Genomic DNA, 288,358 nt, shown 5'->3' on the forward strand with positions numbered 1-288,358 from the left:
CTGTACTCCAAGACCAAATTTGTCTGTTACTCCAGGTATTTCTTGACTTCCTATTTTTGCATTCCAGTTCCCTATAATGAAAATAATCTTTTTTGGATGTTCATTATAGATAGTCTTATAGGTCTTAATAGAGTGGTTCAACTTCAGCTTCTTCAGCATTACTGGTCGGAGCATAGACTTTAGTTACTATGATATTGAATGGTTTGTCTTAGAAACGAACAGAGATCATTCTGTCGTTTTTTAGATTGCATCCAAGTACTGCATTTCAGACTCTTTTTTTGACTATAATGGCTACTCTATTTCTTCTAAGGGATTCTTGCCTACAGTAGTAGATATAATGGTCATATGAGTTAAATTCACCCATTCCAGTCCATTTTAGTTCACTGATTCCTCAAATGTCGATATCCACTCTTGCCATCTCTTGTTTGACCACTTCCAATTTGCCTTGATTCATGGACCTAACATTCCAGGTTCCTATGCAATATTGCTCTTTACAGCATCAGACCTTGCTTCCATCACCAGTCCCATCCACAACTGGGTGTTGTTTTTGCTTTGGCTTTGTCTCTTCATTCTCTCTGGAATTAATTCTCCACTGATCTCCAGTAGTATAGTGGGCATCTACCGACCTGGGGAGTTCTTCTTTCAGTGTCCTATCTTTTTGCCTTTTCATACTGTTCATGGGATTCTCAAGGCAAGAATACTGAAGTGGTTTGCCATTCCCTTCTCCAGTGGACCACGTTTTGTCAGAACTCTCCACTATGTCTCCTCCATCTTGAGTAGCCCTACACAGCATGGCTCATAGTTTCATTGAATTAGACAAGACTAACATGAGCCTCTTATCCTTCTCCATCAGAGCACAGACAGAATGAAAACCACAATCACAGAAAACTAACCAATCTGATCACATGGACCACAGCCTTGTCTAACTCAATGAAACTATGAGCCATGCAGGAATATCTAAGTGTTAGCCTAAGGATAGAACAGGTTTACAATAGAGCCAGCGATAGAATTTGTCTCTCCTCTTTAACTAGTTTAGTATTTTGCACACTTGTTAGTGGTTAAAGAAAATATATTGGGAATGTATCCACATCAGTAGGTTTGTAAAACTGGAAACTTCCTTCTGAAATGTAGTACTATAAATACTCCTGCTCTGCACGTAGCATATTTGATGAGATACACCTTTAGGCCAAGAACTCTTTTTTCATGGTCATTTTTCTTTCTCAATTTCCTTGTGAGAAAATGAGAAGGACAGCGGTTAAATAACTCAGTCACTGTAGTAGAATGAATTCATGTTAAAGCGTCATTCTGGGGTTTTGAGTTGACTTGTAAAAACACACAGCTATGTTTTTCATCCACATTTGAAGAATGGTTTATACACTTAATATAAAAAATCTCAATTATGCCATTGCTAAGACTTTAACATATGAAACAGCTTCCCAGTGGCACAGTGGCAAAGAATCCACCTGTCAATGTAGGAGACCCAAGAGATGTGGGTTATTAGAGACACGACTGAGCATACACACACACACACACAAACAAATGAAATAGAGATTAATAGGAACCAGGATTCTTTGAATCTTGCTAGGGAAACTTTTTTTGCAAACTTCTACTTAATTTTTTCTGTATCATTCATACATGCGCTGTTCTGTACTCAGTTGCTCAGTGGTGTCTAACTCTAAATATAATTGCAAATAAAATTTGGAGTGTATTTCTGCTGGTTATGTCAAGTATTGTATGATATTTTGAAGTATAATGTATTACATATGTCAAAGAATGGTTGTAAAATTTCATCTTGAAATTCATCAAAATATAGACGTATATCTACTAAAGAAATGTGTTAATTTGAAGAATTTTTTTTAATTGAATTAAAGTATCTAGCACTTTTTTTTTTCCAACCTATACTAATCCTAAATCAGGTGATCTGGCAAGACCTCTAATTCTATTGGTATTAGAATATAACCTGTCTCCTGGACTTTGAAGCCATGTCTTTTCTTCAGAGGAGATAAGGAAAAGTCTCTTATCTTAGGTCTGGAAGAAGCACGGAGTCCAGTATCAAGGTAGTGGAGTAGTTATTTTCCCAGACATAGCACAAGGTTTTCAAGCCTGAAGAAAAAGATTAATCTCCTTAAAAAAGGACTTTGCTAACTTGGGCCTGGAAATGGCAATCCTGTTTCCAGCCATCCTATATATAAGCTTTAGCAGTCAGAAGTTTGTTTGCTTTAATTTTGATGTGGCTCATCTTTTCTTAGCTGCTCATATTCAAGATTTGGAAAAGAAGGAACAGTGGTGAGCTGAGTGATTCATTGGATTCTGATGAAGAACTCTTGAGAAATTTTATTATTCCTGAGTTTTAAACCCTTGTGACTTTAATATAAATTGGGTATGAATCTTGACTTTTTTTCTCTGCCTTCTAGTAATTATATTTTGGTATTCCTATTGAGTGTGATAGTAGCTATACATTTATAATTTATGGGTGTTTGGGATTTTATTTATTTTAAAATTCACTATTTTTTTAATATGATGCAGTAAGTGTTTGTAATTCAGTATTAAACTAAACTTGTTTAAAAATGTACTTTATTATAAATATCTCTGTTTTTCATGTGTTTTTCAGAAAGCATTTGGTTTCTTAAAGCCATTGAGGTGAGAGTTCAGGGTTTAGACCTCGTTCTTTGTAGTCACACGTGGTGTGGATATTTACAGTTTTCTCTAGTTAATTTGTTTGGTATTGATCACTATGCCCTTTAGCCAAAATTGGCTGGTGAAGAAGTGTTAATCTTTTTGTTCTCTTAAGAGGTTGTTGGATCTGAAGTAGCTTCTAAGGTGTGGGTCAACTCATCTGGGAAATGAAAAATGATACGAGGATTTTTTACTTTGTAAAGTGCCTTTAACAGGTGATCACATTTCATCCTGGGAGTGCTGCTGGAGAGGAATATATTGATTTGGCTTTTGTTTTCTTTGGGTCTTCCAGGTCTTGAGTTTCTTAGGTCTTCAGTTCTTTTTGTTATTCCTTATTGTTCAATTTGAGAGTAGAAAATAGATATCATGTCTCTTCTTAAGAATAAATCTGAAAGGCTTTTCAAGAGTGAGCTGTTTGGGGAGCAAGTTTGTGTTCCCAGTCTTTTCTATTTTAGGATTCGGCATTGTCCTTGGAACGTAAACAGCCTTCAATAAATATTGAAGGGAAGAGTTAGAGAATTAACAATCACTTATGGCTTATGAGAGGTCACATTTACTACTAGTTCCAATTCATTGATTTAAAACAGAGACAATAAAGAAACTAGTTAGGATCGATCACACAGTGTGAATAACATAGAAAAGATCTTTAAGTGGTAGAAAAGAGTATATGTTGTATTTTTAGTTTTGTACTGTAGTCAAGAAGCAATGAGGAGCTATTTAATGATTTTAATCAAGAAAGTATCAATGTATAAATTAAGAGTGTGTAAATAGCAACTATATGGTACTAACAAGATATAGATAAAGTTTGTAAAGTGGGATTTCATGTAGCTTTGAAGAATTGACGGGATGTAGACTAGTTGAAAAAATTAATCCAACAAACGTACAGTCCTCAATTTCGTCATCAGATTCCACCATCTTATGTTGGCTAAATGATTCATAGTCTGTTTTGTTAATTATTCCTCATCATTTTCTTTATTAACTGCATTTTATAAAGAGACAAATTCAATATAAAGAAGTTGTGTGGTGTTTGACACCATTGACAGTGTGCTGAGACACTGTGAGATAGACTTACAAATTTTAAATGTACAGTCTGAAAATCTGAAAATCACATATTTCTCATTTAACTTCTCTTTTTTCTTATTCCTTGTAGTCATTCTATCATGTATTAAGCATTTTCTCTGGTGAAATTTGCGTGGCAAGATGAGGAAAAGAAGAGAAAAAAGTAACCAGAGGTGGGGAGTACTAAGATGCTTTGGGTTCTAGCTGGTGGCCATAGCTGAAGGTAGTGAATGAACATCAATAGAACTGGATCTCCTTTTACTGAGTGACTCTAGTCTCTGACAGGAGCCAGTCTTGGTCTTCAGTGTTTTGTTTTTTTTTTTGCATAGGACTTTGCCTTGATTCGTTATAGTATTCTTATGAAATAGCTGTATGTTCCACCTTGAGTGTTTAAGAATCATCTGGACATTTTACTGCCCCCACATTCTTGTGTCTGCCCAGAAGCTGAGCTGAAGACTCTGCTTATAAACTGCAAGGACTGAAAATAACAGCTAAAAAAGTGATGGTGCTTCATAAATATATTTAGTGATTTTTTTGGTCAGTTATCATGATAAGGAACTTTTATTTAAATGTAAACATGATTTTTTTAAAAAAGCACTTTCTCTTTAAAAGACTGATTTTCACTGAAATTCATTCTGGCCTTTAAGCAGAGAATTAGAGGCAAAGACAACTTGCAAAATATGCAGCCAATTCAGGAGTTTAATTTTGAGTTTAATTTTAAACATTTTAAAATTTGTTTACAGATTTGAGTCTGTTCTCTCAGTTCACTGTAATATTTCAATTGCTTTTAAGTATTACCAAGATATGTATTAGGATATCTTTACAATAAAGAAATTTCCAGTTTTTCTTATTCTGTACATTCAAAATGAAAGTAAAATGAGAGTTAAGTAGTCCTGTGGATAGCGATTCTTTTCATGTAATCTTCATAGTATGGTCATTAGATCACAGGTTCTCTGATTTGCATGTGAATGGAGAAATTAAATAACACTCCTGAAAGACCTTTGGTTGAAGGTTTTAGTAACTTTCATTAGGGGTCAAGTCTTCAAAATTTATATGAATAGAAAAATAAGAAAATAATCATGCACTAATAAAAGGCCTGTTTTTTATTTAAAGACAACACACAGTCAATTTTTCTAGAGGATGTATAATTTTACTATTAGTAAATTTGGAGAACTAGACATATTTTTCAGTGAATCTTTGGTTTATGTTGGGAGTATCAATAATTTACAACTAATCTATGTCCCTGAAGACTCTATCATTGTTTTGCTATTTTAAAAGTATTGATTGATTGACTAATTAGTTATTAATTAATCCAGTTAATTAATGGTAGAAGACCAGTCATTTACGGAAAGTGACTTTATTAAGTCAGAATTTTTAATAATTTGAGGAAAGCAGTCACCAATTTCAGTAAAAATATTATTCTAACTCGACAATCCTTTCTTTTCCAAAGTTGCGTATCGGTGTACCACCCAGAGTGACTAACATAGTGCTAATACTTCTTTCTTTATATAACTTTCTTTCATTTGTCTTTCTTTTTACAAAATGTCTAATCATTTCTTTTGTAGAATTTTTATTATTACTCATTGACTTCAACTTCTATTCCCAGACCATTAGCTTTTATTTTATTTTATTTATTTTTTTATTCTCTAAGTAAGTTTATTTGTACCATTAGATTTTAAAAACAAATTTTTGAAACTTTGAAGCCGTCACCTTTTAACAATCAATACTTTGCTTTTTCAGTCCACAAAGCATTCAAGAATATTCTCTTGAAATAATCAATCTCTTAATTTGAGTTCAATTTGCAACAACATTATGTATTTCCCTCTTCCTGTCAGCTGAGGATGATCTTGAATAAGTGAAGAAGAAGTTTAAAATAAATGATATCAAATAACCAATACCAGAATAAAACAATTAACTCTTCAACACCCCAGGAAATGTCAGGAGTTAACATCCCAACAAGCATTTTTAACTTTTAGCAGTTTGTAGAATTCAAGTAACAGGATATTTTTTCCCCCTCTTATTTCTTCCCTTCTCTGTCTCCTTTTCTTTTTTCTCCTCTAGAGCATTACTTTTCTCCAAATTTTTTTAACCTTGATAAAAGAAAAAAGGCACCCTGCCTTCCAGTGACTCAACTTAGACAACTCAAGTCCATGTTACGTGGCAGTCTGGATGGGAGGAGAGTTTGGGGGAGGATGGATGCACATAGATGTACGGCTAGGCCCCTTTGCTGTTCACCTGACACTATCACAACATTGTTAACCAGCTATATTCCAATACAAAATAAAAAGTTTAGAAAAAAAGCAGAAATTTCCAAATCTGGAAGTGATAGCTGTATGTTCATTCGTGGGAATTTGTAACAGTAGTTTAGGAAGAGGGAAATTTACTGTTTGTGAGAGTGGTGGTCTGATCATTAGGAGGTCAGAATACATCTTCCTGGACCAAGTTCCCTTGGAAAAAAGAGGTCATGAAGGAAATTAGATTTAATGTAGCAAATGTACTATACGAGGGGGTAGAGTAGAAATGTGTGTGGGTGACCTGTTTTTAGTTTTAAAAAAAGTCTTCTACGTCACTACCATGTAATCTGCCACCCCTTACTTCAGGAGGTTGGTAGTTTCAAGACACGTTGCACAACTTGCTTCTTTGTGATTCCCAAATACATTTAATTTAAAGAGGGTCCAATATTCTCCCAGCCCATGACCTAGATTACCATTGGTAACCCCTCCTCATGGGTAGGGTTGTTCTTTAGAGTCTTGCAAAATCTTTTGTATTTACTTTGGGCAGAAGTTAAGAATTAACAAGCCCATCAGAGCTGTTCATTCTGTTCAGCACGTTAAAAGATGATTTAGTTGCAGTGATAATCATTGTGCAAAAAAGGCTGATGATGAATTAAATTTAAAATTTTTCCTTAGAAATATTTTACTCATTAGAATGACAATTGCCTAATGATTTAGCCATTCTATTTTATGAAGTTTATGCTGTAGGCAAGTTTAGGCCAAAATTTAAGGAAATGCTTAGGCTAAAATTAAGTGTAGAGTTTGATTTATGTAATTGTTAGTTTCTTTCACTAACTGTTCCATCATTTACAAAATTATTTCTATTTGAAATGTAGTAATTGTTAGGAACTTATGTTTCTACAGTGATTTCTACTAAAAACTTTAGATTTGGTATTAAATAACTCAAAAATTATGAGATGATTATTTATTTAGGTATCTATTTCTTATATCTATAAAACAGGGCAATTGGAAAAGATCATTTTAAAAACAACTTTCAGCTATATAAAACTATCTATCACAAAATTATGTTCTCTGATTGATGAGAATTTAGGCAATACTTTTAAAAGGAAATTAATTTCCTACAAAGTATCTTTTAGTTGGAAACAATCCTGCTTTCTGTTATACAGTGTCTGATAAATAGAAAGCACTCAATAAACAGTCCCTAAACTATTTTCTAAAACCAGGTTTTTTTTTTTTTTTTAGCAATTCTAGACTTTATAAGCAATCATGAAAATTCGATGGCATTAAATTATTCAGATTCCAAAGTAACTTAAAAGAATAGGATCTAACGTATAAAAATATAAAATTTCCTTTGCTATTTTAGGTAAGTTGGGCTGAATCAGTTAGCCAACTAGAAGTATGACTCTCAGACCAATAAGTTTCACTAGATAAATCACTAGAAAAATTTTATAGTTTTGTTTCTATGTTACCTTCTTCATGTTTATATTATTTTAATTTTAAACATGATAATAAATCAGAGAAGCATAGATACTTTCTTCTCATTATTTGATTTTTACTGAACTTATATTTTATCCATTTCCAGGTCATGTCATAGTATTTCTAGCATTGCAACCTCTACAATCATGTATTCTTCCTGTGAAATTCATCTTAACCAGCCCACTCTTTCTAAGTCATTTCATGTTGTTGCCTCTGTTTTTCCCAGATATAGTTGACATGTTGGAAAGAGGTTGAACGTTGGCTAAGAGCTGAGTTCTCATCTTGGCTTTGCAACTTATTAGCTGTGTGATCATGGGCAAGCTATTAACTCCCTGGAACCCACTCAACATCTTCATCTGTAAAACAGGGATATACTTAATTACAATTTAGCACAGAGATTGCTTTTAAGATTAGCAAAAATGGTATTCCAAGTGCCTTGCCCGAGATATGACACTTAGTAGGTGATCAAAAAATGGCAAATACCTCAACTGTCAAGCAGCATCATATTTATCATCATTGGACTCATTAAAATTGATTTATTTAAGTACTTATTTGCCCTTACCGGCATAATAGTGAGTAGTGTATATATCTCATAGATGTAAATATATGCTAATATATTGTGGTTACAAATTCCAATGTTTTAAATTCTATTTTGGGATCTTAAAAATTTAATATCCAAGAATTTCCTCTTTAAAACATTTTTTTAAAGACTTTTAGGAAGACTGAAAATTTTTGATTAGGAATCCTACATGACATGGTTTTAAATCTGTAGTTATCTCATGGTCAAAATTTTATTTTTTGTGTGTTACAGGTTATTCAATATTTAACTTCCTAGTGAACTTTGAATTTTCTTTCTTAAATTTGACTCTAAATTCTGCCTTCTATGTATGATTTATGATTTAATGATTTATAGCTTTAATGATTACAGCTCACTATGATTAACTTTGGGCAGCTGCTATATTTTATGACTACTATATATGCTTTTTTGGCTTATTTCTATATAATCCTCTACAACTTGTGTTTGTAACTTGCTTTTCTTCCTCTTTTTAGACTAACTTACATTTGACCTCACTTTGCTTGTACTTTCATCTGTTTGTGTTTGACTATGTCTCCAGTTTGCCAAGGTCACTGTGAATTCTGAATCAACTTTCTAAGGCATTGGCCACTATGTTCTTCTCATCCCACAAATAGAAAGCTTATTTTGCTCACTGTGTAATTCACTGTATCCTACATTTATATGCATTCTCCAGTAAATGTATATGTACCTAATAATGCCCTAGAATGTATATTCAATGCACTGAAAGTAGATTATATTTAACATTTCTACAGAGTCTAGTAATAATGTCTCTTTTTTAAAGGCAGAAATTGGTATGACAAGATTTATTCTTTACAAACACGTGCTGCTTGTACCAACTAATTTGTTCTCAAGTTTTTTTTTCAGTCTTAAAAATGATTTCATTTTTATTGTCCTAGAATATAATCACGTGTACCTAGAATTTTAATATGTGAAATCATTTTGACAAGGTCTCTTTTCCAGCTTCATTTTTTCTCTTCCTTTGAATCACTTCAACCTTTATTCTATCAAATGTTAGATTGATAAGCACATTCATGAAAATTGGTTCTTCACCTTCTATTCCTCAAAATGCCAATTGAATCTTAATGAATATGTCTTAATGATTGGATTTTCAAAGACATCTGGATATTTAAAAATCTCCTCATTTAACAACCTAACATCTATTGTCATTATTGACAAATCTTCTCCCTGGTCAAACTTTGAGGAATCCTTCTACTAGCTTATCCTAGTTTCTATGATGAGAGAAAGTATTCCTTTTAATGTGAGTACAAACCTGCACCCCTTTTCTTCAAAGAGTAGCCCTTTTTTGGTCCATATTCTCATTTGTGACAGTGTTCCTTGTTATATTAGGCTAATAAAAATCAGAATTGAACCCTAAAAATCATTTCTACCTTTTCTGTTCTATTTTCATGCATCTTTGCTCAAGTACTAAATAGAACTTTTTTTGGAGGTGGTGGTTCTTTACCTTCTTTCACTCTGAATTGTTTGCTCTCCAGACATACCTTGCTTCTTGCTTTAAGTTTATCTCTTCAAAATAGCCTTTTGTAGAATTCTCAACTGACAGCTTTCTTTTCCTATTCCTAAATATCTTTATTTTCTCTCATGTTCATCTGACATAATTTTACCTGCTTCTGCTTAAATAAGCATCATTGATCAGGCAGGAACTCAATATATAGGAATCCATTCATTCATTCAATCATTTTTCAAACACACCTCTTGCATGCCTGCTATATTAGAGACTTTTTGAAAGATGTATCACTATCTTAGAGTGTTTCAGATTCATTACTTAGCAAGACACATTTCAAGAAGGCTGTTGGCAGGTTTTGAACTTTTTAAAAAAGAATTGCTAATGCTATATTTTCTCTTTATTCAAAAACCTAAAGCCTTTATTACTCAGGATGAGCTGGTTTCATTTTTTCCAACTGGTACCAGGTCTCCCTTACTTATATCAGTGGATCATCCAAAAGAAGGAATTAGTACACTTGAAATTAGTGCAAATATAGGCTGTCAATCAGTGTTGCTTTATGTTTCCTTTTAAGAGGTTTTCTTGATCATTAGTGGGAATGGATTAATGGGAGCAAAAAGATACAAGAAAATAAGAACAAATAGTACTAAACAAAGGCATATGGAAGTGTTTAACCTCATGAGTAATTTAAAATTCAAATGAAAACAAATATCATTTCCTGTGCTCAAATAAGCAAATAAGAAATAATACCTAAAGTTGACAAGTGTGCATTAAAAGAGACATTTACATATTGGTATGTAGATAGGTACATTCTTTTCGAAGAGATGTTTGGCATTGTTAATAAAATATGGCAATATTGATATGCATTACAGCAACAATAGAAGCAATAAAAATGAAAGATTTTGTAGCCATTTCAGTTAAAGTTTGAAAAGAACATGTAATAACATTGAACATACCTTAAATATAGTATTACCCTACAAAAGCATAATGCAAATTGATCACTGTTTTCAAAACTATGACTTGTATATAGAAATAAATGATAGAGGAAGATATGCTAAAACATGAATAGAGATTATGTTTGGATGGTATGTTATTATCTATTTTTCAATATTATCCACATTTCTTTAAATAACAGATGAAAATAAAGACCATTTAGTGATGGATATAGTAACATTTTCAATAACAGATATCCTAATGACAAATTCATCAAATTAAATCCCCTCAGGAATTTGGAAGACTGAATGTTTCTATTTCTCTTAAGAAATGATAAATAATTATGTTAAGGGTACTTTACTTGCTCTATCTCTATAAATACGTATATGTTTTAATCTCTTTATATACATACATATATACATATTTATTATACAAATATTTAAGGCATTTTCCAATTTATGGAAGAAATAAAAAGCTTTATCAGCACTAGATTAAGAAGTAATAGAATGTATTACATTTAGAATGGATAAACAACAAAGTCTTAATGTATAACAAAGGAAAATATATGGTAATAAGCCATAGTGTAAAAGAATACAAAAAAATAATGTATATATGTGTATAATTGAGTCACTTTGTAGTACAGCAGAGAGACTGGCACAACACTGTAAATCAGCTATACTTTGATTAAAAAATGTAAAAAAAGTAGTAGAGCATTACTCCATCAAAATTGAGAAATATTTAGCTTAATAATTCTTAATTTTCCATTTGGCATTGTACAGAAACAGTAGCCAAGTACTGTAAACAGTGATAATTATGTTAAATGTACCAGTAGAAAAGAAGGGGTAAATTCAAGCAATATTTTGCTGTTTTGACTGAGTGACTTATAAGATTAGGGGACTCTTAATGACATGAGTCATCCAAAAGTGAAAAAGTGAAATGAAATGAAGTTGCTCAGTCATGTCCGACTCTTTGCGACCCCATGGATTGTAGCCTACCAGGCTCCTCCGTCCATGGGATTTTCCAGGCAAGAATACTGGAGTGGGATGCTATTTCCTTCTCCATAGGATATTTCTGACCCGGGGATGGAACCCGCATCTCCTGCTATTTTAATGTAAACTCCCTCACTGATGTAATTTTCTTTTTCAGTTTGGTTGTAGGTTTCAGTTCATCTTGATCACTTAAATCTGAATCTACTCACCATTTAATTTATTCCTCAGATGTTTGTGGAATCATGATGCATGAATTTTCAGAATATTTAACCAAACTCTCCAAATCTTCTGCCCCTTCTACTTTCATTATGATAACTAGAAACATGGACCGTATCCTACATCCAACATGTTTTACTGAAAAAAATGAAAGCCCATTACAGTTCTCAGGCTCATAGTTTTTGTTAGATTCTAGAGTCATGGAATTATATTGTAAAGTTGTTGATACCTTTTTGGAAAACCATGTTTAATTTACCATGCTTTTTGGCCAACTGTTAGAAGTGATTATGAAGTCAGTTACTGATGTCTTTTCTTTGTTCAAATTCTGAACTCCTCAGTATCCAAACTGTCATATTTAATCAAAGTGCAGAGAATAAAGGAGGAATATGCCACAGTGTTCATTGCATGGGTACCTCTGGATAATGGGGCTATGACTGTTTTAAATTTACTCTGCATCTTGAAGACTTTCATGATAAGTACATGTCATTTTTCTGATGCTTTCAAACTGTGGTGCTGGAGAAGACTCTTCAGAGTCCTTTGGACAGCAAGGAGATCAAACCAGTCAATCCTAAGAGAAATCAACCCTGAATATTCATTGGAAGGATTGATGCTAAAGCTGAAGCTCCAGTACTTTGCCCACCTAACACAACAAGCTGACTCACTGGAAAAGACCCTGATGCCAGGGAAGATTGAGGGCAGGAAGAGAAGGGGGCGACAGAGGATGAAATGGTTGGATGACATCATTGACTCAACGGACATGAGTTTGAGCAAACTCCGGGAGATAGTGAAGCACAGGGAAGCCCGGTGTGCTGCAGTCCATGGGGTTGCAAAGAGTCATAAACAATTTAACAATTGAAAAACAACAAATTTTTCTAGTTAGAGAAAGACAAACCTCCTTTTCTCTATATAAACATGTGAAAGTGAAAGTGAAAGTCACTCAGCCATGTCCGACTCTTTGTGACCCCATGGACTATACAGTCCATGGAATTCTCCAGGCCAGAATACTGGAGTGGGTAGCCTTTCCCTTCTCCAGGGGATCTTCCCAATCCAGGGATTGAACCCAGGTCTCCCGCATTGCAGGCAGGTTCTTTACCAGCTGAGCCACAAGGGAAGCCCAAGAATACTGGAGTGGGTAGCCTATCCCTTCTCCAGCGGATCTTCCCAACCCAAGAATCGAACCGGGATCTCCTGCATTGCAGGCGGATTCTACCAACTGAGTTATGAGGGAAGCCCCTGTATAAACATATATATGTATATGTAGACAGGACGAGTTCAAGGCCTATCGTACTTACTGATCTAAACCAGTAAGTATTGATTCTTAGTTCTCTGAGAGTTTTTCTTCTGCTAGTTTCCCTCATTCGTTTCCCATAATCTTTCTTTCACACAGGTTTCACCTTCGTTCAAAACATTTCCATGACTACCATGAACGCTCTTTATGGATTAAGACCAACCATTTTAAAGCACACAATGTCTTCCATGTAACGGCTCTTTTTCATTTCCCCAAACTGTTCTGTGCATCTAGGCTTCAGCAGACGGTTTTAGCTTTCTATTTTAATACGTCATATGATTTCATGTGTCTGTGCTGTTGCTCATGCTGTCCCTCCTGCTTTTTCCCCCTCTAGCTACAATTTTTACTCTTTACATCCTTCAAGATAATATGGTTCAATGTGATCACATATTTAAATTTTAGTGGACATACACAGGGAGCTGATCTTTTCCTTCCTTCCTTCCCTCCTTATTTCTTTCTCTCCCCTCTTTGCCCACTTTTTCCCACCTTCTTTCCCTCTCCTCTTCTTTCTTTCTGTATTGTATTTGGACACACTACCATAACCTTGCTTATTTTATTAATTATATACACTAGACTGAACCTTTTTTTCACTTTTCTATCACCAGGTAACATGAAGTAATTTGGCTTCAGAGAATGTTTGTACATGAATACATTAAGTAAGATAGAAGAAGACTGAGTTTAAACTTTTGTTCTTTAAAAAAAAAAATCTCATCATACCCCTCTTCCAGTTCTAGCACTCATCGTACATCAGTGAAATTTATAGTCTTTATGCCATTCTATATCATCTTTTCCATTATGAAAAGCTCTAGAAGGAAGTCTTTACTTCTTGTCCTCCTTTACAAGAATATCAAAATATAGCACTGCAGGGCTTCCTAATCTACATAAACACATGACTTAAATGAGAACTTCCTTGAGCCAATGAGACCTTTTGGTTGCCTGATTAAACGTGGGATTGAGGGCTAACTGAACCGACTTCAACTCAGATTGAAAAGCAAATATTCTCATTTTGGGAATCTTATATCTAACAGTTTAAAAGCTAAAAAAAAATTCAACTTTGGAATGAGCATTCATTAAAACCAATGTTTAACATTGTTCCATATACTTTTTACATATTGAAAAGTAAGAGAGACAAAAATAGGCTGCTTTTCTTCAGTTGTGTTTTAGTTAATATTACTGATTGCTTTAAAATTTGGAACAAAAACAATGCAATAGTAAATACACTATTAAGCTAAAAAAATGGAGAAAGGTTTATTCTATATTTGTGGATAAAAGCTTGTTCCCTTGTCTTTTTTCTGATATGTGGTGTCTATTGTCTATTCCAAGCAGAAATTGGCAAGTCTTGAGTTTCTTTGGAAATTCAAAATGTCTTTTAAGGCAAATTAGACATCACATCTAACACAAGCAAAAATCTTTGACCCTTAGCATTATTAGGGATTTGCTACTCTTTAGGGTAAGTGATACTCCTAAGGTTGTCCACTGTGTCTAGGTCATTTTATTCAGCTGCATAAGCAATTTCTTTGACAGATGACTGATTTTCCACAGCACTAGCATTATTTCAGCAGGAGAAGGTAGTGTTTGATGTGTTGCAATTTGTATTACATGTCCACAGAACATCTCTGGACATTACCTTGGGAGGAGGGCTTAAGAGAAGGAGGAGCTGTGGCTGAAGACATTTAATGACAGAATGAATGGAAATCCAAAGATCGCTGTGCAGTCAGCCTTAACAAGACTGCACATCCCCAGCTTTCTTCACATTAATTAAAAAACCTTATAACAAAATTCTCATAAAATATATGTAATTTTATTTTATTTTAGTCACAAATCAGCTTCAAAATGACAAGGATTTTGACAGCTTGCAAAGTGGTGAAGACCCTGAAGACAAGCTTTGGCTTAACCAATGTGACGGCACACCATCAATGGAAATTTGCAAGACCTGGCATCAGACTCCTTTCTGTCAAGGTAATGTTCCTATATTCATTGTTTCCAAAAAAAATTGTATGGGGTGTAGTTTAGTGTGAAGCAAAGGTGTCACTAACAAAAGAAAACCATAGTTCTGAACTGCCTACTTATTAATATTTGCTTTGCTAGAGGACCTACAGATTTCGCAAATAATCATTATCTGCTCTGATAATTATGCTCTGAAAATTAAGAGTTTTCACTCAATGTAAGGAAGAATCACATGTCCTGTGAATATATAAAATATAAATGTTCTGTTTAGAAAACAATTTTCTAAAAAGTCTATTGGGGCTCTGTGCCCAGACACCTTGCTCATGGTTTGGGTTCAAACACTGAGGTGCATATATGTGCATGAGCCAGATGGTAGTAGGAAGTGTGTTCAGCCTTTATTCTCTGTTGGCTCACTGGTAAAGTATTCTGGGAAAAGATTTTGGAAGGAAAATATCTACATAACTTAGATAACTTTGATATGTACGGATCATCATGTAGAGACTGCCTTTGCTTTTTGCTTTTTCCTCAACCCTTTTTTTAGAAGGACAAATTTATTACTTTTATTTTGAAGATTAAGACATTAAGGCAATTAACAGCTGACGAGTCTGTCTCTCTGAGTGTACATAACTGAAAATCAGGTCCAGGAAGAGGACATTAGATGTTCTTCCCCCACCCCACCATTGAGTTATGAAATTCCAGTAGGAACTTCTGTTCCTTCCTATACCTTTATGAAGACATTTATTACCAGAGAAGTCTGAAATTACTACCCAGAAACTTTGCCGATAAAAATCATCTTTAGAGAATATAAAATTTAAGTAATCAAAGAAGCTTTAAATATATTGCTTCTTAGTAGTAAGAGTTGTAAAAGTGAAGTTGGAAGAAAATTCCAAACAACCTCTACCTGTTGATGTAAAAATAGATTGTAATATTTTGAGTGTTCTGTTTCTAATTTGTGTGCCCAGTGGGTTGACTAAAAATCCTCCAAATACTTTCCCAGCTTCAAGTGCTTACGTTGCTGAGGTAAGAGTTCAGCATGACCTTAGCCCTGAATGATATCTTCAGGGCTAAGCAATGCCCACAGATTTTTGTGACCTCCACTGACAGGAGTGGGAGAGAAAGAGGAGTGAAATAAATGAAGAAAGAGGGAGACAGAAAGAGAAAGGAGGTGTGAAGGAAGAGTTATGGTCGTGGGAGAGAGAGAAAGAAAAAAGAGAATGAGAAAGCTCAAGATCTCAGGAGAAATATAAAAAACTATCATTTTAGGGACTTCCCTGCTGGTCCAGTGGTTAAGACTCCATGTTTTCACTGCAAGGGGCATGGGTTTGATCCCTGACTAGGGAACTAAGATCCCACATGCCATGTAGCATGGCTAAAAAGATAAAGTAAAAATTTAAAAAAGGAACTACCATTTTAAATTAAGAAACTCAGGAACAGCTATTTTCTGGGATTTGGTTTATTTGTAACTAGAGAGCCAGAAGGAGATGTGTTCTAAACCATTATCAATGATAGAGTGACAACATATAAGCTATGAGAGTGAATATTTGTGTTAGTAATATCTCAAGGGCACTCATATATCACTTCAGAGAGAATAAATAGTGATGAATAGAATTACCTGAAGTTAGATGTGCCTTTTAAGACTTCAAAATTGTGTTCCTTGGAATAGCTTTTCCTTTTCACGAAAACAGGTAGATAGAGTTAGGTGTATCTCCATCATATGAAACAGAGAAATTCAGTGACCACATAAAATGGCATAGATGTGACTGACATGAGAAACCAATTCTCCACTGTCATAATAAGTGCTCCATATAACCACAACTACAATAAAATGGTTTAATTATGTGGATGGTCCACTGTGAAGGTGGTTTTAAGGATCTGTTTTAAGGGTCTGCCAAAGTTCACAGCTAAGAATGACAAATTTGTAGGAGGAATAAGCCATCATTTCATAGTGTAAAAGCCATTACTCACACTCAATCATTTCTGGCCAAAGTTTTGGAGGAATGCCAGGCATGAAAAATAGAAGTTCTTAAACTTCACAATAGTGAATTAAAATTCTATACAGCAGTCCAAGGGAACTTGTGCTATTATTCACTTATTTTGAAACAGTCCTCTACCTACTCTTCTTCATGCCTTCACTTTTAAAACTCAACTCTCTTGGAAATATATATTTAAGCTTAAACTCTTTTTATATGAGCATCCTATTTTAAAGACAGTTAAAATCATTAGGATATAGTTACATATGGTTAGTGAAGGGCAATGAGAACAGTCACTAAAGGTTAATAGCATTATAGCCAGTTATAAACAGTTAAATGGATTGTGGAAGATACTCTTGGATCAGATGTATAAGCACTGCAGTGTAAATTGATGCCTTTTCAATGTCTTTGGAGGTCACTGTCCCCTTGGCAATTGACAAGGAGAGTGAATTAGATGGCAGCAGTGATGTACTGGTACTTTTGTGTGGACCTTCCTCATGTATTTGTAGCTAATATTTATAGAGTGTACCTTGTTAATAGACACAGGCTTCCCTGGTGACTCAGATGGTAAAGCATTTGTCTGCAATGCAGGAGACCTGGGCTCGATCCCTGGGTTGGGAAGATCCCCTGGAGAATCCCAAGGACAGAAGAGCCTGGCGGGCTACAGTCCGTGGGGCTGCAAAGAGTCGGACATGACTGAGTGACTTCACTTTCACTTTCTTTGTTAACAGACACAGTTGTATTTCATTTATAAGGAAGAAGAAATAATTTCAGGGTGCTCTTTTTTTTAAAGGCATTTGATATCAGGAGTATAAATGATCAACTACCATAATGCATAAATCTCTAGAGATAATAATCTTAATGCTCATTATTATGTTCAGTCATTTGTACCTGTGCAGTGGTAAACACATTGAATAGGAACAAAAGACCTGGATTCTAACCTTTCCCATGCATTTATCAATGCTCTAAACTTAGGCTACATATTGTCTCTGAATGTAAATTTTGTCATCTTTAGCATGGAAGCAATTCTCGATTTACTCCAAGAATTGTGTGACCACCAGACATGATCAGTGCTAAAAATCTATAAAATATTTTAGTAAAAACTGTTCAGCAAGGTAGCAGGGTACAAGATTGATATACAGAAATAGGTTGCATTTCTTTACACTAACAATGACATATCAGAAAGGAAATGTAAACAATCTCTTTTAAAATCACATCAAAACAACAACAACAACAACATAGGAATAAATCACACCAAGGAAGTGAAAGGCATATGTTGAGAACTACAAAACATAAATAATGCAAATTGAGTCATCACTCAAAGAAATGGAAAGATAACCCCCATGCTCTTGAAATGGAAGTATTAATATTGTTAAAATGGCCATACTTCCCAAAGCAATTTGCAGATTTAATGCAATATGTATCAAAATATCCATGAGATTTTTCACAGAACTAGAATAGATAAAGTCAAGATCTATGTGGAACCATAAAAGACTCAGAATTTCCAAAGCAGTCCTTGGAAAAAAGAATGAAATAGGAAACACCACCCTTTCAGATTTCAGGCAATCCTGCAAAGCTACAGTAATCAAAACAGTGTGGTATTGGCACAAAATAGATATGTGGATCAATGGAACAGAACAGAGAGCCCAGAAATAAACCCACACACTTATGGACAATTAATATTCAACCAAGTAGGCAAGAATATACAGTGGGAAAATACAGTCTGTTCAGCAAGTGGTGTTTGAAAAGTTAGACAGCTGTATGTAAATCATTTAAGCTTAGAACACATCCTCACACCAATATAAGCTCAAAATGGCTTAAAGACTTAAATATAAGACAAGGCAGCATAACAATTCTAGAAGAGAACACAGGCGAAACATTCTTTGACATAATTGTATCAATCGTACAATATATGTATCGTACCAATCAATGTTTTCTTAGGTCAGTCTCCCAAGGCAATAGAAATAAAAGCAAAAATAAACAAATGGGACCTAATTAATTTTATAAGCTTTTTCACAGCAAAATAAATCATAAATAAAATGCAAAGACAACCTATGTACTGGGAGAAAATATATGCAAATGATGAAACCAACAAGAGCTTGATTTTCAAAAAGTAAAAATTGGTTACTTAGACAACATTCTATTCTATACATTTTAGTAGAAGGACTTCATAGAGACTTAGATCAGAGTTTCTTCATGTTTTTGTGGACTATAAATTATTACAATGACATAATATTTCAACTACTTATGATGACTTTTTTCACCTGTGCCTTAATAGTAAACCTATCACTAGGAAGATATTGCTTATAAGGAATTAGACTCAAGGACTATGAAGCAAATAATTTTTTTCACTATCGTAAATTCAATTCCAAAAGTCAGGATGTACATCTTAATATCCTATGTATTTATTTACTTAGCAAATAAATATGAAACTTGTATCCTGGGAGTATACACGGAGAATAATAAGTGGATAGTCTCTGACTGCAGGAAACATACAAATTAAAAAATTCTGAGTTCGCAAGTCTTAGAAAGTCACTAAGACTAAATGGTTTTATTTTTACTTGCAAATGAATTTGGAAATCACAGGTATTAAATTGAAAAGTTTAAGTTCCTTATGAGTAGAAAATGATTCAATAAGTACTGCTTCTAACATTAACCTACTCATTTTAAAAAAATGGTGACCTGTGTTATAATTAAGCCAAGAATCTAACAATCTAAATGTCCTTCTCTCTGGTACTTCAGATACAAATGAGCCCTTGGAATCACCATTCCTTTTGAAAGGTTTTCATTTTCTAAGATATTGCATTCTGATTCTAACATAGAAGTAACTATTTAGTTCAACCTCGAGGAGCTATTGTTATTTGCTTAGAAATTGGCAACTGCAAAAACTCCTACAATTAGAATCATTTAGTTATCTTGCAGTAGTTTTAAAGACATTCTTAGGAAATAGAATTCATTATTATATAGGAGTCCTCTTTGTACATATTAAATGTGGTGGTGGGAATAAATTTATTACACACATTTAAAAGTAATGATTGTATTAGACTTTTACTACATATAAATACATTTTAGGGCTGAATTTCTTACATGATAATTCCCTTTTTAAAATAATAAATTGTGTTCCAACCCCAAATGAGATGTTGCAGAATTAGTTCAGATGATTGAGCAACTTTGCATATTTTTGGTGGATAATATTTTATTAGTTGAGAGGGAGCCTCTCTTTTGAACATTTCTGTTTATTTACTCTACATTTTAACCTCCCTTTCTAACAGACTCATCTGTTTGTCATCAACAGTTTCTTCATATTATGAGCTTCTTACTATGCTACTGTTTAATCACTTCAGTTGTGTCTGACTCTGTGTGACTCTATGGACTATAGCCTGCCAGGCTCCTCTATCCATGGAATTCTCCAGGCAAGAACTGGAGTGGGTTGCCATGCCCTCCTCCAGGGCATCTTCCCAACCCAGCGATTGAACCTAGGTCTTGTGCATTGCAGGCAAACTCTTCACCACTGAGCTACCAGGGAAGCCCAAACTTCTTGCCATGAAGCCCTTGAAAAAGCTATATTTGGACAGGGCTCAGACTAAGGTAGATGAGTGCGACATCTAATGTCCAACACTGAAGGAAGTTCTCACTACCAGGCTGACAGTGTGGCCCCTTTGATGTTGTGCCCTTGGCATCTCACTCGCCTCCCCTGGTCCCAGCCCTGGGTCAGAAGCTAAGAATACTGGGTGAGGAAATGCCAAAAGAACTGGTGCTAGTCTTGGTCTGATGCAGCCCTCTCCTGCTGATGGTGCCTTGAGTTTCTATCTGACCATGCTTACCAGATTTACTGATAGTTTGAAAAATATAGATCTTACTGCTGTGGAAATAGAGAACATTACTCTGCTCTCACATCTTCATTAGACTTTCTTCATGTTTCCAAGTAGTACCAAAGGTTGGAGGGTGTAGTAGAGAGTTTCCAGTATCTCTTGGGCAATGGTCATACCAGAACTCACTTCAAGGCTTTTGGAATTTGCTATGCAAGACTGAATGTCTTTGATGTGACCAATATTTCCAAGGGTCTTTACACTGACCGAGAGTTCAGGAAATCTACATGGGCCAAGGTCAGGCCTAGTGTTGGACTGCTCATCCCTACAATCCCTAACTTACTCTTGATTTCTTTCATCTGGTCTAAATGAGTTCAACTCATGAAAACATTTTCAAGGCTCTTTGATTATTTTTCTTTTTTTTTCACCTTAATAAATGCCATGCATGCATGCTAAGTCACTTCAGTTGTGTCCAACTCCTTGTGACCCCAGGGACTGTATCCCACCAGGCTCCTCTGTCCATGGGATTCTCCAGGCAAGAATACTGGAGTGGGTTAGCATGCCCTCCTCTAGGGGATTTCCCTGACCCAAGGATTGAACTCCCACCTCCTGCAGCTCCTGCATTGCAGTCGGATTCTTTGCTGCTGAGCCACCAGGGAAGCCCCAATAAATGCCATATATTGATCTAAATATCATAGGGAGGTTGTTGGCTAATATGAGGCTCTTACAAATGAATTAATAAAGTAGCTATATTACTAAGAATTTTACTAAATATATTTCTTGTATGATGTAGAACTAAATATAAGACCCATAATAATTTATAATCATAAAATAAGCAGCTTACAATACGACAGATCCCTCCCAGATTCAGAATGATTTACCACATAGAAAATGCCCATTAAGTACTTGTTAGTAAACCTACACTTTACATGTTTTTGTGGTAGAATTTTTCTGAATGCTATATTTTATTTATAATAAGAAACATAGCTAGAATAAAAATTACTTATGAATCTGACTCATTTGTTTATAAATGTCCAGAACATAGAAATTTTCAAGTAAATTAACCTTGCAATTTCCCCCCGCCTGCCAACATTGGCTTATGTTTAACCAAAAGAAGATGACTTAATATTAACTTAGAATGTTGTAAGGTTATTAACCTAGATGTTGTAAGGCTTAATTGATTACTGCTGTTACAGTACTTTGAAATCCTGAAGTATTAGGCATTGTAACTGCAGAGAAATCTCATTAAATATTCTAGATATAGCAAATTTTGCTTTAAATCTGAATTTTAAGTATCTGTATTTTGAAAGTATTAACTACAAAACAGAAAAATAAGATTTCATTTACTAATAAAGGACACTTGAAGATTTTAATTTTTTACTTTATTATCTATGCTATAGTAAACTAAAATACATTCTGGCTTATGCTTCCTACCTTCCAAAGCTTGGTTCAGATCTATTTTATTTCTTAAGAGGATGAGCACTAATGGTAACTAATATCTAAGAAACCTCAGGTGAGACAGAAATAAAATGTTTTATATAGCTTTAGGCTTTGGTGAAAATAGAAATAAACAAATGAGGCTTCTATCTTTTTTGATATGCAAATAATTTACATAGACGAATCTTTTAATGGCAATACAAATAAATTCCCAGAGTAAATAATTTTCATTACTACTACTAGCTTAAGGGGATTATTGTATTGAATAGCTATAATGTTTTATAATCAAATCTTTTATGGAACTTATTGCTAAATTGGCTTGAGACTTTACATCCAGAACATCTTGTTGGTGAATTCTCACTCCCCGGGGAAGAAACAGTGCTGTTTCCCATTTCATAGATGTGTAAGTTCTGTAGTTAATATAAGGATATGTGGATGTCTGTTTCTGCACACAAAGTGAATATATATGTAGAAAATCTGGCTAGAATTTTCACTGGGCCTCAAACATTATATGGATCTTTTGAATTTGGCATTTTGTTAGTGTGCTTCTATGAATATCTGAAACCATATTTGTTGTTTAACGTGGCTTCAGAATGATCTAGCTTCCCCTGTTAAATTTCATTTCTTACTTTAGTCCATTTATGTATTCAATACTATATTTCAGTACAAAATAAATCAGGTTTTTCTTTTCCTTTCCTACCCTTTTTCCCCTTTTTTGGTTCCATTTCAAGAACAGGTTGTTTAAGTCAAAATATCAGTGAGGATTCCTGCTTTACATGGCTGTTAGTAATTCTATAAATACGGAATTTTAGGGCAGTGCTACTTTGTTGACATATTTCTTTCATTTCAACCTAAATATTGTCATATGTTTGTAGTGAAACATGCTGCTTTTCAATTTTAATTTATTTCTTTCTCTTGTAGTCCTGTAAACTCCACATGCACAAAAGTCTAATGTGGTACATGTTCATATAAGCAATTTTTGGCTCCTTCTTGGAGCCAAAATAAGTCCTATTTTGACTTATGTCAATGAAAGGATTCAAAGAAAGCTGGCTCACAGTAAATAATTGATATTCTCAAAGTTAGTCCTGCATGATGCTGGGATATGAAATGATAAATGAGCAAGTGGATAATTTTTAAAAACATAACACCCTGCTATTAGGCAAAGGAAAACCTAACAACAGTAATGCATGCTTGGCCGTTTCAAAATTTTTACAGACTTTTACAGGCCATATTTTAAATTCTGTATGAATTTTACTGTTCCTTCTTAAGACAAAACTCTTAAGTCAGTTGAGCATAGGTACTAGGGATGTCTTTTCAAAGCTTTTTGAAGGAAAATTTAGCTGTGTGTCTCCCATTAATTATTTTTGCATTGTTCTTGCCCTGGAAATTGCTTTGGAACATTTAACTTTTTAAACTTGATCTCAGACTGATAGTATTAGAGTGTAAAATTCTGGTCATTTATTTGTGGTCCCATAAAGCTAATCAGGGCTTCCCTGGTGGCTCAGATGGTAAAGAATCTGCCTGCAATGCAGGAGACCTGGGTTCAACCCCTGAGTTGTGAAGATCCCCTGGAGAAGGGAATGGCTACCTATTCCAATATTCTTGCCTGGAGAATTCCATGGACAGAGGAGCCTGGTGGACTATAGTCCATGGGGTCCCATCGAGTCAGACACAACTGAACAACTAATGCTGATACTAAAGCTGTTCAGTCATCAGGAAATGAAAATAGGCCCTTAAATATTGGTTTGTAATAAATCTTAATTTTAAGGAAAAATGAAAAGTCCTAAAGAGATGGGATATTTAGGGAAAATTTCAAGTCTACCTAAAGTGTTACATTCTTTAGAAAAAAATCTGGGGGCACACCATGCATCATGCAGGATCTCACCCAAGACCAAGATTGAAACTGCTTCCCCTGCAGTGGGAGTGCAGAGTCTTAACCACTTAGGGAGGTTCCAGTATCACATTCTTGAAATGCCACATAATAGCAACATCCATGGCAGATAAGCCAACCAGTAGAGAATTTACTGTAATTTTTATTTACATGCAATTTTCCTTACAAAAATGCATTTTAAGAAAAAATCAATTAGAATTTAGAATCCTCAGATTTTACAAGTACTAGAAAGCACAATATACAAAGATTGCTCAGTTTGTTAAAATTGCCTGTTTTTAAAATAATATAAGAATAGGGCTCATATAGTTATGTAATCCAGTTTAGTATAGAGAAAGATAAAATTATGAAATAAAAGATTAAAAATGGAGCAAGTACATCATGTTGTTGTTCAGTCTCTCAATCGTGTCCAACTCTTTGCAATCCCATGGACTGCAGCACACAGTCCTGTCCTTCACCTTCTCCTGGAGTTTGCTCAAACTCATGTCCACTGAGTTGGAGATGCCATCCAACCATCTCATCCTCTGTCATCCCCTTCTCTTCCTGCCTTCAATCTTTCCCAGTGTCAGGGTCTTTTCCAGAGTTGGGTCTTCACATCAGGTGGCCAAAGTATTGGAGCTTCAACTTCAACATCAGTCCTTCCAATGAATATTCAGGGTTGATTTCCTTTAGGACTGACTGGTTTGATCTCCTTGCTATCCAAGGGACTCTCAAGAGTCTTCTCCAGCACCACAGTTTAAAAGCATCTGTTCTTCAGTGCTCAGCCTTTTTTAATGGTCCAACTCTTACATCCACACATGACTAATGGAAAAACCATACCTTTGACTATACAGAACTTTTTCAACAAAGTGATGTCACTGCTTTTTAATAAGCTGTCTAGGTTTGTCACAGCTTTTCTTCCAAGGAGCAAGGATCTTTAATTTCATGGCTGCAGTCACCATCTGCATTGATTTTGGAGCCCAAGAATAAAAAGTCTGTCATTGTTTCCATTGTTTCCCCATCTATTTGCCATGAAGTGATGGGACCAGATGCCATAATCTTAGTTTTCTGAATGTTGAGTTTTAAGCCAACTTTTTCACTCTCCTCTTTCACCTTCATCAAGAAGTTCTTTAGTTCCTCTTCGATTTCTGCCATTAGGGTGGTGTCATCTGCATATCTGAGGTTATTGATATTTCTCCTGACAATCTTGATTCCAGTTTGTGCTTCTTCCAGCCCAGCTTTTGTCATGATGTACTTTGCATAGAAGTTAAATAAGCAGGGTGACAATAAACTGCCTTGACGTATTCCTTTTCCAATTTTGAACCAGTTTGTCGTTCCATGTCCAGTTCTAACTGTTGCTTCTTGACCTGCATACAAATTTCTCAGGAGGCAGATCAGGTGGTCTGGTATCCCCATCTCTTTAAGAATTTTCCACAGTTTGCTGTGATCCACACAGTCAAAGGCTTTAGTGTAGTCAATGAAGCAGAAGTGGATGTTTTTCCTGAATCCCCTTGCTTTTTCAATAATCCAGCGGATTTTGACAATTTGATCTCTGGTTCCTCTGCCTTTTCTAAATCCAGCTTATACATCTGACATTTCTTGCTTCACATACTGTTGAAGCCTACCTTGAAGGGTTTTCAGCGTTACTTTGCTAGCATGTGAAATGAGTGCAATTGTGTGGTAGTTTGAACACTCTTTGGCATTGCCCTTCTTTGGGATTGAAATATGGAAAACTCATCAGTGTCCACAGGACTAGAGTAATTGCATATATACAGAGAATTCAGCTTTAAATTTAAATATTTTGCATGGAAATATTCAGTCTTACCAGTGTTCCTCCAATAAATCTGCAGATAAAAGTAACATTCAGTATTAAGATATAGAGAGTACTAATTTCACACTTTAATCTTCAAAACCAAATGAAGTCATTAGGAAACATAATTTTGCCTACTTATTTTATAATCTGACTCCTAAATTTACAATATAGGTATGTTTTAAATTAAAGAAATCAAACCATGAGTACAAACTAGTTTTAATGTATTTTTCTCACTATTTATATTGTTTATAAACCCTAGGCAAAGTGGGGGATGAATTATGTTTTCCACACATAACTACATGGAGAGGGGAAAATATAATTCTGAAGAAGTAGAGTTAATTTTATTAATTGCAGATACAATTTAAACATTGACTCAAGGTCAATAAACAACTTTTTAGAAGATATAAAGAAATGTTTTTCTCTGTGTGTATTATTTTGTCTGTGGGTTTTATTAACATAATTGCAAGCTGAAGTTGTGCTTAGAGCCCCCACTAAACTAAATGTCTACTCTTGAACATTAAGCAACTTGAGGGTACCATTAGTTTTGGCTAAGGACCTTGACTGACCTATGTGTCAAATTCATTTAAACTTTGCGCTAGTTCTTATGTTATAGAGATATTTGAAGAAAGGAGAACATTCACATGTCCTGCACTGTTCTACATGTCTCTGGTAGCTTCTGAGTTAGAACAGTATAAATAGCAGAACTTTCTTTCTTGAGGCTCTCCAAAGCCTTTGGATTCTTATCCAGATTCATTTGGTTTAGCTGTCTGTCATGAGTTAGGTTCTCTGAAAGTAGACACAGAGATGCTGTTTGGGGAGTCAGATATTTACTAGAGATTAATATTAGTGGAAGGACACTTCAAAAAGTATGATTTGGTAAAGATAAATTATGAATCTGGTTTGACAAAGCCTGATGGGAAGTCTTGTCCTTCGATGTTTCTTATGTTGGGCTCTAGCCTTTATAACTCTGCCTGCTGTGGATATGGGCTGCTCCAGGAAGGTCATTTGGGGGGACCTGGTTTTGATCCTTGGGTTGGGAAGATCCCATGGAGAAGGGAAAGGCTACCCACTGCAGTATTCTGGCCAAGAGGATCTCATGGAGTTGCAAAGAATTGGACACGACTGAGTAACTTTCACTTCAGGAAGGTCAAGGCAGCCCTCTGCAACTGAAGTAGATCCTGCAAGAAGGTAAACCCTGGTGACCATCCATTGACCTCACTCCTTGCAGCAGGGTAGCAGGTCCTTCCTGGAGGAGGACTGAGAGGAGCATCTCCACGTTTATAGTACCTGTGGTCCTAACAGTCTTGAGAGCTTGAGAATTCAAGGGCCTGGAATCAGTGTGAAGAGTTCTCAAAATCTGCTTATTCTCTTCAGATTATAGGATGTAATTAATGACTTGACATTTCACTCTAATGACTTACAGACTTACAGATAGGTAACGTTGGGTTGATCTGGTTATGTTGTGGCTTATCCATAGCAGGTTTGAATTAAAATTCTTATAAATAAATTTAACTACAGCTTATGATTGAATTGCTCTTTTATTCTCATTTTATCAGATAAATGAAACCATGCAGTATTTGTCCTTCAGTGGCTGGCTTATTTCACTTAACATAATATCCTCAAGGGTCATTTGTATCATCATATATGGCAGAATTCCCTTCCTTTTTAAAGGCTGAGTAATATATCATAGTTCATGTATGTGACATTTTCTTTACCCATTCATCCTAGATAGACATTTAGGTTGTTTCTATATCTTGGCTATTGTGATGAACATTGGAGTGCTGATATCTTTTTGAAGTCCTTATTTCAATTCTTTGGATAAATATCCAGAAGTAGGATCACTGGATCAAATATTTCCAGTTTAACTTTTTTGAGAAAACTATGTACTGTTTTCCATAGTGGCTGTACTATTTTGAATTTTCATCACTAGTGGAATTATTTTTAATTAGAACAAAGATTACTTAAGTAACTTTATATTCTAGATGTGATTTGAGTTTTATTCCCAAGAAAATTAGGAAAAAGATGCCAAAGGGGGAAAGACTAACCACTACTAGAAAAATATTGAATTAGAAAACTGTGTTTTAAAAATGAATTCAACCAAAAACAAAACAACTAAATTTAATTTTAAAATGTGATTACTAGCAAATATTATATCAAATATAAAATGAAAAAAATGAATGTTTAATATTTTAAGTGTGAAAAGAAATAATAGGGGAGATACATGTAAGTTAAGAGAATGTCTACTTTTATTATTTCATGTTGTAACCTTTCCTCTTTCACTGAGTTAGCTATTTAATAATTTAGCTGTAGTCTGCTAAATAATCAGTAGATTTTCTGACTGAAGTAATTTTAGTGTGAATAAAATTTAATTATGATGTAATGGTTTTATCAAAAAAGATTGCTGTACCCACTTACATCTTTATTGGTAGACTATGGAGGAAAAAATACTGTTCAAGCAGGTAGTCTGTATTCCCTTAACTAGTTTCCCAGGAAATAAATCACAAAGAATTAAATACAGCTAAAAATTGTCCATTGCTTCTCACATTTGTGAGTAAAGCCTAAGAGGAATATTTAAAATACAACTGGAGCATAGCAAAAGTGCAATTTGCAAGCCAGTTACATCTCAGAGAAACAGAAGTAGAATTATGCAGCATCTTTGCCACCTGATAGCCATTCATTCATTCATACATTCATTCAACCAGTTAGTATTTGCTAGATATTTACAACAAACAGGATTCTAGCAGTGATAATTAATCACACCTCCTTCTCAAACTCTAAATTTAGGAGCAATTGAGAAACAAAACAGAGTGTCCAAAGACATAGAGATCTGAATATCAGCTTGATTACTGTTAAAGCTATTTGGAAAACAGGGCGTAGATCTGTAACCAAATGGACTTCTTAGAGCCCTCATTCCCTGGAACAAATGTATTTGCTCACAGTTGCAAATTTCCCATATTGATGTGCAACTGTAAATAGGTTTCTTTGAAAAAATTATTGAGAAGAGTTGAACCAATCTTGCTCAGTTCCATTTTCCAAAGTCACCAGTCACACCTGTCACTCTCTCTTGTGGACCTGGGGTTAAATGATCTTTCCAAAGTCCCTGAAAGTTAACATCACTGGCCACGGTATGAATTCATAGGGGTGCAAAATGGCTTCCCCAGTCACCCACTGTGTGTCAGATGCTGTGTTATGTGCCAGTGATACTGTGTTGGACATTTGAAAAGGCAGGGTCTCTCTCCTTGATGTTGTCTGGTGTTGGCCATAATCTTATTGGAGAAATTAGTCATATACTTGGATATAGGGCAGTAAAATTTAAGTGCCAAATTTTACTTGGCTTGTGTGTGCTCAGTCGCTACTGTCATGTCTGACTCTTTGCGACCCTATGGACTGTAGCCCACCAGGCTCATCTGTTCATGTGATTCGTCAGGCAAAAATACTGGAGTGGGTTGCTATGCCCTCCTCCAGGGGATCTTCCTGACTCAGGGACTGAATTTGAATCTCCTGCATATCCTGCATTGCAGGCAGCTTCTTTAACTACTGAGACACTTGGGGAGCCCTGTTTTTACTAAACCTTTACTTTAAAAGTGACAAGTCCTTCACTGCTGTTTAGTTAATGTCCAAAGATGATTGGCTTTAGTTTCTAGCAGGAGGTAGAATTTGGGTATGTGCAAGAAAGAGAGGATATGTGGCAGGAATGAGGGTAAGTACCTGGGCATTCAGTGCTGGGAGCCAGCACACGAGATCCCACCCATGACAAGGTCCTGAGGAGAAGACCTGACAAGCAAGGCAACTCAGGCCTCAGGGATTTCGATAAGCTTCCTTGGAGCTCACCTTAAAGATGATATCTTTCTGATGCTTGCTCTAATAGACTGCTCCCTAATTTCTGTGACTTAGGCAGAAGGCCTTCCCTGATCCTTTCCTAACCAGGTCAATTTAAAACTGTAATCAACATGCGCCCCAAACGGTGGCACTCTATAAGATTATTCATAAAAAAGAGTATTTTAATCTAAGCTCCTTTTGCTAGCATCTTAGTTTGCTTGACAAATGTGCCTGTACCTTTAGAACTAGTATACATGACTGCTCCTCAACAATAAACAGCATTGAGAGCCTGAACTCATAAAAGGCCCCAATGGGCACAGAGCCCTTTGAGGGGGAGAAAGCCTACTGGAAAACATAAGAAATATTACTTTATGAAACTGTTATTCAGTCTATATTTACTTGCTATGTTTTTGCTCTTAACGTGCTTAGCCTATATAATAAAGGTATAGTAGTTAGAGACTTATAAAAGTAAAGGTTTAGCCTTAATATAAAAATAGTAAGACAGTTGTTAATCTAGCTGGTGATTTTTGTGAAAGAACTGACCTTGGTGCTACATTGTTTCAGCCTGCCGTACCATGACTTTATGGGACCACATTCTTTTCCCTTAAGCTCAAGGCAAAAGATAGATGATAAAAAACAGGTTTTACTTTGAAACCTTGAATTAATGAATCCTTTCTTTGTCACAATCCACTGTGCCTGTATTTCTTTAAAAAACAAGTGTTTTGGCTAATCAACCCTTATCAATAAAGAGTCATAAGATGTTAGCAGGCCTCCAGGCCAGAAGATGATGTAATACAACGTGAGACTTTTGTAACTAAGATATACAAATGGTATCCTGGTTTCGATAAAGGTCAAAAACTGCTGACCCGTTGAGCTGATTTGGCATGACTCTACATTCTATCTTTTCCTCTATGTGCAACTCAAGATATAAAAGCTCCCTTTGAAAAATAAAGCTAAGAGACGCTGACGCTACTTCACACCTGCCTAGTCTCGCTGTGTCTTCTCTTCTCTTCGCCGACGCCGTCCATCCTGAGGGAACCCCTGGATCAGCTGGAGCAGGACTCTGGCAATTCAGGAGTAATTATGCCCATTGGTCTTCAAGGTTTGCTTCTCTAACAGTCTCCGAGAGATTTGCAGAGTTGGCTTTTAGTATGCAACAATTGATCAAACCCAAACCCCAATTAAGCAAACAAACATACAAACAAAGCCCCCAAATGAGTAAAATCCATATTTTAACAGGCAGGGTGTGGAAAGGAAGGAGAAAGCCAGATAATGAAAGGTGAAAGAGATGATCAAAACTGCTCTCTCCAGCCCAACCCCATTTACACCCCTTTTTCCCTTACACCAGAGCATAATTTCAAACAGTTCCTAATGGATAGGGTTGCTTAGGATAGGAATAATAGGGCCAGGGAATAGGAAGTGATTTAGTCTGTGAATTTTATTTTTTTTCCTAATGCATCTGCTCTTCTCACTGCTTTTCTTCAGAAGTATGCCTTCTTTATACTTAAAATAATTCCTCTCGGGTTGGATGAAAAATTATACTCTACTCTGATGTGGAAATATCTTTTTAAGCTGGTTTACAATTTAGATTAGGAATATGTAAGCAGATTTGGGTAATAGTTATTTAGGGAATAGTAATAGATTATACATATATATGTATATATGCCATGTATAATTATTTTATCTTTCAAAATCTATGATCTGAGCATTTGCCAAGCACAATATGCTTGACCTTATTGAAAGGAGATTTCCAGATAGAAGCTTAATGTTTCTGCTGCCCCTTGTTGTAAGGTTCTTATTATTTTCTTTAGTGGACTATGAATATTAGGGTTGATAAATAACATTGAGTCAAGGATTGATTTACATTTGATTAACTAAAGCAGTTTAAATATCTCTTAACTTCTAAGTCGAAAATGAGTACCAGTAGAACCTGAAACTTCTTTATTATATTTCAGTATTTTATGTCAAATTGGTTGAGTCAATATGAATAAAAGATAACATCAATGACATCTAACTAGTTTTTTGACTCTGAGGCACTTAGATCTAAAATTAGATAATGAATTAAAAGTTAAATTTTTCTAATTGGCTGTGATCTTGAGAGTTGAAGAATATTCTTATAATTTCATATGCACTTAAATAGTGATGAAGAATTAGACTATAATGAAAATGAGTACCCAATTAAAATTAAGCCACTAAGTGGATCCTGTCATAAGTGGAATTTAATTTACAAGAAGGTTTTACTGAGAAAAGTTATTGGAATTATAGTAAGACATCCAGAGGAGAAAATGCGAAAAGAAGAGCTTCAGGACATTTTAAAAGAATTGAGACTGGAGGAGCGGGGCTAAGATGGCGGAGGAATAGGACGGGGAGACCACTCTCTCCTCCACAAATTTATCAAAAGAACATCTGAATGCTCATTAAACTTCACAAAACTACTTCTGAACGCTGGCAGAGGATGTCAGGCATCCATAAAAGAATTGAGACTGTTTATTCCAAATCAGGGGAAAAAGTAAAGTGAAAGGAAAAAAACCCCAAAGTAGTCATCTGACAATAATGTTTATATACATATTCATATTTTGGGAAGAGAATAGTTGCTCTGTGTGTCTAGTAAAAGCAAACTGAGCAAAATCCTACTCAATTCCACTAAGAGGGAGTCAGATTAAACTCACCTTAGAATTTATTGTTTGCTTTACTGCCCTGTAGTGATCAACCTAGAGAGAAGCAGCAGATTCAAATTTCAAACTGAACTGGGTCAATCTTAGTCCATGCTAATTCAACCAATTTTGATGATTAAAAAGTTAATAGATTTCAATGTTCAAAATAATTTTAGATCTCTTTGAATTTGACTTAGATCTTTCACTTGAATTTGCTATGGCAAAAAATGTGAGAATAATATGAGAAAGATGTTTCTGCAAAATTCATTTGTATAAGCTATTCTAAACCTAGGTAGAATACAGGATTTTCTTTCCATCAGTTCAGTTCAGTCGCTCAGTCGTGTCCGACTCTTTGCGACCCCATGAATCGCAGCACGCCAGGTCTCCCTGTCCATCACCAACTCCCGGAGTCTACCCAAGCCCATGTCCATTGAGTCGGTGATGCCATCCAGCCATCTCATCCTCTACTGTCCCCTTCTCCTCCTGCCCCCAATCCTTCCCAGCATTAGGGTCTTTTCCAATGAGTCAACTCTTCGCATGAGGTGGCCAAAGTATTGGAGTTTCAGCTTTAACATCAGACCTTCCAGTGAACACCCAGGACTGATCTCCTTTACGATGGACTGGTTGGATCTCCTTGCAGTCCAAGGGACTCTCAAGAGTCTTCTCCAACACCACAGTTCAAAAGCATCAATTCTGCGGCTCTCGGCTTTCTTCACTGCCCAACTCTCACATCCATACATGACCACTGGAAAAACCATAGCCTTGACTAGATGGACCTTTGCTGGCAAAGTAATGTCTCTGCTTTTCAATATGCTGTCTACGTTGGTCATAACCTTCCTTCCAAGGAGTAAGCATCTTTTAATTTCATGGCTGCAATCAGCATCAGCAGTGATTTTGGAGCCCCGAAAAATAAAGTCTGACACTGTTTCCGCTGTTTCCCCACCTATTTGCCATGAAGTGATGGGACCAAATGCCATGATCTTAGTTTTCTGAACGTTGAGCTTTAAGCCAAGTTTTTCACTCTCCTCTTTCACTTTCATCAAGAGGCTCTTTAGTTCTTCTTCGCTTTCTGCCATAAGGGTAGTGTCATCTGCATATCTGAGGTTATTGATATTTCTCCTGGAAATCTTGATTCCATCTTGTGTTTCTTCCAGCCCAGCGTTTCTCATGATATACTCTGCATATAAGTTAAATAAGCAGGGTGACAATATACAGCCTTGACGTATTCCTTTTCCTATTTGGAACCAGTCTGTTAGAACAGACTGGTTCTAACTGTTGTCCAGTTCTAACTGTTGCTTCCTGACCTGCATACAGGTTTCTCAAGAGACAGGTCAGATGGTCTGGTATTCCCATCTCTTTCAGAATTTTCCACAGTTTATTGTGATCCACACAGTCAAAGGCTTTGGCACAGTCAATAAAGCAGAAATAGATGTTTTTGTGGAACTCTCTTGCTTTTTCGATGATCCATCAGATGTTGGCAATTTGATCTCTGGTTCCTCTGCCTTTTCTAAAACCAGCTTGAACATCTGGAAGTTCATGGTTCACATATTGCTGAAGCCTGGCTTGGAGAATTTTGAGCATTACTTTACTAGCGTGTGAGATGCATGCAGTTGTGCGGTAGTTTGAGCATTCTTTGGCATTGCTTTTATTTGAGATTGGAATGAAAACTGACCTTTTCCAGTCCTGTAGCCACTGCTGAGTTTTACAGATTTGCTGTCATATTGAGTGCAGCACTTTCACATACTCCTATATTTTAGGATACACTGGGTAAGGATAGCATTCTCATTTTTTTCTATATTTTCAAAGTGAGAAAGGAACTGAAATAGTTTGTCATATAATTCAAGCACTTCAGCCTCTTTCATGTGAAATCCCTGATAAATTGATGTAAATGATCATTTTGTTTTAAATTACCATAATATTTGTTTTAACTCTGCATAAGATGTATTTGAACACTTACATGCAGCATACTCAGTATGCATATCCTAGGATAACCATCTACTAACCTTTCTCCCTCAATGCCAGTCACATCTCTTTCCCATCATACCACCTCCAAGTTGACTACACTTAAGGCACTGTTGTGAAAGGGCGACTCAAAACAGATATTTGTTATTTTAAAATGTATATCTAGAACAAACTAAAACTGAATGTATAATCATGCTTTTCAGTATTTTTAAGGTAGTATTTTCTTTAGATAGTCACTTGTGATGCCTTATTCATCCAACAAAATTTAAATGACTGTCTACTCTATACCAGGCACTGATGTTGGTCCTGGAGGCAGGCACATCAGTGAACAAAGCTAACCAAATCCTCTGCCCACATGAGGTTCACTTTCTAGTGGGATAAGACAGATGTTTTAAATAAGACACTAGATGATATGTTAGATGGCAATGAGTGCTGTGAAGAAAGAGTAGACTAAGGAAATAGAGTGCTGAGGGGCATATTGCTATTTATTTCCACTCTTTTTTAGATTCTAGCCCCATATAGGTCATTACAGAGCATTTAGTAAAGTTCCCTGTGCTATACAGTAAGTTCTTACTAGTTATCTATTTTATATCTAGTAGTGTGTATGTGTCAATGCCAATCTCTCAGTTTATTCCTCCCCTCCTTAACACTCCTCTATAAACATAAATTTGTTTTCTGCATCTGTGACTCTGTTTCTGTTTTGTAAATAGGTTTATTTGTACTACGTTTTTTTTTTTTTGAAAATTCCACATATAAGCGATATCATATGATATTCATCTTTATCTGACTTACTTCACTCAGTATGACAATCTCTAGGTCCATTCATGTCACTGTAGATGGCATTATTTTATTCCTTTTTATGACTGAGCAATATTCCATTATATATATCTACTACATCTTCTTTGTCCATTCCTCTATCAATGGACATTTAGGCATATTGTAATTTTAAATAGGTCTTGCCAAGAAAATGAATGACTTTGAGTAAAGACTTGAAGGAATCTTTAAACTTTAGATTCAAAATTTGATGTTTCCTTCTTAAAATTGTAATTTTTATTACTGAAATCATTGGGCTGCAAGAAAATTAAACCAATCAATCCTAAAGGAAATCCACCCTGCATGTTCATTGGAAGGACTGATGCTGAAGCTGAAGCTTCAATACTTTGGCCACTTGATGTGAAGAGTCAACACATTGGAAAAGACCCTGATGCTGGGAAAGATTGAAGGCAGGAAGAGAAGGGGCCAACAGAGGATGATGGTTGAATGGTATCATTGACACAATGGACATGAGTTTGAACAAACTCTGGGAGATAATGAAAGGCAGGGAAGCCTGGTGTGCTGCAGTCCAGGGGGTTGCCAAGAGTCGGACATTACTTAGACACTGAACAACAGTAACTGAAATCATGAATGGGAAGGAAAGGGTGAATTATTTTATTAAAGAGAAATCTCTGAATGGAAAGGATGTATTTTTATCTTTGTATTCCCAGGTGTTTCAGAGGTATTTTTCTTGAGGTTTCCTCTGTTTTATCATCCTAGCACATATCTGGCCTTTTTACTAAATTGAATGGGAGGGGGGCTGAGGATATTTATCCATGTATCTTCAGAGCCCAGCATGGTACTTGGCACAAGGTAGGAGCTAAATAATGTGACCTGAAAATCTAAACTGTTTTATTGGCATATGAATTTTTTTGTTAAACAGTTAGGGACCATGCCATGATAGAGGTCATTTATTTTCTAGAACTCATATTTATATAGTCTTGGTTACGTTTCCTGACATTCTATGAGTGTATAGACTTCTCTTCATTAAGGTTTCCTTTGCACTTTTAGCATTCAAACTGCAAAAGTGCTCTGGTAGTAGGCATTTAAATGATCACTTAAGGTTATAGTCTAAGTCCTAAACTATGCACCTCTTTCTACTAGGACTGAGGCAACTAAAATATCCTTCGATGGTAACAGTGATTTCTTTCAGACTCGTTGGAATGAAATAGCATTTGGGGACCTGTTAGCTAGAAGAGGGGATTCCAAATAATAGCTCTTTGTTCAGAGTATCTCCAGCGATTCATAGATAAGTCAATTGGCACCTATCATTTGAAATTCATCAGAGGCCAATGTAGTTAAGTGGAACATAAAGGGTAGTACAGGCAGTAAACAGAAGACTTGTAACAATATAATGTGCAGTGGAAGAGAGACTGAAAGATCAATAAAAGCTGCAACAAAGAACAAAAAATATAATTAAAGGGGCAAAAAGACATATTGAACACAATCTCAGGGACTATTTAAGGCAACAATAAATGTCTCCTCAAATATATCTTTAAAAGACAGAATGTAAAGTAGAAAATAGTTCCATAGAGAGAAGAAGAGAAATACCAAATAGAATTGTAGGAATAGGCTAACAAGAGTCATATTGCTTATGCTAATTTTTACCTTTCTTTAAAATAATTAGATGGTGTCAGGTAGATCAGGGAATTTGAAATTCCTATATGAGAAGAGGATCAGTTCAGTTCAGTCGCTCAGTCATGTCCAACTCTGTGACCCCATGGACTGCAGCACACCAGGCTTGCCTGTCCATCACCAACTCCTGGAGCTTACTCAAACTCATGTCCATTGAGTCAGTGATGCCATCCAACCGTCTCATCCTCTGTCGTCCCCTTCACCTCCTGCCTTCAATCTTTCCCAGCAACAGGATCTTTTCCAATGAGTCAGTTCTTTGCATCAGGTGGCCAAAGTATTGAAGTTTCACCTTCAGCATCAGTCCTTCCAAAGAATATTCAGGACTTATTTCCTTTACGATGGACTGGTTGGATCTCCTTGCAGTCCAAGGGACTCTCAAGAGTCTTCTCCAACACCACAGTTCAAAAGCATCAATTCCTTGGTGCTCAGCTTTCTTGATAGTCCAACTCTCATAGCCATACATGACTACTGGAAAAACCATAGCTTTGACTAGATGGACCTTTGTTGGCAGAGAAGAGAATAAAGAAAAGCAAAGGGAAAAATATGAACAGAGGTGTTATTTTAGGCAGGTATGACTGAGTACAGTAGATAAATTGGCATATATAAGACAACTGAAATTTGCAGTTCACATGCCAAGTTTTGCCAACTAAGTACAGTTATTTTAGGTTCTAAGAAAGTTAAATATTATTTTAAAAAATCAGGAGGTAAATGTTTCCTGACTTACATCCATTTTATGAAAGCATTTGGCTACACATGACTTCCTCAAGAACAGAAAATAATATTTTCAGTAGAAATTATTTTTTGACAGTGTATTTCCATGACTTGAAACGGAGGTTTTCACCTGCTGAAATACATCAGAGATACCTAGGACATTTTCCCAATAAATTTACCCCTACTGAGAACTACCACCATAGACATTTGATTAACTTATAATATTTTTTGGAAATGGACTGAACATGATCACTTTTACTTCCTAAAATCATCAGCCTCTGTCCTAAATTACAAATAAAGAATGGTTGACAAATTAAAATGTAAAATAAGAAAATCATATTATTAGAAGTTACATGCAAAGATGATTTCCCAGATAGAAACAGAATTCAGACTGGCTGACTGTGTGTTAAGCCAGTGTCTGTCAGGGAAGTCTTGTTATCATGCATTAATTACATTAATTAATTACATACATTAATTACTCATTGTGCTTTCCTCTGTGCTAATACCAAAAGCTTTTTTAGTTTAGTGGCTGAGAAGGTAAATCATGACTATTTAAAGATAAAGTGTCAAGCTTGAGATCTTGAACACTGGTTCCAAGGTTGTAGATATAAGAAAACTTTGCCTCAAAGATTATTTGATAAGTTAGGTGAAGGATAACATACTTTTGATTAACTCTGCTCATGGAGACTCATACACACACTGATACAAACACATATAAAATGCGCCAGATAGCACTTTGTCGAACTTTCTGAAAGGAACTTGTGTACTTTGCAACTAAAGGAGGCATTGTATTTCTAAAGAGAAATTTACAACAGAAAAATAATGAGGTTTTACCATTTTAACCCTTGAAAAGCTGAGTGCACTTTGTTAAACTAGAAGAACATAGAAACAGAGGTCTAGAAATCATGTATTGTGTTCCTATTGTATACCAAGTTTGAAGTGTGTGTGTGTGTGTGTGTGTGTGTGTGTGTGTGGTAAGACTGGAGGTGAGTGGAAGGATAGAAAAGTATTTGTCATCATGGGATTCAGAACTAAAAATGTGAGAAAAGGAAAGGAGAGAATTAGTACATTTCTATCTTTGATGGCTGCATTTCACCCTTGAAGAGAGAATAGCACCGTGATCGTCCTTACTTCAGTGATTTCAACTCATGGCCAAATTTATTTCATTCATATCTCTATTCATTCCCCCAACTTCTGATTATTTTGAAGAAATCTCAGATATGATATTAATCTATCCTTAAGTATTTCAGTATATATGTTAAAAAAAAAGGAAATTCTTAAAAATATAATCATAATGCCATTATCTGTCTTAAAAATTACACTGAATACAATAAAATATCAATTTAGTTTCAAATTTCCTCAGTTATTGCTGAGATCTTTTCCTTTATAGTTTACTTTTAATAAAATAAAAATGTTGGGGGCTTCGCTGGTGGCTCAGTGGTAAAGAATCCATCTGCCAATGCAGGAGACACGACTTCGATCTCTGGTCTGGGAAGATCCCACATGCTGTGGAGCAACTAAGCCTGTGGCCCCCAGCGACTGAGCCTGGGCTCTAAAGCCTGGGAGCTGCAACTACTGAGCCTGTGTGCTGTGACTCCAAAGCCTGAGTGCCCTAGAGACTGAGCTCCACAACACGAGAAGCCACTACAGTGAGAGGCCCAGGCACTGCAGTGAAGATTAGCTCCTGTGGCTAAGTTGTGCCTGAACTCTTTTGAGACGCTATGGACTGCAGCCCACCAGGCTGTTCTGTCCATGGGATTCTCCAGGCAAGAATAGTGGAGTGGGTTGACATTTTCAAACTTGCATCTCCTGCATTGGCAGGCAGATTCTTTACTACTGAGCTACCAGGGAAGCATCCTGGATATAATTAATTCTACTAAAAAGCAAAATGTGATGTATTTTCAGATGTTCCATAGTGCTTGCTTTTTGCATCAGTATTCATAGAACAATAAAGTTTTAGTTTCTTTATGATCCTAAAGCTCAGAGAAGGGGCAGCACTTGAGATAAGTTCATCAAACACAAGAGGCCTGTGGAATATAGTTTGATAGATAACCTTGAAGATCCCTTCTAGTTCTAAGCCTCAGAATACTGAAGAGCTAGCCGTATGGTGCAATTCACAGCGTTATTTCCCTTAAGTTATATTTGAGCAAAGCTAGGGAATATTAAGAGGGAAAAGACAGACACATAGCATTTCAGCTAAACTGAAGTATTTCTGGGTTGTCAATAATTCTACAAGTGGACTGAGGATAGACAAAATATTGATACGCTTCAGTTCCTCTTTCAAGCAAAACAAAACACCTGCCAGTGAGAAGAACCATACACTTGAAGAAAAGTGGTCAGTAACAGGATATCAACTTCAAATCTAGAGAGTATGGTTTTATCAAATATACTGTGCATTTATTTAATACATTTGCATATTGTAATTTTAGATTTTTTTTCAGCTAGCTGTGCTTTATATCTTGTATTCTGCTAAGATTCACACATCTGTTTCTTTAGGCACAGACAGCACACATTGTCCTGGAAGATGGAACTAAGATGAAAGGTTACTCCTTTGGCCATCCATCCTCTGTTGCTGGTGAAGTGGTTTTTAATACTGGCCTGGCAGGGTGAGTAATGCTTCTCATCCAAGGCTTTCTTCTTCCTTGATATAGAGGAATAACTGGATAATATGACTCATGGTGGGAAGTTGAAATCACCACATCATCATTATCACACTACACATTATCCTGAAGTTTCCTTGTGCTTGCACACAGCTCGAACCTTGGACACAGACTCCTCCCTGTGGCTGTAAATGAAAGAGAATACAGACACTGGTGCTCCCCTGGTAAAAAAGAAGAAAATTAATTCTAGAAACTTAGGGTACAAAGACACAAGTTATGTTGATATTACCAAGTAGCTTCTGAAAGACAAGGGGTCAGCATCAATCTGGTTTAAGGTGAACATTGAAACAAGGAAAAGGGTGGGTAGTGCACTCTAGTGCCACTCCATTAGTGAAGTGAAGAGTCAACTTTGCACTTCTAATATGCACTACTTTAAGGAACTAACAGCCTTCCCAGGTGGTGTTAGTGGTAAAGAACGTACCTGCCAATGAAGGAGACATAACAGACATTGGTTCAATCTCTGGGTTGGGAAGATCCCCTGAAGGAGGGCATGACAACCCACTCCAGTATTCTTTTCTGGAGAATCCCATGGACAGAGGAAACTAGTGGGCTACATTCTATAGGGTCACAAAGAGTGGGACATGACTGAAGCAACTTAGCACACACACATAAGAAAGTCCTTAGATATTTCATAATTTTGCACTCTATTAAGAAAGGTGAAATAACAGATATATTTATTATCTTAAGACAATCCATGGGAGACTTGGTACATAGATCTGATATTTTCAAAATTTATCAAGTGAAACTGAATTTAGTATTTAAGATCTGCTAATAGTTATACATCAATGAAGGTAAGAGTTGCTACAGAAATTATGCAGCTGCTTTTATCTAGCCAACAAATGTTCATCTGGCAACCAGGAGGCTGAAGTTCTGGTCTCAATGTTAATGGTAACTGATGATGTGATATTGAGAAAATCACTCAGGCTTTCTAAGTCTTCAGTTCAGTTCAGTTCAGTCTTAGTTCCATATATAAAGACTGAGGGAATTGGATCAGCTAGTAATTTATAGCTGGGGATTTAAAAATTATGTCTTAAAAAATTAGGTGGTTTCAAAAGGTTTCCATTAGAGATTCAAAAGACTAAACTGTAAAATAGTTGATGAATTCTTTAGGGAAATTCAGTTAGCCCTACCTTATAAAGACAAGGAGGCATTGGGTTAACTGATATTGAAGATATTGATTGACCAAGATTCCATTATATCATTAATGTACATTCTTCACTAAACTCTTAGCTCCCTGTTTGAAATAAAGAATATTAGATGACTTTTAAAATAGTTCCACTGGTGAGAACATTAAATTACAGAGTATAAAAACTGTTTGCAAAGTTTTGCTTCACCAGGCAATTATTTAAGGCTTTCAACAGCACTAATTACTAGCTGTGTTAATATACCTGCCAACAAACAACTGTTTAATATAGATCAGAATGATGGAGGGCACTAGAGTTTTCTTCTCTGTGATAGATTATGGGTAATAAATCTTGTCACATCACAAAAGTCAAACAGGACCTGATGGATTAATTTGCTTCCAACACTGCAGTTCTCTAAGACAAGCTGTATTTATTCATTTACTGGAGAGAGCATTGTAAGCTTATGTTTAAAGGGAGCAGCCAGTTCTTTTATGGAGAGAAAGAAGAAAGGAAGTAAAATTAAATTAATTAAAGGCTTTTTTTTTTTTCATGTAGAAAAAGGCATTCATTAATGAGGTTAGTCCACAGATCCTATTTTCCATTGAGAAATGCTGCTTTCCTTCATTGGGTGGCTCACCCAGTAAGGTGGTTGATAATTAAGGTGGTTATTTTGTTTTTCATCTGCAAGAAATGCATTTATATTGTGTGTAAGCCTTGGTTTAAAAAATTATTAATTCCTGACAGGTCAGAGGCATTTGAGAAATTAGCTGATGGGGGTGTGGGTGTGTGTAAATATCACAGCACTTTTGTCACCTAAAAATTTGCTGAGCTGAGAGACTATTCTGTTGACAAGGAAGTTCTGGGAGGAGTTAGTCTGGGTGGGGGTTGAAGAATTCATGTTGACTACTGCCGGAGCTGAACTTTATTGGTTTTGAGATTGTCATTCTGTCCCCCTCAGCACCTAAATTCACTTTCAATAGTAATCCACAAGAAAGATTCTCTCTCTGTGGGAAGTAAAAATGTAAGAGAGTGGAAAAAATCTCATTGCAGTGTATTTCAAAATATGGAATAACTATAGATAGATCCTGAATAATATTTCTTATTATTAAGAATAAACATTTTATATATAATTTTATTTATATATAGAACAAAAGCAAGAATACATGTATTCTTATTTTTTCCCTCCTTACACTTTAAAATAAAGCCCTCTGCATTTATTCTTAATTCCATATCCTTACTTTAAAATAGTTACTTGGAATCTTTTAATTTAGAAGACAGAAATGCTTTTGATCAATTTTCGTAGTGTTGATTTTATTCTATAAAAAAAACTATCAAACATATGCTATCAATAATAACTTGATAATTATCAAACATATACCTTTATATAACTAAAGTATTTAAAAATCAACTTTATTATTTTTTTCATAGAAAATAAATCAATATTTTAAATTTTCAATAAATTTTAACAAACATGTATACCCAGGCAGCCACCATTGATATAATCAGTATGTTCTTCAGTATGCTAAAAGATAAAAAGACTTTTCAATTTTTGATAGTTACTATTTTGGCAAAACTGTCATTCATCAGTAGTAAATATCAGTTTGGACTCACTCATATCTGGTTCTAGGGGAACCTTTGGGAATTAAAATATCTGCAAACTTTAAATAGAGCAATATTGGGATGGGGGACATATGTGCACCCATGGCTGATTCATGTCAATGTATAGCAAAAAGCACTACATCATTGTGAAGTAATTAGCCTCCAATTAAAATAAATAGATTAATTTAAAGAATTAATACCTTATGAAGAATTTTTCAAGGTATTAAAAATTTAAGAAACTGAGGGAATAGAAAATTAAATGAGAATATGCCATAGTACTTAAGAGCCTTTTCATATCAGTAATATCATGAGATATGTTTCCATATTTTACTGTAAAATTCCCCTAAGTTTGGCAAAATCTAGAGACAAGCTTGTAAGACTTTATTCTCATGTTCTTTAATTTTCTAGGGTCAAATAGTTCAGATCATGTATGCAGAATCAGAATAAATTAGATCATGTATGCAAATCAAGAATTTGCTGGTAATTTTTTGGCATCTTTACTCAGGTACCCGGAAGCTCTTACTGACCCAGCTTACAAGGGGCAGATTCTTACCATGGCCAATCCTATTGTTGGGAATGGTGGAGCCCCTGACACAGCTGCACTGGATGAACTGGGACTCAGCAAATATTTGGAATCTGATGGAATTAAGGTAGTACCAGTGATGACTATTTGAAAAGTATAGTTGATTTATTTTAAGAATCTAGGCTGGACAAAGTTTCGGCCTCTGTCCTGTAGTAAAAATAATTAAATTTATAGTCTCAATCTCATTCCTAGGTACATGAGAATAAGTTTTAACATGGAACTATTCTGAATTTCATTTCTCAGGGCACTTTGTATTTATTCTTAACGCTATGGATGAAATGTGGCTTCATTTGGAAAAATGTTGTTATAAGTTCAGATAACAGCGATGCTACAAGAATTTGTGTTGAATCACTTTTTAAAAGGATTTTAAGAAGCAACTCTGTATCAGTTATTTATCTTTTAAATCTTACTCTCTATGGGAGATAAATAAAAGATAACTTGTATGCCAGCCTAAAAGTAAAAGTAAATACAATGAAAATTTCCTATTCAATGTAAATTTGGATAATACCATGGGGATATGGACCATATAAACTATTCAAAAATTTATACAGGGTCCTGAGACGGGATATCTAGTTTAGCCTCCTGATTTGGAAAATCAGGTAAGACTGTCCCCCACATGACAATTAAGGTAGTGACTACATATCTTAAAAAAAAATTTTTTTTATCATTATTTGTTCTTCAGGTCTCCAAAATTTTAAGCATTTTATTGATAGGTAATAAAAAATCCAAGCTGACTCAAGTTACAAGAGTTGGATAGTATTTTGTGATCACTTTAAAAAACTGACTGCCTGTCTTTCTAGGTTGCAGGTTTGCTGGTGCTGAATTATAGTGATGACTACCACCACTGGCTGGCTACCAAGAGTCTAGGACAGTGGCTACAGGAAGAAAAGGTGAGAAATATCCAGCAGCCAGCATCACCTAAGGATGATTGGTGAGGTCCTGGAAAGTTGGGAATGTGTATGTAATTGCAAAGGGCCAAACAGATGAGGCAGATCATGTACTTTAGGATCCTTTTGTTTCAGAGAGTGCTTCCTTCTGTTACTACAGGCTGAATGTCCAGAACTTGTTCTTTAAACAGAGGAACTTACCAGTTCAGTTCAGTTCAGTCACTCAGTCGTGTCCGACTCTTTACAACTCCACGGACTGCAGCACACCAGGCTTCTCTGTCCATCACCAACTCCCGGAGCCTAATCAAACTCATGTCCATCGAGTTGGTGATGCCGTGGAACATATTCCCCATGGGTAAAAGGGGAAAGAGCAATGAGTTAAGAATGAGGAAACAGATTCTAGTTCTTTTTTCTTCCACCAATTATCTGAGTGCAGTATGAGCATCACTTTATTTTGGAGGGCTCCAAAATCACTGCAGATGGTGACTGCAGCCATGAAATTAAAAGACGCTTGCTCCTTGGAAGAAAAGTTATGACCAACCTAGACAGCATATTTAAAAGCAGAGTCATTACTTAGTCAACAAAGATCCATCTAGTCAAAGCTATGGTTTTTCCAGTAGTCATGTATGGATGTGAGAGTTGGACTATAAAGAAAGCTGAGCGCCGAAGAATTGTTGCTTTTGAACTGTGGTGTTGGAGAAGACTCTTGAGAGTCCTTTGGACTGCAGGGAGATCCAACCAGTCCACCCTAAAGGAAATCAGTCCTGAATATTCATTGGAAGGACTGATGCTGAAGGTGAAACTCCAATACTCTGGCCACCTGATGCAAAGAACTGACTCATTGGAAAAGACTCTGATGCTGGGAAAGATTGAAGGTGGGAGGAGAAGGGGATGACAGAGGATGAGATGGTTGGATGGCATCACTGACTCAATTGAAAACTTATGAATTGTTTATTTATGAAATTTTCCATTTAAAAATATTTTTAGACTACTGGCAGTAGCAGGTAACTGAAACCACAGAAAGCAAAACTGGATAGGAGGGATAGATACCACATCTATCCCTACCTAATCTAGTCAAAGAAACTAAATCAAGTAGAGGTGTTGCCTGATTGACTAATAGATTAGGCAAAATTTAACACAGGTGCTTAACAAGCACCTCCAGGAAACTCTGGGGGTGGCAAAGGACAGGGAAGCCCGGTGTCCTGCAGTCCACAGAGTCACAAAGAGTTGAACACAAATGAGTGGCTGAACAACTAGAACAACCTCCAGGAAAACCCACTGATTGCCTACTATGTGGCAGAAGCATGGATTTGCATATAGTTTATGTAATTTTGCTTATGATGTTCACTTCGCAAATTCTGTTATTTTAAAATATACATGTATATACAAAATTTTATTACGTGTTTAACATCCTGGATTAAAAGCAAGAAAACTGTAGTAGAAGATCAATGTTCAGAATTTCTCATTTTTCATTCTGAGGAATGGTATGGGTATTAAGAGTCCTATGCCCAACAGGAACAGCAATTTACCTTGTTCTCACAAAACAGTAATGCTAGATCAGAGAAAAGAAGGAGTGGGGAAATTATTTACTGCTCAAGTAGATAGATGATGTTAAGTTGGTAACTCGAAAATACTATGCTGGACCTAATTTCCTCCAATTTTACTGTCACTACATTTTTTTTTCCCCCTCCACAGGTCCCTGCAATTTATGGAGTGGATACAAGAATGCTGACTAAAATAATTCGAGATAAGGTATGATAATCATATCTAGCCAAATCTATGTTTATATATATATGTATATATGTTTATGCATACACACATATATGTATATATACATATATACATGTATACATATATGTATGTATGTATACATGTATATATACACATATATGGATGTATGTATGTTTTTTCTCAGTGCCCAGGGAACCCATTGGTTTGTAAAAGAACAAATCCAGCCCGTTTCTGTCATTTGGGTCTCTGTCATCCTGTTTTACTTTTTCAAAGTTACTTGATGTAACTTTCAAGATTGAATACTTGATTGAGCTGTTTGTTCATGAGTGGTTTTGAGATTAATTCCCTCAGCAGTAGTTAACCGAGTGCCCACTTTATGTTCACTACCCCAAATAAAGTCTTGGTGATTCAGCTCATGTGACAGGGCTAGTGAAACACGTGGAGAAGGTAACTAGATGCATAAGAATTTTGTCTAAATTGAATACCTACCTGCTGAAAAATGCAAACCAGGAAGTGTACAGCACTAGGGCTGTTATTTGTTTAGTCCTCTTGAGGGAGTTTGTTAAATTTGTGGGTGTATTAAATGAGCCCTCTATGTGCTACCTCAATTAGTCTTTCTTAAAATTGTTCCAGTGACCAAGATGAAGGTAAGTTTGTCTATTCCTTTTCTATCATCTTGCTGAAATATTTGACCCTTCCTCTGAGAATGTCTCATCACTGTCTGCTTCCTTCTCCTTGTTATAAGAGGTGGACACTTTTTTCTTACATGAAAACTTCATATCCCAGACCAGAAAGAAACTTTATCTCGTGAATGTTAACTAAATTCCCTAAATGCCATTAAAGTTTTCTCATTATATTCTATATATTTTCTTGAAAAAGAAAGATGTAATTTCAAAGTGAAAAAGATTCTCCAAGAAAATTTGTTGTAGATTCCTTATTAGAATACATATTGACTCGGGATCTCTGTAAACAGAAAGAAAGCTTTAAAAATAAGAACATGGCCACATACTTATGACCAGAAGGAAGACAGAAAGAATGTTTGCAGTCCTTCTACTCTACCTCTGATTTCATTCCCTCCTCCATGATTTTCCTGAGAATAAATGTTCTAGATTATATATGTAGATTATACATTCCAGGTAGACTTTTGCATTTTCTTAGCCCAGTGATGTTGTGGGAGCAGTAAACAATGATGAGAGTGCCAGATGGGAGGGGAATAAAATTGGGAAATTCAATTCAAGCTATAGAACTGGCAGATTGGATACAATACAGACAGGCTTAGTAATTTGGAAAATATAAGACCATATTATGTTTTTCATGTGATATATTAGTTTAAGGTGAACCTTGCTTTTGTCAATGGAGTAGAAAATGGCAACTCACTCCAGTATTCCTGTCTGGAAAAATTCCATGAACAGAGGACACTGGCAGACTGCAGTCCCTGGAGTCTCAAAAAGTCAGACATGACTGAGCACTGCTTTTATCAGAGGTAGTTAAGTTTTCAAAATCTGGCTGAATAGATTAGCAAGACAAAATAGTAGTACTGCCTATTATATTTGATTATGAGTAATATGGGCTCATATTAAAAATGTATGCTGTGGCTTTTAGTTCTGTGAGTCTTAGGTTGAAGAGTAAGGGTGTTTTTCATTCAGCATGCTTTAAGTAAAAGGGAATAAGAACTGAACACCAAATTTCAAAATTAAAGATCCATAAATATAGTCAAGGAATTCTGTGATTTGGACTATAAAAGTAAGTGGAGACCACCATGAAACTTAATAATCCAGTATGGAAGTGAAAGGTGGTTTTCACTGTCTTACCCAGAGTTTGAGATAGTACTCTGGTTGTAATAATCACACTGAAATAACCGTCTGGATGATGTGCTAGCATCAACTCATTCTCAAGTTACTTCTTCCCCTAAGAAATATGTTTCAGAGGGAAATAAAGACTTTCTTCTATTCCCTTCAGTGCAACAATTTCCTTGGAGAAAAGCAAATCAGTAAATTATTTTGATCTCCTCTCCCTCTCAATAAAGTCTTCGTTACGAAACATAATATACCATTTTTCTACATAGGTCAAACTAGATTTACTAACAAATAAGCTAATCTCAGGACAGCAAAGAATAATATGAAAACATTTGTTATGTTCTGGCTAGCAAGGCTAATTTGTGAAAACTTTATAGAAGGTTAAGCCTTCTCTAAAGTTCAAGCCCTTATTAGCATATCTAAAAAAATGAAACTTTCATTGCCATTTCTCAAAGTTTGTGACTTATACAACATTTCACATTTTTTTTTTGCATGTGAATTTTACTCTTTAAAATATTTCCATTCTTTTTCAATTTTCAGCAAGTTTTAGATTTCCTTTCTTTTTCTCAATCTATTATCTTGCCACATCTCCAACGAAATAGTTTTAGGTCATAAATACACTAAATACTCTGATTTGCACTTCCTGGCAACCCAAATTCTGCTATCCTTTGACTTTGCTTACCCCAGGTGACTATCTTAGCCCTAAAAGAAGTAATTTTACTTCCGAGCATGTTTCCCAAAATGTAGCATGCAAACTGCTTCATCTTTCCAAGTTGAGACGATGAAGATCTGCTGATGGTTATGAGTAGTTATAAAGACATCTATATATTGGAGCAGCTGTGTAAGTTCCTATGAATTTATCCTGCCAGCACCTGCATCATTGCCCCCTGTTAACTCTCTAATTTTTTAATTTGATAGGGTACCATGCTTGGGAAGATTGAATTTGAAGGTCAGTCTGTGGATTTTGTGGATCCAAATAAGCAGAATTTGATTGCTGAGGTTTCAACCAAGGTGAGAGATTTTCCTTCATATTTTGTGGTTTTATTTTATTCCCTTTAGACCTTCCTATTTTGTAATACTAAAATCTACATTTAAGCAAAAATCATCTTCCACAAGCATCAGAATTGAAGGGAAAATGGTTATAAATTGATATATTGCAAAAGCAGTGCATTTAAAGTTAGCAACTTCTTCTTATAGGGAACTTGTGTAGCTTGATTTAGAGTCTGTTTACTATTATTTTAATTTTTCTTATTTCTTTTTGTGGTTCCTTCACTCAAGACTTTATAATGTCAAATACAAGGGCCATTCAATTGCCAAAGATAGGTACAGTGACAATCAGTAGTCAGAGCTAATGGTCTGCCAGAGAGTTGAGAGCAGTTTGTAGAATTCAGACCCAATATTGTAATGAGAATCTGGGGTTATTTTGTGCAGGGAAAAGAATTTCCTGTGCACACTGAAAATTTAATGTATTATAGCTCATTTCAAAAATTAGTGTTCTTCATGATGGCTATATCACTCCAAAGTGAGATATGTATATTGTATATTTACAAGAAGGCGTAGAATACATCTAAGCATTCTACAAAATCAGTACATATGTTGATATTGATTGAAGTTGTGAGTCTCTTGGGCTATAGTTTCTGTTCTTGAGGACCATGGAGTTCGGTGGGGTATGCAAACAAGCAATCATCATGGAGCAAATACTAGAATAAAGGCTGTCCTTGGAATGTGCACAAGGCGGGGAAACATCCAATTAAAGAGAGAGATTAGGGGAGGCCCTGCAGAGGATTCAGGCTTGTCCTGAGACATAAAGAGTAAGTCAGTAGATGGAGAACTAGGAGAGCTTTGTTTTAGGCAGAGGAAATGGCATGTGTTGAAAGGCACAGAGGTGTGAAAAAATATAGTGTGTTTGAAAAGTTATGCTTAATTTGGTATGTCTGACCAAAGGGTTCACAAATACAGCTGTTCACATTTGGCTAAAGTTGAGTGGAGATGGATGGGGCTAGAGCTAGAGGGTTTAGTATCATTGACTCATTGAATCAACTGAACTCCAAAATCAGCAATAGCAGGAAAAGAAACAGCAAGATGGCTTAGACAAATAGGAGAAAGAAAGTGGCTTAGACAAATAGGGGGCTTCCCAGGTGATGCTAGTGGTAAAGAGCCTGCTTGCCAATGCAGGAGAGGTAAGAGATGTGGATTTGATCCCTAGATCGAGAAGATCCCCTGGAGGAGAGCATGGCAACCCACTCCAGTATTCTTGCCTGGAAAATCGTGTGGACAGAGAAGCTTGGCAGGCTACAGTCCCTAGGGTCACACAGAGTTGGACATGACTGAAGTGACTTAGCACACATGTAAACAAATAGGAGATAGAGATTTCAATACACTTCCCCGTGAGGACTTCCCTGGTGGCTCAGACTGTAAAGTGTCTGCCTACAATGCTGGAGACCTGAGTTCAATCCCTGGGTTGGGAAGATCTCCTGGAGAAGGAAATGGCAACTCACTCCAGTATTCTTGCCTGGAAAATCCCATGGATGGAAGAGCCTACAGTTCATGGGGCTGCAAAGAGTCAGACACGACTGAGCGACTTCACTTCACTTCACTTCCCTATAAAGATATGAGACACAGCGTGATAGAGGGCTATTTTTATAGAATTTTATTAGAGTTGAGAACTAACTTGGGGTAGCATTTCCTGCATGTGAAAAGCACTGGCCTGGAGAAAGTCACCTTAAAAAAATTCTATGGTCAAATAAGGTTGAAAAACACTGCATAATGTATTTCTGTCTTGGAGAGTCCCAGCAAATTCATGTATTCCTGTTTCTATGAGGTCTTGCTTACTCGTGTCATTGTGTATGGAGGGTATATGGTGCGTTTATAAAGAGACCAGATTGCAAATTTCATCTAAAACTTTTAAGAAACTTCGAAATCATTCTAAATTCAGAATGTGTTTGCTGACTCTTGAAGCTGGAACCAGTGAAGGCACCCACCCCTCTAGGCTTTCTCTCTCTCTATTTCTATTATTTCTTCTTTTATGACTTTGGGGAACTGCTTCTTGGGTAAATGCCTGTGAAAATGGATCTGACTCCAAGCAGTGCTTAAAACATACATAATGATTATGATATGCTCTGGGATGCTTTTATGAAGTCTACCATTTAAATGCAAATGATTGCACAGTAACCTAAAGGGACCAGTGGTCTACACTATCTTAGCAATTCCTCTGACTCAGACTGATTTTATCCATTAGCCCCACTTCCTAAGCCTAATGCACAATAGGTCTACCTCATCCAAACTTTATTGCATGTTGAGGATCAAGAGGTGTTTAAAGTATGATATATCTATTATTATATCTGTTTAGTGCTGAATCAGGCAATAATACTTGGAAATTCCATTGCTACTGGTTGTTAATGAGGCAAAACATGGGAAAAAATGTTTGTTAATTATGGAAGCAACCAATTTCTTAGGGATAATTGTTATTACTGTAACCAACATTTTATACCAAACAGCAAAATACTTTGTTCTAATGAACAAGATAGAGTTTGTGGCATTTGCTATGTCTTTCTTACAAACTGATTGTTAACTGCCAACCACTCCCTAGTAGTTAGCTATCAATCTGTTACCAAGGGCAGAGCATCCTGAGATGTGTTTATGATATTGGTGTGTTGCTCATAGCTGGACCTTCCCTCTGACTCTGGTTTTTAAAATGGCAGGATGTCAAGGTGTACGGCAAAGGAAATCCCATGAAAGTGGTAGCTGTAGACTGTGGGATAAAAAACAATGTAATCCGCTTATTAGTAAAGGTAAGTAATTTGTTCCATCTCAAGGATGGGGGTTTGTAATAGTGATCATTAGTATTAATCTGATTTTCTCTGTTTCAGAGAAAGCTTGTATACTTTCTCAGAACGCCAGAGGACATATTCTCGCTGCCTTTGGTCTATGAGATAATACATTTATCCCTGTTAAAATTAGAGATATAGATTGCTATTAAAAACCAGAAATGTTCAAAGGCTACAACACACAGAAGAAAATGATGATTGTTCTTTCCATTTATTGATTGACATTCTGAGACATGGCACAAGCACTGATTAATTTTATTAACAAAAATGTGCATGGACTCTTAAACAGTAGATGCTGTAGATGGCTTAGCCATATGACCCTCTTATTTTATCATTTTAAGCCATTTTGTCCATCTTCCAATTGCAAGTGTCTGCATCTCATTGCCTGAGGGCTCTCTTTGGTTGGTTGGAGGCTGCCGGCAGGCAGGAAATGATATAGAATTAATGATCCCTGGAGCAGCCCCAATCAATGACAGTGTCAATTCCCCAGATCCTTTGCCACATGAGTAGGCTGTTTTTAGGTGAATATTCTGTACTGGCTCTCAGAGTTCCCCAGTGATCCGAAGCTCTATTTGTGCATCATGGTATCTGAGTGATAATGCATGCTTTATTAGGGTCTTTCACCATATTGCTTGCTATTAGTATTTCTCAGAAACTTTTCCAAAGAAACTTCTTTCTCTCAAATTCTTGTCTTGCTAAATGCTTCTAGCAAGACAATCAAAGCCATCTTCCATCTACTTTTGTATAGAAAAGTTCTAATTTTTCTATTAGAATATAAATATGAAAAAACACAGGAAAGAAGGCTGATTAAAATTTGGTTAAGATAAAAGAAATGAGGAATTGAAAAAGGTGAGAGGTGGACCAAAATAAATATTGGAGGAAATGGGTTTATCTTCTGTTTTGCCACTCTCTTTCCTGGAGTAAGCGAAGATAACCTGTGTTCTTGTGTGCCCAGTCATGAAGCCTTCAGGTTTGCAACCTCCTGAAGTGAGAGGAAGTATAGGAAAGTGCATTATCTATTTTTTCAGAATCAAAACTTAAATGGTATTTTTTTCCACATTTTATTGTAGGGTTCCTTTACACCACACAAAATCTGTCACCCTGAAGAATTTTTGCTCAGCATTATTTACTTGAATTGTGTACTCTGTTTCCCTTCCCTTTAGGGAATAATTAGCCAAGAGAAGGTTAAACCCTTTGGCAAAGAAAAATATTATTAAATTGACCATTCTTTTTTAAAAAGTTTTTTCTTTATTTCTTTTTTTTTTTGATGTGGGCCATTTTTAAGTCTTTATTGAATTTGTTACAAAATTGCTCCTGTTGTTTATGTTCTGTTTTTTTTTTTTTAGCCATGAGGATCTTAGCTCCCCAACCAAGGATTGAGCCTGTACTCCCTGCATTGGAAGGTGAAGTCTTAACCACTGGACCACCAGGGAAGTTCCCAATTGACCATTCTTGTGTTTCTTTTCCAGCGAGGGGCAGAAGTGCATGTAGTGCCTTGGAATCATGATTTCACCAAGATGGAATATGATGGGCTTTTAATTGCTGGAGGACCTGGCAACCCAGCTCTTGCACAACCACTAATTCAGAATGTCAAAAAGGTATGGTGAACCTGGAGACTGTGTGTCTGTGTGTGAACTGGAGGGAGTCTGTTCTGTAATATACTTTATTTATACAAAAATATTTTTAGTACTTCTGTTTGTGACTTTTGAGGTAATGTCAGCACAGATAGTGTATAGGGGGAACAATCCAGGAGAGAGTACTACAGGAGAAAGAGCAAAGACCTTCAGGCAGAGTAACTGGGATTGTGTCCTTGAGTGTCGAGAGCTGGAGTCCGATTTCCAAATGTGTTGTCTGAACAATTGTAAAATGATAACTTGTGTTACTCACCATGACCTTGGGACTTATAAGACTTTCGAGTTTCTAGAGAAATATTAAACTAGCTTTAATTTAGTCTGGATGTTAAGTACATTCTATTGAATTTTAATGCTTAAAAATTGTCAATCCTGTCCTTATTCATAATCTAACTTTTTATTCAATTACTATTTTCTTTACTTTGTAAATTAAGGGGAAAAAAGATGCTTCATTTTACTTCTTCAGAGGTTGTATTTTTTTTTTTTTTTGGACCTGATCTTTTGGATTAATAAAGTTTTTTTCCTAATTTAGATCTTGGAGAGTGATCGCAAGGAACCATTGTTTGGAATCAGTACAGGAAATTTAATAACAGGGTTGGCTGCTGGTGCCCAAGTCTACAAGATGTCCATGGCCAACAGGTAAGGCAGTTATGCTTCTGTTTACATGTCAGACTGGCTCTGAAATACTGTTAGTAACTAAACCAAAAAGGCTTAGAGAACTTACATGCCATTTTCTTCAGGATAAATAGATAACCACACAGTTACATGGTTCACAGTTGTCTGACTACCTGATACCATTTTTATCACACTTTGGAAAGGCAGCCTTCTCTAACAATAACTTTGTCATAATTTAAAGTTATTTTCCTTTCCTTGACATAAATTGAAGTTATAATACTCAGTCAAGTGATATTCCAAGGGAAACTTTTGATTTTAAGCTTGATTTCAGAGCACCGGCAATATTATAAATGGCAACCTACTCCAGTACTCTTGCCTGGAAAATCCCATGGGCGGAGGAGCCTGGCAGGCTTCAGTCCGTGGGGTCGTTAAGAGTCAGATATGACTGAGCGACTTCACTTTCACTTTTCACTTGCATGCATTGGAGAAGGAAATGGCAACCCACTCCAGTGTTCTTGCCAGGAGAATCCCAGGGTCGGAGGAGGCTGGTGGGCTTCCATCTAGTCTCACAGAGTCGGACACGACTGAAGCGACTTAGCAGCAGCAGCAGCAGCAGCAGTGTAACTCAAGAACTCAGAAATCTTCAGATCCTATTGGTTTTACTTCCTTACCCTAAATGATATTAATTTATTCAACATGCAACTTTCCCTCCCAGTCCACCCTCCACATGAAGTATAATTCAAAATGATTCAGGACTGAGGAGTAACCTCTTTATTACCCCCCAAGTACTCTCCTTTGGCTTTAAAATTACTGTAGCACCCTTAAAAGAAATTGCTTATATTTGTTTGTCTCTGCTAGTAGCATATCTTAACTTTTTGTTATGAGTGCAATTCCCCTTTTTAAAAACTGATTGTATAAGTTTAATAGACCTGATATTTAACATATGACAAAGCTTCCTGAATTGATTTTTTTTTTTTTTTTTTGCTAAAATTATTGGGATTAACAATCTGTGATTTTTCTCATGGAGTAATTTTTCACTAAGCAATTGAAACTTTTGAATTTTAATAGGCTTTTCTTGCTCTCTATTTTACATTTAATGCATTTATATTATTTTCTTTGCTTTTCCTTTTCTGTATTCTTTTTCACCTTTTCTATCCAGAGGGCAGAATCAACCAGTTTTGAATATCACAAACAGACAGGCTTTCATTACTGCTCAGAATCATGGCTATGCCCTGGACAGCACCCTTCCTGCTGGCTGGAAACCACTTTTTGTGAACGTTAATGATCAAACAAATGAGGTAAGTGAGTGAAGAGAAATTCAGGAGTTGTAATACTCTGTTTTGCAAATATCTTTCCCTTATTTATGTGGGCTTTTATAGGGTATGTATGTGGAATAATTCTTGTTATAGATTATTTTCCATAGCCCTCTGCTTTTCAAAAATTCATTTCTCTCTGTCTTATTCCCTTATCAGTTGACTCATTAAAGATCCACAGTTTGAGTAGTTAATCAATGACTGTCTTACACATTCATTGCTAATGGGTGATAGGTGGAAGGAGGTCTGTTTGGGACCAGTCTATGCAGGTCTCTGCGACTCAGCACTGAAGTAGCCTTTGAGAAACCCTTGGAGAAGTAATTTAGGAGTTGGCGAAAAGAAGAGGATTTGAGTTGATTCTGATCAGAGCCTCGAGGGGCCTGAAATGTTATAGAACAAGCTAGTTGTTTTTTTTTTAAATAGGGGAACCACATCAGTTGATTCTTAATTGGCCTATTTTTATTAGTGCTATTTATTTTTAGAACGTTCTCAAACTTTTTTTTTTTCGAACTTTTAACTTAGTTTTGAAAATTTGAACTTCATTGTCCACTGATTCATACCTATTCTTGGTTGACATTCATTGTTACTGTATGAATTTCTTCCAACTTCTTATTCCTTTAGGGGATTATGCATGAGAGCAAACCCTTCTTTGGTGTGCAGTTCCACCCAGAAGTCGGCCCAGGGCCAACGGACACTGAGGTATGTCAGAAAGATGAGGGCTATTACATATTAAAATTTTTTACAATTAGAAATATACTTATGTGAAAAATTGAGAAACCAAAATAATTACCTAGGTGGTCTCGGTACAGAACATTCTTAAAAAGAGTGCTTTGATAATGCCTGTGTTGTCTGAAAAATTTCCCCATGAATATCACGGAGGAAACTTCAATCTTTTTAAAAATTTGAAGTTGGCAAGCCCTTAAGAAACTAATGCAATGTGATTTTTATTTAAATGATTATCATTTTAATATATTTAGTTCTGAAATTTACAATTGTTGCACTATGCAAATGAATTCCCTCTTGCTCTCTGGTTCTCATAACTGAAATGAAATTTTAATCCCCCATCTGTGACTTCACAAAAATCCCTATGGCAACTGGTTGTATAGCCTAAAGGGAAAATAAACAGCAGCAGGAGCAAGAAGAAGAGCAGGGTTGTGGGGAGTGGGGAAGGTACGCTTACACATACATATGAGTCAGATTGCTTAAGCAAAGAACCATAAGGAATGCCTAGAGGAGTTTTGTTTTTAATTTAATATTTTTACTTTTTTGTGTGAGTTTTTGGTTCAGTGTTCAAGAACATCTTTCCATAAAGGGCTTGTGGAGATATTCAGAAAAGTCTGGGTGAAGTCTGAAGTGACTCTTCTTCTTGTACATGCTAGGGCCTGCAGTAGTGATACTGGCAATTCTTCCTTGTCAGCAGATGCTCTCAGAAAAGACAGCTAGGCAAAGTGAAGAGGAGAATAGGAATTTTCCCTGTGTAGACTCTACTTCCTCATCCCTGAATTGTCCTTTTCAGATATTTATATTTTGTTCTTGTTTTAATGTTATTAGGAAAGAATGGTTCTTAACAGCCAAAGTCAGTACATTACTTACACTCAATAAAATTTAGTTGCATACTAAATTGCCTAATGCGTGCTAAATACTTTTTTAACTTAAAATTTAAGTTATTTGTCTATATTAGTACTTCACATTAGGAACACTGAAATTAAAATATGTGATGTATGGTCTCACTTAGTTCTTTTTTTCTGCCAAATAGTTGCAAAATGAATGTATTTGTTGAAATTTGTCATGTCTGGTGCAACAGTGGAAATAAATTCATTGTAAAGCTTATGAATCTTAGAAATATTTGTATATGTAACACAATCTTTAGAGATATTTTTAGATCTAATAGACAATTTAAAAATCCAGTTATTTCTCACTGTAGGGTGCATAAGTAATATAGCTTCCTTTTTTCTTTTTTTTGCATAGCTAGATTTTTTTTTTAGAAGAAGAAAATGCTTCATAATTAAGGGGCTGAAAATGACATTCTCAGAAGGCATTATCTGAAATGTTCATTGTCTGCTTAAAATGTTCTTTTAATAGAATTTGACATGAGCAGTTAGAGGTGTTTATTTGGTCTAATTCTTATAGTAATAAACATTTAGTTTTGCTGGCTTTGGCAACTCCCGCCCCCAAACAAATATTGCATAGGAATACTTATCCTAAAAAGTTATTTGTTGCTTATCTAAAGTTCAAGTTGAACTGGACATACTGTATTTTAAGTGACAATTTTGTGAGTTTTGAAACTTCTAACTAGTTGGCTCTATTTTTTCTAGTACCTGTTTGATTCCTTTATCTCGCTGATAAAGAAGGAGAAAGGAACCACCATTACATCGGTACTACCGAAGCCAGGCCTAGTAGCATCTCGAGTTGAGGTCAGTATATGTGGGCTTCTTTTTGGTGTATGATTTTGGATTTTCTCTATTGTGTGATGCCTTTATTAAGTGAATGAAGTAAACTGTTTTGATGTCTATGAAAGACGATTGGTAATATTGCAATCATCCATCATTTTAGCAGCTAACTATTTGGTCTGTTCTACATGAGGCGGCTGCGACGGCTCGGCGCAGAAGCGTGGCGGAGAGGAGCTAGGCCGGGCCGGGGGCCGGGGGCGGCAACCGAGAGGGGCTAGGCCGGGCCGGGGGCCGGGGGCGGCGGCCTACAGGGGCTAGGCCGGGCCGGGGGCCGGGGGCCGGGGGCCGGGGGCCGGGGGCGGCGGCCGACAGGGTCTAGGCTGGGCCGGGGCCCGGGGGCGGCGGCCGAGAGGGGCTAGGCCGGGCCGGGGGCCGGGGGCGGCGGCCGAGAGGGGCTAGGCCGGGCAGGTGGCCGGGAGCCGGGGGCGGCGGCCGACAGGGCCTAGGCCGGGCCGGGAGCCGGGGGCCGGGGGCGGCGGCCGACAGGGGCTAGGGCGAGCCGGGCCCGGGAGCTGGGGGCGGCGGCTGACAGGCGCTAGGCCGGGCCGGGGGCCGGGGGCCGGCGGCGGCGGCCGACAGGCGCTAGGCCGGGCCGGGGGCTGGGGGCAGCGGCTGACAGGGCCTAGGCCGGGCCGGGGGCTGGGGGCCGAGGGCCGGGGGCGGCAGTCGAGAGGGGCTAGGCCAGGCCGGGGGCTGGGGCCGGCGGCAGCGGTGGCGGTGGCAAGAGGAATTACCCAAGGCCCAAGGTAAGAGAAATCCAAGTAAGACGGTAAGTGTTGCGAGAGGGCATCAGAGGGCAGACACACTAAAACTAAAACTACAGAAAACTAGCTAATCTGATCACACGGACCACAGCCTTGTATATCTCAATGAAACTAAGCCATGCCGTGTGGGGCCACCCAAGACGGATGGGTCATGGTGGAGAGGTCTGACAGACTGTGGTCCACTGGAGAAGGGCATGGCAAACCACTTCAGTATTCTTGCCTTGAGAACCCCATGAACAGTATGAAAAGGCAAAAGGATAGGACACTGAAAGATGAACTCCCCAGGTCAGTAGGTGCCCAATATGCTAATGGAGATCAGTGGAGAAATAACTCCAGAAAGAATGATGGGATGGAGCCAAAGCAAAAACAATACCCAACTGTGGATGTGACTGGTGATAGACGCAAAGTCCGATGCTGTAAAGAGCAATATTGCATAGGAACCTGGAACGTTAGGTCCATGAATCAAGGCAAACTGGAAGTGGTCAAACAGGAGATGGCAAGAGTGAACGTTGACATTCTAGGAATCAGCGAACTAAGATGGACTGGAATGGGTGAATTTAACTCAGATGACCATTATATCTACTACTGTGGGCAAGAATCCCTTAGAAGAAATGGAGTAGCCATCATGGTCAACAAAAGAGTCCGAAATGCAGTACTTGGATGCAATCTCAAAAACGACAGAATGATCTCTGTTCGCTTCCAAGGCAAACCATTCAATATCACGGTAATCCAAGTCTATGCCCCGACCAGTAACGCCGAAGAAGCTGAAGTTCAACAGTTCTATGAAGACCTACAAGACCTTCTAGAACTAACACCCAAAAAAGATGTCCTTTTCATTATAGGGGACTGGAATGCAAAAGTAGGAAGTCAAGAAACACCTGGCGTAACAGGCAGGTTTGGCCTTGGAGTACAGAATGAAGCAGGGCAAAGGCTAATAGAGTTTTGCCACGAGAACGCACTGGTAATAGCAAACACCCTATTCCAACAACACAAGAGAAGACTCTACATGTGGACATCACCAGATGGTCAACACCGAAATCAGATTGATTATATTCTTTGCAGCCAAAGATGGAGAAGCTCTATACAGTCAGCAAAAACAAGACCAGGAGCAGACTGTGGCTCAGATCATGAACTGCTTATTGCCAAATTCAGACTTAAATTGAAGAAAGTAGGGAAAACCACTAGACCATTCAGGTATGACCTAGATCAAATCCCTTATGAGTATACAGTGGAAGTGACAAATAGATTTAAGGGACTAGACCTGATAGACAGAATGCCTGATGAACTATGGACAGAGGTTCGTGACATTGTACAGGAGACAGGGATCAAGAAAATCCACATGGAAAAGAAATGCAAAAAAGCAAAATGGCTGTCTGAGGAGGCCTTACAGATAGCTGGGAAGAGAAGAGAAGCGAAAAGCAAAGGAGAAAAGTAAAGATATTCTCATCTGAATGCAGAGTTCCAAAGAATAGCAAGGAGAGATAAGAAAGCCTTCCTCAGCGATCAGTGCAAACAAATAGAGGAAAACAACAGATTGCGAAAGACTAGAGACCTCTTCAAGAAAATTGGAGATACCAAAGGAACATTTCATGCAAAGATAGGCTCGATAAAGGACAGAAATGGTATGGCCCTTCAGAAGCAGAAGATATTAAGAAGAGGTGGCAAGAATACACAGAAAAACTGTACAAAAAAGATCTTCACGACCCAGATAATCACGATGGTGTGATCACTCACCTAGAGCCAGACATCCTGGAATGTGAAGTCAAGTGGGCCTTAGAAAGCATCAATCCGAACAAAGCTAGTGGAGGTGATGGAATTCCAGTTGAGCTATTTCAAATCCTCAAAGGTGATGCTGTGAAAGTGCTGCACTCGATATGCCAGCAAATTTGGAAAACTCAGCAGTGGCCACAGGACTGGAAGAGGTCAGTTTTCGTTCCAATCTCAAAGAAAGGCAATGCCAAAGAATGCTCAAACTACCGCACAATTGCACTCATCTCACATGCTAGTAAAGTAATGCTCAAAATTCTCCAAGCCAGGCTTCAGCAATACGTGAACCGTGAACTTCCAGATGTTCACGCTGGTTTTAGAAAAGGCAGAGGAACCAGAGATCAAATTGCCAATATCCGCTGGATCATCGAAAAAGCAAGTGAGTTCCAGAAAAACATCTATTTCTGCTTTATTGACTATACCAAAGCCCTTGACTGTGTGGATCACAATAAACTGTGGAAAATTCTGAAAGAGATGGGAATACCAGATCATCTGACCTGTCTCTTGAGAAACCTGTATGCAGGTCAGGAAGCAACGGTTAGAACTGGACATGGAACAACAGACTGGTTCCAAATAGGAAAAGGAGTACGTCAAGGCTGTATATTGTCACCCTGCTTATTTAACTTATATGCAGAGTACATCATGAGAAACGCTGGGCTGGAAGAAACACAAGCTGGAATCAAGATTGCCGGGAGAAATATCAATAACCTCAGATGTGCGGATGACACCACCCTTATGGCAGAAATTGAAGAAGAACTAAAGAGCCTCTTGATGAAGGTGAAGGAGGAGAGTGAAAAAGTTGGCTTAAAGCTCAACGTTCAGAAAACTAAGATCATGGCATCTGGTCCCATCACTCCATGGGAAATAGATGGGGAAACAGTGGAAACAGTGTCAGACTTTACTTTTTTGGGCTCCAGAATCACTGCTGATGGTGACTGCAGCCATGAAATTAAAAGACGCTTCCTCCTTGGAAGGAAGGTTATGGCCAACCTAGATAGCATGTTTAAAAGCAGAGACATTACTTTGCCAACAAAAGTCCGTCTAGTCAAGACTATGGTTTTTCCAGTGGTCATGTATGGGTGTGAGAGTTGGACGGTGAAGAAAGCTGAGCGCCGCAGAATTGGTGCTTTTGAACTGTGGTGTTGGAGAAGACTCTTGAGAGTTTCTTGGACTGCAAGGAGATCCAATCAATCCATCCTAAAAGAGATCAATCCTGGGTGTTCATTGGAAGGTCTGATGTTGAAGCTGAAGCTCCAATACTTTGGCCACCTCATGCGAAGGGTTGACTCATTGGAAAAGACCCTAATGCTGGGTAGGATTGGGGGCGGGAGGAGAAGGGGACGACAGAGGATGAGATGGTTGGATGGCATCACCGACTCGATGAACATGGGTTTGGGTAGACTCCAGGAGTTGGTGATGGACAGAGAGGCCTGGCGTGCTGCAATTCATGGGGTCGCAGAGAGTCAGACACGACTGAGAGACTGAACTGAACTGAACTGAACTGAACATGAGTCATTGGATGTTCACTGGAATCTTCATGTTGTGATTTAAAAATCATGTCTTTTAAAGTTCATCTCTTCTAGAACATTTTTAATAAAAATAATTTAATAAAGAGTAAGATTTAATTTAATTTCAAATTTGATAAATTGTCCATTACTCAATAAACCAGAGCCCGATGCATGCTTGAGATGCAGTTCAGACTACAGTCGTTATAGATGATCACATTTTTTTAACTAGAAGATCTCTTATTTAACATCATGAATGGAATAATATTGTTTTACCTCTAAAGAGCAGATAGATAAGGATTAATATAGCCTAAGACTTGAATCCTTATTTGTTTGAATATGTATGGTGATATGAAAAGGTTTCACTCATTTCTTTCAAAGTTAAGGCACATCCACGTCATTATTACATAAAATGTAGAAGGCTGTAGGTGTATTTTTAAGTATATATACACACATATATGTTTATATATATGTATTTTGTATATATATACATAAAAGTATATATACATACAAACATACATGTGTGTGTATATATGTATATTTATTATATGTGTGTATATATACACACACACATATATGTAAAATCCTCTTATCATGAACAAAAATAATTGATTTATATGCTTACATAAAATGATAAGTTGAATTAGATAGTTTGTTTTAAAGATTTCTATTACAGCCTCTTTTACTGAGATGGAGAGATTGCAGGTAATCCAGCCACTCAGTGTGGAATCAAACTATGGGTTCTCCATAGCTAACGAAGCCATCCACCATATAGTGTTTTTCTCATAATATCAACTCATATTTTTCAGATGCCTTCCTTTTTTTAAATGGTGAGGTAAAGGGGAAATTGGGATTCTACGTTGCGTTACACATAGTAGGCACTCATTAAAACAAACTGTTTCCTAAGTCCTTCTCTCCTGCAGTGACCTAGAGCATCTTCCTCTGAATGGCTTGGCAGTTGTGGTTAGAAATAAGCAGTATTATTACTTGCTTGAAGTCATATGTATAACTTGTATGAAGTTCAGTATGTAGCTAAAACATGATCTTTTTATTATTGTATTTTCTGTAAATATTTCTGGGTTAAACCACAAAGTAAAGGCAAAATGTAAATGTAAAGGTGTCCCTGTTTCTCCTTGCCTTCTGTGTTTTCTCTTCATTTGTTAGGAAAGGCTCACATGCTTGTTTCCGTTTATGCCCATTATTTGTCAGCAGAAACTCACGGAATAATCATACATTTAGCCAATTAAATTTTAAGGAGATTATCTAAAAATTATATATAAATTATATTTATTATAAACATATATAGATATACATTTCCATATATATGTAGTTATTGTTAGATATTTATACATGTTTAAATAAAATGTAGACCTCTTCCAAAAATTTTTTGCTTAAGTGAAAAAAGCTTCATGATCTTTGGAAATTGATTTTTGAGATGTTTAAATTGTTGATCTTTTTACTCATGTATTGTATATTTCAAAACATTGTACTTTAAATCCCCACATAAAGCCAGACAATATAGTTTATATTTACCATACTTAAAAATGACTTATTTTCCCATATTAGTAATAAAAGTGATGTCATTTTTTTTATTGCTTACAGGTTTCCAAAGTCCTTATCCTAGGATCAGGAGGTCTGTCCATTGGTCAGGCAGGTGAATTTGATTACTCAGGATCGCAAGCTGTAAAAGCCATGAAGGTGAGAGACCATGATCTTTCCTGGAATTAATATACTCCCTTTAATGAGTCTAATTAGTATTTTATAATTTAGATTTATGACACTACCTCTTTTCAAAGTCACTATAATTAATTTCTTTCACTATTCCTTACACATCTTATATAAAAGGAAGTTTGATCACAGACAAGATTTTTAACTTTCTCAACCGTGCACACCTGCAAATTAAGAAGATTGGATTGACCTCCAAAATTGTCTAAGATATCCCTATTTAAACTAAAAACATGTAAGTCTACACTATAGATATTACTTGTTAAGGCAGTGAGCTTTTAAAGCACATTTGTCTTTTGTGTGAAAGAGAATTTGGGCATACCTGGTGCTGTAGAGTACTTCGAATGTTCTAAGGGATGCTTCACGCTTCTCTTTGGTTGAAACGGGGAAGATCCAACCAGAGGAGCAAAGGCAACAATGCCTTTTGTCCAAGCTTTAGAAGTTATTGTGGGCCACCTAATTTCACCATCTGTGACTTGGACTGGATGACCTACCAGGATAGTATAACTGGATTTTTGAGTGGAATAGAGGGTTCGATAACTAAATTGTAAAGAATATCCTCCCTGTTTCTTCAGTCTCTGAAAATCTCCCCCATCTTTATCATAGTAAAATAAACCTGTAGAAAACTCACTGTACATGTATGCTATTTCTGTTGAAGAACTAACTTGGCTTCTCTTTGGTGTCCTTATTTCCAGAATAGTCCACATTTTAGTGTTAATCAGGCCATCCAAAGGCAATGTGCGCTCTCTGTGACCTTGCCACAGGTTTTGTGGTGTCAAGCCACTCTTACAAAGAGACTTGGCTAGGAGAGAGCTACAAAGGGAAGGCAGCAAAAGGCCAACCAACATGAAAGATGGTCAAATTTTCCCTTTTTCTCTTTATTTTATTCAATATTCTATATACAGAGATTTTTCTCCTGACAGATGTCTGTTGAAAATAGACACAGCCCTCTGCCCCAATTGCTTTACTCTTCTTTCCATTTGTTTTTATTTTTAATACTCTTCTCCATACACCCATGTGTGTTCACCCACATGCACACAGGCTTTTTGTGTACATTTTCAAAGTGTGCTTTGTTTCACAGTTCAGTTCAGTTCAGTTGCTCAGTCATGTCCCACTCTTTGCGACCCCAGGGACTGCAGCATGCCAGGCTTACCTGTCCTTCACTATCTTCCGGAGTTTGCTCAAATTCATGTCCATTCAGCTGGTAATGCTATCCAACCATCTCATCCTCTATTTCACTGTACTGAGGTTAAACTTATCTTTAGAAAGATAATTAGTGAGTGTCCAATGGTTAAGATTGGTTAAAACACAATTTAAATGTGTTCAGAGTTTAGAACACATTTAACTAGGCTGCAATTTTTTATCCTATTTGGTAGTTTTATTAAGAACTAATATTTTCATAGGTAGTGTTAATATTTTTTATGTGCATTACAGCCAAAAGGTGAAGTTATACATTTTAGATGAAGAATAGGAATTATTAGATATAGTATGGTGATTAATTAAGAGGTTAATAGAGATGAATTTATGAACTAAATATTAAAAATCTTAGATTATACATATATATTATAGCTGGAACTATATTAGAAAAAATGATGTAACATTTATTAAAATGGTTTGAAATTATTTCTAAGTTTTAAAATGAATAGAAACTCATTACATGCATTTATGTGACCTTTTCCAATGTAATTTGATTTATAAAAATAGCTGTATTCATTGTATAGCACATGCAGGAAAATACTTAACAAATATACTTTTCTGTTGTTACTTTTCTAGAGCAGTGAGACCTTCTATAACTTCTGTTAATGATGTGTGCTTCATTTGGACTTAATTATTTAAATTCTCGGAGAAGGAAATGGCACCCCACTCCAGTATTCTTGCCTGGAAAATCCCATGGACGGAGGAGCCTGGTAGGCTGCAGTCCATGGGGTTGCTAAGAGTCAGACACGACTGAGCGACTTCACTTTCACTTTTCACTTTCATGCATTGGAGAAGGAAATGGCAACCCACTCCAGTGTTCTTGCCTGGAGAATCCCAGGGATGGCGGAGCCTGGTGGGCTGCCATCTATGGGGTCGCACAGAGTCGGACACGACTGAAGCGACTTAGCAGCAGCAGCATTTAAATTCTAACTTATATTTTAAATGCATCTGCTTATCTTTATGTTCAGTTCAGTCGCTCAGTTGTGTCAGACTCTTTGCGACCCCATGAATCGCAGCACGCCAGGCCTCCCTGTCCATCACCAACACCTGGAGTCTACCCAAACCCATGTCCATCGAGTCAGTGATGCCATCCAGCCATCTCATCCTCTGTCGTCCCCTTCTCCTCCTGCCCCCAATCCTTCCCAGCATTAGGGTCTTTTCCAATGAGTCAACTCTGCATGAGGTGGCCAAAGTATTGGAGTTTCAGCTTAAACATCAGTCCTTCCAATGAACACCCAGGACTGATTTTCTTTAGGATGGACTGGTTGGATCTTCTTGCAGTCCAGGGGACTCTCAAGAGTCTTCTCCAATACCACAGTTCAAAAGCATAAATTCTTCTATGCTCAGCTTTCTTCACTGTCCAACTCTCACATCCATACATGACTAGTGGAAAAACCATAGCCTTGACTAGATGGACCTTTGTTGGGAAAGTAATGTCTCTGCTTTTCAACATGCTATCTAGATTTGTCATAACTTTCCTTCCAAGGAGTAAGCGTCTTTTAATTTCATGGCTGCAATCACCATCTGCAGTGATTTTGGAGCCCCCAAAGATAAAGTCTGACACTGTTTCCACTGTTTCCCCATCTATTTCCCATGAAGTGATGGGACCAGATGCCATGATCTTAGTTTTCTGAATGTTGAGCTTTAAGCCAACTTTTTCATTCTCCTCTTTCACTTTCATCAAGAGGCTCTTCAGTTCTTCTTCACTTTCTGTCATAAGGATGGTGTCATCTGCATATCTGAGGTTATTGATATTTCTCCCGGCAATCTTGATTCCAGCTTGTGCTTCTTCCAGCCCAGTGCTTCTCATTATGTACTCTGCATAAGTTAAATAAACAAGGTGACAATATACAGCCTGGACGTACTCCTTTACCTATTTGGAACAGTCTGTTGTTCCATGTCCAGTTCGAACTGTTGCTTCCTGACCTGCATACAGGTTTCTCAAGCAACAGGTCAGATGGTCTGATATTCCCATCTCTTTAAGAATTTTCTACAGTTTATTGTGATCCACACAGTCAAAGGCTTTGGCATAGTCAACAAAGCAGAAATAGATGTTTTTCTGGAACTCTCTTACTTTTCGATGATCCAGCAGATGTGGTATCCATTCAATATTTTGTTAATAATACTCTTTATAAAAAACAATTCATTACATTGTTAGAGACGACTCATATTGAGGAAAGGACATAGGACTTGAATCCTAAGACTTGGATTACATTCCTAATTTTGTTTTTTTATCACCTATGTGATCTTTGGCAAGTCACTTAATCTTGTTAAATCTCAATTTCTTCATCTGTAAGGTGAAAACTTCTTTCACAGTTTTGCTATAAAAATCACGTATATTAAGTAAAAAGAACATCACAAGTTTTAAATTCACTATTTGAATTTAAGGTAGCATGAAATATATCTCGTTTTTTACCCAGACCCTCCGCCTAAGGATATGTAGGGCTTTTAAGGATGATTTCTATACTTTCATTTGAATATTTTGTTGACTTTTTAGAAGAGTTCAAAATTGACATGTTGATGAGTGAAAAAAATGAACCATCTGGCCATATTTCATAATAATTATTTTACTAACTGTCACCCTTATCCTGGTTTATAAAGTTATTATCCTTAGTACCCTACATGGAGAATTATTTTAGGGGTCTCTCCAGATGTCAGGAATGAGATAGGGCTATGAATATCTTCACACACACACATATACACAAATTTTTATATTTTCATTTTTTTTTTGCCATATGGTCATTTTCTTTTTATATAATATGTATAAACAGTTGTATAATGCTCTTTGTCAAAGCACTACAGCAGGCATGAAAATCTAAGGAAAATGGAAACCAGCAGAAGGCTCTCAGTGCTTCCATCTAGACGAGAATACATTATCTTGCATTTAAAGCACATGCTCAATGTTATTTTTCAAGAGACATTAGGAAAGGAAGCAGTTTTGATGTTGTCTTTTTTTTCCATTTTGTATTTTACTCATTCAGAAAAATTCAGAATATTTTATTCTTTTAAAGTCAATTGAGCTGTAAAGTTGCATAGTAATTTCGGACCTCTTTTGATGTTGTCTTTTTTCTCCATTTTGTATTTTACTCATTCAGAAAAATTCAGAATATTTTATTCTTTTAAAGTCAATTGAGTAAAGTTGCATAGTATTTGCGGACCTCTGGTCAAATTCTATAGAAAACATCTCCAGCTTTGCTTGATACATGTAGCAACAAGGAATTTAGAATGATTGTCATGAGGTAGCAGCTCTTTTTGGACAGTTTTATTTTCAAGCAATTTTCTTTCTTCCTCTCACCAAATGTTTGTCATCTTTTAACTTCCATTCACAATGGTCCTGTTACTGATCTCTGCAGCCCATGGAATAACCTAAAATTTTGTTACCCAATAATACTCTTCATTTGAATTATGACTATTCTCTTTAGATCACGTGTTAAGATTCTAAATCCTTTTGTTTCTTTCAGGAAGAAAATGTCAAAACTGTCCTGATGAACCCAAATATTGCATCGGTGCAAACCAATGAAGTGGGCTTAAAGCAAGCAGATACTGTCTACTTTCTTCCCATCACCCCTCAGTTTGTCACAGAGGTCATCAAAGCAGAACGGCCAGATGGGTTAATTCTAGGCATGGGTGGCCAGACAGCTCTGAATTGTGGTGAGTTCTTTTATTTGCAGAGTTTTGATTTATGTACTTATATGTAACAATTGTTTTAATTTATTTAACAGTTGTGCTCTGTGTGTTCATAAAAGCTTTCCTCTGTGTGAGGAAGCTTAGCAAACAGCCACCTGATAATGTCACATGATGAATATTACCAGTTTATTTCCCAGAACAGCTGGGGGACAAAAGGAAAACCTTTTGCTTTAATGCTTTGTGGTAGTTAAGTAGGTTTTTTGGAGTCCCTCCCTCTGTCCCATGATACTGCTTTTCTCTGCTTCCAGTGAAACTCTGAGAACTATTATGAATGAAAAATGAGAATTAACATTGATTAAGTGCTCTGTGACACATAAATATATGTGTCACATATATTTTCATGGTCACATAGATGAGTCTCTCTATCATCCCTTCATACAACTGCTGAGTCCAAGCTCTGTCCTATTTAAAATGTTTTAAACCTTTAGAAATAGATCATTATTGAGAATCCCATTGCTAGTTCCAGGAAGCAGTTGGTGATGTAATGTGTATATCAACTATAAAATGTAGTGAAAATTAGACATCAAATTAGTGGGAACACAAACAATTTTGATAATTTTTAGCCCAGATAGATACCCATATCAACGGGATTATTTAAATAAGAGAAGTTCATTATAGGAATAGACTTTCCTTAGAAGGAAAGGAAATATACTAAAATCTTAAGCCTTACAGTAATCCTATGATTTTTATTAATTAGAATAATGATTTTTATTCTGAGAATAAAAGTGAACATACATCTAATAGTAGCACCAACAAAGTACATGTGTGTGCTAAGTAGCTTCGGTCATGTCCGACTCTTTGAGACCCTATGGACTGTAGCCCTCCAGGCTCCTCTGTCCATGGGATTCTGTGGGCAAGAATACTGGGGTGGGTTGCCAAACCCTCTTCAAAGGGATCTTCCCAACCCAGGGATCGAACCCATATCTCTTAAACTTCCTGCATTGGCAGGTAGGTCCTTTACCACTAGTGCCACCTGAAAAGCCCAGTACCAACAAAAACTTTTTGGAAAAAAAATTCTGAAGATATTTTAGCACCAACAAAATATTTTGCTAAAATGTCTTCAGAATTTTTCTTTCAAAACTTTTCTTTACCCTAAGTGTAATTCTTTTGTGGACCGATGGGGGCCTTTTGTAGTTAAGATTTAAAAAAATAAAGTTGCATTGAGATATCTGTTATAGAAAACATAAGTTATTTTAAAAAACAGATTTATTTTGCTTATTTATTACTGTTATTTATTGGTTTGTTTATTTTGTTGTTGTTCTGTAGGAGTGGAATTATTCAGGAGAGGTGTGCTCAAGGAATATGGCGTGAAAGTCCTGGGAACTTCAGTTGAATCTATTATGGCCACAGAAGATAGACAGCTGTTCTCAGACAAACTAAACGAGATTAATGAAAAGATTGCTCCAAGCTTTGCAGTGGAATCGGTAGGAAATCTTTGTTCTAGAGAAGCAGGGCCATTATGTGTCTTGCATTTAGAGGCAATGATTTGTCATGCCAAAAAATAATAAAGTGTTTTATTTGCATATATTTTCTTCCAGAAATGTGCTAGTACTTCAGAGACACTGTGTATTAATTGCAACATTCAATACTGAAACATTAGGGATACATATTAATATTTTATTTTATGAAAAGGGAGGCATAAACCCACAGGTGATGTGGTTTATCAATGGCTGAAGTGCCCTGAGTATCAGATCTCCTGAATCAAAACAAAGAACCATATCAACTTGCAATGCCAAAGTAATTTTTACCTTCTTCCTGGGATCAGTCACACATTTTGTGAGAACGTCCTGCAAATGGGAAATGATTGATTTAAAATTTTTTGTTAGAATGTAATAAACATTTTACAATAAAATCATCTACAAAGCCATTGGATCTAATCAGTAATATTTATAATTGAGAAACCTGTGGCTTAGTTGTTTAAAGAGGAAAGTTTGTTTTGCATTTCTCTTAATCATGTTCCATTGTGTCCTGTACCTATTGATAGGCTTTTACCAGGTGCCAGGAAAAGGTCAGAATTTCTGTACATCTGTTTTTGTCTGTGACTTTATTCCTGATTTCAGGCATACAGTCAGTGAAATGGGGGTAGTGGAAGCAGTTTCTGATGCACCTTCCCCATTGTAGAAACAGGCAAATCTTCTGGGATAACGCAGGTACAGCTGGGACAGCTAAAGATGGGCTATGTGTGTTTTCAGAAAAGAGCGTTATCAAGTACATAGCATGTTGCAAAGCTGTCAATCAGGAATAATCCCAGGATAGCTCTGCTGAACATTTGGAAACCTCCTGCTATACATTTATTCTTTCATTGCCCGATTTAATTATGTCCTTGCTTCCTTAGGATGAGAAACAGGCATATGGGAAAGGTATAATTACACTCTCATTGGTAGTGTAATAATATTCCATGACAGAAAAATATAGCCACCATATGTTGTATTCTGTAAGTTAAAAAAAAAAAAAAAAAAATCCAGGCTTCTGGGACTACTCTCCGACTGAACTTGAAAAATGAAAAGTCTCGTTCTATATAGCGTTCCAGTTAGATTTTGTAGTAGAAAACCTGTTTTGTTAAGAGGTGAAGATTTTTAACTGAATTTAAAATTTCAATATGGCCCTCATTCTCAAATTAATGACAATTATTTTGCCTTTGGTCATTGTTTTATTTTTTATATTGCAAAATAAAATTTACCCCAAAGGGATTAGAAAAGAGCCTTCACTGTGCATTAAAAAATCCTAAAATTTAACTTAAAATTCTTAAAATAATACTTGTTTTTCAGAAGGCAATGAGGGAATAATCGAACATAGTCTTTTTCCACAAAAAAACCGATACACTTGAATCACCAGACTCTCTTGGTTGGTCTTTTCTGCTAGTGTGGTCAGCATTTACAGCTTTGAGTTTGTGTTCTTGTTGACAGATTGAGGATGCGCTGAAGGCAGCAGACGCCATTGGCTACCCGGTGATGATCCGTTCTGCCTATGCCCTGGGCGGATTAGGCTCAGGCATCTGTCCTAATAGGGAGATCTTAATGGACCTCAGCACAAAGGTATGTGTTTTTGCAGACCAAATTCTTACCAACCAAGAAAACTCCCTGATATACTCTTTCAATTAAAGAAAGTTACATAGATTTTTAAAAAATGACCTTTTCTCTGTTTATAAATCACTGTCACATCTCTAAATTGTTTTCCAAGAGATGACAGTTTTGAAATGGAAGTACAGTGAAGTTATTTACACTGGACACTACATTAACCCAAGGTCCCTCCTCACTGTACTGTCTACTGATTTCATTGATAGGCAGCCAATCCAATTCCATCTCCCTATGCTTCAAAATCTGCTCCAAAACATGCGTGATATTAAACTTATTTTAGTGGTTTAAAAAAACACCCAGAATATAATATTCCATTTTGCTGTTATCTTTTGAAACAATTTGATATGTATGGTGTCCAGTAAGGGAAATGTAACATACTGAGCAGCTTAGCTTTACCTCAAATTTAGGTGTCTAAATAAATACAATATAAACTTCATAGTATCATGAATGAGTGGTTTCTTTGCCAACTGCCACACATACATATAAGCAAAAGTGAGATTTGAGTGCTTACAATTTACTTTTCAGCAAAATCACTCTAACGCATTTCTGAGTACTTCTTTTCTTAAGTATTAAAGGGAAAATCTTCAGAAAATTCAGATATGCTCCAAAAAATAGATATTAACACAGAAACCATGCTCCATGAAAGCAGTGACTTCTGCTCACACTTAATGAATGTGTTTGTGCCCAAGAGGCTCATATAACTTTCCATGGGGCAGTTATGGATACAAAGCTGACAGAATTATTATGATGGCTATTTTGGGGGGGGGGTGTTGAGTAAATATCAAGCAGAGTTTATACCTTTATCATTACTTTTTGGAGTGAAACAAAAAAAGATGAGGTCTTTGAATTTTTGTAAGATTTTGAGAATAGATAAATAAAGTTAAATGTATTTAAATAACTGCAGGGCTTCCTTGGTGGTTCAGTGATAAAGAATCCACCTGCCAAACAGGAGACATAGGTTTGATCTTTGGGTTGGGAAGATCCTCTGGAGAAAGAAATGGAAATCCATTCCAGTATTCTTACCTGGGAAATGCTATGGATAGAGGACCCTGGCAGCCTACAGTCCATGGGGTTGCAAAACAGTCGGACTTGGACTTAGCAACTAAACAACAACAAAATAACTGCAATGGCAAATTTACATGTCCAAAACTTGGACTGAGTTTTTCTAAAGTTGCCAAAACAAACTCCCACAAAGGGAAACATATCTAATATAAACGTTTCTTGTTTCCATTCTGGACTTCTGAATCATGTATTTAAAGAAAAGATGCTTATGGAGGTATACATTTTTTTTCCTCTAGCACATTAGATGTTCCTAATGTTTTTAATATTAACAACCATGTTATTACTGTCAATCATGACAATGCATATTTATTCTCAATTAAAATATTTTTTACAGTATAAAAGCATTCTGAATCCTCAGTCATCTAGAATATTTACAATGAAGATTACCTTTGGAATGGGATACTTTAAAATTATTTATACAGCTGGCTTTTCCCATGAGAAAAATGACATGTATTGTTATACTCTAAGCAAAAGAATCTGCCTGCAGTGCAGGAGATCTGGGCTCAATCCCTTAACTGGGAAGATCTCCTGGAGAAGGGAAAGGCAACCCACCCCTATATTCTTGCCTGGAGAATCCCATGGACAGAGAAGCCTGGTAGGCTATAGTCCATGGGATCACAATGAGTCGGACACAATGGAGCGACTAACACTTTCACTTTCAAGCTACCCCTTACTGTCTTGATATTATATTTAGCTTCATTAGAAACTGCATTAACCTGATGTAGGTCCTTAAATTAATCTTTGTATAAAATCTGAGACTTAAAAGAAAAAGAAGCTGAGGCAACAATGGAAGCTGATCTTAATTGTCCTTGTGTCCAGTCTATTCCATTAGAATGCAAAAGGCTTCCCCCATTCATCTCCTTTGTTTTCGAGATTTCTTCTATTAGCAGGTAATCCAAATGATAAATTAATCATTATTAAGTTGTTCACACTGGCTACAGAGTTTCTTAACCACTTTGAAAACCTCATCATGGGTAGCTGTGAGGACAAAAGTGTTACATTTTCAAATGCACATGCTGGAGCCTGTAGTGTTGACCGAGGTTAAAAAAAATAGTGTTGAGGCACATCACAGAATAACTTACACTGAGTTATTATTTCATTATGGTACCTGCTAATAATTTGAAAAAGTTCAGACTACTTTGTCCAGTTGCTTTTATTTCCATCACCAATCAAATCTATTATGAGACAAAGGGACATTTCTTCCTTGGATTTTTCAGCAACTAAATGTCCTAAGGTTAGAGACTGCCTCTTTCAGATTTTGGGTTCAGCATTCCACTCACCAATGGGTACAGAGTAAATAAGGAATGATAATTATACTAATTCATATCTGTTTAATCAGGCATGCATGATATATGACTCAATATTTAAGCACTTAGGCAGTGATTACCCATAATAATAGCTGCATATGATTCTTCTAATTCCCAACTTTCATATGCCATCTTGGCTAACTGTTTACAACCATCATCATTTCCTTTCTTCTCCTCATCAACATCAACTGACTTTTATTGTGTATGTTCTTTACAAAGCATCCTCAGCTATTTTAGAGAAAGACAGAGTCTTTAGACTTATTTTTCCATATTTATTTGCACTTATCACATTTTCTGGTTTCACAGAAGCCTAGCTACTGAAATAATTTCATTTTCCTTTGCCTGATTGCTCAATTATTTTCTCTTTTGCCTAAATTAGTTTGATTTAATGTCATATCAGCACTTTGAATGGCAAGCCTCAATAATATAAATCAAGCATATTCACTGCAGGATGCTATTCCTAGTACCTCACTGATTTTGTGACACATGGTGCCTTCTGGAGCATAGAAAAGGATGGAGACTAGGCTTGAGACTTCAGTGGGACCAGGGTTTAGGCTGGGGCACTTTGCCAAATACATTAAAGCTAGTTCTTTTCTTACTCTTTGATTTCTTTTTTCACCAATTTCCAGGCTTTTGCTGTGACCAACCAGATTCTGGTGGAGAAGTCAGTGACAGGTTGGAAAGAGATAGAATATGAAGTGGTCCGAGATGCTAATGACAATTGTGTCACTGTCTGTAACATGGAAAATGTTGATGCCATGGGTGTTCATACAGGTAGGCAAGGAATCTTCAAGCATAATGGTAATGCCTTCAACTCATGTCTCTGATGGCTCAAAGCACTTGTTATTAAGTTCCTTTCTTTAAATTAATATTCTTAGCAGGCACAATAGTGATAAAATTTTACGCATACATAGTATTTCACAGTTTTGAAAATACTCCCATATTGAATTTCATCTTCACAAAAACTCTCTGAAGTAGGGGATGTAGGATTATCCTGATTTCACTTGAGGAAGGGGTCAAATATAAGCAATATGGTGAAGGTAAAATATGTAAGACTTGATGTTAATAAGTAGGGCATGAGATTAAGAAGGCTTAAAGCAGACTGAGTTTTAGTCACCAAGTGAATAAGAAAATAGCCACAGTAAATAGAAATAGATTAAATAAACGGATTTCTCAGGAAGTGAAGCTAGTTAGACAAGAGAGCAAAGATGATGACTTAGGATTTAGAAATGCTAAATTTGAAGGGTGGGTGGAAATCTCTAAAAGAGGCTTGAGAACATGGAGTTGTAATACAAGAAAAAGGATAGAAGTAAAGAAGTTAATGCAAGGTTCTTGGAAGTCTTGGTATAAAGGAAATAGTGGAAACTAGAAGCATAGACTAAGTATTCAAGACCATGGGTGTTTAAAGAAAACTAGGGTCAATGATCAAACCCTGGGAAACAGATTTATAGGGCAGAAGAAAAATAAAGGATTGGTGTTGAAGAAAAAGAAGGGAGTGATAGTTACCAAGTAAGCCAATGTAGGCACAAATTTTATAAAAGAGCTTTGATTTTGACTGTAGCAAATTCTATGAAAGGTCAAGAATGAGGATTTAATGTTGCTTTTGGATGTTTAAGAGAGCAGTTTGAATGCAAGGTTGGTTATGTGAGCCATGTGGAAAGGAATTATATGGCTATGAGTGATGAGTAGAACTGTTAAACTTTCAAGAGATTTAGTCATTAAGGAATGAGAGATGTTTCTTGTAACCATCTGGCAGTTGGGAGAGGGGCTTCTTGAGCTTGTAGTGACTAGAGCTTGTTTGCAGGCAGAAAGGATGGTGACTAAGGGATAACGGATTGAAGATACAGGGGGCTGTGATGGGAGAGAAGTAAGAAAATGGGAAGGGATGTGATACAGAAAATTGATGGATGAGCCAGTCTAGGTGAAGAGGAGTTGATATTTCATGGAAGGAAGAACTTGAGAGATGATTTATGATACAGAGAAGAGAAACTGAAGAAGTTAATGTCAATCGAGTAAGTAGATGACTAAGCCTTGATTGCTGGATGCATTTGGGAAAGCTTAGAGTGATTTCTGTAAACATGTCTGAGTAATGGGCTTCCCTGATAGCTCAGTTGGTAAAGAATCCGCCTGCAATTCAGGAGACCCTGGTTCGATTCTCGGGTTGGGAAGGTCCGCTGGAGAAGGGATAGGCTACCCACTCCAGTATTCTTGGGCTTCCCTTGTGGCTCAGCTGGTAAAGAATCTGCCCGCAATGCGAGAGACCTGGGTTCTATCCCTGGGTTGGGAAGATCCCCCAGAGAAGGGAAAGGCTACTCACTCCAGTGTTCTGACCTGGAGAATTCCATGGACTGTATAGTCTATTATCCGAGTAATATAGGTGAAACAATCGGAGAGAACGTGCCTTGTATGTATTTCCTTAAAATAATTCTATTTCCAGCAAACCCTTAGCCTATTCTGTGTCTTGGGTCACACAAATGGATTGTTAGGTCACTAAAGTTGGTTGTTTAGATATGCTACCAAATAACAAGTGTTTCTTGGATGTACAGGTGATTCGGTTGTTGTGGCCCCTGCCCAGACGCTCTCCAATGCGGAGTTTCAGATGTTGAGACGTGTTTCAATCAATGTCGTTCGCCACTTGGGCATCGTGGGTGAATGCAACATTCAATTTGCCCTTCATCCTACCTCAATGGAATACTGCATCATTGAAGTGAATGCCAGATTGTCCCGAAGCTCTGCCCTGGCCTCAAAGGCTACTGGGTAAGACCAGAATGATTTGACCATGGGTCTGCAGATTCTTTACAGACTGATTTGGAAAAGTGACAGCTAGTGAAAGACTGTGCTGCATTTGCAAATTATAGTCCCCATTTCTGTAGGCTGGCTCCCAGTCACGTCCTCTATGAACATGGTTATTAATGAGCTTGCTGCCAGATTGAGGCAAACGGTTTTGTGAGCTGGCTTTGTTTGCTGGCTAATCATAAACTAATCAAAATCTGGGTGGTCAAAACCGGCTGTGAGAAATCTGCTTCTTAATTGCGCTTTGCAGATGTTGTTGAAAAGTACAAATTAATCCTTAATTTTAGTCCTCAACTATCTTTTTCAGGTATATAGCAAGCGTTAGACAAAAAATATAGTTCTCTTGACTCAAGGATGTAATACACATTATTTTATTTCAGCAAAACTTCACAGGACCAAACAACATGGGGTTTGTCTATAGGTAAATCTCACAACTGAAGGAATTTATATTTATTTAGCAATTGCTAGCAAGCACAACTGCAAGGAAAATTAACTAACTTCTTCTGTATCTATTAATACATTTAACATCTGGTATTTAAATTCCATGGCATTTAAATGAAAATATATTTACCTCTAAAGATATTTTGGGGGCTTCTTTGGTGGTGGCTCAGATGGTGTATAATCTGCCTGCAATGCAGGAGACCCAGATTCAGTCCCTGTGCTGGGAAGATCCTTTAGAGAAGGGCATGGCAACTTTCTCCAGTGTTCTAGCCTGGAGAATCCTATGGACAGAGGAACCTGGTGGGCTTTATAGTCTTTGGGGTCACAGAGTCAGATATGACTGAGCAACTAAGCACACAAAAAAGATATTTTTATGTAGCTACACAGTTCATTGGAAGGTCTGATGTTGAAGCTGAAACTCCAATACTTTGGCCACCTCATGCGAAGGGCTGACTCATTGGAAAAGACCCTGATGCTGGGTAGGATTGGGGGCAGGAGGAGAAGGGGACGACAGAGGATGAGATGGTTGGATGGCATCACCAACTCGATGGACATGGGTTTGGGTAGACTCCAGGAGTTGGTGATGGACAGAGAGGCCTGGCGTGCTGCAATTCATGGAGTTGCAAAGAGTCGGACACGACTGAGCGACTGAACTGAACTGAACTGAACACAGTGCTTCATGGAGTGTGTAAGGAGTGTTGACCTAAACAAGAGTCAGGGAAACTGAATTACCCTTTTCATTCTTCCACTGACTGTGGGACTTTGGATACATTAATATTGTCTCTATCATTTTCTTCACTTGTTAGATTGGGAAGTTGTACTAAAGGACTCATATATAATTCTATAGTTCTATGAATTGATTTTTCAAATACAATTACCCAAACTGACATTCCAGAAAAGTATAATCAAGTTTCCAGAATATTAGTTTGTAAAGAACCCAAAGTTCAAAGATAATTTGGAGACAAAGCAAGGACCCAAACTTTCAAGGACTGCATTTTATGGTCATTACATACTCCATCGTTATTGTTGTTGATTAGTCGCTAAGTCATGTCCAACTCTGCAACCTCATGAATGTTCCTCTGTCTATGGAATTTTCCAGGCAAGAAAACTGGAGTAGGTTGCCATTTCCTTCTCCAGGGGATCTTCTTGTCCCAGGGATCAAACCCGTATCTCCTGCATTGGCAGGCAGATTCTTTACCACTGAGCCAGCTGGGAAGCCCACATATGCCATAGTCCCAGCTAACTCCACCGTCTTCCCCTGTATATATTTTTATAAAAGAATATTTTGTAGATTCTTAGTGAAGGTTATACACAAGTGAGTATTTATAAAGGAAACTATTGATTTTGGACTGAAGAATTGTAGGTTGGGAGTTGTAACACTGCATGTCAGGCATAGAGAGTGAACTCTTTTGTGATTCATGCCTCTGTACTTTGTTATGACTCACTTTGTTTTATAAGGGGCTATTAAATTTACATACAGAACCAGAAATCAGGTATGCTTTATACCCTGATGTGAAATAATACAAAAATTTCTAAGAAAAGCCAGTTTATATTTTGAACTGTTGTTAATACTTATTGCTGAAAGAAATAACTGTCTCCTCTTTTACAGTTACCCATTGGCATTCATTGCTGCAAAGATTGCCCTGGGAATTCCACTTCCAGAAATCAAGAACGTTGTATCAGGGAAGACATCAGCCTGCTTTGAACCTAGCCTGGATTACATGGTTACCAAGATTCCCCGCTGGGATCTTGATCGTTTTCATGGAACTTCTAGCCGAATTGGTAGTTCTATGAAAAGTGTAGGGGAGGTGAGTCCTTAGTTAATTCCTCTATTTCACTCTTCTCAGTTATTTTGTCAAACCCTTAATGTCATTGAAAATCTTAAGTTTCCTTGGTTACTGGGTTCTTGACTGGAAGATACTTCAGTTCAGTTCAGTTCAGTTGCTTAGTCATGTCCGACTCTTTGCAAACCCATGGACTGCAGCACACCAGGCTTCCCTGTTCATCACCAACTCCCTGAGCTTGCTCAAACTCATGTCCATCGAGTTGGTGATGCCATCCAACTGTCTCATCCTCTGTTGCTCCCTTCTCCTCCTGCCCTCAATCTTTCCCAGAATCAAAGTCTTTTCCAATGAGTCAGTTCTTTGCATCAGGTGGCCAAAGTATTGGAGCTTCAGCTTCAGCATCAGTCCTTCCAATGAATATTCAGTGTTGATTTCCTTTAGGATTGACTGGTTTGATCTCCTTGCTATCCAAGGGACTCTCAAGAGTCTTTTCCAGCACCACAGTTCAAAAGCATCAATTCTTTGGCATTCAGCTTTCTTTATGGTCCAGCTCTCACATCCATACACGACTACTGGAAAAACCATACCTTTGACTAAAAGGACCTTTGTTGGCAAAGTAATGTCTTTGCTTTTTAATATGCTGTCTAGATTGGTCATAGCTTTTCTTCCAAGATCCTGGCTGCAGTCACCATCTGCAGTGATTTTGGAGCCTGAGAAAATAAAGTCTCTCACTGTTTCCATTGTTTCTCTGTCTATTTGCCATGAAGTTATGGGACTGGATGCCATGATCAGTTCAACTCAAATTAGTAAACATTTCCTGAGTTTGTCCCTTGGACTGCAAGGAGATCAAACCAGTCAATTGTAAAGAAAATCAGTCCTGAATATTCATTGGAAGGACAGATGATGAAGCTGAAGCTCCAATACTTTGGGCACCTATGTGAAGAACTGACTCATTGGAAAAGACTCTGATGCTGGGAAAGATTGAAGGCAGGAGGAGAAAGGGACAACAGAGGATGAGATGGTTGGATGGCATCACTGACTCTATGGACATGAGTTTGAGCAAGCTCCAGGAGTTGGTGATAGACAGGGAAGCCTGGTGTGGGGCAGTTCATGGGGTCACAAACAGTTAAACACAACTGAGCTACTGAACTGAACTGAACTACTACATGTAAACACTGGAATGATAGAAATAGTGAATGAGATGTAGATAATGGTGACACATTATCTCCAGCTTGTAAATTCAGAATATATTAACTGAACGAAGTATAATATGAATTAAGCTGTGGTAAAAGTTAGAACACAGTATTTACAGGCAGATGTTATGCAAATGCAGTTAAATAGGGTCAGGGGAAGCCTCAATGGTCATTCCATTGAAAAATGGTGTACTCTTCATTTAATGGATATGAATTTTAATAATGTAAAGTATTTAAAAGCACAAATTTTGTAAAAAAACTTACATATTCTATTATTACATTTGCTTCTCTTTTATTGAATGTACTCCATATATTGTCATGCACTCAAAAATAATAAAAATTCATGATAAGTTACTTATAGAACTAGTTACTGATACTAAAAATTTTATAAAGTACTCTGAAAATATTTTCTTAATTTGATAATACTATAAAATACCTTATTTCTGCTACTCTCTTCTATGCTTAGGCTAGCAAATCTATGAATACATTGTCTAACTCTTCAAATACCACTATGCTTCACAAATTGCATATCTGAATTGGACTAACATTTTCTTTATCCTTTTCTTGAGTCTCTCCCCTTATTTCTAATTAGATTTGGAGCAGTGTGAAAAGGTTATCTGTTTGACTTTAGTGATCTTTGAATATGTAGCTTGTCACACAACTGACATGAAGATTTACTAAATTGACATTAATGAGAATTCCAGTCTATTTGAGGCCTCATGGAAGTTTACTGAAGGCAGTGTTATGACTGTTATTATTTTAAATTGTAGACCAAAAATGCATAGCAATCTATTATTCCATGGAAAGAATCAAAGACAGTGTTTATCCACTGAAAATAACTGGATAGGCTTTAAGGTTGATTTAAGTTTAGTTCTCACTTGTAACTTGTCCAAACTAAGTCAGTGTGTGGTTTTCCTAATTGATTAGTGTACAATCAGCTACAAAGATTGTGGGAAGATACGTTGAATTTGTCATGGGGAATTTAGTCTCCATCTATATTCAGAATCTGAATCGGTCAGTATTTGCTATAATTCTCAAGGTTGTATTAATATTAATGCTTAGCTGTAAAGAAAGCCAACCTGTCTTGGATACTGACTGATTCCCACTTAGAAATAGTTCTGTTTTTGTGTTAATATATGTCTTTTCTCTTCATTTACTTTTTATTCTAAAGGACATCTGCATGAAAGCAAGATCTTTTTAAGGAAGGGTCTTGATGTTCTGGCCACAGATTCTTTTTTTTTGATGCTATGGTCCAGAGCAAGTACAGGTGATTTCTTCATCAGTCTCATCAAATCAAGCTAAATTCCCTAAGTGGTAAAAGAGTGACCTAATGATGTTAAAGACTCATTACATCAAAACCATGGTAAAAAGGGAAGGAAGACCTATGGCTGATTCATGTTGATGTATGGCAGAAACCAACACAACATTGTAAAGCAATTATCCTCTGCTAAGTCGCTTCAGTCGTGTCCGACTCTGTGCGACCCCATAGACGGAAGCCCACCAGGCTCCTCCGTCCCTGGGATTCTCCAGGCAAGAACACTGGAGTGGGTTGCCATTTCCTTCTCCAATTATCCTCTAGTTAAAAACAAATAATTTTTAAAAAGGCGAGGAAGAAAAATAACTTAAATTTTAGTAGCATCCTTCCTTTATATATCTTGTTCCTAAGTCTTTTCTGAAAAATATTCAGTTTCTAGCTTTGTTACAAATTAAAAATATTCAAGCTATTTTTAAAAATACGAGTCTTAAACCTGTGTTACAGGTCATGGCTATTGGTCGCACCTTTGAGGAGAGTTTTCAGAAGGCATTACGAATGTGCCATCCATCTATAGATGGTTTCACTTCCCGTCTCCCAATGAACAAAGAGTGGCCATCCAACATCGATCTCAGAAGAGAGCTGGCAGACCCATCCAGCATCCGCATCTATGCCATTGCTAAGGTAGTACATGACAAGGGGCCCTGAGCTACCTTTTATTTTCTTTTCATAATATAGTCAGTCTGGACTTCAATGTAAAACTGAATCACAGCGTGGTATTGAATTCAGGGATTTTTGGAAAGTTTTTAATTCTCTTTAATAGTATTAAACTGGAAATTTATTTCTATGGACTTAATCAGATCATTCCATAATTAATGAAAAATTTTATTTTACTTTAAGCCTCGACTTAAGGAGAACATTGCATTATTTTTTAAAGATTTTTTTTTAATGTGGATTATTTCTAAGTCTTTATGAATTTGTTACAATATTGCTTTTGTTTCATGTTTTGGGCTTTTTTTTTGGCTACAAGGAATGTGGGATCCTAGTTCCCTGATCAGGGATCTAACCTGTACCCTCTGCATTGGAAGGTGAAGTCTTAACCACTGGGCCACCAGGGAAGTTCCAACATTGCAGTTTTAAAGAATGATTACATAGATTAAATGTTCTTCTGTTTTAGTGCAGATATTATCAATACTCTTAAATATTTGATGAGATTGACTTTTGATTTCCCCTCACTCTCATTACTTGCTCATTGAAAAATGGGAAAGATGCATAAAATGGTATCATTTAGTATGTATCACCTAAGACTCCAGAATAAACTTTATTTATTTGGTGGTCCTTCTGTGTTTAAACAACAAACTCTAAAGAACTTCCATGATTATAGGCTTTTCTATGTAATTGTATTATTGTTCTTACTTAGAGAACAAAAGAGCCCCACATTTCTCACTTCCACCCACTAGTTCCCTTTAATGTAAATGAAATGCCATCTTAATCTCCTTTCATGTTTACTATGCTTAGAGTTTTGAGGTTTCAGTTCATTTGATTTTATAAAAGGTGATTTTGGTAGCTAAGATCTGTCTGGTCAGAAATCCCTGAATTGCTTTTTGACATTTAAGGAAGCTTAGGTATTAATCCTCCAACAGTATCAAACCACGCTGAAGCTGCAAAGCCCCACTGACCATTTTATGTGTGTATATGTACATGTGGAATGAGTTGATGAAAATATGAAATTTGTCATGGGAATCTGTCTCTGTAACTTGTCTTTGTGCACGTCTGCGTGCTAAGTCACTTCAGTCGTGTCTGACTCTTTGTGACCCAATGGGCTGTAGCCAACCAGGCTCCTCTGTCCATGGGATTCTCCAGGCAAGAATACTGGAGTAGGTTGCCATGCCCTCCTCCAGGGAATTTTCCCTGGGTCATGGGAATCTTCAAACCCACGTCTCGTTTCTCCTGCATTGACAGGCGGGTTTTTTACCACTAGTGCCACCTGGGAAGCCCCAGCTTGTCTTTGTGGTGACAGAAAAATGCTGTTAGTGACTTCAAACTCTGCAACTTTTATGCTCATATGTAGAAGGAGGGGAGGGAATGTTTCCTTCATTACATTTAATGTGTACCTGCCTCACCTTTGTGGTTTCTAAATGCAGAATAATTTCATTTCCATTGCAATTCTGAAGTAGTCTGAGAGATACCAGTATTTTTTGATTGACATTTCTCAGTGTTGAATCTCAAAGGAATAGAGAGTTAACATTTTTCCATGATGGTAGGAATGATACTAGTGATGAGAAGTTGTTTTAGAAAGCCATTTCACTTCTTTATTGTTCTTATTTCAGACTTCTGTTTAAAAAGCAACTTGTCACATTTATACATGTATGTATATGTGCATGTGTATGTATGTGTACATATAATTTTTTTTCCAGACAAAGAGCAGTAAATAGGTCCCCCACCCCCTTGAGTCTAGTCATCATCCTTCTGCCATTTTGAGGTGGATGAAAAAGGGGAGTATTTCCAAGTTCTTAGTGAGGCTGTAAAACTCAAGAAAACCTCTCATTCTTTTCTAACAGACTTATAAAGGATGGGAATTCAGGGAAAATGCATAGAGATTCTTTCTTGTACAGAGTATGAGCATGAAGTGCAGAGCCTGAGGTATAAATTATTGCCTGCCAGCGTGCCGGGAAAAGGAACTGATTTCTGTTTGTTAGAGGTCATCATTACTGTTCATTTCCACAGCAACCAGGAACTTTGTGATTTTGACAAAGAGTGTAAGGAGTGTGGAGGGCTGAAGGGGAAACAGAATGAAGGGAGTGAGTAAATCTTCACTCACTTTCATGATTCTTAGAAAGGGCAACTTGCTCTGAGGTCTGATTTTTGCAGCAGTCTTATTTCAGGATGACTGGGTCATCACCTCTTTTGATTTGGGGAGCATACAGGGCATTATTTTAGATTTAGTGAACATTAGAGTAACCTCAAGTGTGTTTGGGGTCATTATGAACTTCATTACAGCTGTGTGACATGGCAAAGCTTCAGCGCTTGAAAGGCCGGATCTAACTGTGGATGTGATTCTAGCTGTCCTTTCTCACAGTAAAATGACTACAGATTCTAGGTCCTCCATCAGTCTCAGGATAATTACTGTGTGCAACTGTATGAAAATGTCCTTGGATCTGTCAAAAGTGTCACTACCTTAAGGTTCTACCCCCTCACAGTGTTGATGGTCAAGTAACTAATTGTCCCTTTAGTCACTTGGCAAATAAAGCAGAATCAAGTCTTTGGGAACCTAGCTGTAGTTAGAGGGAGAATTAAACAAACAAACAAAAAACAGAAATATGTTTATGAAAGAAACATGTCTTTGAGTATTCACGTTAGAGGTCATTTTATTTTAATCTATAGAATTATGAGTTATGTTGTCTCTCAACATGTATGATCATGGTTTCTCTGATACTAGAAATGAGTAAAATTTTTTGAAAAATTAAGCTCTCTGAGTTGAGATATAACAGCAGTTATTAGATACATATATTTCTTAATGGGATTTAAAAATATAGTGTGCCATTCTAAAATATGTGTTTTGAAGTATTATGTGATTATTGTTTTTCATTGAGTATGAATGTGTATATAAACATTGTAAAGAATAAGAGTACATACCTTTTGAAAGTGAAGGTTTTGGCTTTGAGAGTTTATCTCTTCTTTCAGCTGTCTTTTGTACTCAGCTCAATGACCCATAGTTGTAATTTTACTTTTGAGAAGTTGCTAAAGTAAGCTTGAGTAAAAAGCTGAGCTGCTTATCAGAAGTTATTACTACATTGTTTTGGAATATATTAGGATATTGTAAAATGCCTGTCTTAGCACAAAAGTCGTAGAAACAGATTCAAAATATTTTTTTTTGTTGTTTGAAGTGTCTCTGCGAGGAAATGTTTGAGAGAAATAACACCAAGCTAGATATGATTCATAAATTCTCAATGACTGGTTTCTGTGACTATGGAATGAAGTGATAAAAATTTGTTAAGTATGCTAAAGGGTAGTTATCCAAAATACAAGTTAAATGATCATTATATTGATTCTACATTTTCTTACCAGTTTGGCACAACTGTAGTTTCAAGAGATTCTCCTTAATGCCAAAAAGATGTAGCAGATTTAGAACATAATTGGTAACACAGTCATATAAAAAGCAAGGAAGCGGAGCCTGTTAGGGCTATTTTTCTGAGCACACACTGCTCTGATTAACTTAGGGCACCTCCGTTGTATGCCATTTGTAGATATAGTTGGCGGTATCCGTAGGTTTATTGGGAGAAATGTCAATGATATGATACCAGTTTCATTCTCAGCCTGTAGCCTCAGGCTCTCTGAGTAACATGGAGAGGAATGCCTGCCATGTTTTCAACCAAATAAGACATTTACGAGGTGTTTGCCAAAGAAAGCATCTCTTCTCCTTTTGGCAGGCCTTGGAAGACAACATGTCACTTGATGAGATTATGAAGCTCACAGCCATTGACAAGTGGTTTCTGTATAAGATGCGTGACATTTTAAACATGGAAAAGACACTGAAAGGGCTCAGCAGGTAAGGCCCTAGTGCTCTGATTCACTCCAGGTATCTTCTGTGCAATTTTGTCTTCCCTTTCCCCTTACATGTTTGGCCAAAATTCTGCTTCAATGAAATTAATAGTGCCAATGTTGGAAAGACATAGCCATAGTCAGAAGAAGTGGCAGTTTTTAGATGTTTGCCTTTTGAAAGGCATCTATTAATAATTTTATTTCTCTTCTACCCTTTCTCTTGCCATGAAATATAGTGGTGTTTTTATTAAGTCTTTTGAATTTATCAAAATCTATGTACATTTATGAATTGTTGTGCTATATAATTACCAAATATGACCTTCGTGTGTCCTAAGTCGATTCAGTCGTGTCTGACTCTTTGCCACCCTATGGACTAGCCCACCAGGCTCCTCTGTCCATGGGATTCTCCAGGCAAGAATACTGGAGTGGGTTGCCATGCCCTCCTCCAGGGGATCTTCCAGATCCAGGGATCAAACCCACATCTCTTAAGTCTCCTGAATTGGCAGGTGGGTTCTTTTATCACTAGCGCTGTCTGGGAAGCCCTTCAAACACGACCTAGATTTAAATTGTATTAGTCAATAACGACACTATTTCTGCTTTCTATACATTTTCCAAGTGCTGAAATCTATTTTTCTCTTTTATTATCAACCTACTCACTTCTGTGTCTTGAGTGAACAAGCATACTCCTCTTGCATTCTACTGATATTTTTAATCTTAGGACATCCAGTTCATCATACAAATAAGCCACACTCAAATTTTTGTTAATAGACTTTCACCTCTCAGTAATTTGCATTTTTATCTTCTTCATGAGCAATTATTTGAAGATTTTTATTTCATGTTCAGAATATTCTGATAATGTCAGTGCTTTAAAATCTACATTTTTCTATTTCCTGAGAATGTTTGTTGAGGCTACCCAGGCATATGAGTCACAATAGATTTTAAACTTGGATCTGTGATAATAGGAGCATGTATTACTAATTTAAGAAAGACAGTGTAATTCTCTTTAGCTTGTCTCCTTTAAGAAGGCTTTGAAATACACTACTATTGAAAAAAAAAAAAAATCCTACCTACAAGCCTAGGCATATGTTTAGAGAGGGAAAATTTTTGTTTGCAGAAATTATTCTCAAATGATTTTAGGAAATGTAAAAGAATTAATCACTTAAAATGTTGAAGACAGAGGAAGTTCTCAAAGCCTGGTTTTTTCAACTATTTAGAAACTGCAACATATAATTGGGTTACTGGGTTTACCTAATCAAAATACACAAACTGGGCAATAAAAAAAATTGCTTTTTTTTTTTTTGAGCAAAATGAGGTTCTTTTTCATCTATTCAACAATCACCCACAACAAACGCTTAGTTTTAAAAATGGGGGATTCCAATCTGTCAGAAATGAAACTTGCAATAGTTGCTTGTAAGTCATCCTTGGTAGTGATCATGTAAAATGAACAGTAGATTGAAGTTAAGAATTGAGCCTGTACATTCATCTTAGAATTTTGCTGACTTGAGATTTGCTTTCTTGGTTTACGCTGCCAGCAGAACTTCTGTGTTGAATTACAGTCTGTTCCACTGTTTTCAGTTTCAGACAACTGATTTCAAATGCCTATGAAACCATTCCAATTAAACCACATGAGGGTGCTATAAACTTACAGTATGCCAATTGCAGCAGTGGAAGAGACCTGGGGTGAAAAACAGCAGATGTTATTGTGATTTAAATTTCCACTTGATATACATTCTGATTTTTGGACAAATTCAGTGTTTTAATTGAATAGTTTTTGTTACAACCAGAAGGCAGGTTGAAATTCTAACTAAGCAGAAATAAGTGTATATTGATAGTGAAAAAGCTGCTTGGAGGCTTATTAGAACCTACAACATTGTTCTGATTTTGACATTCTATTATATTTTTTGCTGTTAATTTGACATTTTAAAATAAAGTCTCCATTTTCTGGTGTAAATATAATTGTAAATAGAGATTTTTCTATTGTTTATAATGATCTACAATAAAATTTTTTATGTAAAATTTAATAATTTAAAAGAATCTAAAACATAGACTTAACAATTATCTCTTGTTTCAAGACCTCAACAGAGGATCCATGGTGTTGGTAAACTTAAAACCTGAACTTATTATTATGTGATGGACACTTCATTGTTTATTTTTTAAAGTATCTTAGATGCACACATAGCAGTTTGATAATGATTGTTATTTAGAGAAGTTGGATAAATAAAATAAGAATAGATGGCTACTGAAGCAACCTGTCTCAGTCATTCTGTAGTACATTGAGATCTGAAGTTGGAAGGATATTGCAGCTGATGGATGGTGAGTGTAGGACTTGGCGTTTTTTTTTTTTTAATTTGTTTTTTTTCCCTATTTTGATTATCTTCATGATTACCCTGGATTACGACGTCTTCTGGTTTTTTTTAAGCCTCTAAATATCCAGGGAAACTTGGTCATGGAGGCAGATACTACTCCAGTAGTGATAGTTCTCTAATAACAGTTGGTATTATGTGTCTCAGCTACATGTTGCCAGTTTGGAGGAAAATCAAGGTCAGTTGGTTCATTTTTATCTGTGGTTCACTTTGTTTCAAAATCTCAACTTCTTCCATGTTGGAAAGGCTGATGTTAGATTTAGGCCCAGGAGATAGCTATTTATTTGATCTGATTTGGGCCAACTCCCAAATTCTCTTAGCTGATTATATCCCTGGTAACTGTGTGTCCAGGTCCCTCAGCAACTTTCTTCTAAGTTCCTTGGAAAATAGGTAATGGGAATCTTAATTAGGAGAAAAGGAGAAACTTAAAGAGAGGATAAGTATAGAATTATAGGCATTTGTTAAATTTCAGCTGGTTCCTGCCTTGTGCATTGGAAGGAGTATATTCTATAGAATCAGTCAGATGGGTGCAGTCTGACCCACTGTGGACTCACAGGCATGTCACTTCCCTCAATTCTCCAACCTCTTCCTGATAATGTCTGTTTTATAGTTTTGTTTTGGAGCTTAAATAATGTAAATACAAAAGGACCCCTTTCACATGATGAATGTCCAGGAAACTTTTCTTTATGTCCCCTGAAAATGAAAGTGTTGCTTGTTATACCGAAGAGTATTTTGTGATTTTAGATAGATGCTCATTTTCAGAGTCATAATTTGCATTTGTATATATATTATAATGTATCATTTCTTAATTTTCTTTATGATGCATTGTCACTTATTTTAATACCAGATGTATTTTTATAAGGAAGCAATGATAGCTAGTAATACAAATGCCATTCTTATCAAAAGATCAATAATACTCCATTATACTAATGAGCAAATATTCCTAATCATGCTAAAATTTTTCTAAATGCAATAAACACATTCAGTAGCAGAAGATGAGACTAGCACTTAGATTGACGGCAGTCTATTACTTGTATTTACGTATAGTCACCTGAAATGAAGCTGAGAATTTTAATTCCAAATGGAATATACCCATGTATCAGGTATATACATGGATGTCCACAGACTAGAGAAAAAAAACATCAATGATTGTAACAAGGTTAGCACTATGGAAATAACTGATATGTTTTCTGTGTCTATGATAAAGTAGAAATTACAGATTTCTTACTTTCTTAAAGGATGGAGATTAACATGTATCATGTTGAGGATGAAGTATGAAATCCTAGTCTTATTCAAGGTGATGAGCCAAGTTAGGTGTTAGAATAATGAACTCAGTATCCCAGGTCTGAGTGCTTACTTTCATCAGAACTCAGTTTGCTGCCTTCAGTGTATGAGCATAGCAATGGCAACCCTCTGAAAACTTCCAGAGCAAATATCCATTCTCCCCAACCTTGATGTTAATCATTATTCAGACAGCTTCAGCAAAAAAAAGAAAAAAGAAAAAAAATTCTCTTCTATACTTCAGTTCACCGAGTTTCTCTTTTTCTTTTTAAATTGTTTATTGCTGGCCAAGGGTGTGCTAGGAAAGTTGACTGTCTTAGGTGTTCCCCAAATCTATAAGCCAGTGTAGTGGCATGAATCGACCTAGAATGATAACATATTTCACAGTGGATTTCTTTAGGTTTTGAAGAGTTTCTCTTAATGTGATGAGCTGTGTCATGAAGGATTCCAATGCATGTTATGCTTATGTATTGGGATTTATATGTTTGATCTATTAACGTCACATTACCTAATCACTTTGTAAGAAGTTTAAGAAAAACTGAGCCCGTCAGAATTTTCTGTGTAATTGCAACATTTACAAAACCTTTCTTAAATGGTCTTTGCTACCAAGCTATACAGACTTTAGTACATCTGTTTTTCTCATACTCACTCATCTTACCAACACTGACTCTTTCACATATAATGTTAGAGTGAAATTCGCTCATTTGTGTCTGACTCTTTGCAACCACATGGACTGTACAGTTCACGGAATTCTCCAGGCCAGAATACTGGAGTGGGTAGCCATTCCCTTCTACAGGGGGTCTTCCCAACCCAGGGATCAAACCCAGGTCCCCCGCATTGCAGGCAGATTCTTTACCAGCTGAGCCACAAAAGAAGCCCAAGAATATATATTGCTCCTCCCACATAGCATTTTCACTAGAAGAAAAATATGTTTATTTCGATCTACTAAAGATTACAAAAATCTCACCTGAAATTGTCTCCTCCATTGGTTCATAGACAGATTCAGTTTTAATTGTGCAAATAAAACTGGATTGGAGGACAGAAGTACCGGTACTGTAAGTCAAACAGATAAATATGTCAAATGTCTTTATCATTAGATTCTCTTGATATAGCTGGTTCTCTAAAGTAACAAAAGAATGGATTTAGAATCTATTAATATAGAAACTTGAATTTTGATTCAAACACATTTCAAGTGTAAAATATTGGGTTGGCTGAAAAGTTCCTATGGTTTTAAGTAAAAATTAAAGACACAGTTTTCATTTTCAACAAGAACCTTATTGAACATGTTAACAAACAAACTTTGACCAACCCAATAGTATTTGTGTAAGTTTGTGTGTATACATATACACACATGTATATGTTAGGGGTTTAATATCAAACATTCTGGGCTCTGGAGTTCAATTCTGTCATTTATTAGCATGGGATATCAAGAGCCTCAGTTTACTATTTATAAAATTGGGATGATTATTGATGTTCTTAGGTTGTGGTAAGGATTAAATGTAATTAGAACAATGCCTGATATATAGTCAATGAATTCAGTGATTAATATTAGGTTGGGACCACACACACATATATCTATTTAGGTTTGTGAAAATGTAGAAAGGTAGATTATATAACATCTGGAGGAAGCCAGACAACATGTAGTAGATACTTCCAATACAGTAACAGTATTTCATAAAGGGATGATAATCCCATATCATAGATCTAGCATCACCATAGAACTAATATATTTGATAAAGGTTTCAACAATATTAATAATTAATAGATAAGCACAGGTACAAAATATCACTTTCACTATAAATAAGGAAGAAAGTTAACTGTAGCAAAGCTTGTTTGTGAGCGAGAATTATTTCAAGACACTACACTCCAAACTTTTCTATTTATAATTCCAGGTTGAGTTAACAATTTTAGAGTGAAAGATAATCATGGTTGTCTCTCATGATTAAAATCCCAATCTGAACAGGCAAGAAAAAAATGTGAATGTGCTAATTACCAGCTTTAAACATTCTCTGCTTATAATTCTTTTTAATTTTTTTTATTTCTTTATTTTAATTTTTAGGTTCTTTTGGTATTTCTGACTGACATGTCTAGCTCAAGAATTTTATTATACCCTTCTAAGTTGTATAATTTTGCTCTTTTACTGGCTAAAACTAAATTGAATTAAGTTTTGAGTCCTTCTTTCAGTTATTAGCAAAAGGCAGCTAGCCACTGCTTGTGCTGTACCTTGTTAAATAGCCAAATGGAAAGTTTCCACCATTTTTGATGACTGTTCTTTTGTATTTCATTCAAATTGGGCAGTTTTCCCAGTATGGTCCATTTTGCTCTCTGGGTTTTTTTTTTGTTTTTTTTTCCCCACAATGCTGCTATTTATGTTAGTAACATAATGCTTGACTGTTTAAAAGGACTCTGTTTTCATCCATTTTAGATGTTCAAAAGTAGAGGGCATGACCATTGTGATACAGTTTATACCATATATGAGGCTAAGACTTGGATTTATTTCTAAAATAATTATTTTTTAAGGTTTATTAGAGTATAGTTGATTTACTTTATTAATTATTGATATAAGCTTAATTTACTATGAATTAATGTGCAAATTATTTAGATTTTGTCCACTATTTTTGTCCACTATTCATATGTTGGTTCATGTGTTGGTTTTCTAAACTCTTTTAATTCTGATAATATTAATATCTCTTCCCTCTTTACTGCCCACTTATTGCTGTACTCAATGTAGTAAAAAAGAGGAAAGTGAGCTTTTGAAGGACACTAATTTTCATCTGAGCATCTCAGTGTTCAGTGTGATAAACTACATCCATTGATGGGTGCTGAAAAGTCATAGGTGTGCCTATAGCTTAGGAAAACAATCTAGGGCAAGCCTGGTGAGTTCCACTTGGGCATTCAAGTGCTAAATTGAGCTAAGTAAAGTTGGCCATTTCCCTGCAGCCACAAACTTCTGGCAGATGTAATAATTCAGGTGTCACCTTAGCTGAAACACTCCCTTTGAATGTCCTTTTCTACATGTGTTAGTTTCTACTGACTTTTTATGTAACTTGCTCAGGAGGCATGGCAAAACCAGACAAGAACGTTTTGTGCTCGTATTTAATCGAAGTTTTCTAGGGAGAAGTGTTACCTAAAAGTTGTTAAAACTTACGCACACCTACTATGTACAAAATAGGTTAACTAACGAGGACCTATTGTTTAGCTCAGGGAACTCTACTCAGTGATCTGTGGTGACCTAAATAGGGAGGAAATCTAAAAAAGAGTGGATATATGCCTATGTATAACTGAATCACTTTGCTATGCAGCAAGAAACTAAAACAACATTGTAAAGCAATTATACTCTAATAAAATTTTTTTTTAAAAACTTAAGCATAAGACAGAGAAGGGTCAGTACTTTCTAAAGATAATCTTTACTTTCTGGTAGAAAAAACAGCAATAAGCAAATATCTTTAAAGTGTATTAAATATATAAGTGATTTAGAGAAGGAAATATATATTTCATTATGTATAACATATAACACATGTTATAATTTTATGATCCTTTCTTATGATTTATGGGGCTTCCCTGGTGGTTCAGTGGTAAAGAATCCACCTGTCAATGCAGGAGATTCAGGTTTGATCTCTGGGTTGGGAAGATCCCCTGGAGAAGGAAATGGCAATCCACTCCAGTATTCCTGCCTGAGAAATCCCATGGACAGAGGGACCTGGCAGGCTACAGTCCATGGGGCCACAAAGAATCACACATAACAGCATGCATGCACTATTATTTTTGCTTGTGATATCATTTATTGTTTTCTCCACTACAGTCTGTGGAAATTCATATATACATATATGTATGTATGTGTATATATATACACATACATACATACATACATATATGTATGTACACATTAGGTATGTGGCTCTGTATTATTTTGAATGTAGAATGAGAATAGAGATGGTTGTTCACTTAAGGGGAACCCATTGATCTGATTTGCAGAAAATAGTTTATGTCCACTGACTTCATTATCAACTCATACAATATATCTAAGTCTCAGTTTCACCCTGGTTTAAAAAATATATATTGTTTATTTTACCATTAACTGTGTTGCTAAGATGAATATATATTATGTATAAACTAATTGACTCTAAAGCAAAATAATTTTATTAGTTACTATATATTACTAGCCAATGATTTTAATCTTCAATACCCTAAACCATTTATCTAATAAACCTCTTCAAGAATACTAAATATTGGGCCTTATGTAAAAAAGGTTATTTTTTCCCTGTAAAATAGGAACATTCCTATGGGAATTTCCATGTCTGTGAACTAATGCAAAAAATACTTTTCATTTTAAATTTGTTTTTATGTTCCATGTGTTCAGTTCAGTTCAGCTCAGTTGCTCATTCGTGTCAGACTCTTTGTGACCCCATGGACTGCAGCACACCAGGTCTCCCTGTCCATCACCAACACCCAGAGTTTACTCAAATTCATGTCCATTGAGTCAGTAATGCATCCAACCAACTCATCCTCTGTCGTCCCCTTGTCCTCCTGCCTTCAATCTTTCCCAGCATCAGGGTCTTTTCAAATGAGTCAGTTCTTCTCATCAGGTGGCCAAAGTATTGGCCATGTGTTAAGATAGGATATTTTATGCAATGTCACATATTTGACAGCCTTCTATTAATTTTAATTAATAATGTATTGTATCGGTTATATCTTGAATAAAATTTCACATCAAACATTTAATGTCCTGAGAAACCTCGTTGAATTTATTAAACAATGTTTTCATTGTTTTGACAAACAATTATGCATTTTGAAAGTATGTGAGAAAACTTGAATCTTACATGAGCAAGATTTATGTTTCATTTAAAATATTTTCAGAGTGATGTCCACATAACTCATAAAATAAATATTATTTATTTTCTGCATATATTTGATAGTTCCAAAACTCTTAAGTTAATTTAAAATAACATATACTCATACTTTGTATGTATATATTTATGTATCTGTTAATAGTCAGGACTTAATAGATTTTCCCTATGTCAATATCTGTGATCTCAGCATGATAGGATGTGTATTTGCTTTATGACATTTCTCTTTATTAGGAGATGTTATTAGACCAAATGGTATTGTTAGTTCCCTTCAGTGGGTTTGTAACCTATTTTGAAAATTTGTGTAATCTTAAAATTTGGATTTGAAGATTTGTACACACTTAGGTATACATAAGACAGGATACTTTTAATGGACCAACAAGAGGCAGAAATGCAAAGCCAGGAAATTACGTGCATGTGTGCTAAGTCGCTTTAGTCATGTTCAATTCTTTGCGACCCCATGGACTGTAGCCCACCAGGATCCTCTGTCCATGGGATTCTCCAGGCAAGAACTAGAGTGGGTTGCCATGCCTTTCTCCATAGGGAAGTGGAATGCAGGTTAAAAACCAAAGCTCTAAGACCTTTGTGTATGTTATCCAAGTTACAGTTTAAGAGTTCATATGTATGCATCCATACCCCATAATTTATAAACAAAATTGTGACTTAGAATATGTAAGTAAATTTTTCAAGATTTCAGGGGAAGTGCATATTGAATCCAGGATTTGAGTTCAGGATTTTTGGAATCCAAGGACAGTATCTTTTCTTCAATATATACCTATGTCATAGGAACCAAAGGAAAAGAGAATTATGAATAAATAGTATAAGAAAAGACACATTTAACAGTATGGCATGGTTTAAGGAGAGCAGAAAGGGAGAGAATTGAACAAGTCCACCAAAACTGATGATGGGGAGGTAGGAGTAGAAGCTATATTATAAGGACCAAATGTGCAATGAGAAAGAGGAAGTAGGTAAATGGATAAATTCTACTTAGGAAGTGACAAATCGTGTTTGCTCTTATTTTGTCATATTTCTGTTGTATTTTGTAAAAATGAGAACCTTACTATGAAGAAATTAAGGCTTGAAGAGAAAGTAAGGTGAATATTATCTACTTTTTTGCTCAATGTATATAATAGTTGGAGCCATACAGTTTCACTAATTATTCTGTAATTACAACTTGCCTGCTATTCAGTTCAGTTCAGTTCAGTCGCTCAGTCGTGTCCAACTCTTTGTGACCCCATGGACTGCAGCAGGCCAGGCCTCCCTGTCCATCACCAATTCCTGGAGTTTACCCAAACTCACGTCCATTGAGTCAGTGATGCCATCCAACCATCTCATCCTCTGTCGTCCCCTTCTCCTTCTGCCCTCAATCTTTCCCAGCATCAAGGTCTTTTCAAATCAGTCAGCTCTTCACATCAGATGGCCAAAGTATTGGAGTTTCAGCTTCAACATCAGTCCTTCCAATGAACACCCGGGACTGATCTCCTTTAGGATGGACTGGTTGGATCTCCTTCCAGTCCAAGGGACTCTCAAGAGTCTTCTCCAACACCACAGTTCAAAAGCATCAATTCTTCTGTGCTTAGTTTTCTTTATAGTCCAACTCTCACATCCATACATGACCACTGGAAAAACCATAGCCTTGACTAGACATACTTTTGTTGACAAAGTAATGTCTCTGCTTTTCAATATGCTGTCTAGGTTGGTCATAACTTTCCTTCCAAGGAGTAAGCGTCTTTTAATTTCATGGCTGCAGTCACCATCTGCAGTGATTTTGGAGCCCCCCAAAAATAAAGTCAGCCACTCTTTCCTGCTATTAACATCCTCCAATTAAACTGTAAATTTCATTATGGTAAATTTCAAAGGCCATAACGTCTTACTTTACTCTTATTAGGAGATTTTTCTTAAGAGCTTTTGCTGATTTGTGTGATAGAAAAATGGAGTTCACCATTCTAAAGTATTGTGTCAATTCTAGAATAGATAAGAATGGCTTCCATGTCTTTATTTACTATATATTTTCTTGGTAATTGATCCTGCATAGAGTAAAAACTCAATGATGTTTGTATGATAATATTCCCATTAAATAAATGAAAATATATTCTTGGCAGAAAGTAAAAATCAGAATTTCTCAATCATGCCGCAGAAGGGAAATTGGAGTGGAAGAAAATGTATTATAATTCCTGATTGCCCAAGGGACTCACAAAATTATTAATTGGCAAATATGTAGTGCAAAATATAAGCTCTGTGTTGGAAGACACTAGAAAGTAGCATCTCTAGGTTTTCATTATTTAAGTGACTATGTATTTACTAGGAGGGTCTTCCCAGGTGGTGCTGGTGGTAAAGAACCCCCTTGCTAATGCAAGAGATTTTAAGAGACATGGGTTTAATCCTTTAATCCTGGTGGGAAAGATCCCCTGGAAGCGGTCATGGCAACCCACTCCAGTATTCATGCCTGGAGAATCCCATTGACAGAGGAGCCTAGTGGGCTATAGTTCGTAGGATCACAAAGAGTCAGACATGACTGAAGAGACTTAGCGTACACACATGCACACACATATTTACTAGGAAGGCTCTGAATAAACTGTTTTCTAATAAAAGGGGATTTATCTAATTATATTGTATTGTCAAATAGAGATTATATACACTGGGAGCATTATAATACTTAACATGGGCATTATAAACTCTATTGGGAATAAGCTACAATTAAGAAAGCATTGATTTTAAAAATTATCTAAGTTTTCAAAATTGCAAATTTTTTGAAAAGTTTTTATAAGGAATATTCATAAATATGTAGAGTGGTAGTGAAGGCTATGACTTAATTAACCAGCAAACACAACTAAGGCAAAAGTGCATAGCTATAACATTTATAATACAGGGATTTATATTTCTCTTGTGACAAAGTACATTTCTTTTATAATACAGGTGGAAAATAATCACTATTCTATTTTTGTAGATGGTGAAACTGAGTCACACAGAGGTATGTGTCATGCTTCATGTCACACCACTCAGAGGGAAGCAATAAATCTAGCCCAGGGCTTCTGCCTTCAGTTCTAGTCACTAACCCTTTTCAAAAGCTTCTTTGTAGAGATATGATTTTTAAATCAGACAGCTGGAGATCACTTCCTCCTTAGCTGTCAAGTTGTGAGCTGCATGTTTTCCTGCCTGAATTGTTGACCTCACTTAGAGCAGAAGCCTTGTAAGAGATGTGCCCTTCTCTAGAACTCTTGTGAGGAAAACATGGGGGCCTGGCAGGGAGAAAGCCTTGGCGAGTCACCTTAAAAGATGTAAACAGAATTTTCAAGGGTATGGAGAGCTAGCATAAGAATTTTCTTTTTAAATTTTGCTGTATTTATAAGACAGACATCTCTCTGTGTGTGTATATGCACACATACATACAAAGATGTATATTTTTTCTTTAAATAAAATGTAAATGCCTTATCTCCCGTGTTAATGAAGGTGTGAGTTTAAAACTCCTGAAGTATACAGTGGACATTAAACTTAGTCAAAATAGTCTGCCTGAGCAATAATTACAGATGCTAGATAATCACTCACTGGCTCCTAGGGTTTTTCACCTGCTCATTCATTCCTGAAATGCCTTAATGTGTGTAGGACCGCCACGAGTACGCTGGGAGCTGAAGTGGGTGATGCCTACCTCGAGGAGTGAGGCAGTGGCCTTGCCTTCTGACAGCGGAGTAAATACCTGAGTGAACATTATCTTCAGGAGATCATTTATGCTTTGTAGGGTGTATGAAGTATAGTGGATCTTACCCGCTCGAGATCTGGATACAGGAATGCTACAGAAAGAGGGAGAAGACTTAGACAAGCCAAGGTGCTGAGTTCATGTTTAGGGGACTTGCCAATCTTGTTCTGCTAGACTCCTCTTGCTCCTTCTCTACCTCCTCTTCCTCTTTCTCCTCTCTTGTGCCTGCTCCTTCCCCTTTTCCTTGTCTTCTGGCCTTGGCGTTTATGAAACACTTATTACCTAATTGGCACTGTGCCAAACACTTGACATGTTTTATCATTTCATCTGATTAATGAGATTTCTATCTTAGTGTGGTTAGTTGGAGCCTAACTCTAGATTGAGCCAGTAATATTGGCTTATCTCAGGCTGAAGTAGGCAACTAGGCACTATTTGCCTATGTAAATACAGTGATGGTAATGTAAAGGCCATCACACGGTTGTGTTGATATTACACACACTGCCTCACACTGCACCTACTATCTACCTTTGGCTGATGGTCTGGTTTAATTGACCATCCTTTGCTCTAGCTAGCTTGAAGTAGGGGCTACTGAATTAGTTCTTGAGTCTACAGTCGTAAGTATGAAATAGATGAGCATTTTTGCTATCTGGATATTATATGTCTTCTTCTGAAAAACTCTCAGTGACAGATTTTTGACTTCCATGTGGGTAGTAATCCTCAAATTAACATAGATCTAGTGTGATATGTTACCAGGACTTTAATCTGAGAATTTTTCCACATCCTCCTAAAAATGGCTTCAGAATTTTCCCCTTCCTCAAAAAGGTTTACATTTTCCTATTCAAGAACTGGGGAATATTGGTCAAAAGTTATTTCTACATATGTTACACTTAGCAATAAAAAAAAAATCTAAGCAGTAATTATCAGTAAATAGGCTTCATGTAATTCTGGGCTTCCCTGGTGGCTCAGACTGTAAAGAAACTGCCTGTAATGCAGGAGACCTGGGTTCAATCTTGGGTCAGGAAGATCCCCCGAAGGAGGAAATGGCAACCCACTTCAGTATTCTTGCCTGAGAAATCCCATGGTCAGAGGAGCTTGGTAGGCTACAGTTCATGGGGTCACAAAGAATCAGACACGACTGGGTGACTAACACACAAAATTCTATGTAACAGTTTCTAGAAGTCAAAAAAAGTCACATATTGAAAATTATAATATGTTTGTTGCTTGGACAACATATGTAACATTTGGAAAACTACTCTGTGAAAACATGACTTTTTTTTTTTAAGATTTTTTCTGGTATGAATCATTTTTAAAGTTAAATTTGTTACATTATTGCTTCTGTTGTTTATGTTCTGGTTTTTTGACTGGAGGCATGTGGGTGGGATCTTAACTCCCCAACCAGGGATCAAACCCTCATCCCCTGCATTGGAAGTCGATGTCTTAACCACTGGACCTCCAGGGAAGTCTCATGCTTTAAACAAAGATGATGGATAAATTTTAAAACATAGGACTTCCAAATAAACTTGTTTGTGAAATAACAAATTTTAAAATATCAAAGAATGCTTATTCAGTGTCAGTTTCCTACTGGAGCCTCATACAACGTTTCTTTTTATCTGTTGGCTTTAAATTCTGGATGTATAACAAACCTATGTTCATAGAAAAATCTAGGATTTTGCTTACTGAATACTCTCTTAATTTTTTAAAAAGAACACACTGAATTCATTTAAAATTATGAATAAATTTGCTAAGAAGAAATAACAGAAGCACTATCCCATAGTATAAACTTCGCCTTTTAGCTCAGTCTGATCAGGTGAAAGCTATTTTCCTAATAAAAATATGCTCTTTTGAGTGTAGCAGAACACTTTTTTATATACTAGTAAACATGGTAGCTCTGTGGTAAAGAATCTGCTTGCAATGCAGGATATGTATGTTTGGTCTCTGAGTTAGGAAGAGACCCTGGAGGAGGAAATGGCAACCCACTCCAGTATTCATGCCTGGCAAATCCCATGGACAGAGGAGCCTGGCGGGCTACAGTCCACGGGGTCGCAAAAGAGTCAGACGCTATTGAGGGACTGGGCATGCACATTCATAGGACACAATTATGATATAATCGACAGTATATAAATATACCAGATTGAAAGTTACATAACAATATTTCTGGATTATTGGGATCGCTAAAGATTGGTTAAAAATGAACATAGGATTCAGGAGTTTAAAAATATCCTACTTAAAAATAACTACAATATCAATTTCTCATGGTATTTTTTTGTGTGTTTTGATTTGTTGTTTGTGATACCCTTTAAAGTGAACTATAATTTTAAGTGTGTCATCAGCACTTGCAATTTTATAGCATTATTGTGATAGTGCTAAGTGAACCCAGATCCTAATAAATACTTTTCATATTCACATGGTTTCATATGAACATGGAATCTAATTGTTTGTCCTGGACATGAGAGATAGAAGATTAAGGTTTTCTTTAAATCCTCCGAGGACCTCATTGCTGTACATAAATGAAGCATGGTGCTCTCAAAAATTAAGAGAAAATGGTGCTACTTACCCAATTTCCTGGGTTTTATCATTTTCTTTCCTAAATGCTACTGCTGCTTTTGAAAAATGTCTTTCTCATTTCTCTCAAGGAAAGAGGTAACAACCTGTCTCCTTGAAAGAAAAGATGAGAAGACAAATAACTTCTCCACTTGATTGCATTATTGAGATTGTGGCATGGGCTTGAACCCGTGAAATGCCAAAAATAATCAATGAAGCCCTGCAGAACTCAGAAGAGAGGCTGGTGAGGGGTCTTGGAACAGAGAACATACATCTTACTCAGTTCTCTTCCCTTATGAAATTTGCTGTCATTACTGAACATCAGGCCTAGCTTTTCTTAGCTCCTGCCTTTGGGGGGATTTTTTAAGAGAAGATAATAATACAATTGCAAGCCCATCCCATAATTGTAGGCCAGGTAGAGCACTCATTTTCACATTAGGGCCTTATGCAATCTGGAGGGAAATTTGTTTAGTATTACTTGTGAGTTGGTGGATCAGATAAAAAAGCCAGTCAAGTGGAAGAGAGGACTGTGTGAAGTATGTGGGCTCCCCTGGTAATTGCAATGCTGCAGGCGTTCCTCCGGTCGGGTAATAGATTTCCCCAGCTCCTGTGTGCCAGGTGAAATTTCCTCATTAAGGGGAATTTATTCCATTTCCTTTTATCATTTATTATTGAAGACTAAGTGTGAGTGGAGGAAACCTCAGAGATGACAGGCTAGAATTTTAAACAACAAGATCTACACCGGAAGTAGAAGAGAAAGAGGAGAGAGTCTTGTTTTGTTTATAAAAGGAGAGAAGTCAGGAGATAACACTTCTCCCTGTAGAAGCTGAGCCATCCTGTCTCACTGTTAAAAGATGATGGCAGAGTGTATCAAAGTATTATCGTCTTATTTTTAAGACTTTTTTCCCCCTCTAAAATTTCAGACTGTCATTTTGTGCTGCTCAGGAGAGAAAAACTGAAGGTTATGAAAAGGCCAGCCTCAGAGCTGTTTGGTGTTTCTTTGTTTTATTGTTTAGATTCTATTAAGCGATATTGAAAGTATAACCTTTAAAGAGTTTGCCCTTGAACTCCGAAAGCAAGGAAAGCTGTTAGCAGAAAGAAAAGCTGTATAAGTAGTGCATTTTAGAGGATACAGTTCTGAAATATGGATTTAATGTGTTCATATTCATAAGAGTAAAGATAAACATAGACATACTAGTACACACAAATACATATCAAATAACGGAAGAGTAATTTATTTATTGTAAAGATTTTAAAACTGTGTGCTTTAGTGCAATATACTCCATTCTGCTGAGGACATTTCTCACTTAGTATAATACTTTTTCAATTTACAACATAATATAAATGGAACATTTCCTATTGAGGATTCAAAAAACAGTTTTGAATGACAAATTCAAATTTTGCCTTTCTCTTAGTAATTATTCTGTTTTCAAGTTTGTCTCAAATTAAGATTTTCCTTTGAAAAAAATACAAATATTATAGCCCTGTCCCTAAAATAATTTTACCTAGCTTGATTTTAAAAAACGAATCTCACTCTGATGTAAGTTCTTTATAGCAGACAAAATGGAGGGCAGCCCAATATAGGCTGATAAAGATGAGGAGCATATATCTAAATGTCCACATTGTTAAATGAGCTTTATGTTCACTTAAGATTATTCATCTTGTATCTGATTCTGAAGAGGTTTAACCTTATGTCAAGCACTGGCCCAGAGCTAATGAATCGTGTCTTCAAACCGTCTCTTCTTTTATGTTATTATAATGGAACTAAAAATAAAATTTTGTATCAGAACAAGTAGGGAATGAAGTGAATTTTCTACTGTATGTAATGACATGCCAGCCAATCTTATGTGATGCAGAAGCAGTGGAGAGAGTGAATGAGAGAAATTTGGAGAGCAGCCACCTATGTCGTCCTGTGGGTTAGGGACAGCTCACAGAATAAGGACTGCGGTAAATATGGAAAGAAGTCTAACTTGTCTTTATCTTTGTAACTGCCATGTTGGGTCAGAATCCACATCTCTTTTTTCAGTGAGGAAGATTGCAATGTACTTTGCACTATTTCATGAACATGTCTAAAGAGTCGAAATTATTAACCAGTGAGGCCATGATTTCATTCATGGCTTATAGAAGACATATCACTTTGAACTCCATAGGACTGTATCTACCCCAAATTTTCATTCAAGTTGAAATAGATGAACATGAATATATTCATATGCCATTCCAAATTAGTACACCCTAATTTTTAAGATATGTAAAAATATTATGCTATTGATCTAGTTATTTGAATACTGAGCAAAACTTAAAGCAATTTTTGGCTCACCAAGAAAATATTCTGAAAATTAGCTTGTGAGCTTAAAACATGCACTCTGCAGGTCTGGCTTGAAACATCTGTTTTAGAAGTCTCCCAGGTATGATTTGAGGGGGCACCTATGGAGAAATAGTTTTCATCCCTATTCTGAAACTCTGTCATTCATTATTCATTATTTTGTGTTACTGTTGCTTTTCTCAGCAACCCCCTTAAATAATGAAAACTCTCTGTGGTGGGGATGCTATGGGAGCAGTAATGATTGAGTTAGTTTTAGGTATTTTTTGCCACAGAGCTGAACACAAAACTAATTCAGTTTATTTTTGTATTCAGAGGGCCAGTTTTATCAATCAACCTTTCTTTTTTTTTTTTTGTTTTTTTTTAATTTGTTTGTTGGTAAGAGTTCAATTTTATTTGGTGGATGCAGGAGGAGAACTGTGTATTTGCTGGAGATATCTTTATATGCTCTATTGGACTCTTTAGTGGGAAAGAATAAGAGGAATTATGCATATTTCAGCAATAGAAAAGACTGCACAGCTGAATGTGGACAAAACAAATGCAAATTTCTGCATCCCTAATAGAAATTTGAGGAATCTGAATGGTTTCTTTTTTTGTTTGTTTTTATCTAAATTATATCACAGTCTTTGAAGAATTGACTGATCCTCTGTATTATAAGAAAAATAAATCATTTGAAGTAAAAAAATATAAAACTCACCACTAGGGCTAAAGATAAATATGTTACTTCTGGTTATTTTTGGACTTGAAGAACTTGCATTTCTGCTAGTCCATAGTAATTATTATAGGTGTGATGGTTCTTTTCAAGGCACGTTTCTTAATGTGTCTGGACCATTTGTTGTTCAAGGTTAGAATATAGTCATTTTAGTTAAAGTGATTGTTGATACGGTAACATAATATAGGTTTTGCCTCAGGTAGTTTTTTGCAATAATGAATCAATGTCTAATTGAAGATTTATTTGTTTTTTGCTTGTTTTTCCACTGCCATCCCACAATGATGGGAAAGTGTTCTGGCAGGTAGCTAGAAAAATCTATAGGTAAGAATTTACTCAGTGTTATATATACAGTGTTTCTCCACCCAACTCAAGCTTCATACCAGTGTTTATAATAAGATTGCAGATCACAGAGAAAATGTGTAGCCTTTCCTCATACAGGTAAACATGATTTGAAACTGTTCAGGAAAGTCATGATTAAAAGGGAACATCATCCAAAGTTTTAATTTAGGAAAATAGTTTGTTTGTCAAGCATTTCCATTTTGAGCCTGAATGCACATTTGCAGATAAACAAATGAGCAATTGGTGTAGGAACATATCTTGGCAAGGAGAGTGGAAATATACATTTCTAAAACAAGTAGAAACAACAAAAAAATCTTTTCTCTGCTTTTGTCTGGAACTTTTTTTTTTTTTTTTGGTAAAACTAAAAACAAATGACATCAATTTGAGTGTTTCAAGGGCCCTCAGAAGCTCATCAGTCACCTTCACCCATTGGGTAAAACCTTTGCAGACTTCCCCAGTGGAAAACTGAAAGTCAAAGTCACTCAGTCGTGTCTGACTCTTTATGACCCCATGAACTATACAGTCTATGGAATTCTCCAGACCAGAATACTGGAGCAGGTAACCTTTTCCTTCTCCAGGGGATCTTCCCAACCCAGGGAACGAACCCAGGTCTCTCACACTGCAGGCGGATTCTTTACCAGCGGAGCCACAAGGGAAACCCAAGAATACTGGAGTGGGTAGCCTATCCCTTTTCCAGTGGATCTTCCCGATCCAGGAATCAACCCAGGGTCTCCTGCATTGCAGGCAGATTCTTTACCAACTGGAGCTATCAGGGAAGCCCTTCTCAGTGGAAGTTGGGAGCATTTCCTCTGAACCACTTCATCCTCTTGTGTGCGTTTATCTCATAGCACCTCTCACTGTGCTATCAGAGAAATAGCGATTCATTTGCCTCCTAATATACTCTCAGCTCCATAAATGTAGAGATTTGATATTTTAATTTCTCCATCATTAAAATACATAGGACAGAGCTCTGATACACAGCACTTGTTCACCAAGTGTTAAAGGACTAATGAAGGAATGACAGTTAGTGTTGCTACACCTTCACCATCCACAATTCCCTACTAACTCGCATTTCCAACAACAAATCCTCTGTAAGTTCCTATATGCCCTGTCATGCCCATTGCTTCCTCACATTATTGCAGACATAGTGCCCTTGCCTTGTCAATCCTTTTTTTCTGTATAAACCTGAATTTACTTGATGGCTCTGTATTCATCCCTCCACTGCCATAGTATTTCTCAAGTACAACCACTCACATGGTTAACTCTCTTCTCCGACCTCACATTGCATTACATAGCTTATTTCTCCATAAAATGATTGGAACCACTCCCTATTACTGCATCATCTCAAATACTATTTTGAATCTTCTTGAACATCACTGTCTGGTAGAATTTTCTGTGGTAATAAAATATCCTGTAATCTACACTGTCCAACATAGTAGCCACTTGCCTGTATAGCTATTGAGCACTTGAAATGTGAGTAGTGAAAGTGTGGCTCTCAATAATTTAAAAAATTTAAGCCAATTAACATCTAAATTTAAGTAGTCGTGTGTGGCTAGTGGCTGCCACCTTGGATGGCATAGTTCTAAGTAGCACAGTGCTTGGCACATAGTAAATGACTAATAATACTTAATAGGCAGATTGTGTTTAGAAATTTGACAGGAAAATGAGTTGTTCTGGGGAGAATGCTTATCAAATACTTGGGGAGTTTAAGAAAGCAAAATGAAATAAGAAAAAAATTAAATTCACTATGACTAATAATAGATTTGAGAGATAGAAGAGAAAATAGGTCCCACTGAGAAGGCGAATTGACTAGGAACTGCTGTAGCTTCAGAAATCCAAACTAACACTGATACACAAAAGCTAGAGAAATAGTTATTAAATGTACCAGCTTGATTCTTTCTTCTGTGAACTCAGAATATGAATTAATTAAATTAAGAAGATTGAAGGATAGAATTAACAAAATGCAGTAGATTTAATTCAACCACACTCTATTAGCAGAATTTCGATGAAAATGTTTTATTTATTATTACATCTTCTGACAAAAACTTTTGTATTTTAATTTCATTGTATTGACTATCAAACTGTTATAATTGAATTTTATTGTATCGACTACTGCTTGAAACAGCTTGGCCACAGCTATTACGATTAAAGATGCTTTTTGTAGTATTTAACTCTCCTGTACCTCAACCCTTTGAAAATTATTTTGTGTACATTTTGAATTCTAGTTACAAGTGTATTTCAATAGCTTCTCTTTCCTGTAAAGTAAAAAAGCTCTAGAATTACAGTTTCCTTCATTCATGTAATAAATATTTATTGAATGCTGTCTGTGAGCCAGACAGTGAGCTAGGCTTTGGGAATAATCTGGTAAATGAGCCAAATATATTCTTTGCCCTCCTGGAACTTGAATCTAGCAGGAAAAATGTCTGGATACTGAAGAAAAACTACGAAACATGAAATATATCCGGAGATAATGACATGCTAAAGAATATGGTTCCAACTATGCCCCTGGCTCCAACAAAAGTCGGTTAAAAGTCCAGAAAGATGTGGGTTAGGGCAGACTAAGAAGGCTTCGAGGATGAGCCTTGGCTTTAGTTGACCTATGGGGCACAGCTGGGATTTGGAGAGAAGACAGATAGGTGATGGGAATGTCAAAGGCGTTACAGGTGAGAGACGTAACATGAATTGTGTCTACACTGTGGAAATGAGCATGGGAAAGAGAGGAGACAAATCTGGTTTCAGTGGAAAATAATATTAAAATCACAGAACTATCTTCTCAACACAGAGAGATATGTGACACTAGTAAATAGAGATAGTTTATGAAGAGGACACCCAGCCTGATGCCATGTTGGGATGCCTAGGTGGAGAAATTCTCAAAGCCCATTAAGACCTGGAGCACAGGTCAGACACTGGAGAAGGGGCTGTGAATTTTGGGATTATCAACTAGTTATGTAGGATAACTGGTCATTATGAGCCAATGGAAGTGGCTAAATTTAGGAAGGGAGAGAAAGTAGCCAGATGTAAGTAGGCAACAGAGGACAGAGCCGTAGAGAATAAATAGTAAATCATTGTTGTAATAAAGTAGGCAACTTATTGCCAGAGACATATATTTTTAAAGAATGAAACATCAAAAGGGTCACATGCTGACAGACTGCGAAGATGAAAATTAAGAAAGGGCTCCTGGGTTTAGAAGGTCCTGACTATTTTTGAAAGAACAACTTCATTAGGACAGAAGGTGCAGAAGCCACTTTTCAGGAAATAAGAAGAGAAGAGGATATATAAGGTGTGGGAGTGGGAAACCACATGTTTGAGAAAGCAGGCACTGCTAATAATAGACTTCATAGAGTCTAGACCACTTAGTGGGTTATTTGTGTTTTTTAAAAGTCAGCAGACCTACTTGGAAAGTTGGAAAATAAGGAGACTGGTGATTTCAAAATTGACTAGTTCACTGATTCTTACTGTGTCTGGTCTAAACTTGAATTCTCTTTTTCATTAAATTCTAGTGAGTCCATTACAGAAGAAACCCTCAAAAAGGCAAAGGAGATTGGGTTCTCAGACAAGCAGATTTCAAAATGCCTCGGGCTGACTGAGGCCCAGACAAGAGAGCTGAGGTTAAAGAAAAACATTCATCCTTGGGTTAAACAGGTAAAGGAATAAAGGAGTTTTTCTTTCTTCCTAGGATTTCAAGGGTAAAATATGGGCACCAATCACAGAGCCATTTTTAATAGAAAGGGGTGGAATTCCAAAGTGAATTTACTTGTTCAACCAATGCCCATGATGTCACTTATTTTATTCAGCACAGAATTGATTTATGATTTAAAGGGGAAAGGATGTAGGGGCACTGGGATGTAGAAGGGAGTGAGAACATGATATTCTTGGCCTGAGTGAAAAAAAATTAAAATGACCTCTCCTCTACTTTTTGACCCATGTGCAAATATATCAGTAGTAAGAGAAATCCTTCGTGTAATAGAAGGACTTGAAATGCCCTAGTGTAGTGGCTGACTCTCTTGAAAAGAATAGTTATCTCTTTTGGCACTGACTTTTTACAGGGTAATACTTTATTTTAAGTGCCCTATCATTATGGTTCATTTAGTATTCATTGTGATAGGGCTGGGCATAATGAGCTCATCTAGTATTCATGACAATCACACTAGAACTTTCATAGGTGTACCATTGTGATTCTTTTTGGCCTTTAGAAGAGATGCTTTGGCTGAAAGTACCACCAGCTGGTTTTTGTCCTTTAAAATCATTGGCTTTTCCCTGTGTGCTCAGGGGGCACACACATAACCTTAGATCTGGGACTTGATGCTGAATATTTTCTACTCAGCAATTATTATCTTTCTTCCTTCTCACTTGCCTTACATTAGTTTGCCCTGTTGGCCCCCAAATCTTGCTCACTAAGCTGAGCTCCTGGCCCTTGAGAGCTGAATTGATTTACTTTCCCCAAATATGTTCAATGAGATCTAGTCCCCTTCCCTACTTGTCTATGCTTTGTGGTATTTAAGTCATCCCATTGCGCAGTGCCATAGGTAACTTCAGTCCTATGCATTAATCTGCAAACCAAAGACATCCATATATATAGATCATTTTGTTCTGATTTTAGATTTTATTTGTAATTGCTTAAGACAGATGGTTGAGTAAGTTTTCCTGGTAACCAGTTGACTATATGAGCATTTTCTTGTGTTCCTGAGAGCTAATACATAATAATCTGATACTCTGTAATGTGTATTGTCATTCATGGCCCAAGAGATAGCTAAATCATATCATTGTTTTTTTCTCCGCTCTCACTTCTATAATTAGAAAGCAATTGTATGGTACATACATTTTTCTTGTCTTTCTATTTGTTAGAAATGGGCATTAAAGGAATATGAATGCAGAACCAAAAAAAAAAAATCCACAAAACTTCTTGAAAAAAATTGTATTAAAGGGGAATAAAAATCCCTATGTATGGGTGTATTTATTTTATGTATGTATTTATTTCTCTTGCAGATTGATACACTGGCTGCAGAATACCCATCAGTAACAAACTACCTCTATGTTACCTACAATGGTCAGGTAGGAACTGCCAAAGTTCTGTAATGCAGAAAGCTCTAGATTTAGTAGATGGTCTATTTACTAGTATATTTAGTAAATAAAAATGACATCATTTGAATTGAATGTGATGATGTACTTTTAAGAACTGCCTTAAGATGATGAAATAAAACAAGTGAAGAGATGAAGATAATGGTTACATGATTGACACAACATTATAAATTAATAAAAAAAGACTGGTGACATAAACATAAAATTATACTGTATTCTCATGGCTAATTGAAAATACTGAATAATTTTTTACACATAAGGAGGGTTTATATAACATTTTATACTTAAAGATTCCCAAAGACTAATAGAAGATGCATATCAGCAAGAGAAAGAATGAGAAAGACATACTCAAAGGCATGACACAGTTTAACTAGAGGGAAGAATAACATAATAATTTCCACATCTTCCTTTTTATCTTCTTAGGAGCATGATATCAATTTTGATGATCATGGAATGATGGTGCTCGGCTGTGGTCCATATCACATTGGTAAAGTGATAATTTATATTTACATAGTACTTTTCAGTTTATATAGTACTTTTCACATATGTTAATTCCATTATTCTAAGAACTATGTAAAGTAAAAGCTGTCAAAATAAAAATTTTACAAATTAGGAAACAGAGGTTCAGAGCCATGTATCCCAATGTATACAGCTGTTAAATGAAAGAAGTAGGACACAAATGTAGGTCCCACCCACAAATTCCATCTCCTTCCCTTTTACCTTGTTATCTCTTTTTCATTTTCATCCTCATGAGCTAAACTTAGCCTCTTATTGGGATTGGGGAGTGAATTACACTTTAACTTTTTTTCTTGCATAATTTTTCACAAAGATCTGTATTTGCTCAATAACTTTACACATAAAAGAGTAATCGTTTTTGTAGATCCAATGTCTGACCTAACATATGACATGGGTTGACATCAGATGAAAAGAGCTCATCTCATTGGGACCCAGGAAGAGTATCACATAATTTAATTAAAACATTTTCACCAGAATTTGTTATGTTTCTCCAAGTCACTTAAAATTAGATATTTAATAATGAATCAAGATCTATTACAATTACAAAGTATATATTTAAATACTTAAATAGATATTTCTTAGCAAGTATATCTAACATCTAGCTTCTGCAAGGTGTTCTAATATGGAAATGATGAAACACATGATTTAAATGTATGTGGTATTGTTTTGTTACTTTAAACATAGAGTTTATTACAGTTTTTACAATTAAGTGTTTCAGGATATGGTAGTTTGCCAATTTTTGGCCAAACCTTAAAGTAGGCCGAAAGTATTTATACTTTTGACACTTTATTTATCTTATGCTTAAATAGCCTGGACACCTTCACCAGGATCTACCCTTCTCTTCTCTAAACCTTTCTTCTTTCCTTTTCAAATTTCACTTAATTTATGCAACCATTCTACATTACTTTAGGGCCTAAGAAAGATTAGTTGAGCTAATAATCAAGTGTGTACTTAATTGATAGTGAGATTTAACATGCTACTATATTTGGACAACTTATTATGCTGACAAGCATTTTTAGGAGACAAAGTCCTAATGCAAAGGATTAGTACAAATCCCTGAACTTCAGTTCTATGGCATCCCAGTAGAGGTGATATTTTGAGGTATTTAGGCCATTATTATACATCAAATCACTTCCTAGAAGGTCACTCACTCTGCATGGGGTGGCCTTGCCGAGCTTGAAAGGATATGCTTGGAAAGGCCAGGACTTTCCAATCAATCAAGACATGTCAGAGCTGCAAGGCACCTCAGGGATCATTGGGTTTGGCTCTCAGACAGCAGGGTAAGTGGAAGGACTTAAACAAGAACTCAAGTGTTCTGATCACAAACTTTATTATGTATGATGAGGTCAATATGTTCACTCTGAGTTTCTTTTCAGTAGATGATGTTTGTAAAATTATTATTATAGTTCTCCTCCATTAACTTTGAGGTTCTGAATGTTCCAAATATGGAGATTACCTCTTGCAGAACTTAGTATACAAAGCAAGCCAACCCATCGTTGTTGTTTAATGAGTCCCTGTTTTTCCTACTAATAATATAGTGTGCATAATATCAATAGATCTGACATTTATATTTTGGAAAAAAAATTGAATTGAAAGGGCATTAGCTCTCCTAGCCTTGACTGACTGGCAATGTATTTCTGCTTCTCTTTGCGCTATAACTTCAGGCTTCTCTTCCCCTCTCTCCCCAATTTCATTGTCTCTGTAGGTAGCAGCGTGGAATTTGATTGGTGTGCTGTCTCCAGTATCCGCACGTTGCGTCAGCTTGGCAAGAAGACAGTGGTGGTGAATTGTAACCCTGAGACTGTGAGCACAGACTTTGATGAGTGTGACAAACTGTACTTTGAAGAATTGTCTTTGGAGAGAATCCTAGACATCTACCATCAGGAGGTAAAAAAAGAAAGGAAAAAAAAGAATAAAAATATATACAATGCATACTTTATATATGTGTATCCATGTATGTAGATTTATATTGCAATTTACCTTCAGAGAAAGAGCTTCTGGTGTCTTCCATGGTCTAATTTTGTAATGAAACTCTGAAAAATAATCACCTCAGCCTTAGATTCTTGAGGCTGTGGCACAGAGTAATTCTTTTTCATATAAAATACACCTTTTCTTTCTCAGCATTCCATCTATACTGAAAATTCTTCTTGGAAACATGTGCCAGACACATATTAATTAGCACAAGACAGCCCCAATAAACATTTTGTAAAGCCATTTAATTGATCATGTAGACCCACAATAAGAAGCCTCTCTTCAGTTCATGTGCTGTTGTGATTTAATGATGACCACTTCTCAGAGGAGAGAAGTCAGTCATTCACAAAAGACTGGTTAATTCTTCGTGCTATAGATGAAGCCATTAGTCTTCAATTTAAAAATCAATGAGTTCATTCTAAATGATTTTGGTACCATTATAGCCTTCTCTTACATAGCTCTTCTATCTCCACTCCAATATTATAGAATGTATCTTCACTGTGGATTTATATGATCCCAGTTTAACAAGTTATTTTACAATTAAAAAAATGCCTACTTGAAAATTTTAGTCATGCCTTTGGATGCTATTATAATTAATTAATTATAATTAATTTCCTACTGCAGAGAATCATCCCTATGTACAAAATATGGTCACTTAAGGAAAAAAAAATTAACTTGGAGCCACAAGACTTACATTTTTAACTTGAAAATTTGTTGATTTGTGCCAGTTATTTAAACTCTCTGTGCTTCATCTTTGTTGTTGTTGTTGATGAATCATATGAGTGTTAAAACACGGTACATGTAGGTACTGTGATGGTAGTATAGATTTGTGGTTGAGATTGCATTGTCGAGTATAAAGTATAGTGCTAGAACAATGTGATGATTTTATTATTGTGAAAAGAAATAGACAAATTTAGGATTAATATATCATCATAGTTTTCTATTTAGGCCTGGCCTACTAATCTCTTAATATAATGAAACTAAACCATTAGGTATGGCTTCCCAGGTGGCTAAGTGGTGAAGAATTTGGCTGCCAATGCAGGAGATGAGTGTTTGAGCTCTGGGTCAGGAAGATCACCTAGAGGAGGAAATAGCAACCTACTCCAGTATTCGTGTCTAAAAAATTCCATGGACAGAGGAATCTGGCAGGCTACAGTCCATGGGGTTGCAGAGTTGGACACGACTGAGCATAGCACACATACCATTAGGCAGAATATACACAATTTTCAGTTCTTTCACTGATCATATTTTTCTCATAATTTCTTTATCCATTTTAGATACACTGGTGGGGATCAAAGCTAGTACATGTTCTACAAATATTTCTTGAGTGTCTTATAAAAATCAGGTTCAGTAGGGTCATTCAGTTCGGTCGCTCAGTCGTGTCCGACTCTTTGCGACCCCATGGAGTGCAGCACACCAGGCTTCCCTGTCCATCACCAACTCCCAGAGTTTACTCAAACTCATGTCCATTGAGTCAGTGATGCCATCCAACCATCTCATCCTCTGTCGTCCTCTTCTCCTCCTGCCTTCAATCTTTCCCAGCATCAGGGTCTTTGCCAATGAGTCAGTTCTTCGCATCAGGTGGCCAAAGTATTGGAGTTTCAGCTTCAGCATCAGTCCTTCTGATGAATATTCAGGACTGATTTCCTTTAGGATGGACTGCTTGGATCTCCTTGCTATCCAAGGAACTGTCAAGAGTCTTCTCTAACACCACAGTTCAAAAGCATCAATTCTTCAGTGCTCAGCTTTCTTTATAGTCCAACTCTCACATCCATACATGACTACTTGAAAAACCATAGCTTTGACTAGACAGATCTTTGTTGGAAAAGTAATGTCTCTGCTTTTTAATATGCTGTCTAAGTTGGTCATAACTTTTCTCCCAAGGAGCAAACATCTTTTAATTTCATGGTTGCAGTCACCATCTGCAGTGATTTTGGAGCCCAAAAGAATAAAGTCTATCACTGTTTCCCCATCTATTAGCCATGAAATGATGGGACCAGATGCCATGATCTTAGTTTTCCGAATGTTGAGTTTTAAGCCAACTTTTTCACTCTTGTCTTTTACTTTCATCAAGGAGCTCTTTAGTTCTTCGCTTTCTGCCATAAGGGAGAAATATTCAGGGAGGATAGAGAGCTGTAAAACCAGGTCTTTACCTTTGAGACATTGAAATAAAACTGGGATTAATGACATAATATCTGAAAAGTTACATAATTATTAAAAAATATTAACAAGATTACAAGCAATAGTGGCAGGCATTTATCACGCAGTTAATGATTTCTGTATGAAGTGGTTTAAGGAAAGATGAAAAACTTCTACAGTTGCCTTCATACATATGAATGCTAATGAAGTCCTTTTATAACTGAATTCAGTATGGTAGAAATAAATAAATTGGCCCTTATTTGAAGCTAAAATTTTTTTTTTCAGTGCCGCTACACATACTGAGGTCATTTTAAATGTTGTGTTGAAGAGCATAAGAACAGTATACCATTGATATTTTCTTTAAGCTACCCTACAAGAAATGTGATTTTACTATATCACATGCACATATTAGGCACATATGTATGTATATTTGTGTATATGTTTCCTTGTATAAGGTTGTTATGTATCTCCTCATAGCAGGCTTTACAGGCATTGTCTCTCATAACGGGTGTGCATCAACCTTCAGGAGGCTGCCCTTGTTCGACCTTGGATGCCCCTAGTGATCAGGAAGGCACTGAAGCATTCAGTAGTAAATTTGAAGAAAATTGGAAGCACGTCTAATCTTATTTAAAAGCACACATTTGAGTCACTTAGAAGGGCAATAGGCTTTCCCAAGGATACATAGCTACATGGGATGATAGGAAATATGATAGGTCCCTTGGTCCAGGTCACTTGGTCGAGTTCAGGACCAAGCTTGTTTCCATGGCATCAAAGGAGCACCTCGAAAGAAAACTTTAAAGGAAGTCAGAAAAGTGATGTGCCCTGTGAGAAAAGCAGGCTGCTTTGGAGGGACGTCTGGATCAGAAGTTGAGTGAGAGAGGATGCTAGAAATGCTGAAATCTCCTTCCCATTTGTTCTTCTTCTTCTTTTTTTTTTTTAAATAGAAAAAATTTTAGTGATATATCCCTTTAGCTGCAGCCATTTTTTATACTTGTAAAGAGCAACCTTTAAACTGAAGTCATTAATTCCTTATGATTGTATGCATGGATTCTGCTCCCTGAGAAGAGCTTTGCATTTTTATTTTTTATGTTTTGGTGTGTGAGTGTGGAGAAGAGCCAAGAAATTGAGAAGTGGGTGTCTGCCATCTGTAAAGCTTCCCAGGTGGTGCTAGTGGTATAAAGAGTCTGCCTGACAATGCAGAAGACTAAGAGACATGGGTTCAATCCCTGGGTCAGAAGATCCCCTGGAGAAGGGCAGGCCAACCCAGTCAAGTACTCTTGCCTAGAGAATCCCCATGGATAAAGGATCCTGGGGGGGCTACAAAGACTAGGACACTACTGAAGCAACTTAACACGCCATCTACATAGCTTTGATGGATGATATTTTTTGCCTGGTTCAGTTTTGTTTAGGACACTCCTTAAAAAGGAAAAAGATGTTCTCAGATTATATTGAGGTTTATGAGTTGAAAATGATTACTTTGTTTATAGAAGTGCTAACACTGGTCTTCTTTTTTATTAGTGTGCTCAGTCACACAGTCTTGTCCAACTTTTTGAAATCCCATGGACTGTAGCCTGCCAGGCTCCTCCATCCATGAAATTTTTTAGGCAAGAATACCGGTGTGGGTTTCAATTTCTTATTCCAAGGGATCTTCCCAACTCAGGGATCAAACTCACATCTCTTGCATCTCCTGCATTGGCAGATGGATTCTTTACCACCGCACCATCTAGGAAGCCCCCCTTTTATTAGACCTATTGTTCGGTCTGTTTCCCTGGGATGGGTTATGCAATAATCTTTATAGACTATGATGATGAGGGAGACTCTCACAGATCCTTTCTAACTTCACATTTCCCTTTCTTTATTTGGAGACTCATGGTTTGAAAAGTTATAAGCAAAGCACATTAATTTTCTTTTACTTCCAAACCCTATTTAGGACCCATTTCTTAATTCTTTTGGTATTTGCTCATTAAAAAAACAGGTCGAGTTTAAAAATATAGGCAGCATGTTTGACACCTTATGATGTCCTGTCTGATTTGAGTCCTGATTATGTGTTGTTTTTTTTTTTCTTTTACGGTGTATAATTTACTGGATCATACCCTATAAAAATGTACTCTGATTAATTATTTAATTCTCCTATTTTTAACACCTAATACCGTATGTGTTAGAGAAGGACATGGCAACCCACTCCAGTATTCTTGCCTGGAGAATCCTGTGGAGAGAGGAGCCTGGTGGCTTACAGTCAGCAAATGGGTCACGGGGTTGCAAAGAGTCAGACATGACTGAGTAACTAAGCACATCATATATATATGTAGACAGTGGTACCTCTGTACTGCAACTTGAGTTAAGTGAATGAAAGAGTGACAGACATGAATTAGTGATAGGAAAAACACTTCAGGGGATGGATCACTCTAAACTAGAATTGGGTTTCATTCCTAGCATTTGGTTTCATTGCAATTAAATACTATCTTAAGATTCTGTCTGAAATGTTACAAATGTTTTACTAAAATGTGAATTACTGAAATATAGTGCATGTGCAACCTCACTGATGGATGTATAAATAGTGAAGATGTAAATTAGAGAAAATACATGAAATTACAAAAATCAGGGCTTTTTTTTGGTGAAGTAAATATTTCTGTTAGTAAGACAAACTTTCTTATATTGCGTTCTGTCTATATTAAAACATTTAATTTGTCTGTAAAATAAGGACTGACTTAAGTGATTAATATTTAAAAGAAACTGAAATGATCTGAAATACATCTGAAGTATTTTCTGTTAATTCCTCACCACTAAAAATAAATTTTTGGTATGATTTCAGCTTAAAGATTATTGCACAGATATTTTTATAAGGTGATATCTTAGCTTTATGATATCAGGTTTAAAAACTAGGAAACTAAGCTACAAACAAATTTAGGTAAGATCAGTAGAACTTCGGGAGCCTAGTGGAATTATTTTCAGTTCAGTTCAGTCGCTCAGTCGTGTCTGACTCTTTGCGACCCCGTGAACTGCAGCATGCCAAGCCTCCCTGTCCATCACCAACTCCCTAAGTCCACCCAAACCCATGTCCATCGAGTCGGTGATGCCATCCAGCCATCTCATCCTCTGTCGTCCCCTTCTCTTCCTGCCCTCAATCTTTCCCAGCATCAGGGTCTTTTCCAATGAGTCAGTTCTTTGCATCAGGTGGCCAAAGTATTGGAGTTTCAGCTTCAACATCAGTCCTTCCAATGAACACCCAGGACTGATCTCCTTTAGGATGGACTGGTTGGATCTCCTTGCAGTCCAAGGGACTCTCAAGAGTCTTCTCCTTAGGCCTAATATATTTAGAAATCTGTGAAACAAATCTGCATTTTAGAATATTTTGCTTCACTAAATTACTTGAAATTAAGTGTGATTGTATACGATATTAATTTATCTGTGTAGGATACCAGATTCTCTTCTCTTAGTCTCTACAAGCTCTGTGCTTAGAGTTGGGACCAATCTAAGATAAAATTCTTCCACAAAATTCTCCTCTATTAACTTCATCCCTCAAATAAGTTCTCTTTTACTGAATTCCCTTTGCTGTGCAGGCAAAATCTGCACTCAACCATCACACCATTACTCTAAAACGTTCCTATGGACATGATTTGTCTTCCAAGTAATGGTCTTTATTTTTGGAGGTCAATGATGAGAATAGGATATTAGAGTGAAAGTGTTTCTATCTACCATTTCCCAAAAAGAATGTTTTAGAAATATCTCTTCTACCCTTTAACGTTCACCACCTTTGAAACAAGCCAGCAAAACAGGATTGATTTCAGATTCAGACTTGGCATATTAGGTAAGCACAGCTGCTTACAATATGCAGAATCGTATTCAAGTAATTCTGTGTTTGCTAGATAAGAAATATCGCAAAGTCACTTGACCTTCACCAAGCCTGTTTATTTAGCTGTAAAATAGGGATAAGTAATAACTGCCTCAGAGTGAAAACCATGAAGGTCAAAATGTAGTTTAGGTGTATAGTAATGTACTAAATAGGCTTCCCAGGTGTCACTAGTGGTAAAGAACCCACTTGTCAACACAGGAGACATAAAAGATGTAGGTTCAATCCCTGGATTGGGAAGATCCCCTAGAGAAGGGCATGGCAACCCACTCCAGTATTCTTGCCTGAAGAATCCCATAGACAGAGGAGCCTGATGAGCTACAGTCCATAGAGTCACAGAGTCAGATATGACTGAAGTGACTTAACATGTACACACACAATGTATTTAAGTAGTAGTAGTTTACATTATGGGGCTTCCCAGGTAGCTCAGTGGTAAAGAATTTGCCTTCCAAGAAGGAGACCCAGTTTGATCCTTGGATCTGGAAGATCCCTTGGAGAAGGAAATGGCATCCCACTCCAGTATTCTTGCCTGGGAAATCCCATGGACAGATGAGCCTGGTGGGCTACAATCCATGGGGTTGCAAACGGCTGGGCACTAGACAGGAGCAGCAGTTTATATTATTATTTTTAAAGTTGTTAATTTATTGAAAAATGGAAATCAATTCCATAGAGTTATTTTGGAAACTACTGATGTATTTATTACACACAGCTTTTATATTCATATTTAAATGCTTATTTTAGTCCAATTGACTCTAATATTTGCTCATAGCTGGTTACTTCTCCCTTAATTTTAGAATTTATTTTTGAAGACTTTCATATAAGAGACTTTGTATATATTTAATATTTAATTGAAGAATTAGTTTCTAGGTCTCCAAAATATTTATGCCACCAATAAACTAAAATAATAAGCAAATAAAAATACTATAGTTAAGAGAATAATTTTTATTAAAAGTTTTGCAAAAAATAAATAGTGAACATAAAAATGATGATAAAAGCAGCTTAAGTGTACTCATAAGTATGCAGAAATGTGGACCGTTATTTTCCATAATGTTTACAACGCATTTAAGTACTCAATTGCAAGGTGTTTGCTTAGGCGGTATATAATTTCTCTTATCAGAGAGAAATTAGTTTCGCCCCTTTCAATAATATTTCAGAATAATTTCAAACAGTGACAAAAAAACATTTGTGTGCATACTAAGTCACTTCAGTCATGTCCAACTCTTTGTGACCCTAGGGACTGTAGCCTGCCAGGTTCCTCTGTCCATGGGATTCTCAAGGCAAGAATACTGGACTGGGTTGCCATTTCCTCCCCCAGGGGAACTTCCCCACCTAGGGATTGAGCCTGTGCCTCTTATGTCTCCTGCATTGGCAGGTGGATTCTTTAATACTAGTGCCATCTATTACTTCAGTAATATTCATTTTTAGGTTGTTGAGGCAAAGACAAATTATGCCAAGATCAATGGCCTATCTGATATTGTAATATTTTCTAATATAAATAATAATGTTTTATTTATACACTTACAAGGTGTAACACCTTTAATGTTTATTATCCTATTTGATCTACATACATAGAAATCTTATGAAGTAGGCATGTATTATTATCCTAATTTTATATACAAGGAGATGGAACCCCAGGGAGAGTTTCACAGAGGGAACCAGGAAGGGGAGGGACTTCTAAGTCCAAATCCAATTCCCCACCATCCCTCACTGATTCCCCCATCATCTCTATAACACTAGTCTTGAGAAATTTGAGATTTGGTGGACTTAAAAAAAAACTTAGTGGTTTGACTGTTCATAGGAGATTAATGTTAATGATTCAAGGACTGCTTATAAGGCAAATAGTACAGGAATAGGAACTAAAATCAGTTATGGGTACTGTAGATAGGTACCAAGGCAGCAGTAAAGGGGAGAGGATGTCAAAGTGAGAATTAGGATTTAGACTGCACTTCAGGGATGGTTAGTTTAGATAGAGGGAAGGAGAAGGAAGGAAGGAAACAAAGCTGGGAAAGGTTAAGCTGTGAGAGAGCTTGCTCATGGGAATGCAGGTAGGTGGTGACAGTGGGTAGGTGGTCTTCCTGGCGCTGAGAGGAGTGATTGTAGGTAAGACTGGAAAGTCTTAATGGCCCCAGTGGTAAAGAGTGAACTCTTTACCCTTTAGGCAACAGAAACATTTGGAGAACTCTGAATATAGGAGTAACTTGTTGAGGAGTCTTACAAACAATTAATCTGAACATGTGGCTTCCCATTTGGCACTAGTGGTAAAGGAACGTGGCTGCCAATGCAGGAGATGTAAGAGACGTGGGTTCGATCCCTGGGTTGGGAAGATCCCCTGGAGAAGGAAATGGCAACCCACTCTAGTGTTCTTGCCTGGAGAATCCTATGGACAGAGGAGCCTGTCCACGGTGGGCTATAGTCCATGGGGTCACAAAGAGTTGGACGTGACTGAAGCGACTTAGCACGCACACACAATCTGAATGTGAAGTGCTGGAGTGGAGAGGAACAGCAGAGATGAATGTTAAAAGGAGAGATCTGTATCCATTCAGGAAATTACAACAGTAGTTCAAGAATTAATTGAATATAATATGGAATGTACAGGATGGAAATATTCATTGGCTTGATTTTCTAACTGCCACACATGCAAATGTCATACGCTGACATGCAATTGTATGGAAGTTGTACTTGGTAATCATATACAGGAGTCTTTCATGCTAATCACATGTAGTTCCCGGGAGTCTTAACAAAGATTTTGAATGGTGTGTGCCTGGGGACTTCCCTGGTGGCTCAGACAGTAAAGACTCTGCCTGCAATGCAGGGCACGCAAGTTCGATCCCTGGGTTGGGAAGATCCCCTGGAGAAGGGAATGGCTACCCACTCCAGTACTCTAGCCTGGAGAATTCTACGGACAGGATCCTGGCAGGCTACAGTCTATGGGGTCGCAAGGAGGCGGACACGACTGAGTGACTAGTGTGTGTGTGCATGTGTGTGTACCTGGAAAGTCAGGACGAAGTTCATTTATCTCTCTGTGGCATAACTTAATATTATCCATTGATGGGAATAATGAAAATATCACAATCACATTCCGCATTTTTGGTAAGGAAATGGAGGCAGCAGTATTATCACAGTTGTTCTTCATCCAATAGCTGATATTGAGGACATATTTTTCAGGCATGTGGTGGCTGCATCATATCAGTTGGGGGCCAGATTCCAAACAACCTGGCAGTCCCCCTGTACAAGAATGGCGTCAAGATCATGGGCACGAGCCCTCTGCAGATTGACAGGGCTGAGGATCGCTCCATCTTCTCAGCTGTCTTGGATGAGCTGAAGGTGGCTCAGGCACCGTGGAAAGCTGTTAACACTTTGGTAAGAAGAGAACCACGTCTGTTTTTAACATTTCCTTTTGAAAAGTCATGACCTGAATGCTAGCTACTGTGGATGTTAACTGCAGGGCAGATAGAATACACTATGCTGAGTGAATTTGCTTTTTAAAGTCGCTGTATTTCCATGATTGCAGTTAAATGCGGGTTATAAATTGATAGGAGTATTCTCATTAAGATTCCGACAATGAAAAGAAGTTCACACTATTTTTGAACTAGATTTGATATTTAGAATTAGAAACTAGAAATTTTATGTATTTCTATGTCCAATTTACATTTTAATGGTGTCTTTTGAGAGGAAGAATAAAAGGAGTTGAGTTAGCACTTGTTCTAATGATACCATTCTGCATTTTTATTGACTATTTTCCACTATTCATGCATTTTGTTGTTGTTTCTGTTAATTAGAATGAGGCATTGGAATTTGCGAAGTCTGTGGGCTACCCCTGCTTGTTGAGACCTTCCTATGTTTTGAGGTAATGTATTGTGTTCTAAAACAATTACTCAAAAATAGGAGATACCAAACTGCATTCAGTATGCTAGGATCCCTAGGCTTTGATGTGTAGTAATTTGTAAATCCATCGACAATCCCCATGCCAACACAGCTAGCGTAAAGACCTGGGCACTGTTCTTCAGGGTAGTGCTTTTCCTTCTGGGAGTGACAATAGTGTCACTCCCTACATCTGAGAAGCATGGCTTAAGCCCTCTCCTTGCCAAGCAAAGGGAGGATACCTTTACATTAGAGAAGAGGACAATTTAAAAAACCGAAGAGCAAAAACAAAATAAGCTTGGGGTGTCTCTCACCAGCGTCTGTTTTCTGATACTCAGAAATGAAAGTTAATCTTTGACTCTTGTCATCTCCTTCCAATAGTGCTTGTGGTTTGAATATTGTGGGGTTCTTTTTGAGATCAGAATTTTTAATAAGTGAATTATAATGTTGGAGGACATGAACAGTGTCTTTTATAATAAACTTGAAAACTAAGTTTTACCATCAAAGGAGAAGTCATCAATTGTTACTTATTTTCTTCAGATGTTACCACATGTGAGGAACAATTTCAGTGAACAGGGGATAATAAGAGAAGGCATAATTTGCTGTGCACAATTTGAAAGTGTAAATGGAATTGGAGATGGGATCCTTTAAAATAATGAAAAATTTCAAATGAGGTGGAAAACTTTTCTTTTTATTTAAATGACATTTTGTATAAACCACATTCTGATAATACTACATCTCTGAGGTATTAATGTAAGTTAATTTCAACAACACAGACATTTAAGGAGGATTGCAGAAAGCAACTCGGACTTCTGTGTGTCTTCTCATCATTTCAGTTCATATCTTTTAGTTTCTTAGTCTGTGAATTATCAACATTATTATTACCTTAGCCTTCTTGCCTTAAATAGATGAAGAAATTGAAAGCTCTTTATGCATAAAATTTACAGTATAGTAGAAAAGGTAAGGCGAATGCTACTTTTTAAAAGGAAGTAGAAAGTGATATTTTTCTTCCTTATGGTTTCCCTTCCTCTTAGTCTTCCTTCTTTCCTCCCCTCCTATCCCATTCTGCAAATGCCAGCTTTCCGAATAAATTGATTTCAGATAGTATTCTTAAGAACTTGAAAGGACACAGTTGAATACATTTCAGTCAGATACTGTACATTATATTAGCAAATGTTACTAAAAATAATTGATTTTTTTGTAACCCAGCTGAGATAGTGAAATGACCTGCTTTGATACCATATTTGTGGGTTAAAATCTGCAGTAGGTAGTGAACTCTGAAGACACAAGTTTAGAAAACTATGTCCTGGCAGGGATCTTGTTACAGTTTTAAGTGTTACCTGGAAACAGAAGAGAGTTAAAACCATAAAGAGAAAGGATGAACCTTAAGAATGTGTCATCTCTAAGACCTACCATTGTTCTCTTTGGACATTATCACAGTTCTCACTCCCTTTCCCTGTCCCCAACCTGGGGGACATTTTACTTTGGTTAATTGTCCTGTTGATTACATAAAGTTTCAATGTAGAAAGAGACACCTTCTTACTTAGCCTAAATTGGAACTAGAGTTTGCCTGGAACTTTCACTCTGAGAAGCAATCGTGTCTAGCATGCTTTACTTCTGAAGTGGTGAAAGAAATTGACTTCTTTGTTTTTGTTTTTTTTTCCCTTCTTACTCAGTGGGTCTGCCATGAATGTGGTATTCTCCGAGGATGAGATGAAAAAATTCCTAGAGGAGGCCACTAGAGTCTCTCAGGTAGTGTCCTATTTTCTCTTGGTACAATCTTTTACCTCTTCTGTTAATTGCTACCTTGTTTTATATGTTGTTTTTCTTTGCACAGGATGTTTTTCCTTTTTTTTTCTTCTACCCATTATTCTCCTAAATACAGAAATGAGAAAACGCAAATGCATTTAATTATATCTGGATCCTTGGGGTTAATGAAAGAAGGGGAAGACCAGTGAATATTTTACCATAATAGAGTTTTATACAATTTTAGTCTCCAGGAGCAAGGCTGAATAAGCATGAAATTTGTCTGTTCACGAGTTAGATGCTGGTCAAGTTACCCATGGGATTCCCAGCCTTACGGGCTGCCCAACCATGATCATCACAAACAAGTGAAGGCTTCCCTGATTTTTAATTCTCATACCTGGAAAGATGTTCTTTGCCTTAGTCAACCCTGCAACTTTAATAGTAAATCCCCTCACTCACCTATTGATTTTTCTCATTCTGGTACATTCCATTTGTAAGTTAATGAAAATGTTTATAATTTTCTGGCCACTCAACCACCTTCCTCCACTGCCCCCAGCTTTTACTTGCTCCTTCAGCGTTACCTCGCTGTGATCCATTTAAGATTTACCCAGTGGGGTTATTGATCTGCAGACCTCATACTGTAGAGGATAAAAGTAACATTTTCTTTTTAAAAGCTTTCAAAAGCTAGTTGAAAAAAAAAAAGCTAGTTGAGGCTAAAAGAAAAAAAGGAGAGAGAGAGGAAGCACAACTCATAGAGAAGAGTTTGATATTAGGCAAGTGGAGTTTGGAGGGAGCCAAGCAGTGAAATCAGAGGCACTTCAAAGAGGAATAGAGAGTGTGGATAGTTCCTGCACACATGAAGCGGGGCTTCCTCTCTGTGTGGTAGCTGCTCCCCATAGAAATTTGTTCAGTGTAAAGAGTGGATAATGATAAAGAGTGAGGAGAGACAAAGAGCAAAAAAAAAAAAAAGCAACCAAATGGATTTTGAATTCACTTTTGAGTGAAAGTTAGATAACTGAGGAGGCAGTCTCTCCAACGGGCCAGTTTTCATTAATGTGTCCTGAAGTCAGACATGGTCCTCTTCCCTATTGCACTTCCTGAGAGGGATCCTGCAACGCTCACGTTTTGAGAAAACAGCAGCTAGACCCAGCTAGTCTCATGTGAGTGATGAGGCCGGTTTTCTCTGTCTGTGATATTGGATTTCATAGGCCCTCTATCTGGTAGAATATTTTTAAAATAATTTGTTTCTGCTACATGTGGATAGAATCCTAACAGGCCCAAAGTTGTATCATAGAGATGTCCTAATGGAGTACTAGGTTGGAGTCTTCCATTAAACTACAGCAGGACCTGGGATTCTCAATTCAGTGAACTTAGAGTAAAACTAGCACTCATTATGACCTACTACGTAGGGCTTTCCTGGTGGCTCAGATGGTAAAGAATCTGCCTGCAATGCAGGAGACCCAGGTTCGATGAGCTATTATGTACCCATTCATATTTAGCACCTGCTATATAACGGCGATATTCTCTGAATCAGGAATTACATTCATGAAAAGAGAGTCTCTGTGCTCACAGATGACTCTCTTTATTAGGAACATAAGACATCAAATAATTATAATTAAATAAGATGAGCAAAAATACAGGATGTTGAGGGAAAGTATAAAAGAACTGGGGACAAGTCCCTGAAGAAGGGACTTTTAATTTGGTTCAGAATTGTTGATTCAGGATTAAAAGGTTTACATCATGGGTATGAAGGAAGAAAGGACAGCAAGTATAAAGGCCTGAAGCTGAGAAAGGGTATGACGTTTCTAGAAACTGACAAAGCACTCACTTATATGGCTAGGATGCCACACATGGTAGGAAGTGTTAATTATAATGATAATAGAGTAGAAAGTGAAGGAGCAGATAGAGAGAAACCTGTCAGTCATTGAGTTTAGATTTTGGTCATATTTTCTGAATACTGAATCACTGTGCTGTATACCTGAAACTGATGCAATAGTGTGAATCAATTATACTTACACTTTAAAGAAGGAGCAATTGAAAATTTAAGAAAAATTTCTCTTCTTCAGTACAGAGAGTGAAATAAATCTGGGATAAGACTGAATTCATGGAAAGAGGTTAGGAGGCTATTGTGTAGCTCAGGGTAGAGATGACAGTGCCTTGGATCAGAATGATGATAGTAGGGCTTCCCTGGTGACTCAGTGGTAAAGAATCCACCTGCCAGTTCGGGAGATACAGGTTCAGTCCCTGATCCGGGGAGATCCCACATGCTGTGAAGCAGCTAAGTCCATGCCTCACAACTATTGATCCTGTGCTCTAGAGCCAGGAGCTGTAACTACTGAGACTTCTTGCTGCAACTGTTGAAGCCCTCACACCCTAGAGCCCTTGCTCTGTAACAAGAAAAGTCACCGCAGTGAGAAGCCCACACACCACAACTGGAGAGTAACCCCCACTTGCTGCAACTGGAGAAAAGCCCTTGCAGCAATGAAGACCTGCTGCTGCTGCTGCTGCTAAGTCGCTTCAGTCATGTCCAACTCTGTGCGACCCCATAGACGGCAGCCCACCAGGCTCCACCATCCCTGGGATTCTCCAGGCAAGAACACTGGAGTGGGTTGCCATTTCCTTCTCCAGTGCATGAAAGCGAAAAGTGAAAGTGAAGTCCCTCAGTCATGTCCTGGCACACCCCAAAATAAAGAAATAAATAAAATTATATATACATATATATATTTATATGTGTATATATATATATATAAAAGAATAAAGAGAGAAAAGGGACTTCCTTAGAAGTCCAGTGGTTAAGACTTTGCACTTCAAGACAAAGGGTCCAGGTATGATCCCTGATTGGGGAACTATCCCACGTGCCATGTGTTGGGGCCAAAAAAGGAAAAAAAAGATCAGTGATGGTACAGATGGAGGGCAGGGCATGTGTTCTAGAAATATTGAGGATGTGCATTCAGGATGTGAATGGATGGAGATGGAGGGTGAAGAGAGGATGAAGGATGATTCCTGAGTTTCTGCCTTAGACAACTGGATGGACAGAGGCACCATTTATTGAAACAAGGAACATATAAGGAGAGACATTTTAGAGAGGAAAATCATATTTAATTTTTGACCTTTTGAATATGTGGTGCCTGTGAAGAGTTCAAATAGAGATGTTTTGAAAGAAGAGGGTTATACAGATTCGAAATTGAAGATCAAGATCACAGCTAAAGAGAGAGAGATAAATATAGATTTGGAAGTCAATAGCATATTGTTGTAATTGAAGTTTTATGATTGGAAGCAGTCACTGGGGAGAGTATAGAGGAAAACGAACAGTTAAGACAAAAGATGAAAAGAATACTGGCATTTGAGGGCTGAGTAGGGAAGAAAGAACCATGAAGGAGTCTGAGAAAGAAGCATGAAAATGTGATCATGGATACCTAAGGAAGAAAGTGGTTTAAGAAAGCCAACTGCTGAATGGTTGAAATTTATTAAGAAATCTTCTCCCTCAACATAGTAAGGGCTATTTGTAAATGTGTTTAACTGATCAAGATGGAGAATGATGTTGTTGCCCCTCCCAGATCCTTTCCCTGTGGGAGCACCCATCCCCCAGCTGCTGTGATAGCTGGTGATACCTCCCAGCTACATTTCTCAGGAACACTTGTCGTTGTTTAGTTGCTAAGAAGTGTCTGATTCTTAGTGACCCCATGGACCGTAGCCCACTGGCCTTCTCTGTCCTTGGAATTTCCCAGGCAAGAATACTGGAGTGGGTTGCCATTTCCTGTTCCAGGAGCTCTTTCCGACCCAGGGATCAAACTCACCTCTTCTGCACTGGCAGGTAGCTTCTTAACCACGGTGCCACCTGGGAAGCCCACTCAGGATAACTATCCTCAGTCAAATGGCAGCTTCTGGCACCAGGAAGCAAGACCCCTCACCTCACCACCACCCTCAAACCCTGGACAGTGACTGCCCTTTGCTTCAAGTTAGGACTTTGTGCTGTAACTCAGAGCTCCCTGTGGGGTGAAGCTGAAGCCAGTCTCCAGTGACCCCACAAACTACCTCGTTTTTTTCTCTACCCCTGTGTCTCATCCCTTAATAAATCACTTGAACAAGAACCCCTATCTTAGGCTTGGCTAGAGAAACTAAGACAACCATTGAACTTTATCTTAATTTTTTTGCAGTTATATTGTTATCATTATATATTTTGTGGAAAATTCCTACAAAAGTCCCAATACAGCTCTACCAGACCTGCCAACACTAAATATTCAATATTTTAGAAAGAAGTAACAGAGATTAAAAAGTTTTTGTGTGTGTGTGTGGCTAATCAACAGTTTAATGTCTAATAGGCTTTTGGGGAAAGTTTCTTCATTTAATAATAAATTTAAGACAAAAACAGCTTATTTATGGCATAAGACATGGGTTATTTTGAATTTTTCACTAAATTCCATTCTATTTAAAGTGCTCTGCTAAAGGAGATAAGATATATTAAATTCAACACACATGCAAAAGGTGATGAACTCCATGATAGTGGGCAAAAAGGGTTTGTGTTCAGAATGAAAAGAGATGTTTAGAGAAGGCTTCAGGGAGGAGGTGGTATTGGAGCCAGGCCTTGAAGGATGGGTTGAAATTTGAAAGATGAAGTGAGGAGAGAAGCTGGTGTACACTAGGGGAGGAGAGGCATGGAGATAGGTAATGGCAGGTTTTGACAAGAAAACAGCAAGTGTGCAGCGTGCTAGGGTCTCGCGCAAAGAGATGTTTAAACTCTGGAGGTCTTCATTCAACCACTTCATTTAGTTTGGAAAAAGCACGTCGTGATTGGGCTGTGGAAGGCATTGCAGTACTGAGTGCGGAAAGTTCAAGAATATTAGGGGGTCTGAAACAGCTGAGAAAGGAAGAACATTTTAAGATTAATAGAGAAGAATGTTTGATTTTGAAGTTGCAAACGTCATATTGTAGAAGTGATTTAAAGCATGCCAATTTCAGGTAAATAATTCCATCTTTGGTCTAACAAAACTGAAACAAAATACTGCTCTCCTTCTAAGTTCATTCTCAATTCTCATATAGAGAAGTGATTGAAGGAGTTGTAGTGCTTGGAAAAGATAAGTGTAGGAAGAGAAAAAAATACCTGAACCAAAAACTGATATAAATAAAATAGATATTTATAATTCTGGAGACAAGCAAAGGAACCTCATTCTGCCCTCTCCTTTGCCTCCTTTTTTTCTCTAACTCACCTAGAATCTACATTTGAAATTTCAGAACTCATATTCAATTCCCTGAGGACTCAAAATTGGAGAAAGACTTCCTCTTCCTCACTGTAAGCAGAGAGTGACCTTGTTCTTGCCAAACAAATTGGCTAATGAGTTTGTGCTGTGTGTTGAGCAGTTTTTTTTCAAGTATTGCCCAAGTATTGACTTAAGGTACATGATTTACTTAACACTTTACATAAAATTTCAGCTAAAGGTTCTACTCCCCTGTTTTCCTTGATGACAGGAACACCCAGTGGTGCTGACGAAATTTATTGAGGGGGCCAGGGAAGTGGAAATGGATGCTGTTGGCAAAGATGGACGAGTAAGTGTTTTATCACCTCCCACTTCCCCCATCCCTGCCTTCCCATCAGTTTTTTTTCTTGGCAATTTAGAAACATAGCACAGATCAGAGCTCATGATTTCTACAAATTAGGTCTCTAATAATAATGGACAAGCTGCTTAGTCAAAAAAATGTTCAAATTCACTGACGATTCAGTTGTGTCATAGGTATCATTTCTTCTGCTTTTCATGTTGTTAGAATTTCTCTTTGATGATATTCAAAATTAATTATCATCCTGTACTCATTCTTTTTGAATAGATTTTCTCCCTAATTTTCGTTTGTCTCTGGGTTTCCTTTCATCTTTCAGTGTATATCATAAAAACATCTGATACTTTTCTTTCTGAAGTTCCTAATTGAATCCCTACTTCTTCGTCTCTATTGATTTTCCACCCTCCCCCTTTTTATTGGGTTAATAAAGACAAAACTAAACAGAGATGATGGATAAAGATAATATAAAATTGACTTACCATATCACATCTGGTATCACTAATACAATCAATGCCTCTAACTTCAGGGAGAAATGAAAGTATGAAGAATACCTTTCTTTAGTTTTAAGGTTGTACTAGTAAGGCACTTATTACTTATCTTGAAACAGAGAAAGTTATATTTTAGAGTCCATGTCATTCTATTTGCTTTAAAGAAATAAAATGGCTTTTATCTTGGACTTCAACTTCTACTTTACACTATACTGAAAAGGATAAAGTTTTTTTCTGTTTGTTTGTTTTTGTCTTCCAGATTAATAGTTCAAAGTAGTGTTGTTAAAAATAATTATATTTATAGTAATGATGACCTCTTAAATAATCTAAAGTTTAAGCATCCTTTTGTTGTTTAGTCATTAAGTCATGTTTGACTCTTTGTGACTCCATGGACTACAACACACCAGGCTTTATGTCCTTCACCATCTCCTTTAGTTCAGTTCAGTCGCTCAGTCGTGTCTGACTCTGCGACCCCATGAACCACAGCACGGCAGGCCTCCCTGTCCGTCACCAATTCCCAGAGTCTACCCAAACTCATGTCCATTGAGTCAGTGATGCCACCCAGCCATCTCATCCTCTGTCGTCCCCTTCTCCTCCTGCCCTCAATCTTTCCCATCATCAGGGTCTTTTCAAATGAGTCAGCTCTTCAGCTCTTCGCATCAGGTGGCCAAAGTATTAGAGTTTCAGCTTCAACATCAGTCCTTCCAATGAATATTCAGGACTGATTTCCTTTAGAATGGACTGGTTGGATCTTCTTGCAGTCCAAGGGACTCTTAAGAGTCTTTTCCAGCACCACAGTTCAAAAGCATTAATTCTTTGGCGCTTAGCTTTCTTTATAGTCCAACTCTCACATCCATACATGACTACTGGAAAAAACCATAGCCTTGACTACATGGACCTTTGTGGACAAAGTAATGTCTCTGCATTTTAATCTGCTGTCTAGGTTGGTCACAACTTTCCTTTCAAGAAGTAAACGTCTTTTAATTTCATGGCAGCAGTCACTATCTGCAGTGATTTTGGAGCCTGAAAAGTCAGCCACTGTTTCCACTGTTTCCGCATCTATTTCCCATGAAGTGATGGGACCAGATGCCATGATCTTAGTTTTCTGAATGTAGAGCTCTAAGCCAACTTTTCACTCTCCTCTTTCACTTTCATCAAGAGGCTCTTTAGTTCTTCACTTTCTGCCATAAGGGTGGTGTCATCTGCGTATCTGAGGTTATTGATATTTCTCCTGGCAATCTTGATTCCAGCTTGTGCTTCCTCCAGCCCAGCATTTCTCATGATGTACTCTGCATGTAAGTTAAATAAGCAGGGTGACAATATACAGCCTTGATGTACTCCTTTTCTTATTTGGAACCAGTCTGTTGTTCCATGTCCAGTTCTAACTGTTGCTTCCTGATCTGCATACAGGTTTCTCAAGAGGCAGGTCAGGTTGTCTGGTATTCCCATCTCTTTCAGAATTTTCCACAGTTTATTGTGATCCACACAGTCAAAGGCTTTGGCATAGTCAATAAAGCAGAAATAGATGTTTTTCTGGAACTCTCTTGCTTTTTCAATGATCCATGGACATTGGCAATTTGATCTCTGGTTGCTCAGCCTTTTCTAAAACCAACTTGAACATCTGGAAGATCATGGTTCATGTATTGCTGAAGCCTGGCTTGGAGAATTTTGAGCATTACTTTACTAGCATGTGAGATGAGTGCAATTGTGTGGTAGTTTGAGCATTCTTTGGCATTGCCTTTCTTTGGGATTGGAATGAAAACTGACCTTTTCCAGTCCTGTGGCCACTGCTGAGTTTTCTAAATTTCCTGGCATATTGAGTGTAGCACTTTCACACCATCATCTTTTAGGATCTGAAATAGCTCAACTGGAATTCCATCACCTCCACTAGCTTTGTTCATAGTGAGATTTCCTAAGGCCCACTTGACTTCACATTCCAGGATGTCTGGCTCTAGATGAGTAATCACACCATTGTGATTATCTGGGTCATGAGATCTTTTTTATACAGTTCTTCTGTGTATTCTTGCCACCTCTTCTTAATATCTTCTGCTTCTGTTAAGTCCATACCTTTTGTGTCCTTTATTGAGCCCATCTTTGCATAAAATGTTTGCTAAATTCATGTCCATTGAGTTGGTGATGCTATCTACCATCTCATCCTATGCTGCCCTCTTCTCCCATTGCCTTCGATCTTTCCCAGCATCAGGATGTTTTCCAATGAGTCAGTTCTTCACATCAGGTGGCCAAAGTATTAGAGCTTCAGCATCAGTCCTTCCAATGAATATTCAGCATTGTTTTTCTTAGGATTGATTGGTTTGGTCTCCTTGCAGTCCAAGGGACTCTCAAGAGTCTTCTCCAGCACCACAGTTCGAAAGCATCAATTTTTCAGCACTCAACCTTCTTTATGGTTCATCTCTCACATCCATACATGACTACTGGAAACAAACAAACAAACATAGCTTTGACTATATGGACCTTTGTTGGCAAAGTGATGTCTTTGCTCTATAATATGCTGTCTCAATTTGTCTCAGTTTTCCTTCCAATCCCTGTAAAGTGGTCATTTGTTTTCTGTTTAACTCTATTGATTATACAAAACATAAAAAGATGCAATATGAGATATACATACATATATATATATATATATATATAGTTTTTGCTTTTATTTCTTGGACATCTAATATATTCCTTTTATAAGGTATGCCTCCCTAGAATTTTCATCCCTGACCTCCTGACCTCTAGAGTTATGGAGCATATGTGTAATCTTCTCCTCTTTTCAACATTTTACATATTTGAGACTGAAGTGTAAAATAGGAGGAATGTGACCATACCAATGTGGAAGTGGAGAATGTAAGACTGGCCTACGTACATTTGTGGTTTTTCAAATATTGTGCTGGTAAAGTAATGCTGGTCTGTTGGCCTTATTTAGTTCCAATTTGCTAGGATATGCTCTTTCCCTAAGCTTCTCTTAGGGAAACATTGCTTATCATTCTGGATTCCTTCTTTTGGAAGTATTTCAGGTTGTTCACATAATTTTTAAACAGTCACATTCAGAAATGGACATAGTACTTCAGACATGTTATAATGTTTTCAGAGCTAAATGGGACATTGTTGCTGTTCAATGTCTCATTTGTGTCTAACTCTGTGACCTCATGTACTGCAGCATGCCAGGGTTCCCTGTCATTCACTGTCTCCTGGAGTTTGGTCAGACTTATGTCCATTGAGTCGGTGATGCCATCCAACCATCTCATCTTCTGTTGCCCCCTTCTTCCCTGCCCTCAGTCATTCCTAGCATCAGGGTCTTTTTCAATGAGTCAGGTCTTTGCATCAGGTGGCCAAAGCATTGGAGCTTCAGCTTCAGCATCAGTCCTTCCAATGAATATTCAGGACTGATTTCCTTTAGGATTGACTCGTTTGATCAATGGGACAGTGCCTGCCCATTTCTAGACAGTATAAAAAATTTAAGTGCTTACTCTATACTAAATATCATTCCAGACTCTGTACTTGTGTTCTCTTTTATCCTTACAAACATTCTATGAGGCAGATACCATTTTCATTCCTATCTTATCAGCAACCATGGCTAAACATCTAAAGTACCTTGCCCAGGTCCCAGAACTCATAAGTGACAGCAGGAATGAAATTTAAAGTGAAAGTTGCTCAGTCGTGTCTGACTCTTTGTGACCCCGTGGACTATACAGTCCATGGAATTCTCTAGGCCAGAATACTGGAGTGGGTAGCCTTTTTCTTCTCCAGGGGATCTTCCCAACCCAGGGATCGAACCCAGGTCTCCTGCATTGCAGGTGGATTCTTTACCAGCTGAGCCACAAGGGAAGCCCAAGAATACTGGAGTGGGTAGCCTATCCCTTCTTCAGCGGATCTTCCTGACCCAGGAATTGGACCCGGGTCTCCTGCATTGCAGGCAGATTCTTTACCAACTGTGCTATCAGGGAAGTGACAGCAGGAGTACTGGCACTCAAATGTCACTTTGCTTTAAGTCATCTGTAAATCTGACAAACAAATTTTCACTGTAATTTATATAAGTCTTTTACAGTTACCCAATTATTCTCCCCCACTCTCAGCTTTATCATTTTCTGAAGGCACACATACTGTTAACATTTAGGTCGTAGTGACTGAGGCCATAAACTTTGCAGTCTGACAGATAAGGGTTCAAAATCCTGTCTTGGTCATATAGTAGTCACTTGTACTTGCATTATTTATTCTTATATTGCCTTGATTTTCTTACCTTTAAAAGAGGACAAGAATATTTTCCTCTTGTTTTCCTTCTATCTTCAGGAAGATCCCCTGGAGGAGGAAATGGCAACCCACTCCAGTATTCTTGCCTGAAAAATCCCACTGACAGAGGGGCCTGGCAGGCTACAGTCCATGGGGTTGCAAAGAGTCAGACATGACTGAGTGACCAAGCACGCACTCCCTCCTGTCTCAAATTTCCATTTAAACATCTCTTGTAGGTGGCCAGTTAGCTCATTTGGTTATGGTGTGGAGGTGATAAGAATCCCTTGATCTTCAGATCTTACATTTTCTCTCTGATCCAACTAAGTTATGACATTTACTTAAGCTTGAATTCACCTCTTCTGTCTTTTCTTTTCCAGTGTTTAAAACTTAACCTGGAAGGAAAGGACAAAGATGTCTCCAGTGCCCCCAGAATGCTTTAGTTTCCTATCTATTCTTAAAAGTCATTACAAATTGGCTTGAAAGTTTAGTGTGAAAGTTTTAGTCACTCAGTCATGTCCGACTCTTTGAGACCCTGGGGACAGTAGCCCAACAAGTCTCCTCTGTCCATGGGGTTCTCCAGGCAAGAATACTGGAGTGGGTTGCTGCGTCCTCCTCCAGGGGATTTTCCCAACCCGAGGACTGAACCCATGTCTCTTGTGTCTCCTACATTAGCCGATGGGTTCTTTACCAGTAGCGCAACGAGTTGGCTTAGTTGCCTTCTTTTTCCTAGCATTTATACTGATTCTAATTAATGGAATAGGGAGGTAAGCTCTCAGACACTCTCAGCTGCCCCACGAGGTGATCTGTCAGGGAGGCTTGGTGAGGCTGCATGTGCAGTTCCTTCTGCCCCCTCAATGGAGATTTAGCAAAGAAACTGCTCAGTGCTGGAGGTATCTGTTAGAATTAAGGGGGTACACCAGGCAGCAGCTTCATTGAAGAAGAGCTGACAACTCTTTCTCAAATCTTCTTTTGGCCAGGTCATCTCCCATGCCATTTCTGAACACGTGGAGGATGCAGGCGTCCATTCGGGGGATGCTACTCTGATGCTGCCCACACAAACCATCAGCCAAGGAGCCATTGAAAAGGTCATCATTTATAAAGAAAGGTGGAAGAGGGGAAAAGATTAAAAACAGTTTTTTAAACTAAGTAGTAGGATAGGACATGCCCCAGGTAAAATTTAATTATGAAGAGGACTTCTTCTTCTGAGTTTGCTGTGTATTTTAAAGATAACAGCTTCCTTTTCTGCCCTTTAGAACTCTTGATTGTATTCTGGTGCAATAGTCCTCTAATTGTGCTCACTGTTACCACCTGGGGGACTTGTTAAAAGATAGGTTGTGGGACTCCATCCCCAGGTTTGATTCTGTAGTTCTGGGCCCCAGAATTTGCATTTTTATCGCGTTCCCTTGTGATGCTATTCCTGCTGGCCTGGGGACTACATTTGGATAACTACTGCTGCAGATGGTTCTAATATTTGAGCCACTTAGAGGTGAGCAGCACATAAAGTAATATTTCTCAGTTAGAAGCAGATATGCAGCAGTCACGTGAGAACCTTCTGGAACAAATGCTTTCACTGTCTACCCTTACCCTCACTCAAAAAGTACTTTAAGATATGTCTCTTCCAGTGCCTCTTTTGAAACTGCTACTTTAATGACCTTTCCAAGAAGGATGATTCTGCCTCAGTATTCAATATGCATTGCTAGGTTTCATCTTAGAGACTGCCATCATAAATAACTTGGGGATGTTCCTTTAGTCTTCAGGTATGTGAGATAAGGATTAGCTTTTTAAATGAGACTTCCCAATAATCCTGCCATCAGAATCTTGGCAGCCTGTCTGGCTAGTTGTACACTGGGCTGGTTACCAAAGGTCTTGCCTTGTTCTAGAATGTGAAGGTAGCAGGTTGCTTTGCAATAGCAGTAGCATGAAGGAACAGTATCCTGGGATTTCAAATGCTTTAATTTTTCATATCGGAATAAATGATCTCAAAACTCAGATATTTTGAAATCTCTCAAAGCTCAGTGTGCCATGGATCTTACTTCCTTTTGTAACTGATTGAGTTGCTGAACTGCAAAGGCATGTAAGATCAGAGAATGAAGAGCTGTTGATTCCAGCAGCCAGTGCCCCTCTCTTTGCATGCAATCCTTCTGGCTCTGGTTGGATACGGGAATTCCTATAGATGACACACGCCTCCCTGCAAGGGAACATGTTTCCTTCTGACCGTAATATCCACCCTTGCAGAGTCCAGCGCAAAAGAAAAGTACATAAAAGAAATCTCTCTGGTCTCTTTGCAGTACCATGTAATTTCAGGGCCTGTACTTTTCAGCAGGCAGGTCATTAGATTGATACAGAGTTTGGACTGCAGCTTTTGGTACTGAAGCAACCAGACTGAAAGGATTCCATTTAGCCCTCAGAATGAAACCAGAGTATATGATGGTAGGTAGACAGGGGCATTTGGCAGAAAGATAATCCTGTACCATTATTTGCTCTTTTGCCTGCTGTCCTGTTGTGAATATTTAGAACATTTAGTATAATTATTATTTTGTTAATAGAAACCTAAGAATGGCTTCTATTATTACTATTACCATTATTAGTGGAGATGTAGTTCTTTGTAAAGAGAAATGAAAGAAATCTAAATTTAAGGAGCTGTACCTTTTTTGTTTGTTTCTAAACTAAGGAATGTTCTTTAGTACGGTATCATTGTCCTTTTGATCTAGGTGAAGGATGCTACCCGAAAGATTGCAAAGGCTTTTGCCATCTCTGGCCCATTCAACGTCCAGTTTCTTGTCAAAGGAAATGACGTCTTGGTAAGAAATGCCAAGCTGTTTGAGGGGACACCACTGCTGCGTTAGGTCCTGTTGGTTTATGTCCCTCTGTGAACACAGCCACAGAGCAGCTGAGACCCTGGCAGCTGATTGTGTCTTAGTGTGGGGCATTGCACAGCATATAATACCTGCCTTGTTTGAAAGCACTGGTCTTGGAGGCACTGATGTGTCAGTGACAGCTTTGTAAACACTCTGATCCACTGGAAATAAGATCACTGTCTGCCACCTACAGTACAGTGTAGATGGATGCAGTGACCATCATAAAGTAATCTGTTCAGATTACTGTGGAATAGTCATAATTACATGTACTGGAGTTTTGCTTTATTCATTTCCTGGAAAAGAAAGCTCTTTTGAATACCATTTACCAATAAATAAACACAATAAAATAAAAAAGAGAAAGAAATTTAAAAAATGTTAAGGTGATTAGGTTAGTCTTAATTAATTTAATCTATTTAATGTAACTAATCAGTAACCAATATTGCTCCTCACCTACTATGCAAAGTCCTAAGGTGGCAACAAAGATGTATAGAATCCAGTTTTTGCTCTCAGAGATTCATAATTTAGTGAGAACTGGGAAAAAGATGAATTTATAGATAACTATAACATAAGTTAGAATATAATAGCTGCTGGAAGGAATGTACAAATAAGTGATATTGGAGGCATAGAATAGGGAAAGCCTGTGTGTGTGCACGCGGTGAGGGTGGAGGTCTGTGCCTGCACGTGTGTGTGAGCATGTAATTGAGTGTCATATGCCTGGTTTGGGTGGATAATAAAATATTAAAAGGAAGATTTTGTAATTTGAGCTGGATTTTAAAGAATGAATGACAAGTAAAGGAAGATAGAGAGGACAGTACACATACAACATCTATGGGAAAGTTCAGTGCATTTTAGGAGATAGTGACCAGTTCAGTTTCTCAAGATTATTTTTCCAGGAAATCATGGAAGGTAAACTTGGAAAGAAAAGACTGAGACCAGGAAAGTGGTACAAGATAACATAGAGGGCTATACTGAAGCAAGAGGATAGAAGGCTGTCAAGGACTAGACTTCACTCTCAGGGCCAGTAGAAATCCACTGAAGACTTTTCAGTAGGAATGTGGCATGATCTGAACTCTGCATAAAAACAAATCTGTCAAGAGCTTGTGGGGCTTCCCAGGTTGCGCTAGTGATAAAGTATTCGCCTGTCAATGCAGGAGCTGCAGGAGATGCGGCTTTGATTCTTGGGACTGGGAAGATCCCCTGAAGGAGGAAATGGCAACCCAGTACACACTTCTTGCTGGGATAATGCCACAGACAGAGAAGTCTGGTGGGCTACAGTCCACGGTGTCACAAAGAATCAGACACAATTGAACAACTGAGTACACAAGCACGTGTCAAGAGAGTGTGGGGATGGAACCGCAGAAAGGGGTGGGGGAAATTCAGAGTTCAAAGATACTGACTGAAAAGAAAGAAAGAAAGTGAAGTCACTCAGTCACGTCCGACTCTTTGCAACCCCACGGACTGTAGCCCACCAGGCTCCTCTGTCCATGGGATTTTTCAGGCAAGAGTACTGGAGTGGGTTGTCATTTCCTTCTCCAGGGGATCGTCCTAACCCAGGGATTGAACCTGGGTCTCCTGCATTGCAGGCAAATGCTTTACCATCTGAGCCACCAAGGAACCAAAAAGGAAACCAGTTAGCAAAAGTCTACCAGTGGCACGCAGACATAGAGAACAGATTTATGGACATGGCGCAGGGGGTGAGGAAGGAGAGGGTGAGATGTATGAAGAGAGTAATATGGGAACTTATATTACCAAACGTAAAATAGATAGCCAATGAGAAATTGTTAAATAATACAGGGAACTCAAACTGGGGCTCTGTAACAAGCTAGAGGGGTGGGATGGGGAGGGAGGTAAGTGGGAGGTTCAAGAGAGAGGGAACATATGTATACCTATGGCTGATTCATGTTGATGTTTGGCAGAAACCAACACAATTCTGTGAAGCAATTATCCTTAAATTAAAAAATTAATCAATTAAAAAAAAAAGTCTAACAGGGGGAGACAAGGAAAAGGCTGGCAAAGCAAGAGCTGGGCCCAAGTTGCAGGGAGCAGATGAATATTGTCATTGTCTCTCACCATCCTTTCTCTTCTTTTGAATTTTGTTATCTCTCCAGGTGATTGAGTGTAACCTGAGAGCTTCTCGATCCTTCCCCTTTGTTTCCAAGACACTTGGAATAGACTTCATTGATGTGGCCACCAAGGTGATGATTGGTGAGAACATTGATGAGAAACCCCTTCCAACACTGGAGCATCCCATAATTCCCACCGACTATGTTGCAATTAAGGTATATTTTAAAAAATCTTAGTCATTTTTTAAGTTCCAAAGGTATTAAAGGAATAACTTTTCATCAAAAAATAATCTTAGGACTTCCCGGGTCGTCCAGTGATTGAGAATCTGCCCTCCAATGCAGGGGATGTGGGTTTGATCCCTGGTCCCAGAACTAAGATCCCACATGCCATGGGGCAAAAAAGACCCAGCATAGCCAAAAATAATAATTTTAAAAATAATCTTGATACTTTATGAACCTTCTAACTAAAGTGCTAGACTAGGGATTTATAATGTTTGCTTTGAACAATGCAATGCAGTTTCTCTATAGGCAACTTTATGTGTACTCTTGTGCATTTCAAAAATTAAAAAAAATATTTAGAATTATATAACTTCGAAACCAGCTAGCTGTGTGACATAAACTACTTTTATGAAGGTGATGCTTAATGCTGCCAGTTTAGCTGGTAAATAGAAATTCTGGATATAACTTTTAGGGTAGTGCTTGAATTATGCCAAGGCTTTCAGGAATGCATGAGTCTTGTAAAAGTGTTACCTTGTGGTGTTACTTAAATTTTTACTGCCTTGACCGCCTTTGCTTAGTTCCTATTTCTTCAGTGGTATAATTTTGTTGTAGCGGTACTGTGAGGGTAATGAAATTGATGGCACTTTTATGAAGAATGACCAGGAAAATGTAAGGTTTGTTCACTAAATACAGGCATGCCTTGGAGATATTGTGGGTTTGGTTCCAGACCACCACATTAATTCCACACTAATTTTTTGGCCTCTCAGGGTATATAAAAGTTATATTCACACTATATTGTAGTTTGTTAAGTGTGCAATAGCATTATGTCTAAAGAAAGAGTGCACATACCTTAATTAAAAATTTCTTTATTGCTCAAAAATACTAATTATCATCTGGGGCTTCAGTGAGTCATAATCTTTTTTTCCAATAGTAATAATAATGAAAAAGTTTGAAATACTGTGAGAACTACCAAAATGTGACACAGAGACACAGTGATTAAATGCTGTTGGAAAAAATGGTGCCAAGAGACTTGGTTGATGTAGGGTTGCCATAATATACAAACCTTCAATTTTTAAAAAATTTTGTATCTGCGAAGCACAATAAAACAAAGCATCATAAGACAAGAAATGCCTGTATGTATTTGTATGTTTCAAATAACTTAATAATAAATCCATTGTGCTCCTCTAGCTGCCTCAGTATGCCCATGAGCAGAGTATTTATAATTATGACCTTTAACTACCTCACTGGACAGTATGAGGATTAGTGAGATATTATGTAAATATATCTGAATTTTTTAGATAAAGTGCACAATGAAATTAATTTATATTGTATAATATATTTATGTGACATTTACATATTCTGGGTGCCTTCAGAGTTTTCTGTTCTTATATATACTAGTGACATAATTGTGTTACAATTGAGACTCTGACTTCTGCCTTTTACAGTGGAAGTTTTAAGTTGAACCTATAAATCAAAAAGTATTTATTAATCTTATTTAAGTTAATAATTTAGGATTCCCTGGATTTTACAGTACACTGAGATAGAATGTTACTTCTTATTTTAAGGTAGCATTTTATTCCTGGATGCTATGACACAACATAAATTGTTAAATTTTCAGTGGGACTATATATACATAGGGTTTTATTGTTTGAGACCAGTAAGTAGAAGGACTCCCAAAATATTTTTCCACTGAAGATTTTGTATACAAATTTCAAACTCATGTTTCTTTATTCTTAGACACAGGAATACACACACAAATATATATACACATGTGTATGAAACAATTTCCAACTAGTAACAATACTGATGGATAGATGTGAATTTTTAAAAATGCACTGTCTTCTAGTTTACTTCTTTCCTAGTTATCCTTGTACATGAATCTTCACTTTTTTGTCAAATTACTTTTTCATGGTCAATCTTAATATTGTCCTAGTGAGGTGGGTAGATATCAATGGTTGAGGTAGAGAGAGGCTGGAAGGCAGGAATATAATGTAATAATGAATAAGATGACCCAGTGAAATAACTCCAAGCTAGAATTCCCATAATGACTTAGAGGCATGCCCAAATCAAAGAAGGAATAGTCTAGGCTGGATAAATAGATATATGAAAGAAACAAAAATTTGATTCTTAGTGAACTGCATTGATAAAATAAATGGAAAGAAAGCACTCCTATCTATGTTCTAGTTCATATGAAAGTTCTGGGCAAAAGTATTTCCAAGCAGAATATTTTTCAAAGCTTTTTAAGAAGTGTCAGCAACAGTTTAATGTCTCAGAAGTCAGCTTGCAGACAGACATTTCTGGCAAGGTGGCTTGTTGTAAGTCCAAATGATCAGAACAAGAAGAATGTTTCAAAAGCCTACCAAGGAAAAAGTGTGTTTGAACTCTGTGTCTGGGGAGACCAATGCCCAGTAGACTTTGTTTGAAATCACTCCAGTAAGAATATGTGTAGGCCAGATTAGAAACATTGGCTTAGACTGGTCACTGGGGCCCTATTTACAGAAATAATTTGTGATTATTTAACCCAATTTTGGGCCAAAAGCTCAAGAAATTCTTGGAACACAGGTTTAAAGCTATTTTTCAAGTCAGATGCTTGGACCAAAGATGTTTTTTTTATGTGTCTACCATAGCCTAAATGAATCCTATGAGAGATGATTCACTAGATATATTTATCCTCCTTTATTCTTGTTATACCCTTCTTTCACATATTTTTCCTACCTGTTATTTTGATAGGCTCCAATGTTTTCCTGGCCCCGGTTGAGAGACGCTGACCCCATTCTGCGATGTGAGATGGCTTCCACTGGAGAGGTAACTAGTTAATGATCCATAAAAATTTTCATTAAATCTACTCCGAAGTCTATGGTTTTATGATCAGAATATAGTAAAGTAAGTTAGTAAGTAGTAAGCAAGACACTTCTTTTGTGATCAGAATAAGTCTGAAAGGGCCTAGGAATTTTGAGCTAAGAAAAAATCCTTGAATTTTGTAGACCAGAGTCTAAATTCTCACTTATATTTCAACAGTTGACTATACTGCATGTGTGTTTCATTCATTTTCACATTACAAATTGAGAGCATCTTTCAAATATTTCTTTAGATGTCTAGGTAAATACCTACCAGGTCTTTTTATTTTAAGGTTCTCTGGTCTCTCTGTAAAGCACCTCTCATCCCCTCTAATTTGCCTTGCAATTGTTAAATTAGATCATTGAGCTTTTAATAGCAATATGTAGAAAGAATATACAACAATAGAAAGATAATGGGGCCATAGTACGGTGGGATCTGCAGGTATATGCAAAGTCCCAGAACCACCGTTTTTCAAAGCAACTGTAGCTGCCTGGGGATTATCTAAAAACTATAATGAGACTGACCACTGGATGTCCCTCTTCACTTGCATTGGAGCCTTTGTCAGCTGGAGGTTTCTTTAAGAATGTGAAATGTGTTTCTTGTAGAAAGCTGTCAGATTCCAGAGAGTTCCCTACATGTCAGTGTCAGGACATTGTATGAATCACCTAGCCCTTGACAGACTTACTAGACACAACCTTCAGATTCTCATCAGTGCACACCAGAGTGGCAACATCAGACTGGGAGGATTCATTGTTTCTTCTTGGTGTTGAGGAAAACCTGAGAGGGGAAAAGACTTAATTGCAACAAATATGTGATGTTTTATATGGTTGCCTGGTTACAAGCAAAATCTGTGATGAGAATCCAAGTGAGATAGGAAGGGAGGCAGGGAGGAATAAATGGCTATCTTGTTTGTATTTGGACTGATGATTGCCTTCTCTTAGCATCTTTGCTGCTTCTGTTAATTTAGTAGTTGAGAAAACCTAACTTGAACACAAGAGACGTAACATTGAATTTCTCTGCCATTTAAGGAGATCCTCTGATGTTCATCTTGATCCCATGGTCACTCAGTAGCAGGACTATTTTCAGCTAGCCTAGGATTTAGATCAGGGTGAGATCTGCTTTCCTTCATGCTGTTTTCTCTGGTGTGGCAAATCTGTTTTCAGCATCTGTGTCCATTCTACCTCCAGACATACATTATTGGAGTTGTTGAACTACGAACATATGAGAGAATTAGAAATTCAGCCCTCCCCTTCCTCATATCTGTTTTAGAAGTACAGAGAGATAATTCCTCTTCCATTATTAGAGTCATATTTCCAAATGTCACTGAGTGTGATATTACAAGTTCTGTTTTATTACTGAAATCAGAATAATAATTCTAGCTCAGTGAAATCTCAGTTATGCTCTAGAGACATTTTCAGTGTTAAAATGACTTGTTGTGGGATTAAATAAAACTTTAGCTTTCCTAATGATAAGGTGGGGATGATAGTCTTAATCTTTGTGCTCAGTCATGTCTGACTCTCTGTGCCCCATGGACTGTAGCCCACCAGGCTCTTCTGTCCATGGGATTTTATAGGTAAGAATACTGGAGTGGTTTTCCATTCCCTTCTCCAGGGAATCTTCCCAACCCAGGCGTTGAATCCACATTTCTTGCATTTCCTGCATTGGCAGGCAGGTTCTTTACTATTAGCACCTCTGTAACTACTTTCTGTGTTTTTTGTAGAAAACTGCTGAAACCTTGTGTTTGTATATGCACTTATGATGAAATTGCGTAGGTTCTTTCAGTAGGGTTTGGGTCCCATTAACTTAGGTTGACATTCTTTAAGTTGGTTAGCCAGTACTTGAACACAGAAAATGTTCACTGTGGTGTAAAAAGCAGCAGGTCCTGGTGGTCCACTGAAAAGCATAGTCATGAGAACTTTCCTTTGACAGTAAAGGAGTCACTTGCTTAAAGAATGAACTTAGCCATCAGTGTTATTTACGCTAATGGTGATTCTGTACCTGTGTCAAATAATGATGTACATAGCATGGCCTACTTCCATCATGCTCAGATTAACCCCTTATTCTACAGTTAGTGTAGCTAATCAACTTGTAGTTATATTGTAGTGCTATTACCCTAGAGAAAGGCTTGTATATCCCAACACTATATATTAATTTGGATTTTTTCTTTTTTTTACTTTGGGCTGTAGTATTCAGAACTGATAGCAAGGTATATTGCCTCATTTTATGAAGGTAATAATAATGAACAAGTTCCTTTGAGATTTTCACAGATTTACTGAATTTCTCAGAAGGCTTTCACATATGTATGAAATAACTCCTAACCAACTGATTAGCAGTTACACATTTGTGCTCCTGACCCGTGAATTCATGTATTGATGCATAGTATACATGACATATACTATTATTTAAACATTAATTCGTATTAACATTTGGCAGCTCACCATATTACAGGCCAGAAGCTGTAATTTGTATCCAAATATCTCACAGTAGAATCCAGTTATGTTGCTCCATTGAGTGTTGTTGGATGGAGAAAAGAATTGCTTATTCATTCATTATGTTTAATTAAAAACATAAGATACATCTTCCCTAGCCAGACTTTTAATCCCTAGATTCAGATTGCATGGTCTTTGGGCAACTCAATAAAATCTAACATAGGAATCTATGACTTCATTTGTGTTTCTTTTTTGGTGGGGTTTGGTGACTGTCATTTGCTTCCTTTTACTTTATTTTTTTTCATTTCTTCTAAACAGGTGGCTTGCTTTGGTGAAGGTATTCATACAGCTTTCCTAAAGGCAATGCTTTCCACAGGATTTAAGATACCCCAGAAAGGCATCCTGATTGGAATTCAGGTAGGTTGTATGTGGTTGTGTGCATGACTGTGGACATGTGCTGGCAGCTGGTAGGGGAAGTGACCTTAATGATGTTAGAGAAGAGGGGAAATATTTTTAAAATTCCACTAAAAAGCCAGCAAATTTGACAAATAATGTACATTTTTTTCTCTGTATGTTCCTTGAATTTTTGCCTTTTTCTGTTGTAGCAGCCAATACAAATAAGTGAATAAACAAAAAAAAAAAAAAGAAAGAAAGAAAAAGAGCTCTAGTGAAGGATGTTTTTTCTGAATGAGATTTAGGGTACCTTTAAAAAGACTCTGTTCTTTCCCTTGGTTACATCTTTTCTACCTGGCTTGCTCTTAGTACCATCTCCTTAGCCTCTGAATATAAGCTTTCCATAAAGTTGGTCTCACGGCTTCTTTCTGTGTCTGTGTCTAGCGTTTTCTCTTGACTTTCCCCTTTGCCAGCTCATTCACGTGTATCCACTCTCCCATTTAAAACTATCATCTTTAAATCTTTATTCTCAGCCATCCTCTGTTTCCAGCAGTTTGCTGGATACCTCTATCTGGATGTCTCAAAACCCAACATATCCCAAACTGAAGTGAATATTACCCCCTCCAAAACTCCGTTCTTTCCTTCATTACATTCATTCACTCACAATTCAATTTCTAAATATCAAAGATTCAGAGTTGAAGAAGATATGGGCATTATTTGAGAAATTTTCTTAACATAATTAAAAGTTCTCCATGACTGACTGAAAGCTCTTAAAGGGCAGTGGCCTAATGGGCTTAAGAAAGTCAGCCCATCCCACAGTGTACTGTGGAAGTTCTTGAAATATTATTACTTAGTAAATTCTTGTCTTGAGAACCCCATGAACAGTATGAAAAGGCAAAAAGATAGGACAATGAAAGATGAACTCCCCAGGTCAGTAGGTGCCCAATATGCTAATGGAGATCAGTGGAGAAATAACTCCAGAAAGAATGATGGGATGGAGCCAAAGCAAAAACGATATGATGATAGACGCAAAGTCCGATGCTATAAAGAGCAATATTGCATAGGAACCTGGAATGTTAGGTCCATGAATCAAGGCAAATTGGAAGTGGTCAAACAGGAGATGGCAAGAGTGAACATCGACATTCTAGGAATCAGCGAACTAAGATGGACTGGAATGGGTGAATTTAACTCAGGTGACCATTATATCTACTACTGTGGGCAAGAATCCCTTAGGAGAAATGGAGTAGCCATCATGGTCAACAAAAGAGTCCAAAATGCAGTACTTGGATGCAATCTCAAAAACGATAGAATGATCTCTGTTTGTTTCCAAGGCAAACCATTCAATATCATGGTAATCCAAGTCTATGCCCCAAACAGTAACACCGAAGAAGCTGAAGTTGAATGGTTCTATGAAGACCTACAAGACCTTCAGGAACTAACACCCAAAAAAGATGTCCTTTTCATTATAGGGGACTGGAATGCAAAAGTAGGAAGTCAAGAAACACCTGGCGTAACAGGCAAGTTTGGCCTTGGAGTGCAGAATGAAGCAGGGCAAAGGCTAATAGAGTTTTGCCACGAGAACACACTGGTAATAGCAAACACCCTATTCCAACAACACAAGAGAAGACTCTACATGTGGACATCACCAGATGGTCAACACCGAAATCAGATTGATTATATTCTTTGCAGCCAAAGATGGAGAAGCTCTATACAGTCAGCAAAAACAAGACCAGGAGCAGACTGTGGCTCAGATCATGAACTGCTTATTGCCAAATTCAGACTTAAATTGAAGAAAGTAGGGAAAACCACTAGTCCATTCAGGTATGACCTAGATCAAATCCCTTATGAGTATACAGTGGAAGTGACAAATAGATTTAAGGGACTAGACCTGATAGACAGAGTGCCTGATGAACTATGGACAGAGGTTCATGACATTGTACAGGAGACAGGGATCAAGAAAGTCCCCATGGAAAAGAAATGCAAAAAAGCAAAATGGCTGTCTGAGGAGGCCTTACATATAGCTGGGAAGAGAAGAGAAGCGAAAAGCAAAGGAGAAAAGTAAAGATATTTCCATCTGAATGCAGAGTTCCAAAGAATAGCAAGGAGAGATAAGAAAGCCTTCCTCAGCGATCAGTGCAAACAAATAGAGGAAAACAACAGATTGGGAAAGACTAGAGACCTCTTCAAGAAAATTAGAGATACCAAGGGAACATTTCACGCAAAGATAGGCTCGATAAAGGACAGAAATGGTATGGACCTAACAGAAGCAGAAGATATTAAGAAAAGGTGGCAAGAATACACAGAAGAACTGTACAAAAAAGATCTTCACGACCCAGATAATCACGATGGTGTGATCACTCACCTAGAGCCAGACATCCTGGAATGTGAAGTCAAGTGGGCCTTAGAAAGCATCACTACGAACAAAGCTAGTGGAGGTGATGGAATTCCAGTTGAGCTATTTCAAATCCTCAAAGGTGATGCTGTGAAAGTGCTGCACTCAGTATGCCAGCAAATTTGGAAAACTCAGCAGTGGCCATAGGACTGGAAGAGGTCAGTTTTCGTTCCAATCCCAAAGAAAGGCAATGCCAAAAATGCTCAAACTACCGCACAATTGCACTCATCTCACATGCTAGTAAAGTAATGCTCAAAATTCTCCAAGCCAGGCTTCAGCAATACGTGAACCGTGAACTTCCAGATGTTCAAGCTGGTTTTAGAAAAGGCAGAGGAACCAGAGATCAAATTGCCAATATCCACTGGATCATTGAAAAAGCAAGAGAGTTCCAGAAAAACATCTATTTCTGCTTTATTGACTATGCCAAAGCCTTTGACTGTGTGGATCACAATAAACTGTGGAAAATTCTGAAAGAGATGGGAATACCAGATCATCTGACCTGTCTCTTGAGAAACCTGTATGCAGGTCAGGAAGCAACAGTTAGAACTGGACATGCAACAACAGACTGGTTCCAAATAGGAAAAGGAGTACGTCAAGGCTGTATATTGTCACCCTGCTTATTTAACTTATATGTGGAGTACATCATGAGAAACACTGGGCTGGAAAAAACACAAGCTGGAATCAAGATTGCCGGGAGAAATATCAATAACCTCAGATATGCAGATGACACCACCCTTATGGCAGAAAGTGAAGAAGAACTAAAGAGCGTCTTGATGAAGGTGAAAGAGGAGAGTGAAAAAGTTGGCTTAAAGCTCAACGTTCAGAAAACTAAGATCATGGCATCTGGTCCCATCACTTCACGGGAAATAGATGGGGAAACAGTGGAAACAATGTCAGACTTTATTTTTTGGGGCTCCAGAATCACTGCAGATGGTGATTGCAGCCATGAAATTAAAAGACGCTTACTCCTTGGAAGGAAGGTTATGGCCAACCTAGACAGCATATTTAAAAACAGAGACATTACTTTGCCAACGAAAGTCCATCTAGTCAAGACTATGGTTTTTCCAGTGGTCATGTATGGATGTGAGAGTTGGATGGTGAAGAAAGCTGAGAACCGAAGGATTGATGCTTTTGAACTGTGGTGTTGGAGAAGACTCTTGAGAGTCCCTTGGACTGCAAGGAGATCCGATCAATCCATCCTAAAAGAGATCAATCCTGGGTGTTCACTGGAGGGTCTGATGTTAAAGTTGAAACTCCAATACTTTGGCCACCTCATGCGAAGGGTTAACTCATTGGAAAAGACCCTAATGCTGGGTAGGATTGGGGGCGGGAGGAGAAGGGGATGACAGAGGATGAGATGGTTGGCTGTCATCACCGACTCGATGGACATGGGTTTGGGTAGACTCTGGGAATTGGTGATGGACAGAGAGACCTGGAGTGCTGCAATTCATGGGGTCACAAAGAGTCGGACACGACTGAGCGACTGAACTGAACTGAAACCTTCTAAGTCAAAGCAGGGTGTAGTAATTGTAAGTGAATATCTTCATACTATGAAAAGTATATCAATGGTTTATTATTGCAAGTCAAATGTAAATCTTAGGGCAAAATGGGAGCCAGAAAACTCTTATTACTCTTTGGAATAATTAATTATTGCAAGAATATACAAACTATTTGTTTATACATTTTCTAAAAAAAATACTAGATTTTTCTCAACTAATCATTCACTTTCATTGGAGGTTAGCAATCCCTGGGCCTATAAAAACAACGGATGGTCTTATCTATCACCCCTGCCATACTTCCAATCAGTTCAAACCCTGCAGGGTTCTGTACACATCAATAAAATTATAATTAGAATAATACCTGGTATTTTCAAGTAGTGGGTTATTATTATAGATGCTGTTGCATTAGGGTGCCTTAGTATCAGCAAATTAGACTCTGTAGACTGGATGGGTGGCTTTGGAGAAGTTTCTGCAAGGAGTAACTTGGGATTTTGCTTCATAAAGGTGCCAGAAGGGCAATGGAGAACAGTTAGAACAGAGGCTAACAAGATGACTTGCAATTGTGAAGCTTAATGGCAATTTAGAGACACATCACACCATATGAGAGACTCATCACGTTATAATGGGTATTAAGTATTATTAAGTCACAAGTATGAGAGTATTTGTCCAGCTTCCAGATATGGCTTAAAGTTTAATGTGAGACCTGGGGGCATTCAGAGGAGACCATGCCCTTAGTCCCCGTCCTCACAACTAATCATAATAGTGCTAACATTTTAAAATACCACTTTAAGAAGGCAGTGATGTATAAAATTGTGCCTTGTTTGGTTCCAGTGCTGCAGGGAAATGTAAAGCAAAAATTAATTTGATCCCTATGAAGTACTAGTATGATTTTGGCAACAGTGAACAGAATTTTTGCTTTGTAGGGAAAGAAGGAAGTTCATAGGGAAGAAAGAAGGCTTCTAAAAGCAATGTTCTACCTTTCAGTTTATTCTTTTTTAAAGAAATCAATGTTCTAGCAGCCACATGAATTTTTGCAAAGAACTTTCTGTGCACATGTGCATAACATTAGGGATTTAAATGTATATGTATTTTAATTACAGAACTTAAAAGTATATTCAAGGAAATATTTAATAAACTGACATTTAATAAAATACTTGCAGCTGTGGTAAAACTAATCATCAAGATTCTAAATCTCTAGACATAGGTAAGAACTATTTTATAAACTGCTTTATATGAGAAGCAAAGAAAAGCTGCTATCACCAATAGTCAGTGTATAATCTCTTCATTACTATATGGAAGATTTTAATTTGTAGTGAATTTTTTAAAATGTAGAGTCATAAATTTGACTGAACAATATGATAGAATGTACTAATCAGAGTTAATAGCTAAAACTCACTGGGCATCTTCTTAGTTAGAATGGGATAAACCTAAACTTCATAGCAACTGTGAATAAAGTAATTAGAATCTATATTTCATGATACACTGTACTTAAAAAATCATCTTACTTAACACGATTTCACTTAGCCAGAAGAATTCATATAAACTCATTCAAAAGACCTTCTTTTCTCTTCATCACCCCATCCTGAGGCAGCTACTGCTATGAGTAAAGGATTTAATTGAAGAAAACTTAACTCTAATTTTTCATAACAGGTTGCAAGAGAAAACTAGGGGGAAAATAGAACTATGGAGGAAAGGCGAAAGTGACTCTGATACAGGAAATATTTTTTCTTATTATTGGTTGTTTAACACATATTTTAAGTAGCAGTTTATCACTAGCAAGTATCAACCACTTTTCAACATTTAATAAATAGATTGTGTGTGTGTATGTGCATGTGAGTGTATATACATGCTTGTTGGTTATATTTATTTTCCTAATTTTTCTTTCTCTTCTCTTTCTTATCCTACTCCTTTATGCACATAGACTGTTTCTGTCCATTCACTATTAACCCTATGGTCAAATTATCTGAGAAATTTGAAATATTTTTATAACATCAATCTTGCATAACTAGGATTTAGGGGGAAAAATCAAGATTTAGGTTTTATCAAAGGATTCTTGTCAACTTAACTATTACAGGCACTGTGTGTCTACCAAGAGCCTTTTAAAGCATAAATCCTAATATAAGAAAGGCATAATATAGGTTTATGTGGCAACAAAATCAACTTTGATTTTCCTGCAATATTTCCAGCCTCTTTTCATCCCATCAGGATTTATTTTTAGTTTCCATGAGTGGGCAATCTACCTTGTCTTGAAGTTTTCTGGAACACTCTTCAACAATAAATGATTTACTCTAGAGCAGATCAAGAGCCCTTGCTGTTTTTCCCCCTCTGATTGGGCTATTCAGTGATGCTTATAGAGAGCCCCCATCCTGACATCTGTGCTTCAGCATGGCTCAGAAACACAAAGCAAGCATTTTATTTGAAAAAGACAACTCTAAGTGACATGAATAACCTTTTATCTTCTATACAGAATCATTATGAACAACCATAGAGTTGTCAATCCTGACATCCCTGTAAAGTCCACAGACATCACACCATCTTAACTTAGCTTTTGGTTCTGTAGCCAGAATTTGGATTAATGTGAAATGATAATTGGAGGAAATATATATATATGTATACATATATATATATGTATACATATATATATATTTATATTTATATTTCACTTTTAAAGGACTTTCTTTCTACAAATGTTTTCCAGGAAATAAATCAGCTTGTCCTTTTCACCTTTAGTAACAAATGGTTTCTTACCCAGGTATTTTCATTCAGCTATTAAATCTGGGGCTACTCAGATGCAAGCTGACAGCTGTAATTTCTTTTTGTAGAGAGGCTATTTTATGTGTCACAAGTGTTCAATACATGTTTGATAGAAGTTTATAATGTGACTATGAAAGCCAACACCCCAGACCAGAAGGCAGAGTAGTTCCCTGGCTGGAAACTGCCAATACTGTCATGTCGAATATTTATCTTTTCCACTTGGGGGACAGCACTGAAACAGCTCCATAATGAGGTTCTGACTGGTGTCTGCAGGTCTTAGAGGACTTGCTGACTTATTTTACTTTAAAATGGCAAAGAAAAAAAAATTATAGTCTAGTACTCCTCCCTCAACCTTTTTCATAGTGTCTTTGGCCAAGGTTAATGCATCTTCACTTTGAATTACAAAATGGATGAAGGGTAGTCCTCTTATCCCCTCTTGCTTCCTATTCCTAAATTTAAACGTGCGTCAGAATCACTGGAGGGTTTGTTAAACTGAAGATCCCTGGGACCCACTCCCAGAGTTCCTGATTCTATAGATCTAGGGGTAAGGCCCAAGTTTTCATAATTTAAGCAAATTCCCAGGTGATGCTGATTCTCTGGAGGCCACATCTTGAGAACTATTATACCTGTGAAATGGTATTTTAGAAAATCAATGCAATGTTATGTTATCACATGGCCATATATTATTAGTGACTTTTTGCTAGGGGGAAATGTAAGAGATTGAGAATAGTACATGACTAATGTATCAACAGGTCAAAAAGTGTTTGTTGGTTACCTTTATGGTGAGCTTCCAGTGTGCTTTGATGATTCCTTATGTCTGTTGTGTGGTTAGCAGAGGTTCACAAGATAATGTTCCATTTTAGGTGTGCTTGATGAAATTCAGAGGTTTATTTAGAATATTTCACATGTATTTGCTATATTTGAAGAAGTCTAAAACACAAAGAAAACCTAAAATGCCATTTAATTCAGTCCCTTGCTTTCTAAGCAGAATCAAATGAGTAAAAAGATTGTCTTAATGTTCTGCCTAATCTATTCTTAAAGAGACTGCCACAAAAGTCATTAAATTACCTTAATGTCTTGAGTTACTCTCTGATTTTGTATTTATTTAATTTTATATCTAGCCATGAACGTCTTGCATCTAAGCCCATTTCTTCCTGTTGGGTCCTAAGTGGGAATGAAAAGCTACTGCCTTGGGCATGGTTACAATTTGTGTTCTAGAAGGCTGTCGTGAATAACCCCTGAGCCTGCTTTAGCTGAGATTCATCCTGTTGCATTTATCTTTTCTATTTGCCAATAGTTTCCTCTCATAAAACTGCAGTTCTGGGATTGAGAGGGCCAGATTCTGAAAGAATTTTATATTTGAACATAGTCTTGGGGTCTCTACCTAGGATTTAGATCTTTTCTCAAAAAGCCTCTACAAGTAAGTATTAGGAAGTTTTGTGGGCTGAACATTAACAAAATTGTGCAAGAATCTGGATGTTTTATCACAGTTCTTAGTTTCTCTGAAACTGAAATAAGATCATATCCATGACTTTTCTCAACCATTACTAATATAATTTCTAATAGATTATAAAATATTTTCTAGAGTAACCAAATTATATCATCTGTTTACAAACTATTGTAAACAGTTCAAAAAATGTGAAAGATTTCTCATTTGAAGCAGAATGGATATGTTTTTAACTTTGTACAATTTTGCATATTCTGTTTAGTTCGATTACTCAGACATTCATGTTAATGTGGTCAAGGTCAGAAGCTGACAATTGGATAGGCTACTGAGCTTGTTTTCTTCCACCCTGATCACTGTATTGCAAATATGTACTTTTGGTCACAGGAAGGAAGTGTGTTCAGAATTAAGGAACCCTGATGGCGACAGACAGTCCAGGAAAGGCAGGACTCAGAAATTGAGTGGGTCCAGCTGGGGTTTTCAGAAGAGCACACAATTCTAAGAAAATATCTGAACAGCGAGATTGAATGTTAAGGAGCCTGGTGGGAAGGAAAACATATGTGAGGATGATACTGGTTTGTGATCTAAGTGTGACAGCCAGTAGAGGAACCCAGGCTTCAGAGCTAGAGTGCAGGGACAGGAATCTAGCCTCTGTGAGGCTGAAAAAACAATTATTTTAATAATAATAATATTTGATGATAACTATTAATGAGCCAGCAATTGTGCTAAATTGGTGGCTTCCCAGGTGGCTCAGTGGTAAATAATCCATCTGCCAATGCAGGAAATGTGGGTTCGATCCATCTATGAGTTGGGAAGATCCCCTTGGAGGAGGAAATGGGAATCTGCTCCAATATTCTTGCTTGGAGAATCCCATGGACAGAGAAGCCTGGAGGGCTACATTCCATGGGGTTGCAAAGAATTGGACACAACTGAGCGATTGAGTATGATCACTGTACTAACACTTATGCAGGACTTCACTCATTGAATACTCACAGGGACCCTATGACATTTTGTTGTTGTTCAGTCACTCAGTTGTGTCTGACTCTTTGTAACCCAGTGGACTGCAGTATGCTGGGCTTCCCTGTCCTTCACTATCTCTAAGAGTTTACTCAAACTCACGTCCATTGAGTTGATGATGCCATCCAACCATCTCATCCTCTGTACTATTATTCCTATTTAACAGTTGAGGAAAGTGTATCACAGAGAGGTTAAGTAAGCTGGTCAAGGTCACACAATTTATTTTGGACCATCAAGAATTAGATACACTAATATCCGAGTTACTGTTTTATAAATGAGGAAATGGAGGCTCAAAGACATTAACTTTTTATACAAATGCATGGTAAAGACCCAGTGAAATGCAGCTTAGTGACTCCAGAGTCCATTCTTTTACTCTTTGCTTTAGAATAAATGCCCAACTGAGTTCCAAATGATTGACTTGTAGGGAACTTTGCATGAATTGCTAGGTCAAGGCCTAGGAATTGAAGTGCAGTCCCAACTTAGAATCCAGCAATTAGAACAGGTTGAAAGGCAAAACATCCAAAAAGGCTGATGTGGCATTGAGCACCTAATAGAGATGACTTTAAATTCTCTCTAACCAGGAAAATGATCCATCCAGAAGTAAATCCAGGGGTAAATCTGACTCTATACTCAGACACTCAATAGATTAAACAATGAGTAAAAGAATTTGAGGTGTAAAAAGTAAGACAGTAGAAAGCAAGACAATGTGGATGGAATTTCATCTATATGAGAAAACAAGTAAGAGTTTATACTCACTCTAGGAGGATGAAACTTGTCATCTTTGAATATAAAGCACCAGGCAACACATGGCATTTCCTTTCATGACATGACAGAATGCTGTATTGCATGACTAAATTAATAATGTGTATCTAGAAAGTGAATTTTGTTAAATTCCTGTAATTTCAGCAATCATTCCGTCCACAATTCCTTGGTGTGGCTGAACAATTACACAATGAAGGCTTCAAGGTATGTGATATTATTTTTCTTAATTGTTTTCTGTCAGCAATCTATCACAAAAAAGAATATTAAAGAATATTGGGGGATAAAATCATGCAAGATATGACCTCCCCATATGAAAACTATGATTAACTTGATAGTTTCAAAGCTTCAATGAAATAAACTAATTAGAAAGACTAGTTTTAAGTTTTACCACAATTACCACAAACTTGCTAAATTTGCTGGCTAAAAACCTAGGGAATTTTCCTAACACAGAACTGGGATAAAGTTTCAATGCATTTCCATATATTTTCCCTTTTTCCTTTTCCCGTTTCCATATGAAGTCATACTTTCCAACAGTTACAGGCAGAGCTTCTTTGCCATGAATATCCGCACATAAAGCCTGGTTCTGTGAAATAGAATGAGTCCCAAGGCTCAGGGGGGGCCCGTGGTCATGAGGCTTTATTGGTCTGACAACTGAATTTTCCGTCACCAATAACTCTTTCTTTTTCTCTCCTACAAAAGCAGCTACAGTTGAGGTTATTAATTTTTTTTCTTATTGCAAATATTTTAAAAATATTTTAAATGCCTATAACTCTAGATTCTGTCTTAATCTCTATTTCTGACATCATTTTGCATCTCATATTCACCATTTTTTCCTGCTCTATGTTTTAAATGACTCATGTGTCCCAATGGGTCCCTTTGCTCCATGAAAGCTTTTCCTTGATACAATAACTGACTTTTTAAAAAAATTTTAAATGCAGCTCTTTGCCACGGAAGCCACATCAGACTGGCTCAATGCCAACAATGTACCTGCTACCCCAGTGGCATGGCCATCTCAAGAAGGACAGAATCCCAGCCTCTCACCCATCAGAAAGTAAGAACTGGCCAGGTTATTCTGAGATAACCAAATAGATGGAGAATTAACTTTGGGAATTAGTATGATATAAATATGAGGTTTCCCAGGTGGCTCAGTGGCAAAGAATCCACCTGCCAGTGCAAGAGGCTGTAGAGACACAGGTTCTATCCCTGGGTCAGGCAAATACCTTGGAAGAGGAAACGGCAACCCAATCCAGTATTCTTGCCTGGAAAATCCCATGGACAGAGGAGCCTGGCAGGCTACAGTCCGTGGGGTCACAAAGAGTCAGACGCGACGGAGCAACTGAGTATGCACACATGCATGATATAAATATATCACCTCACCCTATTGCAAGTCTTCTAAGTCTTTTTAGTTAACCAATTTAAAATGAGGAAACTTGTGCATGATAGTAAAGCTTCCTTCTCATGAACTTTGCTATTATTGTAAAACACATAATGCCATATATGTACATGGTGATATGTAGCATCTTTCAAAATATTTCCAAGTAAATGCCCATTCCTTTGACAGACAGCAACCAAGATCTCAGTGATGAGAATCATGGGCCCAAAGAAAGTATTGCAGTGCTTTGTGTTTTATGTCAACTTGCACTGTGTATATATGTGTATATCAAGTGTAAGATTGACCAGCTGCATTTCACTGAGGTTGTGCATCAATGAAACAGTCAATTTATTGAGAACTTGCTGCTTGAAGGGCACCATGGGGAGAGATATGATAATGTCATCTATTTACCTGATTTGCCATTCTTTAATCAGGTTGGTTATTATGCCTTAGGCTATTTTTTCATTAGGTTTTGTAAGACATTTATTTCAGCACACTACCTGAGCCTTCAGGAACACTGATACATTAACACATACAGAACTATGTGGTGTAGGTACATAGGAGATAATTCTCAGTTGCTCCAGGATGTTACAGCCTACTGAATGGCTAAGTCAAAACTAACAAATAGTATATGATATACTATCTGTTAGGGCTCTTAAGAAAGTAACCTACAAATCATTATCAAATTAATAAAAGAAGGCAAATTATTCCAATGATGCTAGAAGCCTTTCTTTGTTGTTGCTGTTTAGTCGATTAGTTGCGTCCAACTCTTTGTGACCCTATGGACTGTAGCCTGCCAGGCTCCTCTGTCCATGGGTCCAGGCAAGAATACTGGAGTGGGTTGCTACTTCCTTCTCCAGGGGATCTTCCCAACCCAGGGATCAAACCTGCGTGTCTTGTGTCTCCTGCACTGGCAGGCAGTTCTTTACTACTGAGCCACTAGGGAAGCCCAGAAGCCCTTCTTAGGGCTTTGTCAAACAAGAATTAGTACTGCTTTCTGCTTTTGACATTTAAATATCTCCTAATGTTTATTGCAGCCCAGAAACAGAATGTGAAGTGGTTTAATTCAAAATCAGGCAACCTGTATTTCATAACATCAGCTGAGACACTAGGAAGCAGGCAGTGAAGTAAAGTTGATATGAAGCGGGTGTGAAGGGTGGGGAGTGGAATGGCCTTCAATGCTGGAAGAACCACCTCCTTGTAAAATAAGTAATTATCTGGCAAATTACCAATTCTTGCTATCAGTAGCATTTTAAAGATAAAACATATATTTCCATTCGATTAGTTAGACATTCAACAGCATTCTTCCAAGAACACAATAAAAATATTATAGCCCCTGAATGTGTATAGTTTGAACATCTAGTTAGGAATAAAGGAGGGCAGATGTCAGTCAACTCAGTATGCCATTGACTTGAATGGTTTTAAGAGTAATTTATGTTAGTAGTTTGAAAACTAATTATAAAATATACATTGTCACCTGCAAGCTTGTATTTATTTTGTTTATTTCTCCAGATTGATTAGAGATGGCAGCATTGACCTGGTGATTAACCTCCCCAATAGCAACACCAAATTTGTCCATGATAATTATGTGATTCGGAGGACAGCTGTTGACAGTGGAATTGCTCTCCTCACTAATTTCCAGGTGTGTTCTTTTCCTCAAACAGTCCACATGAGGGTTTTTATTTCTGTGTCTCTCTTAAGAGTACACATCTCTCTTCTCTCTTTCTTGTAACTTTCAGGAAGCAGAAGAATTTCTAAATAGAATCTAAATGAATGGTCTATTATGGTAGGTCATGGCCTGAGATAGTTGGTGATCAAGGAGTTGAGATAACCAGAAGCCATGGGTAACCATGTTTCTCTCATTACACACACAAATATCCTCTAAATAAAAAGTGTGATGTGGCATGTAATAAAGATATGCAATTTTATTCCATTGTGTCTAAATGAAAGGCACCGCATAAAAGCAACAGGTTAATGGTAGTTGAAAATGCAGATAGAGTGCAAGCACTTGTCCACTCCACAGGAAATGATTATTGAAGGCGTGTTCTCTTCTACTTGAACATGACCCACCAAATTTATCACATGGGGAACTGTTTGTCAAGACCCTATAAATTTCTGGCCATTGTATTTTTTTCCCCCTGAGTCAGTTTCAATTTCTGTGAATGGTGTGGGGAAATAAGCTTATTCATGTTGAGGTCTGAGATATAGGAGAAAGTCCCCATTAAATAAAAATGTTTGTGTCTTTCATCCCATGCCCCTTTGAAAATCAGGAACAGAAACTGACTTTTTGCTCCTGCTTCATTGAACATTCACTTTCATTTCATGTGTGTTGCTAAGATTCCTACCCTCGTATTTTCAGGTGACCAAACTTTTTGCTGAAGCTGTGAAGAAAGCTCGCAATGTGGACTCCAAGAGTCTCTTCCACTACAGGCAGTACAGTGCTGGGAAAGAACTATAGAGAAACAGAGACACCCTGTCTCCATTCTTAAATCAACCTAAGCCACTTTTTATCTAAGGAACTGATTTGCAGCTTTCTTTCCTAGAGACAAATATTGATATCAAACTTTATTTCAGTGTACTTAGGTATGCCTTAATATTCTTTTCTTTCACAATTAAATTGTTGTCAGTCACTTTTTAAAAATTTTACTTAGTGCCCTCCCTAAGTAACTGTTCTTTATGAGAGCCTTCACTTATTAATGCCTTATTTTTGGTGGGCCAAGTTTATCTACGTGCTTCTTTGCAACTAACATTGTGTAGTGCTGATTAATGATGATCAAGGTAGAAAAAGTTGCTTCTCTGTCTTCTGAACTCTTTCTATATATCCTTTACAGACACTATTGTCATTTTTAAACAGCATCTGCCATACTCAGGACACTTTCACATAACAAGGCAGAATACTCTAAAAACGGTTCAAATGAAATATGGATTTAATTTATGAACTCCTCCATCATGATGTTTGTGTATTGTTTCTTTTCAATAATCATTCTCTCTGGCTTATCCAGGAATATAATCATCCCCTCCCACAGAACTGAAATTGAGAAGTGTAGCAGAGGTCTTTAAAGTATGGATTTCTTAAAAGGATACTGGTTTGCAGTTTTGTGTTTTGTAGTATGTCAGCAGATGGTGGATACCGCTGAGGTTTTGTTCTTGTTTCTCTTTGGATTTTTAACCTGAGCCAAGTGAAATCTTCAGATTTATGCCATCTCTGCCATCCCCCTCCTTTCTGCCCACTTTGGAATAACTTGGAAGTTGTGTTCATTCCCTTCAGAGTATAGATTCTGTTGATCTACTGAGTCCCCTGATGCAATGTTAAGTTTTATACATTTTAGTCAAAGTCCTTGTTCCTTTTCCATACAAGAAAAATCTTTCCTACAGGGCAGCCTTTGTCACTTTTAAACTTTTTGTGTTATTACAAGTGCCCTAATTGTGAACTTTTAAATAAAATGTTATTGAAAGTTAAGACAGTGATATTCTTGCATTTATTTATTCATTTATCTTTACATTGATCCACAAAATCTGTTCATTTCTCTGATGAAACAAGGCTTGGTGCCAGGATTATATCTTTTTTATTCTTTTTTTCCACACAAAGCCCTATAAGGTATGAGAAAATTAATATTAAAAATAATGAAGCTGTTAATTTCTCTTTTTTTCCTCCTCCCATCCCTTGCTTATAAATCTCATTAAAAATTCATTCTCTTGTTACGTGGTTATATACTACCTTTGATCTGCATCGTTTCATTTTTTTAGTATTTATGTGGCTGCATTGAGTCTTAGTTGCAACATGCAGAATCTTCATCGTGTCATGCAGGGTCTTTTGTTGCAGTGCACAGATTCTCTAGTTATGGCTCATGGGCTCCAAGTTGCGTGAGCTTCAGTAGTTGTGGTGCACTGGCTTAGTTGCTCCATAGCATATGGGATCTTAGTTTCCCTTCCAGGGATCAAACCCACGTCCCCTCCATTGGCAGGAAGATTCTTAACCACTGGACCAGCACAACGTTCCCAGATTCTTTCAAATATATAGCTAAAATCACACACTGACCAAAGATTTCCACACACATATAATAAATTAAGCTTAAAAAAATATCTTGTGTAACACAGAGAAAAGTATTTGAAGGCTGTCAGAGGCTGATCCATATCGTCTAATAGACAGTATCAAGGGCCATGGTGACACCATAGGTAGCCTAGAAATACCACCTAAGATGTGGCTTTGTAAAGTTTCTAAGATAATGAGGACAACATGGCTTTTATACCTTCCCTTAATGTAGATCTGCACAAAGTCTTTCAAAATTGATTTTAGCTTATTTCCCTTTTTTTATGGCCTTGGTTGAGACCTTCATTACTTCTTCCTCACAAGATCATGGCAATGCACTCCCTGATCATCCATTCATTTGCCTGAAAATATTTAATGAGTTTCTGAATGTTTTAGTGTATAATATACTATGATCCCTCCTACACTGACTAGTCTAGTACTTTTCTGATGCTGTATTACTTTGCACCATCGTACCACGAGCACCAGCATAATAAGTAACTATTGGTAACATTATGGAGTACCTGCTATTCCTCAAGTAGTTTATATGAGTTAACCCATTTAATCCTCAAAATATCCTTATGAGTAGGTGCTGTCATCTCCACATTACAAATAAAGAAACTCAAGAACCAGAAGTCAAGTAACATGCCCAGAGTCACAAAAAAATGCAGTTTCATTTTTTTTTTATCTTGTATTTTGATGAAGACAGATATGTAAAAGAATTCATTTCTTATGGTGAAGAAAATACTTGCCTGCAGAGATCAGGGAAATGCTTTTCTGGAGAGATGGCCTATCTTGTACCGTGTGTTGTCATTCTCCAGGTAGACAAGAGGATAAGCACGTTAATTTGAAGAAATTACAAACAGTTTGGTATAACTGGAGCTCAGGCTATGTTTGAAGACAAAGGACTAAGGGCAGAGGTTGAGACTGAATTTTTGGTTGTACGTGTTTGAATCACACAGAAATTTCAAAACTTTCTATTTGGAAAGAATTTTGGACTTAAAAATTTGCAAACATAAAAAATGTTCACATTTTACCCAGATTTACCTATTGGTAATATTTTATCCCATTTGATTTATTAATGCTTACTCCATTTACCCTCTATTAATCAGTCTATCACCTATCTATCTAAATACACATATGTATATGTACACTCAGAGAAAGAGAACAATTACACTTTGGCCAAAAGTAAGCACACTGTTAGTGACCAATTTAAAAATGTTAACTCATAATTTGAAACAAACAGAATTGCTTGCTGAAAGTACCAAAAGTTCAAAGCAATTGAAAGTGAAAGTCACTCAGTCATGTCTGACTCTTTGCGACCTCATGGACTACACAGTCCATGGAATTCTCCAGGCCAGAATACTGGAGTGGATAGCCTTTCGCTTCTCAAGGGGATCTTCCCAACCCAGGGATCGAACCCAGGTCTCCTGCATTGCAGGTGGATTCTTTACCAGCTGAGGCACAAGGGAAGCTCAAGAATACTGGAGTGGGTAGCCTATCCCTTCTCCAGTGGATCTTCCCAATCCAGGAATTGAACCAGGGTCTTCTGCATTGCAGGCGGATTCTTTACCAACTGAGCTATCAGGGAAGCAATAGTTAAGGTTTATACTGGGGAAATTTAATAAAGCCTCTCAATTTTTATATTAATTCAAACAGGTTATTTCTAAAATATTGTAAAATGATAGAGTAATAATAATTAATCAAGCAGTATTGTTTCTAAATAATCCCTATACTTTTGTTCCTGAAATTAAGGGTTTTGGGAAAACAGATGACATACACTCTCTCCAAGGTGCTGAAAATGAAATTATATTAATTTTTGTTTGTGTTACCTTTGTGTTTTCCAATATTCCAACCTTTAAAAAAAACTAAACACAAGTACTGTATTCAACAGTTTGGTTGGAGGAGGGAAATGGAAGCAAATGAAATCAGATTTGTGTTCAGATTTGGCAAGTCTTTGTCCTTTGGAATATTTGTATTTTTTTGTATAAACAGGTTAACACATTTTAAAATGTCTGAATCTGTTATATATCACAACTGCAGGCACATGGGGGCTATGTCTGTAGAGGGGAATAGGAATTGAAGTAGCTTTTTCCACACTGAGGCTTTAATAGCAGGGAAGGAGGACCAGCTCTAGTGGGTTGGGTGAAAAGAGAGCTCAGCCAGCTTGTGAAATGAAGAAGAAAGAGGACTAACGAATGATCCAGTTAAAGATGGAGGATTTTATGGCTTTGGAAAGGTAAGTAGAATATTTTAACTGTACTTCTGTTATACTTTCCTCTTAAACAGCATTCCTGTTGGAAACTTTTAAAAACAGCTACTGCATTCATGTATCTCAACAGCTGCAGGTACTTGAACCTCAGCTTCCACAGTGTCCGGAGCCTCTTGAACAATGAAAGTGGAAATTATCAGAGAAACAAACCAAGGCTGAATGCAGCTAAGTGCTCTGTAATTACACACCAGTATTACCATTTGGCTGCTGGTGCGGCCCCCCTGCAAGCACAGGTGCCACGAATACTCACACACACCCAATCAAATCCACAAAGACCTTTCATTACATATCATTCTAGACACCCTTAGCTAGAAAAAGACTGGCTTAACTTCTTTCCCTTCTTTCTCTGTTTACTTTTCCTTTGTTCTTATATATAAAAATTCTATTTTCCCTAGTGAATACTGTGCTATTTTATGAGATGCTGTTGCAATTGGTGAGTGTGAAGGGAATGTGGCAGGAGGAAGAATGTCTATCCTCCTGAGTGGCTCCCTAGGTTCTGTGAAAAATTGGTAATAATTGTCCCTACTTCTCTTGTGCATAATGTAGGGTGCAAGGGTTCCAGAAAGAGAGTTTAAGTACCTACAGCTGTTGAGATCATGCAGTAAAAAAAAAAAAAAACTCAGCAAATCAAAATTTGCACCATTTGTGAGAGCCCCTTCTTTCTTAAAGATCATTTTTTGAGTCTTTATAACTTTCATTTTATAAAGGACTTGTGTTCACAAAGAAAACTATTGATTGTTGACCAAAACAAAAAATAGGCTTTTCTGATAGCAGTAAAGGTTCACTTTCTCTCTCCTGGAACTACCAGCCTAGCTAATTATTTCTGTAAGGTGTTTCCTAGAAGAAACACACAAACCCCAGAGAAGTGCTTTTGTTCATCAAAGGAAGCAACACAGCAGTCTCACACACACAAAAAAAGTCAAAGATACTGTGTTCCCAAATGACAATTTCCCACACAAATCTTAATGCTATTGGCAGCTGCAATGAAGACCAACAAGATATGAGTACATAAAAAGGAGAAAGAATCTGAAAGTTCAAAGCAAGTTATTAAAAAAGAGAAATAATTTGAAAGTGTATTTTATTAATAAAAATATATTCTAATATCCAGTGTCCAGATAATTGTATTTTTTCTTTCTGAAATTTAAGCACATTTAATAATCTCTTTCATAGTCTCTCTTCTACCTGCCTATGCAAGGTCCTGAAGGATGAAATATAGCAGGGCATTGAGGTCATTAGCATAACAGAAATATTCTGCTAAGTATTTCCCATAACTCTTTACAAATTTCCACATAGAATGCTGCAAAGGAAATTTATATGAAATAATTTAATTAGACTGTAACATTTATTTTAATCTCTCCATTCAAGGGGATTTACATATGGATCCTTTTAAAGAATGTTTTCCAATTAAACTAAGGACATAATGTCATATTATTTGCCAGGTTTGATACACTTTTCTTCCCACTCATAATTATAATATATAGGGAGCTGCAGGGGGAAAATGGTCTCCTTGCAGTTAACATGTGAATGAGTAGGAGTTCAGAGATTTTCAAAACCATGAGGCACAAGTATTTGATGCAAATTAAGTTCATACTTTATTAATTATATCACAATAAGACAAAGCAATACTAACTTTCCCAACACTGGGGCGGGGCGGGGGGGCTCCAGAGCAAAAAATATTACCTTGTGCTAAATCTATCATTACCTGTCTTGATGTACTCTGTGAAGTCCTGTTCTTTTCAGAAGTAACTTACTCACTCTAGAGTCTGATTCTGTTGAAATCTATGGATCTGTGGGACCATAGGGACTTATAAGGGCTTCCCCAGCGGCTCAGCAGTAAAGAATCCACCTGTAATTCAGGAGCCACAGGAGACCTGGGTTTGATCCTTGGGTCAGGAAGATCCCCTGGATGAGGGCATGGCAACCCACTCCAGTATTCTTGCCTGGAGAATCCCATGGACAGAGGAGCCTGGTGGACTACAGTCCATAGGGTTGCAAAGAGTTGAACACAACTGTGATGACTTAGCTCACATGCACTCAGGGACTTCTAAATGTAAACAGATGGTACTTTGTAGACTGATTTGTCAGAGAATGGTCCTTGGCTTACCCTGTTTGGGTTTTGCCATGCTAATCTCTCTGGAAAGGTGATTTCAAACAGATATTTTTAGAAATACATGAAACTCATGGTTCTTTGGTTACTATATTTGTACTAATGTCATTATGACAGGGTTGCTTTTAATCAATGATGATTTCCTTTGATCTATTGGGGCTATTCCACTATAAATCACTTCAGATCATCTCAGCACCTATTTTCTTCAATCTGAAAGCTAAAACTGAGAGCCAGTTGCAAGTCTCTGATCCTTATGCAGATCTATGGAAGGTAGGGACATACTTGTTCTATTGACTATTACATTCCTAGGATCTAATAGGTGTTCAGAACTATAGCTTCCACAAAGTTTTGACTCTAAAAAATGATTGTGGTGTGAAGTGCTTCATCAGAATAATTATTTTCCTGTCCTCCTTTTGAGTTATAGGTTCCTATCTCCTCCCTTGGCTTAAGGGAGGCCCAGTTTGCATCGGGCCTCCAGTCTTAACTTCACTGTTCATGTATTCAGGGGGCTGAAGAGTTTGTAAAGGAAACCCTGAGAACACTAATTTTCCAAAATCTTCAATCAGCTTGCCCCTCAAGATTATCATAGATCCAAAGAATCCTCTTCAATCTTAGTTATTTCAGTAATCTTATCAATACTTGCGTATATCTCTGTGACCATGGTGCCTGACTCTTTGTGACCCCACGGACTGCAGCATGCCAGGCTTCCCTGTCCTTCACTATCTCCTAGAGTTTGCTCAAATCCAGGTCAATGGAGTCAGTGATGCTATCTAACCATCTCACGTGTTTATCAACCTCCAAAAGTTATATTAATCTGTACCTTCATTTATTCTTTCTCCATTATAGTTTGTTCATGACCACTCACTTACCATTTTTCATCTTTTTAACTGTTTGTTTTAGAATATTTCATACAGATTAGTCATGCAAATCTATGTTCTGGTAGGAAATAGACAGTTTTGGAGTATATAGTTTCTTATATATAGAATATCTGTATCACCTTTCTTTAGTACTTTGCGTCTTAAGTTCATTAATTAGATTCACAAACATTTATTGAGTATTTATAAATAAAATAGAGTAGATTGGACTAATGAAGCTTATAGTTTAGAGGTGGATGAAGAGAATTTAAAGATAACTATAGTGGAACTTGATTAATGCTGCCATAAGGGAAGTTCAGGGTCTGTGTGAACACTTGCCTGGGCGGATCCTGGCAGGCTTCCATAAGGAATATTTAAACTGGAACCCGGAGGATGAGTAAGAATTTTCCAGGTGGAGAAGTGTGGTGTGTTCTACAGTGTGTATGCACAGTGAAAATAATGTATGTGAAGACCCTGAGGCAAGGAAATATATTGAGTTTGAAGAACTGAAGGCAGCTGAGTGTGACTGGAGCACTGTGCATGCAGGGTTGATGGTAAGGCTGAGAAATAGCTCAGACTAAGACCTAAATGCCCTGTAAGCCATGTTAGAGAATTTGGAGACTTTGATAAGGATAGCAGGAAGCTGCTGAAGTTATTTTTAAGTTACAAGGTAACATAATTGTTTCAGTATTTTAGAGAAAATCACTTTGACTGCAGAATTGAGACTGGATTGAATGAACCAGGACTGGAGGCAGAGAGTAGTTAAGAGGCAAATACAGTGATCTGATCTAGGAGACACACACATACACACACACACACACACAGAATCACTTGGACTAGAAGGAAAGAGAAAGCAAGAAGAAGAATAACGTATTAATATTTGGGAGAAAGAACTGTCAAAATGTGTTTGGATGACTGAGAGAATTTACTCAGATTCAGAGCTGCCTGTTTGCCTGAGCAACAGGTAAGAGGTCATATGATATTTCTGGCATTAATGAACCCAGGAGTTAGTGCTGAGTATTAGTTGAAGATGGTAAGTTCTGTTTTAGGCATGAGATTTTCAGGTGTCTGTGAAAGGCAAAATAGAAATGGTGTATTTCAGTTTCAGTTCAGTCGCTCAGTCGTGTCCGACTCTTTGCGACTCCTTGAACTGCAGCACGTCAGGCCTCCCTGTCCATCACCAACTCCCGGAGTTTACCCAAACTCATGCCCATCAAGTCAGTGATGCCATCCAACCATCTCATCCTCTGTTGTCCCCTTCCCCTCCCGCCCTCAATCTTTCCCAGCATCAGGGTCTTTTCAAATGAGTCAGCTCTTCGCATCAGGTGGCCAAATTATTGGAGTTTCAGCTTCAACATCAGTCCTTCCAAAGAACACCGAGGACTTATCTCCTTTAGGATGGACTGGTTGGATCTCCTTGCAGTCCAAGGGACTCTCAAGAGTCTTCTCTAACACCACAGTCCAAAAGCATCAATTCTTTGGTGCTCAGCTTTCTTCACTGTCCAACTCTCACATCCATACATGACCACTGGAAAAACCACAGCCTTGACTAGACAGACCTCTGTTAACAAAGTAATGTCTCTGTTTTTAATATGCTGTCTAGGTTGGTCATAACTTTCCTTCCAAGGAGTGTCTTTTAATTTCATGGTTGCAGTCACCATCTGCAGTGATTTTGGAGCCCAGAAAAATAAAGTCTGTCACTGTTTCCACTGTTTCCCCATCTATTTGCCATGAAGTGATGGGACCGGATACCATGATCTTAGTTTTCTGAATGTTGAGCTTTAAGCCAACTTTTTCACTCTCCTCTTTTGCTTTCATCAAGAAGCTCTTTAGTTCTTCTTCACTTTCTGCCATAAGGGTGGTGTCATCAGCATATCTGAGGTTATTGATATTTCTCCTGGCAATCTTGATTCCAGCTTGTGCTTCCTCCAGCCCAGCATTTCTCATGATGTACTCTACATATAAGTTGAATAAGCAGGGTGACAATATACAGCCTTGACGTACTCTTTTTCCTATGTGGAACCAGTCTGTTGTTCCATGTCCAGTTCTAACTGTTGCTTCCTGACCTGAATACAGGTTTCTCAAGAGGCAGGTCAGGTGTATAAGCAGTGGTTGAAAACCAGACTTTGGAGTCTTCTTGGGTTTAAATCCAGGCTCTGACACTCAGTAGTTGTGTGATCCTGAGCAGATTATTTAAACTTTTCATACTTCAGTTTCCTTTATAAAATGGGAATAGCAATGTCTATACATAGGCTTGTTGCAATGATAGCTGTGATGAAAGATTGAGAAAATGTAAATTAAATACTTCAAATAGTGCTGAATACAGTGTTAAGTGCTGTGTTAAGTCTCAGTCATTATTATGATTGCTGTTGCTGTTATTTTTATGGAACATCTGAATAGAGAAGTCTAGTGGGCAGCTGTATGTTTATTTTTAAAAATTGGTTATTAGTAAGTACCCATCTTATTCAATATCTATTATATTCTGAGGGAAAAGGAGTCCTAAAGGGGAAATTCTAACACTTATTACTTACCTTATCGCATTATAAAAGTGAAATTCACATAATGTTAAAATGTTTAGAGATCTCTGAATAAAAAAGTATTCTAGGAAGAATTTTTATTTTTCTTGGTTGATAAGAAAATGTATTTCAGTATCATAGTATGCTTCTTTACTACTAGTGCCAAATGGGAAGCCCTAATAAATTTTAATATTTTGCTAATCAGATTAATTCAATTTAAAATAATTTTGATATGTCCATTAGAAATAATGCAATCATACTGAACAAAACTATGAAATTAAAGAGTAATTTTGTTGCATAATTTGGATTTCTGGAATGACCTCAGTGACAGTTTGATAGATAGTTTCTTTGCATGCTAGGGTTGGACATTATACTTATTCACACCATGGCACACTGTTTTCCTGGGAAGTGTGGTTACTTTGATTTGAAGGTTTTGATTATGGTAGAAGTGGTCCTGAATGAGCCCAAATGGAATTTAGATTTTTATGAAAAGGAGTTTTGACATGTTGTAGTAGTTGTAGTCAGACAAGTGTTTGTTGGCATGAGTTGGCATGAGTTGAGTGTCAAGTTCACTATTGCTTTAGGCTGAAGGATATTAGTAATGATGTTTTAATACGGTGAAAATATTTTGGGCACTTACTCTGTATCCTGTGCTAATGTTTAAATTATGTGACACAGGTGGCACTGGTGGTAAAGAACCCACTAGCCAATGCAGGACACAAGAGATACAGGTTTGATACCTGGGTTGGGAAGATCCCCTGGAGGAGGGCATGGCAACCCACTCTAATATTCTTGCCTAGAGAATCCCATGGACAGAGCAGCCTGGCAGTTAACCAGGTCCAGAGGGTCGCAAAGAGTCGGACACGACTGAGTGACTTGGCATGCACACATGACCTAATTTTAATGTTCACCACATCCCTAATTTACAAATATGAGGAGAGGTAAAGAGACTGCCTGAGGTCAAACAGGAGGAGGCAGAAAGAAGCAGCATGTATGGGAAGGAGATGGAGCTGCAGGGGAGAGAATCAGTGAGAACAAGGGGTAGATCAAAGAAGTTTACAGAGGAGGGCAGAAGGGGAGGAGATGCAGATGAAAGAAGAATTGGATGTTGTCCGAATATTTATTTAGTTGCATGAACTGATTTTTGTGTCCAGGTGAAGATGTCAATGAAAATATGAATTATGGTCAGAAGCTATGGGAGCTGAAGCTCTTTTAGTTGGCCAAGGAGATAAAGAATTCTTCCAGGAAAGTAGCCAGCTTGTATGGACTCATTTCTTTTTAAAAAATATTTATTTATTTATTTGGCTGTTTTAGGTCTTGTGTTAGCACATGAGGTCCAGAGCACACAGGCTCAGTAGTTGTGCCTGTGGGCTTAGTTGCCCCTTGAAATGTGGGATCTTAGTTCCCCAACCAGGGATTGAACCCACATTGGAAAGTGGATCCTTAACCACTGCACCCTCGAGGAAGTCCCTGGACTCATCTCTGAATACGTTGGAGGTGTACTCTGAGTGGCCAGCAATAGAGTAGAGTCAGAGATCCATGTTTATTGAGTTGAATCCCAAAATGGATGTGACATCTACTTATAAATGTGAGCTGACTTCTTTAGAGCCTGGGGACTTTGAGGTTATGTGATGATAGAATGTCATATTTGATTCCTTTGTGGCAGAGCCATCTGGTATTTTCTGTTGTGGTTATTTATCTATTGCTGCATAACAAACTACTCCCAAACTATGTGGCTTTAAACAATGTTTTATTGTATCTCATAGTTTTGTAGGTTAAATATTTGGACCGGACTTGGCTGTATGATTCATCTGTTTTTGTGGCACTGCTTGAGGTCACTTTGTGTACTCAGCTTGTAGTTAGGTTGGTTTTGGAGGTCCAAGCTGGCTTCACTCAACAGATAGTAAGAATGAATGGAAGCTTGGACTCAGTGGAGACTGCTGACCAGAGCACCTATATTTGACATCTGCAACATGTGATTTCAGGGAAGTTGAAATTCTCACAAGGTAGCTGGGTTCCTCCAGAGTAAGCAACTGAAAGACCTAAGTGGAAGCTCTTGTCTTATAATCCATCCTTGGAATTCCCAGAATATCACTTTCTTCTCCCTATTGAAATTGGTCAAATACACCAATAAGGGAAGCTCAGATTCAAGGAGAGAGAGAAATTAAACTCCACCTCTCAGTGGGAGAAGAAGTAAAGAGTGTATATCTGTGTTTAATTATCACACACCCCTAACTCCAATTAGATAACTTGCAAATAATTTCAGTTGATTCATGGGCCTGAAGACGTCTGTGCATCATTACCATCATGGCTGCAAACACCATGCAATGCAAATCTCATCAGCAGTGTGTGAACAGTGTTTTCTTATTTGAAGACAAACCCAACTTTCCCACAGTACAAAGTAATTCTGTTGAAGGTTAGGTGATACTTTAAAGTCAACTGAGGTCAAGATCTATAATAATAGCAATTCCAACTAACTCAAAGTAAAACAGAGAATCCTTGCCAGAAATATCTATTTGGATGAGGCTTAAAAAGAGACAGGCAGGAAGTTCTAAAGCTGCTGTGTAGCTACAACTAGGAGCAACTTGTCATCTGGCAATAACTATTACTTTGGATATGATCTACGAAAAACGCACCTACATATAACCTACACACAAATGGGATTTTATTGTATTGATCACAGTGGTTTGTGACAGTAAGCATGTTATAGGCTTTAGAGAAATGAGTGAACATGTATATGTGTATACTTTTCTGTCCTATAGCCAAGTGAGGGAATAGGAGTATCATGAGTAAAATCTGGATTTCTTGGGTTTAAAATATGTCTTCACTGTTGACTTGCTGTGTAACTTTGGGCAAGCTGCTTAAACTCCTTGTGCTTCAGTTCCTAGGCCACAGGACTGCAAAAGGTCAGTTTTCATTCCAATCCCCAAAAAAGGTAATGCCAAATAATGTTCAAACCATCACCCAATTGCACTCATCTCACACGCTAGTAAAGTAATGCTCTAAATTCTCCAAGCCAAGCTTCAACAGTATGTGAACCATGAATATGCAGATGTTCAAGCTAGATGAAGAAAAGGCAGAGAATCAAATTGCCAACATCCCTTGGATCATTGAAAAAGCAAGAGAGTTACAGAAAAAACATCTATTTCTGCTTTATTGACTACGCCAAAGCCTTTGACTGTGTGGACCACAACAAACTCTGGGAAATTCTTCAAGAGATGGGAATACCAGACTACGTTACCTGCCTCTTGAGAAGCCTCTATGCAGGTAAAGAAGCAACAGTTAGAACTGGACATCGAGCAAAAGACTGGCTCCAAATTGTGAAAGGAGTACATCAAAGCTGTACATTGTCACCCTGTTTATTTAACTTCTATGCAGAGCACATCATGAGAAACACCAGGATGGATAAAGCACAAGCTGGAATCAAGATTGCCGGGAGAAATATAAATAACCTCAGATATGCAGATGACACCACCTTTGAGGCAGAAAGTGAAGAAGAACTAAAGAGCCTCTTGATAAAAGTGAAAAAGGAGAGTGAAAAAGTTGGCTTGAGGCTCAACCTTCAGAAAACTAAGATTACGGCATATATTCTCATCACTTCATGGCAAGTAGATGGGGAAACAGTGACAGACTTTATTTTGGGGGGCTCCAAAATCACTGCAGATAGTGACTGCAGCCATAAAATTAAATGACACTTACTCTTGGAAGGAAAGTTATGACCAACTTAGACAGCATATTAAAAAACAGAGACATTACTTTGTCAACAGAGGTCTGTCTAGTCAAGGCTGTGGTTTTTCCAGTGGGCATGTATGGATGTGAGAGTTGGACGGTGAAGAATGCTGAGCACCAAAGAATTGATGCTTTTGAACTGTGGTGTTGGAGAAGACTCTTGAGAGTCCCTTGGACTGCAAGGAGTTCCAACCAATCCATCCTAAAGGAGATCAATCCTGAATATTCATTGGAAGAATTGATGTTGAAGCTGAAACTCCAATACTTTGGCCACCTGATGTGAAGAATTGACTCCTTGGAAAAGACCCTGATGCTGGGAAAGATTGAGGGTGGGAGGAGAAGGGGACGACAGAGGATGAGATGGCTGGATGGCATCACTGACTCAATGGACATGAGTTTGAGTAAACTCTGGGAGTTGGCGATGGACAGGGAGGCCTGGCATGCTGCAGTCCATGGGGTTACAAAGAGTCAGACATGACTGAGCGACTGAACTGAACTGAACTGAAGGAGTAGGTGGTGATAGTATCTGGTTTATAGAATATTTTAGTTCAGGTAAATCAGATAATCCATGGAAAAGAAAAAAAGATAATCCATGGAGACTGCTACAGAAAAATATCTGGTATATAGCAAAAAAATTAATGTGTCAGTTATTAAATTTCTTTTTTAAAGTACTAACTGTAGATTTCTGGGGTCAGTTTAACCTTTTGTGGATATAAGGGTCATTAAATCCATAATGTCCTTGTTAAGGGACAGTCTCACTCACAACAGCTAACTCAAAACAGGATCTGACCAAATCAGAGTGAATTTTGAAATGCTTTGCTGTGTTTGTGCTCTCAAGCAGAGAGGTACCTAAAGATCAATACAAAGACAGATGCCCAGCTGTTCAGAGATGAGAGGGAAATACTTCTCCTAATAGATAATAAACCGAAAGTCTCTAAGGTGCAGAGAAAGACTATTATATAAAGACACACCCAGGAATTTAGTTCCTGGTTTCCAAAATGTAGAAAAGTTGAAATTAATGGATGTATTTAATCTACCACTAAAAGCAATGTTATACCAAAGCTACTTAACTAAAAATAAAATGGTATTTAAAAAATTAACTGTTGGAAAAATAGCCTCAACAAATTGAACTCACTAGCTACAAATGAGAAAAAGCTTGTTAACAACAATTGGTGGGTTTTCAGTTTTTAAGAATACATAATTAAATTTTATTATCTTATAAGTGATTTGGATTAATTATGTCCATAATAGACTGATGCTCATTCTCCACTTTAAGGGAGGAGATGGTAGTTTCAGAGAATCCAGTCATTTACTGCAATCCTTAAGCATTTTGTTTCCTGCCAAAGCAAATCTGCTACAAAGCCCCATTGCCTCTTAGGATTTACTGAAAAGTGACAGGTGTTGATTTGCTGGTATCTTTCTCAACAGATCCGAATGAGCTAAACAAAATGACTTTTCTATCCATTTAGGCAGAAAAATAAATGGGGACACCAGCTAATGAGGGAATGGAGAGTTAGCCGGACTCAAAGCATTCCAAGCTGTTGGCAGCTGGAATCAAAAGAGGAATCCTGCAGACAGTTTCTCATGTTTATTGCTGAACATGAAATTAGATGCTTCATCGTCCCCACAGGTGCAAGAACATATAGTTAATAATTACAGCAAAACATATTTATTGACAACCCCAAGCATGCAAAATCCCACACTCAGCAAATGGCTTTCAAAGTTCATCCAAAAAGCACTTTAGAATCAATACAAAAGCATTGCAGAGTTGACGAATCTGTGTCTAGTAAAATTCTGTATTCTGAAAGCATGGCATACACTCTCTTAATATTTATACAGTTGAACATCATCAATTCTTTCTTTATTCTTGTAGGAAACCTATTAGACAAAAAAATTCCCTAATTTCCCTTTGTTTTGATTGGTATGATTCCAGACTATTAGAAAGATTAAACTGATTTCTCTCTTTTTCTAGAAGTTTTAAAACAATTTTGTCCTTTCATTGAGCCATGGGACATATTACGCCATTTGCTCATTTACTAATTTAGTAGAGGTCTATTGAATACCTATTATGTGGCAGGTACTATTCTAACTGCTGTGGAGAACATATGTAGATACCTAAGGACTTAAAATCTTATGGAATCTATGTTACAAAGCAACTAGAACATACTATAAGAGAGTATTTGACCAAATACTGAACTGTAACCAGCAGATAAGATTGTAATCAATGGATAAGAGCCACCTCATTCTGAGAAAATTAAGCTCTTGGAAAATTTACGCAGGAGGAAATCCTGAGCTAGCTTGTCTACAGACACCAAATGAAATGCATATTTTATGTAGTTTTCTTTGTTTTGACTTCTCTCATTCCAAATAAAATTTGAAACAACTTATGGAAATGCATACAGGTCAACATTAAAATAAAATAAGAGATAGATAAAACGATATTATGCAATGACTCTGGGGTTGAGCTCAGGACTCCCAATATGCACCATAAATTTCTGTCTGGCTTTTGGAGATGGGTCTCAGATTTGGTCCTGGGTTTCTTGGCAGCAAGGGTTAGAAATAAGATAGGGTACAAGAGGTATGTGATCCCAGGTCTGAATATACAAGTTGCTAGCTGCTCTTGTACTTAAATATGTAAAATAAATCACTCCTATGAATCTTTTAAAGGAATACTGTGGAATATGGTAGATTAAATTCTCAACCTTTAAATGAGAGATTTTATTGCTGCTTGTCCCTCAATGTAGGTGACTACTCTAAAAATCTAGATTTATTTATTTATTCAATTCAGTTCAGTTCAGTCACTCAGTAGTGTCCAACTCTTTGTGACCCCATGAACTGCAACACGTCAGGCCTCCCTGTCCATCACCAACTCCCAGAGTCCACCCAGACTCATGGCCATCGAGTCGGTGATGCCATCCAACCATCTCATCCTCCATCGTCCCCTTTTCCTCCTGCCCTCAATCTTTCCCAGCATCAGAGTCTTTTCCAAGGAGTTAGCTCTTCACATCAGGTGGCCAGAGTATTGGAGTTTCAGCTTCAACATCAGTCCTTCCAATGAACACCCAGGGCTGATCTCCTTTAGGATGGATTAGTTGGATCTCCTTGCAGTCCAAGGGATGCTCAAGGGTCTTCTCCAACACCACAGTTCAAAATTACCAATTCTTCGGTGCTCAGCTTTCTTTATAGTCCAACCCTCACATCTACACATGACTACTGGAAAAACCATAGCCTTGACTAGACAAACCTTTGTTGGCAAAGTAATGTCTCTGCTTTTTAATATGCTGTCTACGTTGGTCATAACTTTCCTTCCAAGAGTAAGTGTCTTTTAATTTCATGGCTGCAATCACCATCTGCAGTGATTTTGGAGCCCCAAAAAATAAAGTCAGCCACTGTTTCCACTGTTTCCCCATTTATCTGCCATGAAGTGATGGGACCAGATGCCATGATCTTAGTTTTCTGAATGTTGAGCTTTAAGCCAACTTTTTCACTCTCCTCTTTCACTTTCATCAAGAGGCTCTTTAGTTCTTCTTCACTTTCTGCCATAAGGGTGGTGTCATCTGCATATCTGAGGTTATTGATATTTCTCCTGGCAATATTGATTCCAGCTTATGCTTTTTCCAGCCCAGCATTTCTCATGATGTACTCTGCATATAATTAGAAAATATTTAAAATGTTGTGCATTTGCTACATGGTAAACTCCGTTCTAGACACTGGAGATAGATAAGGTCTCAGAAAAGTGGTACTGTTTGGAAAATAGTCAATAAAACAATCAAAACCAAAACTAAATTTGTTTCAAATAGTGTTAAGTGTAATTAAAATGATACAACAGATTATGAGATGGAGAATAACTAGGCAGATGAATATATGTGTGTGTCTGTGTGTTAGTCACTCAGTCGTGTATGACTCTTCGCTACCCTATGGCCTGTAGCCTGTCAGGCTCCTCTGTCTTTGGGATTCTCTAGGCAAGAATATTGGAGTGGGTTGTCATTACCTTCTCCAGAGGATCTTCCTGACCCAGGGATCTAACTCTGGTCTTCTGCATTTCAGGCAGAGTCTTTACCACTAGAGCTACCAGGGAAGTCATTTTTTTGAAGCACATTTTTAATGATAAGGAAATAGACATGATAAGATTAGCAGGAAAAAAAGTTATTAGAGAAAAGTAATTTCAAGATCCCAGAGAAAGAAGCTGTTTTGTTAAGTGGGACAGATTACAAGCAAATTGGTGTGATTACACCATAGTGAATGGAATTGAGGTGGAATTAGGAGACATAGTAATCTGTGGTAAAACATGTGGATTTTGTTCTAAGGGCAGTGGAAAATAGGTTGCAGGATATGGAATGTTTAGAAAAATGGGTAATTGAAATTCTCTTTGAATTTTATTTCCTGTCTATTTAAAAAATTGAACATCAGATGACTTGAAAATATCTTCTCCAATAAGCCTTGGAAATCAGAAATTTCTTTAAGAGCTGTTTCTCACTTCTACTTGTTATCCGAATTTGGGGAGAATATTTCACAAGCCATATGATGCCATGGCATTTTTTAGTGTCAGGTCTAGTTCAACAAATGAATGAAGGGGCATTTGAGTTCCCCGAATTCTATGCCAGATAACTATATACCATGGTTATAAATATTTGATTCTGATAAAAACAAAGCCAATGAAGGTGTTCCCAATTGTTCATGGTAGCCATAAAAATATCAAAAAGGCAACAACAGAATGCCTAATATTAACCCAAGACAATTCCTGGTATATTTCCAAGATAAACTGTGATAAGAAAAACATACATCTAGGTAACTAATTGAATTGACCTATGATATAAAGTTGTTAACTATAAGCCAATTAAGATTTGGAAGCCTGCCAAAAGGTTTTAAAGCTTTCAAGTAGGTATTATTAAGCCATACTTTCTGTTAGTAATAAGGTGACAGAATTAGTTATCCACTGAGGCTACTCTTAGTTGATGACAATAAAACATGTGATCAGTATATACAGACATCCCCTCATTCAGACTTTTGGTCTTTTCCTGGGGTAGGGAGAAGACAGATGTTTCTCACCAGTCAAGTCAGCCAGTGTAGACAGTCTGCTTTCTATAACCTGGATCCTTGGGCCTTCTTGATAGAGAGGGCTGCGTTGAAAATAAGAGTAAGATCATTATTCTCAGGGCTTCCCACATGGCTCAGTGGTAAAGAATCCACCTGCCAATGCAGAAGATGTGGCTTTGATCCCTGGATCTGGAAGATCCCCTGGAGAAGGAAATGGTGACCCATTCTAGTAACCTTGCCTGGGAAATTCCATGGACTGAGGAGCCTGGCAGGCTACAGTCCATGAAGTAACAAAGAGTAGGGCATGATTTAGTGGCTAAACAACCAACATAACAAAGATTATTCTCAAACTGCTGATAGGCTCACCAAGCCAACTGAGAGAAGGATGAGGCTGGGCAACAAGAAATGCTTAGATTATATATTAAGAGCAATGGGAAAATATTGTATTAAAATACCATGACTAATTCACTTTTAAGATAGGTAGTTTATACACATGGTACATATGATAAGAAAGTATGTCATCCTGCCACAACTATCTCCCAGGATAGTCATGTCTCTTGTCCAGAGCAGGGTAGACAAAGACGACAAAGTATCTGTAGGAGAAAGCAGAAAATAACTACTTTGTACTATTATACATTTAACTGAGATATGATTTAATAAAAGCTTTGTCCTTTCTTGTTATATTTCAACTTTTATAATCTCCCAGCTAATTGTTGATGTTAGCTTTTGTATATAAAATTTATTGTTCAGTTCAGTTCAGTCACTCAGTTGTGTTTGACTCTTTGCTACCTCATGAATTGCAGCACGCCAGGACTCCCTGTCCATCACCAACTCCCGGAGTTTACCCAAACCCATGTCCATCGAATCCGTAATGCCATCCAACCATATCATCCTCTGTCGTCCCCTTCTGCTCCTACCCTTAATCCTTCCCAGCATTAGGGTCTTTTCCGATGAGTCAACTCTTCGCATAAGGTGGCCAAAGTATTGGAGTTTCAGCTTCAACATCACTCCTTCCAATGAACACCCAAGACTGATCTCCTGTAGGATGGACTGGTTGGATCTTCTTGCAGTCCAAGGGACTCTCAAGAGTATTCTCCAACACCACAGTTCAAAAGCATCAATTATTCTGCGCTCAGCTTTCTTCACCATCCAACTCTCACATCCATACATGACCACTGGAAAAACTATAGCCTTGACTAGATGAACCTTTGTTGCCAAAGTAATGTCTCTGCTTTTCAATATGCTGTCTACGTTGGTCATAACCTTCCTTCCAAGGAGTAAGCGTCTTTTAATTTCATGGCTGCAATCACCATCAGCAGTGATTTTGGAGCCCAAAAAAATAAAGTCTGACACTGTTTCCACTGTTTCCCCATCTACTTCCCATGAAGTGATGGGACCAGATGCCATGATCTTAGTTTTCTGAATGTTGAGCTTTAAGCCAACTTTTTCACTCTCCTCATTCACTTTCATCAAGAGGCTCTTTAGTTCTTCTTCACTTTCTGCCATAAGGGTGGTGTCATCTGCATATCTGAGGTTATTGATATTTCTCCCTGCAATCTTGATTCCAGCTTATGCTTCTTCCAGCCCAGCATTTCTCATGATGTACTCTGCATGTGAGTTATATAAGCAGGGTGACAATATACAGCCTTGATGTACTCCTTTTCCTGTTTGGAACCAGTCTGTTGTTGCATGTCCAGTTCTAACTATTGCTTCCTGACCTGGATACAGGTTTCTCAAGAGACAGGTCAGATGGTCTAGTATTCCCATCTCTTTCAGAATTTTCCACAGTTTATTGTGATCCACACAGTCAAAGGCTTTGGCATAGTCAATAAAGCAGAAATAGATGTTTTTCTGGAACTCTATTGCTTTTTCAATGATCCAGCGGATGTTGGCAATTTGATCTCTGGTTCCTCTGCCTTTTCTAAAACCAGCTTGAACATCTGGAAGTTCTTGGTTCACGTATTGCTGAAGCCTGGCTTGGAGAATTTTGAGCATTACTTTACTCGCATGTGAGATGAGTGCAATTGTGCGGTAGTTTGAGCTTTCTTTGGCATTGCCTTTCTTTGGGATTGGAATGAAAACTGACCTTTTCCAGTACTGTAACCACTGCTGAGTTTTCCAAATTTTCTGGTGTATTGAGTGTAGCACTTTCACAGCATCATCTTTGAGGATTTGAAATAGCTCAACTGGAATTCCATCACCTCCACTAGCTTTGTTTGTAGTGACGCTTTCTAAGGCCCACTTGACTTTTCATTCCAGGATGTCTGGCTACAGGTGAGTGATCACACCATTGTGATTATCTGGGTCATGAAGATCTTTTTTGTATAGTTCTTCTGTGTATTCTTGCCACCTCTTCTTAATATCTTCTGCTTCTGTTATGTCCCTACCATTTCTGTCCTTTATTGAGCCCATCTTTGCATGAAGTGTTCCCTTGCTATCTCTAATTTTCTTGAAGAGATCTCTAGTCTTTCCCATTCTGTTGTTTTCCTCTATTTCTCTGCACTGATTGCTGAGGAAGGCTTTCTTATCTCTCCTTGCTATTCTTTGGAACTCTGCATTCAGAGGGGAATATCTTTCATTTTCTCCTTTGCTTTTCACTTCTCTTCTTTTCCCAGCTATTTGTAAGGCCTCCTCAGACAGCCATTTTGCTATTTTGCATTTCTTTTCCACAGGGATGGTCTTGATCCCTGTTTCCTCTACAATGTCATGAACCTCCGTCCATAGTTCATCAGGCAATCTGTCTATCAGATCTAGTCCCTTAAATCTATTTCTCACTTTCACTGTATAATCATAAGGGATTTGATTTAGGTCATACCTGAATGGTCTAGTGGTTTTCCCTATTTTCTTCAATTTAAGTCTGAATTTGGCAATAAGGTATTCATGATCTGAGCCACCGTCTGCTCCTGGTCTTGTTTTGGCTGACTGTATAGAGCTTCTCTTTCTTTGGCTGCAGAGAATATAATCAATCTTATTTCGATGTTGACCATTTGGTGATGTCCATGTGTAGAGTCTTCTCTTATGTTGTCAGAAGAGGATGTTTGCTATGACCAGTGCATTCTCTTGGCAAAACTCTATTATCCTTTGTCCTGCTTTATTCTGTATTCCAAGGCCAAATTTGCCTGTTATTCCAGACCACCTGACCTGCCTCTTGAGAAATCTGTATGCAGGTCAGGAAGAAACAGTTAGAACTGGACATGGAACAACAGACTGGTTCCAAATAGGAAAAGGAGTATGTCAAGGCTGTATATTGTCACCCTGCCTATTTAACTTATATGCAGAGTACATCATGAGAAACACTGGGCTGGAAGAATGACAAGCTGCAATCAAGATTGCCGGGAGAAATATCAATAACCTCAGATATGCTGATGACACCACCCTTATGGCAGAAAGTGAAAGAGAACTAAAAAGCCTCTTGGTGAAAGTGAAAGAGGAGAGTGAAAAAGTTGGCTTAAAGCTCAACATTCAGAAAACTAAGATCATGACATCTGGTCCCATCACTTCATGGGAAATAGATGGGGAAACAGTGGAAACAGTGTCAGACTTTATTTTTTTGGGCTCCAAAATCACTGCAGATTCTGATTGCAGTCATGAAATTAAAAGACACTTGTTCTTTGGAATGAAAGTTATAACCAACCTAGATAGCATATTAAAAAGCAAAGACATTGCTTTGGCAACAAAGGTTCATCTAGTCAAGGCTATAGTTTTTCCAGTGGTCATGTATGGATGTGAGAGTTGGACGGGAAGAAAGCTGAGCGCAGAAGAATTGATGCTTTTGAACTGTGGTGTTGGAGAAGACTCTTGAGAGTCCCTTGGACTGCAAGAAGATCCAGCCAGTCCATCCTAAAGGAGATCAGTCCTGGGTGTTCATTGGAAGGACTGATGTTGAAGCCGAAACTCCAATACTTTGGCCCCCTCATGCGAAGATTTGACTCATTGGAAAAGACTCTAATGTTGGGAAGGATTAAGGGAAGTAGGAGAAGGGGACGACACAGGATGAGATGGATGGATGGCATCATTGACTGGATGGACATGGGTTTGGGTAAACTCCAGGAGTTGGTGATGGACAGGCCTGGCGTTCTGCGATTCTTCGGATCGCAAAGAGTCGGACATGACTGAGCGACTAAACTGAACGGAACTGAGATTGTTCATTCTCATTATTAAATCATAGTCTGTAGCGTGAATATACTATTTCTTATTTATGCATTCTAATCCTTAATTAGGTCTTGAGTTGTTATTAAGCAGCTGTCTTTTCTTTAAATTAAATTTATTTATTTTTGATTGAAGGATAATTGCTCCACAGTATTGTGTTGGTTTCTAACAAACATCAACATAAATCAGCCATAGGTATACCTATGTCCCCTCCCTCCTGAACCTCCCTCCCACCTCCTTCCCATCCCACCACTCCGGATTGTTACAGTGCCCATCTTTTGTTTGAGTTCCCTGAGTCATACAGCAAATTCCCATTGGCTGTCTAGTTTACATATGGTAAAATATGTTTACATGTCACTCTCTCCATACATCCCACCCTCTCCATCACCTCTGCCCCCATGTCTATAAATCTGTTCTCTATGTTTGTGTCTCCATCGATGCCCTGCAAAAAGGTTCATTAGTACTGACTTTCTAGATTCTATATATATGTGTTAGTATATGATGTTTGTTTTTCCCTTTCTGACTTACCTCACTCTGTATAATAGGCTCTAGGTTCATACCTCATTAAATAGCTGTTTTAATTGGCTATTCTGAATAATACTGCTATGAACATTCTCTTCTCTTTTGGTGGATAGGAGTTTAGTTATGTCGGGCATTTATCTGAAAGGAGAACTGTTGAGTCAGAGTGTGCATACATTTTCAGCTCCAGCAGATACTGCCAAGCAATTTTTCAAAGTTGCTGAAACTATTACCCTCCTACCAAAGATAAATGTTTTATTGGCTACACACTCTCATCAAAATTTCTGTTTTTCCATTTTTTGTGTGTGTAATTAAGCTCGCCTGGTGGACCTGTGGTGACGCTGTAATATGGTTTAAATTTGCATTTCTGTGATGATAAATGAAACTGAATGGCTCTTCATGCTTGGTCGTTAGGATACCCTTTATTGTAACTGCTTGTTTAAATCTTTTATCTATTCTCTATTGTGTTATCTTCCTTTTCTTACCAATTTATAGGAGTGCTTTATATATTCTAGATTTGAGCCCTTTGTTGATTATTGCTGAATGTGTGTGATTGTGTATGTTAAATATTTCTTCTATTCCATGATTTGCTTTTTTCAGATTTTTATGATATATTTTGACAATTCTCAAGCTTAAATTATTAAATTTAACAATATTTTACATTTTGTTTGGATATTTTGTACACCATTTCAGATTTTTTTCCTAACTAAATATTATGATGTGTTTGCCTATTTCTTAAAGTTAGGAGCTTAGTACTTCTCTTTCACATTTACATTTATAATCCATCTAGACCTTATTTTTATGGAATATGAAGTATTAATAGTGGTTAGGATTAATTGCTTTCCTAATCTTACTCATTTAAAAGTTATCTCCATGATACTGCTTGTTTTTTTATTTAGTGAGGTCATCTTAAATTTATAAGCTAATTCATGAAGCTTTGACATCTAAGACCAAGGATTGCTTTTATATTTATCCTAGGCTTCCTTGGGGATTTTCTAATCCTTGAAGTAACACTTTATGATTTTCTACATTAAGATCTTTTACTTTTCTTAAGAGTATTCCTAGTTACATTACTTTTTCCCCATGATTAGCTCTATAAAGAACATGTTCTCTTCCATCATAACATCTAATTGACTTTTATTTGTATATATTGAGGCTGTTATTTTCATACATTTATTTTGTATCCAGCCATCATAACTGGTCTTTTATTATTTATAGTTATTTACAGTTGCTTGAGATTTTTAAGCAAAGAATTTTTTTTCCTCTTTCTGTTTGCCTTCACTTTTTTCACTCCTCTTTCTTCTGGCTATTTCTCAAAAAGAATTATAAGTAACAATCATGATAGCTGATGTTTTGCTGTGTTTCTGATCTTAAGGGGAGGGGGGCAGTGTTTCTTGACTTTTTCCATTAAGCATAATCATGTTAATAAAAATATAAGTTTTTTCTTACTGTATTTAGAATTTTTATATCCATATTAGTAAATGAAATTAGACTGTAGTGTTCCTTACTGTTTTATCTTAGTCTGGTTGGATAACTCTGATATATTAAGTATTTAAAAATTACAGACATGATATCAATCCAATGTGAAGCTTCCAGGACTGGCATTTTTTTTGTGAAGGTGTGGTTGATTTCTGAACATCACTTAATCTAAAATAATTTTTCTATCTAGGTTTTTAATCTCTTTGGGACTTTGTTGGAACTTTATATTTTTCAAGAAAAGTTATTCATTTAATTTAGGCTTTAGAATAAATTTATTTAGAGTTAAGCAAGATATCTCCATGTTTAAAATTTTTATATGATTGGATCCCCATTACTATGCTTCTCTTGTGTATTTGTGCTTTCCCCCACCCTTTATTCCTTCATTATATTAATTAATAGTTAATGTATTCTATCACTTTTTCCTCCTTCTCTTCACAATTAATCTATCCAGATTTATTTATAATTCTAAAGTTCCTTTTTCCCTGTCACTGATATCTATTATTCTCTTGACTTATTCCTCAAATTTTCTTACATTATTTTACTATATTTTGTTTGTAACATCATTTGATGATTGATCTACTTATTTATTTTCATTCTTTCTCTATAATTAATGTGTCTCCAATGTTAAGAATACTACTCTAAGTCACCATTTTATATGAATTTTCAATAGAATCTGATAGCTGTTGTTTTTACTTTCAGTTCAGTTCAGTCGCTCAGTCGTGTCCGACTCTTTGTGACCCCATGAATCGCAGCACAGCAGGCCTCCCTGTCCATCACCAACTCCCTGAGTTTACCCAAACCCATGTCCATCGAGTTGGTGATGCCATCCAACCATCTCATCCTCTGTCGTCCCCGTCTCCTCCTGCCCCTAAACCTTCCCAGCATCAGGGTTTTTTCAATGAGTCAACTCTTTGCATCAGGTGGCCAAAGTATTGGAGTTTCAGCTTCAACATCAGTCCTTCCAACGAACACCCAGGACTGATCTCATTTAGGATGGACTGGTTGGATCTCCTTGCAGTCCAAGGGACTCTCAAGAGTCTTCTCCAACACCACAGTTCAAAAGCATCAATTCTTCTATGCTCAGCTTTCTTCACCGTCCAACTCTCACATCCATACATGACTACTGGAAAAACCATAGCCTTGACTAGATGGACCTGTGTTGGCAGGGTAATGTCTCTGCTTTTCAATATGCTGTCTAGGTTGGTCATAACCTTCCTTCCAAGGAGTAAGCGTCTTTTAATTTCATGGCTGCAATGAAAATCTGCAGTGATTTTTGAGCCCCCAAAAATAAAGTCTGACACTGTTTCCACTGTTTCCCCATCTACTTCCCATGAAGTGATGGGACCAGATGCCATGATCTTAGTTTTCTGAATGTTGAGCTTTAAGCCAACTTTTTCACTCTCCTCTTTCACTTTCATCAAGAGGCTCTTTAGTTCTTCTTCACTTTCTGCCATAACGGTGGTGTCATCTGCATATCTGAGGTTATTGATATTTCTCCCGGCAATCTTGATTCCAGCTTGTGTTTCTTCCAGCCCAGCGTTTCTCATGATGTACTCTGCATAGAAGTTAAATAAGCAAGGTGACAATATACAGCCTTGACACACTCCTTTTCCTATTTGGAACCAGTTTGTTGTTTCATGTCCAGTTCTAACTGTTGCTTTCTGACCTTCACACAGGTTTCTCAAGAGACAGGTCAGATGGTCTGGTAGTCCTATCTCTTTCAGAATTTTCCACAGTTTATTGTGATCCACACAGTCAAAGGCTTTGCATAGACAATAAAACAGAAATAGATGTTTTTCTGGAACTCTCTTGCTTTTTCAATGATCCAACGGATGTTAGCAATTTGTTCTCTGGTTCCTCTACCTTTTCTAAAACCAGCTAGAACATCTGGAAGTTCACGGTTCACGTATTGCTGAAGCCTGGCTTGGAGAATTTTGAGCATTACTTTACTAGTGTGTGAGATGCAATTGTGCGGTAGTTGGAGCATTTTTTGGCATTGCCTTTCTTTGGGATTGGAATGAAAACTGTCCTTTTCCAGTCCTTTGGCCACTGCTGAGTTTTCCAGATTTGCTGGCATATCGAGTGCAACACTTTCACAGCATCATCTTTGAGGATTTGAAATAGCTCAACTGGAATTTAGTGACTAAACAACAGCAATTAGACTTGTACATCTTGAAAAAAATCATAGTTTGCTATATTTACACTTTTAAATTTTTAGTGGAAGGTTTTTTTTTTTTTTGTCTTTATATATGGTGGTTATAATTGAATTTCCAAGAGTATACAGAAATTATATATAGTGTTTGACATTTATTTATTTTGTCCTCTTGATATATCATGGAGAGATAGGCAAATTTATTTTTGTGTATTTTTCTTATAGATTTTATGCTTTGAATTTTAATGATTTGTTTTGCACAAAATGTTCAAGGTAGGATGATCTTTATTTCATACAGTATATGGCATTTTGTGTATGGCATATTCTATTGACATAGCATAATATCATTAAAAATGTCCTACCTTATTTTATTACTAATACCTTAGTCTCTGTATTCAGCTTGGTTAGCTATTATGTTTATGGCCAAGTTTTTATTTTCTTATTTATTGATTTTAAATTTGCGTGTGGTAGGTAAGTCTTTGTTCATAATGCTGTTTTCAGTCTTCAAAGTCACATTTATTTAAATGCACAAGCATTTATTTCACATAGTCAACATTTAGGCTTGATTTTTATGTGTCCATTTCTCTTTTGTTGTTGTTGCTTTGGCCTTTTTGATAAGTCAAGCTGTTTTTTCAGAACACTTTTACAATTATAGAAAAATAGCAAAGGTAGTGCAGGAAGTTGACATATAATCTATACTCAGTTTCCCCTAATATAATCATTTTACATTAATATGGTATATTTCATTAATGAATCAATAGTGATATATTATCAACTAAAGTCAATACTTTAGTCATAGTTCTTTAGTTTTTACTAAGGATTTTGATTATGTTTCGTCTCACTCTACTGTTTCAGTATATTTTTTTTCTGAGATTTATAGTTCTTTGAGCTCTTTTATTAATTTACTTAGTTACTTTGAACATGGCAATAAGCTTGGCCTACATTTTTATCTGCTTTGTGGCATTTTTTCCAGTTAGTTTCTTGCCTGCCTTTTACTTTTTTCTGTTTTTTCCCTCCTTAAAGTATTTTAAAATGGTTTTATCAAAGGAAACAGAGATGGCTGGTCACTGCAAACTAGAAGAAAATCCTGGAATATCTGTGGTCACAGAATCCAAGGAAGAAAGTATTTTAAAAAGGGGAGAGGCCAATTATGGGAAACGCTTTTATGAAGTCCTATAAAATGAAGAGTTGAAACTTTCTTTGAGTCACAAAGATTATTTGCTTTATTGAAATATGCTTTCATTGGTGCTATCACAGAAGCCATACTGGAATGGCTTGAAGAGTTAATAGAAAGTACAGAGAGTAAAGGCAGAGAAATCTTTACAAGAGTTAAGGGGAGAAAAGGGAACAATAGGTTAGGAGATCATAGGCTCCAAGGATGGTTTATCTTTCTTATGTTTTAAGGGAATGATTAAAGCAAGTTTAAATATAAAAAGGTGGCTTTTCGGGTGGCACAGTGGTGAAAGAATCTGCTTGCCAATCCAAGAGGTGCAAGGCATGCAGGTTTTATCCCAGGGTAGGGAAGGTCCCCTGGAGTAGGAAATGGCAACCCACTCTGGTATTCTGGCCTGGAAAATTCCATGGACAGAGGAGCCTGGTAGGCTACAGTCCATGGGGTTGCAAAGAATCCGACACACCTGAGAGACTGAATGCACGTGCACACACAGACAAAAAGATACACAGACAGACACACACACAAACATATTGCCTGTCCCCTGAGAAACCTATATGCAGATGGAGAAGCAACAGTTAGAACTGGACATGTAACAACTGACTGGTTCAAAATTGGGAAAGGAGCACATTAAGGCTGTATATTATTACCCTGCTTATTTAACTTATATGCAGAAGTGGTCATGTGAAATGCTGGGCTGGATGAAGCACAGGCTGGAATCAAGATTGCAAGGAGAAACATCGACAATCTCAGATATGCAGATAATACCACCCTAATGGCAGAAAGCAAAGACTAACTGAAGAGCCTCTTGATGAGGGTGAAAGAGAAGAGTGAAAAACCTAGCTTACAACTCAACGCTCAGAAAACTAAGATCATGGCGTCTGGTCTCATCACTTCATGACAAATACATGGGGAAAAAGTAGAAGCATTGACAGAATTTATTTTCTTGGGCTCCAAAATCACTTGGATGGTGACTGCAGTCATAAAATTAAAAGACAGTGGCTTCTTGGGAGGAAAGCTAAGACAAACCTAGATAACATATTAAAAAGCAGAGAGAATACTTTTCTGAAAAAGGTCTGTCTAGTCAAAGTTATGGTTTTTCCAGTAGTAATGTATGGACATGAGAGCTGGACCATAAAGTAGGCTGAGCAGTGAAGAATTGATGCTTTCAAGTGGTGATGGAGAAGACTCTTGAGCATCCCTTGGACAGCAAGGAGATCAAACTAGTCAATCCTAAAGGAAATCAACCCTGAATATTTATTGTAATGACTGATGATGAAGATGAAGCTCCGACTTTGGCCACCTGATGTGATGATCTGACTCATTGAAAAAGACCTTGATGCTGGGAAAGACTGAAGGAGAAAGGAGATGAGGGCAGCAGAGGATGAAATGACTACATAGCATCACCAGCACAATGGACATGAATCTAAGCAAATTCCAGGAGATAGTGAAGGACCGGGAAGCCTGGTGTGCTTCAGTCCATGGGGGTTTCAAAGTGTCCGGTGTGACTTAGCGACCAAACAATAACAAAAACAGGGCCTAATAGAGAGATAGCAGAGAGGCCAGGGAAGATAACCTCTAGCTGAGGAGTTATGGACGGTGACAGGTAAGGCCCTTTTAAGGAGGTGGGATATTTCCTCCAATTTTAAAGTAGAAAAAGAGGTGAATCTCTGAGTAGGTCTATATATTTGGTGATGAGAGTTGTGCTTCTAATTTATTTGCAAAATCAGCGGGAGGATCTTGCATTGAAATTCCAAAGGATAGAGAAGGATCAAAAATTAAGGGAAAGCAGAAATGTTGAAATGAAAGTAGGAAAGCAAGGCAGGCAGTTCTAAGGGCCCTGATGAGTTGGGAAACCATAAATGTGCCCCACTGTGTTACTTCTCTTCAACAATTTGGAGCTATCTAAAAAACTAACACACCATTGTAAATCAACTATACTCTAACAAATTTATTTTTAAATGCTCAACAAACAACAATAACAGCAAAAGAAAGATTAAAGATATGACCCTGGCAACACAAGCCTGGCTGAAAGAGTTCCTTTCTGTGTTGTCTCTCTCCAATGTACTTTAATACCAGACCACAGAGAAGCAGTTTGAAAGCAGACTCCCCTTTGTTGCTTAATTGAGGTAAGTCTTGTGGTAGGTTTGCACTGTAAGGTAATACTACCATCTTAAATAAAATCTCCCTGTGGAGTGGTGATCGGTAAGGCCAACAGGTGGCTTTTGAAGTCAGAAGTTAAAACCTGCCTATCCTTGATTATTCCATCATTTGCCTTAATCATTCATTTTAAGATCAATTTCGGGTGCTTTTTACATATTAACATTGTGTGCCTACCTGTGTGATAGTCATTATAGATAAAGAAACAGAAAGCAAGGAATTCATGATGTTCTGAGTTTAAAGAGATCATTTTCTTAATATTTGCATTAAAACTTTTGTTGTTGTTTTTCAGTTGCTAAGTCGTGTGCAATTCTTTGTGACCCCATGGACTGAAGCATGCCAGGCTTCCCTGTCCTTCACCATCTCCTACAGTATTCTTAAACTCATGTACATTGAGTTGGTGATGCTATCCAACCATCTCATCCTCAGTCACCCTCTTCTTCTCCTGACCTCAGTCTTTCCCAGCATCAGGATCTTCACCAATAAGTTGGCTCTTCTCATCAGGTGGCCAAAATATTAGAGCTTCAGTATCAGTCCTTCCAATGAATATTCAAGGCTGATTTCCTTTAGGATTGACTGGTTTGATATCTTTGCTGTCCAAGGGATTCTCAAGAGTCCTTCTCCAGCACCACAATTTGAAAGCATCAATTCATGGTCACTCAGCCCTTATGATCCAAACCTCACATCCATACATGGTTACTGAAAAAACCATTGCTTTGATTATATGGATCTTTTTCAGCAAAATGATGTCTTTGCTTTTCAATATGCTGTCTAGTTTTGTCACAGCTTTCCTTCCAAGAAGCAAGCATCTTTTAATTTCTTAATGGCTGCAGTCATGTCCACAGTGATTTTGGAGCCCAAGAAAATAAAATCTGTCACTGCTTCCACTTTTTCCCCATCAAGTGATGGGACCAAATGCCATGATCTTAGTTTTTTGGATGTTGAGTTTTAAGCCAGCTTTTTCACTCTCCTCTTTCATGCTCATCAAGCGGCTGTTTAGTTCCTCTTGGCTTTCTGCCATTAGGGTGGTAACATCTACATATATAAGGTTGTTGATATTACTCTCAGCAATCTTGATTCCAGCTGTGATTCATCCATCCCGACATTTCAAGTGATGTACTCTGAATATAAGTTAAATAAGCAGGATAACGATATACAGCCTTGATGGACTCCTTTCCCAATTTTGAACCTGTCAGTTGTTCCATGTCTATTTCTTGATCTGCCTACAGAGTTCTCAGGAGGCAGGTAAGGTGGTCTGGTATTCCCATCTCTTTAAGAATTTTCTAGTTTGTTGTGATCTACATAATCAAAACTTTTACTGTATGTTAAATCTTCAAATATTAAATATACATTAATAAATCCATATTTAGACTAAAACCAAGTTATTTTTAGAGCAATATGTTTTAATATATACTGTTTCTCTAACACATTTAATTGAGAAATTTCTGGCTTTGCTGGTAAAACATCTCCTTAAAAAGAGCAACAAACTTCTTTTATAGAGCATAGTTAAAGAGGGTATTACATAAATAATTTTTTTTTTGCTTCCATCATGTCCAACTCTTTATAACCCTATGGACTGTAGTCCACCAGTCTCCTATGTCCTCTTGGGATTCTCTGGGCAAGAATACTGGAGTGGATTGTCATTCCCTTCTCCAGGGTATCTTTCTGACCCAGAGACTGAACCCAGGTCTCCTGCACTGCGGGCAGATTCTTCATGGTTTGAGCTACCAGGGAAGCCCTAAAAGTTCAAATTTTATAAAATTTTATTTTTTCTTACTTGTATAAAAATTTGAAATACTTAATTTCCCCTTACTTCTCACACAATGATGAGGAATGTCACAAAGGTTAAAAAAATTTAAATAATGTTCTCATGAGGTGTTGGATTGCAAGCCACACTTGAATGTGTTATGAACAGGAAGTGGAGGCAGAGAAGAGAGCAGATAGTACTTTCTAAGGAGAAGAAAGTTAGCTCCTTTATTGAATCTTAAGCACTGGTGTGCATGAAAAATTTTCCTGTGTATATCTAAGCCCAAAATATAGAAAATGAAATGAAACTTTCATTTTTAGATACTTCAGTTCACCTATTCAAAATTACTAAGAAAGAGATGCTATAAATATTTTAATGCAAGAATTGTTTTTGTAAAAAGCATGTGTGGGTAGTTTTCATTTAAGACTAAAATATTTTGACAAATCAAAACTTCAACTAGAACCACTGTGACTAACTTTAAATGAATACATTGAGATATAAAATGGCAATAATCACATATTTCAGCTGTCAAAGTCTCTGGCAGAGTAGATTAGTGGAAAAAAATGGTATAAAAGAACAAGAAAAAAAATCTGAAAGGGAAAAAAAGATGGTTATAAATGCAACAAATTTCCTCTGTAGATTCAAATGTTTTCACTAAACAAGTCAAGAAAGTATAATTTAAATCTCTACAAGAAATCAAAATAGATGTAAAAACAACATACAAGTGACAGTTAAATGAATGGAGAGAAATCCTTAATAATTTTTATCTAAGGTCTTTTAATCTCATTGAATTTGAATGTGATTCTAACTTGGAGACATTAGGAAATCTAAGATCAGATTGTTTTTCCTATTGATATTCAGCTGAAAGCATAAGTCATTCATTATTTAAATAAAGAATAATAAATCCATTTGAAAGGACTAGATCAAACTCATAGAGATATGTATTATTCTCCCAGAACTTTACAGACTCCAAAGGCAAGTAGAAGACCCCAGAGGTCATGCATGCAGTTCATTTTCCTGTTCTAAGAGCACTCCAGAAAGACAGCTTTGTTTCTTCTTTTTAATTTTGCAGACAGGCAGTTGCTATATTGCTCATCCAAATTCCATTGAATTTTATTTCAATGATTTATTTTCTACTGTCTTCAACATCTTATTTGCTCAACAATTAGCAAACATGTAGTATATGTCAGATACTGTAAAAATCCCTGAAGTAACATAGGCAAAGAAGAGGACCACTTCCCTTGGGAACCAGATAGCTAAGTGGAATGAATGGGTGTTCTGGAGTTATAGGCAGGGAGTGTAAACAGGATAGAGGGGCCTAAGATGTGCTTAAACTTAGTCTTGAAGATCCAGTATAAATTAGCTAGGCAAAAGAATGAAAGCGAACATTTCTGGAATTAAAAAGATAAGAGGTTGACAAGAGTGTGATGGATTCCAGAAGTTCCATAGGCAGTGGGTAAAGGTAGAGGATAGTAGAAGGTGAGGCTAGAATAACACTTTCCAAATATCTTTTGAAGAATATTAGTTCTGCTAGAAGCAATGAAAACAACTATTTTGGACTTAGTTGATTAGGAGAAACAAATAATTTTATCCTTCTTCTGGAGATTTAAAAATACATGATTAGATTATCATTTTAAGAAACCCTATAGTGTTAACTCACAGTCAACAAGAGTCTGAAATGCAGTACTTGAGTACTATCTCAAAAATGATAGAATGATCTCTGTTTATTTCCAAGGCAAACCATTCAATATTACAGTAATCCAAGTCTATGCCCCAATCAGTAATGCCAAAGAAGCTGAAGTTGAATGGTTCTATGGTGATGTACAAGACTTTCTAGAAGTAACACCAAAAAAAATAAATAAATAAAATGATGTCCTTTTCATCATAGGGGACTGGAATGCAAAAGTAGGAAGTCAAGAGATACCTGGAGTAACAGGCAACTTCTGCCTTGGAGTACAAAATGAAGCAGGGCAAAGGCTAATATAGTTTTGCCAAGAGAATGCACTGGTCATAGCAAACACCTTCTTCCAACAACACAAGAGAAGACTCTGCAAATGGACATCACCAGATGGTCAATATTGAAATCAGATTGATTATATTCTTTGCAGTCAAAGTTAGAGAAGTTCTATACAGTCAACAAAAACAAGACTGGGAGTTGACTGTGGCTCAGATCATGAACTCCTTATTGCAAAACTCAGACTTACATTGAAGAAAGTAGGGAAAACCACTAGAACATTCAGGTATGACCTAAATCAAATCCCTTATGATTATACAGTGGAAGTGACAAACAAATTCAAGGAATTAGATCTAATAGACAGAGTGCCTGAATAACTATAGAGAGAGGTTCATGACATTGTGCAGGAGGCAGTGATTGAGACCATCCCCAAGAAAAAGAAATGTAAAAAGGTAAAATGGTTGTCTGAAGAGGCCTTACAAATAGTTGACAAAACAAGAGAAGCTAAAGGCAATGGAGAAAAGGAAAGATATACCTATTTGAATGCAGAGTTCCAAAAGATAGCAAGGAGAGAAAAGAAAGCCTTCCTAAGTGATCAATGCGAAGAAATAGAGGAAAGCAATATAATGAGATCTCTTCAAGAAATTAGAGATACCAAGGGAACATTTCATGCAAAGATGGGCACAATAAAGGACAGAAACGGTATGGATCTAACAGAAGCAGAAGATATTAAGAAGAGGTGACAAGAATACACAGAAGGACTATACAAAAAATATCCTAATGACCTAGATAACCTCTATGGTGTGATGACTCACCTAGAGCCAGACATCTTGGAGTCTGAAGACAAGTGGGCCTTAGGAAGCATCACTATGAACAAAGCTAGTGGAGGTGATGGAATTCCAGCTGAGATATTTCAAGTCCTAAAAGGTGATACTGTTAAAGTGCTGCACTCAATATGCCAGCAAATTTAGAAAACTCAGCAGTGGCCACAGGACTGGAAAAGGTCAGTTTTCATTCCAATCCCAAAGAAAGGTAATGTCAAAGAATGTTCAAACTACCACACAATTACACTCATATCACACACTAGTAAAGTAATACTCAAAATTCTCCAAGCCAGGCTTCAACAGTACATGAACTGAGAACTTCGAGATGTTCATGTTGGATTTAGAAAAGACAGAGGAACCAGAGAGCAAATTGTTAACATCCATTGGATCATAGAAAAAGCAGAACTCCAGAAAAACATCTACTTCTGCTTTATGACTCTGTCAGAGCTTTTGACTGTATGGATCACAACAAACTGTGGAAAATTCTTCAAGAGATTGGAATACCAGACCACCTTACCGGCCTCCTGAGAAATATGCATGCAGGTTAAGAAACAATAGCTAGAACTGGACATGGAACAGACTGGTTCCAAATAGGGAAAGGAATACATAAAGGCTGTATATTGTCACCCTGCTTATTTAACTTACATGCAGAGTACATCATGTGAAATGCCAGGCTGGATGAAGCACAAGCTGGAATCAAGATTTCCAGGAGAAATATTAATAACCTCAGATACGCAGATGACACCACCCTTATGGTAGAAAGTGAAGAGGAACTGAAGAGTTGATGAAAGTGAAAGAGGAGTGTGAAAAAACTGGCTTAAAACTCAACGTTCAAAAAACTAAGATCATGGCATCTGGTCCCATCACTTCATGGCAAATAGATGGGGAACCAATGGAAACAGTGATAGACTTTCCTTTCTTGAGATCCAAAATCACTGCAGATGGTGACTGCAGCCATAAAATTAAAAGTACTTGCTCCTTGGGAGAAAAGCTATGACCAACCTAGACAGCATATTAAAAAGCAGAGACATTACTTTGCTGACAAATGTCTGTCCAGTCAAATCTATGGTTTTTCCAGTAGTCATGTATGGATGTGAGAGTTGGACTATAAATAAAGCTGAGTGCCGAAGAATTGATGCTTTTGAATTGTGGTGTTGGAGAAGACTCTTGAGAGTCCCTTGGACTGCAAGGAGATCAAACCAGTCCATCATAAAGGAAATCATTCCTGAATATTCATTGGAAGGACTGATGCTGAAGCTGAAGCTCCAATACTTTGGCCATCTGATGTGAAGAATTGACTCATTGGAAAGACCCTGATGCTGGGAAAGTTTGAAGGCAGGAGGAGAAGGGGACAGCAGAGGATGAGATGGTTGGATGTCATCACAACTTGATGAACATGCATTTGAGCAAGCTGCAGGAGTTAGTGATGGACAGGGAGGCCTGATGTGCTGCTGTCCATAGGGTCGCAAAGTTCGGACATGACTGAGTGAACTGAACTGATATTATTAAACTTTATTTAATACCAAACCTATTGTGCCAAAGAACTTCCTGTTTTAAAACAACACTTTTGATACACAGAAATGCTACTCCATGGTGTTCACTTTGGGAAACATGAACCTAGAATAGAAGAAAAGGCCTGCAACCCAGAAACAGAGTTAGACTTCATTTTGGGAACACGTGGGGAGACAGCTGAATGGATTTTTGTCAATGTCTTTGATTATCATTATTTTTCTGAAATCAGTATTTTTATGTAGAATCATATTTCTTTAATATAAAATACTTCCTTTAGCATGATTTTGCTAGTCATAAACTTCTTAAAATTTTCTTTTTAATAATTAAAAAAAATTCTTTTGACTAACGAAAATCTGTGCAGGATTAATGTATAAAACTAGATGAGTTTGGAGATAAGTATTCACCCATAAAACTACCACTACAATTTATGCCTTTAATGTATCTGGCATCTCCACAAGTTTCCTTCTACTTCATTATTATTTATGTGTGTGTGAATGGCCTTAAAGCAGGGAACAGATATGATGAGGCATTCATTTTAGAACTCTGAAAGTTTGGATGCTGCCAGTTTTGGAGGCTACATTGGAAAAGGGTGAAAAGGGGCAGAGAGACTAATTAGAGCCTGATGCGGCCTTTAAGAGCAGCAATGCAGGTGTGAATAAAAACAGTGGCAATGGAAGGGAGAGGAGAGGATAAACAAGGGGAATGTTGCTGAAGCAGGTAAAATCTGATGGGAAATACCAATAACAATATCAGGTTTTGGAGGCTGTAGGAAAGTTTGCTTGGGAGGGCAGGCATGGGAGGAAGCAGTGGAGGCAGAAAGCTTGGAGAAGGGAGCGGGGCTAAGATGGCGGACGAATAGGACGGGGAGACCACTCTCTCCTCCACAAATTTATCGAAAGAACATCTGAACGCTGAGCAAACTTCACAAAACTACTTCTGAACGCTGGCAGAGGACGTCAGGCATCCAGAAAGACAGCGCATTATCTTCAAAAGCAGGTAGGAGAAATTATAAAAGATAAAAATAGAGACTAAAGAGTTATGGACGGAGACCCGTCCCGGGGAGGGAGTCGTAAAAGAGGAGAAATTTCCAAGCACCAGGAAACCCTCTCACAGGCGGGTTTGGGGGAAGATTTCGAATCTCGGAGGGCAACATAACTGGGAGAAAAAATAAATAAAACCCACAGATTACGTGCCTAAAGGCAACTCCCAGCAAAGAACCCCAGACGCTCGCATCCGCCACCAGCAAGTGGGGGCTGAACGGAGAGGAGCGGGCGGCACTGCTTAGGGTAAGGACTGGGCCCGAACGGCCTGAGGGCAATCTGAGGGAGCTAACGTGAGATAGTAACCTAAACTGTGGGACAGCCAGAGAGAGAGAACTATCCCGTGAAAAGCCCAAATCTAAGGCACTGCTGGCCCGCTCACAGAACAAAGGACTGAGCGATACCAGAGGAGAACTAGCTGGCTGCGGACCGCCCCATTCCCCGCTGGACACAGCGGGCAGGCAGGGCCAGCCAGAGCTGGAAAGGGGCAAACTCGGCCCCAGAGAGGGCACCCCCTACCAATCTGCAAACAGGCTCCCAGTTTCTAAGCAAAGGCTGCCTGATATCCCGGAGGGTCGACAGCCGCCGGGAGGGTCACAGCCAGAGCCCAGCTCCCCAGAACCGACACAAAGCGCACCGGAGCCGGGCGCCCGTAAACCGGGGTGGGGACCAGGGAGGTGATAAGCCGCACCGCCCCAACAGGGGGGAGTGCGCTCTCCAAACTCCTGGCTGCCTGAGCTGCTCCAACCGGGAACAGCACAAACCGCGGGCGCAACCGAGTCTGCGCCTTTGTGGAGTAACCGGGAACCTGAATCTGAGTGGCTTAGACCTGGGAAGTGCACGAATCTCAGGGCCCACTCCCCGGCCGAGTAACCTGAAGCCTGAGCAGGGTAGACGGGGAAAGCACACACGCCGTGAGTGGGGGGGAACCCAGTGCGGCCGAGACACTGCGAGCTGTCCACACACACGCCAGTGATATAGGTTTGCAGTGTTCCTTCCTCCCCACAGCACGACTGAACAAGCGAACCTAAAGAGACCACCTCCGCCCATTTGTGGCAGGGCGGAAATTAGATACTGAAGAGACCTCCAAACAGAAGCCAAATAAACAGAGGGAAGTGCGTTGGAAGTGACAGGCCAACAGATTAAAATCCCTGTAGTTAAAACCGACTGCATTGAAAGGGGCCTATAGATCTTGAAAAGTATAAGCAGGAACAAGAATCTATCTGAAACTGAACAGACCCCACATTGCTCACAACAGCTCCAGAGAAAGTCCGGTATATATATTTTTACTATTATCATTTTTTTTTAATTTTTAAAAAATTTTTTCTTTCTTTTTTCTTTAAGTCCTCTATTACATCTTTAATTTTCATTTTCATAACCCACTCAGTTCAGTTCAGTTCAGTCACTCAGTCGTGTCCGACTCTTTGCGACCCCATGAATTGCAGCACACCAGGCCTCTCTGTCCATCACCAACTCCCAGAGTCTACCCAAACCCATGTTCATCGAGTCGGTGATGCCATCCAACCATCTCATCCTCTGTCGTCCCCTTCTCCTCCCGCCCCTAATCCTACCCAGCATTAGGGTCTTTTCCAATGAGTCAACCCTTCGCATGAGGTGGCCAAAGTATTGGAGTTTCAGCTTCAACATCAGTCCTTCCAATGAACACCCAGGATTGATTTCTTTTAGGATGGATTGATTGGATCTCCTTGCAGTCCAAGGGACTCTCAAGAGTCTTCTCCAACACCACAGTTCAAAAGCATCAATTCTGTGGCGCTCAGCTTTCTTCACCGTCCAACTCTCACATCCATACATGACCACTGGAAAAACTATAGCCTTGACTAGACGGACTTTTGTTGGCAAAGTAATGTCTCTGCTTTTAAATATGCTATCTAGATTGGCCATAACCTTCCTTCCAAGGAGTAAGCGTCTTTTAATTTCATGGCTGCAGTCACCATCAGCAGTGATTCTGGAGCCCCCAAAAATAAAGTCTGACACTGTTTCCACTGTTTCCCCATCTATTTCCCATTATTACCTTGCAAAAAAAAAAAAAAACCAACCCTTTTTTTAAAGCAAACTGCATACATATATCTTATACCTTTTGTGTTTTCTTTTTTTACTGTTTTTTTCCTGTTTTACTTTTTTTTACTGTTTCTTTTTTTACTGTTTTACTGTTTTTTTCTTTTTACACTGTTTTCTTTTTTTATATTGTATGTTTTATAAGAGTCTAACCTCTACTCTAGATTTTTAATCTTTATTTTACATATTTGATATCAATTTTGTACATTTAAGAATCCAATCTTTAGTACCCATTTTTACTCAGGAGTGTGATTACTGGCTTGATTACTCTCTCCCCCTATTGACGCTCTTTCTTCTCCCCCAGGGAACCTCTATCTCCCACCCTCCTCCTTCTCTTCTCAACCGAATTCTGTGAATCTCTGACGGTGTTCTGGGTACCGGAGAACACTTCGGGAACAGAATACTGCCCAGATCTCTCTCTCCCCTCCTGATTCCTCCCTTTCTACTCATGCTCACCTCTATTACCTTCCTCCCCCCTCTCTTTGTATCTCTGTGAACCGCTCTGAGGGTTCCAGACTGTGGAGAGCACAGAGATAAGTGCTTACTGGCTAGACTGCTCTCTCCACGTTTGAGTCCCCCTCTTCTCCTCCTGGTCACCTCAAACTCCCCCCCCCCCACTTCACCTCTCCATGTAACTCAGTGAACCTTTCTGGGTATCCCTCACTGTGGAGAATCTTTTCACCATTAACCTAAAAGTTTTATTATTGATGCTGTATGGATGGAGAAGTCTTGAGGCTACTGCAAGAATAAGACTGAAAGCCAGGGGGAATATTAATTAATAAGAGATCATCCAATAGCCTCCACATATACACAGAAATCAAGCTCTACCCAAGAGCCAATAAGTTCCAGAGCAAGACATACCACGCAAATTCTCCAGCAACGCAGGAACATAGCCCTGAGCATCAATATACAGGCTGCCCAGAGGCACACCAAATCCATAGACATCTCAAAACTCAATACTGGACACTCCATTGCACTCTAGAGAGAAGAAATCCAGCTCCACCCACCAGAACACCGACACAAGCTCCCTCAACCAGGAAACCTTGACAAGCCACCCGTCCAACCCCACCCACAGTGAGGAACCTCCACAATAAAGAGGAACTTCAAACTACCAGAATACAGAAAGGCCACGCCTAACACAGCAATCTAAACAAGATGAAAAGGCAGAGAAATACTCAGCAAGTAAAGGAAAATGAGAAATGCCCACCAAACCAAACAAAAGAGGAGGAGATAGGGAATCTATCTGAAAAAGAGTTTAGAATAATGGTAATAAAAATGATCCAAAATCTTGAAAGCAAAATGGAGTTACAGATAAATAGCCTGGAGACAAGGATTGAGAATATGCAAGAAATGTTTATCAAGGACCTAGAAGAAATAAAAAGGAGTCAATATATAATGAATAATGAAATAAAAGAGATAAAAGACACTCTGGAGGGAACCAACAGTAGAATAACAGAGGCAGAAGATAGGATAAGTGAGGTAGAAGATAGAATGGTGGAAATAAACGAAGCAGAGAGGAAAAAAGAAAAAAGAATCAAAAGAAATGAGGAAAACCTCAGGGACATCTGGGACAATATGAAACGCCCCAACATTCGAATCATAGGAGTCCCAGGAGAAGAAGATAAAAGGAAAGGCCATGAAAAAATACTCGAGGAGATAATAGTTGAAAATTTCCCTAAAATGAGGAAGGAAATAGTCGCAGAAGTCCAAGAAACCCAGAGAGTCCCAAACAGGATAAACCCAAGGCGAAACACCCCAAGATACATATTACTCAAATTAACAAAGATCAAACACAAAGAACAAATATTAAAAGCAGCAAGGGAAAAACAACAAATAACATACAAGGGGATCCCCATAAGGATAACAGCTGATCTTTCAATAGAAACCCTTCAGGCTAGAAGGGAATGGCAGGACATACTTAGAGTAATGGAAGAGAATAATCTACAACCCAGATTACTGTACCCAGCAAAGATCTCATTCAGATATGAAGGAGAATTCAAAAGCTTTACAGACAAGCAAGAGCTGAGGGAATTCAGCACCACCAAACCAGCTCTCCAACAAATGCTAAAGGATCTTCTCTAAACAGGAAACACAGAAAGGATGTTTCAACACGAACTCAAAACAACAAAGTAAATGGCAACGGGATCATACTTATCAATAATTACCTTAAATGTATATGGGTTGAATGCCCCAATCAAAAGACAAAGGCTGGCTGAATGGATACAAAAACAAGACCCCTATATATGCTGTCTACAAGAGACCCACCTCAAAACTAGGGAAACATACAGACTGAAAGTGCAGGGATGGAAAAACATATTTCATGCAAACGGAAACCAAAGGAAAGCAGGAGTCGCAATACTCATTTCAGATAAAATAGACTTTAAAATAAAGGCTGTGAAAAGGGACAAAGAAGGACACTACATAATGATCAAAGGATCAATCCAAGAAGAAGATGTAACAATTATAAATATATATGCACCCAACATAGGAGCACCACAATATATAAGGCAAATACTAACAAGTATGAAAGGGGAAATTAACAATAACACAATAATAGTGGGAGACTTTAATACTCCACTCACACATATGGATAGATCAACTAAACAGAAAATTAACAAGGAAACACAAACTTTAAATGATACAATAGACAAATTAGATTTAATTGATATTTACAGGACTTTCCACCCCAAAACAATCGATTTCACCTTTTTCTCAAGTGCACACAGAACTTTCTCCAGGATAGATCACATCCTGGGCCATAAATCTAGCCTTGGTAAATTCCAAAAAATTGAAATCATCCCAGCCATCTTCTCTGACCACAATGCAGTAAGATTAGACCTCAATTACAGGAAAAAAACTATTAAAAATTCCAACATATGGAGGCTAAACAACACGCTTCTGAATAACCAACAAATCACAGAAGAAATCAAAAAAGAAATCAAATTATGCATAGAAACAAATGAAAATGAAAACACAACAACCCAAAACCTATGGGACACTGTAAAAGCAATGCTAAGGGGAAGGTTCATAGCAATACAGGCGTACCTCAAGAAACAAGAAAAAAATCAAATAAATTAACTCTACACCTAAAGCAACTAGAGAAGGAAGAAATGAAGAACCCCAGGGTCAGTAGAAGGAAAGAAATCTTAAAATTTAGGGCAGAAATAAATGCAAAAGAAACAAAAGAGACCATAGCAAAAATCAACAAAACTAAAAGCTGGTTTTTCGAGAAGATAAACAAAATTGACAAGCCATTAGCCAGACTCATCAAGAAACAAAGGGAGAAGAATCAGATCAACAAAACTAGAAGTGAAAATGGAGAGATCACAACAGACTCCACAGAAATACAAAGGATCATAAGAGACTACTACCAACAGCTATATGCCAATAAAATGGACAACTTGGAAGAAATGGACAAATTCTTAGAAAAGTATAACTTTCCAAAACTGAACCAGGAAGAAATAGAAGATCTTAACAGACCCATCACAAGCACGGAAATCGAAACTGTAATCAGAAATCTTCCAGCAACAAAAGCCCAGGACCAGATGGCTTCACAGCAGAATTCTACCAAAAATTTAGAGAAGAGCTAACACCTATCCTACTCAAACTCTTCCAGAAAATTGCAGAAGATGGTAAACTTCCAAACTCATTCTATGAGGCCACCATCACCCTAATTCCAAAACCAGACAAAGATGCCACAAAAAAAGAAAACTACAGGCCAATATCACTGATGAACATAGATGCAAAAATCCTTAATAAAATTCTAGCAAACAGAATCCAACATCATATTAAAAAGATCATACATCATGACCAAGTGGGCTTTATCCCAGGAATGCAAGAGGTTTCTTTAACATCCGCAAATCAATCAATGTAATACACCACATTAACAAATTGAAAGAAAAAAACCATATGGTTATCTCAATAGATGCAGAAAAAGCCTTTGACAAAATTCAGCATCCATTTATGATTAAAACCCTCCAGAAAGCAGGAATAGAAGGAACATATCTCAACATAATAAAAGCTATATATGACAAACCCACAGCAAACATTATCCTCAATGGTGAAAAATTGAAAGCATTTCCCCTAAAGTCAGGAACAAGGCAAGGATGCCCACTTTCACCACTACTATTCAACATAGTTTTGGAAGTTTTGGCCACAGCAATCAGAGCAGAAAAAGAAATAAAAAGAATACAGATTGGAAAAGAAGAAGTAAAACTCTCACTGTTTGCAGATGACGTGATCCTCTACATAGAAAACCCTAAAGATTCTACTAGAAAATTACTAGAGCTAATCAATGAATATAGTAAAGTGGCAGGATATAAAATTAACACACAGAAATCCCTTGCATTCCTATACTCCAATAATGAGAAAACAGAAAGAGAAATTAAGGAAACAATACCATTCACCATTGCAACAAAAAGAATAAAATACTTAGGAATATATCTATCTAAAGAAACAATAGACTTATATATAGAAAACTATAAAACACTGATGAAAGAAATCAAAGAAGACACAAACAGATGGAGAAATATACCGTGTTCATGGATTGGAAGAGTTAATATAGTGAAAATGAGTATACTACCCAAAGCAATCTATAGATTCAATGCAATCCCTATCAAGCTACCAATGGTATTGTTCACAGAACTGGAACAAATCATTTCACAATTTGTATGGAAATATAAGAAACCTTGAATAGCCAAAGCAATCTTGAGAAAGAAGAATGGAACTGGAGGAATCAACCTGCCAGACTTCAGGCTCTACTACAAAGCCACAGTCATCAAGGCAGTATGGTACTGGCACAAAGATAGAAATATAGATCAATGGAACAAAATAGAAAGCCCAGAGATAAACCCACGCACCTATGGACACCTTATCTTCAACAAAGGAGGCAAGAATATACAATGGAGAAAAGACAATCTCTTTAACAAGTGGTGCTGGGAAAACTGGTCAACCACTTGTAAAAGAATGAAACTAGAACACTTCCTAACACCATACACAAAAATAAACTCAAAATGGATTAAAGATCTAAATGTAAGACCAGAAACTATAAAACTCCTAGAGGAAAACATAGGCAAAACACTCTCCGACATAAATCACAGCAGTATCCTCCATGACCCACCTCCCAGAATATTGGAAATATAAGCAAAAATAAACAAGTGGGACCTAATTAAAATTAAAAGCTTTTGCACAACAAAGGAAACTATAAGCAAGGTGAAAAGATAGCCTTCAGAATGGGAGAAAATAATAGCAAACGAAGCAACAGACAAACAATTAATCTCAAAAATATACAAGCAACTTCTGCAGCTGAATTCCAGAAAAATAAACGACCCAATCAAAAAATGGGCCAAAGAACTAAACAGACATTTCTCCAAAGAAGACATACAGATGGCTAACAAACACATGAAAAGATGCTCAACATCACTCATTATTAGAGAAATGCAAATCAAAACCACAATGAGGTACCATTTCACACCAATCAGAATGGCTGCTATCCAAAAGTCTACAAGCAATAAATGCTGGAGAGGGTGTGGAGAAAAGGGAACCCTCTTACACTGTTGGTGAGAATGCAAACTAGTCCAGCCACTATGGAGAACAGTGTGGAGATTCCTTAAAAAACTGGGAATAGAACTTCCATATGACCCAACAATCCCACTGCTGGGCATACACACCGAGGAAACCAGAATTGAAAGAGACACGTGTACCCCAGTGTTCAGCGCAGCACTGTTTACAATAGCCAGGACATGGAAGCAACCTAGATGTCCATCAGCAGACGAATGGATAAGGAAGCTGTGGTACATATACACAATGGAATATTACTCAGCCATTAAAAAAATACATTTGAATCGGTTCTATTGAGATGGATGAAACTGGAGCCCATAATACAGAGTGAAGTAAGCCAGAAAGAAAAACACCAATACAGTATACTAATGCATATATATGGAATTTGAAAGATGGTAACGATAACCCTATATGCGAGACAGAATAAGAGATATAGATGCATAGAACAGTCTTATGGACTCTGAGGGAGAAGGTGAGGGTGGGACATTCTGGGAGAGTAGCATTGAAACATGTATATTACCATATGTGAAACAGAACACCATTCCAAGTTCGATGCATGAGACAAATGCTCAGGGCTGGGGCAATGGGATGACCCAGAGGGATGGGATGGGGAGGGATGTGGGAGGGGGGTCCAGGAAGGGGAACACATGTAAACCCATGGCTGATCCATGTCAATGTATGGCAAAAACTACTACAATATTGTAAAGTAATTAGCCCCCAACTAAAATAAATAAATTTATTTAAAAAAAAAAAGAAAGAAAGCTTGGAGAAGTATTAGAATAAAAATCTGGGAAAGGAAGAAAATACAGAGGAGCTTTTGTATAAAAGAAATTTTATTTTATCATATTTATTTGGCTGCATTGAAATTGAAAGTTTTGGTCACTCAGTCAAGTCCAACTGTTTGCAACCCCATGGACTGTAAACTTTCCAGGCTCCTCTGTTCATGGAACTCTCCAGACAAGAATACTGGAGTGGGTTACCATTCCCTTCTCCAAGGGATCTTTCCAACCCAAGGACTGAACCCGGATCTCTATATTCCAGGTAGATTCTTTACCATCTGAGCCACCAGGGAAGCCCAATTGGCTGGGTTGTGTCTTGTGAATCTTAGTTGTGGCATATGAGATCTAATTTCATGACTAGGAATGGAGCCTGGCCCCCCAACATTGGGATCTTGGAGTCTTAGCCATTGAACCACCAGGGAAATCCCCAGAGGATTCACTTACATTAGGAAGAGTGGCTCTGAAAGGCAAGAGTGACAGTAACACCTGGAGCTTTAGTTTCTATCACTACTTGATGGACACACCATGGAGATATTATCCAAGTGTATACAACACTTCCCTGATGGTTCAGATGGTAAAGAATCTGCCTGCAATGCAGGAGACATGAGTTCAACCCCTGGGTCAGGAAGATCTCCTGGAGAAGGGAATGGCAACCCACTCCAGCAATCTTGCCTGGAGAATTCCACGGACAGAGGAGCCTGATGGACTATAGCTACATGGATACAGTCCATGCGGTCTCCAAGAGTTGGACATGACTGAGTCACTTTTACTTTCATATAACACTTCACATCTATGGTCTAGTCAGGCTTTGCCCACCGATCCTTTCTTGCAAAATATACTATGCTTTGGCTCCTCATCAAGTGGTATGTTTACCTACACACATGCCTAGCTTCCTTGATACCTTCTTTCTGAATTGGCTGCCTACAGGTAGGTCACATACAACAGAAACTTTCCTCAAAGACAGGCTGGAGCTTCAAAGAATCTTGTTTGGCTCTGTTATCTCTTTGCTGAGCTGTTTTCTCTAGCACTCCCTGTTCATAATCCAGTTCTTTATTCTCTCACCAACCCCTTGAGGATCCAATAATTCTCAGGCTCACTTCAATTCAGGATGAGAGATGACAATTTTACTTTCTCTTTTGACCACCCTCTGAAACTATGATTTCATGCTGTGGTCATACCCTTGCTGGCATCTAGGTATAGTCTGTTTGGCTGAATGCTGTGGTTGGGTGACCAAACTGTCCTTATTTGTCCATGACTGAGGAGTTTCTGGGATGCAGACCTTTCTTTGCTAAAGCCAGGAAAATCCTGGACCAATGAGGACAGTTGGTCATGCTAAGTCACTCTACTTTAGTCACCACTATCTCCCAGCATGGTAGCTACCACATGGTGTTATTGTTGTTATTCAGTTGCTAAATTGTGTCTAGACAGTGTGTTAAAAAACAGAGACATCACTTTGCTGACAAAGGTCCATATAGTTAAAGCTATGGTTTTTTCAGTAGTCATATATGGATGTGAGAGTTGGACTATAAAGAAGGCTGAGCACTGAATAATTGATGCTTTTGAACTGTGGTGCTGGAGAAGACTCTTGAGAGTCCCTTGGACAGCAAGGAGATCCAACCAGTCCATCCTAAAGGAAATCAGTCCTGAATATTCATTGGAAGGACTGATGCTAAAGCTGAATCTCCAATGCTTTGACTACCTGATGGGAAGAACTGACTCATTGGAAAAGACCCTGATAATGGGAAAGATGGAGGGCAGGAGGAGAAGAGGGCAACAGAGGATGAGATGGTGGATAGCATCAATGGAGATGAGTTTGAGCAAACTCTGGGAGATAGTGAAGGACAGGGAAGCCTAGCATGCTGCAGCCCATGGGGTTGCAAAGAGTTGGACACTACTGAGGGACTGAACAACAACAAGTTGTGTTTGATTCCTCTTTCCTCCACTATCTCCTGGAGTTTGCTCAAATTCATGTCCATTGAGTCTATAATGTTATCTAGTCATCTCATCCTCTGTTGTACCCTTCTCCTTTTGTCTTCAATCTTTCCCAGCATCAGGGTCTTTCCCAATGAGTCAGCTCTTCATGTCAGGTACCAAAGTTTTACGGATCTTAAGTATTTCAAATAAATCTTAATTAATTGAACACATAGATTTAGGACTTCCCTGGTGGCTCAGATGGTAAAGCATCTGCCTACAATGTGAGAGACCTGGGTTCGATCCCTGGGTTGGGACGATCCCCTGGAGAAGGAGATGGCACCCATTCCAGTACCCTTGCCTGGAAAATCCCATGGACAGAGGAGCCTGGTAGGCTACAGTATGTGGGGGATGCAAAGAGTCAGACATGACTGAGCGACTTCACTTTCACTTTTCACTTTTTTTGTAGATTTACCAGATGTTTGTATGCACGATATCATTTTACCTTGATGGTAAAGAATTCTCTATTTATTTTACATATTAGTAACTTAAAACTCAGGAGGTTATCATCTGCTCAAGGCAGGCAGAGTTAGTAGGTGGCAGTTATGTTTCGAACCCAGATCTGTGTGATTTTAAACTTATGTTATTTCCAGAATGCAACAATGTCTGTATAACAGCCCACCATCCACCTGTTTAAGCTTTTGCATTAGTGCTGAGCTTTGGGAGCTTTTAGAAACAGTCTCCCAGGGAACCAGAAATGTTAATGGAGTGCAGCACTTTGTAAACTCCCAGTAATAGCTACTACCCTTTTCTCTACAGGGCCCTTTTCCCCAGGGCAGCTTGTTATCTACAAGAAACATGAATTTGTGAAAAAGAGAAAATTCTGAACTATCAGCTTGAGTTAGAAGGCAGACATTTGTAGTTACCTTTATCTTTGTACACATATCATAAAACGTATTGCTTTAATAACCCTAAGCCTTCGTGTACTCTTTGAATAATAGCTTTTATAACTGAAGTTAAGATGCTAGAAGGATAAAAGGAAATATTTCTTCTCTGTGTTTACTTGTAGGTATCTTCACAATGGAATTTGTGCCTTATGTATTTTCTATCGACCACCTCATGACAATAGCTAGCATACAATAGCTTCTATTTGGGAACACAATGACTCTCCAATCACTCTAATTTCTCTCTCTAGTTTAGATTTATAATGTGCTGTTGAATATTCTTAACAGAATATTATTGTCAGATTAGTTACTCTTATGGCAGCTATTATTTTAGTATAAAAACAAATGTAGCTCATAGTTGTAAATTGTATTGTGATTAATGAATGTGTCATTCTTACACAGCAGTAACATATTTGCTCTTGTTTAATCAAATTTAAAAGGAAATGGAAGAAGGAATTATGATATGACACCTACTAGAGATGAAGCTGATAATGGTGCTCCAGGTCACTGCTTCTCTCTCCTGTATATGAGCAGTTTCCTTGATATAAATTATTGGTGTAGCCAGCAATTAGAGTGGATTGAAATGTACACAGGGTCACGCATCCATCATTAATTAAATAATCCAGTGTGAAAAGTTTCCTTTTTTAAAAAAGAGCAATGAAAATTAAAATAACTGAGCCATGAATGCATACTCAATGGCTTGCCTGATCTATATATTTCAAAACTCTTCCAAACTGTCACTGTTTTTCTTTCCTAGTGTGTGAAGTGTAGGTGTTGCTGGCCAAAATCTTGGCCTTCTCTGCCTATGAAAGCTGAATTTAAAAAATACAGAGAGAGTTTGGAGGAAATAAAAATGTGGCTTTAATTCTCAGCTGGAGGAGAGGGGAACCCAGGCTCATGCTTCCAGAACTGTGCCTCCCTCCGTGAGGAGTCTAGGGTCATATAAGGAAGGGCTCTCAGTCAGAAGTCGGTGATGAGGAACAAAGGTGATAGGATCTTGATTTCTTCCTCTTGCATTGTTTCAAAGACAGTCAAGAATTGGTGTCAGTAACCCAATTATTGAGTCTGGCAGTTCAGTGGCTCTGAGGCCTACTTTCTCATACAAGGGGAATGGTGTTATAAGGGTAAAACTAGATAGGGGATGTATTTAGCATAGAGTCAAAGGGAAAAAAAATGTGAATTGTAGCTCCTGCAGAGTTAGGGGGCAGAAAAGCAAACTTAGTTACAGACATTTAGAGTTAGGAGCAATTAAAGTAAAAAACTAGGAATGTTTAGGCCTACTCACTATTATCTTATCTTCTTTGTTTTCAGGAAAGGGAAAGAGAAAAACTCATTCCTGTTTATTCCTTTTCACTGCAACATAGGCAACTCTGCAATTTGTAGATTAGTTGTTAGAATATTCACTAATAAATATGAAAGCCTATTGTGGAAAGTAATAATTGATTATCAGAATGCTTTAAGCAATATTTTCAGCAATAATCTGAAGGCGAATATTTTTTAATGCCAAGTCAAAACAAAAATACCTTTGCCACTAGAAATAGGGCTGTTTTGTAGTTTTCATTTTTGAAGAAAGTGAAAATATTCTTATTTATACCACCAAGTACGAGAAGTTTTGGGCAACCAATGTGAACACTATAAGCAATAAACCTGGTGCATAATAATCTGAAGACCAATATGGTGGTCATTGCTTTAAAGAGATTCAAATCACTCACTGGAATACTTATTACATCCCATTTTCTCTCTCTTTTATGTTAAAAAAATATTTATTTAGTTCTGTTGGGTCTCAAGGCAGCCCACCCCCAAACATGCCACAATGGCATATTGATTATTTTGAATTAAAGTTACTTAAAAAACAGTCAACACAAGAGGGACACTCTGACCCTTCCTTCTCACTCCCTGAAAACAGGAAATAAATCCCTCATGTGAAAGATACATTCCCTGCATCTGGAAGCACAAGGACACCCTTAATGCCAGAGATAAGGAATTTAGACCTAGAAGCCTGTATAAACAAATATTATTACCTCTTTAATTTACCACCCAAGCCCCAGTTCTGTTTGGATTCTTCCCTAATTCAGCACCCCAAATCCTAAATTTCTTTGTCCTGTCAATTGCTCATATGTTAAATGTTTTTTGTTTTTTTTTTTGTCAAAAAGTATGAAAGCTGCCTGCTTTAGCCATTTCTTAGGTTTCATTTCTTTGAGACCTCCACAAGCCTGAATTAAAATCTGGTTCTTTTTCTTCCATTAACCTGTTTTTTGTCAATTTTATGGTTAGTCTGGCAGCAAGAACGCAATATGGGTAGAGGGGAAATTTCCCCCTCCCCAGCAGTTCCCAATTGTCCTTCTAATATTTAAGTGACTTAGTAACAAAAGAGATTTTACCTAATGTATTTCTCATAAAGTCCAGCATAATAACTCACATCTTTTTGTCACTTGTAAATTTGTATTGATTGCTTGACCTATAATTTTGGAATAACTATTAAGAGCATGGAAAGATTGCTATTGAGACAAGCAAAATAAATTGATGTGACATATCTCAAAGTTAAGGGATTAATCAATTATACTTTAAATTTGATAGAAGGAATAATATCCCACTAATTACCAGAATTTAATGATCCATCATTGCCATCAATTTATTGCTGCTGCCACAAGCTAGGAGAGGGTCTGATTGCTGAACTGGATGTGGTTGGCTGGATACAGGCTTCTTACTGATGCTCAATACGGTTCAGCATTTTGCCATACTTGACAAGCACTATTTCTATTTAAAAGTCTAGTTTAAGTTGTTTTCACAATATTATGATTATTTAAGGAACCTCAGTGCCTTAGGATAGTTTCTACAATTTAGTTTTTTTGATGGCGCCTACCTTAGGTTGTTTTCAAAATATAAACAGATATACATCAATTAAGTGACATCTGGCACCAAATGAAAAATGACTGCTGGGAAGGAGGACTTAAAAAGATTCATGGAAAGAAATGACCAATGGCTGTACTGAATGACCATAATCATGTGAAAGGTATATAAGGAAATGCGCAGAAGTTTATCTTTTCTGCTAAGTGCATGGAAGAAATACAGAAGTTCTACCCTCAAGTAGACAAGGTAAACCAATGTTTTCCTAAATTAATGTGGACACTGATTTATAGTCTGTGGCTGTGACAGAGAAGTTAAGAGACCCTTGGACACTCAAATACTGGGGATGGTTGAGAATAAACTTCTGGTGAGGTTTTTAAGCACAAACTGAGATGTGTGTTAAAAGAGAAATGTCTGAGGTCTTCCCCAGACATTTGGTCTTCCCCAACCCCTTTAAAGTAGTTACTAAGAGATACACCCTAGGTTTTTATTTCTGAAAGAAATCTTTCTCTAAAAGAATTATGTTTCATTGACTAATACTCCTTATATTTATTTGCTTTAATAAAGGGTTATGTTTCAGTATCATAAGATATATTCCAATCTCTTTTCTTCAATATAAATAGCTTTTTATATTGTGGTGTGGTGTGGTGACAAAAAGTATGGGTTTAATATCTTTGAGTGGTAAATAAGCCTAATTTTAAAAGCTGACTCTCCTAAACTCAAAGCACAGCATCAAAGCACGTTGTATACCTGAATACATAACTAATAATGAATTAGCCCAATCATGGATGTGAGGATGGAAGGAAAACTATGGATCTTATTTACTAAGCCTCAGATCTTTAGAGGCAAATCTCATATCACAGAGCAATACTGGACCTTTCAATTCCTGGCTATGTGTTCATCTACAGCAACACATACTTTACTATTGGAAAAAAGAGCCTGCAAAGTAGTTTAAAAATGTCCCTTCTCTCCACCACATAACTATAGGAATACTCTAAAAATTTTTGGAGAAAGCACAAAATTTTAGGTAAAATCCTAATAGTGTATGTATGTTAGTTCATCAAGGAAGGTAACTGGTTGAATTGTCAGTTTTTAAAAAACTGCTGTGTTGAAATATAAATTACCTACCCTACAATTCACCCACTTAAAATGTACAATTCAATTGCACTTAGTAAATTCACAGTTGTGTAACCATCACCATAATAAACATGAGAAAATGTTAATAGCCTCAAAAAGAAATTTCATAACTTTTAGCAGTCCTTTTCCATTTCTTACCAACAGCCTCAGCTTTAGGCAACCACTTACATTCTCTCTCTATGGACAAATTGTGGTCTTCGTGAGTAGCTTATTTCATTAGCATAATGTTTTCAAGGTTTATTCGTATTATAGCAGGTATCAGTATTTCATCATTCTTATTGCCAAATAATGTTCTCATTATATGGATATATGGACCACATTTCATTTGTAAATTTACCAGTGATGGATATTTGGGTTTTTTGTAACTGTTTTGGTTATTATGAATAATGCTATGTTCATTTGTGTATGTTTTTGTGTGGAGATATGTTCTGTTAGGGCTTCTCAGTTGGCACAGTGGTAAAGAATCTGCCTGCAATGCAGGAGACATGGGTTCTATCCCTGGGTCAGGAAGATCCTCTGGAAAAGGAAATGGCAACCTACTCCAGTATTCTTGCCTGGGAAATTCCATGGACAGAGGAACCTGGAAGGCTACAGTCCATGGAGTTGCAAAGAGTCGGACATGACTTAGTGACTAAACAACAACAACATGTTCAATTAGGCTGCACCCCACAGGCCTGCAAGGCTGATAGTTTTCTAGTCTTAAGACTGAACAAAGACCTTGAATACAGCAGCAGAGAAATCAACAATTTATTGGATAGGGGAGTTTACATGTCTGAACCAAAGGTTCTGGAGTGACACCCCACCATGGATGGCAGAGGTTAGGAAGAACATAGCAGCAATTTTCACACTTAGGGGAGAAGGCTACCATTTATAAGGGCAGTTGATGTCAAGGTGGCTCATCATTTATCACAGAAACCAGCAGTTGGGGCAGGGGATGAGCTTGTGTGCAGTTACTAATTAAGGTCCATAATTAAGGGGATTGGATAGTCCTATGAGTGAAACAGAGTTGGTCAAACAAGGGATATACAAAGACCCAGACAACAGCCATCTTGAATGGCCTACCCATACTTGTGGCAACAAGAAATGTTGTTTACAACCAGTCCATCCTAGAGGAAATCAGTCCTGAATATTCATTGGAAGGACTGATACTGAAGCTGAAACTCCAATACTTTGGCCACCTGATGTGGAGAACTGACTCATTTGAAAAGACCCTGATGCTGGGAATGATTGAAAGCAGGAGGAGAAGCGGATGACAGAGGATGAGATGGTTGGATGGCATCACTGACTCAATGGACATGAGTTTGCATCAGCTCCGGTAGTGGGTGATGGGCATGGAAGCCTGGCGTGTTGTAGTCCATGGAGTTGCAAAGAGTTGGACACAATTGAGTGACTGAACTGAACTGAACCCACTTCTACAAGAATTGTGTCCTTGACCCAAGGACTGCAGTCCTTGACTGTGCCCTGAGCTGTAATAGTCCTCAGGAGGTCACCAAATAAAACTGAAACTCATCACTTTCACATTGTGTGCTTTTATTTCAGTTGACGTGTGCTTTCTTTTGTGGGGGAGGAGTATACCCCTGGGTGTGGAATTGCTAGATCATGTGGTGTGTGCATGTATGCTCAGTCTCTCCAGTCGTGCCCAACTCTTTTTGACCCCATGGACTGTAGCCCACTGGGCTCCTCTGTCCATGGGATTCTCCAGGCAAGAATACTGGAGTGGGTTGCCCTCCTCCAGGGGATCTTCCCAACCCAGGGATCGAAACAGTTTCTTCTGTGTCTCCTGCATTGCCAGACGGGTTCTTGACCACTGAGCCACCTGAGAAGCCCAGATCATATGGTAGCTGCCTGTTGAATCTTTTGAAGAACCATCAGACTGTTTTCCAAAGTGACTGCACCATTTTTCATTTCCATCAGTCTTCCATGCGGTTCTATCTCTGGATATTGATTTGTCCCTCCAGGACTCACCGTGGTTGTTGATGTTTGTTTACACTTTTACTTGCTTGGCTGGACATTTCAGTGAAATCTGTTTCCTCACAGGATGCAGCGTCAGAGAATGTAGGCTTCCGCAGTACACACAGGTACCCTGGGATGACAGTGGCTTTAGCAGATCTCTGTTTCCCTGATCTGTTCAACTGTCTGCCTCTGATGGTATCACACCCACTGCCAGCCTCCTCTAATTGCTGGCTGATTGTTCTATTGTTTTTGAAAATGTCCTGGGGGCATAAACCACTCCACAGTCCAATCCAATTGAAGTCTATTCTCTGCAGGGTAGTCTTTGAAGCTTGCCCTTGAGGTTTGTTCTGACCTCAGAAGGGATCCTTTTAGCTGTCTTTTTCCTTGGTGCTCTTTGTTAAACTTCTCCTGGGTCTAAGGTTTGGCTGGTTGCTTTTATGGGCCTCCTTTTAACTGCTTAGAGCTGAGGCCAGGGGCTATAACCCACTTCTCAAGAGATGACATTCCTTTCTCACAAGTGGGCCACTGGGTGGGGCATTAACTTCTGGCCTTGGCTTGCCTCTTCACATGTAGAAACTTTGCTCTATCTACAAGCCAGTAGAGATGAGCCAATCAGGAACCAGTATTTTTAATCTGATGCACCGAGAAGAAGTCGGCTTCCACCATTTGAGTGAGAACTGAGTGGAAGAAGGGATCATCGGACCACTCGGCCACGCTTGCCTGGAATAAGGCTTCTGTAGCACAGAGCCGGAGCATGAAATGCCCTGGCAGCCTGCCCTGCCAGGGGAGATGGTGTGACCCCAGGGGAAGAGATCCCCGGGTTTTTGCTTGAACCTGCCTGAGTTGGAGTTATGGTCACAGTCATGGTGAGCTGGGGGAAGGAAGGTAGTGGGTCAAAATGACAGACTCTGGATTCTTACCAAGGCTGCATAGATTTTAAGTGTTTCGCCATTTGCTTATGTCCTTAGGGCAATATCCAGAGATTTAATTTTTTTTTATTTCACTAATATTCACCAGTTATGGTTATTTCACCAGTGATAGGGTCAATAGAGCTCCTATTGTACCATTTCAGAAACGTCTGTACCTATGCTTTCTTGATATTGTGCCATCCATATAAATCTCAATTTGGTTAAGACAAAATGAAAATTCTAACAACTACAAAAGAACAAGGGGGGAATCACCTACAAAGAACCCCAAATCAGTTTTAAGTCACAATTTTTTAAGTCACAATTTTTTTTTTAAATCACAACAGAAAACTAGTTGTAAGAAGATAATGAAATATTATTCAAGTATTAAAGGAAAAGGAGGGAAAAAACCCAGCTAATCATCTCATAGTGTCTGGGGAAGGAGCACAGGCTCAGCTTAGCTGGAAGTGTTTCCTCTGGGATCTCACAGTCCGCTCTCTCAGTACCAGCCAAGCTGCATGTTCATCAGAGCTTTGGCTGGAGGAAGTCCTGCTTCTCAGTCCTGCTTCTGTGGTTGCTGTCAGTTTATCTCCTTGCAGCTGTGAAACTGAGGTCCCTGTTTTACTGCTTGCTGTTGGCTGTTCTTAGCTACCAGAGGCCTCCCCACTTCAATACAATGTGAGCTTCTTGATGGGCCATCTCACAATATGACAGCCTTACTTTTAGGCCAACGGGAGAATTTCTCTCTCCAGTCTTCTAAGCCAGAGTCTTATGTAATATTCATAGGAGTGACTGCATCGCATTTGCTATACAAACCAGCTTAATCAAAGGCTTGACATCTTATCGTTTTTGCCATAATCTATCATTTAGCAGCTCTAGCAGGTTCCATCCCCGCGCCAAGGGAGGTAATTATATAAGGGCATGCCTCATTGGGGTCACCTTAGGGTGTGTCCACTAAATTTCTATACTAGGAACATTTTGAAAGAATACTTAACACTTGCCCGTCTACAAGGTTTTATTTAATTCTAGGAGAGTCAGTGACAAGTTACTAGTTGAACAGTCAGTTCACGGAGAAGAGCAGGATGAACATCTTCCTTCCAAGCCTCCCTGATGCAGAATCTTTCTCCAGGCAGTGCCCCGACCTTCTTGTATTTGCTCTGGAGGCTCTGATGAGAATCACAACATCAGATTACAACATACATTATTTATTTTCCATTTCTCCTTTACGTTCTGTGGCTTCAGCCTCCAAGGAGTAGGGTTCATCCTTGCAAACTGTTAGTTCCAAGCTCAATGTTGAAAGTGGGAACTTTGGGAGAGGAAAGGTGTGAAGAAGCAGGACTGGGTTAGCCAGGGGGAGGATTTTAGGAGACAAATGTATACATGAGACAAGAACAAGAACAGCAAGGGGACAAAAGGAAGGACTTTAATTTTGCTTTAGTTCAGTAGCAAATCAAAAGAAAAGAGGAATAAAATCAGCTCAGCTGTTGACTCACACACCTTCTAAAATCTTCAGTTAATCAGTTAATGAATTTTTTTTTTAAAGTTTAAAAGGTGTGAGGAGCATTCAAGGCTAAGATACTAGTCAAGATGAACACAGTGAATTTCATTCTACAGTCAGCAGTGACTCCAACTAAAAACAAACGTAGGCAGTGACTTATCAATGAGACACAGAAGGGCCATTTCTCTATACAGAGTTTTTTGTTTGTTTGTTTTTAATTGCTCTGTCTTTCCTCATGGTTCTAGTACTTGGTGGACTGTAGGTATGTGTTAGAGAGAGGCTGTGGTTGGCTTTGATTGCCAGAGGCTGATTAATGATAGTCTTCCTAAGTAAGCAGAAGTAACCAATAAAATTGACTCTAACGGGTGCTTGGGGTGTCATTATTACACAGCTGCAGACAATAAGCCAAGAGAGAAACAGATGATGTACATCTTGAAATCAAGATAAGAGGTGGTGCTTAGAGCTATAGTAGAAATTGCAGTGTATTTATAGTGTTTATTGTATTTGTGGTGCATTAGTTTAACTGGCAATAGTATAGTATAGCTATGGATCTGACGCTCAAACACACATTGGGCATAGCATGTAGAATGTTCTATGCCAGTCACTGATGTAGGAGAGCCTTATAAATCAGAAAATCGGCACATATCTTTCATCTACTTAATTTCTTTACTGAATTTTTAATTTAAAGTATTATTAGTATTATTTGATTTTCGGATGAATTCCCAGAACCTTACATAAACTGTAAAGTGAAAGTGAAGCTGCTCAGTCGTGTCCAACTCTTTGCGACCCTATGGACTGTAGCCTACCAGGCTTCTCCTTTCATGGGATTTTCCAGGCAAGAGTACTTGAGTGGGTTGCCATTTCCTTCTCCAGGAGATCTTCCCGACACAGGGATTGAACACAGGTCTCCCTCATTTGCACGCAGACGCTTTACCCTCTGAACCACAAGGGAAGCCCTACATAACCTGTAAAACTTCCCATTATTTTTTCTTTAGTCTCTTTTCAGCTCTTGCTTCGGTGCTCCAGCCTTGCTGGATATTGTTTCCCTTCAATGTAGCTTGGGTATTTTCATACATGCTGCTCCCTCCATTACCAATACTTTATTTCCCTATCCTTTATTGACCCTACTCACAGTTCATCTCTCAAGTTAAATGGCCCTTCCTTGAGGAGGCCTTTCCACATCCTCTCAGTAAAAGTAGTCTCCATGATATATGCTTTTAGAACTCTTTATGTCTCCCATGGTCCACTTGTAATGCAGCTCAGAATGTATTCACTCTCTGGCTTTCCTGCTAGACTGAAAGCTCCTGGAGGACAAGTTGGTGTTGTGTCCTCAGCTGATAGTAATGTTGGGCACTCAGCAGGCTGCTGTGTATCTACTGCTCAGGTCAAGTGATGAAGAACAGGATTTGGGGCCAGAAACAATCAGCCAACAGCTGAATGCAGAGTGCTACCCTAGGCAGGCTACTTAATCTCTCTAAACTTATTTTCCTTCCCTGTGAAAAAGACTATCTTCCTTGCACGGTTTTCTGAGAATTAAATGAAATTACACATATCAATTTGTAGGAACAGCATAAAAACTATGGTTGATGAAGCACAGATAACTTGGTTGAGGCTTTTCCATGGTATGCATCTCATTATCTTCTTTCGTTTTTATTTTTTGATGAAAAATGTACATATCTCAGACTGATGAGAAATATACTTCACAATACACATGACTAATTTTTTTTTTTTTTATAATGTGGCTTGTGTCTGAGTTTCTTTTTTTCTCTAGGCTCTTTTTCTCTAGGCCATCACCCTTTATGTTGGGTAATTGCAGGTCATAAGATCTACAGCTATTTCCTCCTGTGGTCATGTATGGATATCCTTGCCACGTCTGTTTAAACCTGGGTCTCTCGTGTTATCCTTGTGTCTTAGAAAGTTTCCTTGCCTGTTGCTTTATTTTCTTTCAAGAGATTCATAGTGTTAGGGATAACAGTAAAAGACAAAAAAGAAGGTTCAACAACCATAAAAATTAGCTTTTAATGAAGAGTGTCTAGCATATTGCAGGAACTGAAACATGCAATAGTAAAACAGGATCACCTCATGGATTCATTGAGACACTTTTTTTGTTTGGCCTACCAGTTTTATCTGGGTAATCTTCCTTTTAATAACAGTAAGAGCCAAGGCAATGTACTAAACACTTGCCATGTGTTAATCTTTGCCATAATACTTTTGGATAAGGACTCTTGATATTTTCATTTTAGGAACAAGGTACAAGGTGGTAAAATGACTTGCTTAAGGTAAATTATACTACTTATGGTATGATGGAGCTGGCACCCCTTACTACTTTGCTCCTCAGCCCAGCATTTCTTGTCTCATAATCAGGAAGTACATTTCTCAGTTTTTAGAGTGAATCATAGCCAACTGGAACCACTGGAAAACAAACGAACAAAAAGAACATTTCCCTGAACCTAACATAAGAAACTCTGATTTGGTAGCCTGGGTTAGGGCTTAGAAATTTATATTTTTAAGCCATGTTTCTAATGAGTTAAGTGCAGGAGTTCCACGGGTCAGTTTGAGAAGCATGGATCTATATAACCTTAAAGAAAACATTTAATCCTTGGAGTTCTTCCATAAGGTAAGACTGAAATTCCAAAGTGGTTTTCTAAGTGCAAAAATCATTTTTATATGCTGAAACATTTTTATCTTGTAATCAAAATCAATATTAATTAACCAAAGTAATACTACATTCAAAAGAAGAGGTTCCAAGTAAATAATTATCATAGGCACATATGCTGGTGGGATAAGATTGTACTCAAATTCTAGGAATTGACACTCCTACTGTATAGTGGTCTGGGTTCCTCAGACAAACGTGACCATCATTGATGGTCGTTCTACACAGCTTTCTTTAGCTCCTCTCTGGGTTGCCAGCAAGAAAGCATTTGCAAAAAAAATAGAAGCCCCAACAAAGTATCAACAAATAAAAACTGATCAGATGTATTTGATTAATTCAGGTGAAAGAAATCCAGGGCCCATAATGTAAGCCTGTGACCTTATTATAATAATTCCCTCTACTCCACTCTGAGAAATTAGGATGGGCCTGAAATGACTTGCTTATAGTTGATTGTGCCTTCCCCCAATACCCTGTTTCCTCTTTAACTTCTTTTGTGTATTTCTCACTAAAAATTACATCTCCAGTCAGACAGAAATATAGCACCTGTCCTGATTTCAAGCTTTTCTTTGCCAAGTTTTTCTTGGTGAATCCATGATCAGATTCTCCGGAGGCCAAACAGGGTAATCAGTCTGCCCAGACTGACCCAATTAAGTTTAATTAGTTGTTTTTTTAGCTTTAAACTTCCTAGCCAGGTGGATTTTACGATTTTTATTAAACAATGAAGAAGAGCTGAATCTTTGGAATTAGTTGGCCTCTCAGGCACTTTCTGCTGTAATAAAACTCCAGGAAATATTAGGTCTCCATAAGGAAGTCAAATGATACTAAAAAACAATTTGACTCTGCTTCTCTCTGGCTCTAAATGGAAAGTGTTTCTGTCTCCATGTGAACAAACATTAATCTTATCTATGGTTCTTTGCCAAGATTGTGTTACACCGGTGGACTTCACATGGCCGTCTAAGTCTCACCACTCCCAGATGGCATCTTTTTCAACTTTTTTATTAGTTGAAAATCAGCTGGATGAGTTTGAACATAGGCAGTAAAGGGGGTTTCAAGGAAGTAATGAAGGATTTAGAATGAAAGCAAAATTAAAGTAAGCCAAGAGGCAAGTTAGATGGAGAATAGGCCTCCTAAGACAGATGTGCCTTGGAGAAAATAAATGAAAATAATTGTTAATAAAGGAGGAAAATTAGGATTTTGAAGGGGCTGTGAGCTAATATTAAGCTGTTTTGGGGTTAGTAATTTTATACAGATATTACCCATATTAGGTGCCAGAAATGCATTTTACTTTAATTTTCTCAGATGAATTCTTACAATATTGTGAGGTAATTATTATTCACTTTGAAATACCACCTCATAGGTGGCTCAGTGGTAAAGAATACCCCTGCCAATGCAGGAGATGTGGGTTTGATTCCTGAGTCAGGAATATTCCCTGGAGGAGGAAGTGGTAACCCACTCCAGTATTCTGGCCTGGGAAACCTCTTGGACAGAGGGGCTTGGCAGGCTACAGTCCTTGGGGGTCACAAAAGAGTTCAACATGGTTTAGTGACTAAACAACAACAAAGTTGTTGATCATATACGTGTAAGTACTCATGTGAAACTGAAAAATGTTAGTCCCTCAGGTGTGTCTGACTCTTTGTGACTCCATGGACTGTAGCCCACCTGGCTCCTCTGTCCATGGAATTCTACAGGCAAGAATACTGGAGTGTGTAGCCATTCCCTTCTCCAGGGGATCTTCCTGACCCAGGGATAGAACCCCGGTCTCCTGCACTGCAGGCAGATTCTTTACCATCTGAGCCACCGGGTAAGCCCTAGATATCCATCAAAGGACACTGTGGTTCTCCCTTCCTTTCACACTCCTACGTCCTTCCCATCATCTTTCTTCTCAGCCTTCCCCTCAGCTTCCCTAGCCCTTGTCCCCTTGTTGTGGCCTCACCTTTTCTTTCTCTCCCACCTCTCTTCCTTTTTTCCTTGTCTCTCTCCCTCCTACCCTTTTCTTCCTGGTCCTCCTTTTCTCAATTCCTTGCTGTCTCCCTTTCTCATCCTTCAACTCAGCGTTTATCAAACTTTTCTGTTCATTGGAATCAACTGGGGAGATTGTTCAAGCACTATTGTAGACCCCCAGAGTACCTAATTCAGTAGGTTTGCTTTGGGAGATGAGAATGTGTATTTCTAACCATTTCCAGGGGCTGCTGCTGCTTCTGGTCCAGAGACCATACATTAAGAGCCACTTCTTTAACTGACATGATGACCTGGCCTTTGCTTCCAAGTTAAATCAACAAAACTTTAGATCCATCTTAGGATTTGTTTGTGAAATTGCCAGTACTGTCCTAGGCCATCTCTGCTATCATTGTAGGTAATGAAAATTGGTGTTACAATTACTTAAAAATGAATATTTGATAGCTTTTCTGATGCAGTACTATAATATTAATACTATCCATCAGAATCACTTTCCAAATGGAAAGAACTGAAGCTCTCAAACTGGGGTAATCCCTGAGCTGTATGTAATGCTGCCTCAGTGAATTGTTGAGGCAAGAAAATTAGAAAAGCATAAAGGATTGCAACATTTTTCACCTGATTTAAAAAACTTCTAATTTTATGTCAAGGTAATTGCTTTTGGAGTCTGTTTTTCTTGACTTCTGCTGTCTTGTGCACTATTAAACTATTGCCCCCTGATACATATTAAATATGATTTAGTTACCCTATCTTCGGGAAGAGATTCTAAAACTTAGAAGGGCCACTTTCCTAGCTGCTAGGCAAGAACTAGTGGTCATGTGGCAGGACTACACGGAACACAGAATAAGGGTTAAGGCTGGAGTTGGGGGATGCACAGAATGGTGACAGAATGATATTGCTGGAAACGTTTTCCAGCCCTAAATTTGAAAATGAAGCATTCAGTAGCATTTGGTTACTTCTTCCTTCTAGAAACATTCTCACATATTCCTTTCTGATATCTTTGAATCTCATTGGCAGTTCTTTCCTCTCTTTCCTTTGCTGAATCCTCATCTTATAAAGGCCCCTGAATATTGAAACATCTTAAAGTTTTTAGATCCCTTCTGGTTATAGTCTATTCTCTGAGTCATCTTACACAGTCTCCTATCTTGAGATAATGTATATGTGCTACTGCGTTCTAAATTTTTATCTTTAATCCTGATTAATCCTCTTAGCCCAGACTTCTATATGAATGTTTAATTTTCATTTCTATCATTCTGTGATCATAAATAATGTCTTTATTTTCTTCTAGAAACTGTTTCTCTTCCAATCTTTTTCATCCTGATACATTGCATTTCTATTTCCTCAGTTGCTCAGGCCAAAACTGTTGGTACCATTCTAGTTTCCTCTATTGTCCATTTCTAATCTATTGATAAAATCCTGTTAGCTCCGTCTTTGAAATATTTCTTACCACTTTCACCCTTTTGCAAGCCACATTGTTCATCCCATGGATTCCAAAAATATGCTCTTAGCTGATTTCTCTGCTTCATCTCATATCCCTCTACAATCTTCAGAGCATCCAGAGTAAGCTTATAAAATAGAAATTTTATAATGTCACTTTTTTGCTTAAAATGTTCCAATAGTTCCACTCTCCAGGGCGGACCCTCTGTTAAACCTTTCACAGCAACCGTAAGGATTTGATTGCTTGGCTCTCTCATTTGGCTTCACTTTGTCACCAACTCTGGACTTCCCTGGTGGCTCAGAGGTTAAAGCGTCTGCCTGCAATGCGGGAGACCTGGGTTCGATCCCTGGGTCGGGAAGATCCCCTGGAGAAGGAAATGGCAAACCACTCCAGTATTCTTGCCTGGAGAATCCCATGGACGGAGGAGCCTGGTAGGCTACAGTCCACGGGGTCGCAGAGAGTCGGACACGACTGAGCGACTTCCCTTTCCCTTGTCACCAGCTCAGAACTGTGGCTCACTGCACACACCATGCTGCTGTTAATCTCTGGGTCCTCTACAGTGGGTTCCTCTGACTGGAATATTTTTTCCCTCTTTGCCTGACCCCTACCAACTCTTACAATCACAGTGTCTCTCTTCTCTTAGATTTTCCCAGATATTATTTCTCATTCTTTCTTCCTTCCCTTGCATGCTTGGTTAGAAAACTGCTTTCCTTCCTTCTCCAAAGAGCTATGCATGTTTTTACTCATTTAATACGATAACAATCAATTGTCCATTTCTATGTCCATGTACTCTTCTAGGTTGTGAGTTTCTTAAGAGGTGGCTTAGACAGTAAAAAATTTGCTTGCAATGTGGGAGACATGGGTTCAATCCCCGGGTTGGGAAGATCCCCTGGAGGAAGGAATGGCAACCCACTCCAGTATTCTTGCCTGGAGAGTCCCCCTGGATGCAGGTACCTGGAAGACTACAGTCCGTGGAGTTACAAGGAGTCTGATACAACTGAGCAACAAGTGCTAAGTATTAGTCATCCTTATGTTTCCAGAGTCAAACTCGGTGCCCAGTGCATAGTAACAAATGCTCAGTGCATGTTTAGAGAAGAAATTAATGAAAGATGAGGCTGAATATTAGCTTGGGAAAGAAAGTTGGGCAGATTTCCCGTAGTACCAAAGGAGAGAAGGACAACAGTGGATAGAACAGGTTTTATTACATACTATTATTAGGGTGGTCTAAAAAGTTAGAGGAGATTTCACATGATGGATTCTCTTTTTTTCCCTATTGTAACTTAGGTGGTAAAAACATCTACAAAAACCAAGAGGATTGGAACTGTGTATGACACCTGAAACAATTAGTCTTCTGGAATGGCCATTTTATAAAAACTGACTTGTTAAGTCAGATTTCTTATAGGATTAAGTAACAGAAACTCAACAAGGACCTTAATTCTACCAACCTCTCCCTCACCACCAAATGAGTACTGTAAGGAATGGTAAATCTATGGGCACAGTTGGTATCATAAACTCACATAACGTCAAATGTTTTTCTGTCTCTTCTACTCCTTTTTTCTATCTTTGTTTTCCTCTGTGTTCCTTCCACATTCTCTTTTACTGTGGAAACTGTCTCCATGTGTTAGGAGACATTAAGAGGTTGGAACCATTGCTATACTTACATCATTCAGACTAACAGCACAAAGGAAAGAGGCTTATATTGATTAAGTTTCTGTGAAGCCCCCAGATTGATACAACTTAGAGTTTGTGCTTGTTGCTAAGCCAGCCACCACTGTGGGGATCAGTTCAGTTCAGTTGCTCAGTTGTGTCTGACTCTTTGTGACCCCGTGGACTGCAGCATGCCAGGCTTCCCTGTCCATCACAAACTCCTGGAGCTGACTCAAACTCATGTCCATCAAGTCAGTGATGCCATCCAACCATCTCAACCTCTGTCGTCCTCTTCTCCTCCCTCCTTCAATCTTTCCCAGCATCAGGGTCTTTTCTAGTGAGACAGTTCTTTGCATCAGGTGGCCAAAGTATTGGAGCTTCAGCATCAGTCCTTCCAATGAATATTCAGGACTGATTTCCTTTAAGATAGACTGGTTGGATCTCCTTGCAGTCCAAGGGACTCTCAAGAGTCTTTTCCAACATCAACAGTTCAAAATCATCAATTCTTCTGTGCTCAGCTTTCTTTATAATCCAACTCTCACATCCATACATGACTACAGGAAAAACTATAGCCTTGACTAGATGGTCCTTTGTTGGCAAAGTAATGTCTCTGCTTTTTAATATGCAGTCTAGTTTGATCAAAGCTTTTCTTCCAAGGAGCAAGTGTCTTTTAATTTCATGGCTGCAGTCACCATCTATATTGATTTTGGAGTTCAAAAAATAAAGTTTATCACTGTTTCCATTGTTTACCCATCTATTTGCCGTGAAGTGATTGGACCAGATGCCGTGATCTTAGATTTCAGAACATTGAACTTTAAGCCAACGTTTTCACTCTCCTCTTTTACTTTCATCAAGAGGCTCTTTTGTTCTTCTTCACTTTCTGCCATAAGGGTGGTTTTTTCTGCATATCTGAGGTTATTGATATCCTGGCAATCTTGATTCCAGCTTGTGTTTCTTCCAGCCCAGTGTTTCTCATGATGTACTCCACATATAAGTTAAATAAGCAGGGTGACAATATGCAGCCTTGATTTACCCCTTTCCTAATTTGGAACCAGTCTGTTGTTCCTTGTCCAGTTCTAACTGTTGCTTCTTGATCTGCATATAGATTTCTCAGGAGGTGGGTCAGGTGGTCTGGTATTCCCATCTCTTGAAGAATTTTCCACAGCTTGTTGTGATCCATACAGTCAAAGGAATTGGCATAGTCAATAAAGCAGAAGTAGTGTTTTTCTGGAACTCTCTTGCTTTTTCAGTGATCCAGTGTATGTTAGCAATTTGATCTCTGGTTCCTCTGCCTTTTTTAAATCCAACTCGAACATCTGGAAGTTCACAGTTCATGTCCTATTGAAGCCTGGCTTGGAGAATTTTAAGCACTGTGGGGATAGGGAACACTATAAGGGCCAGTCTGAATCATGTGGTCACGTACAAAGGTGGGGTGGTTGTCATATGCTTAGTATCTCTGTTACTTATAGGTAACCCTAACAACAATACTGAGTTAAACAAGATAGAAATACCTTAAGATTTCAACTTCATTGAATTTTTAGAGGCTAAGGTTTATTCTCTCATGATGCTTTTTTTCCCCCCATGTGGGAAACATTTATTTTAGGTATCAGACAAGGACAGAGCTAAGTAATCCAATTTTACTGCAGCATTATAAAAACAATCCCTTTACCACAGTGTAAGACTTAACTGCATGTACACAAGGGGACATGTGATATGAAATGTATTAAGATGGCTGCTGCCTTGCCAAGTACTTCCAGTACCTACCCAGGTCCTACTGCAATACTGGTGGTCCCAAGAGTTACAGAAGCAAATCATTTAAAATAATAATAACAAAGCAATTAAAAAGACAAATCAAAATGCCTCAGTAACCATATGTCCAATTCAAACTTTATCTATTAAATGTTGTATTTGCCTCCCACTAACAAATCTTTATTGCACTCAAATTTGGAACAGTAAATCTTCCACACTGATGTATCTTCCTTGCCTAATTAATTCAAAGGGAAAAATCAAAATGACTAGTAAAGAAAAACGTAGGGGTTAATACACCTTTTTAATTTTAAATATTTTTAAGTTTTAAAAATTGCTTAAAGTTTTTAATTTCTAGTAGGAAAACATTATCTGAATGAATACCCTAATGGCAAACCACTGTAAAATGTTTTCAGCTGCATTTGGGGCAAAGGGGTAGGGATTATCTTCAAAGCACCCCAGCTTTCTTTATGAGAAGGTCAGAGATACACTGGTTTGTATTATTGCAACATCCATTAGGTGATCTAAGTTGCTTTTCCTTCAGCAGGGGCTTTATGTCAGAAGGGCATTATGCTTGACTTCCAAATTTGGCGGACAATTTACTGATGAGATTCACAAACTTTGGGTTGCTCTGATATTTTGACATATTTGCCAGGTTCTGGGCCACATCCTGGAAGGCCACCATAACTTCTGAATCCTGCATGACTGCAAGGACCTCTGGATCATTAAGAATTTCACTGAGCCCAAGCATTCCTGGCATTCCAGGCATTCTGCCTCCCATTCCAAACATTCCTCCAGGAAAATTACCAGGCATTCCCCCAGGAAAGCCACATGGAAAAGAGCCAGACTGAGCTCCTGATTGTCTTCTGGCTTCTTCCTCCCTCTGGGCCCTCTCATGTTCTTCCCAAGCCTTCTTAAGCCTTTCTCTTTTTTCTTTAATCTCGTGCTCTTCACGTTTTTGCTCATACTTTCTCCGTTGTTCAGCAATTTTCTGAACCCTTGGTTGAACTTCCTTCAGCATTGCACTAGCATCTTGATCATAATCCAGCTTACAGGCAAGGGCAAGATGGTGGGCAGCTTCTTCCCAGTAGCCCAGATGTCTGTGTGCTTTCCCTCCCCACTTGTATATGGCTGAGCTGAATCAGGGTTTATTTCAATAGCTCTGTCACAGTCTTGGATGGCAGCATTTGGCTTCTGTAATTTGATGAAGACACTGGTTCTCTTGGCATACACAATAGCCAAACGAGGATTTAGCTTGACGGCATCTGTGAACATGTCAATGGCTTTCTGTAGTTCACCCTCATTTAGGGCATCAATGACAGCCACTTTTTTATCATTTGCCTTATCCATCATCTCCTCAGTTATCTCTACATTTTCATTTCCCATTTCTTGAGGTGCATCAGTGTCTGATTCAATCACACCTTCATTGTCAATTTCTAGATCACTTTCCTCACTTGAAGGTTCCTCTGTCTTTATGTTTTCCTCCAGCTTCTTATCATCTGTTTTTTCTTCCTTGGTGTTTTCTTCCAATTTAGATTTATGAGCAGCAGGTGGTATTTTACCCCCCATGCTCTCCACCCACTCCCTCAGGAAGGACATTTCCTCGGTGTGCAGAACGCTCGGGTCTTGCTTACACATTTTCACGAAGGCTCGAAGCTCGCTCACTTTGCGGGGGGCCATAGTCTAGAAGCGGCGGGAGGCGGCGGGCGAGGGGAAGGCTTCAGTCAGATTCCAGGCACGGGCGCTACTTCAGCGTGACCGCGTAAAGGGGCTCTCGTGATGCTTTTGAACTGTGGTATTGGAGAAGACTCTTGAGAGTCCTTTGGACTGCAAGGAGATCAAACCAGTCCATCCTAGAGGAAATCAGTCCTGAATGTTCATTGGAAGGACTGATGCTGAAGCTCCAATACTTTGGCCGCCTGATGCGAAGAGCTGACTCATTGGAAAAGACTCTGATGCTGGGAAAGATTGAAGGAGGGAGGAGAAGGGGACGGCAGAGGATGAGATGGTTGGATGGCATCACTGACTCAATGGGCATGAGTTTGAGCAAGCTCTGGGAGATGGTGAAGGACAGGGAAGCCTGGCGTGCTGCAGTCCATGGGGTTACAAAGAGTCAGACATGACTGAGCGACTGAAAAACAACAACAACATGAAAAGGCTTCATTCTCAAAATTACCTCATAGTCCAACGTTGATTCATATTTCATGTATCAGGAAAGAAGTGTCACAGAAAAAATGATAAAGAGAAGTTGCTAAAGTCTTTCAAGAGGGTTTGAGAAAGTGCCTCATGAAGCTTTTTCTCACCTGCCGAAACTTAGATACATGACCTTTACAAAGAAGACTGAGAATCATAGTCTATTCCAGTTGACTGTTGCTTTGCTGTATTACTAAGGAGGTAAAGGAAAACATTATCTTGGAAGACAAGTAACAGTTCCTGCTACTGTATCATACAGCATTGCTGGTTCTACCACCTCCTGGGAAGATAACAGCTACCTACTAAATGCAGGTAAAGGCCTAAAGAAAGCTAGAAAAATTTCCTCAATGATTTCTGCCATATTACTAGCCTTTCATTTTATAATTTCATAGTGAATCTCATAATTTTTCTATTATAAAGTTTATGCACTTATCACCTAACTCACAGTGGTCTATATAGGAAATGTTTGTAACTGAGACTTGTGTCCACTAATGGTTAGAAATTCAAGATAAAAGGGTTGTGTAAGATTGTCTCATTTCTTGAGCTGGTAACTACTTTTTTCCTAGATAGAACCCTAATGTTAGGTTCTAGGGCAATCATTAACTTATTCACATATAAAGATACATGGATCTTTCTTTGAATGATTAATAGGTACTTTTATTTTCAACAAAGATTGAAAACACATTTGATATTTCTTATACAAGGTGAATGGTAAAATGAATATTACTCTCATTGACTGAAACCTGGTTTAGACTTTAGTGGTTGTAGTGGATGTTTGTCATTTTAGAATGAACCAATGTTCATTCATTTAGTCATAGAATCCAAAGTTTGGGGGAGAGGAATGACTTGTCTTCTCATGGTATACAGTTTAGCGTAATTGATTCAAGGTGTCTTAACCCTTCTAACCGTGGGACTAAGCTAGATTCATGGGACTTTTCTCCCTGGAATTTGAGTGACATAAAGACAGAAAATACTTGGGGTTCATTCTTTTGAGACACTGCAGAGAACTACTTGCTCCCTAAACCACTGATTATCTCTGGTTCCTGCCAATTTCTAAGTGTGATTTTTTTCTAGCTTTTTGTTTGATTTTTGAAATCTTCTGATACATTTTCAACTGTTTCCACATTTTTCTTATTGTAGCCAGTGTATTTTTTGTTGTTGTTGCTTGTACCCAAACAATGATATATACACAGTGAATGAAATGACTGGGTTACATAGCTATGTTTGATCTCTTTACCCAACTCTAGAGAGGAAACTTCATGCCAAATTTATAAATCTAGCCTGAGGAGAAAAAAGCTCCATATCTTAGTCTATTCTACTGTAACCTTCTCCTACTGCTAACTATAAAATTCTCTAGATGTTAAAGAGGGGAAGAGTATATCACTCCAAGTTCATTATGGTTATCTGTAAGTGAAATTTTATTTCTTTTGTTAATCTCAATAAATTGATTTTGTTTGGAGTTTCACTACCAGTTCTATCTCAGATTTTTTTTTCTTTTGGTATTAATCATGACATGGAGAGAATGGTATCTGGTAGCATGATAGAAGTATGATGAGAACTGTTTAATGAGCCTCCATTTCCTTAGGCTCAAATAATTCAGTCCATGAAGCAAGATGATCAATTTACTCCACACAACCTAATTAAATTTTATTAGTACTGTTGTTTCTAATTTTTCTCATTCATGTATATTTTAGAATTGTTAAAACTGATTTTCTGTTGGATGCATCTCTATTACACAAATGATTGAAGAGTGGAAAAAAAGGTAAAATAAGTCATTGAGTGGTCATTATGACATAAGAAATATTTGGTCTTTGATTTTCTGAGCTGCAATATATTATGCATATTTATTTATATAAACTGAGTCACTTTGCTGTACACGTGAAATTAACACAACATTGTAAATCAATTATACTTCAATGAACAAACAAAAATCAAGTGATTTTGATATGAGGACTCTGGAAGCTCAGAACTGCAGGAAGTTTGGAAGAGGGTCAATAAAATTGTGATCTTTATTCTTATGGAAATTTACAGTCTCATTAAAGAGTAGAAACTAAGTGTTGCAGGGCATTGACCACACTTTCATTTTACTTGAAATAAAAGATAGTTTAGTCAAGTTCAGCCAGATATTTTTGCTTGGCCTTCCACCTTCCCCCCTTTATGACCCAATTTTCTTTGTTGTTTTGGTTTTTTGTTTAGTTTTACCCTGATTGAAGTTGTTGCCTTGAAAATCTATTCATTTTATCCTTTCTCCATGCCTCAGGTAGTAGACATGCTCTCCTTGGAAATCTTAGAAGGATCTGTGGACTTCAAGATGCATGTTGGCATCAAGAGAATATATGATAATATTTTAAAACATAACTCAAATGAATAAGATTTGACAAGTTTATTTAGCTTGTATCTCTCAATATATTATGCATGATCATTCATAATAACCTTTTCGTGGTTTCTTCTAGTCATTTTAATAGCACCCTTTCCATGATAAGCAATGAGGTCATTGGTATAAAAGATAAGAGAAGTTAAAAAGCAAGTCAACAATTGAAAATTTGTCCTCATTTTAGAGCTATTTGTCTTGGGGTCTTTCCCAGGCATCTTATCCTCCCTTGATAAGCCCATCAAATACTTAGGCATACGAGCCAGCCAGGACTTGGCAGTCTGATATTAATTAAGGTGTCCCTGCCAAGGTGCTGCTCAGACGCATAGTGTCCTTCTCAATTTCCAGAAGCAACTGACGGCCACCCATCCTTTGGGGAGTACTTTGGGCTTGCCACAGTTTAATCTTGTTTATGTTGGTTTCAAGTTCTCCCAGTTTTAGTTTTTGTGCTTTTGAATCTCTCAGCTACCATAACTGCTTGTATTGTTTCCAATTTAGTCAGACATTTTTCTTCTTAAGTTTTCAGGCTTTCACTAAAAGTCACTGATAAGAAATATGGTAGAGCACAAGGGAAAACACCTACAGAATCTGCTTGAAGATTTAGAGCTCACCCTCCCAGCTGGCACTAGAAGCTGTTAAAAGGAAAACTGTTCACTTGGCATAACTTTTTCCAGCGAACCCATGATGGCTATTAGTAATTTCACTTTCTTTTCTATGTACTCATTATCCATTTGTTTAATAACTTATTCTAAACTCTGGCCAGGGAACAATGCTAATGTAAACCATTGGAATGCACAGAATTTAATATTCTCTTCTTTCTGAAAAGCAAGGTATTTAACAGTGTTTGATGTTATAATACCTATTTTAAAAGTTTCCGTAATTTGAAGATTCATAAAATGATGAATCTCATCTGTAAGTTCTTTCTGTCTCCTGGATTTTATTTTTCTAAAAAGAAGCTAATTATCTTACTATCCATATTATGTTTAATTTGAGTTATCACTTAATAATATACCTACTTTTTCCATTTTGTATTTTTTATTTTTAAAAGATAAAAACACAATAAAATTATAATACTTTTACTTTCTCTCACATATGTGTTCTATACTATTTTTATAAGCAGTTTTAAAACCCAGGAACTTTTTCAGTGCTAAGGGTTATTATCCACTTATCATACAGAAGAATGCTACATGAATATTTCACAAGAAAACCGTTGATTTTAGAGTAATTTAGGTCACTATACACAAGTGAAATGAAAAGGGAGCAGAATATGTGAAATATTTACTCCTTACTAAGTTATTTAATCTATTATATTTTTAATATAAACCAGTGAAATTTGAGGGACAGTTGCTTACCTCTGTGTCACCACAATTCTGTCTTTTAATTTCTCTTCTGATGCCATATCTGGTATCTGCTTATAAATTTGTAAAATAGTTTTCTCTTCCCTTCAAATTTCAACTTAAATACATTTTGATTAGTTGGCAGATATCCTACCTAACAATTCTCCCCAGTTTTCTTTGACTGTCTTCCTGTCCCTTGCTAAAATTCTTTATTCTGATGTAAAATTGATAAGAATTTTAGGGTTATTCATATTAAAAATAAATACCAGGGTGTTGGAGTCTCAGTTTTACTTTTCTCCAGTGTACACACACACACACACACACACACACATTCGTTCCATGAAACAAGCACTCTTCTTGGGTTAGCTAACTAAATGGATAGTCACTACTTTTTCTTTTCTAGTACTGTTCTGTCTACTACTGGCCTTATGCTGCTGCTGCTGCTGCTAAGTCGCTTCAGTCATGTCCAACTCTGTGCGACCCCATAGACAGCAGCCCACCAGGCTCCTCTGTCCCTGGGCCTCTCCAGGCAAGAATACTGGAGTGGGTTGCCATTTCCTTCTCCACTGGCCTTATGGGTAGGGTATTGTATAGGTAGTTATTGATCCTTTAAGAACTGCTTGAGAATTTGCTGGAAGCTATCTGATTCTCAGAGCAATGAGCATAGAGTCATTGACGTACTCTGTGTGCGGTGGGGGGAGTGGGAGGTAGTGAAATTTGATTTTTGACTTCTAAATAGTGTTTGTGGAAACCAGATGAAGTACCTTTGCATTAAAGAGCAATCCTAGTTGTTTCTGGAGGTATTTTTCACCCTTCTGAGATGAACACACAGGCTGTGTGCTGGGTAAGTGTTAACATAGTCTTTGGTCTGTCTGGGCAGAACAACAGCCTTTACTATTAGTCATGGTTATTAGGACCAATAATAGTGGTTAATAACAACTGGTGTGAATATAGTCATCTTTCTTTTCCTCAGAAAGACTTTACTTATGGGTATGAAACAGATTCTTGCCTGTTGGGGCCTAAGCAATCCATCTTTATATTCAATAGAGAGTATGTTCCTGTGGCTTTTTTATTAACATTTCTGCCAAACTATGTGTGTGTGTGCTCAGTCGTGTCTGACTTTTTGCAGCCCCATGGACTGTATCCCGCCAGGCTCCTCTGCCTGCCAGGTTCCTCTGTCCATGGGATTTTCCTAGGCAAGAATACTGGAGTGAGTTGCCATTTCCTACCCCAGGGAATCTTCCCAATCTAGGGAATTGAACCCACATCTCTTGCATCTCCTACATTGGCAGGCAGATCCTTTATGAATCTTTGATAAACAAATATCCAGATTTTCTTATATTCTTCACTCTACTTTATAAGGGTTCATATTCTGTTTTTTTCTGTTTCTACTTCTGAGACTCCTCCCACTCCTGCTCCCCTCATCTTTCCCTGAATATTTACTTTGTGCACTTGAAGATCTGTTCATCTGCTCCAATAAACTAGAGTAGAGAGAAGGTGTTCTCAGGATGCCAGCTCACCTCCTCTAACAAGATCAGCAGGCACGTGAGGACAGATGCTTGTGTGTGTGTCCAGTGGGTTTGCAGACAGTTCCTCCCAGTAGGTCTGTGGAAGAGTTTCCATTGCTCTTATTTGCAGTCACAGTACTTTGTGACCTTCTCTGGGAAAATCCTTCATAAGCATCTCAACAAATTGCCTATTTGCGCGGCCTTTTGACATCTGGACCACTTGACCCTGCGTTGATTTACTCCCCTTCCTGTTAGTTTCTGTTGATTCATTAATCATTTGCAGCTGGCACTTGCAAGAACTAGATGTTCCTTCCTTTCCTTCACCAAACCCAAAGAGGCCCTTGACTTCTTTTGTATTAATGTCAAACTGGACGTTGAGTGATTTATTTTGGTTTGGGAAAAGATAAGCTTTGTTTCTCAGCTTTGAGCATGATAAAGAAACACTTCCCAACCTGGTCAGTGAGAGTGATGGTTCTCTCACTGAGTTTGAAACTTTATTCTGGAAGTACCCATTTAAAGGGAAGGGATGAAACCCAGTTCCTCATAACCTCTCTTATCGGATGTAGTGGGTAAGACAAGAGGCTTTGAAAACAACTGCTGCTTTTTTTTTCTTTTTTTTTTAAAGCCCTTTAATCCCTCTCACGGATCTCTAAGACATCAGTTAGACAAAGAATAGTCAAATTTAAAATGTGCTAGTTTTCCTTAGCCCTGATATTAAATGCTATTTTTTGTACCCCAGAAAGTGAGGATAGATGCTTGTGTGTATATCCAGTGGGTTTGCAAATAGTTCTGCAAACCCACTGGACACAGGAAGGTGATAGTAAAAAAAATCTCATAAAGATGAATCAACAGGAGTATGACATTTGAAGCTGGAATATTTTTTAATGTTTGGAAAATAACAGTCTTCCTAATATTTATCTCCCTTTATTGATTATCTTTCTAAAGGTGACTTTGACCAAAGAGAATATGGAATTTGAGATAGTGATGAGATTTCCACTTAGACGTGCTTCTCACTTTAGAACTGCCCATTGGATTATTTCACTTTATTTCTGGGCTTCAGAGATCCATAACTTTTGATGTATGTATGCCAAATATGAAAAACAAATTTGCTGAGAAAGAAATTACAATTGATTATAATAATGTTTGCAGGCTCAGTATGTAGTTTTCCTTATTGATTTCAGTACATGCAAAATTAATTTATTCTGAATTATTGTTGCAATTATTAATAATTGTCAGCATAATTATAAGACCTTTCACTCCAACAATCCAAGCATTCTACTCATTTCCCCTATTAATTAAATACATGAACATTTAAATAATTAATGTAAATTCAGAGGATCACAAACAAAAGTAGTAACAAGCAAAATTAGGGTTACCTTTTTGTTAAAAAAATCATTGTCTGAAGACTCTTCAAATTGATAACATCTAGAAAATTATTTGGATTTGTGTTTTTTGGAAATGATAAAGTTTATACAGTCTTTGGATTATATTAATAACATTAAAAAATGTAGAAGACAAGATAAAGCTTTTATAAAATTTTCATTATTATAGGAATGAATGCTGAATTGCAAATTTCCAATGAACTTGGATAAATGAGAACCTTTTTTTTCCTCCTCCTCCTTTTTAATGAAATCCTTTTTGTTTCTTTTTCTTTGTTTTTTGAGAATCTGGGAAGAACTGAAACCAAACTACTGAATATCCTAACAAGAATCCAATCCAGACTCAGAAACTATTACAGATCTTCTAATGAGGCAACCTGCTGGGAAGCAGCCCCATTTCTTAGTCTTAGCAGACCTTTCTTGTCTTGAAATGTGTATGTGTCCTAGCTGAATTGCTAAACTTAATGTGGGTGATATCACACATGAATGTTTTGATGAAGATTTTTTTATCAGGCAATCACCCAGTTAATAGGTCTGTAAAAAAATCTTCTATATGCCCAATGCTGTGGGCAAATAAGGATCCTAATTTCCTGATCTACACTTCTGAAATCCCAAATCTCAGAAAACTGAAAGTTTTCTCTGAAGTCATTTGGCTGCAAAATCTGCCTCAACTTAGCTGAGGTAACATATTGTTTTTTAAACTTTGCTCAATTTGAATAATTATACATTTCACCACAGAATATTAATGTGTTTGATTAAGGAGTACTGCCTCACACCTCACTGGAGGTGTCATACATGAGGGCTTTACTGTGTATTATCTTTCTAAGGTCTGAATAATTCTGAATTCTGAGATTTGGCCTGAAAATTTTAGTTCAGGGACCATGGGCCTGTTCTAGTACCATTATAAATCATTTGGAAAGTGTTTGATAATCAGTTTTCAGTCCTTTTTTTTTTTTTTTATCATATATTGACTTCATATTATGCTAGATTACTTGTTTAGGAGAAAAAGTTTCTAAGAGTAAAATATATTTAAAAAAAATCTTCCTTTTGACTGTATATGTGGTTCCCACTGAGTTTTTATATACATGTATTGCATCATTTTTAACATTTATAAACAAATATGTGTATCCCAAGACACTTTTCAGTCCAAAGATTAACATACTATTCGTATCTTCTGTATAAACACTGATCCACTATCTACTTCTGTAGATTAGAGTTATCTTTTATCTGTCTTTTGCTTCTTTCAAGCAGCTGGATGTTTTTGACATTCATCCACATTGTTGCAAATATAACAACTTATTTTTAAATTACATTTTATATGCATAGACACTTGAAATTTCTAGTGATCAGTACTACTTTTACTCATTAATTTTTTACTTTATTGTTTTAATTGGGGAATTCAATTCATCTAGTTCACTTTTTTTGCTTTAATTGATGAGTTTCTGTTGGTAAATTTTCATCTAATGACTGCTTTCACTGTTGTCCTGAGGTTATGATGATGCATAGAAATTCTCAAAAGTGATGATTAATCTTAATCATTTTAGTTTGTATTGTCTTTCACACAAGAGTTGTTTGATATGTTCTTTTAAATTTCTATATAGAAAGGCTCTTAATATTGTTATTAATTTCTAGTTTTATTTTGTTTTGTAATATTTCTAGTTTATAGAAGTCAGTAGTGTTTTCCTTATGACAATATTTGGGATTGTAATAAAATATATGTAATTTGATGGCTATTTCCTGTATTAAAGAATTTTTCTCTGCTAATGTATAAATTTTAAACATACATACACACACAAATAGTCTACATTTATTATGTTGTTTAAGTTTTCTATATCCAGGCTTATTTTTGTTCACTTTGTTCTTGTATTAAAAGTAATATGTTCAGATCTTACTAGTGTATGTCTTCTTGTGTCTTCAATAGTTTCTATTTTTTAAACAGTTGTTTTTATGCTATTTGATGTATAGTCACAACTTTTTCAACTTAATTGTGAATTGTGACTTTATATGATAACATTTAAAATTTTGTTTTGAGTTGTACTTTGATATGCAAATTTTAACCTATTTGAAAAAAATGATATTTTTGCATTTAAGAAGGTTATACATTTTTCCCCAGCAATTGCCTTTATAATTATATATTTTATGCCCTGTTTCTCTGTTTTTTAATTTAACCTTTTAATGTCTTTTTGGTCAGTATTTTTGGCATCTATTTGTTACCTATACAACAATTGTATTTTGCATGTAATAACTCTGGAAATCAGATTCTTCCCCCTTTTCACAAGGTTTGTTTATGTTTCTTGCTGTGGGCTACATATATTAACTTGTTTAGTGGTTTTTCTAAACTATTTTTTTTAAGTGTGTATTTTTTGTCACATGTGAGCTCTAAAGCCTGTTTTTCTGTTATTTTAACTTGTGTTCAGCTAGTGTTTTCACAAATTTCCTTGAAGTTCAGGAGGGGAAAAAAAGAAGGAAAAAAAGAAAGAAAGAAAACTCTTCCAGTTTTTGCAAACTGCCTTTCCTTCAGTGCCTGGTGAGATCATTCATGACTCTGACTTAGCCTTAACTTCCTGCTCACCCTGAGCATCGACGATAGCTAAAGGTGAAAGTTTAGAGTCTTCTCAAGTCTTTTCTGAGGTGTATCTTCCCCTGCACATGTACATGGTTTTCTAAATTTCTCAGTAAACAGAATGCTCTCATTTCTGAAAGGAAGTCTTTCTTTCCTTAGAACTCTCTCCCCAATTTTTCCTCCCAGGCTTTCCACTTGTCTATCTTTTGCCTCAATTATTCATTTCCCTTATAATGTTTCTATGAATGCCTTCTGCACACCAGCTTTTCTTCCCTAAGTTTATTTTGATTTGCTGCTGCTGCTGCTGCTAAGTCGCTTCAGTCGTGTCCAACTCTGTGCGACCCCATAGACGGCAGCCCACCAGGCTCCGCCGTCCCTGGGATTCTCCAGGCAAGAACACTGGAGTGGGTTGCCATTTCCTTCTCCAATTATTTTGATTTAAGCAAAACAAAAATAAATGCCTTGGGCTAGCTCCTCCGGTAGCTTAGAACATACAAACACAATTGTCTGAAAATAAGATCTGCTCTGTTTTTTTCCAGAACCCAGAAACAAGATCCTCCACTGAGAACATGGGCTGATTTCAAGACCACAACCAAGCAGTGAAAGTAAGTAGGGCAAGAGTGGGTAAAAATGCCGCCATGTTTTCTTACAATTGTTAAGTTGTATTTTTCTTGAGTAAGGGTATGCTTGGTTCCTGAAAATCTTTGACTTTTTCCAGAATTTTTGCAAAGTTAATTATTATAGTTACACTGAATTTTTAAAATAATTTTGTGGATGGATGGGCCTTTGGAGCTACAAACTTTGACATTTTTACTGTCACTCTCTATGTGATTCATTTTTTTTTTTTTCATTACTCTGATGTAGTAGGCTCTTCAGTTTTGTTTTGATTTTTTTCTTCTTTTGTGGGAGTATATTTTATCTCAAACCCCTTTTCTCTCTTTTGGACCGTTTTCCCACATGTCACTAACTCCCTAAAAAGGTTGTGGCAGGAGCCCAAGAAATAGTTCTGATGGGAATTGGCATTTATTTTTCCATTTTTAGGTAATCTGAAGTTTACTATGTCCTGTCTTCTAGTTTTGCTGAAAACATAGAATTTGTATGTTTTTATTTGTTCTTATTGTTGATCTGTATAATTTTGATGGGATGCATGAAGAGATATGGATTTATGTAGCCACTATTCTCTTGGCTACCTGGAAGTCCTTTTACTATATATTTTATTGAAAATGATTATGAAGGTGATGGCATCATTTTTATTAAGCTGACTTATCATTGATTGTTATTATATTAACAGATATGAGTGTATCTTAGGTATCAAATTTTGTATTATATTTAGTATTAAAAGTGTGAGGATACTGTGCCATGATCAGTATCCTTAGATGTTTGTATTCTAGTGAAGAGATAAATAGTAATTTTCATATAATATGATAATTGCTCTTATCACTCTCCATATTGTAGTTAAAGGGGTAATGTATGTGTATGTCTCATCCTCATATTCTTAAGAGATATCTTCCATGGCAAATGGGAAACTCAAGAGCTCTTCTATATAATTTAACAATTCAATGATGCATATCTTATGCAATTATTGGGTGACACAGTGCAGTCAGTTTTGGGTACCAATCAGAAAACATAAAGTACCATGGAGAGGATGGTTTGTATCTATATCTCTGAATCTCCAGATTTTCATATTTTGATTAATTTGTACACATATGTTGAGTATTTGTACACGTCTACCTAAGGATTTATGATGGGTCAGTCTTCTATGGGTAAACAATAAATGATAAAAAAGACCAAATCAACACTTTTCAGGTACCTGGTACAAATCAGTGGAGAAGAACATATACACAAGTTATTTGAAACAAAGCCAGATTTATGTTAAGTGCTATAATATGAAGGTTAGGTTTTGGGATGTCATCTGGAGTTTTAGAAGTAGGGAGGCATTTTCAGAAACCTTGGGAAATGTTAATTCCTTTGCATATTAACACTCTGATTTAAAAACAGTCAACAGTCATACCAGCCTCCTATGCGAGTAGACTTTTCATGTCCATACTAAAACAGTAAATACCAGGGACCTCTACAGGCAGGCTACCAGCAATGGACAATAAAACGGACTTCACTAGCCAAGCTTCTGAATGTTTTTGAGCTAGGTAGCTGACAGGACTTCTGAATGGGTTGCACCCTAAAATTGTTGTACTTGTGAAATAATTAATTGATGTTATCTTTGCCTTTATAAAAGGGAGGCGGGTATGCAATAGAAGCCTAGAAGCTATAACTTATGTGGATGTCAACTCAAGATTTATTTCTAGATAAAAAATAGCTGGTTTGGCAGTAAGAATTTTAACTGTTGAATCTGTTATGATTCTGGATTTAATTAGTTGTTTATTGCTTATTTAAAACAGATTGATGATGTTGATTTGAAACAGTTTGTGATCATAACAGAATTGCTTATACAGGCTTTTTCCTGGTATTTTTCTTCTGAGAGTATGTTCTGCCTGTCAGAGCGTTGTGTGTTTGCCTAATTGAAATAAGCCCATCCCAATCCTAGTGCATGTGTAAGGTAATATTGCTCAATTAGTTTGCATAATTTTATAACAGGAATAAGATTTATATTCTGAATTAGTTTTGTGATTCATAGCTCACAATGTATCTGAGCATCTGAGATGTGTAGCACTCTGTTTCAGTTAAGGAACATTATATGACATGAACTTGATTTTAAGCATTTTAAATCTCATTTGAATAAATTGGTTGGCCAAGAAGTTCATTCGCGTTTTCCTGTAAGATGTTATGGAAAAATCCAAATTAACTTTTTGGCCAACCCAATATAGGTTAGTGGCCAAATATAGGTTAGTTACGTTAGTGACTGACGATGAATCATTTCCAGGTTCCCATAACTTACCTATTTTGCCATCCCACATAGTTTTGAATGCTAAAAAGTTCATTATTGACATTTAAAGATAATATGAAATTTGGATTTCTGAATTTCTTGAAAATTCAAGGTGTTGGCAATGCTGGGGTTAAGCTCCCACATGGCAAATCTCAACTGCAATACAGAGATTTTATTCCTGTTCACGTGAACAGTATTTCCAATTTAATAGTCTCTGCTTTCTAGGTTTTTTTGTACTTACCCACTTCACTGCCTAGTCACTGTAGGCATTTGGGCTTAAATGAAAGCATTTTTTAAAGTCACATTTCAAATACTACCAAAGTTGCTAAACTTAAACCTCTCTTTTCTTTATTTAATGGAACATATATACAACAAATTTTCAAATATAGAACATATTCCAACAAATATATAAGTAATAGTGATAACATGAAATATCCAGGTCAGATACAAATTTTAAGAAATCATTTGGATGTTTTAGCAAGACCCTAGAAGTGGCCATATGGATTCATATCTGGAAAATACTAGAAAGCAATGAAGAAAGGAGGCCCCCAAAAAGATGCATTTAAATCTATTAACTGTTTTGAAAATTACTCTTTACCATGTGAGATTCTTAATTTTATTACATAAATATTTAGTATGGAAAACTATCACATTCATTTCTTTTTATCTTGAATTTAAATATATGTCATCTCCATATTATGGTACATTGTGGTTTACCTCTGTATCTTACATACTGGCAATTACATGTTTTGATATCTGGTTCCTCTGCCTTATCTAAATCCAGCTTGAACACTTGGAAGTTCTCATTTCACATACTGTTGAAGCCTAGCTTATAGAATTTTGAGCATTACTTTGCTAGTATGTGAAATGAGTGCAATTGTGTGGTAGTTTGAACATTCTTTGGCATTGCCCTTCTTTGGGATTGGAATGAAAACTGACCTTTTCCAGTCCTATGGCCAATGCTGAGTTTTCTAAATTTGCTGGCATACTGAGTGCTGCACTTTCACAGCATCATCTTTTAGAATTTGAAATAGCTCAGCTGGAATTCCATCATCTCCACTAGCTTTGTTTATATTGATGTTTCCTAAAGCCCACTTGACTTTGTACTCCAAGATGTCTGGCTCTAGGTGAGTGATCACACCGTCATGGTTATTTGGGTCATTAAGATCTTTTGTGTACAGTTCTTAGTTTTGTAGTTTGTAAAATATTGATTACATATCTATTTAATCTTTACTTGGTAGAGATCAAGATATCACCAGTAACTTAATGTGGCCCAATTATTCTTCATTGCCGTTGTTGTTATAAAAGAATTTAATGATATAATATCTTGATGGAATTCTGGTGAAGAAAAAGCATTGCCTACATCTTAGTTTCACAGAGATAAAGATAGGTGGGTTTTTCTCAAAAAAATGTTTAAGTGGAGCAAGGAAAGATTTATGATTTTAAACTTTTTCACAAGAAATGTTTATATTCTTCAAAATATTTGTAGGTCAAAAGCAAGAACAGCAAGTGGAGAGAAAAACTACAAGAAACTGATCATATTTTAAAATTGTGATTCCCCACATCTATTTTCCTTTATTATATTTAGCAAGACCAAAAAGGTAAACCAAGACTTGTCTTTCACATCACACATCCACATCACAGATCTACATTAAACATTAGCCCTAAAATTCTTCTGTGGTTATCATGCAATTTTTCTCTCTCCTTCTGTCTCCAACTGTTTACCAAATCAGGTTTTTTAGCACCTTGGAAGACTATGATTGTATTTGTTTCTATTTACTAGACTATTATCAACAATACTGGGTTTCCCTAGTGGCTCAGTGGTAAAGAATCCACCTGCCAATGCAGGAGATGTGGCTTTGATCCCTAGTCCAGGAAGATCCCCTGGAGAACGAAATTGCAACTCATTCCAGTATTCTTCCCTGGGAAATCCCATGTTCCAAGGAACCTGGTGGGCTGTATTCCACAGGGTCTCAAAAAGTCAGACATGACTTAGCAACTAAACAATAGCAACAACAAGTGAAAGTTTAATATACTTTAGACAGTATTTTGGATTCTTCCTGGACATTTTTTTCAACAAATACTTATTGAACACCTCTTAAATCAGGTATTCTGCTTGGAGGTTGAGTTAAGTGATTATAAATCTATATTTATTTCTAGATCACATTTAAAATCCCACAAAAACTCCAGAATAACAGAATGAGAAATTTGAAGTAACTCAAGTTTGTCTTTTTTTTAAAACAGTTACTGTGTTTTCACAGTTTATTTCAAACATACTGCTTAGATGGAGAAATACATGGTATCATGTAAGTTGAAAATAAGCACTGTGCCCAACACAAACTCAAACACTAATGGCTCATTACAAATATATCAGAAGTTATTCAAATTAACATCTATGTAAAATGGTGTTTATTAAAGGTGTTTTTTGCTACAAAACAGCTAATCTGAAGCTCATTACTGAACTTAATTTTGTCATAACGAGGAGGGGTGTGTTAAAAAATGATCTGCATCAGGTGTCAATTCTAGATATAGCACTATTATATTAATCATCTATTTGGTAGTCATCAAATACTATTTAATATTGTAATAGGTTTTAAGAACCCTAAGGACAGAAAGGAGGCTTATGTTTATTGTATCCTTTTGGTGGTTGAGTACATAAGGAAGACCTTGTAAGTAGCTGTATTTGTTGAGTGCATGTATGAGACTGATGAAGGGCTTGTTTGTTGAAAGCACTAATATTTAATGAATCCCAGTGATATCCTAGGTGCTTCATATGTTCAAGATAAAGCAAATCACTGATGGGTTTACACACTTAGTCATAAACCACTATATAGATAGGTGGGTTTGGCTGTCAGCCTATACTATATAACCATTTCTGGATATGCTTACTTGCCCTCTTTGAAGGAGGGACCAGTGACCAGGCTTCTATCAGATGATTTTATGCCTTGTTTGTCTAGAGATGGATTCAGAATCCAAGCAGAGAATATCAAATTCCCTTTCTCTAAAGAATTAATACAGTCATAAGAAAAATGGAGACCTGAATCAGGTTTTGTTAAGCTTGGATACCTAGAATCTTGGCAAATGGGAAATTCAGCATGAGTGTTATGGCTTTTACAAAGCCAACAGTAAGCAATGTTTGGAGGAGCAAAACTTAGAAGCCTGTTAGAGATATCTGCAGACAGAAATGTGAATCAGATAAATTGCAGAGCAGAAGAGATTGAGGGAGAGCAAGCAAGAACATCTCAGTTCCTATGATAGCTGGGCATACTTATGCTGTGTGTATGCTATGCTTAGTCGCTCAGTAGTGTCTGACTCTTTGCGAACCCATGTACTGTAGCCCACGAGGCTCCTCTGTCTGTGGGGATTCTCCAGGCAAGAATACTGGAGTAGGCTGCCATGACCTCCTCCAAGGGATCTTCTCAACCCAGGGATTGAACCCAGGTCTCCCACAATGCAGGTGGATTCTTTACTGCCTGAGCCACCAGGTGCATACTTGGGGTCTAGTTAAGTCTTCCGATTCCTTATAATACACTATGTTTTACTCAATTTATTGTGAGTGGGTTTCTAATCCTTGGTCAGATCATGTCCTTGCCTTTCCCTTGAATTGTTTTGTGTAGATTTTTGTTTTTTTTATCTTTTAAAGAAGAACATAAGTTTGAGGACAGTTAGATACTGCTTTAGTCTCTTTATGAGATCTCCAGTACTCTGAAGTTGATGTTGTTCAGTCTCTAAGTATTGTCTGACTTTGCGACCCCATGGACTGTAGGACACCAGTCTTCCCTGTCCTTCACTATATCCCAGAGTTTGCTCAGGTTCATGTCCATTGAGTTGGTGATGCTATCTAACTATCTCATACTCTTCTGCCTTCTTCTCCTTTTTTACCTTCAGTCTTTCTCAGAATTAGGGTCTTTTCCACTGAGTCAGCTCTTTGCATCAGGTAGACCAAGGATTTGAATATGCTTCTAACTCTGAGGTTAGAAGACCCTGGAAAAAGACTTTTAGGATAAATACTAAAATACATATTTAAACTCTTTTCTTATGACTACAGTCATTTCCTCATAGGGACTGTACCATAGTTCTTATAGAGTAACTATTCTCTTTGAAACTCTGATAAAATCTATGACTACTCTTTAGAAACATTCATACTACATACACACAGACAACTTTGCACATAATTTCAGCGGTTTTACAGACTTTAGGAAACCTAGTAATGAACCCCAGTAGCCCAGGTTGAAAGTCTCAATTTTTCAAGAATAATTATATTTCTGTAAATATATTGATATCAGCATATCAATAATTTACTATGAGAATTTCCGTTTATTGGAATCCTATAATGATTTATTTTCTGGATTAAAGAAACTCTTCTGAAACAAGAATGTTCTAAAATTTCTCCTTGTATATTTCTGAATTTTTTGTATGCAACTTATTTAATACCAATATTATAGAATTCTAAGCATGTATCAGATTTAAATCGCTTATATTTACTTGGCTATGAGGCTACCTCACCATGTGACTAGTCCAGGGAATGTAGTTATATCAGTTTTTCATATGAGAAAAATTTCACTTACAGAGGAGAGTTTTTAAATTTAATATTAAATAATTAAAATCCATCCTCACATAGACATCTCAAATTAAGATTGTTTACATGCTTTTTTAATTAGGTGCAATTAAGAAGCTCTCTCAAAGCATTTAAGCCCAGAGGGAGCTTTGGTTGTGTTGATAGAATGACTCTTAACATACAAGAAGTTGCCTTGGTATTTGTGGAGGAGTTTCTTAATCAAAGACATGATGGGTACACTTTTGTTTTTACCACGTGAGAAAACAGATGCTGAGAATTTTCATTAAAGAAGGATAGATGAAAAGTTCTGCTTGACGGTTAAGGACAGTAAGAAGGTTTCTTTGCTCTCTCATTGTCTTTCCAAACTCTTTTCTCATTATAATAATCATAGTGATACCTAAGCCAGATCATGTCATTCCTTTGTTCAAAACACTTCAATGTCATTGGCCTCCTGAGAGTAAATCCAGAGCACCTCCCATGTTGGTCAGGCCCTGGTGCTCTGCGTGGTCAGCCTCCAGACCCCCAGTCAAAATTCCATCTTTATGGTTCTTTCTTCATCTCTATCTTCTAATCTTCTTGCTCTGGTTCATTTGGCTCCAAACACATCTGCTGTCCCTACCTGGAATGTTCCCTGGATATCCACATGGCTTGTAACTTCATTTCTTTTCAGTATTTGCTCACATACTCCTTTCCAGTTGGTCTTTCCCTCATTATCTTCCTTATCCTTTACGGTCCCTTCCCCTCCTTGATTCTGCTTTCCATACCCCACTTCCCTGCTTATTTTTTTGCTCTGGCACTGGTGACCATCTGACATACTACATATTTTATCTGGTCAGTTTATTCCATCTTTTTCTGCTAAAATATATATTCCAAGAAGGCACGGGTTTGACTGCTTGACTTTTTTTTTTTAATCTGTCTGCACAACCTATAAGATTATCCAAAGTAGGGACTCTGTAAGGATTTGTTGAGTGATTTATGGATGAATAAATGAATGAAAAAGGTATAATGGGATTTTCTGATTAAATTACACATTATGATTTGTTAATTTTTTTTTTCCTAAATGATTATTGTACTTCTTGAGTACTAGATCTTGTTTGTGCCTAAAAACTGCAAGAGAAACTCACTTTTAGCACAAACACTGGCCAATTCACTGCTTTATTTAGTTGTGGCTGAAACTCCTCGGGCTAAAGTAGAAACCTCATGAAATTTGGTAACTGTTTATGTATAAGGAAGAAGATAATTCACCATGACCCCACTGTTCACAACTGAGTGAATAACCTTCCTGGAGAAATCAATACATGTGAAGAAGTGATTAAGAATCTTAAGATAAAATGTAGAGTTTGTGAATGACCTTGGTAAAGAAGATAGGCTTACTTTTTTTTTTTTTTTTGATCTGATTGTTGTTTTGTTGCTAAGTCCTGTTCAACTCTTTGGGACTCCATGGTCCATAGTCTACCAGGTTCCTCTGTCCATGGGGTTTCCCTGGCAAGAATACCAGAGGGGGTTGTCATTTCCTCCTCTAGGGGATCTTCTGACTCAGGGATTGAACCCGTGTCTCCTGCATTGGCAGGCAGATTCTTTACCACTGAGTTACCTGGGAAGCTGATTTAATCATTAAAAGCACAAACTGAAAGTGCATGAGCTAGAAAGTGAAAGTAACTAAAAGATTGATTTAATGTTTAACAAAATTTTCAAGAGACTTAGATAAGGAAGGGCTGCAATATGTTTTGATTTCTGGGTGCTGGTTTTTCAGTGGAGAGAGGAGAGGCTCTGCTTTGTTGTTAGGAATTTGCTGCTGTTGGAGCAGTGTAGGGCTTCCCAGGTGGTGCTAGTGATAGCTTATGGTGAACGGTGTCAGATTTGTCATCTCCAAAGGAGAGAATTTCTCCTCCTCGAGGAGAGAATTCCTCCCCCCGGACCCCTTTCTCCTCCTCAAGGGCCCCAGACTCCTTATCAACCTACCTAAGAATTAATTCTCTCACTAGTGGTAAAGAATCTGCCTGCCAACGTAGGAAACACAGGATATGCAAAAGAAGCAAGTTCAATCCCTGGGTTGGGAAGATCCCCTGGAGGAGGAAATGGCAATCCACTGTGGTATTCTTGCCTAAAAAATTTCATGGACAGAAGAGCCTGGCAGGTTCATGGGGTCATGAAGAGTCAGACTCAACTGGGCACACACATGGAGCAATGTAAAAAGCAAATGATGATCAAGTTTTCAGAAAAAGTCCTGTTTGGTATACAGATTCCCTTTGGCTGGTCTTCCTTAACAACAGCATGCCATAAGTGATGGGAGAGACCAAAGGCATCAAAGCTCTAACTTTGAACCACAGCATGTTGTATATAAAACACATTTATCTCTTTCTTAGTGTATTTGCAGGGATCCCTTGGGTTGTAGTGATTCTGTTTCTACATCCAGAAACTTAGAACATGAGGTCTGGCAGGAACATTGGAGGTTGACCATGTGCCATGTGTGAAACAAAAGCCACTCCTGCAGCAGGAACGGTCAGTGGGTCTGTCAGATCCCAATCATTCTGCAGTTTTGCTGAGGGACTCAACTCAAAGTAAAATGGATGTCTCAAGAGTGGCAACTTCAACTAATTTTGTTAAACAGGAAAAAAAGAAAAAGGCAGAGAATTTAATTTTACATGGATAATCCTGGCAACCTCAGGGTAAGTCAAATGACCTTGTGGAATTTAATGTAAAATCCAGTGAGAAGAGAGATTTGCTTAGTTTAATTTGGGCTATTGTGATTTATTTAATTTCCATGTTCAGTTTTACACTCCAGGGATTTGCAAAGCTGTATCACAGCCATAATCTGTTGGTGATTATTCATATAAATGAGTTTATAGATCCTGCAAGGACAAGCTTTGTATTTGTTTTCTGTGAGCAAATATTATCAAAATTACTGGCATATGAAAGACTCTAGATCAGTGGTTAAACTGGTGAGACATTGAATTAAATTCTCTTTCCATTTTGTAAAATACAAATGACAGATTATTAGGTCATTTAAATAAAGTAAGTGTGCCGATTTGTCAACACATTTCACTGCTCAGAATACTTAACAATAAATACATGATGTTCTAAATTTTAAGTGAATGTAGAAGAGAAATAGCTCTTTTCACAAATAAAAATCTACCTCACCCCTAACGTGGAATATTCAGCCTATTTGAATCTGTTTTCCAAAGTAGTGATGTGTTTCCTTTGAATACTTAGCTTTGAAGTTTAGCCATTCCTCCAAACTTACACCACACTGGCTGTCCTCTTGGCATTGCAGGTTATCCTTATTTATTGTTAAATAAATCAACTGATATTCATTGATATTCACTTTGGAACTTTGTTGTTGTTCAGTTCCTCAGTCGTGTCCAGCTCTTTGTGACCCCATGGACTGCAGCATGCCAGGCTTCCCTGGCCTTCACCATCTCTCAGAGCTTGCTCAAACTCACGTCCATTGAGTCAGTGATGCTGTCCAACCATCTCATCCTCTGTCGTCCCCTTCTCCTCCTGCCTTCAATCTTTCCCAGCATCAGGGTCTTTTCCAATGAGTTGGCTCTTCACATCAGGTGGCCAAAGTATTGGAGCTTCAGCTTCAGCATCAGTCCTTCCAATGAATATTCAGGGTTGATTTCCTATAGGATTGCCTAGTTTGATCTTTCAGTCCAAAGGACTCTCACGAGTCTTCTCCAACACCACAGTTTGAAAGCATCAATTCACAATTGCCCATATGAGAAGTAGCTAGATAGAGAACTGGTACCTGAAATTTAAAACATCTGTCCTTGAAGCTTTAGTTTTGAGGCTGATATTTGGAGTCAGTTCTTTCTTTTTTGGAATCAATATTTATGGTATAATTCTTCTGATTGGAAGTTCACATGAGTCTCTCCTGTTACCTGAGTTTCATCTTTTCTGGAGGGTGCTGGATTTTGTTTTTGAGGACCCTCCTCTGAGGACTTACAGAATTTTGAAAATGCTTTATATCCTATATTTTCAGCCACATACTATACTCTAAAATTGAGGAAGTATGTTTGATCATTTTTGTGTAATATAATAATAGCCCGACAGAAATTTAGCTTTTTATATAACTTAGTTAAAAAAAATCACTATGAGCAAAGAATTCTGATAGCATGTCAACAAATCTGTTTATAAAAGATACAGAATTATAAAATACGCAAAATCTTAGATGTCATTTTTGTCATTGTAAAAATATAATTTTTTCATATAAGCAAATAATGGAAGATTTAGTATTTACTATTCTTATCAAGTATTATTTTACTCAGAATTTACTATGTATCTCAGTCTTATATAATTGGACATATATATTCAGAGTGCTTGAAGGTTATAATTCTATAAAATATTTATTGTCACAATTTTTTCTTTAACATTTTTTATTAGGGAATCCATAATACTCAGTATTTCTAGGTGCTCAGATGAGTTTAGAACATGAGGATAACTCACATGCCATTATCTGAGGGATATTCTAAGAGAGAAGGTTTATTATGCTTCGTTCCAGAGATACAGTTCATGAATAGTAACTACATGGACCATTTTGCTGGGATGAAGGACGAGTGCCAGCTTCAGGAATGATTCTCTTTCCTGAAGGAATCACCAGGTAGTGTTTTTATTAGGTGGTTGATGTTATAAGTAAATGGTTCATAAGTTACCTTAAATTATTCCAGGAAAAGATCTGTCTGAATCAAACTATAGTAATCAAATACTGTGTAACAGATCCAACCCATTTGAAAATGAAATTTGTTGGCAATTTTTCCAGTATCTCTTCTTTATAAACTGAAGAAAGGACTCATAAAATAAGCTATTAGGGATGTTTTCTCAAATGTTAAAAATAAACTTTGTCCAGAAGTCACAGAGTTTTAGCACATCTGACTGACACCAGTAGAATGTTCAATCAGAAACCAAGAATGGAGATGCTCTAGATTGATTATTGTAAGAATCTTCAAATAATCCTTAGAAATTCTTTTATGAAACAGTGTGTACTAACACTGTGTAGTAATTTAACCTGTTGTGCAGATGACCCCTCATATAATAAACTATAGATGACCTCCAGCCATTTCCTAAAATTTGTTTTCTTCAGCACTCTTAAACGTTTATTGTTGTTGTTGTTCAGTCGATAAGTCATGTCCGATTCTTTGTGACCCCATGGGCTGCAGCACACCACGCTTTCCTGCTCTTCACTATCTCCTGGAACTTGCTCAAACTCATGTCCATTGAGTTGGTGATGCTATCCAAGCATCTTGTCCTCTGAGTTTGCTCAAATTCATGTCCATGAGTAAGCATTTATTACTCTGTATTAGACTGTGACAGGAACCGCAGGAGAGAAGAATATGACACTTCAAGATACGTTGCATTGATGTATGCATTATTTTGAGTTGTAGGCACCGAAAAACCAGAAAATCTCCCCCTATTTTGCTCTGAACCCCTCTTGTCTGCCTAGAAATGGCTCTGTGAAAAGGAACTCAATTGTCATCAAGCCCCTCCCCAAGAGTATCACCAACCAGGGAAGATGGACTGTTGTTACAGGAGAGGAGAGTAGATGCTAACACTATATTCATACAGACTTTGTTACAAGCTATCATTTCTCCCATCTGTTCTTCTAAGGGCCCACTGAGCTTTTCTAAGAATCATTTATTCTTCCCTAAAAGGCCTTCATTCTCCTATTAAGTCTATTTCCTCTTCCCTAATGAGATGCTATTTAAACCTGAGTTCTTAAGCCACCTCATTGGCTTACTTTTTTTTTTTTTTCCTGCGTATCTCCCATGTGCTCATAAAGTATGAAAAAAAAGTGTTAGTCACTCAGTTGTGTCTAACTCTGTGACTCCATTGACTCTCTCCATGGAGTTCTCCAGGCAAGAATACTGAAGTGGGTACCCATTCCCTTCTCCAGGGGTTCTTCCTGACTCAGGGAATGAACTGGGGTCTCCCTCATTGAAGACAGATTCTTTACCATCTGAGCCACCAGGGAAGCCCCAATATGTGGTAGTATAATTCTATTTGTCTCTTGATTCAGTTCAGTTCAGTCGCTCAGTTGTGTCCGATTCTTTGCGACCCCATGAATCACAGCACACCAGGCCTCCCTGTCCATCACCAACTCCCAGAATTTAACGAAACTCATATCCATCAAGTCGGTGATACCATCCAGCCATCTCATCCTCTGTCGTCCCCTTCTCCTCCTGCCCCCAATCCTTCCCAGCATCAGGGTCTTTTCCAATGAGTCAACTCTTCGCATGAGGGTGCCAAAGTATTGGAGTTTCAGCTTCAACATCAGTCCTTCCAATGAACACCCAGGACTGATCTCCTTTAGGATGGACTGATTGGATCTCCTTGCAGTCCAAGGGACTCTCAAGAATCTTCTCCAACACCATAGTTCAAAAGCATCAGTTCGGTGCTCAGCTTTCTTCACAGTCCAACTCTCACATCCATACATGACTACTGGAAAAACCATAGCCTTGACTAGACAAACCTTTGTTGGCAAAGTAATGTCTCTGCTTTTCAATATGCTGTCTAGGTTGGTCATAACTTTCCTTCCAAGGAATAAGCATCTTTTAATTTCATGGATGCAATCACAATCTGCAGTGATTTGGTCAGGTGGTCTGGTATTCCCATCTCTTTTGGAATTTTCCACAGTTTATTGTGATCCACACAAAGGCTTTGGCATAGTCAATAAAACAGAAATAGATGTTTTTCTGGAACTCTCTTGCTTTTTCGATGATCCAGCAGATGTTGGCAATTTGACCTCTGGTTCCTCTGCCTTTTCTAAAACCACCTTGAACATCTGGAAGTTCACAGTTCACGTACTGCTGAAGCCTGGCTTGGAGAATTTTGAGCATTACTTTACTAGCGTGGGAGATGATTGCAATTGTGCAGTAGTTTAAGCATTCTTTGGCATTGCCTTCCATTTGGATTGGGATAAAATCTGACCTTTTCCAGTCCTGTGGTCACTGCTGAGTTTTCCAAATTTGCTGGCATATTGAGTGCAGCACTTTCACAGCATCATCTTTCAGGATTTGAAATAGCTCAACTGGAATTCCATCACCTCCACTAGCTTTGTTTGTAGTGATGCTTTCTAAGGCCCACTTGACCTCACATTCCAGGATGTCTGGCTCTAGGTGAGTGATCATACCATCATGATTATCTGGGTCGTGAAGATCTTTTTTGTACAGTTCTTCTGTGTATTCTTGCCACTTCTTCTTAAATTCTTCTGCTTCTGTTAGGTCCCTACCATATCTGTCCTTTATGGGGCCCATCTTTGCATGAGATGTTCCCTTGGTATCTCTAATTTTCTTGAAGAGATCTCTATTCTTTCCATTCTGTTGTTTTCCTCTATTTCTTTGCATTGATCGCTGAGGAAGGCTTTCTTATCTCTCCTTAATATTCTTTGGAACTCTGCCTTCAAATGGGAATATCTTTCCTTTCTCTTTGCTTTTCACTTTTCTCCTTTTCACAGCTATTTGTAAGGCCTCCTCAGACAGCCATTTTGCTTTTTTGCATTTCTTTTCCATGAGGATGGTCTTGCTCCTGTCTCCTGTACAATGTCAGGAACCTCAGTCCATAGTTCAGCAGGCACTCTCTCTTTCAGATCTAGTCCCTTAAATCTTTTTCTCACTTCCACTGTATAATCATAAGGGTTTTGATTTAGGTCATACCTGAATGGTCTAGTGGTTTTCCCTACTTTCTTCAATTTAAGTCTGAATTTGGCAATAAGGAATTCATGATCTGAGCCACAGTCAGCTCCCAGTCTTGTTTTTGCTGACTGTATAGAGCTTATATATTCTTTGGCTGCAAAGAATATAATCAATCTGATTTCGGTGTTGACCATCTGGTGATGTCCATGTGTAGAGTCTTCTCATGTGTTGTTGGAAGAGATTGTTTGTTATGACCAGTGTGTCCTCTTGGCAAAACTTATTAGCCTTTGCCCTGCTTCATTCTGTACTCCAAGGCCAAATTGGCCTGTTACTCCAGGTATTTCTTGACTTCCTACTTTTGCATTCCAGTCCCCTATAATGAAAAGGACATCTTTTGTGGGTGTTAGTTCTACAAGGTCTTGTAGGTCTTCGTAGTACCGTTCACCTTCAGGTTCTTCAGCATTACTGGTTGGGGCATCAGCTTGGATTACTGTGAGACTGAATGGTTTGCCTTGGAAATGAACAGAGATCATTTGTTGTTTTTGGGATTGCATCCAAGTACTGCATTTCAGACTCTTTTGTTGGCCATGATGGCTACTGCATTTCACCTAAGGGATTCTTTCCCACAGTAGTAGATATAATGGTCATCTGAGTTAAATTCACCCATTCCAATCCATTTTAGTTTGCTGATTCCTAAAATGTGGATGTTCACTCTTCCCATCTCCTGTTTGACCACTTCCAATTTGCCTTGATTCATGGACCTAACATTCCAGGTTCCTATGCTATATTGCTCTTTATAGCATCAGACCTTGCTTCCATCACCAGTCACATCCACAACTGGGTGTCCTGGTGTACAAGGTTCTGTTTGTGCCCTCCAAGAGTCTATTTCCCAGTCCTTTGTAAGTTCTGGCAGTTATATGGTGGGTTTAATGGTGACCTCCTCCAAGAGGGCTATGCTATACCCAAGTCTGCTGAACCCAGAGCCCCTATCCCTGTGGCAGTCCACTGCTGACCTGTACCTCCACAAGAGACACTCAAACACAGTTCTGTCTCAGTCTCTGTGGGATCCCTGGGTCCTGGTGTGTACAAGGTTTGTTTGAGTCCTCTTTGCGTCTCTGGCAGGAATGGGGTTTGATTCTAAACGTGAATTCACCCCTTCTGCCATCTTGCTGGGGCTTCTCCTTTGCCCTTGGATGTGGGGTATCTCCTCACAGCCACTCCAGTGCCTACCATCTTACTGGGGTTTCTCTGACTTTGGACATGGAGTATCTCCTCATGGCCAGACCAGCGAAACTCAGCCACTGCTCCCGACCTTGGATGTGGGGTATCTCCTCACAGCCACCACTCCTGAACTTTGACATGGGGTATCTCTTCACGACTGCTCCAGCAAAGTGCAGCCACCACTCCTGTCCTTGGGCATGGGGTATCTCCTCTCAGCTGCTCCACCGCTGCACAGCTGCCTGCTCAGAAGGGTAGAAGCAAAATATTTTTTCCTCTCCTACAGAACTGAGATCAAAGACTGAGTCAGGAAAACCAGTGAATATTATACAATATAGTGTGATCCAAGCTATAATAAAGGGAAACTTCTGGAAGATATTTGATCCCTACCACATTTGTTGGGGAAAGGTGGAATTAGGGAACGCTTCTTATGAAAGTGCTTCTGAAAGTACTTTGGAAATACTTTGGAAGGATTGTATTCATTTGCCTTGTGATATAAATAAAGGAAGTTTAAGGGCACAGGGTTATCAGAGACATGGGTGTATCAGGAAAATTGGAAATAACTTTGATGTGATTTATTGTGAATGGGAAAAATGCAGTCAAAATTGAAAAGAAATAACTCCCAAAGAGGACAAACCGGATTAAAAGGAAAGGAAACATGAATGGTTTGAAGATAAATGCAGTGACAATTCATGTTGCTACCCTATAGGGTAGGAAAATGAAGCTCACTGGGTCCTTTCATCATTAAGCTCAAAAGTGAAATGAGTAATTGCCAGAATAAGTATGGTTCATCTACTGCAAGTAAGGAGAGGGTGAAATGGTGATTTGAAAATAACATCCTAAAGTAGTAGGTGATGGGAAAGAAAGAAGGGATCATCTATCTCTAATTGGTAGAGTGGTTTGTTTTGCCTCAAGTGCCCAAAATGATAAGAAAAGGCATGCTATGTTAAGTGCAATCAATTTGAGACATTGTCAAAAATTAAACCTGTTTTTAAAAATGGGTAAATGGCCTTTGCTTCTTACTAATGAACTGATATTAATTACACCACAGTGTGTTAATACTTCCCAGTTTATTTTTTTAGAAATAAAGTATTTTTTAAATACGCATCTTAAGCATATTTAAAAGACACTACATCTGGGATTGTTTCGTGCTGCAATGAAAAGATCTGGCAGCTGGATCCTTCTAGCAGATATTCAGCTGCCTTTTCTTCTCCTTAAGTGTAGAACCAGAGATAGGGATTACTTTTATAAATATGTAATTATGAATTTTTCAGATTCTGATTAATAATTCATCCCCAACTCCTATAACATTATGTTCTGAATGTTAAACAACTGGATGAGTCAAAATTTGATATTTAAGGAGATTAAGGAGAATATTGTGTATATATTTTAGTTTTCATAGCTCCCTTGTAGAATACTAGGAGAGTATAATTTGAAATAAATTTGCTTCTCATACTGAAGCCAGATATCGATGAGTTTCACTCAAGAAAAGTCATTGTTATCTATGGCTTTAATACTCATAGGGACCATATGACATGGTCCTGATCCAAAACAAGGATGTTTATTTGAACCAGAAAGCAGAGCTAGGCAGAGTGTGTTCTTCCCTCTCCTCTTTTATTAACATGGAATCTGAAGTCTACTTTAAATTTATATGGCATAACAGAGTGATTAAAAGAGAATTCCTTAATTCAAATCAGAGTCCAGTCTCTTGAAAGTTGGACAAAATTTGGGTAAAAATGTACAGGATCTCTCCTTGTCTCTACTGTAAATAGAAAAAGTTAATATCCTTCCCTCACAGGGTTATTATAAAGGTTAAATGAAATATTATTTCTAAAGCATAAAGTATAGTGTCTAGTGTGTAATATGAATGAACTTATTGAACCTTAGCTATTTTAGTTATTATTCAAGAAGGGATGCAATGGAGTAAAGTGTGTGTGTGTGTGTTTTGTTAAAGGAAAATTATTCTGACACTTGTTCATGGTAAGAAAGAGTTATTCAAACTACTATAATAAGGGCATTGCAGTGGGAGAGATTGGGCTCAACTCCAAATACAGCAAATATAGCTGGGGATTGATAGCCAATGTGCAATGTGGGATTCAATGTATAAAAATTACTATGTGGAGACATCATGGGTAGGAGGATTCTTGCTAAATTGTCCTAATAGGATTCTTGCTAAAGACAGGCCAAGGATTCAGACATCAAAGATGGGAGAGGAAGAAATTGATGAGGTATCAACAATGAAGGATTCTGTCCGAACTGACTTCTTAGGATTCTTGGTGAAGATTGGGCTGGTGGGCAGGCCAAAGACAGTAGGGGTCGGGGAGTAGAGGTCTAGTCAAAAAGAAGGCTCGGAAGAGTCTGTGAAGTTTGGTCAAGAAGTCTTTGTCAGTGTGTGTGTGAATGTGTGTGTACAGTGGTGGTGAAGACCAGGGCAAAGGAAAATGTGGATCCTTTTGTTCAAAACAATTTGAAGTTAACAAAAAATGGCATTAAACCAAAACTGGACCCCACTAAGCCTGTAACCTGAGTGACTCTATAGGTTGTGCTCCATAGAGCTGAACCAAGGTGGGAGCAGCAGACAGCACGAAGACCCATGTTAAATAAAAAGCCAGAGAAATACAATTATTTGGATAAAGTTATAGAAATAGAAGTTACCTAAAGTTTCCTTGGTTGTGTTTCTGAATCAGTTAACTGCCTTAAATGATTACTGGGGGAAAACAAAAAGAAATCAAGGTAGGGGAGACCCAAGTACATAATGAAGGCTATAATCATTTTATGTGAATTCAGCATTTTAAGAAATGTTTGTCTGTTTTAGGGCCCAGTTTTCTGTCAGAATCTGTGTTTTGAGACTTCAAGTTTTTACAGTACCTAAGAAAATTTAGAAAAATATCACTTACTTGTTTTTATGTTTTACTTTAATCTTATTATGGCTTTCCCCTGGTGCATGAAGAATAGAATTCAAACTTCTTACTAGTGTTTACCAGGTTGTATTAGTTAGGCTTGGGCTTACTAGGTGGCTCACTGGTAAAGAATTCATCTGTCAACGCAGGAGACAGGAGACGTGGATTCGATCCCTGGGTTAGGAAGATCCCCTGGAGATGGAAAAGGCAGCCCACTCCAGTATTCTTGCTTGGAAAATCCCATGGACAGAGGAGGCTTAAGGGCTATAGTCCAGGAGATCATAAAGAGTCAGACACAACTGAGAAACTGAGTGTGCATGTGTGTGCACGCACGCGCACGCGCGCGCGTGCACACACACATACACACACACACACACTACTTAGGACAGTGTCAGCTCTAGAAGACAAAACCCCTCTGTGGTTAACGCAGTTAATCTATTCAGGTGATCATAAGTTTTCAAAGAGAATAAAACTGAAAAAATGTCATTTCGGTTTCTTACTAAATTTACCAACCCTGATTCAAAGAACAGATGAGCCTCTTCCAAAAATTTACTTGTGTTTTCAGCATATCAAAACTATGGTTTTGTTGTTGTTGTTTTTCAGTTGCTAAGTCATGTCCAACTCTTTGTGACCGCATGGACTACAGCAAAAAAGTTTTCCCTGTCCTTTACTATCTCCCGGAGTTTGCTCAAACTTATGTCCATTGAGTCAGTGATGCCATCTAACCATCTCATCCTGCATGGACCCCTTCTCCTCTTACCTTCAATCTTTCCCAGCATCAGGGGCTTTTTCAATGAGCTGGCTCTTCACATTAGGTGACCAAAGTATTGGAGCTTCAGCTTTAGCATCAGTCCTTTTAATGAACATTTGACTATATGAAACTTTGTTGGCAAAGTAATGTTTCTGCTTTTTAATATGCTAGCCATAGGTTTGCCATAGCTTTTCTTCCAAGGAACAAGTGTCTTTTAATTTCATGGCTGAAGTCACCATCTTCAGTGATTTTTGGAGCCCAAGAAAATAAACTCTGCCACTATTTTCATTTGTCCCCGTCTATTTACCATGAAGTGATGGGACCAGATGCCATAATCTTAGCTTTTTCAGTGTTGAGCATTGAGTCAGCTTTTCACTCTCCTCTTTCACCTTCATCAAGAGGCTCTTTAGTTCCTCTTTGCCTTCTGCCATTAGAGTGGTATCATCTGCATATCTGAAGTTGTTGATATTTCTCTTGGCAATCTTGATTCCAACTTGTGATTCATCCAGCCTGGTATTTCACATGATATACTCTGCATATAAGTTAAATAAGTAGGGTGACAATATACAACCTTGAAGTACTTCTTTCCCAATTTGGAACCAGTTCATTGTTCCATGTCTGGTTCTAACTGTTGCTTCTTGACCAGCATACAGATTTCTCAGGAGGCAGATAAGGTGGTCTGGAATTTCCATCTCTTTAAGAATTTTCCAGTTTGTTGTGATCCACAAAGTCAAAGGCTTTAGTATAGTCAATGAAGCAGAAGTGAATATTTTTCTGAATTCTCTTGCTTTTTCTATGACTCAATGGATGTTGGCAATTTGATCTCTGGTTCTTCTGCCTTTTCTAAGTCCAGCTTTTATACCTGGAAGTTCTCAGTTCACGTACTGCTGATGCCTAGCTTACTGATAAAGTGAAAGTGAAAGTCACTCAGTTGTGTCTGACTCTTTGCAACCCCATGGACTATACAGTCCATGGAATGCTCCAGGCCACTGATATGTCTTCAGCAAATCTAGCTTATGGTTACTTACTTAATTTAGCATTGTTGGTCTCTGCTTCACCTAGCCCATTCCTTGGCTTAGTGCATCAGTACAATAGAAAATAGGGTTTATTTGCTCACCTAACTTCAGGTATACAGTGTCATAGCAGAACTAGTTACAGGAGTTCCAGATGGCAAATGTTTATACCACCTTGTTCAGAAAAAGAGTAAGAACATCTTCAGGTAGTTATCTCAGGTCATCAAGAAATATGCTTCCCTACAAACATCTCCTCACCTTTGTTGAGGTATGCAGATCGTGTTCCCATTTCTGAACCAATCACTGTGGCTAGAGGCATGCAATTACCCTCAATAAATCAAGACTTTCCCTTGATTTCCCACCCCAGAAGCATCTTCTGAAACACAGGAGCTACTTGGAGGTGAAGCAGATGCTCAATAAGTTGCCAGGGTAGTTGGGAGTAGGGAAAACAAAGGAGTCAAAAGTGACTTCGAGTTGTATTTACAGGAGGAAGTAGAAGATGCTATCAGTGAAGAGCAGATCAAGGAACAAATCAAATAATTAAAAAGCCAGCATATTGGAAGCTTCTCTATGTAACTGTGTGGAAATTGAAATACCAGTTATGACACAGGTAGTTATTTGTGGGTGCATCAGTGAAGCAGGGTCTTAAGTTTCACGAAATAAAAAGTTCGTCTCCACCACCTTCTCAAGTCTGTGAATTATTGTGAGAAGGGAGTGGAAGTGGGTGGTACAGAGATGGAGTGGGATTTTAAGGAAATTGAAGGAGCAAGAAGAATACCTATCCCACCTGGAAAGACAGTAATGTGAAGAGTAGGAAAGACAAGCTACTGCCATTTACAGGCAATGTCTTCAAGGCAAAGCTAGGTCTCAGTTAGAGAAGCTAATGGGAAATTTAGAGGAAAATCTGTGAATATAAGATATTTGCATATGAAGAGCCATGGGTTTCATAGGCCTCTACTGATGCCTTGTTTTCATTCCAGGCCAACTCTATAGTCTATTGGTCCTCTCAGGACATATGAGCCCAGTGTATACTTTTACCCCCAAACATGCACACATGGATCCTTCACTGTTTCTCTGCATATTTACCGCAATATGCATGCCACAAGAGACTGCACTCAGGCACCTGCTCAGCTATAGCTAATTTATGGAGAGAATGCCATGCCATGTTGGATTCAGGACTGTACCAAAGCCAAGGCTTCCCTAAGACAATTTTCCCATAGTCTGTGTGCAGAGCAGTGGGGCCCTAGTTTCTATATTCTTGGATATCTCCTAAATTTTCTTCGATATCTGCTGAAGCTGAAACTCCAATACATTGGCCACCTGATGCGAAGAACTGACTCATTTGAATGGACTCATTTCCCTGACGCTGGGAAAGATTGAAGGTGGGAGGAGAAGGGGACAGCACAGGAGGAGATGGTTGGATGGCATCACCAACTTGATGCACATGGGTTTGAGTAAACTCTTGGAGTTGATGATGGACAGGGAAGCCTGGTGTGCTGCAGTCTATGGGGTCACAAAGAGTTGGACATGACTGAGTGACTGAACTGAACTGGATATCTCCAAGGGGTAGATATACTATATCCAATTTACCCCTCCAGCTTTTCCTCCTCTATCAGCCCCTCTCTTCATGTCTTGACCTTAAGGAAGACAGTGAAAACAGTTACATCTTACATCTTAATCTGTCAGTTCTTTTCTGCTTCAGGCTCCACCATTCCTTCCCCCAAAACACATACAGCAGCTGACTCCAAAGGAAGGTTTTTTCCCATAGTTTCTATTCCTTTGAAGTGGATCGCTTTCTATAATACATGTTACTTCTTCCCTCTTTTAGGCCAAAAGTCTCTTAGCCCATCCCTAATGGAACAAAGGGAAGGGAACAAGAAGGGAAAATATAGAAGGGAAAATCTGTATGAAAACAAAGATAAAATAACCTGGAGGATTTTCAAAATATCATCCCCATCACATACCTTTCTAGAAAGCACATCCACACATAAAGCAAAGTATACTCATTTTCATAAAAGTTGATCTAAAAGTAGCCCTGTAAGTCAAAGTTTTGATGCTGTATTTAACTAAAAGTATATGAAAGATATAAAAATTTTCACCCAAATGGGGCAATTCTCCCTGTCTATCATCCCTGTAGTTTGAATTACTTAGATTTTATGATATCCATTTATTGTTTCCTTTTCTTTGTTTTTCATCATCTGTGGATAAATATTTCCTACTGTTACAGTGATTTCCTGGCATTTTATCTGCATAAATGGGCTGAATAACATGTATAAAAATAGAGAAAGAAAACACACGTGCTTGGGAGTCCAGTGATGTTTTAATTCTTTGCTCCTGACTTTCTGATTAATTGGGAGACAGTCAATTTGTTTGTGGAAGAAACAGCCACTCAGTGTTTACACAGAAACATGCGAGCTCTCTCAGCCACTTACTTCCCAGAACTATTGTTTCCCTTGTCAGCAAATGGAAAAGGTTAATCCAGATAATCTCTAGGGTCCACTTTGGCTCTTTGGTCTATGTGCTGAATGTTTACCTTTTTTCTCTAAATGTTTATAAACCATGAGTTCGTAAAATTAATTTATTGCTGACCTAAAAGCCATAGACGTCATTATACATAAATATACAAACAAGAATGCTTTTGCCTCTGTTTCTTCTCCCCTCCTTTTTAATTTTGTGGGAAGGATTACTTCATAACTGCCTTCCCCCCTCTTCTATGGATACTTTACCTCCAGCAAACACTCAGCACATATTTGTTAATTACACCCCATTTATCTACTTCTGTACGTCTCTGAGATGAAGAGAAACAACAAAACTAAGGTTTTATTCCTGTCATTGCCTGTTGAAGGGTCTACTGAGGGAAGCTGGAGGCAGTTGCCCTTTGAATGCTGCCCTCGAGCTTCACACCTACCAACAGTTTCTACAAGATTCATTTAGCTGCAAGACTGGAACATACTGATATTTAAAGGTTAATAGACTGATGTGACTTATGAAAACTAGGCTTGCCCTTCACAAAGTGTGGAGAGCACTGAGCAGAACATACTGATATGAGATCGGGGCAAGGGAGGTCTCCAAACCACGTTCTCAGAGCAGGTGGTACCCAGAGACAAGAAAGACTGACAAGGTTGGAATTTGCCACAGGACATTCATGACGGTCTCAGGTGACCGGATAGCATCTTGCAGTTTGCCATGGGTCTTTCTTTAATGATATGTAAATGACAGTAACACTTCTATTCCCTCAAGTTTCCCATGAGTTAACATTAAGAACTCCCATTGGGGACAGTTAGATATTGTGGGAAATAGACTAGGCAGGCAGCTGCCTTCCCTTCTGGAAGTCTCAGAAGACTTTGTTCCAGTAACAACTGATCATTTTAAAAAGTTGGGAGTCAGGATTCCCCGAGAATAGGTAGGATTCCAGAGAGAGCTAGAGCATTTTCAGAGCTCCAGGCTGAAAGCTACTAGCTGCTCTTGCCAGAAGCTCTAAGCCACCTTGATGGTGATTATCTGGTGAGTGTTTCACAAGCTGTCAGTGACCGTTGTGCCTGAGTGGTCCTGCTGAAGGTTAATGGGGTTTAATTGTTCTTTATTGGGGGAGGTTGTGAGGATGCTTGAGGGTGAAGAGTGGTTGAAGAGGTATTGGATGGATGGGGAGGAATCAAATTATATATTCATTTACAGAGTGGGATGGTTCTGTTTAAAATAACCCTAAACATTTAAAATGTTCCCTAAAACATTTTAAACTAAAAATTGTACCAGGTTTTGTTTCTTTTTTGCTTTGTATTTGGTGAATTGTTGAGGATTTCTTGCTGCTAAGAGCTGGGGAAGATGCCTGCATCAGCTGTGCTTCCACGATTTAGCCAAGAAACAAGGCTGAGTGGTCCAGCATGTACTTCTTCATGCACCCTACTGCACCACTTTTGGCATTTCAATCTATTTTAGCACCCAATTGGAATGAGTGTGACAGTCCCATTGGTGTCCCTAGGGAATTTCTATCTATGTCAGGAGAACAGATCATGCCCACTAAAGCACAAAGTGAATTTAGCATGTGATATTGCAGCAATCTCTATGTGATCCTGCGTTAGAGGAAAATAGAGTGAAGCAAGGGGTATTTTTGTAGAAGTCATTCACTGTTGCATTCCTTGAGTGAGTGTGTGCTTCCTGCATGACTTAGAACTGCAATATAAGTCTCCATGTTGGGTAAATGGAGGCAAAGAGATTTTTCTTAAACTGCCTGTGTTAACATTGCTTAAAATGGGACAAAGACACATAAGCTTTTTCTCTTTATTCTCCTTGTCTGCTTTTCTGACTGGCGATATAAGCTCTGGCAAGTCCAATTTGTTTATTCATTTTTCATTCTTAACTGTGTATTTGAAACCTTAAATATTGTGGGAAATGAGCCATACTTTCTGAGCACCATTCCCTTTAGGACTAAGCTCTATTCTGAGGTATAGGGGGATGTGAAATCTAGATGGAAACCCTGGGCTGTATTTTTTAAATGGCTAAAAATATCCCTGAGCACATACCATGGAAATTGCCTTAATGTTGTTAAAAACTAGATAATAGGCCCAAAATCGAGTTCCTTAAACTAAACCCCACATCACCAAACCAAGACTTTCAGCTCTTCCAGAAATGGAATTTTAAATTGGTTGATCATGAATTGTCTGATTAGCTCTAGTTAGGTAATCTGCTTGATATGCCCCTTTTATCCCCAAAGGGAAATAACTTTGCAATAATCAGTCTACCTTTTTGCCTAGTATTACTTCCTTTTATTCTACTTTCTTCTGCCTATTAAACTCTTTTGGAGCTCCTTTTTATCTGGTAGATTGAATGCTTCCAAATGTGTGTCACTTTTTGCTCAGATAAACTCTTAAAATTATAATATATCCCAGGCTATCCGTTAACAGTATAAACCAAAATCACTACTTGGTTTAAAATTTAGAAATACCAGTTTAACAAATATAAGAAACACATTTACTATTTATTTCATGTCTGAGAACAACTGCACATATTCTTTAGAAAACTGTCTTTATAAAGTATATCCTGATGTTAAAAAAGAAACTTGACATTTATCTAATAGTCTGTTTACCACACATTCTCTGAATTTTTATTTTAACTGCAACAAGAATCATTATAGTTTTTGAACTAGTTTTAGCATAATAATTTTGTTATTTGTCAAAAACCTTTTATAAATAAGATGTCTTGAAGGGAAGCAATGACAATAATATGAGTAATTAAGCTTCTACTTTAAGACACAAAATGCTACATGTAGCAACTCTGAGCATTCCCCCATGACTCCATGCTGTACACCTGCCAGACGATGTCAAGATTAAGTTGGAATGTGCTGTTCTGGGATATAAAAAGAATATTGTCTAGAGGCTGCTTCCAGAGAACTATAAACATTTCTTTAAATTTAGAGAAGAATTTTATGAGGAAAGTGAAATCATATTTAAGATATGATTTTTGGGCTATCTGACTATAATGTTCTTGTTCTGCCTTATAAATTTTAATTTTCATATTCATCCCCTTCATCATTTTTGCTGTGAGGGTCATGGATTTGCAATCAATGAATTTGGAAGTCAACCTCCTACTTTGAATCTATTTTCAAAGGAGTTGCTGCAGTGTGAGTGACATGAAAGCCATATATATTATATATCTTGATGCAAGTCCATTTTAAAATGTCTTAAATGGGCAAGATTCATATTTTTTAAAGTTGGAACCCAATGGACTTTGTCTGATTCAGTTCTAGCCATTTATTAAATTCATTTGATTCCTGTAAGAAAGATGTATGTGTGTATGTGTACTTATAAAACCATATACTTGTAATAAATTCTATCCTATAATTCTAGAAAAAGCTCATCTTCCTATGATAAATAATTTCTTTTTATTTTTTAACCTTTAAAACTTGAATATATTTCTACATATATATTTCTACACATATGAAGTATAATAAACATCTCTGATCTCACTGTAAGAACTACAAGTTCTTCCTAACAATGTATCCTAATATGATAGTCACTCAGTTGTGTCTGATTCTTTGCAACCCTATGGCCTTTAGCTCTCCAGGCTCCTCTGTCCATGGAATTCTCCAGGCAAGAATACTGGAGTGGGTAGCCATTCCCTTCTCCAGGGGCTCTTTCCAACCCAGGGATTGAACCTGTGTGCCCTGCACTGCAGGCAGATTATTTACCATTTGAGCCACCAGAGAAGCCCTACAAGTTCCTCCTACTCTCATCTAACTTCAGCCATTCAAGTTTCAGGTGAAATGTCACTTCCCCAGCAAGACATTCCCTCACCTCTCAATGGAAATCAATTCCTTCTCTTATGATAGCACTTTTTTTCCCATACTGTTTCTCACACTTTGTAATTATGGATCTCTAATACTTTTCTTCTCAAATGTAAGCTCCTTGAGGATAGAGACTGTGTCCTCACAGATCATTCACAGTAAATATGGTGAGAAATGTTCCCACCTAACAAGTGGTATGAGGTAGAAGAGAGAGATCACCTTTATAAGGACAAAGAGAATATTATCATATGTGGAGGGTGTAATTGATAAATATTGAGACTATTTTAGTGCAATGGCAATAGTTGGGATAAAGGCCAGATTTACTAGATATGGCACAGAGCATTGGTTAAAAAAAAAAAAAAACAAGGAGACACAGGTACTATAAATTTCTTGTTCCAATCAAAAGGAAGAAAGATTGTGTCTATTAGAATAATATATTGGTAGCAGTGGACTAGGAAGGCAACAAGGTCATGGGTACTTTTTCATCAATTTCCTCTTCTGTCTAAGCAGATTCAAGATTTTACAGAAACAAGACCTTTTAATGGCCTATTGGCTTTTGTCAGATCCCACTTGTTCTCTTCTATAGTATATGGTTATCTTATCAGAGAGACAGCATTTAAAAATAGCAACACATGGAACTTTTATTTTTTTCTATGTCTGTATCTTTCTTAGGAAAACAGCTAATTGAAAGAAAACATGCAAAAATATACATATCATTTATTTTTACATTAAATATGAATTTCCTTATTTTAAAACATATTAAGTGTGAATGATCTGCTTTCCTTCATGTAGGCAGCGTACACATCTGTAAAGAAACAGATTCTGTAAGTTAATCCCATAGTGATGGAAATGTATGAATTGTCTGCGCCTTCCCTTTTAATTCCAGTCTAACCACTTCAGTCTGGTACAGTGGTGCCAGCGCCTAATAAATCTACTTGGCACATGGAGGAATTCATTTAGCAGCACTGGCCTCATTCACAGTTATTTAAGTACTTAGAATTAACATTTCAACTAGCTAAGTTGCTGTAGTTGCTTCTTGTTAAAATTAAAGTAAAATATGAATTGCTTTCATCCTTTATTGGTTAGGCCTGAGCTATATCTTTTGAAATCTACATTTCCTATGTCAAGACCGACTGTTCAGAGTTTCATGTTAAGTGAACAAGTAGACTGAAAAGAAATGCTATGAATAGACATAGATTTGCAGGCACGACCACATATAGTCTCTTCCAAACAGACTGAGGGCCCTTTAAATCGATAGACCCATTGGTTTCCTCCAGTTGATATGGAAAACACATATAGGTAGGGCTGCTTCTATTGTTAAATTCTATTCTTGCTAACAAAACCCATGTCTGTTAGTTTCTTGAATAAGCTCTGGTATTTTACAAAGAAATGCATTCTTTGGCTTGGGTCATAAAAGACTTTCTTGGTGTGTAGTGAAAGATACATTTACCAAGGTGTTTTATTACTCCTTGGTTGGAATTAATCTCTCCCCGCTTTATGCTTCCTTAGCACGTTGTAAGTACCTCTATTACAGCACTTATCACCATCTGCCTCCATTCAGAGTTGTTAATGTGTATTTTTAGATTATGAGCTCCTGAAGGGCAAGGACCATGCCTTTCTTGTTTTATGTCTCCCCTAAGGCTATGTTCAGTGACTTGCATTTAGTTGGTGCTAAATAAATGTTTATTAAATTGACTGAGTAGGAGGCATATACTTAGAGATAGATGGCTGTTCTTTGAAAGGAATATTTCATTTCAAAATTTTGGTTGCCAGGAAAACTTGAAAAAAAATAAGCAGGCGTATTACGGTGTCATTTGTAGAGTAAGTGCACTCTCTTGGCCAGTTTTCTTTAATGTAATACTTTAATATACATTAATCTGCCATCATCCACAAGCTAAAGACCCAGGAAACCTGATGGTGTAGCTCCCATTCAAACCCAAAGGCCTGAGAACCATTAGAGCAAATGGTGGAGATTTCAGTACATGTCCAAAGGTCTGGGAACCAGGAATGCTGGTGTCCAAGAATGAGAGAAGATGAACATCCCAGGTCAAACAAGGAAGGAAAATGTCCCACGTTTTTACTTTATTTAGGTTTTCAGTGGATTGAATGATGTCCAACTATATCTGTGAGGGAGATCTTCTTACTTAATCTGCTGATTCAGATACTAATCTTTTCTGGAAACATCCTTGCAGACATACCCAGAAATAAAGTTGTATCACCTATTAGGGCAGCCCTTTTATCCCAGTCAATTTGACACAGAAAATAACCATCACATGTGTAGAATGGCATAAAGACAGACTTTGAGTCAGGCAACCCTGAAATCAAATCCTTTTCACTCTCTTCCTAGATACCCAATCTCATAGGATTTACCTAACTTCTGTGAGCCACAATTTCCCAACTGTAGAATGAGAACAAAGGTATCAGCGTCAGATCTTGTAAGACTCAAATAGGCTGTGTATAGAAGCCAGCTAGCACATTCTGGGATCTTAAAAAATAGCTTTATTCTATTTCCTTTTCTCCTCTTCTTCCTTTGGTCTAATTTTTTTTTCTTTTATTTCTTTTTTTGATGAATTAAAATCTTTATATGAGGAAGTATTTTATTCAATACTGATTTTATCGAACACTGTGTCAGTGCCTGTGCTAAGCTCTAGAGGCACAAGAATGATGAAGACACATCTTTTGACTATTTATGGTCGAATATGAAATAGCCTGTTGAAAAGATAACATCAGTGCAATGTTGTGTTACAGTAGAGATGTATTTGGGGGTACCGCACAAATGGAGAGGATGAAAACTTACTTTTCTTGTGTTTTCAGAAAAGGCTTCCTTGGAGACAATGATGTCTAAGTTTATTTTTGACACAGGTGTATTTAGTCAGGAGGTGGGAGGGACATTTCCAGGCAGAGGGAATAGTGTGAAGCAAGGCAGAAAACCAGGGTGCTCTATGTTGTGAACTATTAGAATATAAAGAGAGGAGATGGCAGGAGAAGAATTTGCAGTTAGGGCACATAGTTCATGGAATCTTGATCAGCTCTGCTAAGGAACTTTGACATTATTCTGTAAGCTAGTGCTTTTCAGCTTTTCTTAAATAAAGGACATCTTTCTTTTACCAAAAAGATATCTACATGGAAATTTCATGTAGTAAGATCAGAGAGTAAAATAACATCTCATATTCTTCCATTTAGGATATAGCAACTCCTTCTCTTCTACATGGACCATTGAAGCAATTCCAGGAAATCTCAGGATTTCAAGACCTACTTTGAAAACCATTGCTGCAGAGGATGAGCTGTACCTAGAAAGTTTTAAGCAGGTTGTTAAAATGAAATGGAATAGCAGTCCTTTGGGCATTAAACTTGAGTTTTGAATTCTGAAAAATATCTCTATTTGCTATCAAAGGTCCGATCTCAGTTATCATGGTTTCTTTTGAGGTCAAAGTCTTTATAAGTAAAGAATTTTGTCCCATATATCTTGATACCAGGAGATTTGGTTGGCTGGAGTTTTTTTCTTACCTGGGTACTACTTCAGATCTCACTTATGTTTCGTACCAGGTTTTGAAGGTACAGGATAAACATTGTGCTGGCTTTCAGAGGTCTCATACTCTAGGGCTAAACTAGATAAACTATATAGTTTAGTAATTAGGAAAATTAGATAAATTTTAAATATTATGTGTTATAGTAATTGATATAGTAATGTCAATTATTATGTGTGTGCATAGTGGGGAAATCCTTCCAGTAGGAGGTGATAATGTAGTGAAGGCTGAGATTGACAGAAATTAGTCAAGGAAATGTAGGGAGAAGACTAGAATAGGCAAATGAATAGCAGTCCAAGGGAACAGCATGGACACATGTACTTAAGAGCAGGGTGTATACGTATAACCTCAAGTACATCAATATAGTGCAAGAAGATTGTGCATCAGATGTGTCAGTCAGGGTTTAGTCAGGTAGGGTTACAGAATAAGGAATCTGTCATATGAATTGGACCCTACACAAGTATGTGCGTGCTAAGTTGCTTCAGTCGTGTCCAACTCTTTGTGACCCTCTGGACTGTAGTCCGCCAGACTTCTCTGTCCATGGGATTTTCCAGGCAAGAATACTGGAGTAGGTTGCCATGCCCTCCTCCAGGGCATCTTCTCGACCCAGGGACTGAATGAGCAAAGGTCCAAAAGAGAGCTGAAGGACAAGAAAAGTATCACTCACCAGCCTTAGTATGGAGCTGGCAAGAAAAATCTGTGATGAGAAACCGCTTCTGGAGTAGAGCTTCTAAGGAAGCTGGGATAGACAAGTCTATTGACATTTGTTAATCTTTGTGGCTACTACTTTTGTGTATTTATAGTAAAGTACGTTCTTGTCAGCCTGAAGCTTCTTTCACTTAGCATAATCAGCAATCAGGAATGAAAGCTGGAAGTGGAAAGGAAAGAGACCAAGCTGAGACTTTCCAGCATGTCTGCGTCTCTCTCCCTTGGCCTCTGAACACCAGTGGCCCTCACAGTGTATTGGTGGTTGCTTTACTTCTGCTACTTAAGTCTCCTTCGGTCTTACTTTTGGTCAATTCTAACCTGGTATTCTATAGAAAAGGGAATTCTAGAAAACCGTTCCCAGTGAAATCAAGTTGAAAAATGATCATTTAGCACACCAGAGTTGGTGGCATACAGCTCTTGAAAAAGTTGATACAGGTCTGATCCAAAAAGATCAGATTTCTTCCTACATGAAAGAATTTGACTTTTATCCTGAAGACATTTTAGATTGTTCTCAGGAGACTGACAGGATCAGATTTGCATCTAGACTGTGACATACAGATTGTCAAGGCCTGGGGTCGAAGGCCAAAGCAAGGAGTTGATATGAGGCTTTTTAATTATCCAAATGAGAGATGTCTAAAGCAGTAGTTGCAGAAGACAGAGAAAATTAGGATGATACTCATGCTTCTGGTCTGGGAAATTGTGTAGACGATGACTGGGGATTTAGCAGAAGGAGCTAGTTCTTACAGAGCACTGTTGAGGAGGTTCATTTTGAACACAGTGAGTTTGAGATATCTAGAGGACAATCATTATCCAGCTGAGTAAATAGTGGAAAGTTTGAAATATAGGTCTGGAACTTAAAAATAAGCTGTGGGCTCAAGATATAGATTCATTAGCTGTCAGCGTAGAGGTGGTTGAAGTCATAAATGGGTGGGCCATGGAGACTGCACAGCATGAGGACATCCAAGGCAACACTAACATTTAAAGAGAACCCAGAGGAAGTGGAGCCAGCAGACAGGAAAGGTATAGGTGGGAAGCTGAGGACAGAAGCAAGTTTGTTGAAAGCCAACATCGTAGAATATTTTCAAGTAGAGGGAAGGTTCATTGTATTCAACTGAGCATAGAAATAATGCAAGAAAAGCATTGAGAAATTCCTGTCTTTCAGTGAAGGGATGAAAGGAGGGCATGGTTTGGGGAAAGAGAGTAGAGGAGAAAAATTAAAGAATCAGTGTAAATTGTTCCATCTAGAATTTTGACCACAAGTTCAGCTCAGTTCAGTTCAATCACTCAGTCGTGTCCGACTCTTTGAGACCCCATGAATCGCAGCACGCCAGGCCTCCCTGTCCATCACCAACTCCCGGAGTTTACCCAAACCCATGTCCATTGAGTCAGTGATGCCATCCAACCATCTCATCCTCTGTTGTCCCCTTCTCCTCCTGCCCCCAATCCTTCCCAGCATTAGGGTCTCTTCCAATGAGTCAACTCTTCGCATGAGGTGCCCAAAGTATTGGAGTTTCAGCTTCAACATCAGTCCTTCCAGTGAACACCCAGGACTGATCTCCTTTAGGATGGACTTGTTGGGTCTCCTTGCAGTCCAAGGGACTCTCAAGAGTCTTCTCCAACACCACAGTTCAAAAGCATCAATTCTTTGGCACTCAGCTTTCTTCACCATCCAACTCTCACTTCCATACATGACCACTGGAAAAACCATAGCCTTGACTAGACAGACCTTTGTTGGCAAAGTAATGTCTCTGCTTTTAAATATGCTATCTAGGTTGGTCATAACCTTCCTTCCAAGTTCAGTTCAGTTCAGTCGCTCAGTCGTGTCCGACTCTCTGCGACCCCATGAACTGCAGCACGCCAGGCCTCTCTGTCCATCACCAACTCCCGGAGTCTACCCAAACCCATGTTCATCGAGTCGGTGATGCCATCCAACCATCTCATCCTCTAACGTCCCCTTCTCCTCCCGCCCCCAATCCTACCCAGCATTAGGGTCTTTTCCAATGAGTCAACCCTTCGCATGAGGTGGCCAAAGTATTGGAGTTTCAGCTTCAACATCAGACCTTCCAATGAACACCCAGGATTGATCTCTTTTAGGATGAATTGATTGGATCTCCTTGCAGTCCAAGAAACTCTCAAGAGTCTTCTCCAACACCACAGTTCAAAAGCATCAATTCTGCGGTGCTCAGCTTTCTTCACCGTCCAACTCTCACATCCATACATGACCACTGGAAAAACCATAGTCTTGACCAGACGGACTTTTGTTGGCAAAGTAATGTCTCTGCTTTTAAACATGCTATCTAGGTTGGCCATAACCTTCCTTCCAAGGAGTAAGCGTCTTTTAATTTCATGGCTGCAATCATCATCAGCAGTGATTCTGGAGCCCAAAAAAGTAAAGTCTGACACTGTTTCCACTGTTTCCCCATCTATTTCCCATGGAGTGATGGGACCAGATGCCATGATCTTAGTTTTCTGAACGTTGAGCTTTAAGCCAACTTTTTCACTCTCCTCTTTCACCTTCATCAAGAGGCTCTTTAGTTCTTCTTCACTTTCTGCCATAAGGGTGGTGTCATCCGCATATCTGAGGTTATTGATGTTTCTCCCGGCAATCTTGATTCCAGCTTGTGTTTCTTCCAGCCCAGCATTTCTCATGATGTACTCTGCATAGAAGTTAAATAAGCAGGGTGACAATATACAGCCTTGACGTACTCCTTTTCCTATTTGGAACCAGTCTGTTGTTCCATGTCCAGTTCTAACTGTTGCTTCCTGACCTGCATACAGGTTTCTCAAGAGACAGGTCAGATGGTCTGGTATTCCCATCTCTTTCAGAATTTTCCACAGTTTCTTGTGATCCACACAGTCAAAGGCTTTGGCATAGTCAATAAAGCAGAAATAGATGTTTTTCTGGAACTCTCTTGCTTTTTCGATGATCCAGCGGATATTGGCAATTTGATCTCTGGTTCCTCTGCCTTTTCTAAAACCAGCTTGAACATCTGGAGGTTCATGGTTCACGTATTGCTGAAGCCTGGCTTGGAGAATTTTGAGCATTACTTTACTAGCATGTGAGATGAGTGCAATTGTGTGGTAGTTTGAGCATTCTTTGGCATTGCCTTTCTTTGGGATTGGAACGAAGACTGACCTCTTCCAGTCCTGTGGCCACTGCTGAGTTTTCCAAATTTGCTGGCATATCGAGTGCAGCACTTTCACAGCATCACCTTTGAGGATTTGAAATAGCTCAACTGGAATTCCATCACCTCCACTAGCTTTGTTCGTAGTGATGCTTTCTAAGGCCCACTTGACTTCACATTCCAAGATGTCTGGCTCTAGGTGAGTGATCACACCATCGTGATTATCTGTGTTATGAAGATCTTTTTTGTACAGTTCTTCTGTGTATTCTTGCCACCTCTTCTTAATATCTTCTGCTTCTGTTAGGTCCATACCATTTCTGTCCTTTATCGAGCCTATCTTTGCGTGAAATGTTCCCTTGGTATCTCTAATTTTCTTGAAGAGGTCTCTAGTCTTTCCCAATCTGTTGTTTTCCTCTATTTGTTTGCACTGATCGCCTTCCAAGTTAGAAATAAGTAAATAGTATTAGGAAATACATATTAGGGAAATGTGTCCATAGTGTACATTCATGCACATGTGTATGGGTGTGTGTGTGTGTGTTTTCCTTTCTAAAAGGGAAAATTTAGTATGTATGAATGCAAAAGTAAGAGGTAAATTTGAAGTTGCTTTTTAGTTGCTTAACAATATAGCTTGTCATTATTGTATATGTTCCTTAGTTTTGCATGCTATTTATTTCATGTGTATGATCTATGTACCTAAGACAAGCTGTGAGGAATATGGCAGTGATGCTAGTAGACTGACTGAAATTTGTCACCAAGGACAATCTCCTTCTCCACATAGAACAGGTAAAATAAGAAAGGTTTTTTAGGAAGTGAAATGTGACCTCTACAATTAATCTCTTTCTGTGGTTACAGAAGGGTAGAATGTCAAAGTGCATTACAAACCTGTATTTGCAGAAGACTTCAGGCTACATTAGCATCAAATGTTTTTCAACCCCATGAGTTTAAACATGCTTTTTGATTTGAGTCTTTTGTATGGATGATGATTAAAGGTAGTTTTATCTGAATATTACAAATATGGAAATGAGCAAGAAACCAAATATTTTCCCACTTAGGTCATATGGAACTTGAGTTCTTGGCCATTTTCTAGTTATAGATTGAAACTTGCTCTCTATGTAGACAATTGACAGATTTACATTCTCTGAAGTCTCAAATATGGGTAGAAGTATATGTGCTGATGGCCCCAAAACTCACGTATAGAAAAAGCTCTCTTGAATAAAGTATGACTTTTATCCCCATTAAGCCTGGTGGTCTTAGTTTGGCCTCTACATTCAGCACATCAACTTAGAGATTTATCATTTATATTGTCATGTACAGCTCTCATGTAAAGAATCACTTTTGACTACCACAAAGCCAAATTCTTCCCTCAAACATATTATTACATGGAAGAGCCACTCAAATCCTATTACAGCCAATTCCAAAGGGATGTTTATTTTGTCATGCTGAAAATAGATTTAAAAATTTCCTTGAAATAGAGAGATTTCAGATGACTTTGTATTTGCTGGGATAGGATTTGACTTGGTACTATGCGAACAGATTTTGGTTCATGCAATTATGAAAAGTGAAAGAAAGTGTTAGTCACTCAGTCATCTCCAACTCTTTGCAACCCCATGGACTATAACCCGCCAGGCTCCTCTGTTCATTGAATTCTCCCTTCTCCAGGGTTCTTTCTGACTCAGGGATCAAACCTGGGTCTCTTGCATTGCAGGTAGATTCGTACTGTTTGAGCCACTAGGGAAACCATGCAACTATATTGAAGGTAAAGCCAGAAACCTAGACATGGAGAAAATCTCCAGGAATACATTTTAAAAGCCACTTCTAATAAGTTAGTTCTTTTTCAATGACATAAATAGAATTTTTTAAACTTATTCAGACTGTTCAGTAAACAAGCTTGCTCTGTAGAAATGTGCTTTCTTTTACCTGAATCCCAAATAGGATGTTTATGTTTGGCCAGATGTTAGTTAATTGAAACTAATTACATTTCCTGAATAATCCTAGCATCTGGAGTCAGTCAAGCTATAAAGTAAAGCTGAACTGAAGCGTGGTGTTTTGCCTGCATTTCTCCAGCTGCTACTGGAAAGAAGAGATCAGCAGTGTAAGTACTTGAAGTCAAATAATCCAATTCATTTCATTTATTTTATTTTAATTCTTTGTAAGTAGGAAGCAATGTCCTGCCTGGTTATTGTTAAGCAGGGTTACCATGTTGAGACTAAAGAAAAAAAAATTCTTGAAAACATGTGAGTGGAAAACAGCATTGAGATCATGTGTTTCTTTTTACTGAGTTGACTATTTTCTTCATGCCCTTATTGCACACGTGAGTGCCAAAGGTATGGTCTCTTGTGGTTGTATTTCTAGGCTATAACTACTACAGTTTACATTCCAGAAAGGAGGTTTAGGATTTCAGGATGTGAATTCTGCTTAACAATGTCTTCATGAAAGAGACTCAGAAAAGATTTTTTAAATTGCCCAATTTTTAAATCACAGGTGTTTTCATTAACTTCCAAAAAGCTGAAGAGAATTTTTAGCAGCTCTTAATTATTGATGAGATTCATGTGAAATTCTTGCACAGCAAAAGAACTTTGTCAGAGACCCAATGATATTTTTGCCATTTTGACAGCAGGCTGCCAAGTGGTGGAAAATAGTTGGCCTCATGATGGGACTGTGTTCATTCTGAGACTAGCTGATAGGATATTGAATGTCAAATCACTCTCTATACCTAAAGCAAAAGGTAACTACTCATTCAACAGAAGTGAATGCATGAATGAAGTAATTATTATTATGGCATTCTACAGTATATCTGAATATAATAATGCTGAGAAACTTTTGAGATCTCTAGAGATATAACTTCTGGTAAGTCTTTTCCATATACCTGTACCTATCATTGAAACTGCTGGTCTTTATGGACAGGAGCAGACCACCAATAAGAAGGAAGCCAAAAACTGGCAAAAGAAGCCTTGAAAAATAAAATTGATTTTGAGATTTGTTCCAACAGAAGTTGTTGTTGTTCGGTCACTCAGTTGTGTCTGACTCTTTGCAACCATGTGGATTGCAGCACGCCAGGCTTCCCTGTCCTTCACTATCTCCTAGAGTTTGCTCAAACTCATGTGAATTGAGTTGATGATGCCATCTATTTGCAGCAGGTGGCCAAAGTATTAGAGCTTTGGCTTAGCATCAGTCCTTCCAATGAATATTCGGGTTGATTTCTTTTAGGACTGAATGGTTTGATCCCCTTGCAGTCCAGGAGACTCTCAAGAGTCTTTTCCAACACCACAGTTCGAAAGCATCAATTCAAAGTACCAACAGAGGCACAACTGAGGTATAAACAGAACTTGGATGAGATGTTGTCTGGGATATAGGCTCATTTACAATGCCAGTAGGAAGTTTAAGATGACCATATAGTATATTGTTACCAAACCAAACTTGGGCCTGTTCACCTGAAAGTGAAAGTTGCTCAGTCACATCTGACTCTTTGCGACCCCATGGATATACTGTCCATGGAATTCTAATACTGGAATGGGTATCTTTCCCTTCTCCAGGGGATCTTCCCAACCCACGGATTGAACCCAGGTCTCCCACATTGTGGGTAGATTCTTTACCAGCCGAGCCACCAGGAAAGCCCAAGAATACTGGAGTGGGTAGACTATCCCTTCTCCAGTGGATCTTCCCGACCCAGGAATCGAACCAGGGTCTCCTGCATTGCAGGCGAATTCTTTACCAACTAAGCTGTGAGGGAAGCCCATTGACCTGACGTGCAGAAAAGCCAGTCTACTGACACTGGATTTTAGTGTGGAAAAGAAAAGTGTTTACTGAAGGCCAAGCAAGGAGAAGAGGCAACTCATGTTCAAAAGACTCCCAGATGGCTTTTAAGGAAGGAGTTTTGAAGGGAAGTTTAGGATTGTGGATTGCAGGCCACAATGCTTTAATTGGTTGATGGTGAAGTAACAGGTGATGTATAGGAAGTCTCAGTGACCAGTTTTCTGGCTCCAATTGCTCTGGAGTCTAAGCGCTGGTGGGCAGCATGCAATTAGCTGCTTCCACCTGGAGGGGGTTTTAGTATCTGGGAAACAACTCAAGGATAAGGCTCAGGATATTATTTATAGCCCTTGAGGAGGAACTAAAGGTCTTTGGGTTTGTTTTATGAGTAAACTATTATTATCTTGTCTTGCTTGACTGTTTTCTTTTGTTTCTGCATTTTCTCACTTCTCTAATTAAATTTGTTCTTTGGAACTTAGAGAAGGCCTAGGAGTATACAACTTTACCATGAATAAGAGGTTGGGAACCTAAGCAGGAGGTCTGTCTCTGGGAAGGTGCCACAGGGTCCTTGTCAGTTTCAATGATTAAGAGAGGGTTTAGATGGTATGTTCAGTTCAGTTCAGTCGCTCAGTCGTTTCCGACTCTTTGCGACCCCATGAACCTCAGCACGCCAGGCCGCCCTGTCCATCACCAACTTCTGGATTGCTAATCTCATTGAAATTCTGATTCCAATTCTTTTGGATAATTATCCGGAAGTGGAATTGCTGGATCATGTGGTAGTTCTACTTTTAATTTTGAGGAACCTTCACACAGTTTCCCAAAACAGCTGCACCATTTTTCATTTCTATCAACAATGTGCAAAGATTATAATTTTTCCACATTTTTTCCAACACTTACTATCTTTTATGTGTTTTTGAACAATAGCCATCCTAAGAGTTGTGAAGTAGCATCTCCTTATGGTTTGCTTTTTATTTCCATGATGATTATTACACTGAACATTTTTTCATATACCTGTTGGATGGTATGTTAGATGGTTCAAATTGCTTACTATACATAGAAAAAGCACCAAAATCTTTACTAACACTTATTTTTTCTATCTAGTTATATATAAAATATGTGTTACTTGTATGAATACTACCATTTTACAGCTTACAGAGGAAGTTCAAGCTCTGTTTAAAAAGCTTGATCTTGACCTGTGCAAATTAGAAAGGGAGAATAAGAAATATGGATGTGTATTTCTAACAGGTACTTTTTGTGTGGAAATGAGCTACAGAAGCTGCTTTGAGTGAAGGAATTGTGAGATGACAGGAGTCACTTGGGGGTAGGGGTGATCTAAAATATGCTACCTGTGGATTGGAAATCCCTATGTATCAGGTTGATTTAACCTCCTGGTAAAGACTCTGATGCTAGGAAAGATTGAAGGCAAAAGAAGAAGGGGGTGGCAGAGGATGAGATTGTTAGAGAGTATCACCAACTCAACAGATATGAATTTGAGCAAACTCTGGGAGAGAGTGAAGGACAGAGGAGCCTGGCATGCCAATGCCCATGGGGTCGTAAAGAGTCAGACACGATTTAGTAACTGAGAAACAACAATGTCTATCTCATTTTTGAAAGAGATAGACTACAGATTTCAAGTTTCCCACCAAGAGATTTCTCTGCAGCATTTGTGTTGCTATTGACAAATCATGTGTTCATGAGGAATAGCAATTCCACCTATACATGTGGGTATGTCCATTCATTCATTCATTCAATGGTATTTAGTGAAGACTATTATAGTATGTGTTCAAGGTGCTGCTGGATACAAAGATTATGCTCTGGGAGGGGATGGAAACAGCTGGGATCATGGCTGTTCTTCTTTGTCCTCTGTGGTCAGCTTTAAAGCCCAACTCTAGTTGAGCAATTTCTGTTTGTAGGTAGTTGCCTGCTGGAATGAAACAAGCGTCTTTTATACTGCTAGCTTTTTCAGCACTTCAGTCCTTAGAGCTGGTGTACTGCAAGTTCAGGCCTGTTTTAGGTGCAAGACTTCTCACCTGAAGGGAATTTTGAAAAACCCCAGCCTAGCAGCTGAGATAGTGTATAAACATCATCAGCTTTGCTGTTGGCAGCCTCTGACCTGCTTCTTGCATCAACCTGGTTCCTGCTTTTGCTCTTCCTTCTAATCAGTTTTGTGTTTTGTACCTCAATTTCTGAGAATGGATAGTGGTCTCACTTCCCTGAACTTCTGTCTTTACTTTTCTTTCTCACTGCCAATTCCTCTGAGATCGATCCCCTGGCTTGTTCCTGTTAGTGTTCAGCCCTGGAGTTTCACATCAGAACCCAGTACTCAGTAGGGACCCAGATACTGACTCTCAGGCTTCTTTCATGTTATATTCTTCCCCTCAGCACCACTATCTGCCTTGGGGCTTCTTGGTTTCCAGGAACCAAATGGCCATCTGCCTTTGCCATTCCTGGCCCAAACCACCTCTGCTTATTCGATTGGAACTCATTACCAAATCCTCTCACTAGATCTTTCCTCATTGTTAGATACTTGACTGGCTCCCATTGTTCTATGTATTTGTTAATTCTTGATATTCTTAGAACTTTAAATCTTTACCAATCTAGTAGCTTTAAAAAATATCTCACTTTGATTTGCATCTGTATTTCTATAATTATACAAGAGTTTGGACTTTTTTTTAATGTAATGAGCATTCATGTTTGCTCATCTGTGACACTCCTGTTCAGGAATTTGTTCTTTTTCTTTCCCCAGAATTTTTTTCTGTCATGTTCTTACTGATATTTTGAACTTAGTTAAATTTGGGATTTAAATGCTTTGTTAATTGTGTACTTTGCAAATATCTCTTCTTGGTTTGTGACTTGTTTTATCATATTCATGAAGATATACTTTCATAAGAAAAATTCTCAGTTTGACTGGAATTTTTCTATTAGTTATAAATAGGACTTGGCAAGATGAAATCCTAATCAAAGCAGCAGAATGAATACCCTTTTGAGAAGCATTTCAAGGATAATGGCTTTGTGGTTCTGGGACAAACATACTATGTGTATTAATCTATTACTCTGGGAGGTAAACAAGAGTCTATGGATTAACATGTGTATATGTATATATTTATACACATGTACACACACACAGACACATACACACATATGTATGACAGTCTCATCATTTTGAGAAACATCATGATGTGATTGTTTTTAATGGAGTGAAATTCTGAGATGTATGTACTCTGATCTGTGAAACACCTTCTCTGAAATAATGCAATATCCAGATTGATTCAGCTTTTTACTTTGTAAAACCATAAACTTTTTGACTGCAAACATATCTAACATGGCCTAGCTGTTTTCGGTTATTAGGAGCAAAATTTTACCTTTATTGATGATAGCAAATGAATCTGTTTATGTTTTTATGCCTAGTAAAATTTAAAATTATTGATTTTTTAAAAACACTAAGTTGAACTTCCTCAGGTCAAATCAAAAAGATTTTTGAGGGAAAATTCTGGGTTTCTTTTACTTATGTCTCTGCCTACAATTTCTATGAAACAGCCAACTTGTCAGATCACCTTTCTATTCGGCGAATTATTTCCTTAAAATGAAAAAACAAAACTCTCTTTCCAGAGGCACATAGTGTTAGTCACTCAGTCATATCTAACTCTTTGTGGCCCCATGGACTGTAGCCTGCCAGGCTCCTCTGTCCATGGGATTCTCTAGACAAGAGTACAAAAATGGGTTACATTCCCTTCTCCAGAGAATCTGCCCGACCCAGGATCAAACCTAGATTTCCTGAGATTCTTTACCATCTGAGTCACCAGGGAAACCTAATTTTATTTTAAGTTCATCTATCCATGTGTTAAACATGAATTGAATTACTCTGATATGGGAGACACTCTTCTAGGGACCCCTTTCTACTTGTGGAAGACTCCTGTGGTCAAGGGGTGAATCCTGATCTCTGAATGTGAACTTGTCCTACTGCTCATGCAGTGCTCTGGTCCTCAGCTGTGTCAGACTCAACTTTCCTTTTTTCATACCCCATATTTTTGTAAAGTTCATCTATTCTCCCAATATGAAAGTCATAGATAATGCAACCCATCTATTTACCTAGCTCTTAAAAACTGAATATAATATCTTTACAGCAATATAAAAGAGAAGTAAAGTAATTTAAAATAAAATATTACATATGCTTCCTCCTTGGAAGAAAGGCTGTGACAAACCTAGACAGCATATTAGAAAGCAGAGAAATTGCTTTGCCAACAAAGGTTCATCAAGTCAAAGCTATGGTTTTTCCAGTAGTCATGTATGGATGTGAGAGTTGGACCATAAAGAAGGCTGAGCACTGAACAATTGATGTTTTTGAACTGTGGTGTTGGAGAAGACTCTTGAGAGTCCCTTGGACTGCAAGGAGATCCAACCAGTGCATACTAAAGGAAATCAGTCCTGAATATTCATTGGAAGGACTGATGTTGAAGTTGAAACTCCAATACTTTGGCCACCTGATGGAAAGAACTGACTCATTTGAAAAGACCCTGATGCTGGGAAAGATTGAAGGCAGGAGGAGAAGGAGATGATAGAGGACCAGATATTTGGATGGCATCACTGACTCAGTGGACATGAGTTTGAGCAAACTCTGGAAGATGGGAAGGACAGGAAAGCCTGGCATGCTGCAGTCCATGGGGTCACAAAGAGTCAGACACAACTGAGCAACTGAACAACAACAATGTCAATATTTAAAAACTCTAATGAAGGATATTGTGCAGACCTAACTATGGGAACATAACATATACAACCTGTCATGAATGCCTATGTCTGAGACTCTCAAGGCTTTTTAGAGAATCTATAAATAACTGAAATTGTCTTCTTTTGTATATCCTGGTTATCCTATTCAAAATACTTCCATGTTAGTTTCCAGCTGATAGGCTTAGCTAAAAATTCGCACACATTATTCACTATTCCCAGACTACAGCCTTCCTTCTTTCTCTTGTAAATTTGATTTTTGCCTTTATTACTTTATTCAGCCTACAAGCTTACTGTTTCATATTTGAGAAACCAGTTTTTAGTAGACAAAATAATGATGTGAACATCTCTGAATTATTTGTTGACGTTATAAACATGTCAAAGAACCACAATAGAACAAAAAATGAAATATGTTCTTACATCTACTTATAGTGAATAGATTTTTATTTTTATATTTTTAACAAATTTTATTGGAGTATAGTTGGTTTGTAATGTTTTGCTTTCCATATGATTTTTAAAAATTGGAATATAATTTCTTTACAATGTTGTGTGAGTTTCTGCTGTACAATGAAGTGAATCAACTATATGCATACATATATCCCCTACCTCTTTGATCTCACTCTCCCTCTACTTCCCTATCCCACCCCTCTAGGTATTCACAGAGCACTGAGCTGAGCTCCCTGTGCTTTATAGCAGGTTCCCACTAGGTAGTCTGTTTTACGCATGGTAGTGTATATATGTCAAACCTAATCTCCCAGTTCATTATACCCTTCCCTTTACCTATTGTGTTCCTGTTCTTGCCTTGGAACTAGGTTCTTCTGTACCATTTTTCTAGATTCCACATATGTGTTAATATATGATATCTGTTTTTCTCTTTCTGACTTACTTCACTCTGTATGACACAGATTTTAAGATTTTAAAAAATCTTTTCCTTCCATTTGACAATTTAAATCAGTGAAATGTAAGGGTATTTCTATGTTTATGTACAATTTCTACAAATGCAGCAGCTGCAAGTAAAGGATGACTCAGGTACAGCATATTAGTATTGAAAATGAAACATATTGCTTTGCTGGGAGGGCCATGATATTTGGAATAGATGAACAAGCCTGGAGGAAGTTATAAACTAATTCCCATGATTTACATGGTATAAAATTCAGTTTATAAGAAAACCATGAAAAAGTACTTTATGTTTATATAAAAGACACAAATATTTATCAGGGTTATCACCCATTCTATATTACTAGCCAGTAGAATATTTGAAATGTGTGCAGGATATAGAATAGTCCTTTATTAGGCTTGACTGTTCTGCACATTGAGTACCATCTAGGGTCTCCACCCACTAAAGCCAGTAGTGCTCCACAATCATTGTGACAACTAAAAACAGATCTAGAAACTTCCAAAACACCCTCTATGTGTGACATGGCTCCCAATGAGAATTTCTGTGCTGTACATTAGGTCTTATCCTGTACTTAGCGTCCTATGGATCAATAGCTTCAGTGGAATGCTTCTTGGCCCCTTTGCCACCACTGACTTGCCACTTGAGGGCCTCAGATATCCTGGTCTCAGCAGTCCTTGGTGGTAATTCCCTGAGGCTGTCCTATATGGCCTCCTCCCAGTTAGAAGCTGTGTAGAACCTTCTCCCCAAGGAGCTGTCCAGCATCAGCACCACTGAAATGCAAGTCTGTTGAGAACAACATTTCTGAAAATCTTCTCTGTATTGTGTATGATTGCCTAAAGAAACATATCCATGGAACCATACAGAGTGTCACATTCCTGATTCCCCAGGGCTTCCTTTGCTGAATTCTTAAGCAGGGCAGGAGTTTATTAATATTCTGTCATTTCCAAGTGACTTGCATCCTCTGTTTTGCCAGAGAGACTCCTTGCGCTGTCCTGAGATCATCTAAACTCAGATCTTAGACAGACCATTAATGTGTGTTTTCTTTTGAAGTCTTCCTTCAACAAAGTCATGTTTTGTGGTGCTTGAAGCTTGTACAGTTTGGGGGAGTCTTCTTTAAGAAAAAGAAAGTAAAATTTGCAAACAAAGTAAATATTTATGTACAGTGAAAAAAGAAATAGCAAGGAAGTATACATTTTGAAGAGGGCAGCAAATGCTACAAATCACAAAATCCAGAAAAATAGAACACTATTTTTTATTAATAAATAACACACCTCTGTAATACCTTTAACCTATATTTTGGTTGCATGATCTCTGACCGCAGTTCTGCAATATCATTTTCTACAGAGAAAAGAGAAGCATGATTAAGTCTTTTCTTTACCAGGGTTGTTAAAAAATTATATTTGATTAATGACATCTTGGCAAAGTATTTTTTGTCTCTAAAACTCTTTATTGGTGTTTTCATGTAATATCTTGAAATTACTAAATTTATATAAAAAAAAATCTTTCTCATTTGAACTGTAAGAATTCAAGGCATTACAAATTTTCATTTTCCATGAGTATTCTTAAATTCTGTTTGATCTGACAGCTCTTATTAGGCAATTGTCATGGTGTCCTCATAGTATTAGCATATCATGAATTCTATATTTATGAATGTCAGTATTTCATGTTAAATCAATAAGAATTTAATAAGAATCTGTAGAAATATTATCAAGTGAGGCCATTTCAGGCCAAGAAAAGAGTTTGTACAAGAAGATGTAGATGGATAGGATGTGGGAATTGTAGCATATTTATGGTATGCACAAGGACTGAGCAATCAGCAGTAGGGCTAGATGAGTATGTTAGGGCCAGGTGAAGAAATATGATCTGCTATAAATGTTGGGCAGGTTGCTGAGGCTCCCTTCTGTTACCTTTAGGTTAAGGAATCAAATGCGTATTGATAGTCCACTAAGCATATGAAGGGCCATATTGATCAGTATTCATTATCACTGGGGTCAGACAAAGTCAATTTGAGTCACATCGCTTACATTAACTAGCTGGGCAATCTTCTTGGTAGTAACTTAACTATTCAGGGAGGTGGCTGTAAACCATACAAAAGTGAAAATATTAGTCACTCAATCGTGTCTGACTCTCTGTGACCTGATGGACTGTAGCCCGCCAGGCTCCTCTGTCCATGGAATTCTCCAGGCAAGAATATTGGAGTGGGTAGCCATTCCCTTTTCCAGGGCATTTTCCCGACCCAGGGATTGAACCCGAGTCTCCTGCACTACAGGTGGATTCTTTACCCTCTGACACAACCAAGGAAGCCCAAATTAATGTATCTAAAATATAATTCACTTTAGCTCCAAAAGGTACTAGTAGCTATGTCAGTGTCACCAGACACAGAGGAAAATATAATAAAAGAGTAGACAGAAGGATATAGCAGTGTTTACACATGTTACAAAATACATGACTATGTGCAGGTAGTTAACTTTTCCCAGGATCTTAGAAGGGGCCCACTGCAAGTGAGGAGCCCTGTAGCTTAAGCATCTTTAACTTGAGGTTGAACCTGCCTCCATCAAAGGACACAGAAATACATCTGCAAATTGAATCTCAGCTACAGCACAGGTACCCCAGAGCTCCCCCAAATGATGCCAAGGAGCACTAATTACAACCCTAGGCTACCTGTAAATACTGACACTGTCCTTGCACAGTGCCAGGCTGCCCTAGAAAGCCACAGATAGACTGTCTCTGATGGGTGTCCCAACTGGATGTCAAGGATGATTAGTGAGAAAGGAAGGAAGCCCTCTTCCCCCCACTGACTTTGGGGGCACACAGAGCAGAGTGTGACAGAGGTCTAGAAAGCAGCTGCCACATGGTCTGGAAGGTGGATATCCCTGCAGAATTACAATTATCTCTTTCACTTTGAAAGGTTGTCCACCTGCGCATTTATGTACTTTGCCTTCGCACAGGTTTCCAATTTCTCCTGCATGTAGATTTGTTTCACTGGAGGGCTGGTTTCAAACAGATTAAGGCTTTTTCTTCAGTTTTTGATTTTACTCATCAGTTTTATTAAAGCTACTGCACCACAGTCCAAATGGTGAATATGGTCCTTGCCTCTATTTTCTGTTTGTTGGTTTGTCTATAACTTCCTGAGCATATAACCCTGTAGGATGCATTTGGGCCTAAAGTATTGGATAGAAAGCAAATTTCCAAGGGAAATAGGTAGCAGAAGGGAAGGGCCAAACTTACTAGTTGTATATACCTTGGGCAAGTCAGCCTATCTGAGCCTCAGCTTCTTTTACTAAGTATTGAGAAAATAAGATATTTCTGACTCTACGAAACAGGTATGAAGATTAAATAAAGTGGTATATATAACAGTGCTTTTCAAAGTGGAACTGCTAATGGTTATTTCACCCTCTTTTTTCAGTATCTTCCTGTTTTTTCATTAAGTGGAAAAGTCTATTCAGTTCAGTTCAGTCGCTCAGTCGTGTCCGACTCTTTGCGACCCCATGAATCGCAGCATGCCAGGCCTCCCTGTCCATCACCAACTCCCAGAGTTTACCCAAACCCATGTCCGTCGAGTTGGTGATGCCATCCAACCATCTCATCCTCTGTTGTCCCCTTCTCCTCCTGCCCCCAATCCTTCCCAACATTAGGGTCTTTTCCAATGAGTCAACTCTTCGCATGAGGTGGCCAAAGTATTGGAGTTTCAGCTTCAACATCAGTCCTTCCAGTGAACACCCAGGACTGATCTCCTTTAGGAGGGACTGGTTGGATCTCCTTGCAGTCCAAGGGACTCTCAAGAGTCTTCTCCAACACCACAGTTCAAAAGCACCAATTCTTCGGCGCTCAGCTTTCTTCACCATCGAACTCTCACATCCATACATGACCACTGGAAAAACCATAGCCTTGACTAGATGGACCTGTGTTGGGAAAGTAATGTCTCTGCTTTTAAATATGCTATCTAGGTTAGTCATAACCTTCCTTCCAATGAGTAAGCGTGTTTTAATTTCATGGCTGCAATCACCATCAGCAGTGATTTTGGAGCCCCCCCAGAATAAAGTCAGCCACTGTTTCCACTGGTTCACCATCTATTTGCCATGAAGTGATGGGACCAGATGCCATGATCTTAGTTTTATGAACATTGGGCTTTAAGCCAACTTTTTCACTCTCCTCTTTCACCTTCATCAAGAGGCTCTTTAGTTCTTCTTCACTTTCTGCCATAAGAGTGGTGTCATCTGCATATCTGAGGTTATTGATATTTCTCCCGGCAATCTTGATTCCAGCTTGTGTTTCTTCCAGCCCAGTGTTTCTCTTGATGTACTCTGCATATAAGTTAAATAAGCAAGGTGACAATATACAGCCTTGACGTACTCCTTTTCCTATTTGGAACCAGTCTGTTGTTCCATGTCCAGTTCTAACTGTTGCTTCCTGACCTGCATACAGGTTTCTCAAGAGACAGGTCAGATGGTCTGGTATTCCCATCTCTTTCAGAATTTTCCACAGTTTATTGTGATCCACACAGTCAAAGGCTTTGGCATAGTCAATAAAGCAGAAATGGATGTTTTTCTGGAACTCTCTTGCTTTTTCCATGATCCAGCGGATATTGGCAATTTGATCTCTGGTTCTTCTGCCTTTTCTAAAACCAGCTTGAATATCTGGAAGTTCACGGTTCACGTATTGCTGAAGCCTGGCTTGGAGAATTTTGAGCATTACTTTACTAGAGTGTGAGATGAGTGCAATCATGTGGTAGTTTGAGCATTCTTTGGCATTGCCTTTCCTTGGGATTGGAATGAAAACTGACCTTTTCCAGTCCTGTGGCCACTGCTGAGTTTTCCAGATTTGCTGGCATATTGAGTGCAGCGCTTTCACAGCATCACCTTTGAGGATTTGAAATAGCTCCACTGGAATTCCATCACTTCCACTAGCTTTGTTCTTAGTGATGCTTTCTAAGGCCCACTGGACTTCACATTCCAGGATGTCTGGCTCTAGGTGAGGGATCACACCATCGTGATTATCTGGAAAAGTCTATAGTGTGTCACTATTGGGCACCCAAAGAAACAATGTCCCAAAAGGAGTCAAACTAATGACTAAATGTCTCCACTATGTTGATTATGGTGTTCCATTTTTTAAAAATTGGTTTTGACTAAGGAAAAAATAATTTTGAAAATATGATGTCAAATCAAATAACAAGGGATAAATGTAGGCAGAATGTTACACAGTGTCATGAGGCACCAAAGGCTATAGTGTGTTTACTTGAGGTGCTGCTGCTCAGTCATTTCCATCATGTCCAACTCTTTGTGACCCTGTGGACTATAGCCCCCCAGCCCCCTCTGTCCATGAGATTCTTCAGCCACGGATACTGGAGTGTGTTGCCATTTCCTACTTCAGGGGAATTTTCCGACCCGGGTATTGAACCCGCACCTCATGTGTCTTCTGCTTTGCAGGCAGATTCTTTACCACTGAGCCCCCAGGGCAGCCCTTCCCTGAAGCGAGTGGAACATTAAAGAAATTGCGGTAGATATTTATTTAGTCTGTGTTACCTTCAGAGCAATTCTCTGGATACTTCAAATACATTACTGAACAAGAAAGTCCAACATCCCTGTCTCTGTAGGGCTGATATTCTAATGATTCAGAATAATTGAGAAAGGTAGTGGCAGACTTGTATAGAATTTTGGAAATTTCAGCAAAATATTTGGGAGGAAAATGAGGAATATTTACATATTTGACTTAGTCATTGAATTGCAGTTCTAGAATTTCTTTGTAAAACAGGCATAAGTTGGGGCAGTCTTCTTGAGATGATGTATCAATTGGCTATTCTTGAACTGAGATTTGCATAGAAATATGGAGACTGTTTTAACTTAGATTTCATGTTTTATTTCAATGCCTTTGGGGAAAAGATTATGGGATATGGATTCTAAAGCCCCTCCCCTCATTCCAAACTACATCTTGTGTCTACTATCAGGCTCATTACTTTAGGTCAAAGTGAGTTCATTAAGTTACTAAATCGCTGATGTATTTCACTCATCTACTCCTTAACTCATTTATTCATTCAAAAACTGACTCTACAATATTCCAGTTATTGTGCTAGTTAGTAATGATCTAACATAATATGAAAATAGGACTAAATGTTTGCCTTTGGAAGATGTATTGCTAATAATTACACTTTTGAGTTCTATGTGACCCCTGTCTTAATGTGACAGTCATCAGTAGAGGGAAACATTCTGTTCATGTCTCAGTGAGTAAATACAAATCATTTTAGATGCAATTAGCAAGAACCATTTCTTAGTGTAAATGATTCATTTCTACCTGAACTGTTTAAATTATACCTTCTGTACTGCTCAGGGAATTAAGTTAGAGTTGGAGGATATATTCAGATATTAAAATGAGTACAGTTTTACCTATCCCAAGACAAACTTAAAAAAAAATCCCAGCATGTCAGCATGTTACCCATTTATGACTATGATCGCTACAGATAGAAAACAATAGAATAATGATTTACTGGATGTCTCATAAAATTTATGCTGTGATAGAAGGTTGGAAAATTTGGTGTTTAGATATTACTATTACATAAAGGAAAAATAAGGAGAAAAATATCTAAGTACTCGTTAGAGAGCCACATTAATATGTATCTTACAGCAGAAGGCTGGTCCTAAATGGAGGGAGATAGTGCACCTGGAATAAGGTTCAGGCACTCAGATCTCTTTGCATTGAAAATTTGGTAGCTGAAACATTTTGGTTTTTTTACCCCTATTGATTTTCATGTTTATCAATTTTATTATTTTCTCTATGGAGATGCTTCTAAAATCTTTTGAATGAGAGGAACTTACTTGATTATCAACATCAACATTTTTTTTTATATTCCCACACTGTCTTTCTGTCCTTTCAAACTTTAGAAGCATTTAATAATAAAAATGTAGCAATCAATAAATATTATGTTTTCAGGAAATCTTTTAAATAAATTTGTTGTATTTATAAGTGTCAGTATATATTTGAAAAATACATTTATGTACCAAAAATATTTTTCCATTCTACTAATAATGCTTTCTTTGGATCTGGATTTGAAGAACCTTGGTTATTCCAAAGAGGTCCCCAGAGGCTTGTGGTTCTTAGGATAGGAAACAACTCAGTGATTCCCATTGAAAGATTCCAGAACAATAGCCATACAGACCTCAAATGACTAAGAATATAATTACTGATCTTCTGTGTTCCAATTTATAGAACATTGTTCTCTCTATCTATTCAATGGGCATGGTGACCATTTGGTTAGATTCTGTACTGGCATTCACTTCCTGCCATGGACCCTGGGGCTTCTTAGATCTCTGAGTTCCAGAGATTGTGTGATTTCAGAACTAGGACTTAAATAATAGCTACAGATCTACTCTACTATAATCACAGGGTCTGCCACTTCCATGACTTGACAAGAAAATCCTTGGATTTTCCTCAATACACTCTGTAAGCCAGTTTCTCATCTCTGGCAAGTTGTAGGCTAAATACATAAACTTCAGAATTTCAGATGATGCCAGGATGCTGTTAAATAAAATATTCAGTTAGGACATCAGGCAGAAAAATAGATTAAGGAACTACTATTGTATGCCATTATAAAAGACTATAGTCATTTGAAAGACCTCTATTTATTTTATGTCCTATGAGGTTTAATAAGTCAGTGGACCCCTGAGGAAATGCACAGAGAGGTAAAGTCTAAGTGGTTCACAGAGAGACAGTGGAGTAATCAACAAATGTAAAAGGGTTTTCTAACCCTCAAATGCTGGTTGCTCATCCCACGCCGAGACAGCTTGCTTTCAACTAGACTCTGGGTGTCTTCTGCCCTTGCCAAGGGTCATTTAATTAGAAGAATTTTGTTTAGTTATTCTATTGCTGAGACTCCTTTCTGTCTTACTGATCATGAAATTGCTCAGCTGAGCTAAAAAGACAAAGTGACAATAATTGGAAACAAAATGTCTTTGTTCCTCTTCCTCTGAGCAGCAGACTGCATCTTACAAGCACCAGGTTGGTGGAGGTGGCTTTTTTATGTAGCTTGCTGACAGAGGCATTCCAGCATATTTATAACAGCTGAACACCGCATGCCCTGAAGAGTGAACTTAATTCTGAGACTGCCAGGTAGTCTTCTGTGAATGACAGTGATTTGTCCCTTGTGATATTTTTTTCTTCCTTACTGACTATTCATAAAGCAACATTTGACAGCCTAATTGTAAATAGTTAATAACACTTAGGAGCAATGTGATTTTAGATTGTCCATTAGACTTCTCCATGTTAAACTATTTCTAATAAATAGTTTTTCTCTACCTCGCTATTTTCTGGCTTACCAAGATTTGATTACAATGTTTATTCTTCTTATTAAATAATCTTTAGGCAAGCTAAGGATCATGTGGATCATCCTTGATCTTGTTTGACATTAAGTAAAACATAAATCTGGGTGTATTGTAGGCAAGTTCTTACATAATTTGATGGTTACATCAAAGGAATAATTTATTACATATTTATTCAACAAATATTTTAGTGCCTTCTATGCACTGATACTCTACTAGGAATTGGGTATATAAAGATGAATACCTGAAATATACTCTGAGCACTAGAAGAGCGCACAGTTAAGAAATGGGAAAAATACTTTTCTTCATTGTATTACCATGACATAGGTACCAATGCAATCCCTATTTTACAGATAAGAAAACCAAGGCTAAGAGAAGCTAAATGAGTTGCCAAAAGTCACACTGGATTTAGTCACAGATGGATCAATCACAGATGGATCTAGGATTCAGTCCTTGACAGTATGATGCTAGTGCCTAGGCTCTTAAGCACAACAGTGAAGTTCCTCTCATAGTTGTGTCTGGGGACACATTGCATGTATCTCCATCTTTATTCTGTTTTTGCACATGGTTCATTCATATTCTTCCAATCAGTTATGCCTCTCTGTAGTATTTTTATTCACTGTCCCTAGATGATATTTACACTCAAAGGGAGTGAGAACAGAAAGGAGGGAGAGAAAATTATTTGCTGTTCTTTTTATCCCAAGCTGATAAAATGTTTCCTTAGGCTGAAGCTATGCCCAGGGACCACAGGTCATCTTTTCATGATTTCTAGCCCTCAGCTATATTTTACTTTTATGTGCTATTGGACTCCCATAGGCACCCTTTAAGGAAGTTGTTTCCATTACAGGATGTGGTCTCTGCAAACTTTGCTATTCAAAGGTCAAGCTTCCATGCTCGACAAATAACTTTACTTTGTCATCCTGATTTCTTCCAGAATCTCATTTTGCTTCATTTTCTCAGTTGTTTTTTGTTTGTTTGTTTGTTTTTAAAATTATATCCTCCCTTCAATTAATTTAGCCAGTTCCATGATCATTATCCATATAGTCAAAGCTATGGTTTTTCCAGAAATCATGTGTTGATGTGAGAGGTGGACTATAAAGACAGCTGTTTCGAAGAATAGATGCTTTTGAACTGTGATGCTGGAGAACACTCTTGAGAGCCCTTTGGACAGTTAGGAGATCAAACCAGTCAATCATAAAGGAAATCAACCCTGGATAT

General features: G+C 37.8%; 1 protein-coding gene, 1 long non-coding RNA gene and 1 pseudogene across 3 annotated transcripts; 2 read left to right on the forward strand and 1 right to left on the reverse strand.

Moving 5' to 3' along the window:
* The first annotated feature begins 14,611 nt into the window (after window positions 1-14,611).
* CPS1 (carbamoyl-phosphate synthase 1) lies at window positions 14,612-158,683 on the forward strand. Its single transcript, XM_081582737.1, has 38 exons — window positions 14,612-14,869; window positions 39,844-39,953; window positions 43,236-43,380; window positions 44,114-44,203; window positions 45,896-45,952; window positions 48,646-48,738; window positions 51,429-51,518; window positions 53,024-53,152; window positions 53,718-53,824; window positions 54,960-55,098; window positions 55,735-55,812; window positions 57,429-57,527; window positions 63,202-63,297; window positions 67,983-68,172; window positions 69,475-69,632; window positions 71,115-71,243; window positions 74,284-74,428; window positions 76,201-76,411; window positions 78,498-78,696; window positions 81,625-81,801; window positions 85,548-85,666; window positions 107,257-107,398; window positions 108,743-108,808; window positions 109,259-109,322; window positions 111,057-111,238; window positions 120,477-120,671; window positions 121,091-121,158; window positions 122,849-122,924; window positions 128,385-128,462; window positions 134,161-134,268; window positions 135,895-135,984; window positions 138,150-138,320; window positions 141,054-141,128; window positions 143,909-144,007; window positions 153,996-154,055; window positions 154,790-154,902; window positions 156,736-156,865; window positions 157,583-158,683. Exons 1-38 carry the CDS (start codon window positions 14,744-14,746, stop codon window positions 157,679-157,681), a joined length of 4,503 nt encoding a protein of 1,500 aa, XP_081438863.1. The 5' UTR covers window positions 14,612-14,743; the 3' UTR covers window positions 157,682-158,683.
* Window positions 158,684-194,058: 35,375 nt separating this feature from the next.
* LOC145542907 (uncharacterized) lies at window positions 194,059-272,447 on the forward strand. 2 transcript variants are annotated; one of them, XR_014080243.1, is made up of 4 exons: window positions 194,254-194,428; window positions 235,409-235,474; window positions 265,285-265,409; window positions 271,457-272,447. It is a non-coding gene; the product is annotated as an uncharacterized LOC145542907 (long non-coding RNA). The 2 variants fall into 2 exon arrangements; XR_014080242.1 differs by lacking the exon at window positions 265,285-265,409 and having other exon boundaries at window positions 194,059-194,428.
* LOC145542906 (hsc70-interacting protein pseudogene) lies at window positions 224,087-225,198 on the reverse strand (annotated as a pseudogene).
* Window positions 272,448-288,358: the final 15,911 nt, after the last annotated feature.

The sequence above is a fragment of the Giraffa tippelskirchi genome, chromosome 3, assembly GCF_054371585.1.
Source record: "Giraffa tippelskirchi isolate mGirTip1 chromosome 3, T2T-mGirTip1v1.2.pri, whole genome shotgun sequence".
In the NCBI taxonomy this organism is placed as follows: Eukaryota; Metazoa; Chordata; class Mammalia; order Artiodactyla; family Giraffidae; genus Giraffa; species Giraffa tippelskirchi.

What these genes read in the sequence shown, in the direction of transcription:
- CPS1 (XM_081582737.1), top strand. Translation starts at nt 14,744, where the DNA reads ATGACAAGGATTTTGACAGCTTGCAAAGTGGTGAAGACCCTGAAGACA. An exon ending in CTAAAATAATTCGAGATAAG is followed by an intron (nt 45,953 to 48,645) that starts GTATGATAATCA and finishes TTAATTTGATAG; the next exon opens with GGTACCATGCTTGGGAAGAT. An exon ending in GGAAAGCTGTTAACACTTTG is followed by an intron (nt 120,672 to 121,090) that starts GTAAGAAGAGAA and finishes TCTGTTAATTAG; the next exon opens with AATGAGGCATTGGAATTTGC.